Source organism: Thrips palmi, unplaced genomic scaffold, assembly GCF_012932325.1.
Source record: "Thrips palmi isolate BJ-2018 unplaced genomic scaffold, TpBJ-2018v1 HiC_scaffold_5, whole genome shotgun sequence".
Classification (NCBI taxonomy): Eukaryota; Metazoa; Arthropoda; class Insecta; order Thysanoptera; family Thripidae; genus Thrips; species Thrips palmi.
In genome coordinates this window covers 15,714,772-15,944,258 of record NW_023144632.1, presented here as the reverse complement: position 1 = coordinate 15,944,258, position 229,487 = coordinate 15,714,772, and the positions used below count along the sequence as shown (strand labels likewise).

The 229,487-nt window shown below is 56.4% G+C and overlaps 10 protein-coding genes across 12 annotated transcripts; 3 read left to right on the top strand and 7 right to left on the bottom strand.

Annotated features, from left to right (window-relative positions):
- Positions 1-899: 899 nt before the first annotated feature.
- On the bottom strand, positions 900-19,552 carry LOC117650962 (LIM domain only protein 3-like). The gene is made up of 6 exons (XM_034394638.1): positions 19,504-19,552; positions 4,129-4,216; positions 2,312-2,449; positions 1,896-2,021; positions 1,239-1,425; positions 900-1,055 (listed from the first exon to the last, which is right to left on the bottom strand). The coding sequence occupies exons 2-6, from the start codon at positions 4,203-4,205 to the stop codon at positions 900-902; spliced, it is 684 nt and encodes a 227-aa protein (XP_034250529.1). The 5' UTR covers positions 4,206-4,216; positions 19,504-19,552.
- A 9,108-nt stretch (positions 19,553-28,660) lies between these two features.
- LOC117650930 (luciferin 4-monooxygenase-like) lies at positions 28,661-34,521 on the bottom strand. Its single transcript, XM_034394577.1, has 7 exons — positions 34,349-34,521; positions 32,882-33,089; positions 31,234-31,518; positions 30,432-30,925; positions 29,865-30,092; positions 29,547-29,712; positions 28,661-29,214 (listed from the first exon to the last, which is right to left on the bottom strand). Exons 1-7 carry the CDS (start codon positions 34,514-34,516, stop codon positions 29,072-29,074), a joined length of 1,692 nt encoding a protein of 563 aa, XP_034250468.1. The 5' UTR covers positions 34,517-34,521; the 3' UTR covers positions 28,661-29,071.
- Positions 34,522-36,360: 1,839 nt separating this feature from the next.
- On the bottom strand, positions 36,361-38,359 carry LOC117650575 (N-alpha-acetyltransferase 40). Its single transcript, XM_034394102.1, has 6 exons — positions 38,200-38,359; positions 37,840-37,941; positions 37,607-37,752; positions 37,360-37,518; positions 37,116-37,274; positions 36,361-37,047 (listed from the first exon to the last, which is right to left on the bottom strand). The coding sequence occupies exons 1-6, from the start codon at positions 38,203-38,205 to the stop codon at positions 36,942-36,944; spliced, it is 678 nt and encodes a 225-aa protein (XP_034249993.1). The 5' UTR covers positions 38,206-38,359; the 3' UTR covers positions 36,361-36,941.
- Positions 38,360-38,585: 226 nt separating this feature from the next.
- On the top strand, positions 38,586-41,864 carry LOC117650574 (sodium channel and clathrin linker 1). Its single transcript, XM_034394101.1, has 10 exons — positions 38,586-38,785; positions 38,859-38,922; positions 39,182-39,343; positions 39,421-39,543; positions 39,631-39,820; positions 39,901-40,149; positions 40,577-40,961; positions 41,042-41,260; positions 41,373-41,483; positions 41,572-41,864. Exons 1-10 carry the CDS (start codon positions 38,721-38,723, stop codon positions 41,741-41,743), a joined length of 1,740 nt encoding a protein of 579 aa, XP_034249992.1. The 5' UTR covers positions 38,586-38,720; the 3' UTR covers positions 41,744-41,864.
- On the bottom strand, positions 41,850-43,240 carry LOC117650576 (trafficking protein particle complex subunit 1). Its single transcript, XM_034394103.1, has 4 exons — positions 43,090-43,240; positions 42,618-42,717; positions 42,307-42,528; positions 41,850-42,222 (listed from the first exon to the last, which is right to left on the bottom strand). The coding sequence occupies exons 2-4, from the start codon at positions 42,714-42,716 to the stop codon at positions 42,094-42,096; spliced, it is 450 nt and encodes a 149-aa protein (XP_034249994.1). The 5' UTR covers position 42,717; positions 43,090-43,240; the 3' UTR covers positions 41,850-42,093.
- Positions 43,241-43,626: 386 nt separating this feature from the next.
- LOC117650948 lies at positions 43,627-48,634 on the bottom strand. Its single transcript, XM_034394606.1, has 9 exons — positions 48,356-48,634; positions 47,622-47,770; positions 47,159-47,289; positions 46,365-46,460; positions 45,927-46,114; positions 44,855-44,988; positions 44,393-44,472; positions 43,992-44,120; positions 43,627-43,917 (listed from the first exon to the last, which is right to left on the bottom strand). The coding sequence occupies exons 1-9, from the start codon at positions 48,476-48,478 to the stop codon at positions 43,676-43,678; spliced, it is 1,272 nt and encodes a 423-aa protein (XP_034250497.1). The 5' UTR covers positions 48,479-48,634; the 3' UTR covers positions 43,627-43,675.
- Positions 48,635-50,392: 1,758 nt separating this feature from the next.
- LOC117650951 lies at positions 50,393-57,349 on the bottom strand. 3 transcript variants are annotated; one of them, XM_034394613.1, is made up of 9 exons: positions 57,184-57,348; positions 55,825-55,984; positions 55,617-55,738; positions 55,126-55,226; positions 54,784-54,899; positions 54,439-54,584; positions 53,141-53,226; positions 52,390-52,515; positions 50,393-52,120 (listed from the first exon to the last, which is right to left on the bottom strand). In XM_034394613.1, the coding sequence occupies exons 2-9, from the start codon at positions 55,936-55,938 to the stop codon at positions 51,897-51,899; spliced, it is 1,035 nt and encodes a 344-aa protein (XP_034250504.1). In that variant the 5' UTR covers positions 55,939-55,984; positions 57,184-57,348; the 3' UTR covers positions 50,393-51,896. The 3 variants fall into 3 exon arrangements, 2 of the variants coding, with proteins under 2 accessions (XP_034250504.1, XP_034250505.1); XR_004588073.1 differs by having other exon boundaries at positions 51,983-52,120; positions 52,216-52,515; positions 57,184-57,349; XM_034394614.1 differs by lacking the exon at positions 57,184-57,348 and having other exon boundaries at positions 55,617-55,752; positions 55,825-55,919.
- Positions 57,350-58,413: 1,064 nt separating this feature from the next.
- LOC117651209 lies at positions 58,414-64,348 on the bottom strand. The gene is made up of 10 exons (XM_034395022.1): positions 64,253-64,348; positions 63,934-64,142; positions 63,656-63,783; positions 63,153-63,268; positions 62,973-63,068; positions 62,260-62,447; positions 61,655-61,794; positions 60,940-61,025; positions 58,882-59,016; positions 58,414-58,646 (listed from the first exon to the last, which is right to left on the bottom strand). The coding sequence occupies exons 1-10, from the start codon at positions 64,275-64,277 to the stop codon at positions 58,414-58,416; spliced, it is 1,356 nt and encodes a 451-aa protein (XP_034250913.1). The 5' UTR covers positions 64,278-64,348.
- Positions 64,349-64,810: 462 nt separating this feature from the next.
- On the top strand, positions 64,811-66,269 carry LOC117650505 (prefoldin subunit 4). Its single transcript, XM_034393979.1, has 4 exons — positions 64,811-64,974; positions 65,147-65,251; positions 65,615-65,734; positions 65,850-66,269. The coding sequence occupies exons 1-4, from the start codon at positions 64,933-64,935 to the stop codon at positions 66,000-66,002; spliced, it is 420 nt and encodes a 139-aa protein (XP_034249870.1). The 5' UTR covers positions 64,811-64,932; the 3' UTR covers positions 66,003-66,269.
- A 45,688-nt stretch (positions 66,270-111,957) lies between these two features.
- Positions 111,958-222,816, top strand: LOC117650945 (dipeptidase 1-like). Its single transcript, XM_034394602.1, has 12 exons — positions 111,958-112,081; positions 155,696-155,831; positions 156,670-156,678; positions 162,606-162,777; positions 206,695-206,848; positions 207,765-207,897; positions 209,896-210,046; positions 215,020-215,113; positions 219,333-219,509; positions 220,768-220,852; positions 222,382-222,596; positions 222,674-222,816. The coding sequence occupies exons 1-12, from the start codon at positions 111,989-111,991 to the stop codon at positions 222,773-222,775; spliced, it is 1,521 nt and encodes a 506-aa protein (XP_034250493.1). The 5' UTR covers positions 111,958-111,988; the 3' UTR covers positions 222,776-222,816.
- The last annotated feature ends 6,671 nt before the right edge of the window (positions 222,817-229,487 follow it).

The following is a 229,487-nucleotide window of genomic DNA, read 5'->3' as shown; positions in this document are numbered from 1 at the left end:
TTCATAGATTGTACAAGTTGGCATAACGATTAGCACCTACAACAAAAGTATATAACAACCGAAAATCTTTAACATCAAATAAATAGAACAATAAGGCATTTTCAAAATGAAACTCAACCACCCAGAAAAACATTGATTTGTTCAAACCTGAATGACGCAGGGCATGGGGAACTAAAATGGCCAATTCGTGACTAATAATTATTCCAAAAATCAATAACAAGCATTTTCCGCGAGGAACCTAAACTTACTCGATAACAGTCGACAATTTATTTTTTTCGACACAGCAAAGAGAAATAATAGTTTAACAAAGAAAACAAAATTATCATTTGACAGGACTATCTTACAAAGAAAACAATACAGGGTGTCTTAAAATTCAAGCCACATTAATGCGATTATATGGGGGGACGTATACGCCTAACTGCTGCTACCCCTGAAATTCTGCCAACTTTACCATGACTTAAATTTTTGGGACAATCTGTAAATCTCAGACAGACTTAGGGTGGCGGGAATGATTACGATATCGGAATTCAGGATTCAGTTCTGAATCGGCATCGCGTTGTCTCCCAAAAAGAAGGTGTGTCTGACTTCGCTATGGTAAACCTGGGCCCATGTCGCTTTCGAAGAAAAGACAATATCGATCCTGCACCTGAATTTCGATATTGGAAAGGGATGTTGCCGCTCTAATTCTGTCTGAGAAATCACTTATCAGTACAGCACAGCCAACTATCAAGGTTAGATTTTTGCCCAACAAGTCGTTCTGCATAGATATGCTAAGCAGCTTTCCGCTTCACACAATTTGAATTACCGTCAAAATCACATCAATTAAAAGAAAAATAGTTTTTTAAATAGATAGATCCATTTTTGGACGCGGCCCAGAGATTGGCTTTGGCAGGCGGGCTCTACTTGGAGCGGCCGCCCACGGGCTCCAGCAGGTTGTGGTAGCCGGAGGGCACCTGCACCTGCACGTGCAGGGGCGGCGTGGCGCCGTCCTGGTTCACGGTCACGTTGCACTGCACCGTGGCCGTGGTGGTAGTAGTGGTGGTAGTGTGGCTGGCCTGGAGGAGAAAAGGAAAGTCAGTGAAGTTTACTCGTCCAAAGGTATGTTATAACTCACACGAGTCCGTAACACTTAACAAGTTCGGATATTCGCCTTCTCTTAATAAAAAGGTGTCTGATCGATTCAGATGGGAAAAAAATGGATGGAACCAGTCATTCCACTGTGTTGCACCTGAACTCACATCGTTGTTGTTGGCGCTGGACGTGTTGTTGTTGGCTATGCTGTTGTTGTTGTTGTTGTTGAGGTGGTGGCCGTTGACCTGCTTGACGGCGGAGGGCTGCATGTTGGCGAACACCATCCGCTCCTCGTAGTCGTATTCGCAGAGGATCTTGTTCTCGCAGAGGTAGAACCTATCGCCGACGCAAAACCTGCGACAGCAGAGGGGCGCGGTTAAAAAGAGAGACTGATGCCCTGGATGTCGCGCCCATTTTTGTGTATCACGCCAATGAGTGTCTTTGAAGCGGTAATGGGACCAGTAAATCATGCCGTGATGGTTCCCCCACCCCACCACGAGTGCATCCCCAGCAGCGACGGGGAAAGAGATTGAAGAGTGAGGGCACTGATAGGCCAGACCGAGCACTGTGAAACCAAGTGTGGAGAACTCCAAACTTGAAATGCAGATGACATTTGCAGTCTCCGCTCGTAGGAGAGCAGAGTTTGCAGTATCCACACTTTAAGAGTTCTCCACGTTTGCACCGAGCCAAGAGAGACAAGGGGCACTCCACACTCGAAGTGTACTGCTCCACGCGTTAAAATGTGTAGAATCACTCGGGAAATTGTGGAGTTCTCGACACTTGGTCTGACAGTGAGGGCACCGTTAGGCCAGGATTCTCCTCACCTGTGTCCGCACTGCTGGCAAGCGAAGCACTCCAGGTGGTACACGTTGTGCCGGGCCCGCATCACCATCTCGAAGGCCGGGATCACCTTGGAGCACGCCGCGCAGTACCCCGTGCTGCCAAACAGCCTGCAAAATAAAAAAAATAATTGAGAATTGAAAATTGGTCCTGTCGGGACTCAAATCCTCGGATGTGCCACTACATCAAGACGTAAAAAAACGCCAATATGATGCAACGTAAGCGTCAAAAAGGAGGACAGAACTATGGTGATATAGGACGAAATATGCGAAATATGGTCCCGTTTGACATTCTGACTTCTTTTGCCACTCAGTGGGTCGTTGTTTTTAAGATGCATGCCCTAAGTTTCCCTAGTCTGAACGTTTGGAAGTTGTACCAGTTGACGAGTGCCGCTTCTTACCTGAGGTAATCCCGCCGGCACAGCAGGAGGTTGGCCTTGGTGTAGAGGGTGGAGCCCACCTCGCCCAGCCGGCAGTCACAGCATCCGCACTTGAGGCAGTCCTCGTGCCACAGCAGGTCCATCGCCTTGAGCATGTACCTGCCGACAGCAGACAGCGCAGGGGAAGGTTAGACAGGGCCTTTGCTAGGTTCAGCTTCCGTTGCACACCTACGTGCGAACCAACGCTACCAACTCGTCTCCAACGAGTAGTGTAGTTCGTTCGAACACGCTGCATGATGTCAACATGAAATCCACGTTCAAACATATGTGACGTGAAATGCATTCAGGCTTGAAACAATTCGGAGCACGAATCCGGCGACAAACTCGCTGAATAGCAGTAACATGACCGCTTCCCATTTTCCACTTTTACCGGCACCCCCCGATGTGCCTTTTAATTGGCCGCGGGGAACATGAGGAACGACAAAACCTGCCCACCACGGGGCGAAGGGACACACACACACACACACACACACACACACACACACACACACACACACACACACACACACACACACACTGAGAGAGAGAGAGAGAGAGAGGACACGGCAATTGTTGTACCATAACAGTTATTGTTGTGAATGGCGGCTGGCGCTTCTGCCCGCGGGGCGGCGCCGGCCTGGCTGGTGGGGCACGCTGGGCTCCGCTGGCTGTCTGTCGAGCCGAGGCAGGCCGGCAGAGTCAGCCCGTTTTTAAACTCCGCTATCTCACCCGCATCAAAAATGAATTATTTCAAAACATAAAATGACATAAAAATGCGACTCTGACACCCTGCACTGCAGTGTATGACCGGAGGAGGCTCAATCGTGAAATAACATCACCCGCCGCACAGTGGTTTCTTGTACCTACAGGTTTCGATTCAAAATTTGTACCAGACGTAACAGTTTTTCTTTCTGCAAATTTGTACGCAGGTTTTCACAAACGTTGAGAAATGTATGTGCATTTTTTCATACCAAAGGTAACGGAACGGAACTTTAATCTTTCTTTTTAAAAGTGGACCCGTGAGTTTGGCCGTCGTAATCACGACCTGGGGAGGGTCAGTCCCTTCCCAGCCAGGGCAGGCACTGTGGCAGGCACCGGTGAGCGGGGCCTGACTGCCGTCTTATGTCCGCAGCTCCAACCCTCCGCGGGGAGCTCCACGGGGACAAAAGACAGCGATCGACCACGCCAAATATTACATGAGCCTCGTTGGCGTGCGGAGCTGCATCAAAATTGGTTTGGGAGAAGGCAGCTGCTATGCCGTCGTTATCGAGCTGTTTGGCGAGGGAGAACACTGAGAATTATGAAAGGGTCTAGATCAATACCAAATTTTGGACGAGGCATATCACCCGACTTTGGGTGAGGATTATTTTATCCGCCGGATTCGGAGAACGGGCGGCACCTCGACAACGAATTGACCGGGAGGAAAGCAATGTTATCGGTCTGGCGACGCGAACGGCCCCAAGCCGCGCGGCCCATTGCGGGGCAAACAACGGGGAATAACACGAGAATGCGAGCGTTTCGACAGGACGAAGAATGCGAGGGCGGCGAGGGCCGCGAGGGCTGTCGCGACGCGAGGCCCGAGGGCCCCAAAGGGTGGAGGGGCACAGGGGGAAACGATGGACCGTCCCTGGAATCGGGAAGACTGGCCAAGAGACAATGACCCGACAAATGCGGAGCACTCCGCACACACTTGAAGAGTGGAGACTGCAAACTCCGCACTTGCCAGAGCGGGGCCGGGAAATCCCCACACCTCCGCTCTTCAAGTGTGGCGTTCTCCTTTCACAGTGGACGAGACCCACCTGTCCGTGATGGCCTTGCCGCAGCCCGCACACTTCTGCGGGCCACCGCCGCTCTGCGTCTCCAGCTTGACCTCCATGGCGCCGAAGCCTGCGGAGGAGAAAGAGAACGATCTTTAGAACAGTGCAACCCTCGGTGCAACCGCGGATGCGAAAAGACATTTCCCAGCTCGGTGTTTTATTGGGATTATAAATCGCGGGCGTGCGCCACCGGAATGCCCAGGCCGCGTTGTCGGGCCGTGGCCCGTACGGCTCGTGGAGCGGAGCGCGTGGCGCGCTGGCGGTACACTGTCAAACTCAGGGTGGAGAACTCCTCTCTTCCTGGTGCGGAGTTATTCCCCACACCAGGACGTGGGGAGTTTGAAGTCAGGTGTGGAGTAGCTAGCAGAGCCCCTGGCGTGGTTCAAACGTGGAGGAGTCCACACTGTAGGAGTGGAGACGGCAAGCTGACCCGCATTTCGAGTGAGGCGTTCCCGGGAGTTCCCCACACTGGTTTCGCCGTGCAGCCTTGCACTGGGCGCCGCGCTGATGAGGTGATTCAGCCCGACGCCAGGGGATGACCTTTGGACACAAAGGCCCCCCCCCAACTCCTCCAGGGGCAGCGGCCGCCCCTTGTCCATCTCCCGCGGCCCCGCAGCAATCGGAGCAGCGGGAGTCAAAGGGCACCAATTTCCGAACGTCTCTCGGTCTCTCTCCCACTCATGGGCCGATCTGTGAAGGTGCGAGTGAGATGGAGGCTGCAGGTGCGATACCCCGCGCGCCGGAAGACTCTCTGGGCGCGCGGGGTAGCGGCGCTGGGAACGGCCTCGCGGGGGGTGGGGGTGGGGGGTACGCACCATTAGGGACCCACTGTAGTGACCCCCATACAGGGTCAACAGGTATTCGTATCCCCCCCCCCCCTCTCTGCCGTACACTGGCGCATATAGCTGGCCTGAGGGAGAGCACTTTTTGCCAAGTTACAGGGGCAAAGACTGGCTTTTGCTTTGCCTTCCAGGAAAATCTAGACGCTAGGACCCTCGAGGGCCCAAACCCTTTGAGCGCGTGCATACACACTTGGAAGCACACTTCTAGGGAGTTCCTGTGAAACCCACGATCAGCGTTTTTCCCGTGCACTCTCGAGTGCAAACGGAACCAGTATTGTGAAAGTGCCTTCATCGTAAGACGGTTCCGCGCTCTCTGCGTTTTCTGACGCTTTCAGAGCTAAGTGGTGACGTCACAGCCAACGGCGTCGCGCTCCGACGCCTTCCAAAGCGAATTAGCCGAATCCTGCTCCCCGGACATGGACTTGCCGGGGGCCGCGCGCGCCACGCGCACCGCGCGCACCGAGCAGCGCGGGGTAGCGACGCTAAGCGGTGTCTGACTCCCCCCTCCCCTCCCCGCCTCCCCGACGCCCCCCTTTTCACACTCAGTGGTTCGCAAAGGCGCTCCTCTGTCTCTCTCGCACTCACGCCGGAGCTGGATGAGGGACAGAGTGACGGACCACTGAGCCGCGGCCGCGGCATCAGAGACGGATTCCGACAGCAGGGAGTTGTTTTCGTCGCTCTGTCTCTCTCGCACGCCCGTGCGGGCTGGTACGCCCCGTGAGTGCGAGAGAGACAGAGAGTGACTCTCAGCCTGCAGGCATGAACGACGTGAGGTGAGGCCAGAAAGGCGGCCTTCGGACAACGCACGCCGCGGCTCCGGGGGAGGGAAAGAGGGAGGGAAAGAGGGAGGGAAAGAGGGAGGGAAAGAGGGAGGGAAAGAGGGAGGGAAAGAGGGAGGGAAAGAGGGAGGGGGCACAGTGAGTCGACTGATCAAAGCGGTGCATGCACAAACAACCCTGTCAATAAGCGGCACTCTGGAACGTCGTCGGGCTGCGGGTGGCCAAGCAGTGCCCCGGTCTCTCTCGCACCCCTTCGGGACGCCCCGTGAGTGGGAGAGAGACGTTCGGATTGAGGCTGCCTGAATGGATTGAGGGCGCACCGCAACAAGTCAGTCAAGCTGGAGGGCGGTGGGGTCGCCTCGGGCCGCTGGCGAGGCTTGCCGTCGGGGTGGCCCGTGAGTGCGAGAGAGACAGAGGGGTGAGAGCACTGTTCGGAGCGCGCAAGACGACGCGCGCCACGCCGCGGTCCGAGTCCCTCTTTGATTGCCTGACTGGCCCACCCCGCCCCGCCCCGCCCCGCCCCCCCCCCGCCCCGCCCCGCCCCGCCCCGCCCCGCCCCGCCACGGCGTCATTACCTCGCCACGCTGCGATGCGCCTCCCACCCGTCCGATATTACACTTTCTTGCGCCAAATAATTACAATTTTTAATTGCTTTCATCATTACTCTTCGCGCCGTAAAAAGCCAGTAGGGTAATTTACGCGCAGCCATGTGGGGGAGGGTGGGGCGGCGCGTGCGGTTCTCCCCCCCCCCCCTCTCTCTCTCTCTCTTCCTCTTCTTCTTGTCCATCTCACTCGCTCCAACGCGAGGCCACCGCTGCCCCACCTCACCACCCTCTCGTCTCGCATCTAGCCACAAACCTTTCAAAGGCATAATGGTTCATGTTGGATCCAATTACGGTTTAACGTTCTTTGCACTGGCGGGCCGGAGAGAAGGGAGAGGGGGGGGGGGGGGGGGACCTGGCGCCCAGACACGCAAGGAGACACCCCTCCCCACACAACAAAACGCCGGTGCAGTTGTCACGCTGCTGGCGGGAAAGGTAGCTCTTTACCCGTGCGTCGACGTCACAAGAAATCGCACATTTGAGCATCTCGCCAACCAGGGTGGCGGCAAGCACTGACTTGTGACACTCTTTGGTGTCGCTTCGGCCCTGTTGCACCTGCGTGACGCGGGAGGGAGCCTACCCCTTGCGAGTGCGAGAGAGACGGAGCGACGACAGCGGTACGCTAAGTAGCGCGCTGCTCCAACGCACCGCCTCACTGTGAAACCAAGTGTGGAGCAATCCACTCTCGGAATGCGGAGGTGTTGGAGTTTTCCTTGGCCGCACTTGGAAGAGCAGAGCCTGCAGTCCCCACACTCCAAAAGTTCACTTGGCATGTGAGGCAGAGGTGAGATACTCCACTCTTGAAGTGTGAGAACTGCAAACTCCACGTCCAAGTGTGGGAAATTCAGTCCTCACCAGGAAGTGTGGAGTTCACCCCACTTGAACGAGTGGCGTGCTCTTGTCTGCCTCTCTAACGCACCGCCTCTCGTTTGCCTCTCTAACGCACCGCCTCTCGTTCACCTCTCTAATGCGCTGCTCTCGTTTGCCTCTCTAACGCACCCTCGTTTGCCTATCTCTAACGCACCACCTCTCGTTTGCCTCTCTAACGCACCCTCGTTTGCCTCTCTAACGCAACGCCTCTCGTTTGCCTCTCTAACGCGCTGCTCTCGTTTGTCCTCTCTAATCGGGCGGCGCGTCCGAACAGCCCGGCATGCGAAGCGCGTGGAGGCGACTCAGCCGTGAGAACGGGGATGCCCAGGCCGAGGCCGAGGGGAGGAGACGCAAGGCACACTCGGAGGGGAGCGGTGGCGGGGCGACTCCGAAGGGCCTCAGTCTGTCTCTCTCGCACGCCCGCGGGACGCGCCGTGAGTGGGACAGAGACAGGGCGACGAGAGTCCGGCCGCAGCGCGTCCGTAAAACGGGAGGGGAGCGCGGCAGGCCGGGCAGGCCGGGCAGGCCGGCAGCACACGCGACACACGCGTCGTGTCGTAAGGGGTTCAGCATTGGCCGGCCTGCAAAAATATTGGCTGCTCTCATGTTTTTGATTGATTCCTCCCTCCCCTCCAGTGCAGCCTGCCCACCCGCTCCCCCCCCCCCTCTCTCACACACACTAGCACACACTGTTATTCATAGCACCGTACCACTGAAATCGCCGTCTCTGGTCAGCACTAAGCTGCCTGCGAGTGCAGGTACTGAGCGAGCCATGAAGTGGCTCGAGACGGAGCGGCTCAGACTGAGGGCCGCATGCCGACCCGTACCCTCGCGTACCCTGCACCAGACTGATATTCCGAGAGCAGGTTTCGTCGCTCTGTCTCTCTCGCACCCAAGGGGCGCCCCGAACGGGTGCGAGAGAGACAGAGCGACGAAAACGACCCTCGGAATCGTTCTGCTGCAGAGTAATACGGATCGGCAAAGGCGGTGCAAGGCAAGTGACTCTGCGCCCGATGGGTGGCCACCCTGCCGCCCCGGCGTTCCGCGTTGCCGCCGTCAGTGCTTGTTTGATTGTTGCTGGATGGCTGGCCGACGCCGGCGTCCCCGGGACCGACGGTCCCGTCAGATGTGCTCTCCATTTCATCTGCTATACATCGGCCTCAAAGACTACGGCGGCGGCGTTGGCGGGGGGGGGGGGGGGTAGAGTAGAGGCGAACCAGGGGACGGTGAAAGGCAGAGGGCCGCAGAGGACTGCTTCCGAGAGTCGTCGCTGTCTCCCTCGCACCTGCAGCGAGCGCCCCGTGAGTGCGAGGGAGACAGCGACGACTCTCGGAAGCAGTGTGCAGGGCGCCGCCAATTAAAAGCGCGCCAATCCATTCGGCAGATTGAGGCGAAGTCGGCGTGGAAAAGCCGCAAAGGAGCAAAGGGGCATGTGATGCGCGGCGCGGGGCGGGGCGGGGCGGGGCGCTGCTTTTAGTTGGATTGTCCCCTAATTGAATTCCGCCCTCTCTTACACGGCACGCCGCCACGCCGACGCGACCCTTAAAGCGCGTTTCGAAGAGAGCCGCACCCTGTCACGCCCTGCCACGCTCTGCCACGCCCTGCCACGCCCTGCCACGCCCTGCTGCAAAGCCCTGCCACATCCTGCCACTCCCTGCCACGCCCTGCCACGCCCGCCACGCCCCGCCACGCCCCGCCACGCAACACCCCACCACGCCACCGCGAGCCATGTGGTGGTTCGTTGCTTAGCGCTGCTTGTTGCGAGGAGACCATCCGTCATGGGAATCGCTCTTGATCGGCAATCACTGACAGCTTCAACCTGCGTCCCACGGCTGCCTGCCTTGCTTGTTGCTGGCTGGCTGGCTAGCTTGCCGGGTCAGTGAAGTTAGCTGCACCCATGGCTTAGATCAAAAATCAAAGCACTACGGGTCTAGCGGGCCACCTGGCTGGCCACCCGGCTACGCCTGGCCGGCTGGCTACCTGGCTTCCTGGCTTCCTGGCTGGCTGGCTGGCTGGCTGGCTGGCTGGCTGGTTGGCAGCCTAGCTGGCTTCCTGGCTGCCTGGCTGGCCACCTTCGCAGCCCCCTCCCTGGAGGCGCCTCTGCTCCCCTGGCATGCAGAACATTGCCCCCGTTCTAATTGTTATTTCTCATTATTCGTAATACACTTACTGGGGCAAACTTGGTTTTCTCCCCTGATCAATCTCGAGATGAGGCCATTCCAAGCTCGTTTACCTGAGTCTTCCCTTAGGACTCAGAAGCAAACGACGCAGAGCGCTGCGATCTCAGCGCCGCACGGGGAACGTACTCCCACCGCCAACACGGTCGGACCGGACGGCAGGCAAAAACGCAGGGCCCAAGCAGACTGATTCCGAGAGTCGCTGCCGTCGCTCTGTCTCTCTCTCGCACCCACAGAGGCCGAAGTGCAGAGAGACAAAGCTGCGAATCTCGGAACCAGTCAGCGCAGAGCTCTCTATTCTCCATACGGCTGGCCTCGGCGCCGTTTCGGCCTCGCTGCGTCCGTCGACGCTGACGCTGTTAGCCGCTACTTGGCTCATCGTAATTGGCACTTTAACGCGCACGGCGTTCATAGCGGCAAGGCGCGGCGTGGCACGGCACGGCGCGGCACGGTGCGGCACGGCGTGGCACGGCACGGCCAGCCCGCCCGCGGCCAGGACGGCAAAAGGCCGACAGGCCGAAAGGTGCAGCGCCATCGACTAGATTGCTTCCTGGCGTCGGCCGACTTTAGGCCCGGCCCCTGCGGCTGCGGGGCCACCTTCCTGATTGAAGCGGCGCGTGCCCCTCAACTCCCCCTCCCCTCCCGCGCTGGGTCAACGCCTGGCACGGCGGGGTGGCGGCGCCGCTGGCCGCCCTGATTCCCAGAGCCGTTTTCCTCGCTCTGTCTCTCTCGCACCTATAAAGGACATCCCATGAGTGCGAGAGAGACAGAGCGACGTAAACGACTCTCGGAACCAGGCTGCTGGTGGCGGTGGTGCGGCGTGGCGCGGCGCGGCGCTGTGAGCTCTGATTGGCGTATTGTAACAGGCGGCGTTTTCTCGACCGTCTGCTCCCTGCAATTGTTGAATTGTTGAGCTAGCCCGGGATGCGGCGGGGGAGGGGAGGGAGGGGCGCCACCACCGCCACCATCACCACCGCCAGCACGGCGAGCACGGCCCGGCCTCAACCCGCCGCCGCCGTCCGCCCCCTCCACTACTCCTTCCTGGCGCGGCGGCCCAGGCCAGGCCCGGCCATCGCCCGTGAGGCAGGCACTCCCGGCGGACAGCCGAGACCCCGGCGTGCCTACCTCACTGTCTCACGGCGCCAACGTCCCCGCCAGCAGCCGCCAGCCCGGGCGGACTGAGAGTCGCGTTCGTCGCTCTGTCTCTCCATCGCGCTCATCGGGAGCGCCCTGCAGGTGCAAGAGCGACCGAGCGACAAAAACGACTCGCGGAATCAGCATCGAAGGGTCAAAGCACCCGCACCCGCCTGCAGGCTGCCGGGAAGGGCAGCCATTCCAATCTGGCGCAGCCAGTCATCCGGCCGCCCGGCCCGGCCGGCCGGCCCGCACGCGCCGCGCCTGATGAACGCAGATCCACAGCTTGGCTGTGTTTGTGATCGTAATTGCGATCGCGGCTGGCGGGGCTGGCAGCGACCGGTGGCGGCGCACTGTCATCCACACCCTCGCCCTCCTCATTTGCATACGCAGTCGCGGCGCCGCCGGCCCCACGCTCGCTTCTAATTGGTTGCCGCGTGTCGCGATGCCGACACGCTCGCCACCACGCTCGCCACCACGCTCGCCGCCACGCTCGGCGACACGCTCGCCACCACGCTCGCCACAAATTGACACCGTGTACCGCCCAGCGTCCTTACTCCGGTTAGCCCCACGGTAATGATGAGCCGTACGGTTTCGTCGCACTGTCTCTCTCGCACCTGTACGGAATGCGCCATGAGTGCGAGAGAGACAGAGCGACGAAAACGACTCTCGGAATGAGTCTGCTGGTGTCCGTGTTGGGCGGGCCGGTGGGGTGGCAGGCAGCCCTCAGCACACCAACAGATAACGACGTTCACAATTAGCAGAGGGCGCTGCGTTCCGAAGGGCAGTGCAGTGCCCATGGCAGTGCCCATGGCAGTGCCCCAGCAAACTCATTCAGAGTCTCTCTCTCTCTGGCACTAATGCGGCGTGTCGTGTTGGTGCGAGAGAGACACACCGACGGGAGCTCCCCCTCGGAAACAGCCCTGCAGCCGGCCCGTCAGTCTGCCTCCCTCGCACCCACGCGGTGCGCCCCGTGAGTGCGAGGTAGAAATGGCGCCCTAACGACGTCACGGCGAGCGACTGGCGGCCCGCCGTGCATGATATTCCGCTACGATTCTTTTCCTGAACTGGTTTGCTGGACGACACTTTCCCGAACGGATACTTTCTCTAAGTCTCGGCGCCGCGGCTGGCCAGGACGTTGGGCACGTCGTCGGTTCGAACGCCGGCAGGGCGAAGACTCTGTCAAACGAAGAGTGGAGAACTCAGCACTTCCCGGTGCGGAGTTATTCTCATAATCGTCGTCACCGTCCTCATCGTCATCGCCGTCCTCATCGTCGTCCTCGCCATTGGCCGGCGGCGGCAGCTGCGTCCGGCGCGGCGGTGCGCGGAGGCGGCAAGCGGTGTCGGCCGAGAAAACCGCGATAGGCCGGCGCCGCGGTCACGCTGGAGAGGGGAGGGGCAAGAGGGGCAAATGGGACGGCGGCCCGCGGTGCCGCGATGCCGCGATAGCGCCGGCCGGGGACGCCAACCGCGGGCCGCCGCGGCACGCGCCGATACCGCGCGACGACCCGCACCGCGCACCGCCACTGCCAATTTGTTTACTTTCATGGCCACCCTTTTACATTTTCTCAATTCGACCGGCGGCGTTTTTGTGGCTTCGTGTCGCGTAACCGGGTGCGGGTACCGACTTCCCGTGGCCTGCAGACTGATTCCGAGCACCTGCTCTGTCTCTCTCGCACTCATGGGGCACCCCGTACTGGTGCGAGAGGGACAGGCCGACGAAAACTGTGCTCGAGGGCGCGGCCAAGGGCAGAGTAGCGAAAATGTGCGCTCTCGCACACGCCGTTATCGACGCACTGCTCGTTGGCTGGCGGTTACGTGAGTTACCCTTGGCTTCGGGGCGTCCCCGCCACGCCCGCCACCCAGCGTCCACGCTCATTCATCCCTTGCCCGTATCTTCCAGCCGACTGGGCCCAGTGGTTCCTCTTGCCGACCCCCCGCATGATCAGCCAGGAGGGCCGAGCAGGACCCCACTCTCCTTTCTCTCGCCCTCAGCTCTTCCTCTCTCTCTCTCTCTCTCTCTCTCTCTCTCTCTCTCTCTCTCTCTCTCTCTCTCTCTCTCTCTCTCTCTCTCTCTCTCTCTCTCTCTCTCTCTCTCTCTCTCTCTCTCTCTCTCTCTCTCTCTCCCCCTCCCTACTCTCTGTCGGGGGCTCATGCACGCCCGCGCCTCACGCCACATGCTTCATTTACCCTCATCGCGCATCAGGCCGGCTGAGCTCGCCCCGCAGGCCGAGAGAGCTAACGTCGCTGCGTCTCTCTCGCACTCGTGGGGCGCGCCGTTTGGTTCCGTTCGGGTGCGAGAGAGACGCAGCGATGAAGCGCTTGCCTGGCTGCGCCGATGCGCCGCTGCGCCGCTGGGCCGCGGCGCTGAGGTGTCTGGGGAGGCCGCGCGGGTGGAGCGCGGGGCACGCCACGCCGTGCCGTGCCTGGCTCAATTTGCCTGATGGAAAACTCCGGGGCACTCTGCAAAGCTCGGCCCAGGCTGCAAGCGGAGATGCACTAGTCGGCCCTTGCATTCTCGCCTCTAGCAGGGATGAAGCCCGGCGCACACCCTGTCCAACTTTGTAGTCCTCGTTAAATCTTGCATGCCTTAATGCTACACTGGAAAGTTGTTTCCGAGGCCAAACCAAGTGTTGGGAGCTCCACACTTCCTGGTGCGGAGTCATTCTGCGCACTCGGCGCGTGTAGCCGCCGTTGTAGCCTCCACGCTTCCAGTCTGGGGTAGCTCTACAGAGCCCCCATGAATTGACATGGTGCAAACGCGGTGGACGCCACACACAAATGTCGCGTGGACAATGCAAGCTCTGCACTTCCAAGTGCGGTGGCTGCAAGCCCCACACCTCCGCATTTCGCTCCCCAACGGCTTCGGCTCGGCTTCACAGTGCACTGACCGTCGGCGTCGCGCGGCGTCGCGCCCCGCGGTCTTCAGGTCCGATGCGCGCTCAGCGACGCGCCCCCGGGAGCCAGCCGAGCCAGCGCTGTGTCTGGGTAACGACGCCGACAATTAGCGGAGACCACGGCGATGGGCGGGGCGGGGTGGGGCGAGGTGGGGCGAGGTGGGGCGAGGCGGGGCGGGGCGGGGGCGGGACGTCACGTCGTCGTAATGAGGATAGCGTCGGGCGGTGCACCGCCTCGTCGACGAACATCCCCTTACTCCATAAGATGGATTATTGCCCGAGAGAAACGCCACTGCATGGTTCTTTTGTTATACTTTCTTCATTTTTGCGTTCGATCGTGCACGCTCCGGCAGTACAGAAGACCACGGGATCAGGAAGCGGGGTGGGGTGGGCAGCAGACTGAGAGTCGTTTTCGTCGCCCTGTCCCTCTCGCACTCATTGGGGGTCCCGCACAGCTGCGAGAGAGGCAGAGCGGCGGAAATGACGCTCGGAATCAGTCTGCAGGTGCACTCTTAAAACCTTACGAAGTATTTTGAGCATACATATAACAAACTAAAATACTTTGTTATACGAAGAAATAGTTCGTAAATTACGAAGTATTTTCTTTGTAAGCTTACGTATGCTCAAAATACTTTGTTATACAAACTACTTTTCTTTGTAAGGCCCGAAATAGTTTGTAAGGTTTTCTCAGTGTGGGTTGGATTGGGCGAGGCCAGGGCGAGGCCATAGAACGCCTTCCTCGAAGCGGACCGCCGCGCGCCGCACTCCACTTCGCCAGTTCCCGGCCAATTCCAAAGTCGCCAATGGCGTTGTCGCGACAGCAGAGTGATTCCGAGACCGTTTCCGTCGCTCGCTCTCCCTCTCGCACCTGCGAGGAACGCCCCGGCCCGGGGCCCCCGGGGGTCCGAGAGAGACAGAGCGACGAAAAGATCTCTCGGAATCAGTCTGCTGGAATGGTGAACGCGCAGCGGCTGCGGCGGGGCAGCACACTGATTCCGAGAGTCGTTTTCGTCTCTCTGTCTCCCTCGCACTCACGGGGCGTCCCCTATAGGTGCGAGAGAGACAGAGCGATACGTCTCTCGGAATCAGTCAGCAGGTCGCCGTCAGTCCGCTTCGGGCCGCTAATTTTGATCCGCTTGCTGTTTACCTTCGCCGCCGTGGCGCCCGGCTGCTAAACTACCACCCTATTGAGCGATTGCGCGACTGTGCACGAAAAGGGGGGGAGGGAGCGGAGCGGAGGGGAGGGGAGGGGAGGGGAGGGGAGGGGACCGCCGACTCACGGCGACCGGGCCACGGCCAGGCCGCGGCGTCTATTTGATTAGAGTAATTGAATGTTACATTTCGGGCGGTGGCGGCGCTGCTGTGTGACGTCGCGAGGGGTAGGGATTGGGGGGGGGGCTGCCTGCCGCTCACAGCAAAGGCCTCCCGGCCTCGGCCGCATAGCCGCGCTGAAGTTTGAGCATCGGGGTAGGGCGCGGGCATTAGCGTTCTTTACCGCCACAATGGCCGGCACACTGCCGAACAGGGCTCACGGGGCCGTCGACATAGCGACTTGCTGTCTCGCTCGCACTCACGGCGCGAGCCGTAGAGGTGCGAGAGAGACGGGTGCATTTGGGAACCAGACTAGGACACGCCGCCGGTGACGTCAACAACGAGAATCTTCGGGGGGTGGGGGAAGGGGCGCGTGCATTTGTCATGCGCTTGTCCACAGCCACTAGCAGTCACAAAGTGGAGTGTTGTGTTACAGGAATACCGTCCGCCCGTAGGCTGGAAGTCCGCCACCTGCATCGACAGGGTGATCGACTGTCGCTGGCTCGGTTCACCTCGACATTTCCAGAGTAGTCCCACTCAACGAATGCATGCACCAATGTCCCCGCATGCTTCACTCGCGCGCCATTAAGGGAGAACCGTTCGCTGCACTGTGGCAAAAAGCTACGGAAAATTCTGTAAACAGCTTGTGGTAATTCTCCGTAGGCCCCTTATCAATATTCTCCGTAGGCTCTTACAGTATTTTCTGTAGGACCGCACAGTATTCTCCGTAGGACCGCACAGTGATCTCCGTAGGACTATACAGTCTTCGAGGTCCTACGGAGAAGACTGTGCGGATTTACAGAGAATACTGTGTGGCCCTACGGAGAATACTGTAAGAGCCTACGGAGAATATTGATAAGAGGGCTACGGAGAATCCTGGCAAAAAAATTAACAGGATTTTCCGTACCTTTTTGCCACAGTGTGGGCTGATGTTCTTTTCCTTTCCGATCCTTTCCGAAGCAGGCACACTCGACTGTCGACGTATGGCGTGTGTGACTCAAACGGAGCGACGCATCGAGTGTTTGTCTCGGATCGGCTCCGCAGGCAACGCTATTTGCGTCCTGCGCTTCGGGCACGACAAACCGGCCACGCCACGCCACGCCGTGCCACGCCACGCCACTTAGGGATTAAAATAATGATGGAACGGCCGGCATGCAGGGCAACCAGCAGCCAGGCTGTTTGAATGTTCCATCGACAGCCTATCTATCAGACACAACAAAAAAGGGCGATGCCAGTGCGGGCCGACTGTCCCAGTTTCCGCGTTTACGTCACAGTTGGTAACAGTACATACATTTGATGAGATTATGAGAAATTGGGGGCGGTGTCTGTATCCAATCAAAAACACCCACACTCACACACACACACTCACACACACCTACACGCACGACAAACACCTTTATCCCTTTTCCCTTCCGCCGCCGAAAGGGGAAAAAACTACACAGTCATTCTAACTACTATACATAATTAGCTATTTTTTTCAGTTCAAAATTTGTTGCTACGTTTTGAAAATGCAAATACTTTAAATGCAAATTATTTTTCAATAAAAATTTTGAAATGCAAGTATAATTTGGTTAGATCCTTTTTTTTTTGCTAATAGTAAAGGGGTGGTTGCGAGAAAATAGTATTGCAATAGCTCAATTATTGTACCCCAGAAGCGATAAATCGTGGGAACCGCAAACTTGGGGTTTATGCAAAAAAATGACTGCCAGTGCAAAGAGCGAGCTGAATTCCACAAAGGGGCTGTGTGTTTGACGGAGTAAAATGAGGGCGAATGCCAACCCAGGCGAAAGGAACGCGGGGCAGGGGGAGCTTCTAGCCGAGTCGCAACGCAAACGAACAAACGATCGAGAAACCACACGCGGCGCGTGCTCCACACGCGTGGTGGGCATTGAATTGTCCAAACCGGGAAACGCGGTCAGTCTTCCCTCCTTCAGCGCACCACAAAGGTAGAGTTGTCGGTGCTTTTCGGGGTAAGTTGGGGAAGAAAAGTACAGGGGCGAGAAAAGTATCCCAACTGGCCTACTGCAGGCACCTCGACATCCATTTGACAGGGATTTCACACTCTGATTTTCATTTTTAGTTGAAATAATTGGTCGAGGGATGGCTCACACTCGATATACCAGCCCCAACAGGGTGTACTTTTCTCATAAGAAAAGTACAAGGTATACCCTGTACTTTTCTTTCCCGGCCCGCCCCTACCCCGGGCAACAGAATGGGGACTCGTCAAGTATCGACGTCCGCGCTCGCCGCGCTCGCGATCTGAAATGCAATGTCCGCGACATTTGATGCGCGTTCAAATGCCCTGAATAATGCAAGGGCATCGTCTGCTGGTCGGTGTGTCGAGTTTTCCTCGTTTGCTTCGTTTAAAATGTGGACGAGCTGCAAAAGAACGCAAAAAAAAAATGGCAGCAGAGTTCCTGCAAGTTTCCGGGAGACTGCGCCCATGGCGCCCAGCGACCGAAAACGCGCGCGGTCTCGCCGGGGGCGCGGCACGGCGCGGCACGGCGCAGCACGGCGCAGCACCGCGCAGCAGGTAGGTGCTCGTCGCTCTGTCTCTCTCGCACCGCGGCGGGGCACGCCATGAGAGCGACGAGGACAGAGTGACGGAATGCGCTCCTTTTGGAACACGAGCGAAGGGCGGCCCTGTTGCTAATTAAAAACGGGGAGCATCGCGTTGCCGTGCGTCGCCGCGTTGCTGCACTGTGAGTGGCGCCAAGGGTGCAGCGCTGGCCGACCCCGCCGCGCCACCGCTTTTTATTATTATTCCGTAATCCCAGCGCCACATTGTCTCCGTTCCGACCAGTCGCTCTGTCTCTGTCGCACCCCTCCGCGACGCCACACGAGTGCGAGAGAGACAGACAGCACCGCTTGGAATCAGATCGCGCCGAGTCCGCGTAGTGCGGCGCACGGGGTGCGTGGCCAAGCCGGGCCAAGCCAGGCCAAGCGAAGCGCGCGTCCGGGCCCGGCCGCCCCGCCCCGCCCCGCACGGCTGTCTCTCTCGCACGCGCGCTGCATCCCCACAGGGTGCGAGAGAGACAGCGCGACGACGCAGTGTTCGGAATCAGCCAGCAGTGCCGTGCCAATTAAGCAGTTGGGGTGGCGTTGTGCCGCGGCGCAGACTCTCATTAACGTGCAGGGTGGCCCTTCCTTCCTTGTCCCTCTCGCAGCAGACCGATTCCGAGAGTCGTTTTCGTCGCGCTGTCTCTTTCGCGTCTGTAGGGAACTCACCATGAGTGCGAGGGAGACAGAGCGGTGAAATAAGCGACTCTCGGAATCGGTCTGCTGGCGTTCGGGCTGCCGCGCTGCCGCCGCGCGGAGAGCGGTCGAGGACTCCCTTAATGCATGTACCGTGCACGCCGACACCTGGCCTTCCCTGTCAGCCGAGCCGCGCACTGACACCACGAGACTTGTGTGACCCGGATGGGGAAGCCCGAGCCGCGACGCGGTGACGTGGACTCGGCGGACACGGCTGGACACCACTGGGCAGGCAACACGGTGCCCTTGATTGGCCTCCGTGGAGGCCTCCGTGAACACGGCCTCGGAGATTACGGCCTCGGCAAACACTTCTCGAAGATCACGGCCTCCGTGGATAAGGCCGAAGTGAACACAGCCTCGGCGTTCACGGCCTCGGCGTTCACGGCCTCGGCGTTCACGACGGCCTTGGTGATCGTGAACTTCACAATCACGGCCTCAGCAAACAAAACCTTAGTGAACTGGACCTCCGCGGGACACGACACCTCCGCGATCACGTCCTCGCCGATCACGGCCTCCGCGATCACGGCCTCGGCGAACACGGGTCTCGGTGACACGGCCTCGGCGCGGACAAAGATAATGAAAAGGGAATTATTGCGACGGAAATGATAATGCCGGGGCTGGCGGCCTGGCGGGGCGGCCTCGGCCGGCCGCGGGAATGAGTTTCAGCATAAAAGGATCTCGGCATTTAAAACGGAGCAATCCAGCCTTAATGGCCGTCGGCCTGGCCGCGTGCGTGGAAGCGTGGCAGCGTGGCGCTGGGGTTGTTGCCAGCCGGGGCTGCCCGCCGCGCGGGCCCCTATCAGTGGGGGAGGCGGCCCGGCGTGGCGGCCTGGCTGCTCGGGCGGGGTGCGCACACTTCTCATTAACAAGGCTGGCGCCATCTTCACATGCAAGCTGACGGCTCGGGCGGGGCGGCCCGGGGCGGCCGCACGGTATCATGACATCACGTTGGCAGCCGTGGCGGCTCGGCGGCGCAAGTCCGCCTTGCGAGAGCGCACCTTGACAGGCCGGCCACCACCACCGTAATTCCCCCGGCGGCGTCCTCGACGGGACCCTCGACGGGCTCCTCGACGGGCTCCTCGACGGAGACCCGGTCACCGGCGGGCAGCGGTTGCGCTTTGTCCAGCACCCCGATGCCCCTCGAGCCCTTCAACGCAGCAGCACCAGCTGGTTACGGAGTCGTGGGCGACTCACGATGGCAGTTACGTGGCTGGCTGTTGGCTGGCGGCACTCGTTTTTCGGCGAACAAGGGCGCTGATTACGCGGCCCGGCCTCGGCCTGCCTGGGAGCGCGGAGCGCCGCCAGGACGCTCTAATTGCGACCGCGCGACCCCCTCTCCACCTGCAGACGATGCCGAGAGTCGTTTCCGTTGCTCTGTCGCACTCGCGCCCGTACAGAGGACGCCCCGCGAGTGCGACGGAGACAGAGCGGCGAAAACGACCCCCGGACGGAATGAGTCTGCTGCCGGCCCTCCCGGGGCTGCGTCTCACCTGGCGGTGCGCGGAGGTGCGCGTCGCTGCGGGGCGGGGCCAGGGCTGCGGCCGACGGGCGGTGCTCGACCGGCGCCTCGGTGTCCAGCGGCGAGCTCGAAAGGTCGCCGAGAGGGGCGGCCAAAGGGCGGCAAGCCGGCGGGGAGCCCGGCGGGGAGCGCGACCACGACGACGACGACGAGGACGACGCCGCGCGGCGGGCCTGCGGGGCGACGACGGCTCACACGCTGCACCGCACCCCGCGACCACCACACCACGACTGACTCGGCGGCGGCGGCGCGGCGGGGCGGGGCGGGGCGAGGCGGCCGTCGGGGGTGGGGGTGCTCCATCCCCGCCGCCGGCAGGGGTGCGCCGCGGCGTCGGGGTGGCCGCGGCGGCCGCGGTGCGCGCGGCTGGAAGGGTAGCGGAGCGCAGCGCAGGCCGGCGCATGACGGACCATCCTCGCTGGAGTGCTAAGCAAAAGCGGAGCGGAGCGGTTCATTCAACCTTCACTCATCCACACTGGAAGACGTGCTGAAAGGGAAGCGCTCGGAGGGAGCACGGGAAAGGGGTTCCTGGTTCTCCCAGGTACTAGCCTACGACAGGAGCGATTTCCAGGGCGTCCCTGGCAAAAACGGCAACCGTTTTCGCAATGAACAGAGCCATGATGGCTGGGACAGCGGGAGGCGGGACTAGCAGAGTACGTCCGAACCAATTCTCAACGCGTCATTCAGGCAGGCAACAAGCTTTCAGAGCGGATGCTTTCCCACTGATATTCAACGAATGTGACTCCCTAATGTGACGGCCGTGTCACGACCATCTGCAAACAACGACAGACGTGACAGACATTCTAACGAATGTGACACCACGGTGAATAACAGTACCACCGGCAAAGAGCTGTCGTCGAATGCGTATCTCTCTCTCTCTCTCTCTCTCTCTCTCTCTCTCTCTCTCTCTCTCTCTCTCTCTCTCTCTCTCTCTCTCTCTCTCTCTCTCTCTCTCTCTCTCTCTTTCTCTCTCTCTCTCTCTCTCTCTCTCTCTCTCTCGCTCTCTCTCTCTCTCTCTCTCTCTCTCTTAATTCTCCGTGATCCTCGTCGTGCTCCAGTGCAGCCGCTGCGCAGTTCCAGCCCATCGTGGCGCGGTGCTTGGCGCGGTGCGTGGGGCTCTCGATGGGGCGGATCGACTCGTCGGACCGACTGCTCGTCGCTGGCTTCGCTGGCTCAGGAGAGCCAAGAGCCCCGGTCTGGTAATTAACGCGGCGTAATCGGCTGTGCCCGTCAGCCAGCGTCCCACCGGGAGCGGAAGGACCGAGGTTCGAGTCCCGTCGAGAGCGGTGGCGAATGGCGCACAGTGGGCCAGGAGACCCGAGGAGACCGGTGGGTGGAGATGGACCAACAAAACTCCGGACGCGTTTTGAGCTAGGTTCCCTATGGAAGGGTGAGCCCAATCTTGTTGCCTGGTACGGGTACGGGGTGCAAAGTACGGTACCTTTCAGACGGCTACCGAGGTGCCATGCACCGCTGATGCGAGTCTCCCAACACAGAGACGATAACGGCGAAACCTTCAACTTGTGAGGCTTCCTTGTCGCGGCCGACAGCGGGCTGATTCCGAGACCCGCCTACATGCTGTCTGGCTCGCACCTATGCGGGACGCCCCATGAGTGCGAGAGAGGCAGAGCGACCAAAACAACAGCTCGAAGTCAGTCTGCTGCCACGCGGGACGCGGCACAGCCCCGGCACAGCCGGCACAGCCCCACCGCGCCGCGGACTATGATTGCGCTATTTTGCAGCCACTCTGTCTCTCTCGCACTCGCGGGGCGTTCCGCGGCGGAGCGAGAGAGACAGAGCAGCGGCCGTGTCGTCGGCGGCGCTGGTCATGAAGGCGGCTAACGAGGAAGGCAGGAAGCCGGGACGCGAAGCCGGGACGCGAAGCCGGGACGCGAAGAAAGGGAAAAGCGGGCGACATAAATAACGACTCCGCGGACTGCATCGCCTCTCTCTCTCTCTCTCTCTCTCTCTCTCTCTCTCTCTCTCTCTCTCTCTCTCTCTCTATCTATCTCTCTCTCACGCTGACGGGAATGTGACTTCCATGCGGGCGCGAGAGAGACAGAGCGTGGCTGCTCGCGATGATTGGGCCTATTGACCCAAGTATTCCACCGGCTGATTCGCTTAGCGTCCGCTCCCCTACCCTTTCCGCGAGCGAGGCCGTCTCTCCCCCCCCCCCCCCTTCCTCATCCTCCCCTCGGCGCGGAGGCCTCCTCCCCTGTCCGCTCGGTGTCGAGCGCTGCAACACAGCGTGCCGCCTCCTCGGACACCTCGCCGGACACTCCGTTTATGGGTAATACATAAGGGCCTCTGAAATGCGACCGCTGCCTCGTCTGGAACTCACAGCACAGGTGGGAGGCGGGCAGTGTCCCAGCCAGACAGACTGACCCGATTACTATGTACGGACAGGGCACGGTGGAGGGAGTCATTGTAAGTTCATTTCACAGGTGGAATCGTAATCAAACCGTGTCTCTAATTTGCCCCTGATTTGGCTCTTCGAATCCTAATCCTGATAGGCTGAAAACACTCAAAACACAAGTAAGGAAGTAGAAGATACTCATCAGACTACTTAGGATCATAGCTTATCCCATTCTTATATACCCAGGCTACAAATGAGTCATTTCTCCGCTAAAGTCCTTCAGACTATGGAGTGAAATTTACGCTTTCTTCCATAGCTCCCAAACCAACTGTGCCCAGGCTGAAATTTTGTACAGTTACTAGAACCAAGGAAAAGTACGTACTTTCTCAATTTTTTCATTTTTTTTTTTCAAAAATATGTTCAACTTTCTTCAAAAAGTAAAAGTTTTTCATAATTCTTAAAAAATTTCTAAAATGTCGTCCTTATGCCCCCTAAGACCTGGTAAAATTTTCAAGTCCCTAGGTCAAGCCCTTCCCATCGATTCGTGCCTTTAAAGTCGACTTTTACCAAAAAGTCGCAAAACACACTATGGCCCACTGCTCCGGACTTGGTCGACCTAGGACCTTCAAAATTTGTGGGCATCTTTCTCTACCCTAGGGGTACTTACATGTGGTAAAATTTTGGTCCAGACCGGTGACACCAAAAAAATAAAAATCTTGTGCTCCCTAGATATGGAATCACTCCAGTGCAGTGCAGGGCGCTTCGACGGGCGGCATCGGTATTATCATAATGACTTGCATAATTCGATTAACACGCGAGCAGCGTGAGATCGCGCGAGCGACAGGGACTGACAGGGACCTGCAGGGACGGACAAGGGGGGACTGGGAGCGCGCCGCGCCGCGCGGCCTTCTCACGGCCGGCGGGGCATCAGTGTCTTCCACTCAACTAGGCGCTGCACTGCGGTCGGGACACTGTGAAACCAAAGTGTGGAGAGCTGCTCCGCTCTTGAAATGTGGAGAGCACGCCCTGAGCTCGTTAAAAATGACAAAGGGTGGCCGCGGATGAGTTCTTAGTCTTGCACTCGTCCACATATCAGGGCGCCACCTTTGGTCACCGGCCAGTTTTGTGGTTTTCGACGAGCTCCGGCCGTGCCAAAAGGCAGGGGCTGCGTGAACTCGAGTACCACACTTGGTTTGGACAGTGCAGAGAGTTTTACGGCTTGGTTCCGAAAAGCGCAATAGGTCGTCATGTCGGATGGTTACTTTGACGCTGATTTTTACTTGCGTGTTCAATCTGGGCAAATAGTCTTTTAACTTTCGGTGTCAAAGCCGTCCGCCGAAGAGCATTTTTCTGACGCTGTTAGGGTGATTGCGGAGCAAAGGAAAATTAAGTTGTATTTTTTCATTCTGTCCCCCCTTCACTGGTTGAGTAGTTCTGCTGGAGTAGACTCTCTCTCTCTCTCTCTCTCTCTCTCTCTCTCTCTCTCTCCCTCTCATTCTCTCTCACCACCACTACCCCATCCCAGCCTGGATCGGTGCCTGCAGCCGTCTAGCCGTCTAATTGGGTTACGTCCAAATTCGTGACATTGTTGTTACTGTCACACTGACGTCTATCTTCATCTTCGTGTTCCAGCGTCGCAGCACCTGGGGCACCACCACCGTCGCCGTCCCGGAGCCCGAGAGCCTGGAGAGTCTGGAGAGCCCTGAGAGCCTGGAGAGCCTGGAGAGCCTGGAGAGCCTGGAGAGCCTGGAGAGCCTGGAGAGCCTGGAGAGCCTGGAGAGCCTGGAGAGCCTGGAGAGCCTGGAGAGCCTGGAGAGCCTGGAGAGCCTGGAGAGCCTGGAGAGCCTGGAGAGCCTGGAGAGCCTGGGGAGCCTGCAGAGACTAGGGAGCCGGAGCCGCGCCTAGCTGGAGACTGCAGAGCCTGGAGGAGGCGGCCGGTGTCGCCTGCAGTGTGGGTGGCTGGCGAGGCGAAAGGAGACTCGGCGCGACACGGATTTAATTATTATATCGGAATTAATATTATGGCGGCATGTTGCCATTCAGCTATGACGGACTGATTCCGAACTCGGTCGCTCTGTCTCGCTCGCACCCCTCGTGCAGTCCCGTGAGTGCGAGAGAGGCGGAGCGACGAGGGCATGTTGGCGTGCCGCCTCGGGGCGAGACACGGCTCGAGCACTGATGGATGACTCCGGGCAAGTCGGCCGAAGAGGAATATTGGCGGGATTATAGCTGCCAGGCTTTCCGAACATATCGTCGCCTGTCTCTCTCACACTCACGGGATGATATGGAGGAGTGAGAGAGAGAGACATACACAGACAGACAGGCAGACAGACAGAGACAGAGTTACAAATGCGACGGTGTCGAATTGCTCTGTGATCGTCACAAGTCCACTGTACAAACTTCCGTCCTTGGGTTCAGAACATACAGAAGAATAGCGGGAACCGCGGGTGTCGAAAAAAGTGCGCGGAAGTTTCATAGTTGGCAGGTTTGGTAAGTCCAGGAAAATGGTTTCCCAGACGTGTTCCTGACTTGTTCCGTACTTTTCCCTCTCTTGCGTTCTACGGTCTGTCTTCTTGGGGACTGGGTCGTTTTATACTTCGGACCGGAACGAATTTATTTGTATTGTGCGCGCGTGCCAAACCTTGAAGCCGGCCGTGGACGGGGTTGTCCGGGATTAATAACCCCTCGCTGCCGTGGCGCGGCGTGCCGCCGTGAGGGCGCGCTGCCCACGCCGTGGCGGGCCATCCCCTCGGCGGAGGAGGGGAGGGGAAGGGAGGGGAGGGGAGGGGAAGGGAGGGGAGGGGAAGGTAGGGGAGGGGAGGGGAAGGGAGGGGAGGGGTGGCGCGTTGCGTTATCTGTGGCGCTGCGGCGGCGATCTGTGGGAAAGAGCCAATCATAAAACGGCCAAGAGATTCACACCCGCGCGCCCGGCGGCCAAGCCTAGCCAAGCCAGGCCGAGAGGCGGGGGAGGGGTGGGGAGGGGAGGGGCTGGAAAGGGAGGGAGAGGGGAGGGGGGATGCGACTCTACTCCCGCGCGCGTAGTGTTGTTTGGACTTTACATACATTAGCCATAGCTCCACAGCGTGCCCCGCTGATAATGCGTGGCGTGATTTTGTGTGTGTGTGTGTGTGTATGTTTGTGTGTGTGTGTGTGTGTGTGTGTGAGTGTGTGCAAGCTGTGCCTAGTTTGGCGCCCCAAAGTCACACACAAATCAAAACGAGCGCTGGGCGGTGGTCCGCGGCCACTGCATTTGCATTGTACCGCCGCTCTGCCGCTCTGCCGCGCGTCGCCCATCCAAACGTCCACCCCTCGTGCTCCGCTATCGCCTTGCTTGGCCTTGGCCTTTCGCTATTTTCTGCTTTGCCCCTTGCTTCCTGGGCTGTGGACCGCTGTGGACAACCGGACAACCCACGCACGTCCGGGGGTAGACAAAAGGGTCGTGGAGCAGCGCAGCGGGCAGCGCGGGCAGTGCCACAGTGGGTGCGAATGCTTCGAAATCGAATCGAATCAGGGCACATTCAATTCAATTCAAAATCAAAACGAGCCGTAAGAGCCGTTAGAGCCAGCTCTAGAGCCGTTAGAGCCAGCTCTAGAGCCGTTAGAGCCAGCTCTAGAGCCGTTAGAGCCAGCTCTAGAGCCGTTAGAGCCAGCTCTAGAGCCCTTGGAGCCGTGAGAGCCGGCTCTAGAGCCGTTATAGGCGTTAGAACCAGCTCTAGAACCGTTAGAGCTAGCTCTAGAGCCATAAGAGCCGACTCTAGAGCCATCAGTGAAAAAATTCCGAATCAAAGTTTTTTCGCACCATAAAACGTCGATAAAGTGCTCAATTGAACCCTCCAACTTTTTAGACATAAATGTCTCCAATAGATTCGATCAGGAGAAACTTCCCATAGCATTCGATTCGAGATTTGAAAAGTCCGCTTGGCACGCCCTTCTTCACAGCAGACGACGCTCTGCATTCCCTTTCGTACGATACAGACCGCACTTTGAGCGCATGCAAATTTCGTTGCATTTTTTTTTTGTGCGCTCATCAAAATGGTGTGATGAATTTTTTTTGTGTCGCACAATCTTCTGCTGCCGAGTGGCGAGTCCTGCGGAAAATGGGAAGGAGAGGATGGCGAGGTGGTGTGCGCCTCGGCGTGCGCGGCATGTCTGTCGCGTGCTCCACGTGCCGCGAAGCGCGAAGCCATGGCCACGCCGCGACTCGGGGCCACGCGTGGGAAGGCGAAGATCCACCCTGTCATCGACACACGCACACAGCGCGTCACGCTCTAGACAGGGAATAAATCTCGGCAGACGATAGAAGAATAAGAGGATTAGCTACAGTCTGCATCCCAAAACAACGAAAAGGCGTTTAAATTACCACTCATTTACACTAGAAAATCAGCTTGTGTTCATTTGGTGCACATCTGCAGGACTGTACTTGCCAAGCACACATCTACTATGCGGGTGAGTACTTGCTCACCTACAGATGTATACTGTTGCCCAATCATACTCCTGTATGGGCGTGCACAAATTGCACTTTTAGATCTTGCAGCGGTGCAGCGCTGGTCTGGCATGCGTCCGCGGGCGGGCACAGTGGGCTAGAAGACCGGTGCTGGCGACCAAAACCCTAGACGCGTTTTAATTTCCAGAGTCGCTAAACAACAGAGGACTCGAACCGAACGGTTGACCACACCAATGGATGATTGCTCATTCCGACAGGAATTACCGTTCGGTTCGGATGCCGTCCCATTGAGCGACTCTGGAGCTCGAAACCCGTCCGGGATTTGGGCCGGCCTCCGCCGATCCACTGGCCCGCACTTGTGAGCGGCGGGGCGCAGACGCGCGCCCAGTGCGTTCATTATCGGCGTGATTAGTGAAAGCATCGTCATTAGCGTGGCCGGCATTGGACGGGCATTCGCGGCGTTCGCCGGCATTCGCTGGCGTTCCGAGCAGCGCAGTAATTAGCCGCCACTCTGTGCGATCGGCAAATATTGACCGGCAGAGCCGAGCAGAGCGGCCGTGGGCGGCGGAGTGTGGTGCCATCGCTGTCTCCGTCTCACTCACTCAAGCGGGGCTTCCCTGCGGCTGTGTTCGAGAGAGAGAGAGAGAGAGAGAGAGGAGAGAAGAGAGGAGAAGACAGGGGAGAGAAGAAGACAAGGAGGAGAGAGAGAAAGAGAAGACGAGAGAGAAGCGAGAGAGAGATTAGAGGACTGAGAGAGAGAGAGAGAAGAAAGACAGAAGCAGAACAGAGAGCAAAGAAGGCAAAGAAACTGAGAGAGCGGAGAGAGAGAGAGAGAGAGAGAGAGAGAGAGAGAGAGAGAGAGAGCGACCGAGTGACCGAGCGAGCGATGTAATGAGTCTCCGGAATCGATGTGCAGGAGTGTGGGATTGAGGGCATGCATAGGGCGGGGATGACAACGGTTGGAGCGCGGCCCGATTCTGTGGTGTCCTGTCATGTGGGTTACGTGTGTCCGCTTTAGAGCACCGTAAACTAGGGCAAATTTTAAATTGAGACAATGATGGTGATACTTGAAACACTCTCATTACTCACTCCTCACTCGTTACTGATTACTCCAAAGTTGTCTCAGGTTACCCGAGTTTACGGTAAGGTACCCCCTACCGGCTCCCCCCTCTCTCTCTCGCACTCATTTGGCGGGCGTGGCGTTGCAGTGCGAGCGAGACAGAGCGACAGCGGCGATCCGCCCCGTCACGGCCTGCCTGATTTATTCAATCCCGCTTCGCTGTCGGGCAGCGAGAGTCATTTTCATGTCGAGGCTGTCTCCCTCGCACTTGTCCGGCACGGCCCACGAGTGCGAGAGAGACAGAGCGACGAAAACGACCCTCGGAACGAGGCTGCGTGAGGTGTTTATCATTACGGCTCACCTCGCAGCCCCGCCAGCAAGCCCGCCAGCGATCGGACCAGCGGACCATCACATGCAGACAAACGACCGACGCCACCGACACCGGCCGCCACTCCCAATTTGTTAGGTGAATAAAAGCCGCTCGGTCGTAAACCTTTTTTTTTTTCACCGCATTAACGTCTACGGGGGTAACTCCGGGCTCTGGCGTTGATTTGGGACAGGCAGTCCTGTCGGCCGCTTGCATGGAACTCTAAGTGCCGCGGCTTGAGGCGACTTCGGACACGTGTGGTGTACTTAGATTTCCACGTAGGCCGGTAAGACTACCTGTTCCAAACTACCCCCGTTGTCCAAAGCCAAAGCCACCCCCGATGGATGACGGTACTTCCCACTGAGAGAAAAAAGTCTGGAGAAAGTACGGAACTTGTCTGGTCAACAATTTGTCTGGATCGTCCGTACTTCCGTAGTTCGAACCCTGTGCTTTCTCCCCCAACCTACCCTCACGGGACGTTCCGCACTTTTCTCCATGCCTCTGTAACTGCATTATTCTTCAGTACATTTTCCGCACAAAAAGTACGAAAATTTTTACAGAGTGGGACATTGTGCGCCACCACACTGTTCTGTCACGGCAGCGCCCACCGTGTGCAGCAACACTAAAGTATGCCGCCAATTTGACCTTATTAAAACGCTCACCCGTTGTCTTTATATACCTTTTTTTCCGTGAAATATCAGCCAGATTGGATTGTTGACATTTAGCGGCAGAGGAGCTAGCAGGCAGGCCTGCGGGCCGCGGGCCGCGAAATGAATTGAAGGGGGCTTCAACACTTACCATCTCCCCTTCCGCCACCCCACCTCCACCTCCCCCTTCCCCTCCACCCTCCCCGTCCTCTCTTCCTCGCGCGGGTTTCGGCTCCCTCTCGACAAGAGAAACAAGGTGGATGAAGAAAGGTTTAATTCAACCAACCAGTTCTAAACAGCGGCAGCCGAATGCGTTCACACAGTGCAGGAGTTGGTCTCCTCGCCGGCCCGGCCGGCCCGGCCATCCAACAGGCGAGCGATTCAGAGCAACATCGGTTCGTCGCTCTGTCCCTCTCGCACCCTCACGGAGAGCCCCGCGAGTGCGACAGAGACAGAGCGACGGAACGTCGACCCTTCTGGACCGCTCGGCAGCAGCCGACACGCCGGCCGGGCCTCTTTGCCGACAAGTCTCGCAAACTTGAACGCAATGAAAATAATCCGAGCGCCAGTTACCATGAGCCTGGAAGACAAACAGGCACATTTTGTTGTTTTGTTGTTATTGTTGATGATGTTTTTGTTGTTTTGCTCTCGTGGTAGGGGACGAGGCTCTACGAGAAGGCGCTTCCGACGACGGACCGGCGCGGCATCCGGTCCCGGAGCTGGCGGCCGGAGAGCTTGCCGGAAGTGGTGCGGGGCAGCGCGTCCAGGAACTCGACGCCGCCGCGGAGCTGCTTGTTGGCGGGGAGCTTGTCTGCAACGCGACGGCGGCGTGACCACGTGACGCGACGGGGGGCCGCCGGAAGGACGGCCGGAACATTACAGTGGATTCACCACAAGGCCGGTGACGGCGGCCGAAACTCTGGACGCGTTTTGAGCTCTGGAGTCGCTACACAGGACTCGAACCGAACGTGTGACCCCACCGATCGATGGATTTGCTCCCCGAACGAGGAATCCATTCGGCGGGGTCACACGCTCGGTTCGAGTCCTGTCTAGCGACTCCAGAGCTCAAAACGCGTCCAGAGTTTCGGCCGCCGCCACCGGGTCTTCTGGCGAATCCACTGAGCGGAGGTTTGCAGCACCCACCCTTGACGAGCTGGACGATCTCCTGCTTGGTGGCGACCACGCCGGGCTCCAGCACCACGAAGGCCATGGGCACCTCGCCGGCCTCCGAGTCGGGGCGGCCCAGCACCGCCACGTCGCGCACCGCGGCGTGCGTCCGGATCACGTCCTCCAGCTCCTTGGCGGGCACCTGCGCAGCCAAGTCTCTCTGTCTCTCTCGCACTCACAAGCCGGCCGTGCACTAGTGCAGTCAAGAGAGGCAGCCCACAGTGGGCCAGAAGGCCGGTGGAGCCGGCTAGAGCTCTGGTCCTGTGGCAAACCCGCTGTGGCACCGGGACTCACCGCGGTGCCTGCGCACTGGATGCTCTCGCTGAGCTTCTCCATGAAGTAGAAGTAGCCCTCCTCGTCGTAGCGCATGACGTCACCCGTGCAGAACCAGCCGCGCTCGTCGAAGAGGGCGGCCGTGGCCTCGGGGTCGCCGACGTAGCCCTTGAGGAAGGTGGCGCTCTTGGAGCGCAGCTCGCCGCACTCCTTGGCCTCCAGGTCCTCCTCCGAGATGGTGTCCACGATCTGGAACAGGGGCGCGGTGTAGGAAGGCGGCGCCGAGGACGCTGTCTCTCTCCCACACTGTGAAACCATGCGGAGTTCTCCACACTTTGACAGTGACAGTGGGCCAGAAGACCGTTAGAGGAGGCGAAAACTCTAGTGGCTTTTTGAGCTTCAAAGCCACTGAATGTGGCTCAAACCGAACGTGTGGCCCCACCAAAGGTCATTGTTCGGAGAGTAATCCATTGGTGGGGTCACACGCTCTGTTTGAGTCCCATTTAGCGACTCTGGAGCTCAAAACGCGTCTAGAGTTTGTGCCTCCGCCACCGGTCTTCTGACCCACAGAGCAGCGCCGACGCCCACCTTGAGCTTGGTGCCGGGGCACACCCTGCCCACGGAGCCGGGCTTGGCGTCGCGGTTGAACAGCAGCATGCCGGCCTCGGGCACGCAGTACAGCGCCTGCAGGCGCACGGCCAGGGCCTGCTGCGCGCGCACGTGCAGGTCGGCGGGCAGGGCGTCGCCGTCCAGCAGCACGGCCGTCAGCGCCTTGAGGTTGAACTTGGCCAGCGACGCGTGCTCCGCGACGGCGCGCACCAGGGCGGGCTGCGCCAGCCAGTGCGACACGCCGTTCTTCTCCAGGGCGGCCAGCAGCCCCAGAACGGGCCCCTCCTGGTCGTTGAGGCTGACCACGGTGTGGCCGGCCCAGCAGCAGCGCAGCAGCGAGAACACCCCCGCCAGGCAGGACAGCGGCCGCGACGCCATGAACGACACGCCGGGCGCGTCCGGCAGCGGCTCGCGGAACTGGTCCAGCAGCACGAAGGCGCGCTTGTTGGACAGCATGGCGCAGCGCGGCTGGCCTGCAGGGCAGCACGGAAAGGTGTGACTCATTCCCATCCACTGGCGGATCCAGAGCCCAGAGGCAATGCCGCAGGGAGGAACTCCCAGTGCGCCAGAAGAACGATGGAGGCAGTCAAAATCTCAGAGTCGCTAAATAGGACTCGAACCGAACGTGTGACCCCACTAATGGGTTGCTCTCCGAACGAGGAATCCATTGGTGGGGTCACACGTTCGGCTCGAGTCCGGTTTACCAACTCTGGAGCTCAAAACGCGTCTAGAGTTTTGGCCGCCTCCGCCGTGGCCAGCCTGGGCAGTGTGGGGCGCTCACCGGCCGCGCCCAGGCCGCCCAGGATGAAGGGCACGTGGTCGTCGAGGCGCGCGATGACGGGTGGCGTGAACAGGTCCGCGGTGGCGGTGGGCACGGCCTGGAGCAAGTCCTCGTACGCCACGTCGCCCGCGCGCACCAGCTTGGCGGGCACGTCGTCCTGGTTGAGCACGATGACGGGCACCTGCCGCGGGGCGCCCTGCAGCGCCGCGTGCACCTTGGCCAGCGTGCGGGGCTCGGCGAACACGGCCCGGGGCTTGCACACCTGCAGCTGGCTCTTCAGCTCGCCTGCAAGCAATGGCACGGCACTGTGAAACCTAGCGTGGGGAACTCGGCACTTGCAACGCGGAGGAATGGAATTTGCGGTCACGTCGAAGTGCAGAGTTTGCAGTCTCCAAACTTAAAGAGTTCTCCACGTTTGCACCACGCAAAGATGGGCTCTGTGAGCTACTGCACACTTGAAGTGTGGCGACGGCGAGAACGTCCGCACGAGGAAGTGTGGTTTGACAGTGGCGCGGCAACGCGGGCGACCTTGCCGACGATACCCCGCGCCATCCCGCAACGCGGCCAGCGCGGGGTATGCCCGGCCGTCTGCGACTGCGTCTCTGCGGGGCGTGCGGCGTGTGGCAGCGTGCGGCATGGAGCACCCTCCCGAGGGCGTCGACTCCCACTTGTTGCTGCGGAGTGCTGCTCGTGGCGACAACACTTGCTTGCTTGCTCCCCACTTGGCCGTGGCTGCAGGCTGGTTCCGAGAGGGCGGTCTGGGGGGTTTCTCTCGCACTCGTGGGGTGCCCCTCAGGGGTGTGAGAGAGGCAGACCGACGAGACGCGTCGCTCGGAAACAGCCTGCCCCGCGGCCGCCATGGCGACGCCCGCCACTCATCGTCAGACCAGCAGACTGATGCCGAGGGTCGTTTTCGTCGCTCTGTCTCTCTCGCACTCATGGGACGTCCCGAAATGGTGCGAGAGGGACAGAGCGACGAAAGAGACGCTCGGAATGAGTCTGCAGCAAGGCCGAGGGCGAGACGAGAAGCGCCTGCGTTCCGCGGGGTAGGCCGTGCCGCGCCACGCCACTGCACGCTGGGTTGCCTGCGCTCCGGGCGGACGCCGCGCCACCACACTGCAGGCTTGCCTGCCTACGCTCCGGGCGGGCGGCGCCGGCAGCACTTCGATTCGGATTTCATCGCTCTGACTCTCGCAGCCCGCGCAACGGCCAATGAGTGCGAGAAAGACAGAGCGCCGACGATAAAACTTCGCTGCAAACGAATCGGTCACCTCCGACTGGGATTTTCGGTCCTAGCAGCTTCCAAACCGTTCAAGCTAGCGGGCTATCGTACTTAAGCGAGCTGATTGGCGGTTTCGGTTCAAGGTACAATCAACTCGCTTTTTCTATCCCTCTCAATCGAACGGTTTAGACGCTGGTTCTGGAAAATCCAGCCGAAGATGATCGATTCTTTTTAAACTGTTTTGTGAAACGAGGGTGGTTCCCCTCTCGAAACCTTCCTAACTATTTTAGGTGCAACAAAGGAAAAGTAGCTCGTCGTAACAAACCATTTTGAGAAAACGCAAGCTTGCAAAGAAACTACTTGGTAATTTACGAACTAGTTTGTACCTCACATAAGCTCAAAATGCTTGCAGGTTTGTCCACTCACTGGCCGACGCGTTGGGGTCGGTGGGCATGATGGTGAGGCCCAGCCACACGGCGCCCATGATGGCGGGGTACAGGTCGGCGACGGGCGCGCTGCTGACGGCCACCACGTGGCCGGCGCACAGCTTCTTGGCGCGCAGCCCCTCCGCCACGCGCACGCTGTCCTCCAGCAGGTCGTGGAACGACATGGCCGCGCCGGTCGCCGCGTCCACCTGCACAGCAAGGCGCAGCAAGGCGCAGCAACGGGGCGTACCGAATGAGTGCGAGGGAGACAGAGCTACCAAAAGACGACTCTCTGGCAGTGTTGCCAAACTCTAAATCTAGTGGCGGAACTAGGCGGTACGGTACACAACACCACCACTGCCGGTACCCATGGTATCACGGTGTCGAAAGGGTTGCCAATCTCAGCCTGCCTACTAGACTGTGTCTGGGCTAGAAGGCAGGCTGCAGTTGGCAACCCTTTGGACACTGGTTCAAAGTGGGATTTGTTTGTATCACTGATACAGCTCCCAACGGATCAACCAGTCAAAAATTTAAACTCTGAGGCGGGCCAAGGTGACAGCGTCCTCCCTGAGCCGGTCATGAAGGGCGTTTGATATCGAGATAAAGTCCAACGGCATGTAAGTTTATCGCGATCGTAATGGGATTATTGCGCGCTATGACGACGGCACGCTCTGCATTCTGCAATTTGTGGCATTTTCAAGAGGGGGCGAGTGCGCGGTGCAAGCACGCACACAATCGCTGTGTGTCAGTGTCCGCCTCTGTTATTCAAATGCAGCAGAAGAGGGTCGAGAGACTTTGGCGGGGCGGGCGGAGGGCAGAGGAAGGAGGGGGACGTCAGCCCGGGCCGGGCGTCCCGTGACAGCAGCACAGCAGCGCGGCAGCGCGGCCAGACCAGCTGCTCGCGGCGTCACATGACTGCCATGACATGCATGACGCCAACGCCGAGCCAAGCGCCGAGCCAAGCGCCGAGCCAAGCGCCGCGAACCACTTGATGCCAGATTCCGGGTCGCACTCTGCTGGACAGGCCTGGGCTAGCCTGGGCCCGTCCTGGGGGGGCCGTGCTGAGGACCCGCCAGGACGGCCCGCGGCAGTCCCAGACAGTCCGGCATGCGACGTCCGCGATAGCGCCTTCGCGACTTGCCGGCCAGAGAGGGCGTGGCTCGGCGCCGCGGACGCGCAGTCCGCTGCCCGCACGCCTTGGTCTGTCTCTCTCGCACTCATGGCGTGCGCCACGGGGGTGCGAGAGAGACAGGGCGAGGAGTGCGGGCTCAGGTCATGGACACCATGGACACCATGCCGATGCCCGGCACATCGTTGTTACTTTCGTCTCTCTGTCTGTCTCGCACTCATGGGGGGTTGCTACGCATGCGAGCGGGACAGAGAGACGAAGCGCTGCGCGGAAGTAATCCTCTGACTGCCCCCACCGGGAGGCTGCCGGGCTGCCGGGGACAGGCAGACGGTGACACACCTGGGCGTTCCTGGCGGCCTGCTTGGCGTGGCTGCGGAGGGCGGCGAAGATGACGTCACCGAGGGGCTCGTCGGGCGGCGCGGGGCGCTCCGGCCCCTCCAAAACGTACATGTCCACGTCGGCGTCCCCCGCCTCCAGGGTGTCGTCCGTCGCCGTGGCCGTCGACATGTTGACTGCGCTCGCGGCCGGCGCGGCGTGCGCGCTGAGGGCCGGGCCGGGCTGGGGCGCGGGGCCCGGGCCGAGAGGGGCGGCGGCGGGCGGGACGGAGCGACCCCGGCCGGGGCGTCGGGACGGTCGGGACGCCTCCGCCTCCGCCGCGCTCGTCTCGGTCGTACGGCGCTACGGCGCTACGCGGCGCTACGCGGCGCTACGCCTCGCGAGGGACAGGGCCTCGCCACCCGCGCCCGCCGCCGCGCCCCACGCCCGTCTCCACGCAACGGGCCACATTCGGCGTCCAGGGCGTTCCTTGTGGCCGGCGGCCTTCCCACCCCGAGAACGCCTCGCTCGCCCCCAAGCGGACTCCACCCGCCCCTGTCGAGCGATTCCACTGTCCGCCCGCTCTGTCTCTCTCGCACCTCTACGGCACACCAATGAGAGGGAGAGAGACAGTGAGAAGCGCAGGCAGTGGAATCGCACCCCTGGCCGGCCGCGGTCGCCCCGCCCCGCGCCGCCCCGCGCTCAAGCCCCTCCAGTTTCTTACAGAGTCCCTCCCTTTTATCTGTGGCGGCATTCGCGCGCACGTCTCTGGCCAGGCCTGCCTAGGGCCCGCCAGGCCGAGATGAATATTGAGTACAGTCCCCGCAAAACAAACACCCACGAGCGGAGCGGCACTGGCGCGGCGCCGCCACCGGGGCCACGCCGCCACCGGCACAGGAGCTGGGGCTGCTGTTATCAGGCGGCACATTTCCACTCTCAGGGAGCCCAGCCCTAGACCCAGCCCGCCCAGAGGCCCAGCCCGCCGTGGTGGTGGGTCGCTGGCAGGCTGGACAGCATCTCCCGCAACGTCACACCCAGTGCGGAGAACTCCTCACTTCCCGGTGTGGAGTAAGTTCCATACACTTGGACGTGTGGAGTGTTTCTCAAAGCCCCTATCTCTTGCCATGGTGCAAAGTGGAGAACAACTCCACACGTGAAGTGAGGCTGGGCACAGCAAATTCCATACACCTCCGCATTCCGAGTGTGGAGCTCACCGTAGTGAGTTCACAATAATATTCACTCGGTCCTGTCCCTTGGGGAGGCCTCACACAGTGGGCCAGAAGACCGGCGGAGGCGGCCAAAACTCTAGACGCGTTTTGAGCTCCCGAGTCGCTAAACAGGGCTCGAACCGAGCGTGTGACCCCACCAATGGATTCCTCGTTCGGAAAGCAATCCATTGGTGGGGTCACACGTTCTGTTCGAGACCCATTTAGCGACGCTGGGAGCTCAAAACGCGTCTAGAGTTTTGGGACGCCTCCACCGGTCTTCTGGCCCACTGTGCCTCGTCGAATTTTGCGACGGTTGACAGATAGACCACCTTGATGGCCCAGGCTGAGCTCTTTGACTTGACTGTACCTCTCGCTGCAGACTGCACCGTGCACCGCAATGAATCAAATTTACGACGCGTGCCTAGCAGTGGTGTGTGCAGGGCGAGGGCCGCCATGGCCGCCATGGCGCGGGCCGGGCCGTGTCGGCACTCTTTGCAGGGACTGTCCCGGCCTGTCCGCCCCGCACACCGCGATGCACTAGAGTCCTAAAGGCCAGGACTCTACGATGCACGTGCCAGCAGATAACCACGTCGGGGGCATTTCGCCAAATTTAGATGGAGCGAAATTGGGGGAAATCTCTGGTCTTCTGAGTTTGTAGAATCGGGGGCACTGATGATTTAAAGAACCTTCTCAAACGGGGCACATAATTATTTCGAATCGAGTCTGCTTTGCTTGGTCGTGATCTTCCGCCTTAAACGTTGATGCAGGAATTGAGACAAGACCCAAATTTTGGAAAGAAATGGACTTTGGAAACAAGGTTGATCAAGATGTCAGCACAGTTGGTTTGCATGTATTTCACTGAAAACAAACAGTTACAAATACAAAATATTAGAGAATGAACAAGCCTGTCGTTATTCCATGGACAAAAGAAATTTTCTGATTAACAATGAATAATGCGGGTTATCAGCACGATCATTTCTCTTACAGCTACAAGTAGATTTTGGACAATAATTTTTCTGCATCGTGCAAGCTACAGCTACAGACGTATTTATTATTGCTCATCACCAATCATACCAACAAATGGGGTAAGATGGTTAAAATCACAACAAAATTGGAAAGAGGCTAAAAAAACTTATGTATAGGTAGTATTCTTACACTATAAAAGATTCATAATTTCAAAGATGTAAAAGTTTAGCTCAAAATACATAACAAGCTTGGCTTTTCAGAAAAATATTTTCCATCAAGGAGATCAGTATAAAAAGACATTAAATAAATAAATACTAGCGTCCCACCTGAAGAGTCAAATTTCATTACACTAACTTACAAGATTTAGAAAACCTGAGGTAAATCCTGAATTAAGGCACTGACAGGAAAATTATCATTTACAAGTACAGGAACTGTTGGATTTATCAAACGACAGGAGGGTCAAATTTCAGATTGTATTTACTCAAAATTTCGTAGCATGCCTCTTCCTCTTCATCATCATCTTCAGGCGATGTTTCATCAAGTTTGTACCTGAAAAAGGGGCTATTATAAAAATCTGGTCATCTATGAACCTGTTTGTTCTTTTGTTCAATACATACCCATTTTTCTTGAAAAACGTTCTTCCAGGATGATTATGTTTGAACACAGTTAACATGGTCTTTTTCATATTGTAATGAATTGTCAGTTCCTCCAACACTCGTAACATGAAGCATCCTAGTCCTCGTCTGCGAGCATGCTCTTCAATTTGGAGTTCATAACTAAGAAAGCATAAGAAAGAAAAAATTGTTGGTTGGTCTGGCATAATAAAATTGACGAGAACTTGTAGGAAAAGATTTAACTCACCAGTAAAGTACTTCATCATCAAAGTCCATATCAAATCTGAAATGAGAAAACCCTAGAGGCTTTCCTTCAGTAGACCGTGCAATCAGATACCTGGCATCCTCATCGGTCATTTCCTCCTGCTTCACTTTGCCGTTCCAGCCCCAGTCTGACTTCTCATACCTAGACACAGAATACAAGGCAGTGTCAAATGACAGTATGAGTGAGTGGCGCAACGCCAGATGAAATACGAAATTCGGATAAATGTTACATTTCTTTGACATTAGTCTCCTCCAGCTTCAAAATCCACTCTTGCGTTTCCTTGTCCAGAGTGCACCAATGCGAACTAGTGATGACAGCGTCAAAGCCCACAAGACTCATCTTCAATGACATTGATAGTTCATCAAGGGGATCCCGCTAAAGAAAAGGTAGCATGGTGGAACATTAAGACCAACATTCTATATCTTGAAAACAGACTGACCTGCAATATTACTATTTATCTACCTTTTCCTTGGCTTTGGCTACAAGGGCCCTCGACGCCAGCGCCTTCTTCTTTTCCTCTCGCACAGCCGCACGACGGTCTTTGCCAGAAAGTTTCTGTTTATTCTGGACAGAATTTCAGAGAAAAAGAACAGTTTCAGTACAACAATAGATAAATATCAGTTAGAAAATTATTTGACAACTGCAAGTAACGGGAGGAGAGCGTAGATAGGCATAAATAAGCTTTATCGAAAGCGCTGTGTGAAGTGATCCAGCTCAAGAAAAAGATACAAGCGAAAGATACAAATTATGTGTCATGAGAGACAGGTTAGAAGTCCTCACAACACTGTAAATGACGAAATATTACCACATGCAGAAACTTACACCCATGATTTCGACTGGACAAGACGATTAAATGTTTGAATCAATAGAAAATGGTCGCTTGGACGTGGATATAATAGGTAAATCAGGTAAATTTAAAAGGAGCTATTGGCAGTGTCTCTTTGTAGGTGAAAAAGCGCGCGATGATTTGTGCAATGCAGGCAACATGACGGCGAAGCTTAGACGGCCTTGCGCTTTTCCGTAATCAAACAAATACTCAGATGTATCCACTGTATTTTGAGTCTCCAAACAAAGAAAATCATCCATAAACCATTAAAAATTTACTGAAAATTATGTGCAATACTTATTAATGCCTTACCGAATGTCGATCATTTTTCTTGTGTTGGTGAAGCTGGTTAGGACTCTGTGTCCCATTCGTTTCCGGTTCCTTTGAAACTCAGCTGGAGACATTTGTAAACAAACATGCATTCTGCTGCCAAACGTAACATTGACAGTTGTAGTATGGTGGCGCGAGACGTAGACCTGAAGCTTGTTTAGTATCTTGAACTCGTATTGGATTTACGATGCAAGACACACCGATCAGAACTGAAGCTCAACGTCATGGAGGAGACGACCTCGGCAAAGAAGAGTATGTGGGGTCTTTTTTCATAATGAAACCAATTCTCCATGTGACCACAATTAATTTAAGTTTGTTTTTGCAGACCTATCCTTAAGGAATATGAAGATTTATTCAATGCAATACAGTTGCAATTGAAACAATGTCAGGTGAGATGTGCCATATAACTTTTGTAAAAACAAATATCAACACAACTTTTGATGTTGCCCACAGTATGGGTGGGGAATTCTGCTTTTAAAAGTACATCCCCCTGTGGCCTTTTAGGGATCTGGACATCCGTTTACAGCAGTTTTCGTCTCAGATTTTCATGTTTGTCGAACGGTGGTTCTAAGTCCGTAAGGGCGTACTTTTCTACTCTTTACTTTCTTCCCCAACTTAGCTCTATATATAACTTTTATTATTTTTCAGAATGAACAAGATACTTTGAGGGCTAAACTTGAATCTGTTATTGAAGAAAATCAGTCCCTATCAGAACAACTTCAGTCTGAAATTAGAAAGAATTCCTCCTCGGACAATTATGTTAAAGCACTAAATAGCAATGTCAAACAGCAGTTAGATGCTGCATTACAGGTATGTTCATTCGATCTATCCATAAAAGTAGAGTATTTTAACTGACTGAAACAAATATTTTTGAATTATAAATTTAGGAACGAGATTCTGCGGTCGATATGTGGCAAACATCCCTCCAACTTGTCACTGCCTTGGAAACCGAATTAAAAGACTACAGAGATAATTCTCATCTTACTTCTGCAGTGGAGAAAGTAAATGAGGTGAGTGAAAGGGTCTGTAACTGCAACTTAAACTAATAAAAAAATAAAAAAAATAATGTGTTACTACTTTTTTATGAATGTTGCAAGGTTCGTGCAGAATATTCTCGAGCAATAAGTTTGTTGGAAGAAAAATTGGCAGCTGCATCAACCCGGATAGCCAAGGAAAAGGCGGCAAGAGAATTAGTAGAAGGGAAAATGGAACAGCTGGAAAATGACCATAAACTCCTTAGTGAACGTTATGCAAAACGCTGTGCAGATGTCGATGAGGCCCTTCTTGGTGTGTGGCTCGGTCACTTGATGGGTGCTGCATGACGACTTAAAACAACATATTAATTTTGTTTCCGTGACTTTTTGCAGCAAAACAGTTGTCTTTAAAGAAGATTGAAGAGCTTGAAAAAAACTATTCTGCAGCCATGGCAGATTCAGAGGAAGCCAAACTTGCTTGTGCAGAACTTGAGGCTGCTTTAGACCGAAGTATTGCTCGTTTAGAGGATGTTTTAAACAGAGAAGCTGAGGCTCGAGAAAAAGTGGATGAAGCTCTACAAATAGTAGATGTAGCTCTAATTGATAGAGACAATGCTCTAAAAGATGCAGCTCAGGCATCTGGTAAAGTCTATAAAATGGAATTACATACTGTATTTGGTGCATGTTGTAATATGATTTGGAGTTTAGTTCTATTGTCTGAATTTAGCTGATGATGCACGATAAAGGAGCGGGAGCAAAAGAACACGACACGAACACTCTGGGGTCTGGACAGGAAGTGAGCATTTATTTAACATGGCTGCTGCTGGAGCTGGAAATGCAACAGTGACAAGTGCAAGCAATTACACACAGGCAGTGACTATGATAATTAGTGCATGACTTATTATGTGCAGTATGAGAAGATGGTACAGCGGCAAATACAAATATACATTTATACAGATAGGCAGATTCTGAGGGGAATTTAAATATAGAGGGTTAATCTTATATTTACAACAGTGCACATTACTGATTTCATTGATTTTCTTCCTTTTTCTTCTTTCCTAAATTGCAGAAGATGTTCAACAGCTACAGGCCACTTTAAGTGAACTTATAAAAGAAGCTGGTTGTGAGGTTCAAGCAGAAGCAGAACAGATCAAAGAACAGTATAATATTAGAATAAAGAATTTACTTTTGGATATGCGACGACTGTACTCAGAAAATAAGAGTAAAAATTCGCAGCTTCAAAAGCTGAAGAGTGACTTGCAATCCACTGAAGCTGAACTTCAAAGAACGAAACGTGAATTAGACACAGCTTTAAAAGATAGACCTTCTTTCTCGGCCTTGGATCGCAGGATAGAAGGCCTGTTCAGATCGCAGGAGCTTGCTGGTGGAGATTCCATACGTGCTGATCTTGAAATGGAGCAGCTTAGAGCAGAAATAATGAAACTTTCACAAAGGTTCTGTTTCTTTGCACTAAATGCAGACCATGCGAAGTTTGTGTGACCTTTCTCATTAAACCTGCATTTCTATGTTACAGTAATGAGCTGCAGCAGCGCCAACATCTGCTTGATCGTCATGTTTTAGAGGAACAAATCAATATTTTGCAGTCTGAAGTCGAGCATTCCTCTCAAATAATATCTGAAAGTTTAGCTAAAAATGAAGGTCTTAGTGCTTTGCTGCATCAAAAAGAACAGGAAATTTTAATGATGAAAACAACTTTGTCGCCCAATACTCAAACTCAGTGTCTTGACCATAGGTAAAAATCTGTAACTATATTTATGTTCTAATTCTGCTTGTTGGACTTATAAAATGCTGTATTTCTTTTTTCATTAATGTAGAATGCTGTATTTCTTTTTTCATTAATGTAGGTTTTTGCATGAAGCTGGTTCTAAGGTTTCTGAACATACATGGCTAGACAGCCATAGGATGTACAATGAGCTTCAGACTCAACTTGATTCACAAAGGGACTTGGCAAATAAGTATGAAATTAGAGTAAATTTTATAAATTTACCTGAGTATAGTTGGACAGTGCATATTGTTATGCTTTCATTCCTGTTGTTTGCACAGATGGAAAAGTGAGGTGAATCTAATAACATCTCGGTTTCAGTCAAGGCTCAGAGAATTGCATTCAGAAGTATTGACCTTGAGAAGAGAGAACAGAGAAATTCACAATCTTCTGCAAGCTGCCCGATACCAGCTGAAAAATTCACTACAAGGTGTTGTGAAGCCAAGTTTATGAAGTTTTGGTTTGTGTAAACCTCTTCTTTGCAAATTCGTTGACTGATGTTTGTGAGAACAGCTTGCTTTCCACCGATGTGATATGGTGATTGATTAATAGACAATAATTTTTACTTTATGAATGAATATACATTTATAATAATACTCCAAACAATTGCCACTTCTACCAAAAATGTTCAAAAAATTTCTTAAAGGTGATATTATTTAGATGTAAAATTATTAATGTAAGTGCACAATGTTTGCTTAACAAAATTCATAACAACCCAGTCTCATTAACTTTACCCTTGCTACTTTTACCAAGCCATTTTTATCACATGTATATTATCAACAGCAAGAAGTAGCTCTAGCATTTTAAGTAGGTTTAGATGTAAAAACATGGGACTGCTTCACACACAAATCCAGTTGAGCCTCAAACAGATCACTTTTGATTGGCTCACTAAGATTACAAAGGGGATTTTTGACTACATATTCAACATAGACCTGTTGAAAAAAGAAACAGGAAAGTTAAGATCACAATGAGACCCAGCAGACTATCAATCCAGTAATTAAGTTTGCATAACTTACTTGGCTATAAATTTGTTGAAGAAGTTCATGGACATTGACAGCTGCAGTGTCTGTATTAAGAACCAATTTGAGCCCTGTTGGTGTCTCCAGATAATGCAGGGCATATTTGGACGTTCTATAGCAGTGAAAACCCTCTCGCAAACCAGGTGAGCTGTCAAGAGGTGATATTCTTGACACGAAGGACTTGATTGAGAAAAGCATACCATACATTAACTTTGCTTCCTGAAAAAAAAGAAGAAGAATTTTAAAAGCATGAACAGCAGGGAAGAAGGATAGTTTTCAGCCGTTTACCGATAGAGCCCAGAACTTACCTCCTCTCGTGTGATTCCAGACTGTCGCAGACGATTCCACTCTGCATAAAATAATAGCTGACCATAACGATCAAACATGTAAAAGTTGTGCACTGTCATTCTGAAAGACAAACAGAATAATACAGTTCATAATTATCAAATCAATAATGAATCCTTTTATCTGCAAACTAAAAACGATGACTGAGAGAGAGTCCTCCATTGTTGAAACCACTTATCAACACCAGTCAACGAGAGGACATAATGTTGCCTATTTTTCAGAAATTGGACGTCAGTAATAAAACTAAGCTAGTTTTCTGACAACTAGATTTCACTTCTCTTCAAAATGTAAACATTACTATAACCTCAACTTGACTTAAAGTTTGAGCATCACTGAAAAATACTCAGCCAGGTTCTGAAAAGCGCATGGAAGGCAGAACTATTTACTCAACAACATGTATGGTATGAGAATGAGTTAGCACTAATCAGCAGAGACCTTTTTTCGAAATTTGTAAAACAGTTCTGGTTGCATTGACTGACAGCTGGCTGACGACGTTTCGGAGGGAGCGGTAGGCGGGGCGGTGAGGGGAGGGGAATAAAAGCGTACTATTGCAGTTGCAGTTCGGATGGTCCTCCGGTAGAGAGACTAGCTGGAGCGGGAGATTATTTGTGTATGGCAATCTCTGCGACCGAAACAAAATCATTTTGGGACTTCCTTGCTAAGTTACATTTAATGCTCCTTTCAGCGGATCAAATGTATTCTCTAGTTCAGGTTTGCGAATGTGTGTCACACATAGGTGGGTTGGTGTCAAGATTTTTTTTTGTGGTGATCGTGGTGGTGGGTCGTCTACACATTACGTGAGACGCTGACGTCACGAAAACCCTGCTATGCGGCAAACCTTCGTACACGGATGCCGAGTTGTGGACGCGAGCAGTGTTTTGACGTCAGCATTTCACGTAAGTAATTGATGGACGCCCCGTTGGTAATTTTGGTGCATTTACATGTTTCTTGGGCAAATAAAAAATTCAATACTCTGTTGTTTGCTCTTCAGATTTGTTTGCAGCACGTTTTTATTCATTGTCTACTGCGCAGGCCTGAGGTGCCCCAAGGCGGCGGCCAGCACTGACAGAAGCAGGACGGCGGGGGTCTTGGTGGTGCTGCCGGCGCTGGCGGTACTGCCGGGCAGCAGGGCCTTGGGGCAGGGCGTCGACGGCGTGGCCTGCATGTGGGCGACGGGCATGCCGGCCATGACCACGGCCTTGTTGGCTTCTAGCTGCTGCTGCGGGGTGAGGCCGGTCTTCCTGGACAGCACGAAGACGCCGCCTGCAGAGGAGGAAAAAGGCGTTAGCGGGGCTCACAACGAGACGAGCAGTCCATCATGCCATTCAGGTGATTACCTTCGGAGGCCAGCATTCTCACGCCGAAGGGCCGCATAGGGAAGACGGGGAGGACATTATACGTACTCCTGCATACGGACACCACGGCCCAGCTGTCGTAGTCGGTTCCCTGCACGCACAGCACGCCCCCTGCGACGCCAAAATCACATCTTTCATATAGCGAACCTATTCAAACCTAGTCGTGATGATGTACCCTTGGGTACCATTGACCCTAGGAGAGGTGTGGGATGTCCTGCTCCGCTGGGGAACACTTGGGGCACGGCACCGCGTGGCGTGTTCTGTCAGACCTGGAGAACTTCACACCGACTCCACACTTTCCGGTGCGGAGCAAATCTGAGCAAGGCTGAGTCCTAAGTCCAGCGTGGCCCTAGGCGTGGTCCTAGGCGTGGCCTGTGTCTTACCTACAGTGTTGTCAAACGACCCGTCCCCCCTGCGCTGCCACTGGCTCTTCGTGATCTCTATGGTGTCTTGTTCCTTTGGGCTGCGCGAGAAAATAAATTATAAAGTTGGATGCGGAACGGAGGGTTAGGCCCTAATAACAGCTCAACAAAATCAATGTGGCCTCTCGACCTTGCCTGGAAATCGGACCCATTCTACTGCAGCAACGGGCTCGCAGTGGGCCAGAAGTCCGGTGCAGGTGGCCAAAATTTCGGACGCGTTTCGAGCTTCAGAGTCGCTTCACAGGACTCCAACCGAAAGTTTGTGACCCCACCAATGGATACCTCGTTCGGAGAGTGGGTGGGTCACACGTTCGGTTCGAGCCCCATGCAGTGACTCTGGAGCTCAAAACGCGTCTAGAACTTTGGTCGCCTTAGCGCGGTCTTCTGGCCCACCGTGCGGCTGTCCAGACGCGGATCACTTACGTGAGCTTGTATATCATGGTGCTCTCGAGGTTGATGCCGCCACTTTCGGGGACGAACTGTGTGGAGCGGCAGCTCCCGTGGTCATATTCGTCCGCGTAGTGGCTGTGCTGCACACTCCACCAGGGGCCCTTCAACTGGAGTTTAAGACGTGTTTTAAGCACCATGAGTAAATATTGTGTATAGATTTGCAAGCCTAGGCCGGATGCCTCGTTGCGTTGTGCTTAAGGCACAGCGACGAAGCGCTTAGTAGCACATGCGCATGTGCCCCTCGGTGCAAAACTCACGTACAAATTCGTAAGTTCATCGAGACAAATAATAAAATTGTACAGTATCGTTAAAAATGTTTTCAAGATATTTGAATCCAGTGCTTCAAAGACACTTTTATGCGCGGAGACCATGGCTCCCAGGAACTGTGGTGACCACCGCCCCCCCCCCTTTTCCAAAGCAGGACATCCGACGGGATGTCATGAAGTGGGCCCTGACGTCACCCGCTTTGGAGCGATAAACCTTATCGCCCAGGACTGAAACACCTCGTGCTCAAAATAGATCCTTTTGGTCGTTGCCCAGTGAAGAACAATCTTGCGACACCTGACGTGCGACTTTCATTCTGCAGCACTTTACATGAAGTGGTCGGACACAGGCCCGCACTGAGGACGAGTCACCATCATTACCCTTTCTTTGGGTGACGCACGCAAGGTCGCCCAATTTTGGGTGACAAATCAGTGATAAATTAATTTTGGCCAGTCAAAAATTCATCGCCCAAATTTGGGTAAAAAACATGGGGGTCATCACGGCCTGCGGCATCGGAGACCTCACAACGTAGCCGACGACGTCACTCAAATTTGTGCGACAAAACGCCTGGGACCGAATTTCGGCTGATGAACTTTACGTCAACCAAAATTGGACAGCGAAGTTGCATCAAGGGCGGTGGTGGCGATTCATTCATTCTCAGTGCGAACTATGACACGTCAAAAATTCACAACGAAGTTCGTCCTGACTTAAAATTCACTCCGAAGTACGGCATGAGACGTGTCACTCCGTGTTTTGTCGTGTTTGCTCGTTGGAGGCGTACCTTCTCGAGGTCGACGTTCATTGGCTTGTTGCACTGCTGGCAGCGCTCGATGGTCGGGCACCCGTACTGGTGCTGCACCGGCCTGAGGATGCTGGGGTCCAGACCCGCGGCCGTGATGAGGGCGGTCACCTTGGCGTCCACTTCGGCGGTGTACGAGGACGGGTGCATGGAGAGCACCCACAGATTGACTGCAACCAAGAGGGGTGGATTAAAGGGGCAGCTGCTTTTGATTGAGGTGGGGGCGATTTCATTGGATTTCTCAAGACTTCACCCGATTTTACGCCCAAAATTTGTTTTATTTCTGCTTTTGGGGGGAGAGATCTCACATTTTTAGAGATTTTGGGCACACAGGATTTCACAAGTTTTTATGCTCCCCATCCCGGATGGATTCATCGAGGCGGAAAGCAGTTTTCCCACCGGAAGTTTTTCGTGACTTACTGTGCGGGACGATGGAGCCGGGTGGCTCCTGGCACGAGAACACCACGGCGTACGAGTCGTAGTCAGTGCCCAGCACCCAGTACTTGAACGGAGGGTCTGCAACAGAACGGTCCGTGAGTGCCCACGGTGGAAATTTTGGTTGTCACTAGATGACAATTTCAAAGGCTAATTTCCCTTCCAAGGATGTCCTCAAAACTTTTCATGACATAGTTGTCGTGCCCATGCAAAAAAGTATAAGGAGCTTCCATGAAAATGACACCACAGTGATGACATTGTTATTATTTACAGATGATGAAAATGTCATCCACGATTTTGCCACAAAGTGACAACTTTTTTTTACAGTGAGGTGACTGGAAAACGGTACGGCGTGGCCGATTCCTCGATCGGGATGGGCCGCCGCCTTCCACTACGCAGCATGGGGTGTTGTGCGAGGTCAGGGTGTTGGTAAGAAACCGGGTCCATCCACCGCGAAACCGGTGGCAAGTTTGTTTGCCACAAAATTGGCAAGCCGTTTTGAATGCCAAAACTGGGCTAGCCTGGTCCTTAAGCACTCCCCAGCTTGCCAAAATTTGGCATTGAAGGTGGCCGAAGCGCCCGATATTGGCAAGCTAAGGAAGATTTCGGGTCGAGGCTTGCCAATTTTGAGGCAAGCAAAGTTACCCTTTGGATTTTCAGTGCCCTTTTTTCATGGCCGTAATAACTGCAATATTAGTTAAAGTCGTATCCATACCGAAAATCAACAAAAAAAACTATCTAACTGCACTATGAGGTCAGAACTTGAGACTGTGACTTACAAAGGCGCTTTTCCTCGGCGGTTTGAGTGTCAAACGTCGCAGTGAATTTGCCGTTGGCGATGTCGTCGGGCACGGCGGACAGCACAATGCGGCTGACTGACCTGTTGCTGTATCCCACGCCGAGGACGGATCTGCGGTCCAAAGTAAACCAATAAGTGGGGAAGAGCAGCCGTAATTTAAAGTGTCATTGCTTTCAAGATTTAACGGGAAGAAAACGAAGGCTTTGTAAAATATACTAAGAAAAGCTTAGCATTTTTCAATAATAGAAAGCAGTTCAATTTCCTTCGTGAAGCACAACACAACACTTTTGTGTACTCTTGGCATGGCGAAATCGAAAACGCAGAGAACTCCACAATCGAAGTGATGAGACTGTAAAACTCTGCACTTCTAAATGCGCGGAGACTGCAAATTCCACACCCCCGCAAGTGTGAAGTTCTCGTCACTTGGCTTGGCAGTGACTCACCGGGGCATGAAGTAATAGTTGTCGATGGCGAGCTTTTCCTTGACGTCGTTCTTGGTGATCCAGGAGAAGCGCACCGTGCCGCAGTCACCGTCGCTCTCGGTGTCGAAGGCCCAGGGCACCCTCTTCATCTCGTGCCATTCGCCTGCGAACTGAAACGGACGCGCACGTTGACAAATCATGCAGTGGCTGCGTCAATTAGGCGAAACCGACCGCCAGTGCCGATTCCCTAAAACCATTAACCGACAGGCGGCTCTGCTCCCCACACTGAAAAATGAAATGTGCACTCAGTACACACTTTCCATTGCAGGTGCTCGTCTGTGGTCTGAAGCGCCTGTGAGCTAGGCCACCAATTCGTCCCGCAACACACGGCCGTGGAGACGGAGGCCTACCTCGCATTACCATTACGGGCTAGACCACGCATGTCGTCTTTACAGTGGCAAGGTAGCTGAGTTATTGCCGGACGGATCGGCAGTGTCGGCAGGCGCTACCATTACCATTGCGGACTAGACCACAACTGATCGTTTGCCTTCGGGCCCGACACATGCCCACCTGCACTGCAAAACGAGACAAGACCGTCCTGGTGGCGGTGACACTATCCCGGCGGAGAAGAGCCTCAAGCGACTACAAGCTCCCACTCGCAGTACGTCCAGTCAAGGAGGAGATGTACATCCACCCCTCGTATGCAGACCTCCGCCCACTGCTAGGGGCGAGGCTGGCCTTTACGTCATCCTTACGCTGTCCGCGAGGAATCCGGCTTGCGTCTTGGGCTGCGGGCACAAGGCGGCTTGCTGGGCGGCGGCCACGGGGACGCCGAGGACGGCGACGACGGCCAGGACGAGGTGCAGCGGCCGGCACATGTTGACGGCGAGTGACTACCCCCGCATCACACCACCACTATATACGTAGCTCTATGATTGGTCACGGCGCGGCCTGCGTCGTCCTCTGAATCAGTAAAGGGCCGGAGGTCGTGCGCGCGTCAGGCGGCGCGTGCGGTGGGCTGAGCTGGTGGCCCTCCGACTGATAACAGCTGAATCAGTTCTATGGCACGTAGACTGCACTTCAAATACCTCACCAACTATAGCATTTTTGGCCTTCGGGACTTATCGTTCATATCTTGCGAGCAAGATTATCCTGACGCCGAGGAAAACGTTGCTTTGCGGCCAGAACCCGGCCGGCGTGAGAGTCATGCTGGCTGGGGGTCGAGCTTTGCAGCGCCCGACTGTTGCTCGAAGAAGTCAGAGACGACGACTGGACAGCGACCCAGAGGCCACGCCCGGCCAAGGGCGTGGCCCGGCGTGGCCCGGCGTAGCACGGCGTGGCCCGGCGTGGCCCGGCGTGGCCGGCGTGGCCCGGCGTGGCCCGGCGTGGCCCGGCGTGGCCCGGCATGGCCCGGCGTGGCCTGGCGTGGCCCGGCATGGCCCGGCGTGGCCCGGCGTGGCACGGCGTGGCCCGGCGTGGCCCGGCGTGGCCCGGCGTGGCACGGCGTGGCCCGGCGTGGCCCGGCGTGGCACGGCGTGGCCCGGCGTGGCCCGGCATGGCCCGGCGTGGCCCGGCGTGGCCCGGCGTGGCCCGGCATGGCCCGGTGGCCCGGCGTGGCCCGGCATGGCCCGGCGTGGCCCGGCGTGGCACGGCGTGGCACGGCGTGGCCCGGCGTGGCCCGGCGTGGCACGGCGTGGCACGGCGTGGCACGGCGTGGCCCGGCGTGGCACGGCGTGGCACGGCGTGGCCCGGCGTGGCCCGGGGTGGCCCGGCGTGGCACGGCGTGGCACGGCGTGGCCCGGCGTGGCACGGCGTGGCCCGGCGTGGCACGGCGTGGCCCGGCGTGGCCCGGCGTGGCACGCGGTAAGGCGAGGGCCAGCAGGGTGCGAGCCGCTGCTGCACTGTATGGAGCCGGGGTGCGACTCCTCAGGAGTCAACAACGTGTTGTGTAGAAAAAGCAAGAAGAAAGGCAGGAAGAAATAGAGAGCGGCTGCTCGCTCATCGACCAATGAACGCGATGCGCTGGTATTGATCCACCCGACGCGTCCGAGGGAGGGGGTGCACAGCGGCGCCACCACGTCGCGCCCACACTGTGGAACCAAGTGGGAAGAACTCTACCCTTGAAATGAGGCGGTGTGGAATTTGCAGTTTCCGCACTTCGAAGTGCAGAAATTTGCAATGACCACTTCAAGTTGAGATCTCTTCACACTTGGTTTGATGGCTGGCAGGACTGGACACGTCGTCGGTCCAGCGAGGGGCTGGGGATGGGAGGGGGTCACAAGGAAAGGTAGGGCGCGCTTGGGGTGACGCAACAAGTAGACGCGGGAAAGGGGGTTTGCTAGTGGTTGCTGAACGTGTAGGCACGAAAAAGGAAGTAAACGGTTCTCCGAGTGTGATTGTTCCTGTACAACCTTGCTATTGGCAGTGAAACCTGAACACTGCCAATACACGATTACCCTAAAGTTAAAGGTCCGCATATGCATATGACCCGTTTGACCGCGCCAGTAGCCCGGCCTCGCAGGTGTCTTGCTTTCGTCGTGCGAACAGTAAACTCTTGTGTGGAATTTTCAAATGTACAGTTATGCACTTTTTATGCATGCATGCACAGATACGTGCGTATAGCGTAAAAATAATATATTATGCATCATGCATCCCTACATAAAATGTACACAGTGATGCACACACATTTCGTACGTATATGTGCATGTATATTTAGCATAGCAAAGTCCAGAAGAATTAAGTGAGCAGGAATGAGGGAACCAATGAAAATCCACAAGACTTGGTTTGTTGGTATTTATTTTCTATTGCCCCCGAGGCGGCGGCCAGCAACGACATGATGGTGGGGGTCTTGGACCAAAAGTGGTCGACGAACGCGTCATGTTCAACGAAGGAGGCTCACTGCGCGCGATAACAACACTGATAGAAAAGATGCTGTTAATTAACAGCATATATCCTGTTAAGTTTTTTAGCAACACTTGTTGTAGAAGAACGGCATATTGTTGGACACTGAGTCGTTATTCAACAGCAGTGTTGTAAAAAGGGATGATGGCTCTCTGTATCTGATCTCTGACAATAAGTTGTTGTGTAACAGAATTACCATTTCCAAATGGCACCAACCTGTTCATAAACAACACTTTTCTGTTTTCAAACAAAGAAGTTGTTATACATTTACAAAAAAAATGTCGAGGGTACTAATAGTCTTATCCAATACTAGCAGTCATTCAGAAACGCTCTTTTCTGTTTACAAACAGCACTGTTCTTCAACGCGGTCTCTCTGTTATTCACAAAAAGGAAATAGGAGTTTCCTGACGGCTCAAACAAGACATTTGTTTTGTAACAGTTCGTGCAGTTCTTGGACAGTTCACCGCTGTTTAAAAATTGGAAGTGTTGCTAAAAAACTTTACAACACAAATGCTGTTCAGAAACAACAGAATTTATTTTGACATAGTTGGAGTTTGATTTGAGCCGTGAGCTGCAAAATGCTCCGGCAAATCTTCAATTGAATGGTGTTGTTTTTAAATGACAGGATACCGTTCCAAAACAGCACATATCATTAATTTTACAAACAAGATGTTCTGTTTTCCAGCATTGGAAATCGACTATATTTGTTGTTTTCTCCAATGATGAAACTTGCTGTTTCCTAACAGCATTTGTGCTGTTTTAAGTTCCGATGACACGTGCTGCTTAAAAGCAAATCACTCGTTGGTAAATGTGCTGTTTTCCTACAGTTTCTTTTAACAGTGAACCAAAGTCTCGGCTACGCAGGCTCTCACCGCGGTGGGTGGGCCTCGGACTCTCGGACGGCGGTGGGTGGGTCTTTGGCGGCGGTGGGTGGGCGGCGGACGCGGTGGGTGGGTCTCGGTACACTCGGAATAGGCCACTATGGGGCCAGGGACGCACAGCCCTGCAGAGGTGGCTCAGCAGCTTTGCCGGCGAAGTTTCCCGCCCGCGTTGGTCGCTACTCCCTGCTCGCACGGCCCGGCCGCACCAGCGCGGCGTAGTGACGGCAGTGGAGCGACCCCGTAACATCCCGTTTAGAGTCAAAATGCCTCAACATCATCATTGGCACCTCACTGCCGTGCTTCCTGCCTCCATTTCGGTGGCTGCCCAGAGCCCAAAAGGGGACGAGGCCAGGAGGCACTCGCGTAAATTTTGCCAGAGTGTCAGGAACATGTCTGAAAGCCTTTGAAAGCCGAGGTTCTGGAAACTTTTTTTTTAGAATTGATGGCCAGAGTTCTACGGAATGTCATAAAACAGTGCAAAAGCACTTTTACAAAGTATTTTTTTATTATTTTTTCACTGTGCAGGCCCCAGGACGGTGGCCAGCCCGAACAGCAGCAGGATGGCCGGGGTCTTGTTGGCGGCGCCAGCGGTGGCGGGCAGCAGGACTTCCGGGCAGGGCGTCGACGGCGTGGCCTGCATGTAAGAGGGGGGGATGCCGGCCTTGGCCACGGCCTTGTTGGCGTGCGCCTGCTGCTCCGGGGTGAGGCCGCGGTTCCTGGCCAGCACGTAGACGCCTCCTGCAGAGAAGGCAAGGCGTTAGCGTACTCACTGCCAAACCAAGTGGGGAGACCTTAACACTTCATGGAGGAGAGGAATTTTGGTCTCCACGCACTTTGTAGTGCAGACTTTGCAGACTCGTCAAGTGTGGGTGGGGTTCTTCACATTGATCCCATTCCGAGAGGTAGTGGCTCTGTGAGCAACTATTCCACACTTGAAGTGTAAAAACTACAAACTCTGCACGCGCCAAGGAGAATTACTCCGCAACACTTGGTTGGATTGCGCGGACCTGGTTTGACCACCCATCGCGCCCCGAAAGGCAGGACAGGGAAGCCGTCGCCTTCATCGCGCGCGGCGCAGACGGAGAGCACTGCCCAGTTGTCGTAGTCGGTGGCCAGCACGCACATCTTGGCACCTGCGGAGTGAAGGCTAACATTGGGGATGCGTGCACAGTAGGCCGAAAGACCGGTGGAAGCGGTCAAAATCCCGGACGCGTTGTGAGCTCCAGACGGCTCCATAGAGTCGCTCAATGGGACTCGAACCGAAAGTGTGACCCCACCAATGGACTGCTCTCCGAACGTGGAATCCATTGAAAGGGTCGCACGCTCGGTTCTTGCCTGTTTAGCGACTCTGGAGCTCAAAACGCGTCTAGAGTTTTGGCCGCTGGCGCCGGTCTTCTGGCCCACCGTGAAGCGGTTGGTTGCGTTCGTTGCGTTATGCGTTCGATCTATTTCCACGCCGCCGGCGCTGGACAAGAATTGTGGTGCACCTCCAATCCCCAGCAGGTGCACTCTTAAAACCTTACGAAGTATTTTGAGCATACATATAACAAACTAAAATACTTTGTTATACGAAGAAATAGTTCGTAAATTACGAAGTATTTTCTTTGTAAGCCTATGTATGCTCAAAATACTTTGTTATACCAACTCCTTTTCTATGTAAGGCCCAAAATAGTTTGTAAGGTTTTCTCAGTGTGATTTTCCCGGAGCACTGTAGCATAAGCATAAGAGTAAGCAGTAAGTGTGCGGCCCGTGTCTTACCGAGGTCGTTGCCGAACGATCCATCGCGCCGGTCGGAGCCCCGCCACTGGCTCTCGGAGGTCTGCCATGCATGTTCGTTCCCTGGTCTGAGCGTAAAAAAAAACAATTTTAGCGACATTTTCTTCAATGAGAAGAGGGTATGAACAAAATCGGGTCACGATTTTTAAGAAATGTTGGCACGGAGGCCTTAAATAATATCACAATCTTTTGAATATTACATCCCATTCGTTGGAATGTTTCGTCTCAATCGTTTTTCATATAGTATATGTCACATTCGTTTGGATGCAACAATGATTTGAATATCCTGATTCATAAGAAAGATCCGAACTGGTTGTATCACGCACGGTCAAAACGGTTCCTGGTTTTCCTAGCAAGCCAATGTCAAAGGCGATTTCCAGGGGGCTCCTGAGAAAACCAGAAACCGTTTTTACCGTTCATGAAATATCGTAACCACCTGTCCGGAGTGGAGAGGGTATAGCGTCAATTGATGCCTCGGGCCGCGGTGGGCTGCTGCCGATCCACCTCTGCAGGGCTGTGCGTCCCTGGCCTCGGACGGCGGTGGGTGGGTCTTTGGCGGCGGTGGGTGGGCCTCGGACGCGGTGGGTGGGTCTCGGTACACTCGGAATAGGCCACTATGGGGCCAGGGACGCACAGCCCTGCAGAGGTGGCTCAGCAGCTTTGCCGGCGAAATTTCCCGCTCCCCACGTTGGTCGCTACTCCCTGCTCGCACGGCCCGGCCGCACCAGCGCGGCGTAGCGACGGCAGTGGAGCGACCCCGTAACATCCCGTTTAGAGTCAAAATGCCTCAACATCATCATTGGCACCTCACTATGATGCCATGCTTCCTGCCTCCATTTCGGTGGCTGCCCAGAGCCCGAAAGGGGACGAGGCAGGCCAGGAGGCACTCGCGTGAATTTTGCCAGAGTGTCAGGAACGTGTCTGAAATCCTGATCAAGCCGATTTTTATTAAACTATTAAACGAGCGTAGCGTGAGACGGGCGACACCTCATTCATTGCGAAACATGTGTGTGGGTTTCTTTTTTTCCTGAGTCGGTGAGGCCGGCAGAAGCACCTTCTAACAATCCGAACGCTATGAGTGTGGCCTCAATTGATGTAATGCTTTTGCATTCCACATGAAGTGCAATACTTTCCCATTCATATGCATAGGATAAGGCTTTTTCGGGACCCATTGCACGGAAGGGGCAATATGGCAACGGCTTTGCACGCGTGGTGTGACATTTCAATGCATGCGTGCTGGTATGTTCACTGCGTTTGGTATCCCAGTGAAGGTTTCTTACTTGAACGCGTCCTTCTTTATCATCACTGAGTTGACGAGTTTGATGGTGTTTCTGCCCGTGGCGGCGATCTCCGTGACGCGGCAGCTCTGGCGGTCGGAGTCTTCGGCGTAGGGGCCGTGCTGCACGTTCCACCAGGGGCCCGCGAACTGGGGGTCAAATCGGGGTTCTTCAAAACGGGTCTTTTGCATCGTGTTTCAACTGTGAAACACTGTGAAACACTGTGAAACACTGTGAAACACTGTGAAACACTGCGAAACACTGTGAAACACTGTGAAACCAAGTGAAACCCAGTGAAACCCAGTGAAACCAAGTGTGGCGAACTCCACACATGAAATGCGGTTGTACCCTGTCGAGGTCGGGACGATGGAGCCCCCTGTCGAGGCCCTCTGGTTCCTGGCACGAGAACATCACGGCGAACGAGACGTAGTCCGTTCCCAGCACCCAGTACCTGAACGGACGGTCTGCAACAGAACCCCAACAGAACGGCATTGTCCAACCGTGTCGTGAAGTCCCTACACGTCCTGGGTGCGGGTTAGTTCTCCACGTGTGGGGCTGTAGTCTCCACACTTCAAGTTAGGAGCAGCTTATAGAGCCCGTACAACTCCTCTGTGGACACTGAAAGTTCTACACCTCCGCAGTTCGAGTGTGGATTTCTCAACACTTGGATTCACAGCGAGCGTTACTTACACGGTTTCTCATAGATTCGCGTCGGGAACGTCGCAGTGAATTTGCCGCTGGAGATGTCGGAAGGGACGGCAGACATCATGACGACGCTGACCGTAGAATTCCTTCAGGGCAGGAAGAAAAGACTGGATAGACTTTTGCCACATGGTAACAACCTTGCAATGTGTTTTAACACATCCCAAACTTTTTTATTTTTTTGGTACAAAAATCGCCTTATTATGAAGGGCATGCAGCAAAACAGTTCCTGGTTATCGCAGGAACTTCCTGCAAATCGCCTGTCTTTACTGTCGGCTTCAATTCAGAGAATGTTACGAAGGTCTGCTCTGTAAAGACGGTGGCAAGTTTTCTAGCCGTAAAATTGGCCAGCCGTTTTGGCTGTTTTAAGTAGCAAGCAGGTGCAAGCGTGGGTAGCGCCACACGCTAGGTATGAAGACTACAAACTTAGTGCATCCAAGTGCGGAGAATGAAAATGATATACCTCCGCGAGTGCTTACTGAGGCAGGAAGTAGATCTTTTCGACTTTGAGCTCGTCTTTCTTGTCCGGTTTGACCCAGGAGTAGCGCACCGTGCCGCACTCGCCTTCGTCCTCGACGTCGAAGCCCCACACACTTAATTTCTTACGAAGAAAGGCTGTGCAGCCATATTATGGTGCGAAAATTGTTTGTAATACAGAGAAAATACGTCAATTTCTTCGTAACTTACAAAGAATTTGGCTTCGTAGGTTACGGAGCGAGCGCAGCAGCCATAATACGAAGGTTTTGCACCATAATACGAAGATTTGTCACCATAATACAAAGACTCGCCTTCGTAAGACATTAAGCGTGCAAGGGGTCCTCTTCATCTCGTACCACGTGCCCAGAAACTGAAGCAGACGCAGGAACTCCACTGTGAAATCAGGTGTGGGCGGCAAAAGCTACTCCTGGTTTGCAGGAAGCCTTTAGAAAAGACGTCAGTGGTTTCCAGGGAGTTCCTGCAGAAACCAGGAACAGCTTTTTTTGTCGTGTGCACTCATGGCAAAATCCCAGGTATCCTATTGCAAACATCGGCAATGTTCATATTAGTTTGCCTGCTCGGCGTGCGAAGGTCTCAGACAGCTTGTGGGTGCACCCTGGCCAGCCTGAGCCAGCCTGACGAGAACTGCCACCAGGTGGCCGCTCGTACAAGAGACACTCTCTTCCCAGGCCATCATGTTGAAACCAATGGTGACACAATGTCACGTTCCTTTGAGCATTGTGTCACGTTCGTTTCAACGTGATGTCGCGTTCCTTGAATGAGAGTGGAGGCACCATACACTGTTAAAAATTGTTGTTTTAAAACAACAACACAATTACCAACCTCGACAACGCTGTTGTTTGTGAACAAGTTTGCTTGTTTTAAAACGACGAATTCGTTGCTAATTATTTTTATGACTTATGCTATTTCAAAACAATATTTTGTTGCGTACAAACAACCCGCACAATCTAAGAAGTGGTTACTGCGGGGTAACCGGGACTCTACTAGGTCTGTGACCTAATCGGCAATAAAAATTGATGCAAATAAGGCTGTCTACCGCACCCAAAAAAGGCGTTTCTTGAACCAAGATACTGTACTTGTCATAAGTGAAAGTACACTTGTCACAAGTGAATTTTCTTGAATGTGTCAAGAAAATTCACTTATGGCAAGTACATTATCTTCGTTCAAGAAACGCCTTTTGTGGGTGCGGTTTACAAACATCTTGTGGACGAACGACGCAACTCGTTAGTAAACAACGAAAGTCATTTGAAAACAACTTTGATCGCTAAGAAAATTAGCAACATATTTACTGCTAAATTACAACATAAATTTTTACAGTGTACTCCGAGCGCTAAAGGAACAGAACCGTTCCGACCCAGCCAAGCTCGGTTCGGTTTGGGAACCGCAGAGCCGGTTGTCGGTTGGGAAGACGCTACCAGATCCAACCGCTGCCAATCTTGGGCCTAAGACGGGCGATTTCCAGGAAGTTCCTTGGAAAACCCTGGAGCCGTTTTTGCTGTGTGCTGTGTAACACGTCCGCTGTGCGCGGTGCACTCGTGTAAGCCTCACGTTGTCCACAATGAAATCGTCTTTTGTCTTCGGCTCCGGGCACAAGGTGGCCGCCCGGGTGGCGGCCTCGATGACGCCCAGGACGGCGACGACGACGCCGAGGACGAGGACGACGGCGAGGTGCAGCGGCTGGCACATGATGGCGGCAACTGCCGGTCCGCGCCGCGTGCAACTATATCTCCCACTATCTTTGACACTCTCTAGTCGCGCCGCGTTCTTACAGTGAGCGGTACAGCGTACTCGGAACCGATTACGGCAATTCGCTCTTCGGACCGTTTTAACCGAGTAGCGACGTCACACGGTCGTTTGAATTTGCTGTCACATTCGTCGGAGGACGTCATCCGCGTTCCATGAATTGTGATATCGGTCGACGAACGCGTCATGTTCAACGAAGGAGGCTCACTGCGAGTGATAACAGCGAAAGTCTCGGCCACGCGGGCTCTCCCCGCGGTGGGTGGCGGTGGGTGGGCCTCGGACGCGGTGGGTGGGTCTCGGTACACTCGGAATAGGCCACTGCGAGACCAGGGACGCACAGCCCTGCAGAGGTGGCTCGGTGGCCTCCGCGTATCGATTTTCCGGAGAAGCTCCCCCCCCCCCTCCCCCGCGCTGGTCGCTACTCCCTGCTCGCAGCGCGGCGCAGCGACGGCGGCGCAGCGACCGCATCCCGTTTCATGTCATAAAATGCCTCAATATCTTCATTGGCACTGAAGCCGTGCTTTTCGCCTCCTTTTCAGTATGCAGCCGCGGCTGTGTACAGCCGAGAACCCAAAAGGGGAGGATGGGAAGGCGTCATCTGAACCTCCTTTTCCCTCCCGCGCTACAGGACACACGGAAGGCTGGAGGCTGTGGTTCTCCACACTTGGTTTTGGAAGTGCGCCGGGAGTGTTTTATTCATTGATTACAAGTCCATTTTGTCACTCTTCGAACTCAGGTGTGTCATAGTGTGCACGCCAGGCACGCTTCAGGAAACTTGCACAAATTGTGCAAATACTCTAACACTACCTTTGCACTATGCTTGTGCAAGTATCCACAATGGCTTCATGTGGAGGGCACGAGGCTTACTACGGGTAGTCCGCTTGCAGGCATCGACCTGAAGTGACCTACACTCATAAGTTTGTAGAGTAATTGCGTGGTAGTATTTGTATCTGTCACTTCGAAACATGCGGGCAAATTTAAGTGTCATAAAACAGAATCTGTTCCAAAAGCACTTTCACGGAGTGTTTTTATTTTTCACTGTGCAGGCCTGAGGTGCCTCAAGACGGCAGCCAGTGCGGTCAGAAGCAGGATGGTTGAGGTCTTGGTGGCGTTGGCGGCGCTGACGGGCATTAGGACATCCGGGCAGGGCGTCGACGGCGTGGCCTGCATGTAGGCGGGGGGCACGCCGGCCGTGGCCACGGCCTTGTTGGCTTCTAGCTGCTGCCCCGGGGTGAGGCCGTGGTTCCTGGCCAGCACATAGACGCCACCTGCAGAGAAGGGAAGGCGTTATAGCGTACTCAACCGCAAGGTGTTGAGCACACTACACTTGGACGTAGCATGGCGCAAACGTGGAGAACTCCACACTTGAAGTGTTTATACTGCAAACTCTGCACTCCCAAGTGCGGAGATTGAAAATTCCACACCTTCGCATTCGAAGTGTGGAGATCTCCACACCTGGTGTCCAAGTGCCGTGTCTGGCGAGAGTGTTGCCGTTGGGCGTACCTCTGGTGGCCGGGGTCATGTCGTTGCCCGGGGGTTGTATGGGGGGGTGCGATAGTCTTTCCGCCGACGCGGCCAAGCAGACCGACACCACGGCCCAGTTATCGTAGTCGGTGCCCAGCACGCACAAGATGCCCTCTACGGAATAAAAGTTATACGTCAGTGTTTTTTTAGCGCGCCCTTGAAAGTGGCCTTAAGGGGGGGACATCACTCCAAAAACAGTGCATTTGTAAAAACGCCACAAAAACCAAACGGAAAGAGAAAAATTGTTCATATTTTAACAGATAAAGTATAAAACAACACTAAGTCAATCCGCCAGGGCAGTACAGCGCTTTCGTTGAAAACGCAGTTTTTGAGTGTTAGGTTGCAGCGCTGGACGCCAAACGGTTTGACCTAGAACCGAGGGGTCGACAACTCCCATATTACCTCGTACGCAGAGCTCATATTACCTCTATATTACCTTATATTACCTTATATTACCCTATATTACCCTATATTACCGTATATTACCGTATATTACCTCCATATTACCACAATGTGACCACACATTTATGTGATTTGCTTGTTTTTAACCTAATCTAACGTTTAACTTGCCGTATTGAACCATGGTATCAAGGTGTTAAAGCTTTTAGGCTTCTCATTGCGACAGGAAGAAGTTCGGATTTGATGTCCGTGCTGAACCTGACACGAAGCTACGCGCCACACTTTTGTCAGATTGGTTGCATCGGGTTGCATACCTTTCATCTGACAGGGGGCTCTAGCATGAAACGAGGGTGGGGTCTGCATAATACTAAAATTCTGGCCGGAACTCATGATTTCAGCCTTAGTCAAGGATACTATGTCACGTTTTCGTGTTCTTTTATCATATATTACCGTTATTTTATTTCCGTATATTACCTTATATTATCCTATATTACTTATATTACCGGTAATATATACTACCTCGTACACGGCTCGAGGTAGTTGTCGACCCCTCGCCTAGAACAACGAAATTTTGTGACAGCCTTCCTGAAATGTCTGGCTATAGTGGGTACCTCCATCACATTTAAAAAAATCATTTTAAGTTGTATTGTAATGTACATACCAAAAAAAAGGTTCAGTTTTTTGGGTCAAAATTGTTCAATTTTGAACGTTAAAAAAATAATTAAAATTGACCAATGCAAATTATTTTGCTTCCCACCATAGCGGCAAGTCGTAGTAGCTTCCATGCTAAGTCTCCCCGCTGTAGCTCAAATACTGCGCCCTAGAGGCCTGCAACCGTTTGCAATTTCATGTTCCGAGAAAAATGCGATCAAAGTTAGGGAAACTGGGCATTTCCCCTATGCATGTTTGCGGCCCACAACCTCCTAAAACTGCAATTTTTTGAATTTCGGAATGCGGTTTTCGCCATTTGACGCAGAAAAGAATGGTCTATAGTATAAACTTATAAAAAAAAGTTGCAATTTCTGATCATTTTGGAGTGATCTGCCCCCTTAAAAGTGGCCTTGAAAGTGGCCTTGAAAGTGGCCTTGAAAGAGGCCTGGAGGGTGGCCTGGAGGGTGGCCTGGAGGGTGGCCTGGAGGGTGACCTGGAGGGTGGCCTGGACGGTGGCCTGGAGAGGTGAGTGGCCTTGAAAGTGGCCTTAAGGGTGGCCCAATGTATTTTTGGAATTCCCCGTCATTGATAACTCTTCTTCAGCATCAAGCAGACAGTATCACTGAGAATTAAAGACTCTTCCTGATCAAATACCAAACTTCGGGTGTGGCGCACTTTATCAGCCAAATTTAGGTGAGGATTATTTATTGCTGAAAAGAAGGGGGGTGGAGGTGTCCTTACCCAAATTTGGGCGATACAGGGTGTATCTTGCTATCTATAAGTAAGATTGCATGGCCACCCAAATTTGGGTGATGAAACCTTTGTCACCCAAATTTGGGCCATAAAATAATCCTCACCCAAATTTTGATGCTGATGCGAGTATACATCACCCAATATTATAATTTTGGTTATGACTCTTTCATTCTCAGTGTAGGCTGGCTGCCAAACCTTCTTACTCGCCACAGCGATAGCGGCTCTGTGTCTTACCGTCACCTAAGTCAAACGATCCATTTTGCTGGTTGGGGTAACTCCATGTGCCTTGCAGGTACCATCTCTTCGTTTGTGGGCTGTCGCTGCAAAACGGAGCAGAATGTCATCGCGACCCCATTCGTTGGAATGTGAATCTTGTCTCATTCGATTGAATACGATGTCACATTCGTGGGAACATGGATCACCGTTCAAACAAATGAGTCGAAGAAACACGACAAAATTAACTTTCTTGCGAATAGGACGTGACTCTCGAATAGCAGTGCCCTTCACCAGTTGGAAACGCAAGTCACTGCACTGTCAGTGCGGAGAACTCGGAAGAACACACTCGCTGGTGTGGAGAATTCTCCGCACTTGGACTTGTGGAGTTCGGAGTCTCCGAGGCCCAACCACGTGCGACACAAGATTTCTTAAGACAAGAGATTTCGTAGGATTTCGTCCATTTTTAATCCAGTAATCTGCCTGGTTTTGGCCCTTTTGGAGAAAGATTTTGGATTTCCAGAGATTTCTAGGGCGCCAGGGGACACAGGATTTCTGGAGTGGTTGCCCCCTCGGCAGTCTCACAGAGCACCAATCTCTTGGCATGGTGCAAACGAGGAGAACTTCGCACTTGAAGTGGGAGACTGCAAACTCTGCACTTCCGAATACGGCCCCCACAAATTCCACACCTGCGCGCATTTCAAGTGTAGGGTTCTTGGCTTCACAGCGCCCTTACTGGATCTCGTGATAGGAGGTGGTGAATTTGGTGCCGTAGGTCGTGTAGCCGTATCTGACCGCGGCGAAGTCGATGACGCGGCAGCTGGAGGAGTTCTCTGCGTAGGGGCTGTGCTGGACCTCCCACCAGGAACCTCTCAGCTGGAGAAGAAAATGTGGGGCCCTTTTAGTGAGAAAGCAGCCCTCCCGGAGCCTTCACTGTCAAACCCAGTGTGGAGAATTCCTGGGTGCGGAGTAAACCCTTCACACTGGGACGAGTGGAGTTTGCCGTGTCCTAACTTAACGTGTGGAGTACCTCATAGAACCTCTGGCGTGGTGCAAATGAGGAAAACTCCACACTTGAGGCGAGGGGAATGTAAACTCTGCACTTGTAAGTGCGTACGCAGTGCAGCGCGAAGCTTTGTACCTATGCATTTCCAGTATCGAGTTCTCCACACTTGGTTTCACAGTGTTCGCGACATTATTAAGGCATCGAAGACGGTATGGGGAGGGATCAAAATTGGATCAGGCTTGATCTCGACTCGGACTGAAAATAAATTCAATTGGAGCCTGCAAGCTAACATCATGCTGGATCCAAGTTTTTTGGGAGTTGTTTTTGCCGTGTACCCTCTCGAGATTCAGCTTGTCCACTGCGCCGGAGCACTTAGGGCAGGTGACCGACGGGCACCCCGTATGGTGCTGAACCGGCCTGAGGAGGTTGGGGTTCAGGCCGGCGGCCACGATCACGCGGGACGCCCTGACGTTCATCTCGATGTCGTAGGTCGAAGGGTCTCTGGCGAGTACGGTCAGGGCGACTGCAGCCAAGAAAGAACTCAGCAAATTGAAGAGGCTATCACGTTCAAGGGGAAATAACTTCAGAAAAAAATGTACACTTGAATTAAAATTCAAAAAAATTCATTAAAATTCAAAAAAATTCATTAAAATTTCACTGAAATATTGCAAAAACTTCACCAAATTTCATTAAAATTCACCAAAATTCATTAAAGTTCACAAAAATTCATTGAAATTCACAAAAATTCTTAAAATTCACCAAAATTCAAAAATTCTCTAACATTTACAAAATTTAAAGTATTTCTTAGAAATTCAATAAAATTCAGCAAAATTCGCAAAAATTCATTCAAAAAATTCAAAGTAATTCATAGAAATTTAATAAAATTCGCCAAAATTCGTAAAAATTCACTAAAATTCAATAAAATTCAAAAAATTCACTGAATTTCAAAAAATTCAATGAAATTCACGAAATTCATTCATTTGTACACTGAAATTCAGAGTTATTTCCCCTTGATCACGTTACAACTTAAAATCTTGAACTGCCCTACTTTGCGGGACGATGGCGCCTGGTTGTTCCTGACACGAGTACAGCACGGCGTACGTAATAAAATCGGAGTCCAGGACCCAGTACATGAACGGAGGGCCTGCAACAGAACGGGACGGAAACACTTTCACACTGAATGCACATTAGTGCTACATTTTATGTACATTTTATGGTGACCCAGTACCGTCAGACGTTTCGATGCCGGATTGCGCAGGTTCTATCGGGTAAGTCACGGAGAATTTACCGGAGTTGGCGTCCACTATCTTGGCTGCCATCCTGACGAAGTTTATCGATGTGTTGCTGGAAGAAAAGAACCGTTATAGCGATTTTTCCGGGCCGTGCACTGCAGGAAATAACCACAACAAAAGTAAACAAATTTCTGGCAAATTTTTTTTATCAGGAATTTAGTATACTTTTCAAGTACAAAAATTGTTGTACAAAGTACAATGGAACCGGCATGAGAAGTGCTGTGCAATCCAGGGCTCGTTGTGGTTTGTACAATTCTCGTTGTACTTTCTACAATCCCTGTTGTACTTTCATTGTACAGTTTCTGTTGTACTTTTGTTATATCTACACTTTTTCTTGCAATGTGGCTCCCGTGCAATGTAGTGGTAAGTGGGCACAAACATATACTTGGTCATTTTTTCAGCGCGAACGCCAGAAAGTTATCGTTTCGTGTTTACTCACTCGGGCATGTAGAAGATGTCTGTGACTTGGACGGTGTCAGACGTGATCCAACTGTACGTCACCACGCCACAGTCATCGGCCCCGATATCGCGAGGGGTCCTTTTCATCTCGTACCAGGTGCCTACGAACTGGGAAATCACGCGTGTGGACGAAGAAATAGTTGCTAAATTACAAAGTATTTTCTTTGGAAGCTTCCGTATGCACAAAATACTTTAAGGTTTGAATTTGTAAGGTTTTCAGAGTGCGGAAGACGGAACAACCCTGGTCCGACGCCTTACTTCGCCGAGCAGGAAACCAGCTCTCGTCCTCGGCTTCGGGCATAGGCTGGTCTGCTGGGTGGCGGCCTCGGGGACGCCCAGGACGATGACGGTCAGGACGACCACGAGGGGCAGCGGTCGGGACATCGTCCGGGACATCGTCCGGGACATCGTCCGGCCGCAGAGGTGCACGCAACCTGAGTGGTAGTCGGTGCCCGATGAGCCGCCATCTGTGCCTCCAAAATTAGACGATATCAGCTATCTTCTATCTACCCTATGAGCAATGACTTTCATTCCAGGAACGTGACATCACGTTGAAACGAATGAGACAAGATTTTACCTGACTTTGAGCAGTAATGGCACATTCGTTTGAATTTATGCTTAATTTAGACACTTTCGTCGCTCTGCCCTCTCGCTCTCCTACTCGGGACGCCTGTCCATGACTCTGAGAGAGACAAAGCGACGAAAACGACTGTGGGAATCAGTCTTCTGGGGTCTGTAAATTGAAACAAAGACATTGGATTCATAAAGTAACAAACAGCGGGAGAAAATAAGGTTCTATGTATGCATTGTGAACGCATACTCTCTTGACAGAGGCGTGCACCATTCAAACCGAGCCGCTGTTATGGCGCCAAATCGGGTGGCCAATGGGTAGGGAGAGGGACATCCTAACTGCGGCTCCTGTGCTGGGCATCGCAGTTCCATAGATCAAAGTGAGCAAGAACGCAGCAGGAACGAACAGTTTTGTTGGATTTTCTTCGTGACCGTCGTCCTTCTGGTGGTATTTGAGGATACAAAATGATACAAAATGAAAATAATCTCGAGCTAAACTTCTCATACTGCTGCGGGCCTAGCCTCGCCAAAGGTACAGTGCAATCTGCACATACTAATACCAATACAAATCTGACTGAAAGATTGTTTACCTCACCGCATTCCGACGACCGCACCGCTCCTTAAAGTTTATGTTTTTTAACTTTGTTTCTGACAGCTCCTTAATTTTGTTTCGTGCCTTCAATCGAAATGGCGGCTACAACTGCAGTTTCGAAGAGTTCGTTCCAGCCCGTAAGTATTGTCGTTCGGAAAGGTTCTTTGCTTACCCGGAACTAACCTCATTTATTGTGTGGTTTATCGCCGTTGAAATTCCTTGTTGAAATATGGTGATTTGCTGAAGGGAATCGACTATTTGTTATGTTGCTTGTCAGGCTAAAAAATTTTCTTCTCATTTATGTCTTAGGAGTCCGATGTTCACATCACCTACGATGACCAGCAGATGATCAACAAATTTGCTCGACACAATGCCAAACTAGATGAACTGAAAGAAGAACTAAAGACAAAAAAGGTACTTTATTGTAAATATGCTATTAATCTGTCCATATTTCTGATAAAGTCATCATAACTTTTTCATGCAGAAGGTTGGCTTTGCCCATCCCGAAGCAAAGGGAAAGAGGAATACGAAAGGCAGAAACCGACCCTTTCAATTATTTCAGAGTTGAGTCTTCTTCTAGCACTCCTTCGATGACGCAGTTTACCTAAAATTGAAAGAGAGTACTAAAATGTTAAAGCCCCAACTGATCTCGTACCCTGTCATTTCTTTCCTTTTACCTTGCTACTTTGGCGTTTCTGTCTCCTCCTCTGGTTCACCTGGTGATCACCTGTTCTGTCTATTAGATTTTAATGTATTGTTTGGCAATTTTTGTTCCAGGAGTACTTGAAGAATCTAGAAGATGCCTGTGACGAATTGGTATTATTAGAGGGTGATGTTGAAAAAGTTCCTTTTTTCATGGGTGAAAGTTTCATCACACAGAATTTTGAAGACACTCAAGTAAGTCACATCGAATTTTCCACACTAAATAGTCTATGGTGCTTTAAAGTTTGTTGAATCTTGCTCTGCATTGAACCATGTAGAATCTTAACTGTGAGGTATCACCTTTTCCCAGGCTTCTCTTGAGGAGGCAAAAGCTCGTGCCCAAGCAGAAATGAAGGAGATTGAAAAGAAATCTGGTGATATAAAAGAAGTTATGTCGGACCTCCGAACCAAATTGTATGCCAAGTTTGGAAACCACATCAATTTGGAAGCTGAAGATGAATAGTAAATTTTTAAATGTCATTCAACAATTATATAAATTCTATTTATTTCTGATCTTGTTTAACCTGTTTAATGTGGCCATCATTATCAATTAATAATTAACATTCTAATTATGCACTGGAAATTCAAGATAACACTTCTTTTATTCAGGAGATTTGTTTGTTTCTCTTTGTTAATTATGTTAACTTGTCAAAAAAAAATTCTGTTAAATGTTGTCACTTAAACTTTCAACTACCATCTATTTTTAATAAAAACAAACAATTTGCAACAATGTACCTTATCAGCAAAGTTTTTTTCTTTTTCCTGACCCTACAAGGTGATGAAGAGATGAAAAAGTATTGTATTAGAACCCTTGGAAAAGATGTTCGGGAAAGAAGAAGTTCTCTGTGCAAATTGAATGAATTCTTAGTCCATCGCATTGTAATTTTTAAATTAAGGAAAGTGTCATTACAGTTACCACATGCTATTTCAAAGATTGTACCTTGAAGGTAAGCAGCAAGGATGGGTTTGCATCAAGTCAGTCAAATTCTGTCAATGAGATACTCTTTCTGTGCATGTAGGAACTCCCTTTCATGCCTTCCCTCTGAGCTGTAGAAGTTCACATGGAGATCTTTGGATAGTGGTCAGGAATAAAATTAGTAGGAGTTCTTATCGTACTGTTTTGAAAGGAGAAAAGTCTGTGAAATTTGGAGCAGTTGGCCCCGCTCTAGAACACAATTCCGTTGCTAATATGGGACCTAGGTGAGAGGCTTTTATTGGTGAGCTGGGGTTGACTATTTGAGGTACGTTTTCTCAAGAGAAAAGCATTTTACTGGAGCTTATTGGAGGCCTTTTGTGAGTCAACTCTGGCAACCAGAAATTAAGTTGTCTCAAACTATCCATCATCCATTCATCTAAAAATAAAATAAATTTGTAGTCACATTGACTTTAGCTGCAATATTATCCAGCTGTCAAACTTCAAACTGTATTGTTAATAGAATGTAAGAACTGCCTCTTTTGATGCTAGACACTTCTTGCATCTTTTTATTTGCCAGGACTTTTATTTTTCATGCAGAGTTGATTCAGTTCTGAGGATCAGAAGTTATGCACAAAGAACGTTGTAAATGTTCACATTTTAGAAATTTATCGAGGATTTCATTCATGTGCACAACAGTGAACAGGCCAATCCATGGCAAATCAAAGTCACCGCAACAGGGCAAAAGCTGAAACTGGACAAATTCAGGTCGTTTTCACCTTAATTGAAAACAATGTATGTGGCATCAATGGTCTCAAGCAGAGACGCTCTTTCTCATTTTGATCTCATTGTGTCGTGTAGACCCAAGATGTTCAAAATACTTTGCTATATGAAGCTACTAGTCAAGTTTGACTTCGCAAGGCCTGAATAGTTTACACGGTTTTCGGAGTATGGCCACTTGTGAAATTTTAAGGGGAGGCGGTCGAGCCCAGTGGCGGATCCAGACGCGTTTTGGGGGGAGGCAGGCAAAGTGGCACTTTTTGCCTACTTACAGTGTAAATGTGGCTTTGTTGCCTGCCTTTCATGCCACTGGACAGACAGAGTCACCACTCATGCACACGAGTTGTCGTCCAGAGCAAGGCATTCGCGTTCGTGCCACGCGAGGCTCTTGTTGAAAAAATGTGACAAAATCATTCAAACCAAACGAGGAGCGTGGACAGGGCAGGTGTCGCATTTGTCGGGATGCGTGTGGTGACGTCATCCCTGTGAATGGGCCGCCGAGTTTTCCTCGGCAAGCAAGGCCTCGAGCGATGGCCTAGCGCTTGCGTAGCGCTTGCGTAGCGCTTGCGTAGCGCTTGCGTCGCTGTCTCTCTCGCAGCCGCGGGGCGCGCCGTGTGGGTGCGAGAGAGAAGGAGCGACGAAAGCGATGTTCGGAAGGAAGGATCCCGCTGGGTCACGGGCGAAACAGGTGGACCTTCAGACTGACTCCGAGAGTCGTTTCCGTCGTTTCACACCGAAGGGAGACGCGCAGTGAGTGCGAGAGAGACAGCGGCGAAAACGACTCCCGGAATCAGTTTGCTGGCGAGGCGACCTGCGCTGCGCGTGATGGCGTGACTTGATTGAGCAGCGGGCCCTCATCCCGCGGGCTGATTCCGAACAGAACAGAACTCTCGTCGCTCCGTCTCTGTCCGGCGCTGGCGCTCACGGGGTATCCCGCGGGGCTGGAGAGACAGAGAGAGACAGAGCACTGCTCCGAATGAGTCGGCAGCGCGGCAGAGGCACCGGCCAAATCGGCAGGCAATGCTTGCCAGCAGACTGATTCCGAGAGTCGTTTTCGTCACTCTACCTATCTCGCACTCATGGGGCGTCCCGCGTAGGTGCGAGAGAGACAGGGCGACGAAAACGACTCTCTGAATCGGTCTGCAGGCATTGCTTGCCCGGTTGGCGGCGATTAATCGCTGCATCTCATTCGCTGGAAGCACACGCACGCACACACACGCAGACACACCAGCCAATAAATTAGCGGGCCAAAGAAAGGGCACCGGACGCGGCCCAACGCGTTGCCGTGAAAGCCCCCTTCCCCCTCCCCTCCTCGCCTCCCTCCCTCATAGCAGAGCACCGCGCACCACCGGCCGCAGGGCACCGCGGCGGCCGCCATGGATTGGGGCATTGTTGTGGCTCAAAAGGGCCGAAAGCAGCCGAAAGCTGCCCGCCCCCGCCCCCCGCCCCGCCCTGGCCCGTCTCGCCCGCGCTTTGTCCAAGTTTTCGCGGCCGAGTCCTCACCGCCGAGGCGCACCGGGGCGTACCGAGGCGTGCCGAGGCGTACCGAGGCGTACCGAACCGTGGCCGTCAAGTTCCGTGGCCTGCCGGCCCGCCTGCTTTGCTTGCAGGGTAATGACCCGCGCCGAGGCGTGCCCGCGGGCGTGCCGGTAGGCTGATTCCTTGATTCCGAACTCTGTCTCTCACGGGGCGATTCGCAGCGGTGCGAGAGAGACAGCGACAATGACGCTGCTCGGAACCACGCTTGAGTTAGGCGGATACTGCGAACGGTGGTGTCGCGCTGTCTCTCTCGCACCACTACGGGACATCACACGAGCGTGAGAGAGACAGTGTCACCGCAGCCCCCAGCGCAGCCAGCACAGCCAGCGCAGCGCAGGGCCACCGGAGATTTTTCTCTAATTGAATTAGGATGGCAGTAATGAGCCACGGGCGAGGGGCGCGAGGGGCGCCACCGCAGCGGCGACGTCGCGGCGCCGGCCCGTCGCGCGGTGGGGCGGGGCGCGGTGGGGCGGGGCGGGGCGGAGTGAAGCGGTGTGGCGGGGAGGGGGGCAGGAGTCGCCGCCGGTCCAGGGGAAGTAGCAGGGCTAGCAGGGAGTAGCAGGGAGTAGTAGACGATGGGGCGGAGGCTGGCTGCCGGCCGGAATGAGAAATGACCGAACTGATAGGGCTGTAATGCATTCGGTGGTGGGGGCGTGCCCGTGTCCATGCCAGTGGCCGTGCCGTGCCGTCGATGCCACATCATTGCGCGGTCGGACTCCGTGTCAGGGGACGACGGTCAGTAGTGGCGTGGGACACACTGGACACGCTGTGGCGTGGCCCCGATGGAGGTGTACCGAACTGTACTGGTGGCGGGGCGTGGTGCGTGGCGCGGCGTGGCGCGGCGTGGTGCGGCGCCCTGCGGCGCCCTGCTCCAACACGAGGTCACCGGTCCCCCTTCGCGCTGGAGCCCTCTACGCCCACCGACCGCCGCCACTGCCACCCTCCGCCCCCAGCACCACCCAGCCTCCTCGGGCCGCCCCCGCCGCCCCCGCCGCCCCCGCCGCCCCCGCCGCCCGCCGCCGCCCGCACCCCGGCCGCGGCTGCGTGTGGAGCAGGCCGCGGCCGCCACCTTTCGGCGGGGCCGCCGCCGGGGCGCTGTGACGGGGAGGGCGCGCGACGCCGCGCACGTGGCCCCCGGCCTACCCCGCCCCGCCCCGCCCCGCCCCGGCCCCACCCTCCGCCGCCTCTACTGCCTCCGCGTTCATCGCGGTGTCCTTCCCCTCTCCGTGCGTCCTCCATCCATCGCGGGGCAGAGAGGGGGCCGTGGGGTGGGGCGGGTGTGTTGAGCCTCGCCGTGCCCCCCGCGCGCCCCGCGGTCCGGGCCCCCGCCCTCGCAGCCGCCGCCCCGCCGCCCCACCGCCCCGGCGCAGCGCCCCGGCCCCCGGCCCACCTCTCCCTCGCCGCTCTGCTGCCGCTCTCTCCACCCCGTGCAGTCGCCGCGCACAATCCGCCGAAGCCGGTCCAGCGGGTCAGAGCTCCAGAGCGCTGCGCCTTGAGCTCGTCGCCGCGAAGCAACGCGCAGCGAGCGCAGCCTGCGAGACGCGACGCTGCGGCCCGCGCGCCGCCTCGCCGTGCAGGCCGTGCAGGCCGTGCAGGCCGTGCAGGCCGCCAGGCGCACCGCCCCCGCCTCGCCGTGCCGCCTGGGGCTTCAGCGCGCTTCAGCTTCCTCGGCCGACGGGGCTCGCGTCCGCGCGTTCGTTGGCCCCTCGCAGCGGCCCGGCCAAGGGCCCCGCCAAGGGCCCCGCCAGCCGCCTGCCCCTCCGAGATCCAACAAGTCCTCGGCGCCCGGCCGCCGCTCGGCCGCCGCCCGGCCGCGGTCATAGTGCAGTGTGTTGTCGTGTGAGGCCCGGCCAGGCCCGGCAGCCCCGCCTCCTCGCCTTGGGATTTGTCCCCGTCGCGGCGTCGCCTTGCGTCGCCTCCGAGGCTGCTGCCCTGCTGCCCTGCCTCCGCCTCGCTGCCCCTCCACTCGCCCTTCGCTCCGGGTAAGTGAGACGTGCCCGCAGCCAGCAGACTCATTCCGAGCGTCCCTTTCGTCGCTCTGTCTCTCTCGCACCACGAGAACAACTGAGACGGAGCGACGAAAACGACTCTGGGAATCAGTGTGCAGGCCGGCTGGCGGGGACGCTACGCGCGCTACGCACGGTCCATCAGGTGGCTCGTGATGCGTGGGACGCGGCGGGAAGCGGTGCCTCTGGGAATTAAGCAGCTTTTCGCGCTGCAGACTCATTCCGCTGTCTCTCTCGCACCCACGGGGCGTCGCGTCTGTGTGCGAGCGAGGCAGAGCGACATAATGACGCTCGGAATCAGGGCGCTGGGCAAGCTCTGCAAATAGTGTGAGTGCCGAGTGTGATGTGACGCCCGCCGCAGCACGCCCGGTCCGGACAGTGCGTTCCGTCTCTCTCGCACCCGTGGGGCGTTCCGTTCGGGAGCGAGAGAGACAGGGCGACGACGAACGCGCCGTTCGGAGTGCGGCCACCGTATCTAGCCGTCCAGCGCAGCAGCACAGCGCCCGCCCCGCCGATGTTGATCAGCGGCCGGCTTCCCCATTGTTTGCCCAGTTCGGCCGTCCTGGCGTTCGTCCCGCCCCCACAGCGCGGCGCGCAGTCGCTCTGTCTCTGTCGCACCACTGCCGGACGCCATGAGTGCGAGAGCGATGGCGCTGTTCGGAGACGGCCATGCCGCGCCCCGCGCCGCCCCGCCCCGCACCGTGCTGATTGAAAGCAGTTTTTGATTGAGCGCCGCTCGCTGCGACCATAGCGGGGCCGCCGGGGCCAGGCCGCCAGGCCGGAGGGGACGGGGCGGCCTCTGCCCCGCTATCTCTCGGCCGCGGCCTGCAGTCTCATCCCGAGGGCCGTTTCCGTCGCTCCGTCTCTCTCGCACTCGTGGGGCGTCCCGTTCCAGTATAGGTGCAAGAGGCAGAACGACGAAAACGACTCTCGGAATCAGTTGGTCGGCATTGTCCGCGGGCAGGTCATCCTGCAGCCTGATTCCGAGGGTCCTTCTCGTCGCTCTGCCCCTCATGGGGGCGACCCGCAGTGTTGCGAGAGAGACAGAGCGATGCGGAGGACTTTCGGAATCAGGCTGCCGGAGGAGCGCGCCGGCGGTGCTGTCCTTAAGAGCCTGGTCGTCGTCGCCGCGAAGGTGTTCACGGCAAAAAGGCCGGCCAGGGAAACCTATTAAACTAGGCGACGGGGGAGTTCTGGAAAGAGGGACCGGGTTTCACCGTGTTAAGGCGGCGTTTTACCGCGACGGGGGCAGCTGCGTGGAAGAGGTGCGGGGCATGGCGTGGCGTGGCGTGGCGTGGCGTGGCGCGGCGTGGCGTGGCGTGGCGTGGCCAAGGGCATTGCCATGGCAAGTCCGGCGGGCGCTGCTGGCGCAATTACGGTGCATTTGCTGTCCCTTCGGGCCTTCGCCGGCCCTTCGCCTCCGTCAATGCGTAGCGACGGCTGCGCGCCGAGGTGCGAAAAAGGAAAAGGAACGGGACGGGCCGAATTTCCCCCTCGGCGTGGTGGAGGGCTGCGCCGATGTGCCATGGCTGTGCCTGGGCCGCGCGTCGGGGCCGCGTGGGGCCCACGCCGGTCCACGCCGTGACCGGCCACAAAGCAGACCAGCTGAGCCGCGGGGCCGCGGAGCCGGAGGGCCGGAGCCAGAATCTAGCCAGGCCCTGCCAGAGCCGCCGGCCGCCTGCTACACTGTCAAGCCTAGAGCGGAGACCTCCACACTTCCTGAAGCGCAGTGATCGCCCCCTCCCACTCCTGGAAGTGCGGAGCTTTCAGTCTCCACACTTCAAGAGTGGAGTAGCTCATAGAGCCCAGAGCCGCCATCTCTTGGCTTGCTCCGGCATGGTGCAAACTCTGGAAAACTCCACACTTGAAGTGTGGAGACTGCAAAGCCCCGCATTTCCGAGTGAGCAGTCTACAAATCAAAATTCATGGTCCTCTAACTGTAGTGTTGGCACCCCTTTACTGCCTGGGCCCTTTCGTGTAATGTGCTACATGCCATGTACACGCTAACTGAGCGAGTTTAGGCCTAAGGGATAGGGAGTTTCGCATAGGAAGGTGTAGCATGGTGTATGCACTAGTTAGTGCAGTGGAGGCATGCGCTAGCTAGCAGCGTCTCTGAGGGATGCTCCAGCTTTGAGCATACCTTACCCCTCCCTTGATTCGTAGAGCCCGGACACTGGACCCGTTTCGCTCTCCCCCTTTAAATGAAACACTTTGCCTGGGCCTGTGTGTGATGTGCGCGGCCAGCCGGGGGGGCCGGCCGGGGAAAGGGAAGTGGGGGTAGTGGGGGTTGGGGTCCGGTGGGGGTGTCGAAGTCGTACCCGCGTCTCGGCAGCGGCCCCGCTGGTGCCCGATCGCCCCTTCCACTCCTCGGAACGTAATACCGGCCCGTCACCCGTTTCGCTCGTTCCCTTTCAAGGAAAACAAACGTTTTTTACCCAGCCGGTGTTGCTGGCGCCCGGCCAGCCCCGAGGGCCGGCCCGAGGGAAAAGAGGAAAGTCCGTATTGGCCGCGGTTTCTGTCCCTGTCGCCGCGGTGCCCCCTCCCCCTCCCCCTCCCCCCTCTCCCCCTCTCCGCGTCCGCGTTCAAAGGCTCTGTCGTTGGCGTTTCTTCGCGAGAACAGGAGGATTCGTCAAACTGCGAGCACGCCACGCGCGCGAGCACTACAAATCAAAGAGTGCACTCTCATTCCAGGAACGTGACATCACGTTGAAACGAACGTGACAAAGTGTCACGTTCGTTTGAGCATTGTGTCACGTTCGTGTAACAAGCTGATTTTCGGCCAATTCACACCCAAACGAATGTGACACAATGCTCAAACGAAGCACGTGACAGTTTGTCACGTTCGTTTCAACGTGATGTCACGTTCCTGGAATGAGAGTGTGTACATAGTACGCTCTAACTGGAGCATGCCTGGAAGCATATGCTCTAGCTAGCGCATGCCTGCCAAGCATGCTCCTACTAGTGCATCATGCCATGTACACGCTAACTGAAGCATGCATCTAGTGCATAAGGGATAGGGAGTTGCCTGCATCAGGAAGCGTGTACATGGCATGTATGCACTAGTAAGAGCATGCTTGGCAGGCATGCCCCAGTTAGAGCATACAATGTACGCTCTTCGATTTGTAGAGAGCGTTGTATCTGTCTGCGAGTGAAACCAGGAAACAGGGAAAGGGACAAACTGGACTGTCAGGGAAAGTTTTACGTGGCGGCGTAATGGACTCGTCAGATGGACGTGGATGTATAAACAAAGCCGGCGGAGCGAACCGGTCGTGAGCGACACGTGTGAGCAGTGAGTGTGCGAGCTTGCATAATTGGCGGGATTAACTCTGACTTTGGACTTTCATCCGGTTACCTTCCGGCGCCGAACCTTCTCGAATCGCACCGACGCTTCCCGCGTCGGGGCGTCATGCCTCGTGCCTCGCCTCGTGCGCAGCGAGCCGAGACTGAGACGCGAAGCGGCGCAAGGCGCGCAAAGCGGGTAGCAGCGTGTTCCATTACAAGCGTTGCGCACTCAATTGCGCGAGAACCTGCAAAAAAAGTAATTTATTGAAGATACCATGTGTTTAAACAAAACAAAAGTAATTTATTGAAGAAACCATTGTGTTTACACACCAAATGTTATGTACAGTTTTTGAACAGGCCACTACAGGCTACAGGACCTTGTGTAGATGGGTTTTCTGTACGATTTTCGTACAAAACTTCGACGTCTATTCGCCAGAGCAAAATTGCGTTCAACTTCATCTGAAAAGTTCATCTGCGCAAAGAAACACTGTGAAGCCTCGTACAAAATTTGTGCTAGGGACATTTGGTGTGTGACGTCACATTCCTGGGTGCCGCACTGTGAGGAGGTTTAGGGTGGCGTGACGTCCCGTTCGTTGGGAAACCAGTGATCAAGTGTCCCACCCATGCCAACATGCTCGTCTGCCCCGCCGCCGCGTTCGGTTCGAATCCCGCGGCCCGCGCGCCGCCTCCGCTGCTTCTAACAAGCGTCCCCGGCGTCAAATTTCGAAGGCGCGCTCCGCGTCTCATCCCTTCGGGACCGCAGCAGCTGACAGTGCGCGCCTTAGAGAGAGAGAGAGAGAGAGAGAGAGAGAGAGAGAGAGAGAGAGAGAGAGAGAGAGAGAGAGAGAGAGAGAGAGAGAGAGAGAGAGAGAGAGAGAGAGAGAGAGCGCGTCCGCGGAAGGCACTGCTTCTTTCCATCCGCTTTTTGCCAGGAGGCGGACACGCGTAGAGAGGGTCGCTGAACCACCGGCGTGCCGCCCCGCGGGGCAGTCCCCCCCCCCCCACAACCCGCGCCACCGGGGAAGGAGGGCGGGGCGGAAGGCCTTCGCGGATAAGACCTTTCAGAAGAGAGAAGTTGGCGGCGGCGAAGCGGTTTGTAATGTTTGTAATGCACGATGTGCGGTGCAATAGTGGTCCTGCCGGGCTCTGCCGGGCTCCACTGGGCCCTGCCATCCGACACAGACTCGGCGTCCTCAAAGGGGCCGCCCCGCCCCGCCCCGGCCCCGCCCCGCCCCGAGGCGGTCGGCTACCCCGTCCCCCTCCCCCTTTTCTTGCCCTTTCCGCGGCCGAAACTTGGAGCCCGTATACAATTTCCGGCCTTTTCAGACGCCGGTGCTTAATCTGGCCAAATTGTCCCGCGCTGCCGACGCGCTGCGGCGAGATGGTCCGTGACAAGGCCGACAAGGCCGGCATGGCGGACGGCGCCGAGGCCGAGCCGCGGGACGCTGCGGGGCGCCCCATGAGTGGGACGGCAACACCAAACGAGTCTCTTCAGTTTCGAGGCGGACCAATCGAATGGAGCGCCCGGCCGCTCGACGCGCCCGTCGCACGGGTTGCCTATCCACTGCTCCGCGGGCCTCCCGGCCTGCAGAGCTCCTGTTCACATCTGTGTCGTCCAATCTAACTTCTCTCTCTCTCTCTCTCTCTCTCTCTCTCTCTCTCTCTCTCTCTCTCTCTCTCTCTCTCTCTCTCTCTCTCTCTCTCTCTCTCTCTCTTCTCTCGCACCACGTCCATAACTCCGCAAGATGCGGTCGTTCCCTCGGGACACATCGGCCGCGCTTTCCAGATTTCCCGAATTCCCCAGACTTCCCAGATATTCTAGACTTCCAGGTTTTCCTGATTTCCCGGCAGGATTCCCCTCGTGCGCGTGCATTGTGTGCCGCGAAGACGTCGCTGCACTGCGCAAACTGTGCCGCGCTCGGCCTTGTTTAATCCTCTTGGTTATTGCTGCGGCACTCCACGCACGTGCCCACTGCAGCAGGAACCCGCCGCAACAATTAACCATTTGTAATATTTGCAGAAGTATTGGGATTAAATGGATTCAAATCAACAAAATCAGATTACGATGGAACAGTACAGGACAAAAGTACAGACAGTACCTACCTGTCTCCACTGTAAATCCAATGGCGATACTTTTGGTACCTTTTTGGCGATACAATTAGTATTGCCAGTAAACGGCCTTACGGAAAAGTATTGCCTCAAAACGGCAATACACAAATGTATCGCCAAAATTTGGCGATACTTTGGAGTATTGCCACAATTTGGCAATAAACGTTTAACCAATCAAGGGGTCAAGTTCTTAGTTTAATGCCGTGGTTTTGGCAATACGCCGTCTGAAGGCAATACTTTTCCGTAGGGCTGTTTATTGACAATACTTAATTATCCACCCCTATCCCTATCCACATTGTGACATTTGCAGTCAAAATCAAATCTAGCGACGGCGACGAGATCGGCGGGGGAGAGTGAATCAATACTTAAAAGATGGGCAGCGTAGCAACTCTTTTTAGCTTACCTGACACTTGTGATGGACTTTTGAGACAACATCTGACACTCGCCAGACAAGGCAACTGCTTATACCGATGCACTCACGTTTGTGTCCATCCCCCTCACTGCCTTCTAGAAGCTTCAGCAGACGACCACAACCACGAAAGCCACGAAAAACAATGTTACCAACTCACTGCGACTGACTTTTGTGTTCAAAAATAACAGGAATCCAGCGATTTTGTCACGTGACTTCATTAACATGCAAAATACGCATTTTTTGAATTTTTCCATCGTTTCCGAGGCTCCTGGAAAAATACGGAAATTATCGGAAATTTTCTGCATTTTTCCCCGGAAATTTTCCGGCATTAGAATCACTACAATCGAATGGAGCGCCCGCGAAGCCGAGGATGGGCCAGCCGCTCGACGCGCCCGTCGCACGGGTTGCCTATCCACTGCTCCGCGGGCGCTCCCGGCCTGCAGAGCTCCTGTTCGCATCGCTGTGTCGTTCTCTCTCTCTCTCTCTCTCTCTCTCTCTCTCTCTCTCTCTCTCTCTCTCTCTCTCTCTCTCTCTCTCTCTTCTCTCGCACCACGTCCATAACTCCGCAAGATGCGGTCGTTTCCCTCGGGACACATCGGCCGCGCTTTCCCAGATTTCCCGAATTCCCCAGACTTCCCAGATATCCTAGACTTGCCAGGTTTTCCTGATTTCCCGGCAGGATTCCCCTCGTGGCGCGTGGCATTGTGTGCCGCGAAGACGTCGCCTGCACTGCGCAGCACTGTGCCGCGCTCGGCCTTGTTTTAATCCTCTTTGGGTTATTGCTGCGGCACTCCACGCACGTGCCCACTGCAGCACGCCCCGCCCCCCCGCCCCGCCCCGCCCCGCCCAGCCACGCCCCGCCAGTACTTTCCATGAGAAAAATGAGGTTGCGCGTGATTCACCGGACCAAAAACGAGGAACGACGAGGACGGAAATGCAGCCAAAATGAAAAAAAAAAACAAGACCTCGCGTGTCGAACGGAACAGACTGAGGGCGTAATGTCGCTGGAGTAAAAACGTCACTGTTGAAGGGACGGATATAACAACCTGAATTATGCGCAATCAGGCCTAATTGCCGTGTAAACGCTGAAAAAGCGGGGAGCAATGGGAGCTGACTCTCCTGGACCGAGTGCGAAGTATTACATACTGGACAGCTGGGATCCAGCGAACCGTGGACATATAATTTCGACATTAAAATCTTTGGGCATGGTCCAACCAATCCTAACCAAACCTAACCGGCTCGTGACAGATCTTACTCTACACTCCGGCAGATCCTATTCTCAAAATAAACATCTATTGCAGGTATTATCGAGTATTAAAGATATTATTTCAAGCCGAGGACCCACGACGCGGCGAAAAAGGGCCTCCGTTCCCGAATGCGAATTGAATCTATTCAGGTACGGACTTTTGAAGATTCGATTTGCCGCACAAAAGGGTGCAGGGCCAGCATTGGGGCGTGGGTCTCGGGCGGGGCGGGGCGGGGCGGGGCGGGGCGGCACGGTGGCCGCGCCATCCGAGACCGCAGCAACGCACAGCACCGCACAGCACCGCACAGCACCGCACACAGCCACGAGGTCGCACAGCTTGACCTGGGCGCACTCCACTGGCGGCCCCAGAGGTCCCCACCCCACCCCGCCGCGCCCCGCCACGCCCCACCCCGCCACGCCCCACCACGCCCCGCCCCGCCCCGCTCAGCCGCGAAGGGCGGAGGTCGCCCCTGAGCATCGGTCACTACTTCCTCTCTCTCTCTCTCTCTCTCTCTCTCTCTCTCTCTCTCTCTCTCTCTCTCTCTCTCTCTCTCTCTCTCTCCCTCTCCCTCTCCCTCTCTCCCAATCTCTCCACTCCCTTCCCCGCCCAGGCCACCCCTTTGCTTTGCCCGGGGTTCCTTCCCGATTGAACGGGAGAACCTTTAGAGGAGCCAGCGGTGGCGTTGGCGATTAGCTGTCCCCCCCCCCTTTTCCCCCGGGCTGACCCGACCGCCAACGTGTGAGCCCCCCCCCCTCTTTTGCCACCGTCACAACGGGTGTAATTAGACGCGCTGTTTTAGACTTTGCGGCGCGGCTGGCACACGAGCATCCGCGATGAGGAGAGAGAGACGTGGGGAAAGGGGAGCCGAGAGAGAAAGCAGTAGACTGCGATTCCGAGGGCCGTCGTCTCCGTCACCCTGTCTCTCTCTCACTCATCAGTGCTCCGGGCGGGTGAGAGAGAGACAGGGTGACGAAAACGACTCTAGGGATTTCCATCACGCTGTCTCTCTCGCACTCAGGGGTGCTCCGTGCGGGTGCGAGAGAGACGGCGACGAAAGCGACTCTGAGTCGGCCGCGCCATCGCGTCAACAAGGACGTGGGGGCGGCGTGGCATCGGGTAGCGGGGCAGAGCGGGGCAGAGCGCGCGCGGCGCCGCGAGTTGTCGGACCGAATAATTGCTTCCTGCAGAGCAGCGCCGCCCTACCGAGTCCTACCGGCGTCCCGCTGCGTCCCGCGGAGAGCGCCGTCGAAAGCAGCACGCTAAAAGTTTTTTCGAAAAGCCCCGCCGAAAATTCGGCGTAAATAGCCTTCTTCGGCGGACAACTGTCGCGCCGCGTCTAAGTTCGGTGGAATCACCCGCCGAACGCCGCCGAAAGCCGATGACGCGGCCGATGAAGGTCCGCCGAAGCTCGGTGGGAGTGCCCGGGCCCATGAGGCTCCGTTGTGCTTCGACGGCCTTCCGCCGAACGGCTTGCCGTCCATGTTCGACGCTCCTTCGTCAAATCAAATATAATTGGGATTTTATGTAACAGGGCACGGAATATACTAGCAAGGCAACGTAAAATTTCACGTAGAATCTTATTTTAGGGTCAGTTGTGTAAATTGTCCAAGGATGTCCCGGTTAAAAGCGGATATGCAACTCAGAGCTAGGTTATGTCAGCCGTGACGTACGCCTCGCACCGTGCTTCGACGGCAAACCCCTGTCGCGATTCACGCCGTATTTTCGGCGGTATTCCTTCGAAGGTTCGAGAAAAGTTTTAGCGTAAGAGAGCCGCCGTCAAGAGCGAAACCCGCGGGGAGCAACCCACTTGAACACGGGATTTGTACTCATCCCTTTGTACACAGGATTCTTCAAAGGGAAGAGATATAACGTGAGTTGACAAGATTTCGCGCTGGTTTTTTTTTTCGCTCAAATTATGTGAGATCCTGCAGGCATTTGATGAGATTTCATCATTTCGAAGGGATGTCACGCGAGACTTCAACAGATTTCACCCTGTTTGCGCAGAAGCTGTTCAAGTGCGGAAACACGGGATTTGACGAGTGTGGTGGCCCCGAGGGGGTAACCACACGCGTAATACCCTGTACACAAAAACCGTGTATTACGCGTAATACACGTGGTCGTAATACCTTTTTCGGGTCAAATGTGCCAAATTTTTGCATTTTAAGGCCGTAATACACGTGTAATACCTCCGTAATACAGCGTAATACCGAGTAGTCTGTACACGATTTCTTGAAGTGTTTACCCCCTCGGGTGGCCCCGGGTGGCCCCCTCGGCGAAGAAGCCGCCTCCCGAAAGCGCTGGGCAGTGTGGTGCGCGACAGACAAAGCAACGAAAACGACTCTCGGAATCGGTCCGCAGTTTCAATTTCAACTGCACGTTTCACGGTGTGTGTGCCTTCTAGGTCTGTGGGGTTGCGGGCTGGTCGACACTCAAAACCCCCGCCAGCCGACCGCGCGGCCACACGTTGCCTTCCGCTGACGCGTCGCGCGGTGCTTCCAGTGCCGTGTGCAGACTGCTGCACTGCTGCGGCCCTGCGGTGCCTTTTCAGTCGCCCCCACTCTCTCTCTCTCTCTCTCTCTCTCTCTCTCTCTCTCTCTCTCTCTCTCTCTCTCTCTCTCTCTCTCTCTCTCTCTCCCTGCCATGGTCGCTGCAGTCGGCTCCAGGCAAACACGGGCAGCTGATGTGCGCTCGGCGTGCATAACGAACAAGGGCGCAGAGCGGCGCAGAGGGTCCCCGGTGGAGGCGGCCAAGCCCAGGCGGCCCAGCCCAGCAGGCTGATTCCGCGCAATGCCTTTGCCGGCTCCCTCGCACGCGCGGGGCGTACCGCAGTGGTTGCGAGAGAGACAGAGCGACGAAAGCACGGCTGCCCTTCATCACAGTATTCCCAGCTCGCACCTGGGGGATCATAAGTCACGGCGTGCGCGGCACGCACGCGAGCGGCACGCCGCGGCACGCCGACGCACGGACGTGCGCGCCGCGCGCCAAAACTTCTGTGTGTTCGGAAAGTTTCCGTCGCGCGCTGCCCCGCGCCTCGCCGCGCGCTGCCCCGTAAATTTAATGACATTTATCTCGTTTGAAAGTTGACTCGCGGGGCAGGGGGCCCCGGGGGGGGGGAGGGGAAGGGGCGCCCCGCGGGTGGAAAATGTTGGCAGAGCGAGTCAAATTCGCAGAGCGCAGCGACGGCGACGGTGCGTCACACCGTAAGCGGGGACTGCACAGTGGGCCAGGAGACCGGCGGAGGCGGCCAAACTCTACGCGTTTAGAGCTCCAGAGTAGCTAAATGGGACTCGAACGTGTGACCCTTCCAATGGATTCCTCGTTCTGAGCGGAGAGCGATTCATTGGTGGGGTCACACGTTCGGCTAGAGTGCCATTTAGCGACTCTGGAGCTCTAAACGCGCCCGGGATTTTGACCGCTTCCACCGGTCTTCTGGCCCCCTGGATGTGGCCCCCCGCAAATCGTTGTCGGGGAAAAAAAACTTTTTTTTCCCCTGGGGGGAGCGATCTAAAAAAAATGTACCTTTTAAAAAAGTCGCCCCGCAAAGCCCGGGCCTACCATCTTTTCCTGACGGGTGGGGGGGTTGGCGGGGCGGGGGGGGGGGGGGGGGGTGGGGGGGCCCGGGGGGGGCGGGGGGGGGGGGGGGGGTGGGGGGGGGGGGCCCCGGGGGGGGGGGGGGGGGGGGGGGGGGGGGGGGCTTGGCGGGGGTGGGGGGGCGGGGGGGGGGAAGGAGGGCGCTGCCAAGACAATGTTTGTCTGTCGCTGCGTCGGCCTGCCCTTAGGCTGCCGCGTTGCTGCTTGCCGCGCGAAGCCCTTGTCACCACTCAGTCACTTGACGGCGCCGCCGAGTTCACTGCAGCCGAGTACACTGGGAATGAGTACACTGTGAATGAGTGGCGAAAAGTACGGGCCTGCACTCGTGGCGACACGCGACGGAAGCGGCATTCTCAACACGGTAGAAACGGTACCTGGTTTTCCCAGGAAGCCTATGGTAGAGACATAGGCGATTTCCAGGGAGTTCCTGGGAAAACCAGGAATCGTTTTTACCGTTAACGCCGTCAAGCTAATTGTCTTAGGCGGCCTCGTCAGTGGCCCACCTTCGCGGCGAAGGGCCCTGCCCTGCCCCTTGCCCCCCCCTGCCCTCCCCCCCCCCCCTCCCCTGCTCCCTACCGCCCCTGCCCCGCCCTGCCCACCGTATCGGATGGCACACCCTCCCCTCGGAAAATGTAATCCCCCGGCGGAAAACTTAGCGGGGGCATTAGAAGGCCGAGTATGAGCGAGACGAGACGAGCCGAACCGAAGCGGGCCTTCCCCGAGGCAGTGTGTATTAAACTTGGGCCGGTCTAATATTCTTAGCAAACTACCCACTAATTTCTTTGAAGGAGGCGAGCACGCGGGGCACGCGGGCACGGGGAGCCGAGCCGGCAAGCAGCCGTGCGTGGCTGGCAAGTGTACTTGGCTGCAGTGCACTCGACTGCAGTGCACCGTCAATTGGGCCGACACGGGGCAACTTCGACACTGTTTCAACATACCATTTGGAGCAATTTTTAGTTCATCACATTATTTGGATTTCTGCGGCACATGGTGACGGTGATCAAGGTGCTTGTAACACGACGAGTGAGAAGTCACCCCAGTCTTACAGCATTTGGCTGGCAGTGTATACTCGGATGCAGTGTACTGGGGCGATGTCACAAAAGTTGCGTATCTCCAGGGACAAAGTCCGACTTGTTGCCTACCTTCCACACAGCTTGGCCCCCACCGCCTCCCCTCTGGGTCCGCGTGGCCTATGCCCACACTCCGCCGTCCCCTCTCCCCCTGATCCCTGCACGCAGCTAAAACCCTGGTAACAAATAATGTCCCTCCGAGCTAGTTTGTCCAGGAAGCTGATTTTCCGGCGCCTTCTCACGCTTTGTGGCCCTAATGCCGCGCGGCTCGATGTGCGATCGATGTCGCCGGCCACCCCTTGGCAGTGTCGCAGGACGTCCAGGACGCCCCGCCCCAGCAACAAGTAGCTACGCCACTGATCCCTTACCCCTCCCCTCCGCTCCCCCTCTACCCCTTTCTCCCCCTCCCCGCCTCCTCCTCCCCCCTCTCCCTCGGAACGTTACTCCACCCTTGTCCGACGAAGCTATTCTCTGAGCACTGCGACTCCCAGTGACGGATAGGCCGGCCCTCGCCGCCCCCTGCAGGGCCCTGCCACGCCTCTGTCTCTCTCGCGAGACCTATGCGAGACGCCCCTTCGAGTGTGAGAGAGAAAGAGCGACGGAAAGGACTCTCGGAACCAGTTCACGGAGGAGTGGGCAATGCCCGGTAATGCCCGAAGGGGCGGTGGCCGGAGTAAGGAAGGGGTAAGAAGGCACCCCAGCCGTTTCTTGAGAGGTTTACGCACCCGACTTTGGGCGATAATACGAACTTGCTTACAGGAAGCAGGTACACCCTTTTCCCGCCAGAATTGGGTGGTGAAAGGTATGCGGCCTATCCTGTGCATAGGTGTGCAGAACTCCTCCTTGGAAAAGGGTTGGGAGGGGGGGTTTGGGATTAAGGGGGTCCCCCGACTGTGGAGTTCCCCACGTTTGCACCATCCCAAGACATAGGTGCTCTGTGAGCAACTCCAAACTTGAATTGCGGCGACTGCAATCTCCTCACGTACAAGTAAAGTGTGGAGGTTTTGCAGTCTACAGAGTCTTTTTGTTTGTGATACTTTTCGTTCTGCTGAAAATCGTTCAGATGCCTCAGCCTCTGCCTTTGCATTTGAGTTCGCGTGCCCGCCGGATGGAGCGCCATTGTGTGGTCGTGGGGGGGCGCGGCCGTGCTGGGAGTGGCGATGCGTGGTGTGGCGAGAAGACGGGCGTGGCGGGGCGTGGCGTGGCGTGGCGTGGCGTGGCGTGGCGTGGCGGGGCGTGGCGGGGCGGGGCGTGGCGCGAGAGCGACAGGCGTGCCCAGGGCGTCCCCACATGGACTTTATCGAATCAACTTCCACGAGAGTCCGCGCCAAACGGCAGAAGGCGGAAGTGGTGGCGGCGCCGCAGACTGAGAGTCGTCGCTCTGTCTCTCTCGCACCTCTACGGGACGCCCCGCGAGTGCGAGAGAGACAGACACTCGGTCTGCTGGCGGCGGGGACGGGGAGGCGTCTGTCACTGCGCGGCGCTGCGTGGCGCTGCGTGGCGCTGCGCGGGACTGCCGCCCTGTCAAGCGCACTCACCCAAACTTTTTTTTCCCAGTGCACAACAACAGTTCCTCCGCATTCACGCCATCTTTGACAGAAAAGTGCTGCGGTGGGTCGGCGGCGCCACAACGGAAAAAAAAGCTGAAAAAAAGGGGCAAATAGTTGCAGGCCTTTTTGCCGGATGCTGCGCAAAAATACTTTTTGTGAGCAGCGCGACGCGGACGCTCATGTTGTCGGCTTTTGCTTTCCCGAGTTTAACACCGGTAGTGTTTAATCTTTTTTCTTTCTTTTAGTCGCGGGGAGTGTGGGGTGGCGTAGCGTTGTATCGAAGGGGCGGGGCAGTGGGGCAGAGGGGCAGTGGGGCAGAGGTCGGCGTCGCGGGAAAGGGGGCGTGAAATTGAGGGGGGGGGGGGGGGATTGTGGCCGCACCGCCCTGCCCAATTTAGGATGGATTTTTTAGCCGTCTCTCGCGAGGGAGCGTCGCAGCTCCGGCTTGAGTCGGCGTGATGGGAAATCAATGGGCCGATGCTTTCTACCTCATTCCCAACAGAGCTCCCTGCCTCTCTCGCACTGCGGGGGGACCGCCTGCAGCCGAGGAGAGAGAGAGAGAGAGAGAGAGAGAGAGAGAGAGAGAGAGAGAGAGAGAGAGCAACACGTCGCGCTGACGAAGCGAGCGCAGCCACTGCCGTTTCATCCGGTCACATTTACCGCCAAATTACGACATCCCTGACGATTAAAAACCTTGCAGTTGTTGTTGTTGTTTTTGTGGAGGCGCAGGTCCTCATCTTCCAATGAAACCCCTGCTGTGGGTAGTCAATTTGTCACACAATCCGCCTGTCCGCTGTAAGTGGGCAAAAGGTGCAACATGACCCCTCCTTTCTTCGAGGTTGGATACGCGCCTGTTGTTGTTTTTGTTGTTTGTTTGTACCAGAGTGTCACTCGCGAGCCGGCGGTGCAGCCATTGGTGCACTGGGTAGCCGCCCCCCGGCCCGGGTGCCCTGGGGCATCAGTGACTGGGGCGGCCGTCCCCGTGCACTTTGCTGGGTCGTTCCGAATGCGCCCCTATCGCTCTGTCTGTCTCTCTCGCACCTGCGCGGAACGCCCCTCGAGTGCGAGAGAGACAGAGCGACCACAGCACAGCGTTCGGAATCCGTCTGCAGCCCCGGAGCGCTCTGTTATTTGGACATGCGCCGCGCGCTGCAACGCCCTGGCAATGCGGGGACCCCTCAGTGAGAGATTGGTCCGACCCGCCGCCGTGCCGCCGTCACACTCGGGCCCTGGACTCCAATGTGCAGAGCAGGCGCAGGCCTCTACACTGCACGGTGGACCAGAAGACCGGTGTGGGCGGCCAAAAATCTACTCGCGTGGAGTATCCCCTTACAAAGATCGGGGAGCGTGGCGTATCGCCAGGCGTGGCTGCGACACGTTCCGTGCAAATCAGAACCACGGCTCGGCTGCCGACTGATCCCGCCGTCTCTCTCACACCTACACGGCACGCTCCATGAGTGCGAGAGAGACAGAGCGGCGAAAACGAGTCTCTGCAGCGGTGAGTTGCGAGGATGGTCGTCTCTGTATCGTGGAGTATTCCCAAAGTGTGACTACCAGCGCCATCCGTGCGTCGTTCTGCGCTTAGCTTGAAGACAGACATGACTGCGAATAGTGAGGGAAACAGACAACTGAAGACTGGTGCTGTTCGGTTCGTCTTTTCGCGGTCGTTGTTTTTCTACTCTGAATGAAAACATTTTGCTTTCGAAGAGTTATTTGTTGTACCGGTACTGTTTGACTGCCCAGGTCTGACTGGGTTCGTGTTTCCTCTTTCATGACTCAAAGAGTAACTCTCATTCGGATTTATTGGAACAAAAGGATCAAATAGTTTGGATGGCTCAGTCAAGTGTCATAACCAAACCTGGTCGACTAGTCACTTATCACAATGGATTTGCATGGACTCACAGTTAAAGGTAAGCCATAAGGAGAACATTTTGTCTTCACAGAGCAAATTTGAAAGATATGTGAGTGGTCATCGGACAGAACAACCTATTTTCAATGGGTTTCCCATGTGACTTACGCCCTTATGCCCGAAGGCCACTGATGTGACAGCTTTATTTGAAGGAGAGCACTTTCTATTATTGTCGTGGGAACCTCACACAGTTTACGAGCAACTATTTTTCTTAGCCAATGTCAATGTCCTTGCACGGAAAGTATCAGATATTTCTGTAGAGATGTTTCAGCTGGTAGTTTTGTGCGGTTTCTTTATTGCCATTCCGTGGTACTGTAAAGTGCACTAACCATAAAATTAATTGTCCAACGGTAACCAACGGTGACACAATTTGTCTGTATATTTAATGATCCATCACAAGTTATCTATGACACTGTATACCCCTGCGTACATGTCTCATTAATTAAGAGCATGAATGGTGTCATGTTTGTCCTTAAAGATTGAGGTATCCAGGTTTTCCTTCTTGAAAATGCACATTAAATTATTCATCCCCATCCGCCATTTCAAAAAAATAAAAAATCACCAAGTTTGGGCACCCCCCCTTTATCGCGGCTTGTTATAATTAATCGTCTAAAGTAAGCTTCTTTTTCTTCTGGCAATTTATCTTTTCGTCAGGCCAACGCGCCGTCGCCGTGATTAGTAATCGGCGAGCAAACATTTGTCATGTAGCCTCGAGCCGGGCCGCGGCCTGCCGGGTCGCCCCGTCGCTCTGTCTCTGTCGCACTCATGGAGCTCTCCGCAAGGGTGCGAGAGAGACAGCGACGATGCTGCCTTCTCCGCCCGAGTCCAAGCGGCGAATAAAGTGAATACGAGTGACTTGGCCGTGATCCCGTGACCTACATTACATTTGCGATTTCCCCCTCTCCTTCACTGTCGAACCAAGTGCGGAGAACTTCTCACATCCCGGGCGGGGTAATTTTCCTCACTCGAACGTGTGGAGTTTGCAGTCACCACACTTCAAGTGCGGAGTCGGTCTCAGAGTCCCTACCTCCCTCCATTTCCTCCTCCATCTCGGGCACTTCCCGGCCGCGGCGTCGCCACCGCGACTCCAGGCGTCCAGGCGGTGCGCTTCGGCTGCCTCGGCCATGCCTAATTCGTGGTGTGTCGTCGCGCCCGTCGGCACTGCAATGCAGCCTCGCTGCATCCTCGATGACGAGCTGACGGCCTGTTGGCCTGTTGGCCTGTGCCGGGGCTGCTGTGCCGGGCCCCTGTCGGCGCTGTCAGCTCGGCTGTCAGTGGCGTGGCACGACAGGCAGGGAGGCCGGCAGGGGCAAAGGAACGTTCCACACGCCCGTCCACGGCGGCGGCGAAACCGCAGGCAGGCACCTGTTCTCGTAGGCCTCGCACCAATGTCAGGCTGGTCGGCGGCACTCTTGCTCACGGGGCGCAGGCAAAGGGCGCGCGGTGGGCCGAAAGACTGGTGTCGGCGGCCGAAAGTCTTGACGCGTTTTGAGCTCCAGAGTCTCTAAACAGGCCTCGAACCGAGCGTGTGACCACACGTTCGGAGAGCAATCCGTTGGTGGGGTCACCCGTTCGGTTCGAGGCCTGTTTAGAGACTCTGGAGCTCAAAGCGCGTCCGGGGCTTTGACCGCCTGCACCGGCCTTCTGGCCCACTGTGGGACGGGCGCAGGGCTCGAGGATGATGGCGGGCGTCGCTCTCGAGTGGGCGACTCTCATTCCGCCGCGATGCACACCGCCGAACTGGACCTGATCCTTTGGTCCTTGGTCGCGGCCAGCACCTCGGGGACCACGAGGCGCACGCGACGCGCGCGGCGAAAACGGAACGGGGGGCCGTCTCTCTCTCTCTCTCTCTCTCTCTCTCTCTCTCTCTCTCTCTCTCTCTCTCTCTCTCTCTCTCTCTCTCTCTCTCTTTCTCTTTCTCTTTCTTCCTTTCCCTCTCTCCCCTCTCCTCCTCCCCCTCTCCTGTTTTCCGTGTTTACGGGTTGTTACAGCTGCATGACGAATGGGCCTTTGCTGCTTGCGGCTCCGCTCCGCTCCTCCACTTGTCATGTCGGACAAACACACGACGAGGGCCGGGCGGTGTGCCGCGCGTCCCGCAGTGTAGGCCCGCCGCGGCCCGCCGCCCCAGTCTCCGAGTCGCCGCTCTTTAGGCCCAAATCCGCCCCGGGGCCCGCGGCCCGCGCCCGGGGGTGCTCCCCCCCCTTTCCGCTGCTCCCCCCTTCCTCTTCCCGCTCCCTCCCCCACCCCCTTTCCCACTGGTCCGCGTTATACGACGGTGCTGTTCGGAACCCGGCGACCACAGTGGTGTGCAAGCCAGACGGCTCATGGTGTGGCGGGGTGGGGCGGGGCGGGGCGGGGCGTGGTGGGACATCCTCCGCCACGCCCCACTCGCAATCTTCCACTGCAAACACGCTAAACACAGCGGCACTGCGAGCGAGCGCGCCGCGCCTCGCCGCGCCTCGCTTCGCCGAGCCGTAGTGTTTATCAGAAAGGGGACTGCGGAGGGGAAACTTGCGGGAGAGGCCATCCTTCAATTGCGTTACGCCAGGGAACTTGGCCACTGATTGAATACGAGAATCGAATTCCAGCGCAGGCCGCGGCCAGGCGCCCCTTGGACCGGCCGTCCGGGTCCATTGCGTCCATGGCCGTGGCCCGGCAGTGCCCACGCTTCACAGTGGGCCAGAAGACTGGCGCAGGTGGTGATTCCCAGGCTGTTCCTGAAAATGAAAAAAAAAAAAAGAAAACAGTTTTCAGGGTTGATATGGCACTTTTCCAGGTACTGCTTTTGCCGGTACCGAAAAATCCGCCCTTTCAGAACCGTGTCTATACCGCCTTTACGTCGCACACTGTAAGCACATTGCTAGCGAAGGCTGTAATCCTCTCTACCGCCTTTTTCATAAGGTTTGCCGAGTGCATTTGGCGGGCTCCTTAGTGAAAAGACGGCGGTAGAGATTTCCGCCCTTGCTCAAAAATGTGCACCGCCGATAGATTTAGAGTGTGAGCACGCCTGAGCCCCGCCCCAGCGGGGAACGTGCGCAAGCATGAGCACTTTTTTAAGTATTAGTGGAGGAGCAAAAAGGAAGCAAGAGGCCGTGGAGGGCGTGCCTGCTCGCCTCGTCGCCCGAGTGGCGCGCATGCACCGCAGTGCTCCTCCGCCCTTCGTCGTTCTGTCTCTCTCGCACCCACAGGAACGACGAGAACGCCGCTCACACTGTAGAAAATTCCGCACGTTGGCACGGAAAGTTAAGTGCCTAGTACGGAAGCACGGAAATAGGTGTCGAACGTCCCGTCTTGGTGTATAAACTCATGTAAACGTGTGCGCGGGAAACAAGTACGGAGGCTCCGTAGTTCGCGTGCACGGACGGTCCGAGGGACGGTCGAGACGAATTGTCCACCAGACTTGTCCCGTCCTTGTTTTACTCTGCCAGTGCAGCGTGCAGCGAGATGCCGGGGATGGAAAGGAGGGGCGAGTCTTCTTGTGTAGAAGCCAGTTGACCGTCATCCAAAATGGAGGGGCCGGGAAATGAAGAGGCGGCGGCCGTGGCCGTGCCTTGAGTAAACGTGGGAGGCTGCGAGGCGCTGGGAGGCGCTGCGAGGCGCTGCGAGGCAGCACACTGGAAGGCTGGAAGGGTGAGTTTGAGGAGGCGAGCCTCGGTTTCAAGGCTCTCGGTTTTAATCATGAGAGACCGGGAGGGAGGCCGCTACATCTCGCCCGCCATGGCGCGCCAGAGATGAGCGTCGGGCAGGATGACTCCAGGCAAACAGAGCCGCCCCGCCAAGCCCCGCCCCCCCCCGCCCCGCCCCGCCCCGCCCCGCCCGCCCCGCCCCGCCCCGCCCCGCCCCGCCCTGCCCCGACACACGGCGGCCCTCCCTTTATTAGCCGGACTCCACCGTAAAGGCTGTTTTACACGCGGCCTTTACACCCCGTATTTTGGCGGCCCGCCCCGCCTGGCCTGCCTGGCCCCGCCTGGCCCGCCTCGCCGTGGCCCGGCCAGGTGAGCAAGCTCTGCCCGGCTCTGCCATTGAAGGCGAAAGGCGAAATGAATGCCAAAGCAAATAAAGCAGGACGAAACGCGACGGCGAAATTGCGCCGAAAGCGGGTCCAGTCAGTCCCTCGCCAAGATAAATTGGCGTTGGCACCGCGTCGGGCAGAAGATGATTAGCTTGCCATCATGATCCGTTTCACCTCCGCCACTTTTTATTTGTTTTCATTTCATGGCTTCGAAGCAATATTTGCCGATTGGCTGAATGTTTGGCTGGAGGCGCGCGTCCCAGGTTCCCCGCCACGACGTGCCGCGCGCCGCGAGGCCGCGCCCAGCCGCGCCCGGAACGGACGAGGAAAAGAGGGAAGAGGGAGGGGGAGGGAAGAAGGCCGGAGCACCCAGCAGAATAAATTATGAATTTTGATGCAAATGAGATTTGTGGAAACGTGGGCGCTCTCGGCACGCAGGCGAGGTGACTGGGCCACGCGGGTGCCTCACCTGCGCGAACAAGAACCATTTGCACAAAATGGAAAATGAGTAAATTTTCCGCGGCAAAGAAGGGAGAGGCCATTTATCTTGGCCTCGCCGTCTCCTAGGAGAGCGCCTGCCGGGTAGGCCGGCCCGCCGCACGGCCGTCGTCACGCTGCCTACCTGCGCATTGCCATTGCCATTACGGGCTAGACCGCAATTGATCGTGTGCCGTTTCAGGCCCGACACATTCTCGCCTGCACTGCAAAACGAGACGTGGCCGTTCTTTCTGGGGTGACACGTTGTACCGGCGGAGAAGGTGCCTTATGCAAGGTCTCGGAGCGCACAGTGGGCCAGAAGACCAGTGCAGGCGGTCAAAATCAAGACGCGCTAAACAGGACTCGAACCAACCGTGTGACCACACCAATGGATTCCTCGTTCGGAGAGCAATCCATGGGGGGGGGGGGGGGTTTCACGCGTTGGGTCCGAGTCCCATGTGGGGTGACTTTAAACTCTTGGTAGTGTTACAAATGTTGGCCCTGACTGTATCCTTTTCCGTGGTTTCTCTTGTCGGTCTATGTAGTCCAGCGAGGGTGCTGGGTGTGCTGGGCGCTGGACGCGCTGGGCCGTGTCCACCCAGGGGGGGGCTGTCCGGGGCCTCCAGGCCGCTGTGTTTGCTGGTCGGAGTGGCGGAGGGACCGTCTGCAAACAACTCAGTTTTCATCCCGCAAGCGCAGGCCGCGCGCACGCTGTGTCCCCCTGTAAAAAAATTTTAGTGCGTTCTCGTGCTTTTCTGGTGCGACCGTAGTGCATTATCGTGCAATCGAAGGGCATTCACAGTGCGATTTAGTGCGAACATGGAGCCGCCGTAGTGCAATTTCGTGCAATCATAGAGCATTCGTAGAGCATTTTAGTGCGAATGAAGTGCAGTGGTAGCGCAAGCGCAGTGCATTCGTAGAGCGAATTAGCGCTAGCGTGGTGCATTCGCAGCGCGCGTAGCGCAAACGTAGTGCAGGCCGCCCGAGGCCGCCCCACCCGCGTCCATCAGCCGCAGGGCAGCGCCTGGAGCCAAATTTCAAACTTGACCCAAGACACATCACCCTACAGAATTAGATTCGTCTCAAGAAGACAAACAAAAAATGTCAACACATATCATGGGTTAAAATGGAAAATGAAAGAATTATTGAACTTCTAATGTCTTTTTGACCATTTTTGCACTCTAAAAATCCAATAACTCTTTCATTTTCTATTTTAACCCATGACATGTGTTGACATTTTTTGTTTGTCTTCTCGAGACGAATCTTAATCTGTAAGATAATGTCTATTTGGTGAAGTTTGAAAAATCACTCATCTCAGCGAAGTTCAAATTCTGCAACAAAGCCGCTCTTGTCAAAATATCTCCAGCCCAAGGTGGTCCGAGGTGAGAGATTGGGTCACGGAATCGGTTTAAACTTTGTGGGCTTAACAGTTACCATTAGGACCTATCAACACTAAGAGGGAGGTTGGCCAGCACAAACAACACCTGAGATATTTACATTTTACTACATTTGACAAATTTAGCGGGAAAATGTCGCTTTTGGATCTTATGATAGTTTAAGTTGTTTGCTCAGTACTGGATTGTATTTCTTCTTTCTAGTCATAAATAGAGGAGAAAAATGGTGCCAACCAAATTTTGAACGTTGCTTGGTTTGGCCTACTCAAGGAATTTTGTCGAAATCATCGAAACTGTCATCCCCAAAATAATCCACCTATGATTTGACCCTGGTGGGTGTAGGCCAACACAAGGAATTTTGTCAAAATCATCAAAACTGTCATCCCTAAAATAATCCACCTAAGATTTGATCCTGGTAGGTCTCATTTCACTTCCTCTTCTCTTATAAACAATTACTATGTAGTCCCTAGGTGCAACAGTTCCACATAAGCTACAAAAGCAAAAGCAAATTTTTTAGAGAAGAGGAAGTGAAATGAGACCTACCAGGATCAAATCTTAGGTGGATTATTTTAGGGATGACAGTTTTGATGATTTTGACAAAATTCCTTGTGTTGGCCTACACCCACCAGGGTCAAATCATAGGTGGATTATTTTGGGGATGACAGTTTCGATGATTTCGACAAAATTCCTTGAGTAGGCCAAACCAAGCAACGTTCAAAATTTGGTTGGCACCATTTTTCTCCTCTATTTATGACTAGAAAGAAGAAATACAATCCAGTACTGAGCAAACAACTTAAACTATCATAAGATCCAAAAGCGACATTTTCCCGCTAAATTTGTCAAATGTAGTAAAATGTAAATATCTCAGGTGTTGTTTGTGCTGGCCAACCTCCCTCTTAGTGTTGATAGGTCCTAATGGTAACTGTTAAGCCCACAAAGTTTAAACCGATTCCGTGACCCAATCTCTCACCTCGGACCACCTTGGGCTGGAGATATTTTGACAAGAGCGGCTTTGTTGCAGAATTTGAACTTCGCTGAGATGAGTGATTTTTCAAACTTCACCAAATAGACATTATCTTACAGATTAAGATTCGTCTCGAGAAGACAAACAAAAAATGTCAACACATGTCATGGGTTAAAATAGAAAATGAAAGAGTTATTGGATTTTTAGAGTGCAAAAATGGTCAAAAAGACATTAGAAGTTCAATAATTCTTTCATTTTCCATTTTAACCCATGATATGTGTTGACATTTTTTGTTTGTCTTCTTGAGACGAATCTAATTCTGTAGGGTGATGTGTCTTGGGTCAAGTTTGAAATTTGGCTCCAGGCGCTGCCCTGCGGCTGATGGACGCGGGTGGGGCGGCCTCGGGCGGCCTGCACTACGTTTGCGCTACGCGCGCTGCGAATGCACCACGCTAGCGCTAATTCGCTCTACGAATGCACTGCGCTTGCGCTACCACTGCACTTCATTCGCACTAAAATGCTCTACGAATGCTCTATGATTGCACGAAATTGCACTACGGCGGCTCCATGTTCGCACTAAATCGCACTGTGAATGCCCTTCGATTGCACGATAGTGCACTACGGTCGCACCAGAAAAGCACGAGAACGCACTAAAATTTTTTTACAGGGGTCGCTCCGCCCGCTGCGCCGCGCTTCGGCTACCTCGCCTTCGGCCGCAGGGGCGGACCCAGGGACACTCTACAAAAAATGTCCTGTCAACGCCGTTAATTTATTACCAATGTTTGCTGTTATGCAATTCACGGTGTTTGCTGTGAACTAGTTCACGGCGTTCACTGTGATCTCGGTTACAGTGTTCACTGTGATCTGGCCACAGTAAACGCCGTGAATTGGAGCCTGATTTGCAGCACTTCGGTGCTCAGCGGCGTCAAACTCACAGTGTTTACTGTGAACCGGATCACAGTGAACACCGTGAACAAGATCACAGTGAATCGCGTGAGCAGATCACAGTAAACGCTGTGAATTGACCTACAGTAAAAACTGGTAATAAATTAACGGCATTGACAGGACATTTTTGGTAGAGTGGAGGGGCTCTGGAGGGTGCGATGAGGTGGATACCCGCAAGGCGCAGCGGCCCGGAAGACCGGCGCCGGCGGCCAAGACGCTTTTTTGAGCTCTACAGTCGCTCAACAGGACTCGAAAAGAACGTGTGATCACCAATGGATTGCTCTCCGGACGAGGAATCCATTGGTGGTTTTACACGCGGTCGGAGTCATGCATGTGAAGCGACTGTCGAGCCCAAAAACGCGTCTAGAGTTTTGTGCGCCTCCACCGGTCTTCCGGCCCACTGTGCAGGGGCAAAGTGCGAAGTGTTGCCTACCTCCAGGGGGAAGGCCGAAGGGCGACGCCCCCATCGCCTCCCTGGATCCGCGCCTACACCGGAAGTGTTATCCTTCTAGGCGACGCGGAGGAATGCTGCCCATGGCAGTGACGGCTTTGCATAATGCTATGAGCACCATTCGCAGGGCTCCATCAATTGGTGAATTCCATTTGCACTGATTGCTATTTGAGAGGCGCGGTTCCCCCCCCCGCGCTCCACCCTTCGGCCGCCCAGCCAATCGAGTGCATTGCGCGGGTTGAACCCGGCGGGGCGGACCGCCGCTTGATTTGATAGAGGCGGTGGAGCGCCGTGGCGGTCCGAGTGTTGTGCCGTCCGCCTCCGAAACTATTTCCTAGTGCTCGGTCCATCCGACGGCCCGGGAAGCACAGCGGGCCAGAAAACCGGTGCAGGCGGCTAAAATCTCCGACGGGTTTGGAGCTCTAGAGTCGCTAAATGGGCCACACGTTCGGTTCGAGTCCCATTTAGCGACTCTGGAGCCCAAAAGGCGTCTAGAGTTAAGGTCGCCTGCACTGTGCGGCGCCGGCCTGGCGTGGCAGGGTGGCAGGCAGCCGGTGGCAGTGGCGCCCAGGGAGGGCTTCGAGAGCGATTAAGAGGACGAAAGCCGTGACATGGGACACTGCCGGCCAACCCCGTCCCCTGCCCGGCTCTGCCCGGCGGCGCCACTGCTGTTTCCTATTTTTTATTTTTCCATTTTGCGTTACTTTTTTTGCTCATTTTTTTTTTGGCGAATCTCTTTATTTTCCGTCCGCTTCTCTCTTTGGCTGTTGTTTACTCATTACTTCTCTCTGGCCGAGCCGCGCCGGCCATGACCACCCTTCTCTCTTTTCCACCCGTTTCCGCCATCGGGCTAATGCCTGCCCCGCCCCGCCCCGCCCCGCCCCCCCCCGCCCTGCCCCCCCCCGCCCCGCCACTTGCCTACGAATCGCTCATTTCGGCGCTCCGGCCGGCAAATCGGCCCTGGCAGGCCCTGGCAGGCCCTGGCAGGGATTGACGTGGCCCGATATGCCGCCGGGCCCACGGCGGCCCGGGCCGAGGCGGCCCATGCAAAAAAGGGCCCGATTGGCTGCCTGTGTGCTCGCGCCCCCGCACTCTCGCGCTCTCGACGGCGGCCTCCGCTCGCCGGGGAGTCGTGGAGCGAGTTTAAGTGCCGCGCCGAGCCGCGCCGCGCCGAGCCGAGCCGAGCCGAGCCGCCGAGGAGGTGAGGACTGGGAATCCATTTGAGCAATTGCCTGGCTCTGTGTTGCCGTACCGTGCGTCACCCTTCCCGTGCCATGTCCTGCCCCTTCCTGGCCCTGCCGTGCCCGTCCCTGCCCCTTCCTGGCCGTACACTGTAAAGCCAAAAGGAGAGCTCCTCACTTCCGGGTGTGGGAGAAGTTTGCTGTCTCTACTCTTCAAAGGTGGAGTAGCTCACAAAGCCTCTATCTCTTGGCATAGTGCAAACGTGGAAAACTCCACGAAGTGTGGAGACTGCAAACTCTGCACGTGCAAGTGACCGCAAAGCCCACACACCTCCGCACTGCAAGAGCGGACTTCCCCACGCTTGGTTTCGCAGTGAGGGGCCATTCCGTGGCCTGCCGCGGCCTTGGCGGCGGCGCCTCCAGCCACCGCCGAGCGCGTTGCTTCAATCAGCTCCAATGTCCGAGCCAAAGGCCCGTCTGCGTGTGTGAAGGAGACCGCGTCCATTGCTGGCCGAGGCAATCCCAGCAGACTGATTATTCCGAGAGTCGTTTTCGTCGCTCTGTCTCTCTCGCACCCATACGGGACGCCCCATGAGTGCAAGAGGGACAGAGCGACGAAATGACTCGTCTGCTGCGGCAGTACCACAACAAGCTCGAAAAAGGGGGCGCCCCGTGTGGGATGGGTGGCTGTGGCGTGTTTGGCGGTGGCGGCTCTGGTTCGGAAGGGAAGGGTCGGGGCGTCGGAAACGTCATTAATATCCCAATGAATATTTTACACTTCCCTCCTCGCTTGGCTGGGCTAGTATACCACTTTTTTTCCCGCGGTGGCAGCACTCCCACCTCGCCTCACACACTCGTATGCTGATCACATTCTTACACGTACGGTCTCACTCACCTTCACGCGTGGACACTCCCACTCACTCGCGCTCCCCCCCCCCCTCTCCGCTCTCTTTCAGCCAGACTCACCCTCACATTGGCACGCCTATAGCGCCACCCTGCCTTTCCAGCAGCACCGCCCCTGGCTGTATACAGCCTCAAAACAACAAGCGGCTGCGCGGCGCGACGGGCCCGCACAGCGCAGCACAGCGTAAGAGGGTTTGAAATCGACATTCGCATATTTCTTACGTTGAGCCTAGAACTAATCCGCAATGGGCTGGCACGGCAAGGCGGGGTCGCTGCATGCAGCGATTTATCATACCGCAAGGTCGCAGTGCAAGATCGGGGCGGGGCGGGGCAGGGCAGGGCACGGCACGGCACAGCTGGCTGTACTTGCGCAGTGCGCGGCGGGTTCGGCGGTCCAGAACGACCAACGACCTTCGGGCCGCCCAGCTTTGCTTGGCAACGTAGCATGCCCAGAGGGCCCAGGAGTGATGAAGGCTGAAAATGTGTTTGAAACGGTTCAACTATACTATCATCGAAGCGGTGACATGATTCGTTCTTTTAAAGCACCGGTTGCACTTTGTTGGGTACGGCCATTGCCATCGCTCGCTCGCGTCGGCCTGACTGTTGTACGTATGTTCATCGTGCTGCCCGAAGCCGGCCCAGACTTGACCCAGGACAACCATCAAAGCATTCCCCGAGGGACGCCCTGGCGAATTCCGAGTCGGGCGAATGGCTTGCCCTGAGCAGCGTTCGAGCCCTTTGAGCAATGTCCGAGCCGACTGATTTCGCAACATCTCGTCTGTCGGTACACACACACACACACACACACACACACACACACACACACACACACACACACACACAACAGACACTCTCTCTCTCTCTCTCTCTCTCTCTCTCTCTCTCTCGGTCTCTCTCTCTCAGTGGGACGCGGTGGGACGGTGGCTCGGAAGGAAGTATCAATACACTGAAGAATTCATAAAAATAAGCATGAGTTTATTTGAAATTAAACAATAAGTTACAAGAGCTGTCTGCTCACCCTTCCCTCCCTACGCCAGTGTAAAATACCATTACCAAACTTGTTTAACATTTCATTGCAGACAAAACGCTTTTCATAAAATTTCCTGTGCGAAGCACTACTTCTCATCCGCTTCCATGTTATTCTGAAATGTCCAAGGAGGGAGTTTCAGAGGTTGATTGTCACCCCCCTGGGAAGGCCTTGCCGGTTTCGATCGAGACCGTCTGAGAGTGTAGCGGAAATTTTCCTATAGAATAAACTAATATTTGCGCAACAACCCCGTTTTTAAACTTACCTTTATTTTCAAAGTGGTCATACCTACACTTATGGCATTGAGATGGCAATAAATTAAAAATTCTGTTCCATCATGTGGTGCTCTGAACTACTGGTATTCCCAGTCTTTCTACCCGTTTCCCGTTATGACTTACAAATTCTGTTCATGATAACTTTCATTACCGTCAACCGGGGCAACTTTAAGCACCTTGGGTGTGACAACGCTGCTCTATCGGCCCGCATGGAAATCTAAGGACACCACACTTGGAAGTTACCTCCGACCACGGGGCCACTTCGAGCAGGTGTGGCGTGCTAAGATTTTCATGCAAGCCGATAGGGCAGCCTGTCCCAAGTTACCCCTACAATCTAAAGTTACTCCCGTTGACGGTACACTTGCCATAATTAATGTGAATCGCCAAAGGACGAATTTTCTTGTCCCATCGATTCGAGGGATCATAACGTAAATCGGATTCTTGTTTCAAAAACGCCGCTCTGTCGAGGCTGATTTTGGCGGCGCCTCTGGAACCGAAACACGGCGAGCTCCCCCACGAAGACCACCGTCGCGGCGAGGAGGCCGCCGGCCAGCAGCACGAAGCACACCTTGAGCTGGGCCATGTCCAGCGGGCCGAAGCTGGGCGCCTGCGCAGCCCTCACCTTCTCGCCCGAGTACAGACGCGTGTCGCTCACGTCCTGGAACCGGTTGACGATCTCGGGTGTGATGCCGGCAGCCCGGAACCGGCCCAGAGTCTTCCTCAAAGCTGTCGCTGCCGGCGAGCCCTTCTTGCCCAGGAAGCTGCTGGTCATGAGGCCCCCCAACGCGGTGAACTTGTGCGTGCCTTTGAGCGTCCCCAGCTGCGGGACGAGGACGCGCAGCGAGGACTCCATGGCTGCGATGGCGGCGCTGCGGTTCGCCACGGCGTCCAAGCTCCCTTGCACCGAGTCCCGGAATCTGAACGCAGCACCTCTGCCTATTATGCGGCTGACGACCTCCACTGCCATTCCTATTTGAACGTGCATGGTGAGATTGGACTCGGCCAGTTCCTCCAGACTTTGGATGTCGCCGGAGGCGCAGCGGACGAAGAGCTGCGACAGGAGTTTACCGGTGTAAGCCGACGACAGGACGACGCAGACGAGCAGCCAGCTGCCGAACAACGGGCGGCGCGCGTCCCTGCCAACCAGCGACCCGGCCTGCGCCACGAGAGGGGCCAGGGCGTCCAGGAAGGCCGTGGAGCGCCCGCCCAGCAGCAGCAACCCGGTGGCCACCGTGAGGAAGGCCAACGCAGTGGCGACCCAGAGCAATGGTGGGAATTCCCTGGTGACGCTGTCGGTGAGGCAGCTGCCCTTGCCCATCCCGGCGGGCACCAGCACCACCACGTTGTCCATGCCCCACGAGAAGGAGTCGTACGGGTTAGCACCCGTGACCTGCAACGGAGTGGCCGGATTGACCACGTCGGAGCTGCAAGCCAGCACGCTATCCGTAAAGAGGGTCACATTCTTTAGAACGCGGATGTCCCACTTTTGAAAGACGGTCTTGGTAAACCTTGTCAACATAGAATAATACACGCTTGTTTCGTTGCCACTGTCATACATTAAACAGGTACTTTTCACGTTTCCTAAAAAGTAGCAAGGTGGGTAGAACGGTGCAGCCTCTCTGACCCAAACCCTTGGTACATGAGGGGGAGCAGGGTCGCTGTGCCTGAAGCGGTAGGAGTAGGTGGTGGAACCGTGGCCGCCGTCTCCCACCACCAGCATGACCCTCATGGAATAGAGCCAAGCGGAGGCTGCCGTGATTCTGTCCAGATATACCTCCTTCCAGCCTTCACCTCCAGTCCAGAACAGTGTCCGACACGGAAGGGGCATCCTCATGGCCGCGGCCAGGGCGACGAGGTTAGACGCCTTGGCCTCTGCCACCAGCAGGACTGTGCTCAGCACCGAAAGGAAGTTCGCTTCCCGGGAATTCGGCCAGGGCTGGGTCGTCCTGGGCAGCAGCAGCACGGGCGCTGCGTCCTGCAGCCCCAGGAAGGCGTCCAGCCACCGCGGCGTCCCCATGACGACCAGTTGGGGAGGGTGTTTCCCAGTGCGCAGCAGGGCCGGCTTGAGCAAGCTGTGGATGAACCGCGCCTCGCTGTCCACGGTCATGGCCTTGCTGCTCGGTGTGATGGAGTCCCAGGTCGCAGGCAGCGCCCTGGTCGGGACCAGCAGCACCGCGACGAGCAGCGCGACGGGCAGCGCCAAACACGTCAGCCTTCGACGGGCGGCCATCCTGGAGTGAAGTGCGTCAGGCCTTTGGACTCCCTTATCTCGACTGCCGAAGGGCCTGGCGGCCGTTAGGGACTTAATGGTGGAGCTGCCTGAATGACGCCCCACAATCGCCCCATGCGAAGTTTCGCCGAACCACATGCCATCCCTTTCTTGCCGTCGCACAGTGTGCTGCGTAACGTAGCAATTTGCGACTAAGTGGAATGAGGAAAAATAGGAGTGAAGGCTGTTCCTTGAGGCGTCGGTGAGGACTGAAAGCCAAGCCCTCCGTCGCGTGAGAGCTGTCCATTCTGGAGACACACTAAATCTCTATCGACTCTCTTTATCTGCACATCCGAGAACTACTACGTTGTATCAAATAGCTCGTGGTCCAATTTGTCTCTAGATTTTTTTTGACGAAACTGATGTTTCTTTACTAAAGAGACGACTTGTACATTGTACAGTTATTTCATGATTTGCTACGAACAATTATGCTGTTGAAATGGTTGTAGAGCTCACCCCGACCTCTTCTATCAGGTCGCACAATCTCAGCCGATTTCTCTGCAAATGAGATTCCCCTAAACTTAGCAAAATCTCGTAGGATCTGAAAAGATCTCGCAGTGTGAAAGCTCTTTAAATCTACTGTAACGAGAACGCGTAAAGATCGTAAGATTTTTTTCGAGTGTAACCTCACGCACACTCCGCCCATCTCGTCTTCCGAGATCTTCAGGCCCTTGTAGTGTAGGCAGTCGGCACATCAGCACGGCCTCGCCCTGTAAGTCATCGGGCGTAGTGATGGACGAGGCAACATTGCCGCAGTGGCTTGTTTGGCGCGATGCTGCGGGTGTTCGGGGCCCGCAGGGGACGAGTTGGTGTGTGTGAGCATGTGCGTGAGAGAGAGAGAGCGAGAGGGAAGGGGAGAGAGAGAGAGAGAGAGAGAGAGAGAGAGAGAGAGAGAGAGAGAGAGAGAGAGAGAGAGAGAGAGAGAGAGAGAGAGAGAGAGAGAGAAAGAGGCGGGGAAGCGCGCGCGGTCAGGAATGTTGCGGAAACGCATATCGCGGCATCGCTGCGTGCGTGTGCAACATTACTCGATGCGGCTGCAGTGTAGCGGCCCGACGCGAGTGTAGGATTTTCAATGCCACACACACACAAACACGCACGCACGCACACACAAGACTCACTGCGTTTCAATGATTCGGCTTCATAACAATTGCGCAGTGGCGGAATTAATGCGGTAGCTCCACGCCACCAGAAAAAGGAGCTCGCTGGTGGCGCACCGTTGGCATCGCCGGCACCGCCATCGCAGGCATCGGCGCGGCATTAGCGATCATTCCGGGGCCGGCGGAGCGGAACGGATTAAGTAACGCGGTATGCGGTTATTGCGATTACGGCGCACCTCGGCGCGGGGCGGGAGAGAGAGAGAGAGGGGGAAAAAGAGATATGGGAATCCTGATCGAATTCTGTGTGGGATAGCGCGCACACCGCACCGCGTGTTGTCCGGGCTTTCGCCCAGCACGTCACTGGTGAACGCAAAGTGGAAAGATTCTTGAATCGAAAGGCCACCCTTTACTGGCGGTTGTTTTCTTTGAAGCGGCCTGATTTTATCTGTCACAATATCGACCTGTCCGCGTCTTCCTTTGTAGCCACGCAGAAAGCCCTGCACTGTACTCTGGCGAGGAGCGCGGGCAGGTGCTCGACGGTGGTCGAATCTAGGCGCGTACCACTAACTTACCCTTCTTTCGTCTTTTGCTCCACTTTCTCGCGGCCAAAAGCAACGAAAACAAACAATAAAAACAAAAACAACAGCGCGGACCGAAACACGGCCAGCGTCGAGGAGAGCATTCCCCATTCCCGTGCGCCGCCGTGCCGTACGCCCACAGCCCAAGGCCGCCCAAGGCTGGCGGCGCCGAAGTCGCGGAGAGTGGAGCGGCCGAGCCTTCGCGAGGGCGAGCGCGGCGAGCGCGGCGGGCTGCAGGCACACTGACTCCGATGTCTCTCTCGCACCCAGGCGGGACGTCCCGTGAGTGCGAGAGAGACAGAGCGACGAGGGCGGCTCTCGGGATGAGGCTGCTGCGGCGGCGCTCTCTGCCGCCGAGGGCCTCTGCGTCGCTCTGCGTCGCTCGCGGCATCGTCTTTCATTTGGATTCACCGCGCGTCCGAGCGCCGCGCCGACACACGCACACAGGCACACCTGCACACACACACACACACACACACACAACACGCACGCACACAGCACGCACTTTGGCCAAGCGCCGCCACCCGCCCGCAGCCCCTAATCGAAACGCAACTTTTTGGCAGGCGACCTTGAGGCGGTCTTGCCTTTGACGGGCCGACGGGATCGGCGGTGCGGCTGACGCCGTGGCGGCCGTGGCGGAGGCCCATACCAGGCAGGGGAGGCTGTACTGTTGGAGGTGCCACAACAAATAAATTCACTCCACCTGGCCCATGCTGCTTGCCCCCCCCCCCCCCCTCCCCCTTTTCCCTGTCCGGGTGTACCGCACGCTCCGAACTCCAATTTATCATCGCACGACAGGCAGGCGGCGGTTTGTCGTGTGTGTGTGTGTGTGTGTGTGTGTGTATAGGTGCGTGCGTGTGCGAGAGAGAGTTGGGGTCCGTGGCCTGGCTGTCGTTACGCGTTGGGCCCTGGCGGCCCCTGGGTGCGGACGCGCTGCGACGCGGTGCTGCAGGCTGATTTTGGAGAGGCGCCCTCGCCGCCCCGTCTCTCTCGCACTCATGGGTCGTCCCGTGTGGGCGCGAGAGAGACGGGGCGACGTAAACGACTCTCGGAATGCTGTGTGTCTTGTGGCGGCTCCGCCATGCCCTCGGCCAGGCCCCACGCTCCGACGGCATGGGGACGCGGCTCGGTGGCGGCGGCGCTCGTCAAAGGCGTGTTGGCGCCACGCCGCGCCACGCCCGGCGCTCTCCACAAACAATGGCCCTCGGTTGGCGCTTCGGGTGGGATGTGCCACGCGCCGCGCCGAGCCACAACTACACAGGGATGACAGGGGCCACAACGACGCCAAGTTAGGGGTCATTTTGACGTCACGTTGACGTCATTTTATCGTCTCTGTTGGTTCTGAGGCGCTGCTGGCGCTTCGCACCGCTTCGGCCGCGGAGAGCCGTTCAGGCGGGCCTATCGCCACCCTGTCTCTCTCGCGGGGGTCGCCCCGTGAGAGTGGCGGAATCAAAGCACACTGTAAAAAATCCCGTACTTTTGCACGGAAATGGTACAGAAAAATATAGTGCGGAGGTACGGAGAAAAGTACGGAACGTTCCGTACTTGCTCCATATGAACCCATGTAAATGGCTATGGAAAAAAAGTACGGAACGTTCCGTAGTTGGCAAGTACGGACGTTCCAGGCAAATTATTGACCAGACATGTTCCGTACTTTTTCCGTACTTTTTTCTCACAGTGCATTTTGAGCACACGCAAACTGATAAAGAAAATTCTTCGTGTTTTACGACCAAAATCTTGGCAAAACAAGCCGATGAGTTTGTGCTCGAAAGGGTTTTTAGGCGTGCCTCAAGGCACGCTCGCCATAATGTCTGCAAACGGCCAAATGGGTCCGGAGTCGGAATCACGGCGACGGTTGCAAACGGGAACGATATTGGCGCCGTCGCGAGTTTGATTCGAGGCGTGTTTGGGGACGTTGGAGCTCGAATAGTCTGGCCGAGAGTCGTCTTCGTCGCCTCTGCCTCTCTCGCACCTCAACGGGACGCCCCGTGAGTGCGAGTGAGACAGCGACGAAGACGACTCTCGGAAGCTGGCCGCGCGGCACGTTTCACGACGCCACGGGGCTCATTAAAGTGCTTGACACGCGGGGACCAATTGGCGTGGGGGCACGGCGCGGCGGCACGCCACGCCACGCCACGCCACGCCACGCCTCCACTGTCAAACCAAATGTGGAGAACTCCTCACTTCCTGGTGTGGAGTAATTCTCGCCTCTTGGACGTACGAGTGGAGTTTGCAGTCTCCACACTGGAGTAGCTCACAGAGCCTCTATCTCTTGGCATGGTTCAGCCGTGGAGAACTCCGCACGCTAAGTGTGGAGACCGCAACCTCTGCACTTCCAAGGGCGGAGACTGAAAATGCCACACTTCCGCGTCTCAAGTTGTGGAGTTCTCCACAGTTGGTTCCATAGTGTCGCCTCACCCCGCCCCGCCCCACCCCGCCCGTCACAGTGTCGCGGTGGTACGGTGCTCCAATCTGTGGAGGTGGATTGGCGATTGCGGGGTCCCAACCCGAAGGCCATCCCGGAGGCCATCCCGAAGACCAGCCCGCAGGCAAAGCTCAAAGCACGTAAAGGCCCCCGATGAGAGTCCTAAGAGCGCGTAAAAGCGCCGTAAAATATGTGTGCCGTAAACAATATATAGTGATGCCGGGACGGCGGAACGGCCGGCGTAGCCGCACGCTGTGCGCCCAGCCGGGACAGATGACCCTTGTCCGAGACCGAGACCGCCCTCCCAGCCACAGTGGGCCAGAAGAACGGTGGGGCGGCCCCAATCCCGGACGCGTTTTGAGCTCCGTAGTCGCCTGCATGGGACTCGAACCGAACGTGTGACCCCACCAATGGATTGCTCTCCAAACGAGGAACTCATTGGCGGTGGGTGGTGGTGGTGGTGGGGGGGGGGGGGGGGGGGGGCCTCGGAACTTGGTAAAGTAACGGAAATAGAGAAATTGGACGAGGCTCTTCGGCCGGCCGCTCTCCAGTCGGCGTGTCCTGCCCGAGGCAACCCGAAACGAAAGTCGATTGGCCTCGCGCTTTGCCCGTTCTTCTACGTCGCAATTAGTGCTGACCGATGCCGAGAGAGTAGAAAGAGTGAGAGGGTAGAGTGAGAGTGAAAATCGGGTGAGAGAGAGAGAGAGAGAGGGGGGGGGAGGCACAGCGGTGGAAACGACTCTCGGAATGATTCCACAGCGCGGCGTCCGCAAAGCCAGCCGCCGGGACGGCCCACGCACGAGGCTCACAACGAAGGCATTCTCTCCCCGCTGCTCTACGCGGCGCTACGCAACGCGCGCCGCGTTTGGAACCGGCGTTTGTAATCCGCTCCTCTTTCGGCCGCCTCTCTTGGCGCCCCGCCGCGCCCCGCCGCGCCACGCGGACCTCTCGAGGGGAGGGAGGGGGAATAAGGAATGAGGGGGGAGGGGGCGGGGGAGTGTGATTGTGGCAGTCCAGCGCCTCGGGGGAGGCGGCTGGGCCTGGCGGGGTGGGAGGGGGCAGAGAGAGCTCTCCCCCGAGCCCTTGGCCCGGGTGCCACGCCGCCCCAAACCACGCCGCCCCGCGCTGCTCAGCCACGAGGTGGGCGTCAACAGGACAGAGACTCCCTGTGCCGAGAAAACGCGAAGCACCGGCCGAATTTAAGGCTGCGGTGGCCCGGGAGTGTGCGCGGTGGGTCGGTGGGTGCATCCCCTCCACCTCCTCTTCCACCCTAACCGGTCCGAGTTGTCCGAGCCTCGCGCACTGCCTCCGAGTGGTGACCAGGAGGGTGACCCACTGTAAAACTTTGGGAATGTGCTGGAAAGTGCAAGTTTTCATGCGCATTTCCCACACACGTTTGCGTTGCCGTAGGCGCTTTTGCCACCTTTAAGACAGAATGTTTTCAATTTTCATACAATGAATGCATTCTCCCTTGACTGGCCTGAAGGGCGGGCGCTGTAAAAAGTCTGCAGAGCATGGCTTGGTTGGACGAAGATCGCGCTCAAAATTCTTTTGGAAAAACGTATCCCTTGTCCAGGAAGGTTTCTACGAGTGTGGTGCATTCGCTCGGCGATGGCAGATGCGACGTTCCCCTGCACGTAGTTTGGAGGTCGTCCCCGCTGACATCCGATATGGCGATATTGTAGAAACGGAAGAATGTTTCTGTTCCATTGAACCCATCCAACGAGGCCATGGGGCTGTAGTAGCCACTCGTCCCCCCCACCCCTGCCCCCTTTCCAATCGAGGCCTTTAATCGACGTTCCCCGTTCTTCGCCTCCGACGACCGTCCGATGACAATGCCAGCCTCTTTATCAATTTTGTTGGCGGCCCTGGGCTTGCCCTGCCAGGGCGATGCGTATCGCCTACCTGGAACAAGTTGGCTCGCTGCCCCCCCCCCTTTCCCTCCGCCCTTCACCACTTCACCCCTTCACCGCGACACCGTCTTCGGCACACTGTAGTAGTTGTTGTTATGTTGTCGAAGCATGAGGAGTTGGGCAAACGGGCCGTAATCTCAAACTGCGCGACGCCAATGTTAATTCCCCCCCTCCCCCCCTTCCCCCACCGGGGCCGCGCTGTCATGCGTGGATGCCCCGCCTTTTGTATGTTGCCCCCCTCCCCTCCCGCCCCTCTTGCCTGTGTACGCACTGTTACGCACCGTCGCGCGCAGTTTCTTGGCGAACTGTTCGTCGCGGCAGTTTGTTTTTCGCTAATTCGCCTTATTGGCGGCATAAGGCGGCACTCGGGCGGTGCTCGGGCGGGCCGACAGACAGTCACAGCCATGGCGGACGGTCGACCGATTGAAGGACCGCGGTTTTTTTCTCTGTTGCACTCGTGGGCGTCCCGTCGGAGTTCGAGAGAGACGCAGCGACGGAAAGGATGATCCTTATTCTCGCTCGATCGGACGCAATCGCTGACCGGAAACAAAGGGAGAAAAGATTGAGAGAGAGAGAGAGAGAGAGAGAGAGAGAGAGAGAGAGAGAGAGAGAGAGAGAGAGAAAGAGAGAGATCGCGCGTCTCGCTGGCCGAAAGTTTGGCGCGTTTCGCGTTTTCGCAACAAGTTTGGGAAAGCTGACGACGCGCGCCCATTATATTGGAATGGCCTTAAAAATGCCCTCCGGGGCGTTTCTTGTTCGAGCTTCCCCTTTCTCGCCCTCGCGCTCCTCAGCGCCAAGTTTGTCCAGCCTCACCCCACCCCCCACCCCATGTATTTTAAAAAAACAAAACAAAGACCGGGGAAAAACACAAAACGCAAACGAATCGAGAAAGGATAAATATTTTCCCCCTTTTCCCGAAGCACCCCTCCCCCTCTGTTTTGCGGTCATCCGTCTATCAATATGAAGCCGAGAACTTTTTCCCTTTGTGTTTGTATCTTTGTTTACCATAATGTTTTTAGAGACAAACTTTCTAAGCTGGAGCCGCACGGTTGCAACCCTCTCAGTGACTCGCACGCTCACTGCAGCAGCCAGGCTGTTTGCTTCGTTTTTGAAGAAAGTACTCTTCGTATAAAACGGCTCGCATCAAGCCTTCACTAACAACGTCGTATTACATCTCGTCCTTTTTTTGTCACAGAGTTTCCACCGGTAATGCCACGAAGGCATTTGCTTCCCTGCGTCCAGGTGAAAAGACAAAAGCAGCGCGAATTAGCTTTCTTTCGTCCTCTCGTTCTATCGTTGTGTTTCTTTCCTCCCTCCTATCTGTCTCTCTGTCTCTCTGTCTCTGTCCCTGTCTCTCTCTCTCTCTCTCTCTCTCTCTCTCTCTCTCTCTCTCTCTCTCTCTCTCTCTCTCTCTCTCTCTCCCGGCGGTGCGGCGCGTACAAGGTGTCGCGCAATTACGCCGCGCCAGCTGGGCGGCCTTGCCTCGGCGCTCATTCCGCAACCACCCGGGAGAAAGGATTCTTAATAGTGGCGTGCTTGACGGCGACGCCACGCCACGCCCCGCCACGCCCCGCCAGCCCCGCCACGCCACGCCACGCCCCGCCCCGCCACGGCGACAGCGGCATCCGGAACCACAACTCGCCGCTTAGCGTTTTGACGACCTTGTTTAACTTTAATGACACGGGCCGAGGCCCTTTTCTTGGCGCTGCGGCCGTCGGATGCCACCTCGACAACCCCTTCCCCTCCCCCCCAGTAAACCCGCCGCTCCCCCTCCCGCTTCTTCCTTTCCCTCGTTCCCCCTCCCCCTCTCCCCCTCTCCTTCCCTTTGCCCCCTCCCCTCCCCTCCTCTCCCCCTCCCCCTCCCCCCCCTCCCGCTCTTCGTTGCCCCAACGGCCGGAACGCCGCCCCGCTGCCGCCGCGATACACTGGCTGAAAACCTTCACTAATTCCGGCTGTTCGTTGGCAACTATTCCGCTGGAAAGGCTCCCGGAGCGATTAGCCTCCCCCTGCCCCGCCGAATCGGAAGACCCGAGCTAATTTTGAAGAGTGGCATGGGCCCGATTTCGGTAAGCATGCGGGTACACGCTAAAATCCATGCCATCGCTTTTGCTTTTGTGCGTGTATTACGATGTTATGGCGTCGTAACGCTGTCAAACCAAAGTGTGGAGAACTTCACATTTCCTGGCGCGGAGTATTTCTCCACTTTCCACGCTTCAAGTGTGGAAAGTAGCTCACAGAGCCCCTTTTTCTCGATACTTGAATTGTGGAGACCGCAAACTCTCTGCACTTTCAACCACACCACCGCATTTCAAGTGTTAAGTTGTCCACACATGGTTTCACAGAGAAGCGACGGCATATCCTATCGAACTGGTTCAACTTGGTCAATTATGTTTTCATTTCAGCGCGTGACAATTATCCTCTGGTTGTAAGAATCTTAGAGTGTCGCTGCAAAGTCTTGTCGGTGGCGTCACCCGAAGAAGGCGATTACTTTCCGGCCGGAGTGCCCGCCATGCCGTCATTAGAGAAAGAGGCTTGTCCTGCAGGCTGATTCCGAGAGCCGGGGCAATGTCTCTCTCGCACTCGCACCTATGCGGGACGCCCCATGAGTGCGAGAGAGACAGACTCAGTCTGCTGTTCTGCACCGGCTCGCGAAAAATGGCGGCCTCTGGGCATTAAGCAGAAGCAGGCCCCTTAACCGCGGGGGCGTAGCGCCGCCGCTGTTAAACCGAAACATTCCAGGCATAACCAGAAGAAGGGGCTGGGAAAAGCCGCTCGGAACGCCGGCAACACTTTTTATTAATATATCGGGGAGTGCTGCGGTGCCTAATTAGCTCGGCTGGCCAAGGCCTTCCTCCCTGTCGGAATGGAGCAGAGATACTGTTCCGGCCAACAACGCCACGCGCACAGCAGGTGGTGTGGTAACGCGTGCCGAGGGGAGGCGTGCACGGTAAAATCGGAACCTGGTTTTCCCAGGAACTGCCTGGAAATCACCTATGTCTCTACCATAGGCTTTGGGAAAACCAGGTACCGTTTTTACCGTGTGAGGGTCACAGATTGCGCGCATACTACTGGAAGCACGTCCGCGCGACACAATTTTCAGCCAATACGCAGCGTGGCGGCACCAGCGCCGCGAAACCAGCGTTGCCTCTGAACACTCTGGAAACCTGGCTGACGTGTGGAGCTCTCCGCTTTTGGTTCCCTAAGAGGAAGATGCGTGCGTTGACGGGCTTCTCGCCCGGCTTCCTCTCCTGGCGGCCCTGGCCGCGTCGGCTTCCGTAATGGAGATTCAGTCGGGTCGGAGGCGAAGGGGGAAGAGGAGGGGGCGTTGTTGGCCCGGCGCGGCGTCCTCCCTGCCGGGCCGGCCCTCTGCGCGCTCTGCGCCGCTCTGCGCCGCCGGACGGCTGGGTCCGTTGTTAAGTTAGGGATCGGCCAGCGACGTTGCTGACGCAGCGCACTGCTGCCCAGGCGCGGCAGGGCCGTGGCAGGGCCGTGGCAGGACGGTGGCGGGACCCAGCCTGGGCCGGCGCCAGCTTCGAGGCTCTGTAATCCTGTTCCTGAATGGCGCAGCGCGGCACGCTAGGCCAGGCCAGGCCAGGCCAGCAGACTGATTCCGAGAGCCGTTTTCGTCGCTCCGTCTCTCTCGCACTCAAGGGCGGCCCGCCATGGGTCCGAGAGAGACGGAGCGACGAAAACGACCCTCGGAATCAGGCTGCAGGCAACGCGTCACGGGCGGCTGGCTTGTTTACAGACCCAGCAGAAACTTCCATTTCCTCTTCCGCGTTCCGGTGCGAACCAATGGGGGCGGGGCGGGGCGGGGCAGGGCGGGGCGGGCAGGGCGGGGCGGGGCGGGGCGGGCGGGGTGGGGTGGGGCGGGTTCTTGGGGCGAGGCGGGTCGGGTGGGCCGGAAGAGGCGCTATTATAGGACCGATAGTTGTTCCTCCGAGGGGGTAACGACTTCGGGAATCCGGCTGACAGCAAAGTGGTAATCCGTAATCCGGATAACCCGAAATTTCGAGGTATTCCGGATAACCCGAAATTTTGAGGTAATCCAGGGTAATCCGGGGAAATTTGAGGTAATCCGGGGTAATCCAGGAATTTTTTTGTTGTAATCCGGAGGTAATTTGGGGGTAATCCGGGGTAATCCGGGGTAATCCGTAATCCGGCTGACACGAAATTTACCAGTCGTTACCCCCTCGTGTTCCTCTCACAATCAGACTTTGTTTTCCAACCCCGGCCCTGTAAACTTGTACGCCAGTATGGAGAAAGAGAGACGGACGGAGAGAAGTCATCCACTGTCAAAGCAACTTTGCAGAACTCCACACTTTCTGGTGCGAAGGAATTCTCCTCACCTAGGCGCGTGGCGTTTGCAGTCTTAAAGGTTGGAGCCTGAGCCCCCGTCTCTCGGCATGGCGCAAACGTGGAGAACTCCTCACTTGAAGTGTCGAGACTGCAAGCTCTGCACTCCCAAGTGCAGAGGCTGCAGATTCCTCAGCTCCGCATTTCGAGTGCGATGTTTTCCCCACTCGGGTTCCCCGTGACGGGAGAAGACCGTCGGAAGCCCTCCCGCAATCAGCCCCCCCGTCACCTGGCTCGGCCCGGCCCGGCTCCGCCTGGGTCGCTCGGGACAGCGAGACAGCGTGGCTCAGAGAGGCGCCGGTTCACCTGTCGAGGTGTTGGGCGAGTGTTTTGCATATTCACCAGCAACAGCGCTGTGCGTCAGCTATACACGCCTCTTTTACGGGACCGTGCTACACAAATTTATGCAATTCTTTTTTTCATGAAATTAAGAGAGGAATGGGGCTGAAACTGTTGCATGTTTATTTGTCTTCGCAACTGCTAAAAATTTAAGTTCTGAAATGTTTTGTCCTGGACTGTGTTGATACTTTGAAAAGTTTGAAAACCTTTTTTGGGTCCAGTTTTAAAGTTTTGCTGTTTCTTCTTTTGGCCGTGCTCTCCTCTTTTAGGCAGCCAAATCTTGTCATGAGTATGCAGGCCAGGGCGTGCCGCCCTTCGCCATCAAGAGGGTCGTTGGGCGTAGGTACGGCACAGCTGGCTGGACTCTGCTTGGTAACTCTGTCTCTCCCGCACCCTTACGGTCCGCCCCGTGAGTGTGAGAGAGACACAGCGACGAAGACACGGTTCGGGAACAGCCTGCTGCCCAGGCCCGGCCCAGGCCCGGTGTGGTGCCGGCCACTACGGCTTGCTGCGCTTCGCTGCGTGGCTCCCTGTCACCTGTCACGGCCTCACCCAACTTGTCCGAGCTTTGGCGACGGTTGCTGACGCCCTGATTTGTGTTGTTGCAGGTTGCAGACGGCCTGAGGGCGCCCGGCCCGCAGGCCCTGGGGGCCAGGCTGGCCTCCATGGCGACGACCAGTGTACCTAACGACTACCGGCCCCCGGGGGCCACGGCCATGGCGGTTGGGCCGGCTGGGCCGGCGGGGCTCCCTGGCTCGCAGCGGCGGGGGCCAGCCGCCTGACCACCATGTCCTTGAACCGGCGGGCGCGCGCGGCCAAGGGGGGCGATGGCGTCGCCCCCCCACAGACCAGCCAGAACTCCCCGCTCTGGAGCGCCACCACCTCGCCCAGACGCATGCCGGGGGGCGCGCCCTACACGCCCCTCAACAACATGGCCTCGGCGCCGCTCTCCGTTCAGCTGCCGCCGTGCCCCATGTCCGGCCCCATGTCCGCCCCCATGTCGTGCCCGATGTCCGGTACGATGCCCGGTCCGATGTCCGGTCTCCTGTCCGGTCCGATGTCCGGTCCGCACCCCGGTGCGCATGCCGGCGTGATGCCCGGTCTGCATCCCGGCCCGATGTCCGGTCCGATGTCCGGTCCGATGTCCGGTTCGATGTCTGGTCACATGTCCGGTTCGATGTCCGGTCACATATCCGGTCCGATGTCCGGTTCGATGTCCGGTCACATATCCGGTCCGATGTCCGGCCCGATGTCCGGCCACATGTCCGGCTCGCTGTCCGGCGCGCTGGGCGCCAGCATGCACGCGCTGCCCACGCAGCAGGACACGGTGATCGGGCCGGGCCGCACCGGCTGCCGCCACAACCACGTGTCCCACCTGGGCGGCGGCCAGGGCGGCGGCGTGCGGGAACCGCCGCGGAGCGCGTTCGGCGCCTCCATGCAGGACATCGACATGGAGCTGCAGCAGCACATCCAGCAGTGCAACTGCACCTGCGACCACATGGGCTACGGCAACTACATGGACTACCAGGTAAGCCATCTCACCACTTTTCGATGATCTTGATGATGGTATACTGATGATGATTGACTGGTGATGTTTGACTGATGATATTTGACTGATGATGCTTGACTGATGATGTTAGATTGATGATGTTTGAATGACGATGATTGAATGATGATAATTGAATGACGATGATTGAATGATGATGATTGAATGACGATGATTGAAAATGGTGATGGTTGACGTCGTTGATGATGACGACGACGTCGTGGTGGAAGACGACTTTACCCGAATCGCGCATTCCGATTGAACTCGCATGCCGAAACCAAACGGTGTGGGCAATGGCCTTCCCCGCGGTGCGCCGTCGCTGGACCGCGGACGCCGCGTGCCGAACCACTCGGCCCACTTTCCATGGCCGTTCGCACTCGCCCTCAAGAGCGTCGTTAGCTCGGCCGGTGCGCTCATCGAGTCCAGCGGTAGCCGTTTGATTCCGAACAGGCGTGTCGGTCTCTCTCGCACTCGGGGGGCGTGCCGCGTGGGTGCGAGCGAGACAGACAGCATGAGGCGGGCGATGTGGCGGCTCGTTGGGGGCCGGGCCCACTGCCGGGCCCACTGCCGGGCCCACTGCCGGGCCCACGGCCGGGCTTAGCACAAGAACACTCTCCAATTTGGCCTGGCGGGCCTGGCGGCGAGGCTGCCAGCCATTGCGTTGCTGCCGATATGGCCCTGGGGACTTTAGCGCCTGCCTGGCAGTGCCTGCGCCGCGGTGCCGCCTTTGTTGCACAGCCTGCCTGCCAGCCCCGCCTGCCCCGCCAGGCCGCACTGTGGCCGCACAGGCCAGCCAGGGCAGCAGAGCATTGTGTCTTTGTTCTTGGCCGTGGCAGTCGGCGCGACCTGCCCTGCCGCCCCCGCCGTCGCCCTCCAGGACACGTCCAGGACGCGTCCAAGGCATTGCCACTTCTTGCACCATCAATCTCGCACTGCCGCGACTCCATTGCCTCGCCGTCACACTAACGGATAGAAAAAAAAAGAAAATACAAATAACTGAGCCGATTCGTCGAACGTCTATCGGACATCTAGTCCCGTTTGGCCTTATCACCATTAATTTGCGACGCCGACCGATGCCGTGGCCGTGCCACCGATCTGACGGATGGGCGGCGCGTCGTCGTCACTGCACCGCCAAACTTTCCGTCCACTGTAAGCGCCGCCGCGCCCCAGTACGCGTGAAATGCCTAATGGCGCAGTAGCTTGCTTAATTACCACACCGCCCACACGGCCTCTCTCTCTCTCTCTCTCTCTCTCTCTCTCTCTCTCTCTCTCTCTCTCTCTCTCTAGCTAGCTAGGCTAGCTAGCTCTTGTGAGCTCACACACACACACACACACAAATCCGCTCGATTCCGGGAGCGAACCCGCATGAAATGAATCAGGCCGCCCAGCCTCCGCACATTAGACTAAGCTTTGCTGACCGCCCCCTCCCCCTCCCTCCCCCAGCTTATCCGTGCCCCTGAGCTGTCTGCCCCAATCCTTGCTCCGCGCCGCGCCAGTTCAAATACCGTCTGCTTCTTCGCCGTGCTCCGCCGTCTACAAATTTATTCGCAATCATGGCGCGCGTGATGCGCCGCCGCTCCGCATGCAAAGTACACGTCGCGTAAGGCAAAGAAATTGGAACGGGGCGGGGCGGGGCGGGGCGGGGCGCGCGTGGAGAGGAAGGCTCGGGGTGTGCTCGGGGGGTGGGGCGGGGTGAGCCCCGCGGCGCGGTATTAACAAGCAAAACACGCCACGGTATTCTGTGATATTAATTAACCGGCCGGGCAGAGCGAGCCGCTGAATTAGTGACAAGTAAACGCGTGAGCCGAGGCAGGCCAGGCAGCCCGGGCAAGCCCGCCTCGCACTGGTCACGAGCAGAGCACCTTCGCAATGGCCTCTGTGCGCTCACCAACCACACTGGAAAAAGAAAAAAAGGACTAGAATGAGAGGGGAACAACTCCAAGGCACCAACATGTAATCAAATTACAAAAAGAATATTGTTATGAAAAGTTACAAAATAATTTTAATAATCAAAGGAGAACAGTAAAGTGAACACCCTTTTCTTCAAACTCTTGACAAGAAACGAAAATAATCCTAAAAAAGGTTGCACAAAAAAAATCAACAAGTTTTTTTCGTCCCTTCGCATTTGAAGGCTAGGGATTTTGAAGCAGATGCCATTACTACCCCACCCCCACCAAAAGATTGCACTCCGAACGAGGAATTCATTATTGGTGGTGGTGGGGAAGATGGTGGTGGTGGTGGGGGGGGGGGGGGTGTTTTCACACGTTCGGTTCGAGTCCTGTTTAGCGACTGTGTAGCTCGAAACGCGTCTGGGGTTGTGGCCGTCCACCGGGCCACTGGCCCACTGTGCGGTGAGCGGCCGGCGGCGTGTCCTGCGTCCTGCAGCGCCCGCTTGCTTGGCACGGCCTCCCGTATACACCGTTTTGCTCGGCGTGACGGGGCGAGATAGCGCCAAGATGGATGGTGTACTAGGCAACCCTGGCGAGGTCGGTGCACTGCTGTCCGCCGGGTGGCCTATCTTCGCTTCCGCAGGCGCTCTCCAGGCCGGCCTCGCTGCCCGAGTCGCCGCCTCGCTGCCGCGGTGCGCTGGGGTCTGCAGTTTTGTCCCTTTGAGCGCGCCTCGCACCGAGCAGCGTCCAAATGAACAGATTGCAGGAGCCTTTCAGGCCACTGCCAGCACACCTCACCGCACTCGTTGTTGCTCCCGTCAGGGCGTACACCTCGCCCTGCTTGTTGTTGTTGCTCCCGTCAGGGCGTACACCTCGCCGTGCTTGTTGTTGTTGCTGCGGGCAGGGCGTACACCTCGCCCTGCTTGTTGTTGTTGCTGCGGGCAGGGCGTACACCTCGCCCTGCTTGTTGTTGTTGCTGCGGGCAGGGCGTACACCTCGCCCTGCTTGTTGTTGTTGCTGCGGGCAGGGCGTACACCTCGCCGTGCTTGTTGTTGTTGCTGCGGGCAGGGCGTACACCTCGCCGTGCTTGTTGTTGTTGCTGCGGTGGGGGATGGGCACCACCGCCTGTCTGTTGTTGCTGCGGCATTGTGATCCGCTTTATTATAAGTAATGTGCGGCAGGAAAGAAAGGCGCCGCGGCCTACGCTGCGGGGGGCGGCCTCCTTCAGGGAGATGAGCGCGCTCGGCGCGGCACGGCGCGGCACGGCACGGCCCGCGGCCTTCTCGTGGGCCCCGTTCCGGCCGTTCCGGCCGTTCCGCTGCGATCGCTCAGGCCGGAGACACCGCCTTTATTAACATTCCCCCGCGGCAAGGCGGCCAAGTTGTTATCAGCTGTTTCAGTCCCACGCGGCGGGAGATGAGACGTCTAGTGGCGGCACTGGGGGAGGAAAGGGGGGGGGGTCGATTCCGCTGCCCGCGGATGATGGAAGTGGACCTTCATGTACGTCGAATCCGTTTGGAGGCGGTGCACAGAGGGCCAGAAGACCCGTGGAGGCGGCCAACACTATTGGCGCGTTTTGAGCCCCACAGGCGGTTAAGAGGACTCGAACGGAGCGTGTGACCCCACCAATGGATTCCTCGTCCGGAGAGCAATTCATTGGTGGGGTCACACGTTCGGTTGGAGTCCCACTAAGCAACTGAGGAGCACGAAACGCGTCCCGGGATTTCTACCGCCTCCACCTGTCTTCCGGCCCACGGCCCTTGTGCGTTGCCATTTTCAGGTCTGTTGTGTTGTCGCGGGGAAACGCGGCGCGTTTCAAAAATGTAGATCAAAAGACTAAAGGGGAAGTGCAACCTCGTCAACGGCAGACAAAAAAAAAGAAACAAGACAGGAAAATAAAAGCCAGCGAAAAGGGCTTCACTCTGATTTGATGCAGAACAAATAGAAACGGTACACAGTCCATCAAAGCACCGCGCGAATGGTGCGGAGCGGAGTGCACTAATGGAACAGGCAAAGGATCTGACACGCTGTGCAAAACACAGCAAAACTACCTGATGCTTTGCTAATCGCTTCGACACAGTTTGCTGGTCCGTCACAGTCGGGGTAAGTTGGGGGAGAGAAATACAGGGCAAGAAAGGTGGCAAACCTTCGGCAGGTTTTCAGGGAAACGTTCCAAAAAGCCGACGCGGCGGGAGACGCTCTTGAACCTCCAGGCCCTCCAGGCCCTCCAGGCCCTCCAGGCCCTACAGGCCCTCCAGGCCCTCCAGGCCCTACAGGCCCTCCAGGCCCTCCAGGCCCTCCAGGCCCTCCAGGCCCTACAGGCCCTCCAGGCCCTCCAGGCCCTCCAGGCCCTCCAGGCCCTCCAGGCCCTCCAGGCCCTCCAGGCCTTCCAGGCCCTCCAGGCCCTCCAGGCCCTCCAGGCCCTCCAGGCCCTCCAGGCCCTCCAGGCCCTCCAGGCCCTCCAGGCCCTCCAGGCCCTCCAGGCCCTCCAGGCCCTCCAGGCCCTCCAGGCCCTCCAGGCCCTCCAGGCCCTCCAGGCCCTCCAGGCCCTCCAGGCCCTCCAGGCCCTCCAGGCCCTCCAGGCCCTCCAGGCCCTCCAGGCCCTCCAGGCCCTCCAGGCCCTCCAGGCCCTCCAGGCCCTCCAGGCCCTCCAGGCCCTCCAGACCCTCCAGACCCTCCAGGCCCTCCAAGCTCTCCGTGTCGCTGCAGGCGGCCGGCCGGCCGCCCATTCCCGGTGCGTTTAGTCGGCCAGCCCGCCGCTTGGCCGGAGAGGAGCAGGTGGTGTGCGCGACCGCAGAATCCGGCTTTTGAAACTATTCACAACTTGTTATCCGGGATCATTAAAAACGCATTACCTGGCGGAGGCGGCCCACCGGGCAGCCCACCGGGCAGGACAGCTCGACCCACGAGGTCCAGGCCGTGCCGCTCCTGGCCGAGGCCGTGCCGCCATCCTGGCCGAGGCCGTGCCGCTATCCTGGCCGAGGCCGTGCCGCCATCCTGGCCGAGGCCGTGCCGCCATCCTGGCCGAGGCCGTGCCGCCATCCTGGCCGAGGCCGTGCCGCCATCCTGGCCGAGGCCGTGCCGCCATCCTGGCCGAGGCCGTGCCGCCATCCTGGCCGAGGCCGTGCCGCCATCCTGGCCGAGGCCGTGCCGCCATCCTGGCCGAGGCCGTGCCGCCATCCTGGCCGAGGCCGTGCCGCCATCCTGGCCGAGGCCGTGCCGCCATCCTGGCCGAGGCCGTGCCGCCATCCTGGCCGAGGCCGTGCCGCCATCCTGGCCGAGGCCGTGCCGCCATCCTGGCCGAGGCCGTGCCGCCATCCTGGCCGAGGCCGTGCCGCCATCCTGGCCGAGGCCGTGCCGCCATCCTGGCCGAGGCCGTGCCGCCATCCTGGCCGAGGCCGTGCCGCCATCCTGGCCGAGGCCGTGCCGCCATCCTGGCCGAGGCCGTGCCGCCATCCTGGCCGAGGCCGTGCCGCCATCCTGCCGAGGCCGTGCCGCCATCCTGGCCGAGGCCGTGCCGCCATCCTGGCCGAGGCCGTGCCGCCATCCTGGCCGAGGCCGTGCCGCCATCCTGGCCGAGGGCGCCATCGTAGCCGAAGCCGCTCGTGCCAGAGGCCGCGCTGCTGTCCGGGCAGAGGTCGTGTTGCTACCCTGGCCGAGGCCGTGCCGCTCCCAGCCGAGGCGTGCCGCCCTGGCCGTGCCGCCCTGGCCGAGGCCGCGCCGCGGGGCCCTCCGGCCGGCCCGCTGGTGGGCCCGGATTTATACGCGGCAAGCCGTTATCGGAAAAACATCAAGAGCGCTTCGGCCCGCTTCGCTTTGTTGTCGCCGCGAGTTCCGTCCCGGCCGGCTCGTCACTGCTTGGGCGGGGCGGGGCGAGGCGGGGCGGGGCGGGGCGGGGCGGGGCGGGTCGGGGCGAGGCGAGGCGAGGCGAGGCGGGGCGGGGCGGGGCGGGGTGAGGCGGGGCGGGGCGGGGCGAGGCGAGGCGGGGCGGGGCGGGGTGAGGCGGGGCGGGGCGAGGCGAGGCGGGGCGGGGCGAGGCGGGGCGGACTCGGGTGGGTGGGGCCAGAAGCGACACGCGAAGGCTCTTCTCGGACCCGGCGAATATCCGCGCTTCGATTCCCGATAGAGTCGCACTTCCTCACACTTTTTAGCACGTCACGCCGAGCGGCGGCAGGTAGCCGCCTTCGACTTGGCGGCGCCGACGACAGCCTCGGTGACGTGTGGCGGCGCGGGTGACGCTTTCATGAGTGGCGGTGCGCAGTGTTAGTGAGAGTGGAGAGAGGGGGAGAGAGAGGGGGTGGGTCTTCCACTCGCAGGGATCGGATGGCCCTTCATGTTACTTTATAGCGGGCCGTGACGGGTGCGAACAGATTATTTACTGCTGCAGTCTTTTTCGTTCCACTTGGACATGAGAGAGGGAAAAGGGGGGGGGGGGGGGGTCGCCACCCTGCCATGGCAAGCCTACCGATGTCTACTCTGGTGAAGCGTAATTTGGACGCTTCAGTCAAGCGCACAGACCCCTCCCGTGTCTGAGCATCGAGTCAAAACAGTGTAGTTTGCACGCAGCAGCGGATCGAATTGACTGGACGAACACCGCTCTCGTACCCATCACTGGGAGAAATATTGCTGGCTGGAGCCGCTCATCTGAACCTGCCTGCAAAACGCTGCCTGGTCTGCTGGGCCAGCGAATCGGAGAGAACGGTTTCGCCCCTTTGCCCACCACTGTGAAACCAAGTGTGGAGAACACCACTCTTGACGTGCGGAGGTGTAGAATTTTCAGCCTCCGCACTTCGAAGTGCGGAAACTCGTTCGAACCGCGTTTGCTCCTCGCCAAGAGATAGAGATACCACTCCTGAAGTGTGGAGACTGCAACCTCCGCACGTCCAAGAGTGGAGAATTTTACTCCGCACGTCCAAGAGTGGAGAATTTTACTCCGCACAAGGAAGTGGAAAGTTCGGGGGAGTTCTTGGTTCGACATTGCTAGCGTCTAGGGATGCGAAGGACGGTAATATTACCGGTAATTACCGGTAAATAACGGTAATTTACCGTAATTTACCGCGACGTCGAAAATCCGGTAATTAACGGTAAAATTCAATTTTTGGCCATATAGTTGTTTTCGTAAATTAAATGAACTCGGGACTCAAATAGAAGCAAAGTGTAACATATTATCATCGTAACGGATTCAAACTGACCGCCCTTCACCACCAGGGCCTTGTGAAACAGTCCACATAGGAGCTTTGGCTAGCTAGCAAGAAGACTGTGCCTGCTGAAGGGGAATACACCGCTGCTTTGCTCGTCGATCTTTGTGTACGACGGCACTGACAATCCAAACGCTTTAAGTATAGCGTCAATTTGTGCAATGCTTTTGCATTGCCTTCCCATTCCCATGCATATGGCTATGGCATTGCACGTATGGTGCGATATCTCAGTGCATTGCACCATACGTTCTATACTCATAGCGTTTGGAATCTCAGTGGGTTTCTTGTAAAATTCAAATTGGTTGATCAGTTAATAAATATTGACCCTATCTGCTGATTTGTAAATTTTGTCGATTTACTGTCATATCAATAAAAATAACCCCCTTTTACACTTTAAATACATAGGAAAACATGAATATTTGATAAATCAGCCAAAAACTCGAATTTTACCGAAAATTACCAATTTTACGGTAAATTACGGTAAATTACCGTTTTTTACGTAACGTTGAATTTTACCGGTAATTTAGCATCCCTACTAGCGTCGTCAGAATCATGTCCGCCCGGGTGTGAGAGAGACGGAGTGGTGAACGGCTTGTCAGAATGGCGCGTGCAAAATCACAAGGTCGCAAGACGATTATATCCAGCCAAGGCGCCCAGTGGTCCTCGCCTTGCTCCCGGTGCAGTGTACCGGACCAACAGACGAGGCCTTCCATTTTCGCAGCAGTAATCTGTGACGACAGCGCATCTCGAAATATCCTATCTTCCCCTTCCGGTGGAGCATCACGGGGCGATGAGAGCCATTAGGGTGGAAAGCGGTGATCGGGGTTCGGAATTATCATAACGAGTTCCCCGCGAAGCACAACAACACCGCGAAACGAGACGACTACACTGTGATTCCAAAGCAATAGAAAGGAAACAACTCCAAAGAATTTTACACTCAAATTCAGCGAGACATGTTCCATTCAAAGACGGGTTATGTCCTCCTGCTCCGAAGGCTTGTGCGCGTATACGTGCTCGCCGTAGCGCGTACGGTGCAAATGCATTGAGACGTCACTAAATACGAGCCAAACTTTAAACAGCGATGTGTCTCGAACATTCCCAATACAGAAAGGCATTGCACTGGACGTGTGATGTGCATGATTGCACCAATTTGTGCGATAAAAACGCATTGCATCCATTGATGTTCTACTCACACAGTACCGTCGTTTAAATTCTCGGTGTACTGACCAAATTCTTACAAATACAAAAACAAGCGGTTTTTTTTCTGCCCTCCCCTCACCTGGCACATCGCCCCCCTCCGCAATGCTGCCCCCCTGAGATGCATGGTGCCGTGGCGTCGTGCGGATAGCGACGTGTGGGGTGAATGTGTGTGTGCGTGCGTGCGTGTGCGTGTGGTGTTTAAACCCCGCTCACGTACCGATGGCTGTGGGCCGTTTCTTCCTCGTGGGGAAGCATGGCAGTGGCTCGCTGCTCGCTGCGGAGCGGGGTGGGGCGGTCCGGGGCGGTCCGGGGCGGCGCGGCCCTGCGGTGTCCGCGCTTATTTTCAATATCGGTGCCTCGCGAAATATGACTGCGACGGGCAAACGTAATGGGCAGCGCTCTACATGAGCAGTGGGCCGCCCCGCCCCGCCCCGCCCCGCCCCGCCCCACCCGCCCCGCCCCGCCCCGCCCCGCCCCGCCCCCCCGCCCCGCCGGTTCCACTCGATGGCGGCCTCGACGCGGCCCGACCTCCCCGTTTCTTTGCGCGGCGGAGAGGCGGAGAGGCTGCGGCCCGCCTGCGGCGAGGAGTTCCTCGGGGCGCGTAATAGAGCTCGATGTTGTGCCGCTGAAAGCGTTTAGGGTGGGGTGGGGCAAGGCCTGGCAAGGTGGCGTCGGAAGCGTTCCGAGCAGCCAGAAGCACTCGCCGGCGATGTATGGCTATTGTTTCTTTCAAAACGCGCCCCGCCCCGCCCCGCCCCGCCCCGCCCCGCCTCGCCTTGAATGGGCGGCCTGCTGCAGCCCCAACGACCCGCTCTTGGCCGCGGCTCTTGGCGTGGCACAGTCATCGGCAGCGCCTCGCCACGCCTTGCCGCACGGCCGCTACTCTTTCTGGGTTTCTCGCGAAGCAGGAACCAACCGCGCGTGCATCTTGAATGGGGCCGTCGTTCTAATTTTCGCGACGCACGGCAGACTCATTCCATGCAAGCGTCCCTGTCTCTCTCTCTCTCTCTCTCTCTCTCTCTCTCTCTCTCTCTCTCTCTCTCTCTCTCTCTCTCTCTCTCTCTCTCTCTCTCGCACCCACGCGGGACGCCCCAGCGATGACGACGTGTAGCGCGAATGGAACGCGTGTCTTCGTGCTGAAGATTCGCCACTCTGTTGCGGCGCTTCGAGTCCCCTACCAGTGTGGGCAACCAGAGAAGCTTCGTGGCTGGCGGGGAATGCAATATTTTTCAGCAGATGATACCTTTACTTAAAAACATACCTTAAACTACAACTACAAGACATATAAAGGTGTCAGCTAGCTTTTTGAACACGGTGTAGGGTTGCAGAGGAATACACGCTTGCAAGCCCACGGGCTGTGGGGCAGAAGACCGGAGGAGGTGGTCAAAATCCCGGACCTGTTTGGAGCTCCAGAGTCGCTAAATGGGACTCGAACAGAACGTGTGACCCCACCAATGGATTCCTCTCTAAACGAGCAATCCATTGGTGGGATCATACGTCCCGCCCGAGTCCCATTTAGCGACTCTGGAGCTCTGCACGCGTCTTGAATTTTGGCCGCCTTGACCGGTCTTACAGTGCTGCTGCGGCGCCGCGGCTATCCCGCGCAGGCAGCGAGAGACAAAGGGATCAAAAGGAGCGCGTCAAAGATCGCGGCCGTCGCGCCGTGGCGGGCCTTCGCGCGAAAAGGCCGACTTCTCCCCCGGGCCAAACTTTCACCGTGGTATTCACCTCGCCGGCGGCTGGCCTCGGCTTGCCTCGGCTTGCCCCTGAAAGGTCGCTCCGCCTCGGACCGGACTCGCCCCGGACTCGCACAGTGGGCCGGAAGGCCGGTGGAGGCGGCCAAAACTCTAGACGCGTGCAGAGCTCCGCAGTCCTTAAATGGGACTCGAACCGAGCGTGTGACCCCACCAATGGATTGCTCTCCGAACGAGGAATCCATTGGTGGGGTCACACGCTCGGTTCGAGTCCCATTTTGCGACTGTGCAGCTCAAAACGCGTCTAGATTTTGGCCACCCCCACCGGCCTTCCGGCCCACTGTGACTCGCCCCGGCCTCGGCCTCAGTCGCGATAACGTCCGCAGCACCGGCCTCGGCCCCTCAAGAGCCCCGAGATGATTATGGCAGCGGAGGGGTGGTGTGTGTGTGTGTGTGTGTGTGTGTGTGTGAGAGAGAGAGAGAGAGAGAGAGAGAGAGAGAGAGGGGGGGAGAGGAGAGAGAGAGAGAGAGAGAGAGAGAGAGAGAGAGAGGGAGAGGGAGAGGGAGAGAGAGAGAGAGAGAGAGGGAGAGAGAGAGAGTGTGTGTCTCTTTCTGTCCCCCTTCCCCTCTCCCTATCTCTCTCTCTCTCTCTCTCCCCTCTCTCTCTCTCTCTCTCTCTCTCTCTCTCCCCTTCTCTCTCTCCCCCTCTCTCTCTCTCTGAGTGCGTGTGTCGCTGCGCCCCACTCAAGCATTCCTCGGGATGTCATCAACCTGCAGGGGGCTGCGCGGCTGCGGCTTCCCGGCGTCGCGCGGCGCTCCCCTTGGCCGTGTCAATGCACCGGCATGCCGGGCCCTCAGCCTGCACCAGCGGAGAGCCCTTCCCGCTCTCTCTTTCTCGCACTCGTGTGGGGTGCCGGAGGGTGCGAGAGAGACGGGGCGAGGGGTGGCGGGCGTCGGGATGGCTCGGTGGCTGCGGGCAGGACGACTGCGTCCCGTCGAATCAGGACAGGGGAGCTTTTGTCCTCTTCGATGCCCCTCGCAGTGCCCGCGCCACTGCGGCTGGTTGTCGCGCGTTGTGTGCATTGTTGGCGAGTTTGGTTTCGCAACTCTCACGCTGCGAGACTTCGCAAAGAAGGATATCAAAAAAGAAGAAAAAAAGGCGTTTCTGGAAAACAAGATAAAATACTTGCCACAAGTGAATTTACCTGGCTGGTCCAAGTAAATTCGCTTGTTTCGAGAACATTATTTGGGTGCCGAAAAGGCGTTTTTTGCGTTGAGGTTTTCACTTAGATTTCCAGTGAATCCGGGGTTTTCCTGGGTCGCACTTTCTGCACCTGCTGGTAGATTGTATCGCGGTTGACTTCATTCCGCGACCCCACAACGGGGGCCAGGTCATGACCTGCCCTCCCTGCCTCCCCCCATCTCTCCGCTTCATCCGCGTCTGGAGTACGTCTCAAGGAGCAAAGTCACAAGAAGTGAATGATTGCCCAGAAAAATGGGAAAGTTGCGAAGGAACAGCCTGCAGTGCGGGTGGTTCGAGTCAAACTCGGCCGGCGGCGGGCGGCGCTCCGTGGGGGCGGGTGGACCGCGACTTGTTTGACTGTTTCCAACTCGGAGTCAGGTATCCGAATGTATGCTGCTCTTGTCCCGGCCGGCCTTTGGTCTCAGGCCCCCCCCCCGGGCAAAAAGGGGTGACAAATCACTGACAGCCCCTCCAGCTGCCGTGCTGGACCCCTCGTATCCCAAAATTCGGAATACATCCCCCTTCTCCACCCCTGTCCGCTCTCGCCGCCTCTCTCTCTCTCCCTCTCTCTCTCCTCCCATTTGGCGCCGCCCCGCAGCGCCCCACAGCGGTTCTCAGGGCGCGGGAGTGTGCGGGCCGCCACATTCGCGCCCCGTGTGTTTCGTCGTTCTCCAGGGAAGTGACGTTTCTCTTCCTTCCTTTTTTTCCCTTTTGACACGGTGGTGGCGGATGCGAAACTCAATTATTTATTCCTCGCTCGCTGCCTCGCGCTCGAGTCGCGTTTCGAGGATTGGCGGGGAGGGAAAGGTGCGGGGGAAGAAGGGGTGAAGATGAGAGAGAGAGAGAGAGAGGGAGAGAGAGAGAGAGAGAGAGAGAGAGAGAGAGAGAGAGAGAGAGAGAGAGAGAGAGAGAAAGGCTCAACCGGGCAAGGGCCGAAGTTGAAGCGGAGACGACACGGGACAAACGGAAACTTGTGTACGAATAGCGGAGATCCAGAAGGCCCTGCCGTGCCGTGCCTTGGCTTGTCGCGAGCATTGAGGGTGGAAGGAAAGAAAGAAAGAGAAAAATCCGGGGCGAAATCCGTCGCCCCGCTGCAATATTCATGGGCGCGCTAAGCATATGGGGACCCTTAGGCAGCCCGGGGTGGGCCTCGGCGGGCCGGGGCGGGCCGCGCGCCACGGCCCCCAGGACCCCCAGGACCCCCAGGGGGGCCACGGGGAGCGGCCATAAATTATTACCAAGAGCCCCTGATTCAGTCTCTTCAAGACCGGCCGCTCGGGAAACAGTTGGGAAACCTCCGAGAGTTGAAGTTTGCCTCTTTGCAGATCCGGGGGGAAAGTTCTTTTGTGATTGAGGAGAGGTGGGAACTGGGAGTGGAGCGACAGAAAAAAAGAAGAAAAGGAGGCCTCCGGAAGCACCGCGTTTGTTGCCGTTGGTTTGAAGAGCGCCGCCGCCGCGAAGCAACGCGCCGTGACAATGTCGCCCTGCACTGGTAGAACAAAGGCATAAAAATTACGCCCTTAAGGGCATAAATACTCTTTTACGCCCTTCCAGGGGCATAAATCGTTTTATGCCCTTGGGAAGGGCGTAAATGGTATAGGAATTTCAAGCAAAATTTTAATGCCCTTCCCAAAGGCATTAACGATTTATGCCCTTTAAGGGCGTAAATCGTTTACGCCCTTAAAGGGCATAATTTTTATGCCTTTGTTTCACCAGTGTGCACTTTGATTCCGAGTCTGCGAGCTGTCTGTCCCTCTCGCCTTCGTGGGGCCCTCCGCAGCAGTGCGAGAGAGACAGAGCGGCTTCGGCTGCAGGCTGCCCGGCCGCGCTCGGCCGAGCACACATTTCACTATTCATCAATGCTAAATGGTCGCGTAGCCACTTGGCCCTCGCGGTGCCGCGTCGCCATTTAACGAGGGGACGGCCGGACGGGCATGGGGGCCACCACACTGCAAAAACGGTTCCTGGTTTTCCCAGGTCTTAGCCCGGCAAAGTCACAGCCGATGTCCAGGGAGCTCCTGGAATACCAGGAAGGGTTTTTGCCGTGCACAGGTGCGGATCCAGGGGGAGACGATAGGGACATCAGCACAGTGAGCCAGAAGACCGGCGCCGGCGGTCCAAATTTTAGACGCATTTTGAGGTCCAGAGTCGCCTAATGAGACCGGACCGGAACCGACCGGAACCGTGCGTGTGACTCCACCAATGGATTCTTCGTTTCGGAGAGCAATCCGTTGGTGGGGTCACAGTGTTGGTTGGAATGTTATTTAGCAGCCCTCGAGGTCAAACGCGTTCGGGACTTTGGCCGCCTCCACCAGTCATCTGCTGTGAGCCGTCCCTTGGACACGGCGATGCGACCTGAAGGGTGGGCAGCAAGTCGCACTTCGCCCCTATGTGGCATCCCCCCCCTCTCTCTCTCTCTCTCTCTCTCTCTCTCTCTCTCTCTCTCTCTCTCTCTCTCCTCTCTCTCTCTCTCTGTCTCGACGCTGACTTTGGATCCGCCGTTGCGCCGCCACAGTCGTCGGACTGCTCAGACCGCACGCCAAAGTTGCCCCTGCCGTCTCGGCGTCCGCGGCGCAGCCGAAGCGAAACGAGTCACTCTGACTAATTGATGTGATGCAAGCGAACCCACCGCCACCGCAGTGTAAAATGATCGAAAATGATAGGGTGTAACCAAGCCATTAAGAAAAAGAAGAAAAAAATACAGAGGTTAGGAAGTGTTAAAATTTTAATGTGTTGTGCCCGCTTACACTTCATGCTCCGATCACATGGGTGAAACACAGCAGTGTTTCGCCATAAGTTTGAAATCGGCTGTAATCCTCCAAACTCGCAACGATACATTCGTTTTCGAGGCACTTTGTTGTGAATGTTGTAACTCATTGATTACCTTTCAAACGAATATGCCTCTAACCTGACGAGCGTGCCACCACGCGATGCCACCTTCAGAGGAAAAGCAACATGCTGTCACGTTTGTTTCATTGAAAAAATGATTAGTGTGACGTTTTGTTTGAGAGATTCCGTGCGGTCACGTGGTCATCACATTGCTAATGCGACCACCACATTCTATTTATTTTTTTGAAAGCGGCCGGAAATGTCTTTGCGGACGGATGCCATTTCTGCCTGTGCATAGGGGTGCCGCCACCACATTGGGATGGGAGGGCGATTGGCTTCGGTGGCCGTGGGGACGCGGGGCGCCCCTATGCACGCGGCCGCTCCGCGAAAACAAGGAAAGGGGAGGAGGGGGTGGCACCTCGCCGGCCTCGGATTGATTTTGACCGCAAAAAGGGGCGCCTCCCGGAATAAACAAGCCGTTGCCGACGCGGACCTCATCGCCGGACGCCGGCCTGGCCGGGGACGGCCACCCCACGCCAAATCGGCACACTGTCGAACCAAGTGTGCAGAACGCTAGAATTCCCGGTGTGATAAACGGCGACTGTTACGGCGACTGGGAGGGCCAGGAGAACTCTCACGGCTTCTGGGAGGGCCAAGGAGAACTCTCACGGCTTCTGGGAGGGCCAAGGAGAACTCTCACGGCTTCTGGGAGGGCCAAGGAGAACTCTCACGGCTTCTGGGAGGGCCAAGGAGAACTCTCACGGCTTCTGGGAGGGCCAAGGAGAACTCTCACGGCTTCTGGGAGGGCCAAGGAGAACTCTCACGGCTTCTGGGAGGGCGAGGGAAACCTCTCACGGCGACTGGGAGGGCCAGGAGAACTCTTACGGTGCAAACGTTAAGGACGCCACACTTGAAGCGCGATGACTGCAAATTCTGCACCTCCAAGCGTGATGACTGCAAAATCCACACCTCCGCATTTTAAGTTCGGATCTGTCCACTCCACGCTCGGTTTCGCAGCGCCCTTTTCCTGCGAGTCGCGCCACTGGTAGTGTTGCCGAAACTTGTCGTCGTTGCATGATTCTGTGAGCCCCCTCCTTGTGGCCCTGCACGCTTGACGCCTCTGGGTGCCAGGCCCACTGCCAGGCCCACGGCCCTGCGGCCCGCCACGCTGCCATTTGCATACCGCGGTCAAAGTGACGTAACGAGGGCGCCGCTTCTCGTGTGTGCCGCCGGCAACCCCCGGCAACCCCCGGCAACCCCCGGCAACCCCCGGCCGACTCTGGGAACTCGAAGGAAACTCATAGGACACTCCTAGGCAAGTCGCAGGCCGGTCGCAGATCGCAGACAGGTAACTCTCACGGCAGTACAAAAGCAACTCATGGGCAACTTCACTGGAAAGCTTGGTCCTACACTTCATTAAAGCCTAGAACTACGCTTTAAGACTTTACGGGAGGCAACTCGAAACCAACTCGCAGCCAAATCACACACGTACACAAACCAAGTGTTGGAAACTCCACACTTCCTGGCGCGGAGTGTTTCTCCAATCTCCCCACTTGGGCGTGTGGAGTTTCCAGCCACCACACTTCATGCTACGTCTTGGCATGCCGCAAACGTGGAGAGCTCCGAAGTGTGGGACTGCAAAGTCTGCACTTCCGAGCGCGGAGACTGAAACACCTCTCCATTTCAAGCGTGCAGTTGTCGCTGGCTTGGCAGTGCTGTGCTCTCCGTCCTGTGCGGTATGGCGGCGTGACTGCCCTGAATCGAACAAGAAAGCCTCTGCCATTAGCGTGGCCGGGTGCCTCGTTACTTACGGCAATTACGCGCTGGCTCATCAGGACCACGCCGCACCTGACGCATGCCTCTCTCTCTCTCTCTCTCTCTCTCTCTCTCTCTCTCTCTCTCTCTCTCTCTCTCTCTCTCTCTCTCTTTTTCGGGTTGGCCCTAAGCACGGCGCCGCGCGGCCTCCGCGCTGACGTCTGGTTCCATTTTCCGTATTTGTGGAGGGCTTGGGCGCGGCACTGCTGCGCTCAACTGGAAGTGCCCCCCTCCCCCATTTTAGCGTTTGTTTGTTTTCAATCTCTCTTGGACGAAGACCTTGCACCGCTTCAAGAGCGCCGCCGTCGTCGTCGTCGACGTCCCGGAGGCTGCAATCCACATCAAAAGATTTTTCATGGCACACAGAGGGAACGTAAGTGGCGGCGAGCCTCTAAGCACCATCTTAATGGGGAGTAATTGGCGGTCATTTTTTGTGCCGCCCTTTTTAGTGCGGTTTGTATAACGGCAGTCTCATGATTTCACTACCATTAAAGAAGGCGGTACAGGTTATACTGCCTTTGCCTTGTGTACCGTCAATACATTTAGCGTGTCCCTCGTGGAAACGAGTCTTTTTGTGTGCTCTGGCGGCGAATGATTGGTCCCGAGGGCGAATTAATACCCCCACTGTCCTCGAACTGAACCCTTTCTCGTTGTCCTCTTCATTTCCTCTTCGCCCTGCTGCGTGTCGCCTCCCCAGCAGCACCAGTAAAATGCGCATAAAAGGTTACACATTTTATGCGTGTATAATGCAAAAAGGCGAATATTACGCAAATTTTACGCACGTTTTGTACGTTGAATGTGCACTACGTTTATCGCCTTTTATTTTGGTGCACAGCACATTGCACTTGTACATCCGCATTGGTGCTCTCACTCTACCAAAAATGTCCTGTCAATGCCGTTAATTTATTACCAGTTTTCACCGTAGGTCAATTCACAGCGTTTACTGTGATCTGCTCACGCGATTCACTGTGATCTTGTTCACGGTGTTCACTGTGATCTGGTTCACAGTAAACACTGTGAGTTTGACGCCGCTGAGCACCGAAGTGCGGCAAATCAGCCTCCAATTCACGGCGTTTACTGTGGCCAGATCACAGTGAACACTGTAACCGAGATCACAGTGAACGCCGTGAACTAGTTCACAGCAAACGCCGTGAATTGCATAACAGCAAACATTGGTAATAAATTAACGGCGTTGACCGGACATTTTTTGTAGAGTGCTTCGGGGCTGCCGAGCGCCCTGTCGCCCTCGCAGCCAAGCCTCATGAGTGCGACAGAGATGGAGCGGTCGTCTCTTCCGAATGGCGCTCGGCCGCCCCGCCTGCCGAGGTTAGTGCGATGACGAAGTTATTAGAGCACCGGAACCACGCGTCTCTGCGAGGGGTGCTTTGATGTGCACGGTGTCACGCGAGTCACGCGTCCCGGAGGGTGACAACTCGTTTATCCACAATCTTGTTGCAAGCCGCGCTCGGTTCGCAGGAATATCGGCCACATTCCAGGAAAATGTCCTGGGATTCTCAGGAATCTCTGTCGATTCCCCGGAGTTGGTTTTACCGTGTGGCAGCGCCGCTGAAAGGGTGGCCTCGTGGGATTTCAAGTGAGCTGGCATGGGATTTGTGTCGTGGGACACTACGCGATCCGTGGCGTTTTGGGACTAGGCGTGAGGACCATCCTCGGTGCCGTCCTGCAGCGGTCTGGCTGCCGCGACCGCGTCGCTGTGGCTCAATTTGTCGTCCCTGAAAGGGTGAGTCCGCGCGTTGTGGCACAGCCTGATTCCGAGAGTCGTAGCTCTGTCTCTCTCGCACTATACGGAACTCCCCATGAGTGCGAGAGAGACAGAGTGAAGAGGAAAACGACTCACGTAATCAGTCTGGGCTGGATAGTGGCCTGGATGAATAGGTGTCCGTCCCCTCCCCTCTGGTGATGTTGTCTGTGCGGTGCCTGTTTTGCGAACGTACCCAAGCTGCCGGCCCAGTCCGAGCGACAGTGCTTCGTCGGCCCCGTGAGCCCGTCTCTCTCGCACCCCTGAGGCGACAGGCGTGGGTGCGGGAGAGAGGCACGGAAGCTCGCTTCGGAATGGGACTGATGGTGGGCGACGAGGCGCGCGATGATCCGCTGCCAGCGAACCGCTATGTGTAATTAAAGGGGATGAGCGCTGCTGGCGGGGCGGGGCGGGGCGGGGCGGGGCGGGTGAGACGAGACGGGCAAGTTTCTCTTTGGCGTATTCAGCTGCACCGACCGCGGAGCCCACACTGGCGCGGCGGGCGCGGTGTGGCGGGGCACGGTGTGGCGGGGCACGGTGTGGCGGGGCACGGTGTGGCGGGGCGCGGTGTGGCGGGGCGCGGTGTGGCGGGGCACGGTGTGGCGGGGCACGGTGTGGCGGGGCGCGGTGTGGCGGGGCGCGGTGTGGCGGGGCACGGTGTGGCGGGGCACGGTGTGGCGGGGCGTGGTGTGGCGGGGCGTGGTGTGTCGAGGCGCGGTGTGGCGGGGCGTGGTGTGGCGGGGCGTGGTGTGGCGGGGCGTGGTGTGTCGAGGCGCGGTGTGGCGGGGCGTGGTGGGGCTGGCCGTTGCCCCCCGCGCGCGCCAGGGCGGGCCTACAGTGATGGTACATGAAGCTGCCAGTAATTGGTCCACACACCATAAAAGAGGCCCTGCTTTACTGCCTCGGAGGCCACCGGCAGGCATGAAACGGGGGTGCCCGACGAGCCCACCACCAGGTGCGCGACTCAGCAGCACCGCGTCGAGGCCAAGCTCCAAGCTGTCCACCCCGCCCCGCAGCACAGACTGAGAGTCTCGTTCGACGCTCCGTCCCTCTCGCACTCATGGGGCGTGCTGCGGCTGGGCTTGTCCGAACCATGGCCCTGCAGGCCCTTTGAGCGCCTTCCCCACCGCAAAGGATTCTTCCGACTTCCTCGAAGGACTAATGACAATCGCCCCAAAAGACGTCGCGCAACTGGGCGGGGCAGCAGCCTGATTCCGAGAATCCGTCTCGACGCTCTGTCGCACTCATGGTACGTCCCGTGCAGGTGCGAGAGAGAGCGTCGAAAGCGATTCTCGGCATAAGGGCAGCCATGCGGCACGTCGGCCTGAGTGCAGCGGGCACGCACTCAGAGGGACAGCCAGGACAGCCCGGAGGGCCACTTCAAAGGGCACGAGTCGCGCCGAGTCCTTGGCGGGGGGGGGGCCTCGGTGGCCCCCGGCGGGGCAGCCCGCGTGCAGCCCGCCAACTTGGGCCTGCCTTATTCATACCCCAAAGGTGACTTTGGCGGGCACGCCCCCTCCCCTAACCAGTCCCACTCGCGGGAAAGCCCCCCCCCCGGCCAAAATGCATGCAGTGTCGTGCCACGGCGCGCCGCCCTGTGTAACTACCAACTCCACCAAACTCGACCACGCCGCTGCTCCCCTGCCCGCGCCCTCCAGACTGATTCCGAGAGGACCCCGTGTTTCGTCGCTCTGTCTCCGCACGCATAGGGCTTTCCGAAGGTGTGCGAGAGAGGCAGAGCGACGAGGCCTGAGGGGGCCGGTGGGCGGTGAGAGTGATTGCATGGGCGCCGCCTTCGCGTCGATTCGGGAAGGAAAGCGCGTCTGCCTCGTCCTCGGTCCTTGCACACCAAATTGTTGTGGACTTGCATAGTTGCATAGTTTGCATAGTTATGCATGTACAAATACTTACGTAAGGTATATCATGCATCACTGCGTACATTGTGTGCATCTTTCTGCATAAAATGTACACAGACACACCTTACGTTCGTATCTATGTACATGCATAGTTACGAATAAAAAGTTAAGAATTTAGCGTGTTAGCCGTCGGTCTCTTATCCCAGACCTCGGTCGTCGGACTTTGATCTCTTGCATGGTCCTTGCACGTAAAAAAGTCTACGAAGAATCGCTTCGTAATACGAAGAAAAAAGAAAATGAAGGCATTGTGAAATCTACGAATCTACGAAGCAGTGCTTCGTACCATGAAGCAAAATCCTTCCTAATACGAAGCAATTCTACAACGCCTTCATTTTCTTCGTAGTCATGAAGCAAATGCTTCGTTTTCGAGTGCGCGCACGCGGTGCTCGGTCCTCGGCCCCTGTCCTCGGCGGATCCACGCGCTCGCTTCGCCGCCTCCTTTCTGAGGGTGTGGCGCGATAAGAAGGAAAAGAACCAACAACTCTTCCGCGGCGACGCGTCGCGACGACACTGCAAAGCCAGTGGTAAAGTTTGCTTGCCACAAATTTCACAAGCCGTTTTGAATGCCAAAATTTGGCAAGCTTTGGTCGGGAATCTTCATAAGCTTGCCAAAGTTTGGAAAGCTGGGTGGTATTTCCAGGCCAAGCTTGCCAAATTTTGGCAAGCTGGGTGGTATTTTCAGGGCAAGCTTGCCAAATTCCGGGCATTCAAAACGGCTTGCCAAATTTGTGGCAAGCAAACTTGCCACCGGCTTTGCAGCGGGGGCGCGCCTTGCCACTACGCCTTGCCTCTCCGCCTTGCCTCTACGCCTTGCCTCTCCGCCTTGCCTCTACGCCTTGCCTCTACGCCTTGCCACTACGCCTTGCCTCTACGCCTTGCCTCTACGCCTTGCCTCTCCGCCTTGCCTCTACGCCTTGCCTCTACGCCTTGCCACTACGCCTTGCCTCTACGCCTTGCCTCTCCGCCTTGCCTCTACGCCTTGCCTCTACGCCTTGCCTCTACGCCTTGCCACTACGCCTTGCCTCTACGCCTTGCCTCTACGCCTTGCCACTACGCCTTGCCTCTACGCCTTGCCTCTACGCCTTGCCTCTACGCCTTGCCTCTACGCCTTGCCTCTACGCCTCTCCGCCGAGCCGCGCGCCTCGCGGCCGTAAGCCAAGTCCCCGCACTAATTTTCCCAGCATCAATAATACGCGAGCAACGTGAAGAACGACATCAACGAAAACAACAGCAACAACAAACTCCAGCAGACGGCGGCGGCGGCCCCGCGGAACCCATCGAAACCAAAGGGATATATCCGGAAATCATAAAATATTTACAACGCAACGATAAAGTGAAGGGAGTAACTATCATCCCTCACCTCCCGCCCCCGCGGGAGGAAGAGACACATGGAGGAGGAAAAATAAATGAATATTGGAAGCAGACGTACAACTGGAGCAGAACGCCCTGAAATGGGTTTTATTTTTTGGGGGGGTTCCGCTTTGGTACAAGGCGGTGGGGAGGACTCGCCTCGCCACGACTCACTCCCCTTTTCACCTTTTATCCGGAACCTACTCTGCAAAAAGAAAAAAACGGAAAAAAAGAAAAAAAAGCGTCACTTTGCCGCGTGGAGCCGCAATAAAAGAGTTTGTGGCGCGCCAATTCACTGGCCCGATCATTCACTACACGCACCGTGTCGCGGGGCCTTTTCATTTCCCTCTCCCTCTCTCTCTCTCTCTCTCTCTCTCTCTCTCTCTCTCTCTCTCTTTCTCTCTCTCTCTGCCATTCCCTCCGTGCGACAGGGAGGTAGGCAACCTGCCATTCGCCCCGCTGGATTGCCTGCCCTGCTGCCTGCGGCCTGACGTCAGGCTCACGAGGGAATCTTCTTCCACCTGACAGGCGGAGTGCGGATCGAGTGCGAGAGAGACGGCTGCTGAGCGAAGCCTTTGTCGCCAAGCGGCGCGGCGGCGTGATTCGGCCAAACAGCGCGACAGCGGTGGATGCGGAGCCGATCAGAGGGACGGCCAAAGTAGCACCTTTTGCCTTTTGTCTACTCACAGCGGCTAAGTGTGGCTCTCTGCATACCGTTCAGGCGCTCGGAAGAGCCGTTGTAATAGTGAATCTCCCCCCCCCCCTCCCAATCCACCGCCACCTGTCACGATTCTAACGGCACGCATCTTGCGTACCTGCAGGCCGCGACTTGCTGGTTGCCTACCCGGTCTGCGGGGAGGGGAACGAGAAGAGGAGGGGTCATTCCCTGGGGGCCCCTCCTGCCCCCTCCCCTCGACCGCAAATCAGCAAAACAGGAAGTGGCCAAATTTAAAGAGTGACGCGGCACTGCGGCGCGCTTTGTTCGGATATGCTCGCGTCGCGTTCCGCTTTGCGAGTCAGCTGATCCTGCGAGAGTATCGTTTTCGTCGCACTGCCCCCCTCGCACTCGTGAGGCGCTCCCCCAGTGTGCGAGCGAGACGGAGCGACGACTCTCGGCATCAGTCCGCCGCGCCGAGGGGACGTCGCGCCACCCGTTGAATCGAAAGCGACAGCGTTTCACTTTCGTTTGAATGCGACGCCCACACTGTCGTTGGCGCGGCGGCGCGGCGTCCCGGGGCGCCTTGCCAGCTTGCCAGCCCGCCGCGGTCCCGTCCGCCTGTCTCTCTCCCACACCGATACGGGACGCCGCCTGTGTGAGCGAGAGAGAGACCTCCCGCGCGGAGTCAACGCGCTGGTCGTCCTGGAGTGCTGTCCGCCTGTCCGTCTGCCTGTCGGGCAAGACGACGTCCTGTCTGTCGCGCCACTTCGGTCTCGGTCGCCACGGAGTGCCTCGCGGCTTCGCGGCCCCAGGGGGCGTGCCGTGCTGCGCCGGGTGCCAGCATGCTGGCTGGCTGGCCGGGCTGGCGCACCTGAGTACGTACCCCCAACAAAGACTCGTAACAATTATTCGGCATTTCGACGTACGCGAGTGTGTGTGTGTGTGTGTGTGTGTGTGAGAGAGAGAGAGAGAGAGAGAGAGAGAGAGAGAGAGAGAGACAGACAGAGAGAGAGAGAGACAGAGACAGAGAGACAGGCACGCGCGGTTTGGCTCATATCAGGCGTTTAAGGGATCTGATAATGGGGGGGGGGGGAATCCCACAGTCGTCGCCCTCTCCCTTAAATTGCGCCTGTGTTTCTACACGAAAAATGTATCGTTTCTGAGAAAATTACTTGCAATAAGTGACTTGACGCGATTTCAAGCAAATTCACTTTATTTCACGTAGATTTTCTTGGCCGATCAAACGCCCATTTTCGGTGTGCCCCGCTCGCCCGTCGTCTCGCATCAGCGCTTTTAATCTGCTTTCTGTCCCTGCCTGCGTCCCGCAGACTAACTGCCAAAATTTCCCCGTGATTAATCCCCCCCCCCTCTTCTCTCTCGCCCTTCAGCGCGTCCAAAGTGAGGTGCCTCGAAATTAGGTGTTTGTACTTCATTTCGCCGGTGCGCGGAGAGGCCGCCCCCTTCTCCCCACTCCCCACTTTTCCCCTTCGAAGCGCCCCGGCCCCGCTGTGCAGACTCATTCCGAGAGTCTCACTCTGTCCCTCTCGCACCGGACGGGACGCTCCATGAGTGCGAGAGGGACACGTCGACGGAAACGACTCTCGGAATCAGTCGATCGACCGTTCGCCCGGCGTTTTTCGCCGAGCCTTTGACGCTGGAGACCAGCGCGGCTGGTGGGGCGTGCCTTGGACCCGTCACTCCGGCCCGTCTCTTTTGGTCCGGTGGCCAAACCTTCCAGAGGGGTTCCGCGAGCCAACTGTACCTTGGACAGAGATCTTCGCACACTCGTCTGTCCGGCGAGGATTGTAAACTTGGTGTGCATCAGTTAATGTAGTGCCTGTGTGCATGCTGTCAGGCGGAAGTGGGGCGGGTGGTAATGCATTGAGCTTGCCAAATTTTGTGTGTGTGTGTGCGTGTGTGTGTTTGTGTGTGTGTGTGTGTGTGTGTGTGTGTGTGTGTGCGTGCGTGTGCGCGGTGTGTGCGTGTGCGTGCGTAAGTAGATGTGAGTGTGAGAGATGAAAGTGGGATTAGCGCAGTTGGATGATGGCCCAAACATGGGCCTCTCGATTAATGACCGATGGTGAGGAGGCTTGGGCACCGCAGTGCTGCTTTTGCCAAAGAGGCGGCGGTGATAATTGGATGCGCTTGGACGCAATGCCGGACACGGTCAACAACATCACCATCAACAACAACAATCTCGGCAGCAAACATCACATCGTGCATGCACACGATAAACACCGTTCCCAACTCTCCGGCCTCGAGAGCGAATACTGTCCACCCATCAGTGATAATATCTGCAGTTTTAGTGATTTTAGGGCAACGACCAACGCCGTAGAGGTTGCAGTGGGGTAAAATTGTGTTTGAAAACAGTTCAGAGTTTTTGGGTGATTCTATTCCTCTGTCGGGCATGCGTTGAGTCATTTTTAGGCACGAAGTAGCCTTATAGTATACCCAGGACTCAGCCGGCTCGAGATTTGATTTGTGTGGCCCTTTATGCATTTCGGAAGTTTTCTATACGATTTTAATGAGATTTTGCAGACTAGTAGAACTTTGAACGCTGATTCTGATGTTGAAATCTGGTCAAAAATTTGGTGGCCAATTTTGAGAAATTTGCTGTCAAAATCGCCGTTTCCATGGCAAAACTCGACTCGTCAAAGGAAAAAAAAGGGAGTGGGGGGAGCCGAGCCGGGGCGGACCAATAGCGGAGCTTCTTTTTGGGTCTGTACAGCTTACCCCAAAAGCTGAAAAAGCAACGTTCGAAATGAAAAATTTCTTTGACTGCAGGTAGACAAGACGCAACAATAGAATTGGTGCCGGTTCGAACGCAGTTTTTCGGGTAGAACTATCCAATAATACTTCTTGATTGGAGTGTTTTTGGACATGCGCAGTGTTGTTGTTGTGATTCAGTTAGCACTAGGACCACTTCGCTCCACCTCGCGACTTGCAGTGCTCATGTTCCTCGAACAAGACTCACCCGCGTTTCGAAACCATCCCTCCCGAGTTTATGAAGTTTGTCAAACCAACCGTCGTGGTGTTGATACGTTGTAAGGGAGAACTATTACACAGAATTGAAGAAAACATGACTAGAGAACCATAGCCTTTTGAAACAAGCCAAACAATTCAACGTCCACAACAATGGAGGGGCAGTTTTAATGCGCGACTGCTGGCGCTTTCAGCTTCGCGATTTTCGCAAGGGCGCAGACGCCGAGAAAATAGTTGCCAACCCGAGAAAATTAATTTACTGACTTCTTTCTGCTAAGAACATTTTAATCATGATGGACTTCAAAGATGTTCCATTGTCAGAACACTGCGGAATACATTAGCATTGGAATTTTTTGAATTTTCCAGCATTTTGATTTCTATTTATTGTCAAGTTTAAATTTCGACGGATGGCACATCGACCACATTGGTACCACTGCCATTGGTAGTCCCCTGAGCCACAACTTCACAACACCACTTCTTTTCTTTCTCCACACTCTTACACAATAATCAAATTGACTTCGTGACTCCTAGGATTTCTTGAAATCGTATTTTTTTCTTTTCGCGCGGAGACGCTCGTCCCTTCGTTTCGACCGTAAAGTCCCACAAAATAACCAAGACTCTCGAAGCGCGGCATCTCTGGTTCACCGAGAACTCCGAGGCCGGCTGACAATAAATTCACTTTCGAATGGACAAAACCGGGCAGCCGGCCCAGGTGCGTTTCCCTTTTAATTTGGAAAGGGAAACCAGGAGAGACACGGACCGAGCGAGAAAGCTTTTTTGCGCGTGATGCAGGGCAGGTCGTGGCCGCACTGGCCGCCCAGGCCGCACGGATTGTGCTCAGAGGAAGAAAGACGGCGTGGTCCGGTCCCCTCCACTCACACACACACGCACGCACACACACGAGCGTCCACACACGGGCGTCCTCACAAACACACACGAGCACACACATTGGAAAGCACACACGAGCAAGCGCACGGGCACAAAGACACACACACACACACGCACACACACACGCACACACACACGCACACACACACAAGCAGGCGCACCCACCCTCACACTCACCCACACCGCAAATGGCTTCCCTTTCAGCGGAGTAAATTTTGCCTTTCTTTCTCTGTGCCGCCGAGTCGCGGCACCTGCGCTAGTGAAACTGAGGAAGGTCAGGCGTTCCATATTTCATGTGCGTGCTGGTTGAGGCACGTGGGCCCCGCCGTCCCTGCGGGCCGAGCAGAGAGAGAGAGAGAGAGAGACAGAGAGAGAGAGAGAAGAGAGAGAGAGAGAGAGAGAGAGCGCAAAGAGAATGCGCTGCATCGACAACGAGGCCTGCAGTCGATGTCGAGTCACGAAGGGTGTGTTCTTTGAGGCCGCTTTGTCCCGGCCCGCGTGTGTTGCGGTTCGCCCACGCACGGTGAAAACGGAACCTGGTTTTCTCAGGGAGCCAATGGTAAAGGCATTGGCGATTTCCAGGAAAGTTCCTGGGTAAACCAGGAGCCGTTTTACTGTGCGGTCAATAGATCCACAAGGTGGACTCCACTTAATTTTTCGGGCATGCGTAATTTTTGTGACAGATTGTCGCGCCAAATCAATCGAATTTGTAGTGAAATTTCGCTCCGATTTGTAATGACGAGAAGTACTGCGCTGCATTGCAACGTGAGAGCGCGGTGCGAAGATGCGAAGGAATGTGAGGGTGCTGTGGGGCCGAGTGGGGCCGAGTGGGGCCGAGACGGTATGGTTCCTTCCGGCCCGCCCCGCCTCAGTCTTACTCGCCGAATTGTATTGACTGCTTGTTTGTGCCGCGGAGGAGTGGCAGGAGTGGCCCTTGAAGGGCGCTGCCTCCTCGCTCTCCTCCGTCCCGGGCGGGCCGCGCCGAGGCACCGCCACCGCCAACGCAGCGCCCCGGACAAGTTTTCCCCCTTCTAATAAGATAAACGCGGAGAGCGACCCCTGCGGGGCTGCGTCCCCCTTTCAAAGTGCCGCCCCCTTCCCCCTTATCCCCCACCCCCCTTTCCCTTTCCCATCTCGCTGAGCTCGGTGTGCCCTCATCGACGGCTTTGGTTATCATTCCCCCCCTCCCTTTTACGCCCCCTCACCCCAACCGCACTGCCCCCCCCCCCCCCCCCCCCCCCCCCCGAGTCCCCCGGACCCGTTGGCCCGCGTCTTGCTTCAATAACAGCCACGCCGATAATCCTTCTTCCTATCTGCTGGTTCAACTGAACTGTCTTATCCCACGCCGCCTCGTCTCCGGACTTTGTAACACGAATACTTCGCCAAAGAAAGGAAAGGAGGAAAAAAAGAGAAAGAAATTAAAATGCGCGAAAACCGTATTGCCAAAATTTTGATTGGCAGTCAATTTTTTAAACGAACTTCATTACGAGGGGGAAACGACTTCGGTTATCCGATGTACAGCAAATTGGTTATCCGCTATCCGGATAACCAGATATTTCGAAGTAATCCGGGGAAATTCTGAGGTAATCCGGGGTAATCCGGAGAAATTCTGAGGTAGTCCGGGGTAATCCGGCGCAATCCAATGGCAATCCTGGAAATTTTTCGATGTAATCCGGAGGTAATCCGCGGGTTATCCGGGGTTATCCCTATCCGATGTACACAAAATTTCTCAGTCGTTTCCCCCTCGCTTCATTACCATTTGGTTAAAAGTCAACTGAGAATCTCGAAATTTCTATCCAGGTTTTGCCGAAATTTATATAATTTGATCCCGCCAAGGTTGATCAAAACTCATTTTAACTGATTTGAATTTCCCATAATTTACCTTCATGGCGGCTCTTTCCGTAGGGAAGGCAACATTGGCGTGACGAAAATAAAAGTGTAACAATGAAAATAGAAGCGCACAAAAGTGCAAAATAAACTCCCTCCAGCGCGGCGGCGCGCGCCATGGAAAACAGTGCGGCGTTTACAAAGTTTATCCTGCGAGGTCCTTGGCCTTCCCCGGCCGCGGGGGCAAGGGCTCCAGCGGGCTCCAGCCGCAGCAGCGTGCACTGGTAAAAAGAAAGTGCAGGAAAAGTACGGGACTTGGTCAATATGTTACCCGGGGCGTCCGTACTTGACCACCTACGGAAATTCCGTACCTGTTTACATGCGATCCTTATGGAGACTACGGAAAACTCAAACGAAGGTTTTTCGATCACTCACCGCGCCCAATCTTTCGTTCCAAAGTACGGATTTTTTTTTGTTTACCGCGGGCCAGCGTCTGCCGAAAGAGATCGCCGCCAAAGTTTGAATGGCGCGTCTAGTGAACGCATGGCAGCCCGGCCGGCGCGCCTCCTCATGCGTCCGAGCCACTGCGAAGTAGTAAATGGAATTGGGGGTCGGGGCCGTGGCCTGCACTCACCTTATTAGGAGAGACGCTACCCTGTGTTCTGGTTCCAAACAGTCAGTTTCCAAAGTGGATACACTGTCGGACCAAGTGCGGTGAACCGCACTTCTGTGGAGTCATTCTCCACATTTGGACGTGCAAGGTTAAGGTTTCAGTCTCCACTCTAAAATTGGAGTCCGAGCCCCCGTCGTTTGGCACGGCGCACATGTGGAGAACTACTCACTTGCAGTGTGGAGACAGCAAACTCTGCACTTCCAAATTCGGAGACCAACAAAGTCCACACCCCCGCATTTTACCTCCGCACCTCGGTTCTTCCTCGCCGATGCTCCTTTACGTCTCACTTCATGAAGCCCATCGGGAGGGCGGCGTACAGTGCTCGAGACGCAGCAGGACAGGACGTAAACACGTCGCGGTACATCCCCGCGGCCTTTGTTTTTAGTGCTGCTCGCGAACTGTGACGCAGTACACTGTTAAAGAATCCGCCGAGTCTGGAAATGTGAAATGCGAAATTACACACAGTGTCGTGTGCATCGTGTCATTTTGCTTTTGTAGGACCGAATGGCATAACGATGGTACTTCATGGAGCGTGGCTGACGTTTGCGTTTTAATAACAGCATGCCTTAATTATTGCACTGTAAAAAATTCCGTACTTTTGTACGGAAATGGTACAGAAAAATAAAGTACGGAGGTACGGAGAAAAGTACGGAACGTTCCGTACTTGCTCCATATGAACCCATGTAAATGGGTACGGAAAAAAGGCACGGAACGTTCCGTAGTTGGCAAGTACGGACGGTCCAGGCAAATTATTGACCAGACATGTTCCGTACTTTTTCCGTACTTTTTTCTCACAGTGTGCGCCTGTTGATTTGCATGGATGCCCTTTTTTTGTTTACCGAAAATGGAAGAAAATGGGGTGCAGAAAAAGCAGGGAAAACGAGGCACGGAAAATGTAAGGACTTTCCGAACTGTTTCTCAGTAGTCTCCATAAGGATCTCATCATAAGGACTGGTGTACAGATTCTGATGTGTACAGATTCTTCGTAGCTAACCAGTTAACCGATAAATAGCTGTCCACCCTACTTTTTTTGTCCTTTTTTAAGCAGTGGCTGTGGACCACGATCACTGAACCTTCACACATGTGACGTCACATAAATTCTACAAAGAAGTATAAATAAATTTTAAAGTGAGATCATTCGCAATACAGAACGTTTCCTTCACAAGGAATCAATTCTTCAATGCTTTCATTTTCCTTACGTTCAAACGAAATGTGACGTCGTAACCAATGTGACAAAATGCACATCCTCTCGAAAAAGACGTCACATGGGTTGCATTCGGTTGCATGGCAGTGCTGCCAATAAGCGGGCGGCTCGTGCAATCGCGTGCGGCGCTGAGGGTGAGGGTCTGTAAACGTGGCCGCGCAGTGCGGCCGTCGGTCTGTCTCTCTCGCCCCGGTACGGAGCGCCCCGGGAGTGCGAGAGAGACAGGCCTCCCACTCGGAATCAGTCTACTGGCTGTTCCAGCCACGCCCGCACGCTGCCGTGCACCGTGCCGCCGGTGAAGCAAACGCCTGCGGCCGTTGACACGCCACACATTTACATTGGCCTCGCTGTTTAGCGCAGTGGTGATGGCAGCCACGCTGTGCCGCCCGCCCCAATCATTCAATCTGCGGCCAACTTTTGCCGCCGCACCAGTTGAATGCCGACTGAATCAAATCCGCCCTCCTTGCCTCGGAGCGGCGGCGGCGGCCCTTCTGTATCCGGACGGCCCGCCGCGGTGCACCGCCGCGATCTTTCGGGTGTGATTCATCGGCCCAAATCGTGCTGCATTGTGTTCCGAACAGTCCGTTTACAAGCGGATGCTCTGTCAAACCAAGTGAGGTGAAATGCAATCTTCCCGGTGCGGAGTACACTGCAAGGACGGTCTGTTTTTCCCAGGTAGCCTGTAGTAAAGACGTAGACAAGGAGCTATTCCCCACTTGAACGTGTGGAGTTTGCAGTCTCCACACACTGAGAAAATCCCTTCGGCGCCCGCATCAAACATTTGGTCGCAGCAACCAAACACATTAATGAAATACGGCCGGATGAAAGTTTTGGTCGTGGCGACAAAAGGTGGTTGGTCGTCGTAGCTAAGCTGGGTTTTTCTAGTACTACGAAACTTTTTCGAGACCTCACCAAAACGTTTCAATTCCGTGACCAAAGTCGAGTTGGATCGTGCATTCAAATATTTGGCCATAAAAAGTTTCATAGTTCTCGGATCCTTTCTCTTTCCTACCGATCTTTGATACCAGTAGTCCATTCCCTTGCTCGCACCAGCCAAAGACAATTTCAGATGAACTGTGCAAGGGAAAACTGGTTACGCACCGGCCGGGAGTCGAACCCGCGTCGGCCCCGGTTTACCACCCTGCCTCCAGGCACGGATCCAACTGAGCTACCGTGACAACTGAGAGTGGGAGGGAAGTGGCTGAATGTGTACGTCGCATGGCGCCTCGGTCAGCTCACGGATACAGCAACCCTGCTACGTAAAAGTTGAACTCGGAGATGAAGTTGTCTGGCGACTGTTGAACATGTTCATGTGTGTAGACAAAGCGGTTTGGTGTGGCGGAAGAAGCGCGATTTACAACGGGAGCTACGCTTGATTGATGGTCAGAACGAAACACTTTGGGTCCAGTGGTGAAAGGCTTCGATGTCTACGTTAAGGTTGGACGGATGAAACAGTTTTTGATGGTGAAGACCAAAGGTTCGATGCTGACGCCGAAAAGGTTGTCTCAGTGCACTGCATGTGTGCAGTACACGGTGGAAACGGTTCCTGGTTTTCCCAGAAACTCCCTGGAAATCGCCTATGTCTCTAGCATAGGCATCCTGGGAAAACCAGGTATCGTTTTTTACCGTGTAGCTCATAGAGCCCCTATGTATCTCTTGGCACGATGCACCCGTGGACAACTCCACACTCGAAGAGTGGAGACTGCAAATTTCGTTCCGCACTCTCTGCGGCAGCATTTCTGAGCTTTTTCTTCGTGTAACACAAAGAATCTGGGTTTTACAGCTGCACAGAATTTCAGGACGTTGTGGGTGTCGGAAATTGAGGGAGGCTGTATTTTCCTTTGGCGTTTCAGGTGCCGCCCAACGGCTGTCTCTCCAGAGTACGTCGCACAGTAAGCCGAGCCAGAATGAATGCACTAGAGTTTGCTTCGCAAAATGCCTCCTATTAACGAGGCTATTGGCTTCGTAGATATTACAATAAGTGGCTTGATTTTCTGTCCGTTGCGTAGCGACGCTTCGTTTAGTTTCAGCCGTGAATTTGAACTCGAGCCAACCAAAAAATTGCTGAGGATCAGCAATGAAATTTGCCCCTGAAATGTGGAATCAAGGCGACGAAAACGGATTGAAACGCTTTTAGATACCGCCAGATACTTGTAGCGTTACGATTCGCAATGGCGGCCTGAGTTGCGACCGATTGCGATGCTCAGTGTTCGACGCAGTGCATCTCTCTTTGCTCTCTCTCTCTCTCTCTCTCTCTCTCTCTCTCTCTGCGGGTGAGACGTGAAAGGGGCCGTGTGCTGTTTGAAGTGTATGTGTGTAGCGGTGCACCCCCAATCACGGGCGACACTGTGCCAACTACAAAGCCCTTCGTGACAATCACATGGAAATGAGGTGGGCCCTTGCAGGTCCTTGTAGGGCCTTTGTGGGTCCTTGCAGGTATTTGCTCGTACTTGCAGGCCCTCTTGGGCACTTCAATGCCCTTCAAGTCCTTCAAGGTTCTCGCAGGCCGTACAAATAAAAGAAGCTTGTGACAATGAAGTGTTTTGAGCATGAACTGACGGATTAAATTTTCGGCATGTACGAACTAATTCTTCCGATCACAAATTCCTCAATCCCCAATTTCTCAAAACGCTTCGTGATATTTTAAGCTGGTAGGTCCCTTCAGGTCCTTGTAGGCCCTTTGCGGCGGCCAGGCAAGGGAGTCGGTTTGTTGCTCCTTGCATCATTCCCTAGAGTGCGACGGAGACAGAGCGACAAAGCGACCGGACCGCTCGGCCCGGTTCGAGGCTCGGCTGGCCCGCAGTCTGCCGGTGTTCCAGGCCGGACCTCGGCGCTGCCGTGGCATAATCTCCGCTGAGCTAATGATTTGGTTTTTGATTGGCTCGTCGTCGTCATTTGGTCCCGGAAATGGCACCGCAGCAGCCAATTGGGCCACAGCGGGCCGGCCGAGAAGGGCCGAGAAGGGCCGAGAAGGGCCGCGCGCGCAGGAAGTAATCTACATTTGTGACTTGGCTGCGCCGCGCTGCTTCGCTCCTTGGTTTGTCCGGCCGGCCTTTTTCTGGGCGTTCGCCAGCGGCGCGCCATCTTGCAGACACTGCAGACAACTTTCAAGAGGCGTTTTGTTGTTGCTGTTTTCAACAAATTGACAAATGACACGCTTGGTTTCACAGTGCCCCTCCCTCGCCCCGATGTGGTTGCGCTAGCTTTCACCTCTCAGCGACTCCGCGGCCGCCCGGCCGCACGATTGATTCTCAGTATTCATGCCGCCCTTCGCGGCGTTCTTGTCGCGAGGAGATTGTAACCACAGAAACCCCCCCTCTCTCTCTCTCTCCCCTCTCTTTCTCGCTCTCCCTCCCCCCCCCGTCCCCCCCGTCCCCCTCTGCGCTCGTCTGCATGCGCCCCGAGATGGTCTGGGTGGGTCTTTATCGAGACAATTGCGGGAACGGCCGGGGCTTGTCACGGCCACGGCTCTCTGCACCCGCCAAGGAGGGAAAAGAGGAGGGGGAGAGGGGAGTAGGGGAAGGGGGTCGCTAGACGTACGTACGTTTCTAATGAGCGGCTGTGTGCGGATGAGTTTGTCTGGGCACACACGATCGCAACGCTAGCGACAGAGAGACAGAGAGAGAGAGAGAGAGAGAGAGAGAGAGAGAGAGAAGAGAGAGAGACAGAGAGAGAGAGAGAGAGAGAGAGAGAGAGAGAGAGAGAGAGAGAGAGAGAGAGAGAGAGAGAGAGAGAGAGAATGTTAGCCACCGAGACGCCAATTTGTGCTGGAGCCCCTGTCATCGAGTGGGTAGGCAACACGGCGGCACTCCTGCGCACCGCGTTGCCTATGGTCCGCGTGTCAGGCGTTTACTCCTAAAGTCCTAAAGTGAGGTGGACTCTCCCTACAGTTGGGCAGAAATTATCCACCCCACAACATGACACTTTTTCCAATTTTCGGCGAAAGAGGTGCCTTCATCGTCGCAATCAAAAATTGCGTTCGCCAACTCGGATACTGTAGCGAAATGGTCGCGAAACGTGACTGTGTTCGAACCGAGCGAGACATTGCCACCTTGAATAGGGAAAACAGAGTTTCCTGGAAAGCAGTGACGACTAAAGAGCCCACCGCAGTGGCTGGCCCCTGCCAGGCCAAGGTTGACTACCGTCCGCGTTTCTCAGTTCTGCGAAAAACAATTATTTTGTTTGCGACCACGTGGCCGACTGGCGGCAGCATGGGGTTTCCCGATCTGACTGGGGCACGACTGGTTCTGCTCCGCCCCACCCCACTCCGTCCGCCCGGGGCACGTTTGCTGGTGGCGCTGCGCGCTGCCGTCCGCCCGGCCGGCCTATCAGGGCGAGCCACGCGGGGGCGAGCCGGGCGACGCGCACTGCCTAGCACTGCCCCGCACTGCCCCGGCCCAGCCTCCACCACGCCCCTCATATCGGAACGGGACGCACAGAGAATACGAGGCTGACTGTCGATCAGGCCAGGCGACCCAGTGCCCCAGCCGGACGGACGGCCGCAACGCCGGACACTGCGTCGCCGCTCTGTCTCGCTCGCACCTCGAGGGAGTGCCCCGACAGAGACCGAGCGTGGCCTAGCACAGCCGAGTTCGTCTCTCTCGCACCCATGCGGGTCGCCCCACGAGTGCGAGAGAGACGGCCGTACACGCACCGCGCTCGGCCTCCCCAGCAATCTCCACTGCCTTGCAGGGAATACGAATGGCGACAAAGTGGCCGGCGAGGCGAGGCCACCTCGCTGCACTGCACAGTGTACTGCACAGCTCGCTCCGTCTCTCTCGCACTTACGGGGACGCCCAGCCAAGGAGCGAGAGAGAGACAGAGTGAGAGGCCCGAGTTATACGGCCTGCTGGTTAGCTTCTTTGCATCGACTCGCCGCGCCCGGCCGCCCTGCCGCCGCCTCGCTGGCCCTATTTCATCTGCCGAGCCTCGCGAACCCCGAACCCGAACCCGGGCAGCAGGCCGAGCCAGGCCGGGCAGAATCTACTGCTGCACGCCCTAAGTTACTGCTGACCATTTGGGCTGCAGCTTCCCGCCCTAGGCTGGGCCTAGCCAGCCTGCCCCCACACTGGAACACGCGCGCTCTATCTCACAGACACTCGATCATGGGAAAAGGCCCATATTGCGGCACTTTTCTGTCGCCGTTTATGGACTGCAGCGGCTCTCCGCACCCAAACCCACGCACCATATACACTGGAAAAATTGATTGTCGTTTCGTGACAAAATAATGGATTTCATCGCTTCAGAATGATAACGATTTCATGACGAATTGATGACATTTTCATCAAAGCTCTGTATACTTGTTGCGTGAGCACTGACTTCACTTTATTGAAATTCGGTTTTGGGGCAGAAATCAGAGCGAGTTTTCCCTTCGGGTAAGCATGTTTGGAAAAATCGTGTGACAACACTTAAAAAAATTTGTACTGGGGAATTTAGTGAAGAGAAAGGTTCTGAGGGTCGGCCACAAGGATTGTGTTTCCCGGCGAGTCGTCCCCCCCCCCCTCTCTCTCCCTCCCCTCCCTTACTCTCACTTTCTCTCCCTCTCATCTCTATCTCTCTGGGCTGGACCGCGCAGCGCCCGTCACGCACACACGGCCAGACAGTCGCACGCACGCACACAGACGAACGCACACACTCGTAGGCATGATGCGCTCCCACCTGTTTAAGTAGATTTGTGAGGTAATATCAGCTCTACGCGGGGGAGAGGAGAGCTCGCAGGGCCTCTGCGGGCCGCTGCGGATACACTGCTGTGTGGCAGGGCGCCGCCCGAGGAGCATGAGGGGCGCCCCGCAAGGAGAGGGGCCGTTTACGTCTGGCCGGTCCGGGGCGCCCCGGCCCCACTCGCTCCGGCCTCCGGGTTCATACCTCGCCGACCAGACGGCGCGGTTAACGTGGTATTGCGGTGTCAAGGAAACAGCGCGGCCGGACGTAAGCCAGGATGAGCCGGGGCGGGCTGCGGCGGGCTGGGCTGGGCCAGCGCAGGGCGCTCGCAGTGCAGGTGCTGCCACTCTGAGAAAAAAGGACGGAAAAAGTACGGAACATGTCTGGTCAATAATTTGCCTGGAACGTCCGTACTTGCCAACTACGGAACGTTCCTTACTTTGTTTCCGTACCCATTTACATGGGTTCATATGGAGCAAGTACGGACCGTCCCTTACTTTTCTCCGTACCTCCGTACTATATTTTTCTGTGCCATTTCCGCACAAAAGTACAGAATTTTTTTTACAGTGGCTGTTGTTGTTGCTGGCCACAATGAAACAAATCGTGGGGAAGCCTCTATTGAAATGCGGACGTGTGGAATAATCAGTCTGCGTGCTTGGGTGCGTGGAGTTTGCAGTCTCCTCCACTCTTCAAGTGTCAGTTATCCACGTTATCCCCTAGAGACAGGGGCTCTGTGAGCTACTTCCACGCTTGAGGTGGGATGACTGCAAGCCCCAGACGTCCCAGTGTAGGGAGTGTACTCCTCACGAGGAAGTGTGGAGTACTCCACTTTTCGGTTAGGCAGTGGAGTGGTGCGGAGCTTTTCACTCTGGATCTCTTGCTGCGGCGCTCTGAGCCTGAGAACTACGATCCGCGCCCTACGATGCGGTCACTGCCAGTGTCTCTGCCATCCTGTGCAAAAATAAAGCCATTGAACGCTCGAGAGGAAGAGAGTCGTTTGAGCCTCGCCTTCGAAGTGGGCACTCCGCTTTGCTCTTTGGTGGGAAAACTGAGAAACTGACAGATCGTTCAGGGACATAGAGGTTTAGTGAGGGGAGGAGTTCTATCCCAAAATTAACCCTCCACTTCGACCTTTTTTCTCGGCGTCATCCGACCTTTTTTCTTAGTCAAGTTTCCGCAGGCCATAATCGAGTTAACGGCGCGTAATTATGAAAACGAACCCATGGTTCTTGACTGGCTCATTAACGAAACTTTCATCCGTCAAGTGCAACAATTCGCCATCTTTTCCCCCTGCCCGTGTTGTTTGGCACAGTGTAAGGGAATGTCTTCCGATTCCGCTAATGTATATAAAACGCGGCGGGGACTAATCTAATGTGCCGGCGTGCTAGGACGGCCTCGGGCTGGGCGGGGCGGGGTGGTCTAGGCGCGGCACTGAGATTGGAGAGTGGCGCGGCTGCCTGGAGGCCTCGGCCGCCCCGCCCCACCCCGCCCCGCCCCAAAAGTTGGCCCTGAATCAACGCGGCCCGGCCCGGCCGACGCCCCACCCGCTGTTTCATTAGAGCGCCACCCAAAGCCGGGCGGCGCAGCGGGACCAGCGCAGCGCAAGGCGCGGCAAGGCGTGGCCCCGAAAGGGCTCTTCATGCGCCAAATCATGCGTAAATGTGTGTGTGTGTGTGTGTGTGTGTGTGTGTGTGTGTGTGTGTGTGTGTGTGTGTGTGTGTGTGTGTGTGTGTTTGCGTGCGCGTGTGGGAAGTCGTTTGAAACTTAGCGAAAATGACGAATTGGAGAGAGCCCTTGGTTAGGGAAATAATATATGCTACACTGACATCCAAAATGTCTCCACTCATTCAGGTCACGGTAAAAACGGTACCTGGTTTTCCCATGGTAGAGACATAGGTTCCTGGAAAACCCAGGAACAGTTTTTACCGTGGTCGTTTACTCTGGTTGCGAAGTCACCGTTTCCTTTGCATTTCGAAACAAAGAACGTCCTATGCAGGGTTTTAAGGCTCCGAAAGTTGAGTCACAGGCGATCGACAATGCCTATCCCCTCGACCCAACCCTGTCAACGCCGGACGAATTTTGTTTTCAGTGTGTACTCCTTCCCGGTGGTTGACTGAACGCACCGCAAACACTACACGTGAGCGCGCCTTGCGCGTTGTGGACTACATACACGCCTCGCTGCGTGTCGCGTACACTGGTTCGCAAAGCGCACCTCGCGACGACGCGCGTTGCCCATTAAAAAGCCCCTTGCATTTCCGGCTCTTTTCACGCGAGAGCTAAAATGTTTGGACGCGTCCCGAGTGCCCCGCGTTGTGCACGATGGCTTTGCCGTTGTGCATTTCAGTCTCATCTGCACGCGTCGACGCGCTTTGCTGAAGTATTCCGTGCCCCCCCCTCATCTCTCTCTCTTCCTGGAACGCTGTGACGCGTGCCAGTCATGCTACCTGACGCGTAAGGGGTAAACGGGATGCCAGCAGCTCCCATTTTAATGACCTGCCCTTCCGCGAAAACCAGGTAGGGCGGAGAGCGGCAAATTTAAATGATGCAAATCCACTTAAACTAACTACAACGCAGATTTCTGCCTCTTTCTCAATATTCTTTTTTATTACCTATTTTACCGGGGTCCGGGTAAATTACCGTTTCTTACCGGTACATTTATCATGCTTTAAATCCCTACGTGTAGCGCAATTAAAATTTCATGTTTGTGGGGACGCCGGAAACGACACGAAATAAGCACGCACACACGCACACACACACACACACACACACACACACACACACACACACACACACACACGTAGATGGAATGAGGAAAAATACACACCAAAGGGACGCAAACTTTTTGGATGAGGAAAACTGCGCAGTGCGTCTGGGATGAGGAAAACTGCGCAGTGCGTCTGGGATGAGACAGGCGTCCAGGCACGCCGTGTGGCCGCCGCGTCCCGCGGGTCGCATGCAGCCTCAAAGGGCGGCGCCCTTCGCAGGCGGGGCTATTTATCTTGCGTAAGATGCTCTCCTTCGCGGAGGGGCCGGGTCCCCGTCAAACACCTCGTCCCTCACCTGTGCCCGGGGTCCTTTCCCCCCTCTCCCCGATATGGATGCCGCCTGGGCTCTAAGGGCTGATGCGCCCTTCGTCATATTGGCTCCATGGAGACGCTGCTGCACTTCACCCCTGATGAAGAAGCGGCCGGATGTGGGTCGAAACTTGGGTGTGCTTTTCGTTGACAACATAAAAATGAAATTGAAATGAGGCGTCTGAGGCTTCTCGTCCCTACACCCTTTCCACCCCCATCATGCCCTGGACGTGACAAGGGCCTTGCAGCTGGAACGAATGACTCCGATGGATCCGCGGGTGGAACAACCACCCCACTTTCATTGTACAACACAAAGTCCACATTCAGGCGGCAAAAACGCCTGCATGCGCATGAAATCCAAACGCCATAAAAAGGGATTGTAGCTTGACCGGCTAGACCGCGTTTGTGATGTGGTGTGCAGTAACCACACCGTTTGATGCAGTCGAAATGGCTCGAATTTGACTGCATCAGCTTGTGTGGTCGAGATAACATTTGCAATGTGTCGGCAAACATGTGCGGCAAAGACTCTAGGAATCTTGCACATTCGAACACATTCCCGCTTTCCTGTAAAAACAAAATTTGCAGTGGGTCACCACCGCTCGGATGGACTCCATGTGGACCTGGATCATGTTCAGTGTGGCGCGCCACTGTGCTTGCCTTGCAACTCGTTTCAAGAGGCCTTTTCATGCGATGTACGGTACGCCTTGGTAGCACGTCTAGCTGTCTCGGGACCGGTTCGGTGCCCCGCATTTCTCTCGTTTTTGCAACTGTCATGCTAGCGGGTCAACCTGCAATAGCCATGTTGTCGTGCAGATTAGAGTTGCAAAGCCAAATCAAGAAAAAATTGACGCTGAATGAGTGGAGCCAAAGCAAAGCGGCGGGCCCGCTCCAGCGTCGCAAATTGTTTGACGGGCCAACAACAAAAACAACAACAGCAGCACAACGCGTGGCGGGACGCCATCTATCTACCGCGCCATAGAGATTGCCGCGTCCGTAGTTTACTGCTAGTTTTTTTTTGTTGTTTTTTCTTGTTTCTGTTTTGCCGCGAAAGGGTTGGAGGGAACTCGCTGGGAACAGCCCAGCCTGTCTGTACGACATGATGGCAGCCTGTTGCGGACTTATTCTCGGCCTTCGGCATGGAGGGGAGCAGCACTGCCTCTGTCTCTCTCGCGCACCCTCGCGAGTCGTGCGTGTGAGAGAGGCGGAGCGACGGCCGGGGATCATCCGTTGTCATGAGACTCCGCAGCGGTGCACTGCTGCGGTGGCTCCGCGATTGCTTAGTACAAACACAATAAGGACGGGACCTGGTCGTCAGCGCCCCTTTGGAAACCGCAGGCACCAGGGCGGGGCGGGGCGGGGCGGGGCGGGCAGGGTAGGGCAGATCAGGGCGGATTGGGGCAGGCTTGGCAGGGCGGGGCGAGTCGGAAACAAAGCCTCGCTGTCTGAGCGGTCGTACGGCTGGTTGGTTGCCTACCCGCTCAGCGGCCGCGCTGCCCGTCCAAGGGGAAGGGGGGACGGGCGTCCCAGGGCCGCCTGGAAGGCACGCCGCCTGGAAGGCACGCCGCCTGGAAGGCGAGGCACGGTGCCTGGAAGGTAAGGCACGGTGCCTGGAAGGCACGGTGTACACCGTGCTGGAAGGTAAGCATGACCTCATCACACTTTATCTCTGTAAGCAGGCGAGGCGTGTCTCCGAAGCGGGCGCATCCAGCCGAGTCACTGCACACACACACACACACACACACACACACACACACACACACACACACGTGGAGCGTGCCGGGGGCCGCATAGAGCGTCGCTCGGAGAGGCTAAATAAAACATTGGCCAGGCGACGGCCCGTCCCGCCGCGTCTCTGAGGCGGCAGGCGCGAGGCAGGCGCGAGGCATGCCTCGCGGTGTGTCGCCGAGCGCGGCCCCGGCGGCCTGTTGGGCTGGCCTGCCGGGCCGGCCGCCCCGGCCGACCGCACGCCGCAAGCGCCACAAGCGAGTGCAGCGGCAGGAGAGCAGAGCCAACATTTGCACGGGCCTCATTTCGGTCCGCAGCCTTTCTGGCCGACGAGGGCCCCGCCATGCCCCGCCATGCCCCGCCATGCCCCGCCATGCCTCGCCATGCCCCGCCATGCCTCGCCAACGTGACAGGCTGCCATTAGCGCGGGCCGTGGAGGCCTCTGCAGACACTGTGAAACCAAGTGTGGAGAACTTGCACACTTGGATTGTGGAGGTGTGAAATTCGCAGTCTCCGCACTTGGCAGTGCAGGGTTTGCAGTCTCCACACTTCTAGTGTGGAGTTCTCCATGCAACAGACAGGGACTTTGTGGGCTTATCCACACTTGAAGTGTGGAAAATGTACTCCGCACCTGGCAGCGTAGAGTTCTCGGTTTGACAGTGGAGGCGGCACGCTGCTGGGCGGCCCGGCGCGGCTCTGCCTCTCTCGCATTCGTGGGGCGTTTCGGGGGGATGTGTGTGAGAGAGACGAGTACGGTTGATCTTGCAAACCTCACAAAGAAAGGTAGTTTTTTTTTACAAAGAGCGCTAACATAGAAAACTCTTATCAACTTATGACCTTTATTGTCATTATAACAAAGTAAATAGTTTGTACTTCACGTGTTCCAAATACTTGGTTAGGTTTTGCAGTGCAGGCTACGCGGCAGGGCGCACGAATGCAGTGACAACCGAGCGGCATGACGGACAGGGCGGCGCGTTGTCTCGCTCCAAAGCTGACGTCGCCCTGGCGGCTCCACGGCAAAGCAAGTGCACTGGTAGCCAACGAATGTGACGTCATATTCGTTACAGTGCGAGTTTTGTCACGTTCGTTTGCATATGATGTCACATTCGAACGAATATGACGTCACATTCGTTGTTTTCCAGTGTTGGAAATCCCAGGCGGCCCCTGGGGAGAAGACCCCTTTTCCCAGAGCAGGCTTGGTAATTTCTGGTACTACCTGTGCTGGGAAAGGGCGTCTTTTTCCCAGAAGTCGTCTGGAGTGCTCTGAAAAAAAAGAGGTCTTTTTCAGGAGTCGCCCGTGCATCCCAGGTGTGGCTGCAAGAGACAAGGGAGGGCGCCGGTCTTGGCGGCAAGCGGCGGGGCCACACTGCCGCGGGCGCCGCCATGTTGTGTAATCTCGGGCGTGAAGCTGGCTTCAAGCTGGCTTCAAGCTGGCCGCCCTGCACGCGCGGCTGCATCTGTTTTAATTTCTCGTTTACGGGATAAGCCAAAAGCCAGCGGCGGAACACCGCAAGGCATTCACCAGTTCCTGCCTTCTGTTTTAAGCACCCAGCGACATGACATGACTGTCAATCCAATTGTGCAGCCCCCCGCACTTCCTGGCGCGGCGTGGTTCTCCATACGTGTGGAGTTTGCAGTCCACATCCTACACGTTTGCAAGATGCCAAGACTGCAAACTCCACACAATGGAACCGGCATGGCGAGTGCAGTCTAGGCGAGTCTTCGTTGTGCTTTCTACGACCCTCATAATTTTGTTTTACTTTTCACCATTTTCGTTGCGGTGGAACGTGACGAAAACTCACATTCTAACGAGTAATGACGTCACATTCGTGGAATCACAGTGTGCCGCAACGCGCTTGCGGCGTGCTAATAGGCAAACCGGGTGATTGCCAGGAAAGAGTTTATCGGTTTAATAAAGGCGCCTTAGCGTCCGGACCTCGCTGGCCGCGCTGGCCCCGCCTCTAGGCGTCATCACCTCACTTGATTACACGAAGCGCCTCGCGCTCAAACTTGGAAACAAAAGAAAGGTAAACAAGAGAGTTTCCCCATACGGCAGTCTCGTTCCTCCCCTTCCAAGCATTTTGAGCAATATGTAAGGCATATTAACTGTTATTTCAAAGCATTGCCTCGTGTAGTTGTTGGGGAGGAAAAGAACAGGGTGAGATAAGTGCGCCCCCTGTGGCCTACTGCAGACCTGGACTTCTATTTGACGGGGATTTCACTCTCAGATTTCCAGTTTTATTTGACATAACTGGTTGAAGGTAAGGCTGTCAGAATACCAGCTGCATCAGGGTGTACTTTTCTTACCGATTTCCTTCCCCATCCTACCTCTACTACGATGTGGTTTCTTTCGAAGCTTTGCTCGAGACACTGTGCTCGTCATCCAATTTTGTCGGTTAGGCGTAAACTAGTTAAGTAGGATTTGAGAGTCTCGGTTGCAACATTGTCTTCAACGGTGTAGTGGCGAGTGAGCAGCGCGGGGCGTGGCAGGGCGAGCCTTGGTGGGGCGTGGTGGGGCGGGGCGTGGCAGGGCGTGGCAGGGCGTGGCAGGGCGTGGCGTGGCGTGGTGGTGACGGGCCATACGTTTCTGTCGAGGAGGCTCTTGAAGCGCAAGAGCCGCCCGCCTTGCCATCACTATGATTATATCGCCGAAACTCCGGGAGACGTTTGGGCGCGCGCAGGCGGGCGGCGTGGCGTGGCGTGGCGTGGCGTGAGCCCTGCTGCCACCTCCCCTGCTTCCTGGAAGCGCTCACCGACTTGCCGACCTCACACTGTCAATGAGAGGATTCCCTTCCAGGCCCCCAGAGACTGGCAAGCGCCGGCAAGGAGCCTCGGCGGCCCACGGAGAACGAAACATCTCAAGTCAACATGACCTCGCAATGAGCGATTTTTTTTTGTCCAAATTCGGTCAAAATTAGGACACGCGTGCCTGTATTTTCCTCCCGGAGCACGTCACCGGAACTCCACACTGAAACGCAGAAATGTGATGTTCAGCCTCCACGCTTTTGGTGTCACAGTGTGGATTCACTTACAAGGCTCCCGCCGTGCTTTTTACAATCGGAGAGTCGGCAGCGCTGGCTCTGGCCGACCGGCGAGCGCTCCGTGGGTGGGAGTTGCAGCGAGAGTCCCTCTCTGTCCGAGGCAGGGATAAAAAGCAAGCCCAGCGCAGGTGCCTTGGAGGGGCTCTCACGCTCCGCCTCGCACCGCGCTGCCGCTGGTTGCCGCCAACCCCAGGCAAGCCGTAAATCCAACCGGAGCATCTCGTCGATTTGCGCGATGCGTTTTAATCCTTCTGCGGTTGCGCAGCCTGTCCATGCAGATCATAAAGCCGAATGGGAGGGCTGTCTGAAAAGTGTGTACACACACACATACACACACACACACACACACACACACCTGCAGGCACACGCACGCACACGACCTAAACACGCACACACAGCGCATGCGCACTGACACATACCCAACTCTCCCTCACACTCACACATGCGCATACGCGGGGGTCGGGTCGGGCCCATTGAAATTCAGACTGGCTGATGCTGTCAGGTCGCCATTTTATCGCGGCATAAAGTGGGCCTTGAAACTGTGCCTCGGAGAGAAAAGGGGGGGGAGGGGAAGGTCGGTTCATATTGGCCTGCCCGCGTGCTGCCGGGCCTGGCGGGGATCGAGCCGTGCATCTTGTGGGGCAAACCTGTCGAGGGGATTGCCACGCCACTGCGAGCGCGCGAGCGCCGCGGGTCAATAAGCGTCTCTTAATATCTCCATGTGTTGGTGTGTGCGTGTGTTGGTGTGTGTGTGTGTGTGTGTGGTATGTATGTGTGTTGCAGGTGTCTAGATGTGCGTGTGTGCGTAGGTGTACGTGTGTGTGCCTAGGTGTACGTGTATGTGCGTAGGTGTGCGCTCGCGTGCAGGTTTGAGTCTGTCAGTGTGGCTGCATATTCCGGGAGTGAGGCTGCCTGCCCCAGCCTGCCCCAGCCTGCCGGCCAGCCCCATAATGGCGTTGCCTTGTTGCAGACGACCTGCCTGTCCGAGCTGCCCGACGTGGCGGCGCCGCGCTGCAACGGGCGCGCCTCCCGCTCGCACATCCACCTGGGCTACCCCGACTCGGCGTCCTCCTGCTCCAGCAAGGACAGCGCGCCCGAGGCCAGAGGTGAGTACCGACCAGCGCACTAGCCATACACTTGAGGCCGAGTTTGCAGTCTCCACTTTGAAGCGCGGAGTAGCTCACAGAGCGCCCTCTTCAGGCATGGAGCAGAAACCCACACTTGAAGTGCGGTGACTCAAAATCCCCCACCTCCGCTAAGGGGTATTGAAATGCACGCTTTTTTGATTTTCATACCGGCCCAACCGGAAAATTGTTTTTTCATCTATTTAATTAGCCTACGCCAAAACTGAGACCGGTCGAACAGGACCTAGGGGTCGCCAATGTTTTTTTAAGGTTCAATTTCGACACTGTTTTGCTAAATTCCGAGAATTTTCGTGTTGTGGGTTCCCAGATCGACCGGTCTAGACCGAGCACCCCGGACTCGTTTTTGTCTCTTTCTACTTAGTACGGGGAGTAAAATGAGAGCTCGTGGGGTCCGATCGGACAAGTTTGGGAAAATAAGTAACGTTGTTTTGGTGAAAAAAATGCCTTTTTTTAGCGTTTTAAAAGTTTGGAATTTTTTAGCTGTTTTGTGTCTGCACCAAACGAATCGTCCTGAACGTCATATTATAGAAAAAAGTCTCAGCTTTCGAATGCCGTATCGGGAAATGCTCTACGACCTTTCGTTAAGGAGATACAGGCGTTAAACGAATAACATGTCACTCAAAATGTCAATTTAATTAGTGATTTTTATCAGTGGAGTGCTTCCTTTTTCATTGCTACTTTAACAGTTTGTAAAGATTTCGCATACTTTGAGCCTGGGCGTCAGCAACTGCGATAGCGAGGAGGCGGGGGTGGGGATCGATGCGCGGTGGACGTGCACACTGTAGGTAGCTCGGCCCAGGCGGCACAGGTGAGACTGCAGGCGGTGGGGGAAAGCAGCCAGTGGGGGGGGGATGCTGGCTTCTCGGTAGCACACGTGCTGCGTCTCGCTCCGGTCCGGCCCGCCGCGCGTGCGCTTCAGTGTCAGCTGACAGTGTAGGCGTTGCCGTCAAACGGGCCAGTCGTCTTGATGTCCGCCATCAAGACGACTGGCCCCTTGGACGGCAACGCTACACTGTCAGCTGACACTGAGCGGAGCGGACCAGAGCGAGACGCAGCACGTGTGCTACCGAGAAGCCGGCATCCCCCCACCACTGGCTGCTTTCCCCCACCACCTGCAGTCTCACCTGTGCCGCCTGGGCCGAGCTACCTACAGTGTGCACGTCCACCGCGCATCGATCCCCACCCCCGCCTCCTCGCTATCGCAGTTGCTGACGTCCAGGCTCAAAGTATGCGAAATCTTTACAAACTGTTAAAGTAGCAATGAAAAAGGAAGCACTCCACTGATAAATATCACTAATTAAATTGACATTTTGAGTGACATGTTATTCGTTTAACGCCTGTATCTCCTTAACGAAAGGTCGTAGAGCATTTCCCGATACGGCATTCGAAAGCTGAGACTTTTTTCTATAAAGTGACGTTCAGGACGATTCGTTCGGTGCAGACGCAAAACAGCTAAAAAATTCCAAACTTTTAAAACGCTAAAAAAAGGCATTTTTTTCACCAAAACGACGTTACTAATTTTCCCAAACATGTCCGATCGGGCCCTACGAGCTCTCATTTTACTCCCCGTACTAAGTAGAAAGAGACAAAAACGAGTCCGGGGTGCTCGGTCTAGACCGGTCGATCTGGGAACCCACAACACGAAAATTCTCGGAATTTAGCAAAACAGTGTCGAAATTGAACCTTAAAAAAACATTGGCGACCCCTAGGTCCTGTTCGACCGGTCTCAGTTTTGGCGTAGGCTAATTAAATAGATGAAAAAACAATTTTCCGGTTGGGCCGGTATGAAAATCAAAAAAGCGTGCATTTCAATACCCCTTAACCTCCGCCTTTCAAGAGTGGGGTTCTTGGTTCCACTGTGCGCGTCTGCGAGAATCATTCGGCCTTGGCCGTCTCCGCGCGAAGCTGTCGTCTCCCCGCCACCCCCTGGATCGGCTCAGGCGGGCCACGTGGAGCCGCCGCGACGCGCCGCGACGCCGGCACCGGTCGGTTGATTACCCAAATTTATTCATTTGTGTCGGGGCGCTGTGTCGGGTCCGCGTCGTCGCCCGGCGTCGCCCGGCGTCGCCCGGCGTCGCAAGGGCAAGGCCGACCTCGTTTGTTTTTGTGCGAATAATCGGATCTATTTAATTCAGGGCCGAAGACGGCCGCGTCGGATGAATGTATAATGCCGGGGGAAAAGGCGCCGCGAATAAAAGGAACAAATCGACGGAATGGTGTGACGGAATAATTTATAGGGTCGGTGTCGCAGTGGGACGCTCCTCGTTACTCGGGATCATAGCGGCTTGCTATGCAGCGGGCGTGGAGAGAGAGGGGGGGGGGTCGTCCTGGAGTGGCGCCACTCGACACGCCGCGCCCGGCTTCATTGGGGCTTCCCGAGACACTTTGCTTCGGCAGCAAGGCTGAATGTGCTTCGTCGCCTTTCCTCTGAGCAGGAGAGAGACGGAGCGACTCGGCTCGGCATCGGCCTGCGGGGTCGCGGCTTGCCTGTGGTAGATGCCCCCCCCCCCTCTCCAAATCGGGGAGGCCCTCGTCCGGACACCGGTCCCGTCCAGCCGGCCGGCCCGCTCGGCCTCGATTTGGTATCAGCCCACCGAGCGCTGCTGTACAGGGGTCGCTGCGCTTCGAGCGGTAAACACTCCAAACTCCAACCAATACACCGCCATTCAAACTGCAATAACCACTGCACTATTTCTGTTTTATGTAGGCCTCAATGAATGTATCATCTGCTAAAAACTATCATAATTTTTTGCAATGATGAGTACTAATAATCTGCAAAAATCTGGGGAGGGGAGGGGGGCGGCTGAGAGTGAACAACCTGTGCAGCAGCCCAAGGATGGGGTTCTTGGAACAACTGTGCAGCAGTGGGGGGTGCTGGGAACAACTGACCAGCTGTAGGGGATTTTGGAAGCTGTGCTGCAGTAAAGGGGTACTCCGGAAACCGTGCAGCAGTGCGGGGACTCTATTCAGCGGCGGCCGAGCGGCGGCAGTGCGGGTTGGGTCTGGGCCTGGGCCGGGCAGACGGAAGGATGCGGTAGTTCTGCAATCCTCTGAGTGTCCTCAACTTTTACGGCGGACCGGCCGGCCGCGTCCTTGCGAGGTGCCGCAGACTGAGAGTCGCTTTCGTCGCCCCGCCTCGCTCGCACTCGCGGCGCGTCCCATATGGGTGCGAGAGGGACGGGGCGACGAAAGCGACTCTCGGAATCAGTCTGGTGCCTCATGAAAAAGCTACAGGCCGCGGCGACGCCTGGGCCGCGTGTCCCATTCCGCCCCGGCTCCGGTGGATTTCTAGGATCCTTTATTTACCTAAATGGCCAGAATAAACTAGGGTGCAAATACACTGCCGTGAGTGCGTGTGTGTGTGTGTGTGTGTGTGAGGGGAAGGGTAGACATAGAGCAAATATCGTGTGTTTGTGTGGCAATGCTTGCCCGTGTGTTCGGCGGTTGGTTTCTCTTTCGTCTTCGCTATGAAAAGTCAAACTTCAGTTTTGTTCCAACGCTCCACACCCTAGCTGTCATGCACGGCGATTGATGGGCAGTCGACGCCCTTTTGTTGAGTCCACCGCGTGCTGCTCTGCTCGGTGCTGCGATGGGCACGCAAAGGGCATGCAGGCTCGAAGAGTGAGGACACCGTCCAATCAAGCGCGGAGAACTTCGCACTTCCTGGTGTGGAGTAATTCTCCACTTTTAGACGTGAGTGGAACTTGCAGCCTCCACACTTTAAGTGGTGCAAACGTGGAGAACTCCACAACTAGTGTGGAGGACGGTAAATTCCACCCGCATAATCTGGATGGTGGTGTGGAGTTCGCCACACTTGGTTTCACAGTCACAGTGGAGGCGCACGGTGAGCCTCGGAGACATCACATCGGCCATTGTCAACTCAGTGTACCGGGTCTGGGGGGAGGCCCACGCCTGACTGCGTGGCGTTGCAATGCCAGGGCGGACGGGCAGGCCGTGGCGTGGCGGGGCCCTGTCCTGACTCCGGAAACGAAGAAGCAAGCCAAGCGCGGGGACCTTTATGCCATTCATTTCGAAAAGAACGCCATCCTTTCACCACAACTTTGCGACACGGCATCTTCTTTCAGCGGTGGGTCGGAAATGAGCCAAGCGCCAACCACAAAGCACTGGGCGCCATTTGAAACCGAACAAACAAATCCAGGTTCATTATGAGGATGGTTTGTTTTTCATACTGTAAAATGGTAAAACGCTCCCACGGCTACACTGTTATGGCGTCACGCTCATCACTGGATTGTGAATTTTGTCACAAAGTGTCACATTTGTTTGAGTTTCGATCCGCGTTGAAACGAACTACTACACGGCAGTGTCACGGTCACACAAATGTGACATCGTTTTTACTCGAACGCGACAAAATTCACACATAACGTCTGGAATAATGATACGATGAGGCGTACAAAGCATCTTTCTTTTTAAGGATCAAATCTTTGAACCTCATCTTCAAGCTACTTCCCGAATCAACCCGAATATCTTGTTTGTTCCTTGCCCGAATCGCATGTCCCTCTTCCGATCCCAATCAAGTCAAGTCAATGAATAAACCTGATCGCAAAATTGGCCTGGATCGTGAGTCAAGGTGAATGCGACCTGTTTCACGGTAGTTTCCAGTGTGATGAGAAAAGGAAGCTACCAGTGGCGTGTCCGCAGCGAGCGCGGCGCGCTGCACTGCCCCGCCAAAATCGACAGCCGAGACCTGCTCCCGTGGCCCGCGCCCATAGCGCACCCCGCTCCTTGGTTCACGCGCACCCACCTTGCTGGTGAGGATCTGTTTTCGGGTGGCTCCGAAGATGGAGTGCCTGGCGCGCCAACCCTCAGGCATATTTTGAGAAGCTCAACGGGTTCGGCACCACCGCACAACTCGTCTGGCGGAACGCACGGGAGGCTGCCCCAAGAAGCCTGGAACCAAATGATCCAACCTATCCTAACCTAACCTAACGGTCTCGCGACAGATCTTTCTCTAACTCGCGACAGATCTTTCTCTTACTCGCGACAGATCTTTCTCTAACTCGCGACAGATCTTACGCTACTCGCGGCAGATCTTTGCAGTACGCAGACAGTCCAAAAAAGGGACAAATTTTCCGAGCGACGAACCCGTATCCGCAGCGTGGGAGCAGCGAGCGTTACCACTACGCTACCCAGACCGCCGGTAGGAGGCAGGTACTGCAATGGTGACTATCCGCAACCTGGGGCGTCCGCCACCCCCCTACCATGACTGGGTCGGGTGGAGGGGGATGGTGCCGAACCCGCTGAGCTTCTCTAAATAAGCAACCCGCAGGGCTTCCTTTTGCTGCTGTCGACTGCGAGCGGCCCAATCATCGAGTTTCCGAGAATGAAGCATGCTGTCGGCAATCCGCGACAATCACAGCTCGTTGAACTAACGACGACGGTGCCTGTTAATTGTTGCCAGAGAAGTCCGGATGCAGGGCACGGGCCCAGCGACACAGCACGGCCCGTGCTGTTATGCTGCAAAATAGTGGTTTCCTCACCAGCTCGGTGGCGTTCTGTAGAGTCCGGGCTCGACTGACCGTGGCCTCCCTATTCCTCGGTGCCGTAAAAAAAATGTTTTGTGGTTGGTGCCAAAACTGGACATTTGATACGAGGCTGTTCTCTCGCACACCTTTAGGAACACCCTTTAGAATAGTGTGCGTATTTGAAACTGTGTGCTGTGCGCAGCCTTGCGTTTGCAGAGTAGGGGCCGTTCCTTTTGGGTGCAAGAGAGACAGAGCGACGAGAACGCCTCTCGGAATCAGTCTGGTGAGTTTGAGGCCCCCGGGTGATTCGGACCATTCCACTGCCAAGGCACAATCGATGAGCGTGTGAGGAACGCGTGCTGCTGCAGAGCAGGGCAGGGCACAGCAAGGCACAGCAGGGCACTCAAAGGCGCGCAGAACGCGTGGCAGCTTTACGCTGGAATGGGGGAACGGCTTACACACGGGATAGAACTACACTGTATTTGTTGTGCACAAGCAAGGGGCCATGAAAACTCAATTTCCCCCAGCGAGGCCATTCCCCCCCGCTTCTCCGACCCATTTTTCACGCGCCTTTGTAACAAATGTACCTGTTTGCTTGTTGTTCGCCACAAAGCTAATGTATGTGTGTGTAGGTGTGCGCGTTTGTGCGCGCGTGTGTGTGTGTGCCGATGCACGCATATTTGGTGTCGAGGCAGAATACGACTGCGCGATGGAAGAGTGCCAGACCGTAGATCACTTCTTCCCCTCAGTGCACCAGATGTGCCGCGCCACACCACCAGTACAGGGGCAAGAAGAAGAAGAAGAAGAAGAAGAAGAAGAAGAAGAAGAAGAAGAAGAAGCCAGTGCACAGTGGGCCGGAAGACCGGTGGAGGCGGCCAAAACTCTTGACGCGTTTTGAGCTCCAGAGTCGCCAAACAAGGACTCGAACCGAACGTGTGACGTAAGGATTCCTCTCCTCGGCCGCAGAGAAATCCATTGGTGGGGCCACACGTTCGATTCTGGTCCCGTTAGAGCGCCCCTGGAGCTCAAAACGCGTCGATAATTTTTTTGGCCGCCCACTCCGGTCCCCTATGGCACACAGTGCACCGGCAGCAGCGGACGACACCAGCAGAAGCGGCGATTTGGCGCCAAAGTGACACGGACCCTATTTTCGCCCCGTTGCCGCCGTATTTCCGTCACAAAGCAATTGCATGACGGCAGCCGTCAGCGTGGCCGACCGGTCCTGAATGTGACGCTGTCTCTCTGTCCGCAGCTCGCCGCCGCCGGCCGTGGTGCGTGGGGCTGGCAGTGTGCTCGCTGTGCGTGCTGCTGGCGCTGGCGCTCGGCGTGCCGCTGTCCCTGCGCGGCTCCCGCGGCCTGTCCACGCACCAGGAGCGGCTGGACCTCGTGCGCAGGCTGCTCAAGGAGGTGCCGCTCATCGACGGGTGAGTCTCAAGCCGCACAATGTCTTACGAAGAAATTTCCCACAATGCGAAGGAAATGGCGCAAGCATAATACGAAGGTGGTTTTTCTTCGTATTACGAAGGTTTTTCGTTGTATCTTACAAGGAAAAAGCTATAAAGATTCGTATGACGAAGGAATATTGCTTCGTATTATGCTTGCGCCGAATTCACTGTAACATACGAATAACATAGGTCAAATTTCATTGTAAGACATTAAGAGTGTACTGCATGTGGACTGGCACAGGCGGCCGAACTTCAGTGGGCCAAACCGAGCATCTGGTGGGCCCACCAATGGATTCCTCGTTCGGAGAGCAATCCATTGGTGGGGTCACACTTCGATTTGAGATAGCGACTCGGGAGCCCAGAACCCGTTCAGGATTTGGACCGCCTCCACAGGTCCTCCACTGTGCACTGGTGCACCCACCACCCACGCGGTCAAAATAAGAGTGCAGAGCTTCACACTTTCTGGTGCGGAGTGACTTCACCATTTTCGATGCGGGCAAAAAAATGGCACGCAATTTGGAGGTGCGGAGTAGACTGCGTTTGGGTTTTCAGTGCTCTCGCTGGAGTACGAGCAAATTGGATACAGACTCGAGACGAGCGGGGCTTGTTCGTTCGTCTCTGCCGCCGAAATAGTGCAAAGAGCTCAGAAACTCATTTTGATGCCGTTTTCATTCCCGTCGCTCCGACCAGCTTATTGGCCACGTGGGCACGAGCGAGGCCATGGCCACGAGGCGCATGCCTCACCTCATGACGCGCGCGGTCTCGAGGAATCGGCATGAAGGTTAAAAAAATAAAACGAATGAGAGGGGAATAGAGGGATCGGTGGCGGCGGCGTCGGTATGTTGGCAATATCTCGGATCAGCGGCGGGGATGCCAACCCTGCTGCCACGCCTGCCCGTCCTGCCATCGACCAGCTGTTGGCCTGCCGACTGATTCCGAGAGTCGTTTCCGTCGCTCTGTCACACGGGCCGTCCCGTGCGGGTGCGAGCAAGGCAGGGCGACGAGGACGACTCTCGGAATCAGACTGCTGCCGGCCGACCGTCCCTATCACCACCTGTCAAGTGTGCCCTCCGCCCTCGAGGCGCGTGGGGCCCAGAGGGCAGCCCAAGGGCCCCGGGGCCGCCGGGAAGCAGGGCCCCGACGAGTGCAGAGGGCTTGTTGGCCTGATTCTGTTGGCACCTGTGACGCCGTGTGTCGCCGTGTGTCGGCCCTGGAAGCGTGTAGGGTGGCGCCGAGGCTCGCCACCTGCCCCCGCAGCGTTTCGCCGCTCTGCGGGCTGCCTCCGAGGAAGAGGCCTCTCTCTCGCTCTCATGGAGAGCCCCGTAAGTGAGAGACATATTGGCGAGACCCCCGCCCCCTGCCCAATCAGCCCGCTGTCTCTCTCGCACCGCTACGAGGAGAAGCTTCATGCGAGAGAGACAGACAGTCAGAGGCCGACTGACTGACCGGGCGGCCCGTGGCTCGGTGGCGCTCCTCGAGGAGTCTTCATCGGAGCTCGGCAGGCGGACAGCAAAAAGGCTGGCGGCCGCGACGCGCCGAGTGGCCAGATGATTTATTGAGCGAGGCAACGCGGCAGCACCAATCCCGGGCACGCCACCGAGCCGGGCGAAGCCGGGCGAAGCCGGGCGGCCAATTCGATGCCATTCAGCAAAAACACCTCACTTCCCCCTTCCTCCAAGCCTGCCTCGCTTCGTTTCCACTCGAGCGAGTCCTTCCTCGGTGCACGGCTCTATCTCGGAGTCCCGGGCCTCGCCGCAGCGCCGCAGCAACAACGTACTACTATCCCGGACGGACGGACGCGCCTTAGACGGACTGACAGAGGGCGTGGCGTGGCGTGGCGTGGTCGGGCTGGGCACTCTTCGCTTGTATGCCCCTCTCCAGCTCTTTCTAAGTTTTGAAGTGGGCTACCGCTTGCACACACACACACACTCTCCCGCTCTCTCTTTCAATTTCTCTCTCTCTCTCCCTCTCCCTCTAACCGTCTCTCTCTGTCTGTCTGTCTGTCTGTCTGTCTGCTCTCTTTTCAGAATAATAAAAATAAATGTGAGGAAGATGGAAAAAGTGAAAACAAAATGAAGAACATACTTGTAAAAAAGAGGTGGAAGGAAAACTTAAATAGTGTCAAAAATAATATGACGGAAAGTCCAAGTGAAAATTATTTAGAACTTAGAGAGGCATTTTCGTCTGCTACCATAAGGGTTAAAATGAAGGAGAGAAAAGTAAATGGACATGTAAGAAAACCTTGGATAACTGATGAGATTGTTCGCTTAATGCATGAGAGAGATAAAGCCTTCAAAAGATGGAAAGTGTCCTCGAAAGAAAGCTACTTAAAAAGACTGGAGCTGAGACAAGTTTATCAGGGTCTCAGAAATAAAATAATTTACTCTATTAAAAGAAGCAAGGAAAGATATATGGAGGAGCAATTTGAAAAATGTAAAAATGATATTAAGGCTACTTGGAAACTGGTAAACTCTGTATTAAATAACAAAGTGAGTGAAAATATTGACAACATAATTACAAAAAATTTTGCGGGTATCTTAGAAATAGAAACGGTTGCCAATAACTTTGTCAATACTTTCAAAGATCAGGTTGAGTGTATTATGCATGAATGTCCGACACTCTTGCTGAAGAATGCAACTGACAGAATAACCAACTCTTTCTTTTTACCAGAAGCAACAATAGAGGATGTGATAAAATTATTCTGACTTTAAAAGAAAAATCTCCTGGTGATGATGGAATTAAGGTATCACACCTAAGTGACAATATCGAACTAGTTGCTCCAATATTACAAAACATAATCAATAACTCAATAAAAAAAGGAATTTTCTGCGATGAAATCAAAATTGCCACAATCAGGCCTATTTATAAAACTGGATCACCCTGTGAATATAGTAATTATAGACCAGTCTCCATTTTATCAACTATAAGCAAGGCAATTGAGCTATATATGTATACACATTTATTCTCATACCTCAAAAAGTACAAAGTGATTGATGAACACCAATATGCGTATCAGAAGGGAAAGAGTACCATTGATCTGTTACAAAATTTCTCTGACATAGTAAATGAGTCCTTGGATAAAGGTATGCATGTTGTTGTAATGTTTGTGGATTTGTCTAAGGCTTTTGATTCCATTAGTCATGAAAAATTATTGAAAAGCTTAGAAAATATTGGGGTGAGAGGAGAAGCGTACAAACTGTTTAAAAGTTATCTGGAAAACAGAATGTGTAAGGTAAGTGTGGCAGGAGTTGACAGCTGCTGTGTAAAACTTAAGTATGGTGTACCACAAGGCAGTTTTCTTGGTCCCCTGCTGTACTTGATTTATATAAACGATCTAAAAAGGTGTTTTAAAAAATGTAAATATTTTGTGTATGCAGATGATACTGTTATAATTTCTGTACACAAAAACTTAGATATAGCTGAGGCAAGACTGCAGGAGGAGTTTACTGAGTACCAAAAATGGTGTCATGATAAGAATCTCATAATGAATGGAACAAAGACTAAAGTAATGCATATATCCACTCCTTATATTGCAAGAAGAGATCTTAACCTAAGATTTCATTCTATTGAGTGTATACACAGTAATATTGCAAATTGCACCTGCAAAATGAATATTGAAATGGTGGAGTCAGTGAAGTATTTAGGGTTGATAGTTGATAAACACCTAAACTGGAAAAGCCATGTTAAAATGCTAAGAGGGAAGTTGAGGTGTTGCCTGTATAAATTATCACAATTAAGTAACTGCTCCCCACATAACATAGTAAACATGGCTTATACAGCCCTCTTTGAATCAGTCATGAGTTATGGGCTTGAAGTGTGGGGATCTGCCTCGGATACAAACTTGCTCCCCATTAAATCATTACAGCAGAGAGCTGTAAAGATTGTGAAGAAAAAGCAAAGAGTTCCATTACCAAATACTATTTTAACATTAGAGAATTTGTACAAATTAAAAGTTTTAAAAAGAAATTATTTTAAGAAAGAGTTTAGAAATATAGTACAACATAGATACTTAACAAGAAATGAGAGTTTCCAATATAAGATAGGTATGAATAAGTATGGTGATAGACTGACAGAGGTGGTCGTGCCAAAAATACTAAATAAGATGCCAATAGATTTAAGGAATATAAATAGTCAAAGTGCCATGAAAACAAAATTAAAACAATATTTTTTAAGTACAAACAATTGAAAAATCTAAATAACAAAAAGAAAGGTGGAGTTTAAATTGTAAAAGACTTTTTTGTTTGTAAAAGATTTTTGTTTGTTTGTTTTTATTGTTTGTTATGACAGAAAGACAGTAAATCCACCCCTGACAAGCAGTCATGCTTAGGGGTTGTCTTTTTCTATTTTTAGGCAGTTTATTACTATGTTAATGTTTCTATCTGTAAGTGCCTTGTTTAAGTTTTTTTCTTAATAAATACGAATTGAATTGAATTGAATTGAATTGTCTGTCTGTCTGTCTGTCTGTCTGTCTCTCTGTCTCTCTCTCTCTCTCTCTCTCTCTCTCTGTCTTTCTGTCTGTCTGTCTGTCTGTCTGTCTCTCTCTCTCTCTCTCTCTCTCTCTGTCTTTCTGTCTGTCTGTCTGTCTGTCTCTCTCTCTCTCTCTCCTCTCTCTCTCTCTCTCTGTCTTTCTGTCTGTCTGTCTGTCTGTCTCTCTCTCTCTCTCTCTCTCTCTCTCTCTCTCTCTCTCTCTCTCTCTCTCATATTCTCAGAAAAATAGAGCACACACATACACACACGAGCATCCACACACCCACCCCAGTTGACTGCATCCAAGGCATCGCATGATTCGTTCTCTCCCCAGTATTGCCCTGATCCCTTTTGTACTGCTGCACCAGACTTCCTGCAATCCAGTTGTCGTCGAGCTCCTGGTCTCGCTCTCCCCTGCCCTCTCCGTGCAATCAGGCCAACTTTTCGTCGCCTAATGGAAGAGACAATGCTCAGTACGTTGTTCGAAGGGATCGAACTGTTTCCGAACGAGATTGATTGAGTTGCAATGCAAAGGCCGAGAGAGAGGCCCTTTGCTGGAGATTCTGAGAATCGAGTGTAGGTACGTTCATCCAGGAATCGAGTTTTGTTGTTGCTGTCTCGAGAGTGGGAAACTTTAGTCGTCGGCCGAGCGAGAGGAAACCCATCTGTGCCCCCCTCCCTTTTTCTTCCGACCCACCCCTTCCGTTCTCATCCGTCAAGAACACTTAAAACCTCCTTCCGAGCCGACGCACCAATCAGCAGCCGGATTGACTGGAACCTTTCCCTTCGGCGCGGAAAATTCATTTGGTCTGCCAAATTCCCTCCCCACTGCCCCCTTTTCCCTTCCCTCTCCACCTCCGCACCGCGAGCATGATTCATAGGCCGAGTTAGTGACAGGGCTGTAATCCATCTCCCATTGCTCCCCCTGCCCCCCTCCCCCCGAATCCGCTCGCTCCTTGGCGCGCGTTACCCGGCGCGACAGACAAGTTGGTCAGTTGAGCCCCACCCGCGTCCACACCTGTGCCCTGTCAGCACGTCCGCCGCGCGGGGTGCCTGGAGTGGAGTGGAGGGGGGGGGGAGCTCGCAGTAAAGCGTTTATGCTGATCGGTGTCGCGTTTACTGCCAGTTGCGCCAACGTGACGCGACTAAAGCCCCCTTGTTATCGCGGAGCGTGTCGAGTGTGGCGGCCCCGCGGCGCCCTGCCCACACGCGTCCTCCCCCGCACACAGTGGGCCAGAAGACCGGCGGGGGCGACCGAAACTCTAGACGCGTTTTGAGCTCCAGAGTCGCTGAATGGGATTCGAACCGAACGTGTGACCCCACCAATGGAATGCTCTCCGGACGAGGAGTCCAATGGTGGGTAACACGTTCGGCTCGAGTCCAATTGAGTGACTCTGGAGCTCAAAACGCGTCTTGTGTTCGGGCCGCCTCCGCCGGTCTTCTGGCCCACTGTGCGGCACCCTCACTGTGGCAGCCGCATTTCATTTCGCGAGTGACTCCTCCTTTGGTGGGCGCCGCTCTTTGTCCGTCATTTCAGAGAGAGCACACCGGTGGGCGCAGGCTGACTCCGAGACGGCCGTTGCCGTCACTCCGTCTCTCTCGCCCTCGCACGGGGCGGCCCATGAGTGGGAGAGAGACAGAGCGATGAAAATGGCTCTCGGAATCGGCTTACCGAGTGAACACCGGTGTGGAGGCGCGCCGCCAAGGCCCGCCCCAGGGCCGCCCCAGGGCCGCCCGCAGCGCCGTGCACGTGCACGCACCCCCTTTTCCCGCTGCGTCTTTTCGGGAACGTGCGTGTGTGTGTGTGTGTGTGTGTGTGTGCATCATTGTGCGTGAATGTGTGTGAGAGAGTGAATGGAGTGTGTGTCTGTGTGCGTTTTTCGCTGGGACGCGGGCGTGCGGAGGCGTGCGGAGGGCATCTCGAGATCGACACGATACGCCGCGTTGTGCTGCCCTGCTGGGTCCTGCTGAGCCACCGCGTCTAAACACCGCCGCAGGAAGCCTCAGTCCGGGGGTCGCTGCCTCTCTCGCACCCATGCGGTGTTCCGGAGGGGTGCGAGGGAGACAGCGTGACGAAACCGTGCTGGGAATCAGCCTGCAAGGGACCCTGGAGCGAGGGAGCGGATGGGGGCGCTACTCGAAGGCGTCGTCGCCAGTGTCGCTAGCGGAGACGGCGGCGGGGCGGACCTTCCCTCGGCCCTTGCCCGGTACTTTGCGAGGGTCTGCCCGCGCCGCCCCGCGCCGCCCCGCGCCCTCATCTTTGCGACGCCCTACAAGGCACAAACTTTCTTCCGCGCGCTACATCCCCGGCAGCAGCGTCCGGGCCGCGCGGGGCCGCCTCGCAGCGCCCTTCCGCCCTGCGCACCGGGCCACCGGTACACTGCCCACCGGATACAGGCGCCCGGTACACTGCCGGAACAAACTTGCGTTCCGGGACTGCATCTCGAGCTGTGCACGCTGCATCCCGCCCGTTAAGAACTCCCGGCCGTAGAAGCAGTAGCGTCAGCCCCCTCCTCTCCCTCCCTCCCCGAGGGCGGCGAAGCTGCCTGAAAATAGGCATAAGAAGGTCACACGTTGCTCCTGTAGGTAGCCCCCCCCCCAAAACTAGTCACTGAATCCGTGCCTGGGTTGCGACCCGAGCCGCGTCGAACTCCACACTTGAAACGCGGAGGTGTGGAATCTGCAGTTTCCGTATAGTATAGTAGTGTTCTCCACACCAAGCCAGCCAAGAGACTGGGGCCCTGTCAGCTACTCCACGGGCCGTGTGGAGGCCGCAGACTCCACACGTCCAAGTGTGGAAAACTACTCAGCTCCAGGGAAGTGTGGAGTTCCCTACACTTGGTTTGACAGTGGCACACTTCTTGCGCATCCCCTGGCGCGCGGCACCGCCAGCCCTGCCTTCCCGAAAGTCCAGGGCGCTGGCCCGGCCGTATCCCACAGGTTAGGCCACTGCACTCTCTCTCTCTCTCTCTCTCTCTCTCTCTCTCTCTCTCTCTCTCTCTCTCCTCTCTCTCTCTCTCTCTCTCTCTCCTCTCTCTCCCCCCAAGCTGCGGCGGCGCGGCGCTTAACGACGCCGCGGTCCGAACCGTAGGAGGAGGCCGAGGGGGGGAGGGACACTTTGTGCTGACGACGCGAGACAAGTCCCGGGGTGGGGTGCCTTGCTGGCTGCCTTGCTGGCTGCCTTGCTGGCTGCCTTGCTGGCTGCCTTGCTGGCTGCCTTGCTGGCTGCCTTGCTGGCTGCCTTGCTGGCTGCCTTGCTGGCTGCCTTCCAACCAGGCCACGCAGCCACACTGCCGCGGCCCAGGTAGTGGTCCGCGGCCCCGCGCCCCACCCTCCCGTCCGATTGATGACACGCACTGTTACAGTGTGCCTCGCCCACCGGCCCGCTCGCTCCCCGCAGACTGAGTCGTTATCCGTCGCTCTGCCTCTCTCGCACTCATGGGGCCTCCCCTACATGCGCGAGGGAGATAGAGCGACGAAAACGACTCGCGGAATCAGTCTGCTGGCTGTTGTGCTCCGTGCCGCGCCACCAAGTGCTGTGCGACGCGGCACGGTTCGCGGCGGCGGTCGCGTCTAGCCCACTGTGGAACCAAATCCTCGCTTGAAATGCGAAGGCGTGGAATTGGCATCGTCTCCACACTTTGAAAGGGCAGAGTTTGCTGTCTCTACACTGTAAGTATGCGCCCTCGTTTGCTCCATGCCAGGAGACAGGGGCTCTGTGAGCTCCAAGTGTATGGAATTACTCCGCACCAAAGAGTGGAGTTCTCCGGTTTGACAGTGTCGTGCCACGCTGTGTCCGGCCCTCTTCCTCTTTGCCGCCGCTTGGCAGGCGGTGCTTGCTTGGGTGCCTCTCTGGACGGATTACGCCCCAGACGTCCGGAGGCAGGACGTCTCAACACCCGCTGGATATTACACGCCGTAGGGCAAAAGCGACATTAGCAGGCATTCCCCCGTTCTCCCCAACCCCCCTCGGTTAAGGCTGCTGTTGCCTGCATTCCACTGCCTGCCCCTCCCCTCCCTCCCTCCCTCCCCTCCCTCCCTCCCCTCCCGACCACCGCCACTACCGCCTCGGCCGGCAGCGCCTCGCACAGAAACATGACCGCTCCGGACCTGCGCCTGCCTGTAGTCCGATTCCGCTTCCCGCTCCACAGTGGGCCAAAAGACCGGCGGAGGCGGCCAAAATTCTTGACGCGTTTTGAGCTCCGGAGTCGCTAAACGATACTCGAACCGAACGTGTGACCCCACCAATGGATTCTTCGTTCGGAGAGAAATCCATTGGTGGGGGTCACACGTACGGTTCGAGTCCTATTTAGCGACTCTGACGTCATAGCGCGTCAAGAATTTTGGCTGCCCCGACCGGTCTTTTGGCCCCACTGTGCGCTCTCGTCGCTCTATCTCTCTCACCCTCGTGCAGTGTACCCAACGAGAGAGACAGCGACGACCGCGCAGCGGATTCGCGCACTGCTGACGGGCCGCAGACGCAGACTACCCGGTCGAATCGAAAAAGCCGTCGTGGTGGGAAAAAAAGGCATTGCGATTGTCGGGGACTTAATGCCGGCCCGATAAGGCGACTAACTGCTGCAACATCTTGGCGGTGGAGGGGTGAGGGGTCTGGGGGCGCCTTGTCGGACGGGCCTAGCTCGACTGCGGTGCGCAGAGGCTCTCACAACCCCGGCCCGCGGACCCAGCCGCGGACCCGGCTGCAGACTGGTTCCGAGAATCGTTTCCGTCGCTCTGTCTCACCCTCGGAATAAGTCTGCAGGCGGCTCCGCGGGTCTCTCGGTTCGACTCGGAGCCTCCGCTCTTGACAATGAGGCACGCTCCGTTCGCTCAAGCGGGCCGCCTTGCCGTCCTCGCCCGTTGAAACTAGGTCACCTTGTTGACCCGAAAACTCGCATTAGTGTTCGGTACCCGTGTTCACGGGTTTACCCGGGTACCCGGTTCTACCCGCGTGGACCCGCTACTCACCCGGGCGGGCCGACGGCCACGATATGCTCAGTGGACCAGAAGATCGGCGCAGGCTGCCAAATCTCTAGACGTCTTTCGAGCTCCAGTAAAGACTCCCGGTAGTTGTGCAATTGTGGCCAGGTTTTACCGCCAGTACAAAAACGGTACAGATTGCACCGCCTTGGCAACGGCACGCGCATCGGCAACTGATTTGGAGCACGCTCCGATGAAACGGCCTTGACTGGTGCGCGCTGCCTCGTGGCTGCACTGGGCTGCGCCGAGGCGTGCCGATCCCGCTGTTGGACACGCCCGGCCTTGGTCGTTATTCCTGCCACCCCTCCCTTGCATCCAGTTGGCGTGATTCGTTAGCAAAGTTTTGTCCGACGACGCTGACGACCCGGAGTTATTTCTCGTGTTACATTTATCCGCTTCAGAGCTCGGGCCCCTCGCCCCTTTCCCGTTGCAGACGTCCTCGTTGTACTCGTAGGCGTCCTCGACGGCGTCCTCGACGGCGTCCTCGACGGCGTCCTCGACGGCGTCCTCGACGGCGTCCTCGACGGCGTCCTCGACGGCGTCCTCGACGGCGTCCTCGACGGCGTCCTCGACGGCGTCCTCGACGGCGTCCTCGACGGCGTCCTCGACGGCGTCCTCGACGGCGTCCTCGACGGCGTCCTCGACGGCGTCCTCGACGGCGTCCTCGACGGCGTCCTCGACGGCGTCCTCGACGGCGTCCTCGACGGCGTCCTCGACGGCGTGTGAGGCGTCCGCAGTCCCGCCCCGTCCGCAGCGTCCCCTCCTCCTCGCTGTGCGGCGACGCGTGCCGCGATGCAAGGTGCCGCCAGTGGAGCGGCACCGCAAGCTTGGCCGCCTCGTCCGGCGAGGCCACTGCGGCAGAAATTTACCTTCTTGGACCAAGTTTCTCCTCGCTGGGAGGCACTGAGTGGGGAAGACAGAGTTTGCTATAATTGCCGGACTTGGGCCGCGGTGGCCCAGCATTACGGCGAAACAATGCCCTGTCCCTCTCGCACCCTTCCGGGGCGCTCCATGCGAGCGAGAGAGACAGAGCGACGAAAAGCGCGTTCGGAATCCGGCCGGCGTGCGCGGACTTTGTGGAAGTTGCGTGTCCGCGCCGTCCCCTCTCTCTCCGTCTCCCTCTTTCGTCGCTCGGAAAGTGGATTGTTGCGGCTCCTGATTTATCTCATTTCCCGCCCGGTGTCGCCGCAGACCGCGCCGCAGACCGCGCCGCGCGCCGCCAGCAGGCTCAGAGTCGTTCTCGTCGCTCTGCCTCTCTCGCACTCATGAGGCGAGCCGCACAGGTGCGACAGAGACAGAGCGACGAAAGCGGCTCTGGGAATCAGTCTGCAGTGCGCCAGTCCGGGAGACGGGGAAACGGTGCGAACCGGCCCCGCCACTTTTCAATCTCGCTCCAAAAAATGAGAGAAAGAAAAGGGAAAGTTTTTTAAAAAGGGGGAAGGGAGAAGCGCGCTATCTTCCACATCTAACGAAGGCCGCCCTTTATTGTCGGCGCTGCAGGCCGCGCCAGGCCTTGGGGGTCTTCTTGAGGGTCTTGGGGGCGCCGCCAGTGCGGGGGCTGGCGGGGCTGGCGGGGCTGGCGGGGCTGGTGGGGCTAGCGGGGCTAGCGGGGCTGGCGGGGCTAGCGGGGCTGGCGCGGCTGGCGGCGCTGGCAGGGTGTCACGGGCATTCACACTTTTATTTGTCGGCCGCGATCACACTGGGGAAGATGGATCCCAGCGCGCTCCGGCGGGCACGGTACGGCAGGGCAGGGCAGGGCAGGGCAGGGTAGGGCGCGGCAGGACACGGCACGGCAGGGCAGGGCGGGGCGTGGCCGGTTTTTATTCGACAGCCCTTTACCGCGCGCCCTTTTGCTGTCCGAAGTTTTTGTAACACTGTGGAAACAAAGGAACGCGAGCGGCCGGGCGTTGCCATATTCCATAATTTATTTTTTTACTGTGGGTTTTCATATTATTTTTTTCTCGATTGCTGGCCGGCCGCTGTGCCACAGCGCCAGCAAAGCTCTATCTCAAACTATTCTTCCACTTGGCCTGCGAAAGCGCAAGGTTTGTTTGATGCACACAGTTCGCTTGATGCACACAGTGTGCACCCTCGTGCATACGCCTCTGGGGACTAAGGGGCCGTCCTGGCGTGCCTACCTGCGTCCCTGGCGAAAGTTGTCCAGAAGACCCGTGGCTGCGGTCAAAACGCCGGACGCGTTTTGAGCTCCAGAGTCGCTGGAATTTGAGCCGAAGCGAACGTGTAATCCCACCTAGATTGCCCTCCTAACGAGGAATCCATTTGGCGGGGACAGAAGTTCGGTTCGAGTCCTGTTCAGCGACTCAGGAGCTCAAAACGCGTCAAGTGGGTGCCAGCGCGAGCGCTAGCCCTCTGCACCTGCCCGCCTGCCTGCCTTGCCTCATTTGATGAGATTTAAGATAGTGCCAGTGCTTCTGCAGGGTTAAGGAGCCCCAAGACGCCGGACCGGCGGCGTCCAAACTTGCAAGCCAACGTCATGAGAGTCCGAGCGGGAGGTCGAGGAGGATGGCGTCCAGGAGGTGAACTGTTTTTTCAACGAAAGTGACGTCATAATCGTTAGAATGTGACTTTTGTCACGTTCATTCCATTCGTTGGAACGTGGGTCAACATTGAAACGAATTGACATCATTTTCAAATGAACGTGACGAAATTCACACTCTGACGAAAATGACGTCACATTCTTTGAATAACAGTGTGGCTGAGGGAGCCTTTAGTGGCGGTGTGCGGGCCTGAATGAAGCGAACGCCACGTGGTTTTTCCAGTGATCCTGCCGGGCGGCCTTCCCGTCTGCTCCACTGCTAGCTCGCAGCCAGCGAGCAGGTAATTGCAATTGGCAGCCCCGACGGCCCTGCACGTGACTCGCGCGTCGTGCATGTGTTGCTGCCGGCAGTGGGCGCAGCGAGGCGCGGCGAGGTGCAGCGAGGCAGCGGGGCACAGGTGTGAAAATACGCGATGGCCGGCAGCCTCCAACTACTCCAACGGCACTCGCGCAATAAGCCGCGGGGCGGGCGGGGCGGGCCCAGAGTTAGGCAGGCGAGGCTGCTCAGGCAGAGCAAATGACTGCCGTGCGCTATGGGGTCTGGCAAACTTTGCACACCGGCTGCTGCAGTTTAATCTCTAAGCAGTCGCTGGGCTGCGCCGCTGCGCTGGGCCGGCAGACTTGATTCCGAGGGTCGCTCTGTCTCTCTCGCTCCCACCCGCAACGCCCCGCGAGTGCGAGAGAGACAGAGCGACGACTCTCGGTCTGCACCGAGGCAGCTGCACGGCGCCTGCAGCCAGCCGAGCTGATCGATGACTTCGGGCTTCGTCGGCCCGACCGACAGTGGCGTGCACCTGTCTCTCTCGCACCCGCGGGGCGTCCGCCGTCGGGCTGGAGGGAGACGGAGACGGAGCGCCGCTGCGTGGAACCAGACTCCGAGGCGCCGCGGGGCGCGGGCGGTAAGGTGGAGGAAATTACGTTACGCATTTACGAGGAGGAAGAGGGGGGGGGGACGCGAAAGGTGGGAGGCGCGTCCTTCGACGTGTTGCGCCGTTCGGCAAACAAATCCTGTCCCGCGAGGAGCGCCGCGCCGCGTGGCTGCGCGCGCAGTTAGTTGTTTGAAAAGCTCGAAAAAGAAGAGGGCAAACCTCTTGTAATGTCGGAACGCGTGCAGCAGGGGGGCGGAGCACGCGGACGCAAACATAACAGTGGAGGCCGCGAAGCAACAGTCGATACAAGCTTTTGATCAGCGGCCATATGAGTTTGGGTACTTGGAAACTGCCTTCCAGCAGTTTCCGACTTTCTCTCTCGGCACACTCTCCCCCCTCGCAAACTGTCGAAGAGGGCCGCGCCGTTTCTTGCGAGGCTGTGCGCTCATTTCCTTTTTGCACAACGAGAAGCGAGGTGGAGCAACTCCCACCGATAGATGCCCCCTTTTCCTTGTAATTAGGATGTTTCGTTTTACTTGCTTACATTTTCATGAATAGTTCATGAATAGTTTCGAAGAATCACCTCGTGGAAACCGCAACTCTCATCTACTTCCGCCAAGGGGAAAATACTTTGTATTTCAGTAAGTAAATTTTTCGATTTCACGTAAATTTTGGATAAATTTCAATTAAACCATATGGAAATTACGTGAATCTCGGTGCAATTTTCACTGAATTTTTGAAAAATGTCTTCCTTCAAATTCCTACTAAATTTTATCAAGTTTGAAGAAATTTAACGAAAATTCAAGATTGTCCATGAGTTTCGGTGTACAAGTTCTTTGGAGTCGGTTGTTTTCCTTTGGTTTCCCCTCGTTACTCTCGAAACTTTCTGACGAGTAATTCTCTTGATCGGCCCGTCCGTACCTGCGCGGCCCGTGCGGCGGCCTGCCCAAGAGGTTGGCATATCCTGTCAATGCCAGGCGGCGAGCAGGCAGCACTCCAACGGCGTGGCGAAGGGGAGGAGAAGGGTAGTTTGGGAATAAGTCAGTCAGGCATCGGCGGGCGCAGCTCTGCAGGCCTGGGCTGGTCAACTCGTCTCCCTCGCGGCCATGCGGAACGTCCTATGAGAGAGAGAGAGAGAGAGAGAGAGAGAGAGAGAGAGAGAGAGAGAGAGAGAGAGAGAGAGCTCGCAATCAGCCTGCCGGGGAAGGGGTGGGCGATTCAGCGCGGCCGAGCTGCCGGCCCGGCTGGCTGCCCTAGGCTGCTGCCTGCCTGGCTGGCGTAGGTCGTTAGTCGGACGCAGCTGCCGGAAAGTCCGCCCTGTCAGAAGCGGGCAGACACAGCAGCCGCAACACGAGTCGAGGCAGTGCCAGGCCACGGCGAGGCCACGGGCAGGCCAAGGGCAGGCTCTGTCACGCTGCGCGGACTGCCGAACTAGTTGGTCTATCGTGGAGGTCGCGGAGGCTGCCTCTCGAACCAGGCCGGCACGGCACAGCGACTGGCAAGGGCCGTCTCGACAAAAGGCGTCTCGCCGCCGCGCCCGTTTGATTCGGTTTGGCTGCATGCAGTGAGGGGGAAAGGGAGGGGGGCCGCTTTACTTAGGTCCGCTCGGCTGGCTGGACCTGATTTGCGCGGGGAGGGGCACACGCCGCCTCGCCCCAACCAGCGGACTGATTCCGAGAGTCGTTTTCGTCACCCTGTCTCTCTCGCACTTGTGAGGCGTCCCGTAGGAAAGCGAGAGAGACAGAGCGACGAGAGCGACTCTCGGAATCAGGCGGCAGTCACCGCCGCGCGAGTCGGCCGAGCCTCACCGCGCCAAAGTTGGCCGCCGCCGCGCCGTACCTCGGCGACAGTAAATTTCCCCCAAGGCGGAATGAGGGCGCCGTCTTTTTCCAGCGCCGCGTCGCTGCGAGGCAGCGCGCGCGAACGGGCAGACTGAGTCGCTTTCATCGCCCTGTCTCTCTCGCACTCATCGGTGCGAGAGAGACAGAGCGATGCGGGAACGGCTCTCGGAATCAGTCTGCAGGACCGCCGCTGCTGCGGTAAGAGTGGAGTTGCCGGAAGTTGCGCAAATGTGACAGCACCGCTTCGCGCCGACACTGCGCCGGCCGCACCAGGCTGCCGGGCCAAAAGGACGTGACCTCCCCATCCCCCGCGGTGCTTCTGGACGGCCCGCCGCCGTGTAGACGAAAGGAATGGCGTGGCTGACGTGGTCGACGACGTGGGCGACGCCGAGCGGCCGACGCGGTCCGGGGCGGATGCGAGTCCCGGTGAATCAAGCGGCGAGCCAAGTTTCGAAACAAAACGACGCAGCGACGCGCGGCGGTCCCCGACGACGCCGCCGACGTCGAAAGAAAGGCTGCGCCAGTCACTGCGAGGACGGGACGCGGCGGGAGCGGCGAGGGCAACTTTACAAAACGCGCAAAAAGATTGTCAGGGCGGAAAAGAATTGGTAGCGGACTGCGGCGGCGGCGGCGACGACGACGACGACGACGACGACGACGACGACGACGACATCCTCGGAGAGGGGAGGGAACATTGTGGCGCAGCAGGGCGCGTCCAGAGACGCGCACCACGAGAAACTTTGCGCCGCGAAAGCATCATCGTCCTGGCCTTGTGATTGAGTGGAGCTGGGGCTGGCTGCAGGGCTGCCTGCTGCCTGCTGCCGCACGCTGCTTAGGCGCGAAGCTGGAGCTCGGCGGCGCGCGCTGCGTGGCTGCGGCGTGGCCGCGGTACCCGGATTACCAAGATCACATTTCGTGGAAGCAGACCCGCGGCGTCTCCCGACACCATTGCGCTCTTCCCGCCACCCTGCCCCCCCCCCTTTTCCCGCGTTCCACCGACCCCTCCCCACCACCCCGCGAGTTCCCCAGGCAGTCCCAGTCCCCACCGCTGGTTTTTGTGTAAACAACGGCGGCGCAGCGCAGCACCTTCTGGTCAAAGACAGCGGCAAGGCGCCTCCCTCTCCTTCTCTCCCCACAGCGACAACACCCCACACCATTCCATCGCCCCAAACGAAGCCAGCGGCAGACAGGCGCTGGGCAAGCGGGCCACTGGAAAAAGGGGAGTTGGTGTAAGCCATCCGCCAGACGAATGGGGGGTACTACTCAGTGCTGTACCGCTGCCACTCGCCGCGACGCCCAGCAGACTAGGTTTTCGTCGCTCTGTCTCTCTCGCTCTCATAGGGCGTTCAGCAGCAAAGGTGCGAGAGGGAAAGAGGAACGAAAACGACTGTTGGAATCAGTCTACTGGTCAACTCGCCGTGGACTAGGGAAATTATTAAGCCGCTTACTCTTTCACTCGGCCAGCGCGGGCTTCCGTGCTAAACAAAGGCTTCTTGGCTCTGTCTCCCTCGCACCCTACGAGTACAGTGCAGTGACAGCGCGACGCAAGGCCCTGCCGAGCGCGACATCTTGCTGCATCGCGCGCAACTCCGCTCCGCCGCGGCTCGTCTGTCGACAGACTGTCGCTCCCCCTGAATGGACCGATCGTGTGACGCGGTCCGACGCGGTGCCGCCCCTTGGCGCCGCGAGCACGGCATCGCACAAAGGGAACCAAACGGGGCTGCCCGGGGGCAGTCAGTCCGCGCGCGTGCCCCGCGCGCAGTTAGCCAGAGGACCGGTGGAGGTGATGAAAATTCCAAACGAGTTCTGAGCTCCAGAGTCGCCAAATGGGACTCGAACCCCACCAGTGGATTGCCTTCCGAACACAGGATCCAATAGTCGGGTAACACGCTCGGTTAAAATCCCATTTAGTGACTCTAGCTCAATACGCGTGAAGAGTTTTGGCCGCCGCATCTGCGCCGGTCTTTTGGTCTACAGTCGCGCGCTCCCCCTGCCCGTGCACCAGTGGTGAAACGTTTACGAAGCATGATGCGAAGAAAACATTGAAGAATTTAATGATTTTTACCATGAAGCAAAATCTTTAGTAGTGTACGCTGTATGAAGCGCCTTTTCATCATCAGGAAGCCAGTCCGCTATGCGCTTATTTCCTCCATAGTTTGTGAAGCAGGTGCTTTGTTGACTTGTTCGAGTGCGTCCCTGCGGTGCGAGGCGTGGCGGGGCCTGCGAGGCCACTTAACAGGTGGAGGCGTCTGCCGCAACCCGCCGCGCCCCGCCGCGCCCCGCCGCGCCCCGCCGCGCCCCGCCGCGCCCCGCCGCAAGCCGACCGAACCGACGCCGCGGCGACCCGCCTCGCCCGCCTCTCCTCACCGAACCTCGGAAAAGTTTGGCGCCGAAAAACAAAGTGATTTTCCACTCAGCCGAACCTTACGGGAGGTGGAGGGAAGTTGCGGGGCATGGGGAAAGGGAGGGGGTGGGGGCCATTTCTCATCGGGCGGCGCGGCGCGGCGCGGCTTGGCAGTGTGGGGTGCCCGGTCCGGCCCGCCCAGCGCAGGGAGCGCGGGCCACACCTAGTTGAGCTTAACCCGCTAAACCTGCCGCCCGGCCTCCCGTCACGTCATCCAAGCTCGCCGGATTGAAACAAAAACCGGACGAAGGACGGCACGCTTGTTTGCACTGTAAACCCGGTGCAGCGCCACGCATCTCGGCGAAAACGGCGCCCGGTTTTCCCGGGAACTTTCAGGAAATCGCTTGCGTCTGTACTACTGGCTGTGTGTAAAAAACAAAAACAGGAACCGTTATGCCATGCTGAATGGGACGCTGGAGCTCAAAACGTGTGTAGAAGTTTGGCCTCATCCGCCGGTCCTCTGGCCCACTGTAGTCGGGCCTGGGCCTGGCTGCCATGCCAGAGCGCCTGTGAACTCCGGGGTAGGCAAGCCCGGCGCACAGCGGTGTCCCCGTGCGGCCTACAGGCAGCCTGGCAGGCGGCGTGCGAGCCAATCGAATCTTTACGACCGAGCGTGGAGTGACTCGACGTGAGGGCGAGGCTCACGCAAACACGTTTAACGGGCCCGCACTGGAAACTTAAGCGTGTACTGGGTACACACATAGAGCATTTAAGTGTGTACCGACACACAGAGACCACTTAAGTGAAAGCTGAGTACACACTCATTTTTAGTGCGTTTTGACACAACCCGCTTTATTATCTGCCTGAATAGGTCACACAACCGCAGACAAAAAAAAACAAGTACAATGTCCATTAGGATAGAACGAGCTTCGTGGATTGAAAGGTAGCTGACACCTCAAAGCGGCCTGCGCTTGTCTTTCGATCGATAATCGAACTCAGTCCCGGGACAACCAGAGCAGGTTGTTTCCGACATCTGCAGTACAAGGCGCTGGCAAGACGTAAATTTGCTGAGTTTTTGGAGTCCAGGATGCCACATAAGCGCAATGGAAACGGATATCAGACCACTATTCGTCAATATTTGTATTGCTGTGAATGATCCCACGCCAATCGCTGCACGCGGTTGTCACAACACACGCGAGCACGAGTCCAATGGAAAACACGAACAGAAAACACACACCTCCCGAGTTTCTTACTAAGACATGCCGTGCAGCCGTTATACTAAGCTTATTCTCAGTACTTTACGATACACATATCATGATACTGATAGTAGATAGTTTGTTTTTGTAATATGACGAAACCGTCCGACGGTGCTGTGCTACGCAGACAGACACCCTGAAAAGTGGCTTCTTGTCGTAAGAGTCACTCTTTATCACTACTGCCAAATACTCTTGAGCCGAGCGTTCATTCATTGTGGGAATGAAATACTCTTGCTGCCGTCCATAGTATCTCTACGGACAAGATCACCCTTTTCAGAGTGGACCTACCCCCCGGCAACCATCCCCCCTTTTCACACACACACACACACACACACACACACACACACACACACACACACACACACACACACACACACACACAGACGCCAAAGGAAACGCACGGCAGAGGCGCAAACACATTGCTCAGTCACGCCTCGAAGAGCGGATCTCTCATCTAATGGCCAGATTGCCACACTACTGTGTCGCCGGTGACAAAGCGACTTCCTCGTGTGCCAGCCTGTCCCAGCCTGCCTGCGGTCCTTTGGTGAGGTGCACTCAGCGAGACTTCGTTTCAACTTTGTGGACTCACGTCGGTTCGCTGACTCACGTTGTGTCTCCCTCACTGCAAACAGTGAGGCTCTGTGCTCGACGAATGTGAATGTGCCGCCAGTGTTGGAACTGCTGCAGATGTGTCTGGCCGTAATTTTTTCCCGATAGCGGATAATCTTTCCGCTCCTCTTGTTTTTTGCCCGTAATCCGCGCGCTGTTTCGTCGCAGCCTTTTTGGCGCGCAATGCGGCGGGGAGTGGCCCAGGCTAATGATTGGGCGACTGTCTCGCTCGCACTCGCGGCGCAATGCGTCGGGCCGTCCGGGTGCGAGCGAAACAGCGCGACGATGGCCTGCAGGGCCGCGAGTCCCTTCGCGAGCGCGGCGCGGCGCCGCGGCCAGGCGGGACAGGTCGGCGCGATTAGCTCGCCTGGGCCCCCGGGGACGTCCTAACGACGCCGGAGGGAGAGAGAGAGAGAGAGAGAGAGAGAGAGAGAGAGAGAGAGAGAGAGAGAGAGAGAGAGAGAGAGAGAGAGAGAAGAGAGGTCCGGAACGATTCGCAACGTTGCAACGGTTCTGCCGTCTTTCTCTCTCTGTCCCTCTCTTCCCCGTGCCAGCGGCCAGGGAAAATAACCGTTTCTGGATCTCATCAGCGCTTTTTCTAATCACTTCCCCTCCTCCCGCGGCACGGTCTCTCTGGAGTGAGTGCTCCGGGAAGTTGAAGACCGGTCGCTGCCGTCGCTGGGGCTTCCCTCCGGCGTGGCGGTGCCCCTGGCGATGCCGCTTGGCGCCGGGAGAGAGAGGCAGACGGCGGAGGGGACGGACAGCCAAAGCGGTGCTCGCAAATTTCTTTTATCTACTTCACTTGACCCAACCGAGTTTGGTGCGGAGGTGTGAATTTCCCTGCCCCCGCACTTGGAAGTGCAAACTCATGAGTTTGCAGTCCCCACACTTCAAGTGTGGAGCTCCCTCACTCGTTTCGGCAGTGCCGCCGTGCCGAGCCGAGCCGTGCCCGGCTCATCCCTCTCGCCGCCAAGGAAGATGCTTTCCCCATCAGTTCCTCCTCGCCGGCCCGCCCCTTCCGGGGTGTCGATACATACACCTCAGCACGCCGCGGCGAAGACAGGGAGGAGGGGGGAGACAAGGAGGGGGAAATCGTTTCGACGGACGGGCCGCTGGACAGGCGGCGCGGCCGAGGCGGCGGCGCGCCACAGGATCCACCCCATCTCCTCAGAAGATGATCCTTTCGGTCTGCGCGGGGCGTGCTCCATCGGCCACCCACACCAACAGCCGCCGACACCGCTACGCGCGCAGGGAGGAGGAGAGAGACAGAGGCAGTTCTTTCTTGTGTGCGCACACACCGACACAATGCACACACGCGCACAGACACACACGTGCACTGTCCCTTTCTTTCTGTCTCTCTCTCTCTCTCTCTCTCTCTCTCTCTCTCTCTCTCTCTCTCTCTCTCTCTCTCTCTCTCTCTCTTTACCTCTCACACACGCACACCACGCTGCCGGACATCACCGGCCCGCGGACACATCGGAAATGAAACTGTCCTCTCATATATCCTCCCCGTGGACGACACGCTCGTCATCCAGGCCTCTGCAAAAGAAGCTCTGCAACGGGCAGGCAGGCGGCGCCGCGGGGCCTGGGTCCTTTGGGGCCCTTTTCCTGTGACCGGCCAACGCCCCCGCGACGCGTCGCGACGCGGCCAATTCAAACCGTGGACACGAGCGGACGACAGCGCGGCCACACCAGGCCACACTCGCTTGACTCTCCTGTTGGCGGACTCCGAAAGGCGCCGCGCCGCGCTCTGTCTCTCTCGCACTCATGTAGCGGTGCGCGACAGAGAGAGCGACGGACAACACCGTTTAGAGTCAGACTGCGAGGAGCGACTTGGGAGACGGCGGTCCGGATTAGCACCGCATCTAATGAAATATCGGGAAAAGTCGTTGAATTTTTCCTGTCTGTCCGGACTGTGGTGCAGCGAAGAGCAAAAGAGTTTAATAAAGCTTTTTCGTGTCTAAAAAAATCTTCCTTCACATCGGAAACAGGAAACGGCGTTGATAGACGGAGCGGACCGGAGCAGACCCTTGAGCCTCCTCTTGAAAGTGTTTCGTTTCATTTCACGATAATTTTGTAAAGGATTTTAGTGCGTTCAGCCGTGATGCAGAGTGATACCAAATGAGTGGCCTCTCAGGATCCGTCGCAAAGGGTTAGCAGCAGCCAAGGGGAGTGGTGTGTCGGCCCTCTCGGAATCAGTCCACTGCTCACCCTTTGCGAGGAATCGTGGGCAGTCCACCTACCACCCCGTAGTACGCTGCATCACACTTTAAAATTCTCGAAGTCAGTCTGCTGAGCGGACAGTTCATTTGGCGGGCCTTTACAGGGCGTGCCTGTCAGCTCGTTTTTCCTGTTTCGCCTGTGCTTTCATCCTGCAAAGCCGTCATCGTGCTTCCGTGAAGCACGTGCCATTGCGTTTGCAGTGTGAGAACGGGTGGTGCTCGTCGCATTGGCTTTGGAGGCAAGGCCTCACAGTCTGTGAGGCACTGCCAAGGCACCGGCAAGGGGCATGGTGGACCCAAACCGCCAGCCGAGCCCACCCGCTAAGCCGCCAGCAAGGCCCAGCAGCTAGCCGCCAAGCCGGCCCGCCGCAATCCACCAAACTGCCCCGCCAAGCTGCCCCGACAAGCTAGCTCGCCAAGCCACCCTCGCCAAGCTACCCTCGCCAAGCTACCCTCGCCAAGCTACCCTCGCCAAGCCACCCTCACGAAGCATCCTCACCAAGCTACACTGCAAAAAAAATTCTGAAATTTAAGACATGAAAATGTCTTAAATTTAACAACATTTTGAAATGATGTGAAAACTCAGAAAAGTTTGTGAAAAGTGCTATACTTTATTACATTTACCAAAACTAAAATGAAAAGTAATAAATAGTTGGTAAATTTCAAAACCACTTTTAAAACTTGGGAACTGGGTTGTCAAAATTAAGATTGCCTGCCAAAAGTAAAAATTGGTTTCTTAAAATCCACATGACTGATGACTTTTCATAACTAGATTTCTGAAACTAACTGATTGAAGTTAAAAGTTGAACGCTTAAGTGATAGCTGTCATATTCAACGTAAACCGAAGGTGTAGTTTGATTACTTCACGCAAACTGTCGACAAGCCACTTCTCACACGGTATGGCCCACAGTCAGCCGCTGGGTTCAAGGTCAGGTTTCACAGACCTGCCGCTAGGTGGCGCTTGGAGCGCCGTGCCCGTTCCCGAATAAGTATTTCCTATTTGTATTTCTAAAAGAACTTCTTTTGGCAAATGATACCGTCTGTTGCCTTAGTAAATGTCTTCTCTAGCCGCTAGCTCAAATTTTTTAACAAAATATTCCACTGAAGTTGAGAAAAGCGCATAACCATGTTGCCACTCGCTGGCGTCTGCCGTCGGCCATTAGGCTAGGTCAAGGCAGCTCCTCTGATGTGGCACAGTCGGAAGATGGAAGACATATAAATATCAGGTTTTCGTGCTTCGACTTATTTTTGTCAACCGACACTGTTATGTGTCACGATGTAAGATGCATTTCAGAAATCTGACATCTACACTCGAAATCGGGCGTCGGTATAGAAGTTCTTTTCTCCCACTTTAGTTAAATACGTTTATGAATTTTAATAAATCATAATCTATGAATTTAAAAAACTTGGTCATTAGTTTTAAGAGGAGAAAGTTTCTTACTTTTAATAGCAAAAAATCTTTGTAAACTGCTTCACAAACTAGTTTCTTAAAATTAAGACGGATTTTTTTTGCAGTGTACCCTCGCCAAGCTACCCTCGCCAAGCCACCCTTACGAAGCATCCTCGCCAAGCTACCCTCGCCAAGCCACCCTCACGAAGCATCCTCACCAAGCTACCCTCGCCAAGCTACCCTCGCCAAGCTACCCTCGCCAAGCTACCCTCGCCAAGCCACCCTCACGAAGCATCCTCGCCAAGCTACCCTCGCCAAGCCACCCTCACGAAGCATCCTCGCCAAGCTACCCTCGCCAAGCCACCCTCACGAAGCATCCTCACCAAGCTACCCTCGCCAAGCTACCCTCGCCAAGCTACCCTCGCCAAGCTACCCTCGCCAAGCCACCCTCACGAAGCATCCTCACCAAGCTACCCGATCCAGCTGCCCCGCCAAGCCAAACCCTCCGCACCTCCATCTCGAATGGCCCGTCACACGACGCCCCGCCCCCTTTTCCTGTTCCCCGCCCCGTGCATGCACAATCAGCCTGGCGGCCCGCGGCAAAGTGCGCTCCCTCCCACGACCCGGACGGCGCGCCACGGCGCCGGACTGGGCGGCATCGGGCGGCATCACCTGGGAAGGAAAGGCCAGGGGGCTTAGTCTTCCGCTCGAAGCCGAAGGGCAATACCGGGGGAACGTGCGCGCGCGACCTCTCCGTCCGCCTGTCCTTCTGCCCCCTCCACCAGCCAGCCGGCAGGTCGGGGACCCGCATCGCCTCCAGGCTCACGTCCGCGTGGATGTCACGCTCCAATGGCTGGGCCTGCAATGGAGTAGGGACGCTTGTATGCTCGCGCGAGCCGAACTGCCATTGCGGCTCATCTCTGCTTTCTGCCTCTATTTCGGGCGACGAAGGAATGCCCTCTTTCTTTTTGGCCGGTCGGAAACCTGCCTAGCATTGCCGCAACGAAATACCTTCTCTGCTCGCAATCTACCATAGCGGACATCACAAATCCCTCGTAAACTCCACCGAATAGTTTTTTATTATTGTGTTGTTTTTTTTTAAAGTAGTGTTACATGGCATTAGTAGGAAGAATCTTTTTTTCCCGCACCAAAAAAGCCTAGCACTGCGGTCCACAACGTTATGCCTGCAGGCCTTTTTGTTTATATCCTGCAGCTCTTCCTTGTTGGAGTTGGATTCGAATGTTTTCCCTTTGCTTACACTGCAAGCCCGCCAGCCCTGTAAAATACCGTGCCGCCATGGCTGCGGCGCGGCGCGCACCACCGCGAATAGGGGGCGGCCTCCGCAGGCGGTGCGATTCCGAGAGTCGTTCTCGTCGCTCTGTCTCTCTCGCGGTCGTGGGGCGTCCCTCATAGGTGCGAGAGAGACACTCGCCTCTCAGTGTGCTGGAGCCGCCGACAGGGGACAGCAGTGGCGGGGCGGCGGCGCTCAGTCCAGGACGGCACGGCCACTCTGCGTTTTCATTTAGACCGTCGCTGCAAAGCTTGGCACTGACATTTGCGTAATTTTATCGCGGCGCCGCTCGGCTGGCTGGCCTGCTTTGGGGTGCGGCTAGGCGGGGCTAGGCTCCCCGTGCGGCCGTTACAGTGAGTCTTGCGATGCCTATAGGAAACAACAACAAGCAAACAACTAAACTGCGAGAGAGGCTCGCGGAGGACGCTCCGCTCCCGCAGCAGACTGATTCCGAGAGCCGTTGTCGTCGCTGTCCCTCTCGCGCCTGTACACGACGACCCGCGAGTGAGAGGGAGACGCGGAGCGACGACTCTCGCCTGCAGGGCGGCCTCCTCGAGGGCCTCCTCGAGGGCCCCGGCCGTGCGCTTTTGGCCGCCTGGCTGCCGTGCCGCCGCCGTCATCCTCCACTCTCAGATGACCCCCTGACTGCGGGGCAGCCGACTGAGGGGGCGCCGGGGCGGGTCGGGTGACTCCTGCAATCATGCTGCCGCCGCTCTGCTCCCGGTGCCGCCCCGCCCCCGCCCCGCCCCCGCCCCTCTGTCCCGTGCCTGTCACCGTGAGTGAGTAAGCTGTCACAATTTTTGACAGCGCTATTTGTGGGCCCGCGGAGGCGCTTGCGCCCTTGCTTGCGCCCTTGCTTGCGCCCTTGCTTGCGCTTCGCGGGCCGTCGCCATCACAATGCAGAGCGGGTCGGCGCAAAGTGCTGCTGCAGCCCGATTCCTCTGTCTCTCTCGCACTCACGGGGCGCCCTGTATAGGTGTAAGGGAGACAGAGTGGCTGCTGCAGTCCGCGCACGACCTCGCCACAGCGCTCCGGCCACGACGATAGCAGGCCGCTCAAAACGTCTTGCGGCGGACACTACACTGTCGAAACAAGTGTGGGGAGATCCCCATTTCCTGGTGTGGGGTAAATCTTCACACTTGAACACATTGCGTTGGCGCAGTCTGCGCACTTCAAGTGTAGTAGCTCACTAAGCAAGCCTATCTCTTTGCATGGTGCAAACGTAGAGGACTCCGCACTTGTGCAGAGACTGCGAACTCTGTTCTTTCGAGTGCGGAGACTGGAAATTCCACTCCTCCGCATTTCAAGTGTGGGTTCTCGGTGTCACAGTCCCGAGCCACAGTGTGCTCACACCGACGAAGATCGCCACGGTCGCCACCTGTGATCTCGTCGTTTGATGAGGCGAGGGCGCTGCTGGTTGTGCGGAGTGCGGTACTACACTTTGAAGATGAGGCAGGGATGGTTGGAGGAGGGCAGGCACGAGCAGGAACGGAGGGGGTGGGGTACAGAGAATCAAAGGAGGGGAGGCACCGTTACGGGCAAGCTGGCCAAAGTGAATCCCGCGGTACTCTCGACGACATGGAAGAGTACCAACGCGGTGGCCTCAAGTGGCTTGGCTGGCTGCCGGGCTGGTGGGCTGCCTAGAAGGTGAAGGTGGCTGACTTGTGGGCTGCCTGGCTCGACTAGCTTTTGGAAAACTGCCTATGGCTCGACTAGCTTTTGGACTGCCTGTTGGGCTGCCTGGTGGACTGCCTGTTGGGCTGCCTGTTGGGCTGCCTGGTGGGCTGCCTGTTGGGCTGCCTGTTGGGCTGCTTGTTGGGCTGCCTGGTGGGCTGCCTGTTGGGCTGCCTGTTGGGCTGCCTGGTGGGCTGCCTGGTGGTCTGCCTGGTGGGCTGCCTGGTGGGCTGCCTGGCGGGCTGCCTGGTGGGCTGCCTGGTGGGCTGCCTTGCCTGGTGGGCTGCCTGGCGGCCTGGCGGGCCGCATGATTGAGCCCGTGCTGGGCTTTCGCTGCTTTCGGCTTTCGCCGCCTCTTGGCGCTGAAATATGCATGCAAAGCGGCAGTTGAGGATCCGTCTGCAGGCAAAGGAGAGCGCGCGCGGCGAGAGTGGCGGATGGGAGGGGGGAAGGGGAGGAGGCAAGGAAAGGGGGAAGGGGGTATAAATTGGGGTGGAAAAAGAAAGAAAGCGGCGCGCCTTTCTCTTAAAGTGCATCAGCGCCAGCTCCGCCAGCTCCGCGCCCCGCCCGCTCACTCCGCGGCCGCGCCACTCCGCCGCCAACTTGGGCCGCGCGCCGCGCACCTCGGCTCGTCGCGCGCCCCGCCGATCGCGCTCCACTCCGCCGTCGCCGTCGAGTCCATCGTCCGCGGCAAACTTGGCCAACAACACGGCGACGCCGGACGGCGGCGGCGGCGGCCTCCAGTCGGCGTCCCTGGGAGTGCGGCGCCAACAAGAAGCAGCACAAATTCAAGGCGGAGGCAAAGGGACCGGAAAAAACTTTGATGAGGAGCGCGTTGCGTGGCCGTGACCGATTGTGTTTCTCTCTCTTCTTTTTTTGTTGCTGTTTTCACTCCCGGCGGCTACACATTCCGGCCGCCGCCCCTTTCAGGGTGGCGCCCCAACGCCCCACCTCGCGGTCGCGTCGCGTCGCCGCCGCCAAGTTCGCGACATTTCCTGAGGCCGCCGCCAACGCTGTCATCACCGCCGCCGCCACCGCGTCCCGAGTTATGTCACAGCAGCTGCACGTCGTCGTAAGTGCGCCGTCTGGCCGTGGAGCCGTGGGTCCGTGGACGGCACGGACGTCGTTGTCTTGGCAGCGTCGTCGTCGGCCGCCCCGCGTCGCCCCGCGTCGCCCCGCACGGCTGTTCGTGTTTTGGTATTAAAAGCCGCGGGCCTCGCCGCCTCGCGTGGCTTGGCGTTGGCCGTGGTTCTCAACGCAGCTCTCCCCTCCCTCCCCCTCTCCCCCTTCCCCCCGCTCTCTCTCTCTCTCTCTCTCTCTCTCTCTCTCTCTCTCTCTCTCTCTCTCTCTCTCTCTCTCTCTTTCTCTCTCTCCCTCTCTCTCCCCCCAGCTCGCGGGGGCCGCGCCGTCTTCCCCGATGCCTTTGAAGTCTCGCGCACCCTTTCTGCCTTCAACAAGTCCCTCGGAACGGAATTGCTGGAATGCGCTTTGGAAGGCTCGTCCGCCCCGCCGGACGAAAGCCGGGCTGGCTGTCCGGTCGACTTCGATTGTGCAGCGCTGCGGCGTACCTGACGGTGCCGGCGGCAGCGCACTGATTCCGAGAGAGTCTGTCGCTCTGTCTCTCTCGCTCGCATGGGGCGTCCCGTACAGGTGCGAGAGGGACAGAGCGATGACTCTCGGAATCAGTCTGCAGCCCTCTCGCAGGCGACGTTCAAAGTTTAGTCCGGGTGATAAATCCTGGGGCGACGCGGAGGTGAGGTGTTTGTCCGGCTATTCAGAGTGCCACCCCCCCCCTCCCCTTCTTGGCGACTTCTTGGTCCGCGACGGAGACGCGGGGGGCCACGAGCCTCCCCCCTTGCGCCGTGCGCCCCGTCCCGCTTCGCGGGGGTCCAAAGGCTGGAATTGAAGGGCCGAGCCATGCCGAGCCGTGCCATGCCGGGCCGTGCCGAGCCGTGCCGTGCCTGGCCGTCCCCGGCGACGCATTAGCCAGGAGGACGACGGCAAGGTGCGCGGCGGAAAAGGCAGTCGGGGCAAAAGGATGAAAACAAAAAGAGAGTCGCCATAAACGTTCTTTATTAGCGGGCTGCAGCGCGTCTTCCAGACAAATGGCCTGGCTGGCAAATTAATGTATTTCACCGCCGGAGAGAGAGAGGGGGGGGGGGCACAGGGACAAGGACAATCCCGGCGAACGGCCTTATGATATTGCATCTCGTTTCCCAGAATGCGAACCTCGTGATAAAGGTTCAAAGTGAAGAAGACTAATTTAAATTCTTGTTTCAATCGTCTCGCCTTCTGTCCACTAGAGCAGGTTCACTAACAATTTGGTGTAGTGGCGACTGCCCACTCTGCAATTCCAAGTGCTGAGACTTGAAATGCTACGCCTGTACATTTCGAGACGTCACTTTGGATTCGCAGTGCCGCCGGGTCCCCCCCCCCCCCCCCCACCCGCGTGGCTTCTTGACCCGGGGCGTCCCAGGACCAACGGCGAGACACCTGCTGTTGTATCTCAACCGGTTCGGTCCCGCACCGTTACAACACGAGGCGTGAAACCGGTCACGTGGTCCGCTACCCTTGCAAAATGGAAAACATATGGGCACTATATGGACAAAATATATGGCCCAACATGTATTGACGTCATATGTGGAAAAGATAATTTAGCAAGATACTTTTCCGATATAAAAAATATGTGGCAAATATATCAATTTCATACATTGCTCTATATGTAGGCAATATATGGTGTGACGCCTCAGAGACTTCCTATACTATTATAAGAATGTGAACTTCGACTTGCGAGGGCATCCAATTGAATTTCTACCGTGGTCGCGTAGAAGAACTTTTCGCGCTACACCCAAAAAAGACGTTTAAAATTTCCGAACTGTTCCAATTACCTTGTTAAACAGGATTTCTCAAAATTTCTGGGAGACTTAAACGCATAGAAAAGAACCTTTCCCCTGCTCCATATATGGCGTCAATATATTTTACAATATAAAATCATGTTGAGAAATATAGCCGCCTTTCAACATCCAATGCCAAGATTCTAAGAAAAGTTACTTGAAAAGTATGCCCTCCTCATCCTGGCTCATCCCCACGACGGGCACCTTGTCAGATATTGAAACATACATTTCACAAAGATAATATTATATGGGGAAATATATGCATTATATATTAACCGGCACCAAGATATACCCCCATATATAAACCACGTATTGCGCAAGATAATTTGCAATATATTGAACAAGATACAATTATATTGACAATGCATGAAACATATATGGAGTCATATATTGACACATATTTTCCATATATTTTCCTTTTTGCAAGGGTAGCGGAGCTCCCTCGGGCCCTTTCCTTGGCGCACCTGGTCCCGGCCCCCCATGGACCTCGCCGCCCAGGCCGGCCAAGCTTGCCTACGCTCTGAGAACGGACTGTCCAGAAACGGGCACCCTCTGTCACCTGCCCAATTTTCAACTTAGTTTCTGAGCGTGCGTGCCTCCCGACAAGTCGCAGAGTGCCCTAGTACGTAGGCAACTTCGGCGAACCCCCCCTCTCAACGCGTCCCTGGATCCGCCCTGTGCATGCCGGGGCCAGGTGAGTGGCCTCCGAGGGGTACCTCACTTCGAAAACAGGTGTACACTGACTGGTGACTATACTCGATTTCCACTTTGACTAGACTGAAAATATCACGAAATGCGTTGCAAAAATGCTAAAATTGGGACAAATTTACGTGGTTTTGCCGACTTTTTCAGTGACTTGACTGAAACAAGGCAGTGACTGGAGTCAGGGGTGTACACTGACTAGACGAAGTGAGGTACCCCTCGGTGGCCTCTTTCACGCGCCGCCTGGCCAGCGAAAGCAGCTCGTTCCGAAGAGTCTGTCTCTCTCGCACTCCATGCCGAGCAGGGCTGCGGGTGAGGCCTGGCCTTGGCTCTGCTCCGCTGCCCTGCCCTGCCCTGCCCTGCCCTGCCCTGCCGCTCTGAGCGGCGAAACGATTGTTCGGCACCGCCTCGGTCCGTCCGTGGGGCGGCCACTCCCACTCAATGGTCAAGGGCCTCGCTGCCTCGCTGCCTGTCTGCCTCGCTGCCTCTGCCTCGCTGCCTGTCTGCCTCGCTGCCTGTCTGCCTCGCTGCCTGCCTGCCTCGCTGCCTGCCTGCCTCGCTGCCTGTCTGCCTCGCTGCCTGCCTGCCTCGCTGCCTGCCTGCCTCGCTGCCTGTCTGCCTCGCTGCCTGTCTGCCTCGCTCGGGGTGGACACGACGACTGCCATCCTGTGAGCTGACCAGTGGTCGGTCGATCCTCAGAGCGTTCCACTCAGGTGGAAAATTCTCGGGAGGAGCGGAGTGGCCACTTCGACCCCTTCCAAGAAAACCATCCCAACTTGACACCCTGCTTGACCAACTTGACACCTAACCTTCACAGTGCAGCCGTGCTGCACAGCACTACAGTGTCTCGTTCTACCCGCCAGAGCCGCTCGCCCCGCTGCGACCGGCACAAGGCGAGAGTTAGTTTGCTTGAAAAGGAATTTAGCGATGTTGGATTGGAGCTTGTGTGTTCAGGCTCCAGACGGCAGGGCCCCGCCGCGCTCGCTCTCAGTGATACTTCCACGGCACTGCGCCTTCCGTCCGCGGCAGAGAGCCTCCCACCTGCAAGCCCCCCCCCCCCCCTTTCCGAGCCCGTTAAGGGTCCACGTTAAACGCCAATCAGCGAAATGGTTGGAAAAGGGGAAGGGGGATAGGGGGGATTCCAAAGCCCTTCCAGGGCGGCGCGGCACGGCGGCGGGTCGACCCGCCTGCGATCGCAGGCGCGGGGACTGTTTGGCCGCTCCGCCGCCCTGCCGCCTCGATTCCCCCCGGCCGAAGAGGCCCTACCGCCAGTCGTTTTCGCCGCTCTATCTCTCTCGCATCACCGCGCGACGCCCCGTGAGTGCGAAAGAGAGAGAGAGAGAGCGACGAAAACGATTCTCGGCATCAGGCCGCTGCCATGCCTTAATGCCGATCCTGCCTCTGCGCTCTGCGCCGCTCTGCGCGCGGCAAACGGTTTTCGAACACCTTTCGCTTATCCTTTTCGGCGGGGGAACGGCCCGCCCGGCCGCCCCCTGCAGGGCCTCGCGAATGGGGCGCCGAGCCGCCTGTCGGCAGCTGGAGAGAGAGAGAGAGAGAGAGAGAGAGAGAGAGAGAGAGAGAGAGAGAGAGAGAGAGAGAGAGACGGGGGCGCTTGCCACTTGTTCATTAATCAAACACCTGGCCAATCCCGGCTGGCTGCGTCCTGCAGAATGATTCCGAAAAGTGCTTTCGTCGCTGTCTCTCTCGCACCCCTACAGAACACCCCTTCCACTCTCTCTCTCTCTCTCTCTCTCTCTCTCTCTCTCTCTCTCTCTCTCTCTCTCTCTCTCTCTCTCTCCCTCTCTCTCTCTCTTCCTCTCTGACTCTCTCCCTTCTCTGTCTCACCCTTGCCCAGCCCGTCCCAGAGAAAAGCACCCCAACTCGGCAGGCTGTGCTCGACGGTTGGGTCCGTTTCCTCGGGACAGTTCAAAGGCCGCGGCGCTTAATATTTGAGCGCGTCACGCGCTTGATGGGAGCTTGGAGGAAAGGTAAGGCAGGGCTTCGGTTTGCATCGGGCTTCCGCTGCAGGGACACTGGAGAGACAGTGAAGGGAGGGCGGCGACGGCGAGGCTAACCAGCAGGTCAGACCATTAACTTTCAATTCAACAGTTTTAGGTGCTGGTTTGGAACGGACTGTCAAAAAAGGCCCTCATGTGAACTACAGTAAGAGCTGTTTGAAAATAGACTGAATTCACTTTGGTCTGTTTTTCAACCGTTGCTCCAAATGGGCAAAAAGCATAAGCTCATCTGGGGAGCTCACTACACCCACACTCGGTTGTCCATTATTCTAGTCAGAGGCAGTCGGTTCGTCCGGTCCGCTGTGCGGCGGGGTGGGGGGCGCTGGGGGGCTGGCGCCAAGTTAGGACAGGCGATGCTTTGCGGCTTGTTCCCCCCCCCCCCTCTCTCCCGGCCACTTTTTGCGCCGTCATATTGCAGTGCAGTGGAGTCTGTCGATACAGCGCGCCGCCCATTCCGCACGCGCTTCCTGTCTCTCTCGCACTTTGACGGACCGCCACGCGAGTGCGAGAGAGACAGTCACACCCTGAGCAGGGTCCGATGATTGCGGCCCGACCCTAGGTAATGAACGAGGTAGCGAAATGCCCTCGCTGCATTTCGTTCTTCGGTCGGACGGCTACACTGTGAAGCCAAGCCACTTGTTGAATTTATAGTCCTCTTTCGGTCCTCTTACTTCGAGTGTGATGAGTACTCCACATTTGCATCATGCTCAGAGATAGGGGCTCTGCGAGCTAATCCTCGTAGTTTGGAGGGAGACTGCAAACTCCACCCACCCGTCCAAGTGTGGGACTACTCCTGTCCAGGAAGACTGAATGTCTCCCCATTTGCTTTCACAGTGCAAAGTGGTCAGGTCACTCTGCCAGTTGGCGCAGCGCGCCGCCCAAGTTAGAGGCCGTGTGGTCAGTGGATTGCGTGCTGTTGTGGTTGGGTGTTGTGTTGGGTGTAGAGTGGCCATGTCACACCTCTCATCGAAGAATGGTCGGGGTCTCTCAGCACAAAGGCGGCCAACAAGGACACGCGCCCGCGCGGGCACACACACACACACACACACACACGCACACACATGCACATTCACACACGCACTAACCACACTCACGTCCCGCACGTCTCGCACACGCACACAAACGCCTCGTTTCCAGTTTGAGCGAAGCAGTAGCCCTGCTGTAGTGTTTTTGCGCCGTCAGTCCCCCATCCCCCTTCCCGGGTGGCTACCTCCCCCCTCCCCTCTCCGAAGCGGCCACCGCGCAAAGTTTTAACGACCCCTGGCCCTTAGCCCCGTGTACTGGCGTGGAGGGGGTTGCGGGGGTCGAAGAGGTCCGAATTGCACCTCCAGTGTGGTGTCCTCCCATTGGTCGCCCCCGCGTTTGCTTTTCATGAATTGAACAATGCGTTCGTCCACCCAGCGCGCCGCTCTGCGCGCCGCTCTGCGCGCCGCTCTGCGCGGCCGGAGGTGCCGCCGCGTCTTTGCCGCCGACCTCCTTTTGTTAGCCAGATTAAAATTCCGGTCATTGAGTCATTTAATTGGATTACACTGAAAAATAAAGGAAGCAGTTGGGGATTTTTCGAAGAGTTACTTTGTTGCCTAGGACTAGAGTTCTGGATGTATTTGGAAGACGGGGTTTTGGATACGCAACGCACCACCCTAGCCTCCACACACTTAAAGTTTTTCTATAGTACGAGACTGCACAGTCCATGAGCACGAAGAAAAACTGCTACGTCTCCTACAAAATTGTAGACTCACAGCATGAGAGTGTTAAGCCGGAGAAAAAACAAGTTTTTGTTCACACAACCACAGCACACGCGAATAATGACAAGGAATTCTTCGTCGCTTCGTAGACTGAAAGCGAAGATAACGACCGTGTTTCCTTGCATCGGAACCAGTTTTGATACGGTTTCGGTCTGGTTTGGGTTCACTAAAGCCGGCAGAGTCCGCCTACTGTGACAGCCCTCCCCCCTCCGTCTCGGACGACATGTTGAGGTTGGCTGCAGACTGAGGCCGAGAGTCTCGCTCTCGCTCCTGCAAGAGGCACCCCATTAGTACGAGAGAGACAGAGCGACGAAAGCGACTCTCGGAATCAGTCTGCTGGACGCTGGCTGGCAGGAGTGGACATTGTCGTGACTCGAGCAGGGCCGGCCGGGCTTGGTCCGACAGGCAGAATCTCTTACGAGGGAACAACGCTTTCCGAAAAAAAGGTCTTTGCCTAGGCCAGCCGGCGTAGCGCACCGTCCTTTGAAAAGCTACCCACCCAGTCTCAGCCCATACGCCAGCACGCTGTCGCTACACGGCTCCGGGCTGCAGCCACGCCGCAGCGTGACGGGAAGGTCGCTTGGGCCCGACAAACACGTGTAAACGTCAACCACCTCCCGAGCACGAAAATTGGGAATAACACAATCAAGGCGTCAACAGCGCATTATGCAAGGGCAGAATGTTTGGCAAACAGGTCAGGGATGTTACACATTCCAGCACATTTCGGCAAAGCCTGTGCACGCAAAATTTTAGAGTGGTTCGCCCTTTTGGAAAAGGCCTGACCTCCCTGCGTCAAGGCTTTGTCTTCCGGTCTATGGGTTGGGCCCCCTCCGGCTTGCCTGCCTGTCAGTCTATCTGCCTGTCTATCTATAAGTCTGTCTGTCTCCCTCGCAAAGCTCCCGCATGGACTGGGCAGCGTGGCAAAGGCCTCAACACTGTGAAACCATCTCCTGACCAGATAACCGATACCAGGAAATGAATTAACCGTGGAGACTTGAATACGCCCACCCGGCCCGGCCGCGCCCGGCCGTGCCTGGCGGGTATTTGCAGTGTCTCTTCACCGGGTACCGAGTCTTTTCCCGGCTTGTCGGAGAGTTGGGGGAGCTGGATCAAGGCGTGGCTGTGTTTGCATGGGACCCTCATCTTCCACCGGCTCGCTCCGAAGCGGCATCGCTCTGTCTCTGTCGCACTCATGGAGCGCGCCGTGGCGGTGAGAGAGAGACAGTGCGACGACGCGCCCTCTGTGGGAATGAGCCTGTCCCCAGGCCACTCTGGGCCGAGGCCGAGGGACTGATCCGACCCCAGGGGGGAGGGACATCGCTCGCGTCATAGTAGGGCCACCCATTTCTTCTAAGACGCGAAATAGCAAAAGCCTGATAGCCGCCAAAAGCATAACGCTGAACTTCTCCGTTGAAAGGCAGACTTAAGGATAGTTATTTGCAGGTGAAATCATCAAATCCTATGTTTAGAATGTTTCGGGAGTAGCCCGGAGTAGCCGGGTCACAGTTTTTAAAAGTGGCTCCTCTCTCTCTCTCTCTCCCTCTCTCTCTCTCCCTCTCTCCCTCTCTCCCTCTCTCTCTCTCTCTCTCTCTCTCTCTCTCTCTCTCTCTCTCTCTCTCTCTCTCCCCCCCGTCGACCCGACCTGCGCGTTGACCGCCATGCAGCGCCGCCCCCTTTCTCACACTGTAAACATTTTATCTGCCTGAGTTATGGCCCGGCTGCGTTCGAGCGCCCCCTCCCCTCCCCCCCTCCTCCTCTCCTGGAGTGCGAGCGGGACGTATGAGCGGCGCCCCTGGAGGCCTGCAGGCCGGCTCCATACGCTCGGTGACTTTATTAGCGTAGTGACGCCCCGCCATTGGCATTGCCATGGCAATGTGTGCAGTGGGACGCGCGCGAATATGAATATGAATGCGAGCCCTGTGCGCCTCGGACGTCGCTGGGGTCCTTCACTCACTCGGCGGTCGCCATTCCTCTTTCTTCTTCCGAAATGACGCTGAAGCTCGCCACCTGGGAAAGAAAGTTCCAGGGGAAACACTGCAAGGAAAAGACTGAAGCGCCCGCCGAAATGACGAGGGGTCTGCAGCACGCGGTGAACCCAAGTGTAGAGGACTCCTCTGAAATGTGGCGGTGAGGATATCAGTCCCCGCTTTTGAGAGTGCAGAGTTTGCCGTCCCCGCACTGGAATGGAAGTGTGGAGCTTCGATTGCACTATGCCCAGACATCTGCGAGCTACTCCACCCTTGTGCGGAGACTGATCACTCCACAGAATCACTCCGCATCAATCGGGAAGTGTGTGGATTCTTTCTCAGTCTGGCCTGGCAGTGTCCTGCGGTGGCGTTCAAGACGGTCTCTGCGGCCCAGAGGAGGTGCTGACGCGCCGCGGAGAGAAATTGAGACCGGGGCTGCACCTTCCTTTGACTCTGGCCGATGATGGCCTACAAAAATAAGGGCCTCCCCGCTGGGCCCTCCCGCTGGGCCAGCCAGCGACTGGGGAAGGGAAGGAGAGGGGGGGGGGCATGGAGCGCTGATGGGCCGATCGGCGCCGTCGATAGAGTGACTCTGCCTTCTCATAACTTTGCAAACGGACAGTTGTCTGCTTCCATTACCAACATTTTTCGCGTCTTAAGAGGGGAGGTCGTTGGGGGATATCTGTCCAATCTGCGCTGTTTCTGAAAGGTGCCATTAAATTCGCAGCCTTCGCGGCCTCTAATCGAAAACAATTATGATTTGTTTGGTGTTCCTTTTTTATGCTACTATTTCCAAAAAGGATCCTTCGTGTCCCCGATACGTTCCATATACTATGCATTGAAATTGTAATAGTGGTTCGAAGTTGTTAACTATGCGGTTGCCGGCCTCCCCCAGTGGGGCTCACTCCCTGGGTCCTTAATCCATTCCGGTGGGTCCTTGTGTCCTCCCACGTAGGCACTTTTTGCCAGCACCCGTCCAGAGTCCTCCCATCCCTCCCCTCCTTCCCTCCCTCCGCTTCCCCCGCTCCCCCCCCTCTCCTACCCCCTTTCCCTCCGTCACCGAGCCAGCCCCACAACATGCGCCCCTAAGCAACACTTCCAGTGCCATGGAAATGGCCTGCCATTTGTTCCCACTTGGGTGGTGTCTTACAGCGGCTTCGCTGCGCCCATACAGCGCTTTTCTGATAAGGGCCTTTTGACCGGAGGCTGCAGGCGGCCCCGCTGGGCCCCGCAGACCCTCGGCTGGCTGCTGGGCCAGCACGGCCAGCCCCGGGGAAGGCTGCACTGCCAAGTGTGGAGAACTTCGCACTTCCTGGCGCGGAGTCGCCACACTTGGACGTGTGGAGTTTGCAGTCGCCACGTCTCTAGTGTGGAGTAGCTCACAGAGCCCCCATCTCTTGGCATGGTCCAAACGTTGAGCACTTGACACTCGAAGTGTGGAAACTGTAAACTCTGCCCGGGAGACTGAAAATTCCACACGTCCGCGTTTCGAATGTGGAGTCTTCCACACTTGCTTTCACAGTGTCCGTACGTGTGTTCTCCGAAGAGTCTCACATGAGCAAGTTGATGTGCAAAACCTCCGCCCTTTTGGGCGCTGCGAGGTAACGGGCGATCCACGCAGATTTATAAGCGGTTCGTCCATGTCTCCTCACTTTTCAGCCCGGCCCATTGAGCACTGGAGCACACTCTTCACTTGAAACTGCTGCCTGCGGTTTGAATGGGCCGGCTCGTTGCACCGGGCCGCCGCATTCGCTTCATGGTGGGGCCTACCGCCCTGCCCGGCCCTGCCACTCGGGCCACGAGGAACAACTTGGCTAACGAGGTCTGGCAATGAAGCCGGCTCCCTCTAAAAGAAAACTTTGTCCACGCGCATCCTTCCCCAGCAGCGGACTGATTCGGAGAGTCGCGCTCGTCTCTCTCGCACTCGTGGAGCGTTCCCTTTCGGCGAGAGAGACAAATGAAAGCGACTCTCGGCATGAGGCTGCTGATGACCGCGCTGTCGCGACCACAGCGTCACGGCACTGAGAAAAGTTCCGCACTTTGATACGGGAAATGAACAGAATAATAGAAAACGGAATTACGGCCGATTACGGCTGAAGGCAAAGACCGGCTCGTTTCAAACTGATGTAAGCCCGTTTAGAATACGTGGGTAGCACTTGACGACAATGTCATCACCTCATGACACTATTCTCACAACCATGCGAAAATTATTTAGGATATTTGATGAAAATTCCATCAGTTTGTGGTAAAATTGTCATCATTTGAAAGTCCTTTTTTTTCTCCCGGTGGGTGTCACCGCGTCAGGGCGGCGGGAGTCGCGTTTGAAACAATTTCCACGTGCTCATCGGGCGGCCTGAAAGTTACCTTTCCTCCGTCCGGATATTGGGCCTGGGGGCTCGGCTGAGTTTCGCTGCGTCAACAACAGCCTAGAGGCGCCTAAAGGCTCCTAAAGGCCGCCAAAGTGACCCGCGGCGCCGCCAGGGCCGGCGGGGCCACCAGGACGCCGAATGGCGGGGAAAGAGAAAACGACAGCATTATTGACACGATTAGCTTCGATGGGGAGAAAGGGCCCGGAATCGCGCAACGTTTTCCATCGCGTTTTCCATTGGATGGGTTTGTTTGCGGCCGAGAAGGCGCACTTGCGTCCAAAAGAAAGTCTCTGACGGACGTCGCTTCCAGGTCGCCGCTGGCGCTGCACAGTGGGCCAGAAGACCGGGGCAGGTGGCCAAAACTTACGACGAGTTTTGAGCTCCAGAGTCGCTAAATGCGACTATAACCGGACGTCTGACTCCCCCACCAATGGATTCCTCGTTTGGAGAGCAATCCTTTGGGCCACACGTTCGGTTGGAGTCCTGTTAAGCGACTCTGAAGCTCAAACCGCGTCTCTCCGCCCCCACCGGTCTTCTAGCCCACTCGCTGTGGCGCAGTACCGAAAGTGTCGCTGCGACTGAAACTTTTATAAAATTGATCCGAGCGTTTATGACATTGTTTGGCAGACAAGAGCCAACAGCTCCACAGGGTGGAAAAATACACGGATGGTCGAGGTAAATAATTGACCAGACTTTTTCTGTAGCATCTGCGGAATGGGGATAGATCACCCCCATGGGCAGAAAAGCGGACGGATCTCTTCATAGTCGTAAGGTGGGTACAGAAAGGGTCCCACTCATCTCATTTTCCTCCGGGTGTCCGGAGCCGCTCTGGTCAATTTTAGGTCTTAAATCCGTCGATTATTTTAAGCGTCAGTTTGAGAGAGTCTGTTCGACAAGTTTTTCCGTCCATGAGCGGACAGCCGTTACAACATAAGATTTTGTACACCGCGGAGCTTTTCCAGAACTTTTAGGCAGAATGTTGCCTCTACCATAAAACCATCCTAGAAAATGACAAGACACGTTAAGGTGTCGGCTAGCTTACGAGCCCAGAAATCCCAGCTAGCCTAATTGCGTGTACTTTCCTCATTATTGTATTTCTGGTGGTGCATTCGGTGCCGTTTTTGTGACTGTACGCGTCGTGTTGCCGACAGCGGGGCTCGCCCATTGATTCTGCCCCGGCTGGGCCCGCCCGGCTCGGCCGGTGATTTGCCGATGAGGTGCGGGGGGGGGGGGGGGGGGGGGATGCTGGAGCCAGCAGACGACAGGGCGAAACCGGAAGTGTCACCAAAACGCGATTGGCTGACAAGGAAGGGTTTCCTCTCGTCCCGGGGAACGGGATCCGAGGGTGAAAAGGGGGAAACAAGACAGAGGAGGGATTTGAAGAGGAAGGACACCACACAGTAAGAAATATGGGCGGGCTTAAGGGTCCTTGCAGGGCCCGCAGCGCCCTCGCCTTCCCCGGCCCTTTTGCGGTGCAGGGGAAAAGATTATTATGACTCCTTTCTCTCTCTTGCGGTCTTTTCTGGTCGGCTGGACAAAGCGGGGCCAGGGCAAAGCTTGTTTTTTCTTAATTTCGCGGGAAGGAAGCGATACGACGAAAAAGCGGCGGTCTGAGGCGCTGCTGGCCGAGAGAGGGAGAGAGAGAGAGAGACAGAGAGAGAGAGAGAGAGGCGGGCAGGGACAGAAAGAGAGAGCGCAGCGGCGAGACGCGAGACGGCTCGAGGGCCCTACACCGCGGCATGACTGAGGCAATTTAGGTGAGATCGGCGACGCAGATGCCGAAACGGCAAACATGTTGAGACTGGCGGTGCCGGCGGCGCGGGCGGTGCGGTGCGGCTGGGACGGCACTGTCTGCGAGCCGAGGCCAGTGGCCGCACGGAACCCGCCGGCCGAGTTCGAATTGGGCTTTGGGACACCCGGCCTCGCACCCGGCGGCAAGCAGAGCGAGCAAGTCACAAAAAATGGAACTTCACGTGTTTGTGTATCGTCCACAAGGTGAAGCGCTCCGTCCAACCAAACGCATGCAAAGCTGCATTCCTGTGGTGTGGACACTGCTGAGGCGTGACTTCGGCCTTTTGCTGAGATGGGCTTACGGTGTTCATGGCGGCGTCCCTGACAGTGTCCCTGACAATGTCCATGACGGTGTCTATGTCGGTGTCCACGACGTACGTTGTCCATGGCGGTGTCCCTGACGGTGTCCCTGACAATGTCCATGACGGTGTCTATGTCGGTGTCCACGACGTACGTTGTCCATGGCGGTGTCCCTGACGGTGTCCCTGACAATGTCCATGACGGTGTCTATGTCGGTGTCCACGACGTACGTTGTCCATGGCGGTGTCCCTGACGGTGTCCCTGACAATGTACATGACGGTGTCCGACGATGTCCATGCCGACGTTGGCTTCGACCACCCGATGACAGGCGGCCTGGGCTCAGTGAGCGATGCAGCAGCAGCAGCAACTCCATCTCGCGGCGGCGGCGGCGCGGGTTAAAGCCATAATCTGCAAGGCCGCGCCTTCCGACTCGACATCCGGCCTGGAGCCGAAAACTGTGGGGCCGCCGTGGGGCCGCCGTGGGGCCGCCGTGGGGCCGCCGTGGGGCCGCCGTGGGGCCGCCGTGGGGCCGCCGTGGGGCCGCCGTGGAGCCGCCCCGTCCGATCGAGTGTCGCCCCTTTGCCCCCCGCTTTGGGAAGAAACAATTTCTCATCCGCCGATGCCGGCTTCATTTGCATGTCTTCGGCCTGGGCTGCCTTGCTGCCTTGCGGCCCCGCACATTGGCGAGGGGAGCGGCTCGTCACACAGTGGGCCAGAAGACCGGTAGAGCGGCCAAAATTCGAGACGCGTTTTGAGCTCCAGAGTCACTAAAAGGGACTCGAACCGACCGTGTGACCCCACCAATGGATTTCTCGTTTGGAGAGCAATCCATAGGTGGGGTCACACGGTCGGTTCGAGTCCCTTTTAGTGACTCTGGAGCTCAAAACGCGTCTCGAATTTTGCCCGCTCCACCGGTCTTCTGGCCCACTGTGCATCGGCTTCCCCTCGCTGGAAGCAGTGCTGCCGGGGCGGGGCGGGGCGGGGTGGCTGGCTGGTGTCCCGTTTCCGAGTCCCGACGGCAGCGCGCGACCGCGCCACGGCTTCCGAGGCGGGGCCGGGCTGCGGGTTGCGGCTCGCTAGCCGCGATGCAAAATAAATCAAAGAACGGGAAAAACACGCGTCGATAGTTTGTTTGCTCGCGTGGCGCAGCGGCCCGGCGCCGGCGCCGCCGGCCAAAACTGCCAGAGGCGTTTTGAGCTCCAGAATCGCTAAATGTGTCTCGAACCAAGTTTGTGACCCCACCGATGGAATCCTCGTTCGGAGGGCAACCCTTTGGTGGGGTCGCACGTTCGGTTCGAGAAATCTCTTCTCTAAAGAAATCTTCACACTAAATATTTTATGTACTTTATTGTCCATAGCTATGGCCGTTTTTGTGCATGCAGAACTTATGTACAAATTTGTACATAAATTAGGAACAATATTTCCATATTGTGCTTAAGTATGTAAAACATTGTACCTACTTTATGTAAAAATTTGTACATAACTTCAGTATGCACAAATACGGTCATACTTATGGACATAAAGCCCATAAACATTTAGTGTGTTGTGTCCCCAAACATCAAAAGCGCTCATCCCACAAACAAATGGCGGAGTCACTTTCAAGCGAATGTGACGAAAATCGCATTCTGGTGAATGAGACGCCAAATTGGCCGAGCATGGCTACGTGGTTGGGCGTGGGCTGCACGTGCTGTTGTCGTGGCACGCTCGCGTGGTCCAGGCCGATTGGCGGCCGGGTTATTCTCGGCATGTTTGCATCACTGTCTGGGCATCCGTCGCCGCCAGCGCGCCAGCCGACACGTGGGATGCTGCGCAGCGCCCGGCAGCGCGTGGCCTGGCGTGGCCTTGCCACCGCAGCCAGCAGACCGATTCCGAGAGCCCGTCTTCCCCATCGCTCTGCCCGTCTCGCACTCATGGGGCGTCCCGTGTGGATGCGAGAGCGGCGAAAACGACTCTCGGAATGAGTCTGCTGCAATTCACTCTGGCGCGTGTGGCGCGGCAAAAGCGCAAAACGACCATCCCAATAACGTGGCGTCGCGTCCGGCTGGCGTGGCCGTCGCGCTGACACCCCGACGGAGAGTAATATGTGTGCGGCGGACATCGGACACGTCGCGGAATGCAAGCGCGTGGGCCGAGGGGCGCACGGGCCGTATTGATATTTGAACAGCAGACCGATTCGGAGAGTCGTTTTCGTCGCTCTCGCATCGCCCCATGAGTCCGAGAAAGACAGAGCTGTCGCATCCATACGGGACGCCCCATGAGTGCGAGAGAGACAGACCGACGACAACGACTCGGAGGCAGTCTGCTGCTGGCGATTCGCTAGAATCACGCCAAACGCCGCTCGCCGGTGTTGTTTTGTTTGGCCGGGCGTCAACACAATTCCCGTACAGCTTTCACAATTAATTTGTCTCCTCTGTCGTGGCCCGTCTCTCGTCTCGTCAGCCGCCAGGCCGGCCAGACCAGCCAAGTCGGCGGAAATTGCTTCCCATTGTTGATTTGAAGCAATCCGTGTCGGCAGCCCCAGCAACACGCAAGCCAGACAGCCAGCCTCGGCCGCTTCGGCCGCCTCGGCCCCACCCATGTTGCTCCTCCGATCCGAGTGTTCGGTAAACAGAGAGGCAGACGGGACACGTGGCTCAAAATGATCCCGACGCTGAGGCGAGGAGAGTCACCCCTCCCCCTTGTGCTGCCGGAGCCGTAATGATACGACACAAAGCGTTCTGCCTTCCTTTTTGGACTTTGCTGGCAAAATGATTGGCGACCGTGTCGTCAAGAAACGACTTTTAAGTCGCTTAATAACGACTAAACCGGTCCAGAGCTTCTGCCGTCGCTGTCAAGGTGAGCGAATACTTCGTCGACGGGGTGCCAACACTGCAAGACCAACTGTGGCAGGAACTTTTCACTTCCTGTTGCGGAGTAATTATCCACTCTCGGACGTGTGGGGTTTGCAGTGTCCACACTTGAAATGTGTGGTGTGGCTCGCTGAGTCCCTACCTCTCGGCATACGTGGAGACTGCAATTTCTGCACCTTCAGGTGCGGGCACTGCAATAATCCAAGACCGCGCGGGGAGTCCTCCGCACTTGCTGCCACAGTGAATCTCAGCCTTCCTACAGAGTAGGCGATGCAATAGCTTGGGCTTCGCTATCGAAAATAGCCTGGCAAACAGCAGGAGGTACGCGACCACTTCGACTGCCTGTCACTCCGGAGGCAGCACCGCCGGGCCATCGTCATAAAACAGTAACTTGCTGATAGGTAGCAGAAAAACGGCCGTCGAGGTGACCGGTCTTTGCATTCAGGAACTGAGCGGCGAAAACGGTCCCTGGTTTTCCAAGGAACACTCGGAAATTGGCTCATGTTGTTTGGCACTACCTGGGACAACCAGTGTGGTGCACGTGTGGTGCACACAGAAAAACTTGCTGTGCGTGAGGAAATCTCGAAGCGCAATAAAACTGAAAGTGCGCACATTGGAAACAGGGGTCTGCAATGGACAGTCCACCCAGTTCCAGCGCTCCCTATGGTGCGAGAGAGATGGCATGACTCGGTTCCGTCGCTGAGCTTCACGAGTCGACTTGGCAGCGCGGCTTCGAATCCCGGCAGAAGCAATCATTTTTTTCGGTGTAAATGACTGTTTGTAACCGCGCAAAAACAAGCACTTGTTCCATACAGACGGCCGAACATCTAGCGGCTGCCACAGCAAAAAAATCCCTAAAAAAATGATGGCGGTGCCGGGACTCGAAGGTGGTCAACAGTTCTTGTAGATCCAATGGCTATGAAGCCAACGGTTCGGATCGGTTCCAAGTGGCTTTGGTCACGGTAGCTCTCAGTTCGAGCCAGAACTGTCCATTGCAGACCTCTGATTGGAAATCCAGGAACTGAAGTCACGCTGGCTTCAGCGTGGATTGTGCGGCGCTCAATTGGATAACATGTCTGATTTGTTTTCACGTGAATCAGGTCTCGTCCGCGCACGGGCCGCGCTGCTTCACTGGAACCCCAGCAACACGCGGGACGACGCGTTCATGCATTCTCAGCACATGGCCACGCGCCGCGGACTGTTCTGCGGCCGTTTATGATCGGGACGCTGCCCCTATTTTGTCTACCGCGAAATGGCGCTCCCGAACACTGAGAGGAAAAAGGACGGAACGTGTCTGATCAACAATTTGCCTGGACCGTCCGTACTATACATCGTCAAACCAATCTGGGTGCGGAGTAATTCTCCACACTTGGACGAGTGGACTTTGCAGTGTCTCCGCACCCCAAGTGTGGAGTAGATCACAGACCCCTGCCACTAGGCATGGTGCAAACGTGGAGAACGTGGTGGTCTCCACACTTGAAGTGTGGAGACTGCAAACTCTGCACTTCCAAAAAGTGTTGGACTGAAAATTCCACATCTCGGTACTTCACATTGTACTTGCTAGCTACGGAATACCCACACTTGTTTTATGCACCCGGTTCCGATTCACATGAGTTCATGTGGAAAAGTACGGACGTTGCGTACTTTTCTCCGTGCCTCCGTGCTCTATTCCTCTGAGTATTTTCCGAACCGAAGTACGGAATGTTTTCCCGTGCATCGAAAAATACGCGTCGCCGCTCACCGCGCCTTTGCTTGTTGCAGACACAACGACCTGCCCTGGAACATGCGCAAGTACGTGCACAACCAGATGGGCAGCTTCAACTTCTCCAAGCTGGACGCGTCCGAGCCCTGGAAGACGAGCAACTGGTCGCACACCGACCTCACCAGACTGCGGACGGGCATGGTGGGGGCCCAGGTAAGGTGGCGCCTTGCGCGCGGCGGGAGGCGAACCCTAGCAAAAGAAAAGGACTTTGTTCCGACTAACACCTAGTTACATCGGCTGCATTCGATAGCTGCTTCCGGCACCCACAAATCTAAAGCTAGTAGCCACAACCGGACAAACTGGGGTACCTTGTCCTCTTAAAAGTGTCCAGTTGTATCTCGTGCGCAGCAGGTGCGTTGTAGGCACCGGATTTTCGATTGTAGCTGTCGATGTTAACCTATCGAACAAAGCTGACCACCACGACAATTTGTTTTCTTTTTTTTTTGTGAAGGTGTGTGGTGGCAAGCTGGCTTGCTTGCCGGCAGCGCTGGCACCCACCCAGACGAGGGAACAATCCGCCACCGGGCCGTGGACCCGATATCGGCTCCTCCCCCCCCCCCTCGTGTCGAGGAATTTGAAATTGTGCGATAAACGGAGGTGCCAAGCATGGCCAAGCATTGCACCACGTGTTGGAACACTGTGCCAGCGATCGTGGCACGGACCGCCGGGCAGCACTCGCTTGCAAACCTCTCTCGCGCCGAATCCACGTCAACCGGTTTGGGGCTGGCTGGTTATATAATCTCAGCTGTGGGAATTTTCATCCTCGGATTAAGTCGGGGGGAAAATACAGGGTGAAAGCTTTACCTCCACCGTCCATTTAGGCCAAGACCTAGGCTCAAATCCCTGTAGGGTTAAAGAGACGAAATTCGCGAATTAAGTTTACTTGACGGGCCACCGTTTTGCCGATTTGTATCGCCCCTTTTCGAGCTATTTAGTCAATTGAAGTCCTGTCGTTCTGTGACCGTCCGACCGCTATTTCCAAAACCTCTTCGATAAAAAACTTGCCGCGGTTTCGCGTGCGGCATCGCCGCAGCTGACTACAGCAAACAACGTTTTCCCTCTGTTTCAGTTCTGGTCGGCGTACGTGCCGTGCGGGGCGCAGTTCCTGGACGCGGTGCAGCTCACGCTGGAGCAGATCGACGTTATCAAGAGACTGGCAGAAATGCACCCGGACTCGCTGCGAATCGCCACCACGGTGAACGGTGAGTGTTGCTTTGCTGTGGCGTGCACCGCCGGCTGGAAATGGGGCTTTATCAGCCGAGCCATTTCACAGAACTCTCTCTGCCGCCCTGCCTCATGAGTGCGACGGAGACAGAGCGAACAGCCGGTTGTGGGTATGAAAGGCGCGGCAGCTTGGCGGCAGCTAAATATACGTGAGTCAAGTCTAAGTAACTTTCTCCGGGACTCCGGCCGCCCCCTTCCCCTCAACTTCCCCTTGAGGACAGAAACAAACCACTGTTGGAAGAGTAATATCTCACGCCGTCCACGCCCTCGCCTGCAGCCCTGCAGCCGGCGTGTATGAGGTTGCCGCCAAATCGCGGCGACAAAAAGCTTCTTGTCTGATGGACGTGATGAAATGGGAAAGGGGCAGGGAGAATAGAATCTCGGAAAAAGGTGGTGCGCGGCTTTTTTGAGATGAAAGTGCAGGTGTTTCAATGTCTTACGGCAGGTCCACTCGAGAAAAAAAAGAGACAGAAGATCAGTGACAACAAACACGTTAGTTCCCAGCGGCTCAAAGAACATTGCAGTCGGTGTGTCCTAAAATTTGTTTGCCCCAAACGTTTTTGTTTGGGACAATAACTAAAGTGGCAGTTGCCAGTTAGGGTATCCAATATTTGGATGTACAAACTATCTTATAACTGAAATTTTCTTTGGGACTGTGGCAACATTTATTTTTCCTGATCGTCTTTCCGATAAACGGATCCGTGACGCTACCTGTTACCACGCGAAGCCGCTTCCATCAGGCGCGTCACAAAGCACAAAGACGCCCCCCCCCCCCCCGCAAAAAATTGTCCGCGCCTCTTAGACTGGATTCTCCTCATCCAAATTGATTTCGGCTGACAAAAAAAGAAGGAAACAACTCGCCAGCTCGGCCGGAGCGACGGAAAGCGATGGAGTGTGGTGTGTTAGGGTGTGTGCGTGTGCGTCTGGGTACGCGTGTGTGTGTGTGTGGGTGGGTGAGTGTGCTTGTGTGGGTGTCAGTGCGTGTGCGAGCGCGTGTGGGCGCGCGCCTGCACCGCTCTCCCATATGGTGTCACTTCTTTTCAAGATATGGCTCGCTTCCAATAAGTGGAGCCAGTTCCCCGGATTCCCCCGGCCTCCCACCCCCGCCCCGCCGCGTCGTCCTCGCGTCTCGCCAGTGCCGACGCCGCCTGGCAGTGTACGCACTACGCTCGCGCCGGATTCATCTAATGAACTGGCGGGGCGGAGCGGGGCCGGACAGGGCCGCCGGCTAGCCGGACGCAGGTCTGGGATCAAGGTTCAGCTCCGTCGTAGCCCCCGGGGCCTCGGGGGCAGCCGGCTCGCATGGCCAATGCACGGCATGTGCCCCCCACCCCTGCCGCAGCCCCCGCAGCCCCCTGGGGCTCGTCCTAGCCGGCAGACGTCTGGGCGGTGTCCCTCCTGGTTGCTCGGAACTAATCCTCCACTGCTAGACCGTTCGATCCCCCGGCCCCCGGTGTGGCCGAGACAAACATCCTCCCTCCCTGCTTCGCCCTGCTTCGCCTTGCTTCGCCTGGAAGCTGCACGGAACGCGGTCTCGGAAGTGAAGCTCTCTTGACGCTCGGCCTGTGTTATTGTCTGTTCCAATTCGTCCACCGGAGGCGACGCCGGCAGGGCCAGGCGGGGCGAGAGGGAACGCCTGAGCCGGCCGCTCCGCCGCGCTCCGCCTCCCTCGCCCCGCGGGCACGTTTCCGTCCCGCCCTGCCGGCGGGCTGCCTTCACTCCGTCGGAGTCAACGCGGAGGTTTCGTCGTCGTGCTCCCCTCGGGCCGTTGCTCGGAGCACTGTTAAATCAAGTGTCGCGCGGAGTGATATCTCCACACTTGGACGTGTGGAGTTTGTAGTCTCTTCTGGAGTAGCGCACAGAGCCGCTACCTCTTGGCATGGTGGAAACGTGGAGAACTCCACACCTGAGGGGCCTGCAAACTCTGCCGCAGCACGCGTGGAATCGCCTCGAGAACCTCGGTGTTTCTGTTGCAGCGATCCACGACGCCCACCAGACGGGCCGCATCGCGTCCCTCATCGGCGTGGAGGGCGGCCACACCCTGGGCAACTCGCTGGCCGTGCTCAGGATGTACTACGGCCTGGGGGCGCGCTACCTCACGCTCACCCACACGTGCGACACGCCCTGGTAAGTACCCTTCTTCTTCTTCTTCTTCTTCTTCTTCTTCTTCTTCTTCTTCTTCTTCTTCTTCTTTCTTCTTCTTCTTCTTCTTCTTCTTCTTCTCCCCCTCCCGTGGTGGCAGGGAGGACGCCTGGGTCAATCCCTTCCGCTTCCCGGCCTGCCTCGCTTCCAGGCGTACCCTAACCCGGCTTTGGCGGGCGTGCGGGGTCCCTCGCCACCGCACGAGGGCCTAGGACGCCCGCCTTGCCTGAACCGGCGTGGGGGGTATTCTGCCTCCCCCCATGGCTCCGCCGGTTGCCCCCCCCAAGAAAAAAAAAAAAAAAATTTTTTTTTTTCCGCCGTTTCGGCTTCCCCCCTTCCCCGGGGGGCGCTTCACTCTGGCGCTACCTATCCCACCCCACCCCCTGTTCATGGGCAAACCCCGGGTAGGCAGAATACCCGCCCGACTCCGGTCTCTGCTGCCTACGCGGCTCCGTCCTGAGAGCGCCTGCGAACAGCCGGGTAGGCAGACCCGCGGCACTGCTGTGCAGGCGGGCTGCCTATCCTGCGTCCCGCGGGCGCTCCGTCCTGTTCGGCGGCATGCCTGGTAGCCTGCCTGGCAGCAGCGGGCACGTTTCGTTTCGACCCGTGGCTTCGTTGACGCCCCGGAAATGGCATCCGGTTGCTCTGCGGTCGCTACAAGGCCCGCCCCGGGACGGCGCGGCCGCTTGTCAAAAAGAGGCGGACACCGCGGTTTGCTGGTGTGTCGGATGTCGGGGGCCGCCGCTGTGGCCGCGGCCTCGCCCTCTCGCTCGCAGACCAGCGAAGGCAAAAAGCTGGCGCGGAAATGTTAGGCGGTGTCGGCCGGCCGGGCAGCGGGGAGGGGGAGGGGGAAGGGGGTGGCGAGCGAAAAGTTGGCCGCAAAACTTGTGCATTTACACGCGAGAAGTTTTTGCCCGAATGATGGACACAACAACTCTCGTCAGTTGTCGCGCTCAAGTGGCACCCTGTCCTACACTGCCTTACACTGTCCGCTCCTGCACCACTGCAGAACCAACGTGTGGGGAGGAGGGGTGTCCGCACTCGGAAGTGCAGAGTTTGCAGACTCCACACTCGAAGCGCGGCGGAGTTCTCCACGATTGCCCCATGCCAGGAGATATAGAGCCTCTGTGAGCTACTCCACACTTTAAGCGTGGAGACTGCAATGCGAATTCCACTCGTCCAAGCGTGGAGAAGTACTCCTCATAGTGTGGAGTTCTCCGCAGGTGGTTTGACAGTGTGGCTGCGTGCGTCCGAGGCCCGGCACTCCGAACTGGCCGTCTCATTGTGGGAGACTTTCGCACGACGCTCGAGAGGATATCCCAACAGAGTGTCTCACTGTCTCTCTCGCACGTATACAAGTCGCCGCGCGCGAGAGAGAGAGAGAGAGAGAGAGAGAGAGAGAGAGAGACGTTCGAAATGAGACCACTTCGCCTGCAGCCCGCACTCTGTATCGAGGCGATGTGGAGTACACGCCGGTCCTGTCCCGAGCGGAGGATCGAATGCCATGAATCGCCCGTGCAGTCGGGGCTGTTCAGCGAAAATCGGTGGCGGCCACTTGTATCGCCAAGGTCGAGGCCGAGCCCCACACACTGATTGCGAGAGACGTTTCCCTCGCACGGTCTCTCTCTCTCTCTCTCTCGCTCTTATACGGGACGCCCCATGAGTGCGAGAGAGACAGAGAGAGGAAAACGGCTCTCAGGCTGCTGCTTGGCCAGTGTGGTGGCGCGGACGTGGTTGGCTCGTGCGGAAGTCCAAGGTTAAGGGCCGTAGCGGGCCGTGCTCTTGGCCGTGACCGTCCTGGCCGAGGAGTACGCAGCACGCGCAGAGCCCTCGAGTGCCCCACTAGCGGGCCCCACTAGCGGGCTCACGCATGGCAAGCCGCTCGGACCCCAATTCCGTCGAAGTGGGCATGTGCCGACGGAAAGTAGGTTTTCCATCCGCGTGCTGGACCGTGCCACTGGGGAAGTCGGATCGCAGCTTGTTGTGGTGCCTGCACTGTGAAACCAAGTGTGGAGAGCTCCACTCTGGAAATGCGGAGGAGTGGAACATGCAGTCTCCGCACTTAGAAATGCAGAGATCGCAGTCTCTCGAACCGTCCCAGGTTGAGGAAGTGCACTGGTAAAACTAAAGCGTAGCATTTCCCTCTGTTTTCAAGCGTAATCTGGTTACGCTTGAAATCGAGCGTAACAGGCTCATCTGCCAACATTCCCCCTATCTAAATGCATGGGGGAATTTCTAGTCTAGGCTTGATTTCAAGCGTAACGTCTTCAAGCGTAACCTTATGCTTGACTCAAGCATAAAGTTACGCTTAAGTTTTACCAGTGTGTCCCGGCAGCGCATTGGTTTCAAGAAGTCATTCCGAGTGCTATGGAATGGTCTCGCTTTCGTTTTACGTCGGTGCTGTGGTGAGTAATTCCCGCGCGGAAGGCTCAGTGGTTCGAAACCGTGGTTCAAACTGCAACGGGTCACCTGCAGAACGTTTCTGTAGCTGCTAGTTTGGATGCCACGATTTTCGAAGGGAATTAGCTCTTTGCTGGGTAGCGAGACCGGGCTTACGCCGTGATCCGTTCGCTCTGGGGGAAGGGCGTAGGCAAGCGGCCTCAAGGGCCAGCCCTTCCCTTGCAGTGTCCAGACGCGAGTACAGGCAGATTTCGTCCCGAAACCCCCTGGTGTGGGCACGGCGACTCGGGAAACGACCTCAACAGCGAAGGGAGGCCGTGAAGAACTCCCGAGAACTCACTCCCTGTTGTGGAGTAATTCTACCATGGACGCGTGGAGTTTGCAGTCCAAGTGTAGTTCTCACTAGGAGACTTCGCTGCACTTCCAAGTGCAGATTCTGAAAATTCCTTGCGTCCGCATTTCAAGTGTGGAGGACTCCGCACTTGGTTTCACAGTGCAGCAGAGTCTGGGTGTCGGGCCGGTCCGTTGCGCTGCACAAAGACGGGCAGAAGCGCCATTACCGTGTGGTCTTTCGGGCCGCATGAATAGTTAACGCGGCCCCTCGTCGACCTTCAGCTTGCCATCGGCTTGCCATCGGCTTGGTGGCCCTGCCTGGGCGTGCCTGGGCATGCCTGGCCCCGGCAGCTGTCTTTCCTCGCCTTCCGGAGTTCGGCAGGCGGACGGGAAGCGGCGCCCTGCAGCCCCGCTGTCGAATGCAGGCGGTGGAGCGGACAATTAAATTGGCTCCACGCGCCCTACAGGCCAAGGGCGTGGCACGGCACGATGAGGCAGGGCGGGGTGGGGCGGGGCGGGGCGCGGTGGAGCACTGTGAAGCACGGCGCAGCACTGTAAGCACCGTGAAGCACCGACAAGCAGCGACGATGGATGAGTGGAGAGTGGCGCGTCTCGAAGAACGCACTGCATGAGGAGGACGGCAGTCATGCGGAGGGAGGGGGTGATTCATAGCGCATCGCGCAGCCCCCCCCCCCCCTCTTTCCCACCAGCACCCCACCTCACCGCCCTGAACCACCCGCCCCTCGCCCGGAAAGAATGTCGATTTGCGTCCCAGCAATCTTTAGCTCCCCCTCCCCCTCTCCTGGAGCGCCGTGCACGGACCGACCCTCACAGAATTTACAGCATGGGCGCGACCGGCTGGCGAACGGGGTGGCCGGGGTGGCCGGGGTGACCCCGGGGCGGGCCGGCCGCCCACCCCGCCAACTACCCCGGGTCGCGAGGACCCGTCGAGGACCCGTCGAGGACCCGTCGAGGACCTGGGGGACCGCAAACAAAGGCGGCAATGCTGGGAACGTCGGGGTGTGCACGGCGCGCACGGCCAGCGCGAAGACTACACAGTCTTCCACTAAACTGGAAGGTCCTGCGGAGAAGACTGTACGGTCCTACGGAGAATATTGACTAGAGGGCTACAGTACAAAGAATCTTGGGAAAAAAAATATTGAATTTTTTCAAGCTTTTAGCCACAGTGCAGCACGCACGAACTTTGGACATCGCGCACGGGCAGCACGCACGGACAGCACGCACGCACTGAAAACGTAATGGTCGGACACATGGCCAAATGATGGCGTGACAAAAAGTCACGTCAAAAATTGGCGTGACACGATATTCACGCCGATAGACGGCGTGACATGTGCGTCACGCCGTTATTTGGCATGAATGACAACGCTTTTTAAGAGACAAGTCACGCCAAAAAGCGGCGTGACACGAAATTCACACCAAAAATTGGCGTGAATTTTTGAGTCACGCCGATTTTTGGCGTGACTTTTCTGTCATGCCGTTTATTGGCGTGACACTTTATTCACGCCCCTGCAGCGGCACGAAGTCACGCCGATAGATTTTCAGTGCGGACAGCACGCACGGACAGAATGCACGGACAGCACGCACGGACAGCACGCACGGACAGCACGCACGGACAGCACGCACGGACAGCACGCACGGGCGGCACGCACGGACAGCACGCACGGACAGCACGCACGGGCGGCACGTTGAACTTGGCACTCTTGGCGTGGGCGTGCAGCGCATGCAGATCCAGACAATGCGATAATCTCGGGGCGGCTCACCTTGCTTTGCGCCTTGCCCGCCCCGCGCTCACGTACGCACGTGCGCGGCACGTCGCGCGCACGCACGCGCGTGCGGCTATCAATATATGCATGCGGCTAAGCGCGACGGTGGCGCGTGCGTGTGTGCGTGAGGCCTTCCTTCCGGCCGCGGGGCGCGTTTTGCTGGGATCGGGTCTCCCTTTTGTTTTCCCTCGGATTAGCGCTCGCTGTGCGGGAAGACAAAACGGAGAACGCCGCCCCGTGCACACTCCACCCCCCCCCCCCCCAAAAAAAAAAAAAAAAAAAATATTGCCCGAAATAAACGGAATAATCTGGGTAAATTCACAGCAAATTTACGAAAACACATGGCACACAAACTTCACAGGACATGTCGAATTAAAAAAAAAATTGAAAGTTTCTTGGTACTGCAGCCTTACCTGAGCTGAGCCCCTTCCTGTGTTCCAGGGCCGACTGCTCCGTCGGCGAGAAGGAGGTGCAGACCGCGGACGACGCCAAGAAGCCGGCCCGGCACAAAAGCGGGCTGTCCCACTTCGGCAAGGTGAGTGTGTATGTGTGTATGTGTGTGTGTGTGTGTGAGAGAGAGAGAGAGAGAGAGAGAGAGAGAGAGAAGAGAGAGGCGTTGTTTCCAGGTGGATGGGTAAGATGCCTTGCTTGTTTGTCGATCTTCATCAGGCCCCGGAGGCCTGGTGGCCTGGTGGAGAAAAGGCCTTAGAGACTGAGAGATAGAGGGCTGTAGACCTAAACTCCGACAGAACCATGGTGAGGGTTATCCATATTGTGGTAAAGATCTTCCATGTTGTGGTGACACTACGATGATAAAGCTGACTTTGCAACTTCCCTCCGAAAATTATTGTGCCTTCCTGGGAATTTTGTCGAATTCTTACGCCTTATATTGTGAGGGTCAGGAGACCTAATGCACGGTGGGCTAGAAGACCGGCGCCGGTGGCCAAAATTCTAGACGCATTTTGAGCTCCAGAGTCGCTGAACAGGACTTTGCCCGAGCGGGTAACCCCTCCAATGAATTCGTCGTGTGGAGAGCAATCCATTGTTGCGGGGGCACATGTTCGGCTCTAGTCCCATTTAGCGACTCTGGAGCACAAAACACGTCCGGGATTTTGACCGCCTCCACCGGTCTTCTGGCCCACTGTGCAATGTCATGTCAGCCCGAGGGCTCGTTGGTGGCCGGGCGGAGTTGGGTGTGGTGGTGTGGGTTGCCCGGATGGACTGCCGTGCTCGCCCTGGCTCGCCCTGCCCGCTACAGGCAGCCACGAGTCAAAACTTTGTCGCTGGACGTCGTCCACGACGTCCACGACGTCCACGTCATCCACGTCCACAGCTGCGCCACCTGAGCTGGTTTCCCCACCGCGCTTTAGTGCCATGTTTCCGATGGACTCCGCCACACTGTCCACTTATGTTCCGTTTGGACAAAACTTCAAAGCAAACCATTCCCTACTCGTCAGATTGTTGCACAAGCTGAGGTTCAGTGGTGTGGGTTTGGTCCCGGCGAGCTCGTTGCGCCGCCACACCGTTTTCTTGAACCTACACTGGTGAAAACTAAGGCGGAGCAAGAAACGGTTTGTTTGGGTGTGGCGCGGTGCACCGGCTCGCCGTCCTCGTCGCCTTCTGTTCCGTTTCCACTGGCTACCGCGCTTTTTGCCCGGCTGGCTGCCTGGCTGCCTTGCTGGCTGCCTGGCTGTCTGGCTGCCTGGCTGCCTGGCTGGCTGCGGACCGCTGCTGGAAATCGGACAATGTGTGTCGCCGCACCACGACGACCGGCATCAACTATGCATATCGCATGAATATAAAACGCCGCGGATGAGGCTCGGGCGTGGCGCTCGGCGTGGCGCTCGGCGTGGCGCTCGGCGTGGCGCTCGGCGTGGCGCTCGGCGTGGCGCTCGGCGTGGCGCTCGGCGTGGCGCTCGGCGTGGCGCTCGGCGTGGCGCTCGGCGTGGCGCTCTTCGAGTCGTACGCTACGGTCCTATTTTCATTGTTGGAGTGCGATACAATTTACTGTTGCCTCACGCCTCCGAGGGCAGAACGGGGGTGGCGATGCATCTCGGGAGGAGAGGGGATGGAAGGGAGGGAGCGAAGGCGCCGCGTGCCGCCGAGGAGACGGCGCTACGCTGCGCCGCTGTCGCTATCGCCGAGATCAGTGTGGGGGTTAGATGGCGCGGCGGGATACGCGAGAAGTAGTGTGGATGGAGGTTTCTGCTTCGGCGGGTCGCGCAGAGGACGGCAACGAAAAAGAAAAGCCTCAAGAAGAGCTGGGCTGCGAAGAAAGGGGGAAGCAAATCGAAAAAAGGCCGGATAAGATGAGAGACGCCGAGGCTGAGCTGAGAGGGGGGGGGGGGGGGGGTCAAGTTGGGTCGCGCGCATTGTTGCAGATGGCGCCTCATCTGGAAAGCGCTAAAGGCGCGGCATTTCACAAGCCACAGCCCCTCGGCGAGGAACGGCTGCCACACTGTTATTGTTTTGTTTTGCTTCAACCCTGATACGTGTGCTTACTTCAGGAATTCCACAATTTCATGGCCTGATTTTGGTTTGTACCACCGATAAGGACATTCCCTGTTTTGCTATTTTGCTGCCTGGAGCTAGTTACAGAAATTGCCACCCGGAGCGCTAGTTCCGTACGGTCCGAACGCAAATAGGCCGACTATAGACATCTCGACACCCATTTGTCAGGGATTTCCTACTCAGATTTTCATTTTTCTTAGTTGAAATAACTGCTCGTGGGATGGCCCAACGCCAAGAAACCAGCTCCGAGAGGGTGTACTTACCCCTACTCGTAAATTACACAGAATAAAGATCCAGGACCGAGTCTTACCGTGTATTCGTGAGTTTACGGGGGTTAACGGGTTTTGACAGAGGTACCTGGGTCATTCTACAGAAATGTTACAATTTCGCAGTTAGAACCGTGAAAAAATAAAAGTTGTCCGATTTCATTCATATTGGGCTTGTTTTTCTTGTTTCGTCATGCAGAATGCGAAACGATATCAAGCGTCACACTTTTCGAGAAAAAAATTTTTCTCCACTGAAATCATAGGGGAAATGTCTACGGAGTTTACATAAATTGACGCCTACGGAGTTTACATTTTGAAGCAAATACCTGGATTGCAGCCGTATGAGTTGGAACAGTAGAACGCGCATACACAGCTGACTAAAGGACCACCAAAGCATCGTTTTTATCCACAATTCGAAAGTTTGACGCACAGGGGATCCGTGGCAAATCGGGTACGGAGTTTACATACAAAAAAAATACGCGACCCCCTTTTTGAAATTTGAGTACCAATCAGATGCTAGCCATTGGACTCACATACTTCAAACTTGGTGGCTAGATGTGTTTTTTCATCCGGAATCCATTGCAGTCTTCAGATTGAGGCTGCGACTTCCCGTTTGTCTCTTGTAGTGCCAAACTCGTTACAGTGCACATGTGGATTTTAGAGAAGTAAAAACCTCGGGACAAAAGTTAATTCTGTGCAGGTGCAAAGCTTCAACCTTTTTACTAAAGTCAGTGGGATTAAGTTAAAGTATGAAAGTGCCTGAGCAAATAGAGCCGTCGGGAATGATTGTCCTGCGTCTCGTTTAGACATACGAGAGGCGCAAACTTAGTGAACTACGCATCGGGACAGCCACGGAGTTTACATTTTGCACCTTCCGGAGGCCACAGTCATCTGAAAACCTCTGAAACTTTCAAACCCAATAAAGGATCATTTTGAAGCACAAAAAGCACCATCTCACCGCGCAAACCGCGTCTTTCTAGGACGAACCGTTTCGTCACAAAGCGGCAGGGACATCAAATTGTAACATTTCTGTAGAATGACCCACCTACGTATGTTTAGGATATTTAATTTTACAGTGTCGTGATTTCACAGTGAGATAAGCTACAACATCAATCTTACGTTGCCGTAGAGAAACTTTCGTTTTTAGTTGTTGTTTTTTTTGTGTGTGTAAACCCGCGAATTCTGTGGCGAACAGCCAAGCCACGTGCCACGTGTACGTTCGGCCTGATAGGCACTGGTTATGCGGGGCATCGGGGCCGCCTCGCCTCGCCCCCGCGGCCCTCTCAATGTCTAATCCTCTCTGCCGCGGCGGCACAACCTTTGCCATCAAGGGAATGACACTGGAGGGGAAGGTGCGTGCGTGTGTGTCTACAGTGTACGTGCGTGCGTGGCTGCTGTGTGTGTGTGAAAAACTTTGTCGGGGGGAAATAAGTGTTGTTGTTGGGGGTGGGGGTTGTCGGGTGTGTGTGTGTGTCCTTGTGTGTGTCTGGTTTTGCCGTCCGCGTGGGGCGGCGGGCAATCATGTGCTAATCCCTTGCGTTATCGGTCGGGAGTCCAGCCCTTGGGGAAAACTCCCCCCCCCTGGCCCTTGGCGTGTCCAGAATCTGCTCTCCTGGTTGTGTGGGTGTGCCGTATGTGTTGTAGGGGGGTCTTGCTGCGTGCCGGCCCACTTTCGGCTTGTCGTACCCCTGGGTTCCTTCCTTGGCGAAAGTCTCCTCAGTTCAGGGCCCCAGAGAGTGCTTGCTTGTGTGGGTACCGCACTTTTTCCTTTTCTCGTCCGCCCACTTTCAGCGACTGTCTCTGGTTCCTTCCTCCGATCTCCTCTTCTCTCCTTCTTGTGGGGATCACGCTCCCGCCCCGCCCCCCCTTTCTCCCCCCACTGCCTGTCTCTCTCTCTCTGAGCACGCGCCCGCCCCGCCCCCCCTTTCCCCCCACTGCCTGAGTCGCAGGGAATGAAGGTGTGTGTTTGCCCCGCAGCTCGTGGTGAAGGAGATGAACCGGCTGGGCATGATGATCGACCTCTCGCACGCGTCCGTGCGCACCATGGAGGACGCGCTGAACGTGACGCAGGCCCCGCTCGTGTTCAGCCACTCGTCGGCGCGCACGCTCTGCAACTCGACGCGCAACGTGCCGGACGAGATCCTGCAGCAGGTGGTGAGTAGCGTGGCTTAGCGTGGCGTAGCGTGGCGGCAGCAGCACGCCTCCAGGTCGCGTGGCGCCGCACAGTGGGTCAGAAGACCAGCGCCGGCGGCCGAAACTCTGGACGCGTTTTGAGCTCCAGAGTCGCTGAATGGGACTCGAACCGAACGTGTGACCTCACCAATGGATTCCTCGTCCGGAGAGCAATCCATTGATGAGGTCACACGTTCGGTTTGAGTCCCATTTAGCGACGAGCTCAAAACGCGTCCGGGATTTTGGCCGTCGGCACCGATCTTCTGGCCCGTTGCACCTCATTTATTTATTTTTCATTGGCGGTATGTTTCACAATGTTACACTGGACATGTTTAGATCATTCACACTGCTTTGGTCAAAAAGACAACGAGAGGGAAGAAGCGACCGTAAATCTCTGTTTGGGAGTCAGTCCACCTGCCGGTTGACCGCGAGTGCGAGAGAGACCGATGCTGGTTGACCCGCTGCCTGTCAATTCGTGGCGCAGCGCACTGCAAATAATTGATAGCGGCTGCGGCTGGCGGTGACGGATTAAATTCGGACGCGGCCATAACTCTGCCTCGGCGCGCTGTCGTTAGGAAGACGCTGCCGTGAATGGCGCATGGCGTCAACGATGCCGGCTTCTTTTTTCATTTTGCTTTTTTGCTCGTTTTTGCTGTTGTTTTTTTTTTCTGGCGGACTGAGAAGGGAGTCATAACCCGCGCATGCGGTATGTTTTTTCTGCTGCTGTTTGCGTCGTGGTTTTGTTCCGCTGTGTTCGGTGTTCATCTCTCTGACATGTCAGGCTAGTGCAGTGCGTGGACGCGGTGAACGGAACAATCACCCGGCGACTCGTCGCAATCAGCGCATATTGAAAGAGCGGCCGATCCAGGAAAACACGGCACGCCGTGATGTCGGATTTCAAACAATTGGACATGTTCCGGAATATAATGGCAGCATCACAAATGCGCTCGAGCTCCCCTTGTTCCTTGCTCCGCGTCGGTGATGCGATGATGGGAGCGGCCGCGTCGCCTGGGGCGGATTAATATGCCCCTCGTTTGGCCGCAATCAGAGGCCAAGTCTGTATGGTTTCCCACACAGCGAAAAATATCCGTGCTTTCGGTTACGGAAAACGCACACAAGTAGAGAAAGGTGGCACGGAAAAATGTATGGAACGTCTGGGCAAAATTGTTGACCAGACTTGTTCCGTACTACCTTCTGCGGCCACTGCAAAAGCACAGCCCTAACCGCATCGTTGTTTCAGGCGTCCAACGGTGGCATCGTCATGGTCAACTTCTACACGTACTTCGTCACCTGCAACCACACTGCAGACCTGCAGGACGTCATAGGTGAGTTGGTAGTGCCTGGGACGCACACACGCGGCCAGAAGGGGAAACGACTTTTCGAAATGAACGGGGTTGTCCAGTCCCGGAATCAGTCGGCATTCATTCAAAATTTTATCGAAAATCCGTAAGGTTTCGCCACCTTATTTTTGGGGCAGTGGCGAAAGACACTCTAAGGCAACGAAAAATGTTCGAAAACCTGCACTATTCTCGTGGAATCAGTTTGGGAATCGTGAGAATCCGGAATCGTGTGTGCACCAAAGTAACGAGTGGATAGTGGATATCCCCTCGCTTCAAAATCACACAAAAATTTCAGTAAATTTAAAAAAGAACATGGTTATTCAAGCCCATGAATGCGGTACAAATGACGGACGGTTGACACAGGACGTGCGAGTGCACGGGCTCCGGGTTTAAGTGGCTTAGAAGCCCTTAGAAGTTGCGTAAATCGCTCGGTAAACACAGTCGGGCGGAGCCCCCCCCCCCCCCCCGGCCGGCAATACCCCCCGCCTTGGGGCGCAACCCCAGCACCGCGCGGTGTCTCTCCGCGACGATACTCCGCGTCGGAAAGAGGGGCGGCTAGCGTGCGGGGTAGTCCCGCTTCGCTCTACCCTAGTCTCCGAGAGAGGGCGCGAGGCAGCGCAGTGTCGCTTCACTGTGAAACCAAGTGTGGAACTCCACCCTTGAAATGGGAAGGTGCGGCGCTTCCTGTCAGTCTCTGCACTTGGATAAGTTTGCATATGCACACTTCAAGTGCACACTTCAAGTGTGGAGCTCTCGAGGGGGCAAAAACTCGCGCAATCATGTGTACACGGCCCCCGAAATCACATGCGAATCATTGAGAATCACGCGAAATCAAGCAATCCAAAATCAGCCAAAATCACTAAAATCGACCGAAATTAGGCAGAATCACACGAAACCAGGCCAAATCAGTCCGAAATCATTTCTTTCCGAACACAATCACACGCAATCACGCTCAACATCACCCTGGTGCGTCGCGAAATAAGGCAAAATCAGCCATGAAATCAATTAAAACCATGCGCAATCATTGCGTTTTCCGAATCATGTGTACACGAAAATCCCGAGTTTTTGCCCCCTCGGGAGCTCTCCACGTTTGCTCCATCGCAAGAGATTGGGGCCCTACAGTAGGGGCCCTACTCCACACTAGAAGTGTGGAGACTGCAAACTCCTCACGGCCAAGTGTGGAGGATTACTCCGCTCCAGAATGTGCCGAGTTCTCCTCGCTTGGTTTGACAGTGTGCCTCTCGGCGTGACCGGTGGACTCAGAAGACCGGTGGAGGCGGCCAAAACTCGAGACGTGTTTTGAGCTCCAGAGTCGCTAAAAGGCGACTCGAACCGAACATGTGACCCCACCAACGTATTCCTCGTTCTGAGAGCAATCCAATGTGGGTCCCACTTAGTCCCACAAGTCCCACTTAGCGACTATGGAGCTCAAAACGCGTCTTGAATTGTGACCGGCCGGCCCCCGCCGGCATTCTGGCCCACTGTGCGTGACGACGACGTGACGTTTGCCGCAGGGCATATCAACCACATCCGGAAGGTGGCGGGCCCGGACCACGTGGGCATCGGCGCGGGCTACGACGGCATCAACAAGACGCCGCGTGGCCTGGAGGACGTCTCCAAGTACCCGGACCTGCTGGCCACGCTGCTGGCCGACCCGGCCTGGACCGAGACCGACGTCAAGAAGCTGGCCGGCGGCAACCTGCTGCGAGTGTTCAGCGCCGTCGAGGAGGTGACCGTCTAACGTGCTGTCTCGTTGTTGTTTTCGTTGTTGACTGGCGCTTCATCGTCAAGGTGATGTTGTTCCAGGTCCGGGACAAGTGGCGCATGGCCGCGGTGCCGCCCAGCGACGAGCTCATCGGCATGCCCTTCCTGGAGGGCAAGACGGACTGCCTGTGGATGGGGTCGTGAACGCCGAGGCCGTCAACGCCGAGGCCGTCAACGCCGGGGCCGTCAACGCCGAGGCCGTCAACGCCGCGGCCGTCAACGCCGCGGCCGTCAACGCCGCGGCCGTCAACGCCGCGGCCGTCAACGCCAAGGCCGTCAACGCCGAGGCCGTGAACACCGAGTGCGTGAACACCGAGTGCGTGAACGCCGAGACCGTGAACACCGAAGCCGTGAACGCTGAGAGGGTGAACGCCGAGGCCGTGAACACCGAGGCCGTGAACACCGAGGCCGTGAACGCCGAGGCCGTGAACACCGAAGCCGTGAACGCCGAGGCCGTGAACACCGAAGCCGTGAACGCTGAGAGGGTGAACGCCGAGGCCGTGAACGCCGAGGCCGTGAACACCGAAGCCGTGAACGCCGAGGCCGTGAACACCGAGGCCGTGAACGCCGAGGCCGTGAACGCTACGGCCGCCAAGGAGAGGACACCTTCGTGCCCTGTGACAGTGACAGTCTTGTGTTGTGGTTGTTTTTGCTGTGAAATTTTTGTAACAAGATATGAAAGTGGTGCGCGGATTTTCTTTTAGCTTCCGCGACGGTCAGAGTCGCTTTCTTGAAGTGTTTGTAAGCCTTATGGCCTCTCTCCAAGACCTACAGTGTGCTACTTGCTAATTACTTGGACCGACAAAATGTGCTCAAGAATCCTCTACACTGCCGCTCGGCGCAGAGTTTCCAACGACCACGGCACTTCTGCCTTGGAAACAAGCATCAAGTCGGCGTAAGGTTTTATCATATATTTTTTTTGTATCTATGTGATTCTCCTTGATATTGCTCATCGCAAACAAGCGATGAGTTACCCATCCCGGAGATCCATTTTTCTGCAGTACTCTGTAAAAAGATTCGTACTGGGACCACGCAATTAATCTCGATAGACGCCGATCGAATTTAACAATTAGTCATATTTCGCAATTTGTTGAGATATGTCAGACTTCATCAATCGAATTATATGTTAAGTAACGTAATGCATTTGTCTCGAAGATAGTTAGTTATGTATCAAATTATCACAACGCACAAAGTTTTGTTGTTGTTTTTTTCCTGGGCCTCTTCGGAGCTAGCTGTGAAGCTCTTCTACGTAGAGTACGGTAGGTCATTTGTACCTTTGATGATTTGCTCGCCGCGTGTCTTTGGGATCAGCGAGATAAGAAAGCTAAATGTGATTTGCCGAGCGAAAGACAATTTTTTCCCCTTTCCATTGTATACTGTACCCCTTGAAAATAAGTAAATTCATTCTTAACAAAACCCGATCACCGTCGCATTATCAAACACAATATTGTAAAAATGTCAGCGCCCTAAACAGTAAGTCGTGCAGTTTACGTGCGTGCGTCCTTGATGGAGTGTGTGAGAGAGAGAGAGAGAGAGAGAGAGAGAGAGAGAGAGAGAGAGAGAGAGAGAGAGAGAGAGAGAGAGAGAGAGAGAGAGAGAATGTTTGTTTGTTTCCCTCAGAGCTTCAGATGTACGCTCTTCGACGGCCCCCTCGAGATGGTAGCCACGGGCATCTCTTCGCTGTAAAGGCTGCTGGCCAAGATCTAGCTCGTTCTTTCGTTTGTCCCTTCCGGAGGGGATCTCTGTAAATAAGTTAGGAACATAGATTATGTACGATTGATTTCGTTGCGTTGCATAGTCAAGTCTATGCGCTAGTTGCGCCGTTGAAAGTGTTTTCACAAAGTATTTTAAGAATCATTATGGATGCACGTTGACCCAATAAATGTTTTAAGACGTTTGAATTCGTTTCTCCTCATCTCTTTCTTTAGTTCACTGTGCTATTCTGTGAGGAGAGCTCGAGACTTGAAATGCGGATGTGTGGAATTTGCAGTCGACACACATGGAGGTAAGTGCAAATTCCTCTCGTCCAAGTGTGGAGAATCACTCTCCACCAGGAACTGTAGAGCTCCCCGCACTCGGTTTCCCCAGTGTTTTCGCGACTGCTGCGCAATTAGTCTCCATCGGTCTTTGTCCGTCGGCAGGCCGATTGGCCGTCGGTACCTGCGCCGTAGTTTCCCACTTGAGTTGATGGCCCTCCCTCGCTTTTCAAGTAGCTGAGCAATCAGCCGGGCTTTGCGGCGTGGAGTGTGCTCAGCGCGGCTGAGGCTCCAGCGAGGCTCCAGCGAACGGCGCCGCCGCCTCCAGCTTCCTGGTGCACCCGCAGCGCGCAGGCGGGCTAGGCTCGGGCTAGGCTCGGGCTAGGCTCGGGCCTCTCGCTGGGCGGCAGACTTACTCAGAGAGCCGTTTTCGTCGCGCCGTCTCCCTCTCACCCTTAGAGGGCGCCCGTGAGTGCGAGAGAGAGGGGGCGACGAAAACAACCCCCGGAGTGAGCCCGCTAGCGTGGGCCGCCGGAGGCAGAGGGCCCAGAGGGGGCGGACGGCGGCGGGCGCGGCGCGCGCGGCGGGGGGTGCGCCGGGGAAGGGCTCAGCAGGCCCACCCACCCCGACGCTTTAAAAGCGCTGGGGGCGCGCCGCCGGCTCCCACTCGAGCGCCGGTCCCCGTGGTGAGCGCCTGGCGGCCGAGTGGAGATAGTGAACCGTTCCGACGCCCCTCTGCGCACGCGCACCCAGCGCAGCCCGCGCAGCCACCGACAGGCGCGAGCGGCTGCCTGTCCGCGTGCCGCGCGTGCCGCGCACGTGCCTCGCTGCGCTGCGGTAGGAGTGTTTGTTTACCTGCACGCCGCGCCGCGCCAACCTTGAAAGGTTGGCCGACGTACGCTGCTCCGCGCTGCACGCCGGCTTTCCCGCCGGCTTCCTCCCCTCGCCGTGACGCCCGGCGCCGCCACGACTCGGCGCAGGGCCACGGTCGCGGCCGCAGCCGCGTCCACGGCAGCGGCTTTGGCCGCCGTCGTCTCCTCCGAGAGCATCGTCCAGGTGAGCCGGCACTCATTCCGAGAGTCGCTTTCGTCGCTCTGCCTCCCTCGCACCTGTGCGGGCGGTCCATGAGCGCGAGTGAGACGGAGCGAACGACTGGCGGGATCAGTCGACTACAGCCCTCGTCTTCCCTCCCCACTTCAGCCCAGTGTTCCCCATTGCTCCACCAATCCCAAGGGCGGGCAGGCAGGCGCTAAATAGGGAGTGACGATGTCTGGCGCTTGGAAGAGTGGAAGTGTGTGGAAAGTGGGAGGGAGAGGTCTGCGTCACTCACAATTCGTGGGGCAAAACAGGATCCGGCTTGCCCACTTCCACGCCAAGGAGGACTCTAGCCCACCAAGCACCTTTTGGAACTTCTGGTGTAAAAGCGCCTGGAATCAAGCAAAATCAATTATTTAGCAAGTGATGTGTGTGGAAAGGCAACTGGAAACACAACAGAGAGGTGTCCGTCCCCGTTGCGTGCAGACCTCGGCGCGTCTTGGCCCTGCTGGCCCTGCAGGTCTCTGCGGAGGGCCGACGGAGGGCCGACGGAGGGCCGACAGGGCGCCCGGAACACCAAGCGGCGAAGCACGCGTTTTACCGCGCTGGTTGGGTCTCCGGGAAGGGGGAAGAGGGGCGGGCTCCCCAGCTGTTGCCTGCGGGCTGCTGGGCTGGTCCCGAGCGGAGAAGGTCTCCCTCTGTCTCCCTTGACGTGACGGCGTGCTGCGCGGAGCTAGCCCCGCCCGTTAGCGATCAGCCTGCCGAAGCTAGGTCAAGGGTAAAAAGTCGGGGCCAATAGAAGTGGGGGTGGCACTCCGGCTTCAACCGAGGCCAGCGACTCGCATTTCTCTCTTCATAAAAAAATTATTATGAATGATGAAATGATAATCATAATATTGTCTTCTCTGAACGCAATATGAAAGCGCTCCTCTCGCTGGGAATCCAGATGCTGCTAGCTCCGCCCAAGGTATACACCACCCACGGAAAGTATTCGGTGCGCTAGTTCATAAGCCTCGGATCGAGGATCCTGCTTTGGCCCCGGGCCATGCGCTCCATCCACAAAGATAGGGAAAGAGCGAATGCAGAGTCGAATGGAGATTTGCCTTTGTTCTAGCGACCCGAGGCAAATCGGTCTCTGTTCGTAGGACCCGCCGTGAGTGCTTCCAGGTGTGTCCATGCAAACGGCATGCACGGGGGATTTGGGGGAAGGGAGGGAGGAGGGAGGATTTAGGAGGAGCTTCAGCTTCTTTTGCCTACTTGCAGGGGCAAAGTGGTGATCTTTCCTTCGTGGCGGTCTTTCTAGTGCCTTAAGGAGGCGACTCCCTGGTGGGGCGGGGGGCCGAGGGGGATGCACTGGCGTGGCAATGATGGCCTGCGCCAAGAACGACGGTCCGCGGGGATCCTCGCCGAGCGCTGCCAGCAGACGATTCCTCGCATTGTGCGTGTGGGGAATGCAGTCCAGTGCCGCGCCACTGCCGCCCCTACAGGCCAGAGAAGGGACGGAGAGAATGTGCGGATGCTCTCGGCAGGAATGCACGGCGCAATCGCCAGCCTCCCGAGTGTTCCGTCAAAGGGAGCAAACTTTGGATGGCGCGGGTAATCCGGAACATGAGCCCGATCGATTCGCGTGGGAATCGAAGTGCGCCACACCTGTCCGAAGTTGCCGCGCTCCGACCATGGGGTGACTTGGCACTACTTGGATTCCCATGCTGCCTACCCAGTGTCTGAAAACACCCTCGGTGTCGGATTGGATACCCTTACACTGGTAAAACTAAAGCGTAGTATTACCCTCTGATTTCAAGCGTAATCAGTTTACGCTTGAAATTCCCTCATGCATTTAAATAAGGGGATCTTGGCGAATGAGCCTGTTACGCTTGATATATGCTTAGTTTCAAGCGTAACGTCTTCAAGCGTAACTTTATGCTTGACTCAAGCATAGAGTTACGCTTTAGTTTTACCAGTGTAACGAAGTTCCCCCGCTCTCCATCCTCCCTTTTCAAGGTATAGCGATGCCTCACTTTCTTGGAAATAACAGAGGCGCTCTTCGAAACGGGAGGCACGGCGCTGCGCACTACCCGTCGCTTATGGTGGCAATTTGGGCGACTTGACAAAACCGAGAGGAGAGAGCTTTCAGTGCCGTCGCCGTGGACGCATATCATTATGACGCTCGGCGGGGCTCTCTCACTCTGCACCTTCCCCGCCCGAGGCTTGCTGCGGCTTGCTGCGGACGGGCACGGCAGGCTGCCTGTCTCTCTCGCACTCGCGGCGAGGCAGGCAGCAGCGTTCGGAGTTTGGAGTTGAGCCGGCCGGAGGGAATCTGTGGTGATCGTTATTCCGCGCATCGTTCCTGAAGCCCGGCAGAGCGCAGCAGCGCCGCGCGACGCAGCAGACTGATGCCGTCCCTCTGTGTCCCTCCCGCTCTCATCATCGTGTATAGGTGCGAGGGAGAGAGACAGTGCGATGAAAAGCGACTCTCGGAATCAGTCTGCCTTCTAGGGGTGCGTCGCGTCGCCTCTTTGTCTGCGTCGTCGACCCCTCCCCCCCCCCCCTTTCCCCCAAACCACATTGCGTATTGCACCGGTGTGCGTTTGAGCATTTTCGCGGAACGAGGAGCGTGTTTGCGCGTCTCCAGTCAGCCGCACGCCCCACCCCCACCCCTCCGTCTGATGCACGCCGATGAATTTATTGGGGCGTGTCCAATTTTAGAATGTGGTGAACTCGAGCGGCGGCACGGTGCGCTGCGCGGGATGGATATAGGCGAGGGGCTGGAAACTTGCGCCTTCGCCACCGCGACGGTACATCATCATCCAGCCGCGGGGTGGGGCGGGCGGTGAAGCAGTGGGACCCCCTCAGGACGCAGCACGCGGTGCAGCAAGGCGCAAGGCTCAGCACACCGGGCGATACTTATCCTGAAGAGTCGTTTCGCCGTTCTCTCTCTCTCTATCTCTCTCTCTCTCTCTCTCTCTCTCTCTCTCTCTCTCTCTCTCTCTCTCTCTCTCTCTCTCTCTCTCTCTCTCTCCCTCTCTCTCTCTCTCCCTCTCTCTCTCTATCTCGTTCTCGAACCTGTTCGAGCCGCCCCCAAACGACACTCCCAGCTCGTTACTTACTTTTTCTCATTAATCAGACGTATTCCTGAGAGCTCCGAATTTTATGCTTCTCAAATTAAAAAAATTACAAAAGATATTTGAAAAAACTGTCAATACAGCAAGCAATTGCTCAGAGAGAGAGAGAGAGAGAGAGAGAGAGAGAGAGAGAGAGGGGGGGAGGGAGGGAGGGAGGGAGGGAGGGAGGGCAGGAGACAGACAGACAGACAGACAGACAGACAGACAGACAGACAGACAGACAGACAGAAAGGCAGACAGACAGACAGACAGACAGACTGAGAGTGGCGTGGTTTCCAGGTGGATGGCTAAGGTGCTGCGCTTGTTTGTCGATCTTCATCAGACCCCTGGGGCCTGGTCGAGGAAAGGCCTTAGAGACCTGACGAGAGACAGGTAGAGATAGCGATGCGTGTTTGCTGCCATGGTTCGCTGGCGCGGCCGCACGACGGGCATCTTTGTGACTCAAAGGCAGCGAAAGGTCAGGGGGCAGCAAGCAGGCTGCCACGGCTGCCACGGCTGAGACGTGATGCGCCACCGGAAAAGACCGCCTCTGCCTCCCCGACCGTTCCCGGTGCTCCGCGGTGGCGCAGCTCAGCACGTGTCCCGTCCCGTCCCGTACAGTGTATTTGCCAGGCCCTCGAGGCAATAAGGAAAGCTCGTCCGAGCGGAACGGAGAGGTCGGAGCAGCGCGGATAGCAGCGCACTAAAAAAACGCTTGAAAAATCTGTCGCTGCCTCGTGGCGT

Excerpts from the sequence above, each read along its gene's own strand:
- LOC117650962 (XM_034394638.1), bottom strand. The coding sequence starts at position 4,205 with ATGGAGGTCAAGCTGGAGACGCAGAGCGGCGGTGGCCCGCAGAAGTGT. Across the intron at positions 1,426-1,895 it reads TGCCAGCAGTGCGGACACAG|GTTTTGCGTCGGCGATAGGT; the intron begins GTGAGGAGAATC and ends CTGCTGTCGCAG. Across the intron at positions 1,056-1,238 it reads CCAGCGCCAACAACAACGAT|GCCAGCCACACTACCACCAC; the intron begins GTGAGTTCAGGT and ends TTTCTCCTCCAG.
- LOC117650930 (XM_034394577.1), bottom strand. The coding sequence starts at position 34,516 with ATGTCGACGGCCACGGCGACGGACGACACCCTGGAGGCGGGGGACGCC. Across the intron at positions 29,713-29,864 it reads TCCAGTGCGCAGGCACCGCG|GTGCCCGCCAAGGAGCTGGA; the intron begins GTGAGTCCCGGT and ends TTGGCTGCGCAG. Across the intron at positions 29,215-29,546 it reads GATCGTCCAGCTCGTCAAGG|ACAAGCTCCCCGCCAACAAG; the intron begins GTGGGTGCTGCA and ends GTCGCGTTGCAG.
- LOC117650575 (XM_034394102.1), bottom strand. Across the intron at positions 37,519-37,606 it reads GAGACTAATGTCAAAGAAAT|GTATGAGAAGTCAGACTGGG; the intron begins GTAACATTTATC and ends TTCTGTGTCTAG. Across the intron at positions 37,275-37,359 it reads GATGATGAAGTACTTTACTG|TTATGAACTCCAAATTGAAG; the intron begins GTGAGTTAAATC and ends ATGCTTTCTTAG.
- LOC117650574 (XM_034394101.1), top strand. The coding sequence starts at position 38,721 with ATGCAAGACACACCGATCAGAACTGAAGCTCAACGTCATGGAGGAGAC. Across the intron at positions 39,821-39,900 it reads TGTCGATGAGGCCCTTCTTG|CAAAACAGTTGTCTTTAAAG; the intron begins GTGTGTGGCTCG and ends GACTTTTTGCAG. Across the intron at positions 41,261-41,372 it reads ACTCAGTGTCTTGACCATAG|GTTTTTGCATGAAGCTGGTT; the intron begins GTAAAAATCTGT and ends TCATTAATGTAG.
- LOC117650576 (XM_034394103.1), bottom strand. The coding sequence starts at position 42,716 with ATGACAGTGCACAACTTTTACATGTTTGATCGTTATGGTCAGCTATTA. Across the intron at positions 42,529-42,617 it reads CTGGAATCACACGAGAGGAG|GAAGCAAAGTTAATGTATGG; the intron begins GTAAGTTCTGGG and ends CTTTTTTTTCAG. Across the intron at positions 42,223-42,306 it reads TTCAACAAATTTATAGCCAA|GTCTATGTTGAATATGTAGT; the intron begins GTAAGTTATGCA and ends TTTTTTCAACAG.
- LOC117650948 (XM_034394606.1), bottom strand. The coding sequence starts at position 48,478 with ATGTGCCGGCCGCTGCACCTCGTCCTGGCCGTCGTCGCCGTCCTCGGC. Across the intron at positions 47,771-48,355 it reads CCGGATTCCTCGCGGACAGC|TTCGCAGGCGAATGGCACGA; the intron begins GTAAGGATGACG and ends CGTCCGTTTCAG. Across the intron at positions 44,473-44,854 it reads ACCATGATATACAAGCTCAC|CCCAAAGGAACAAGACACCA; the intron begins GTAAGTGATCCG and ends TTTCTCGCGCAG.
- LOC117650951 (XM_034394613.1), bottom strand. The coding sequence starts at position 55,938 with ATGTCTTACGAAGGCGAGTCTTTGTATTATGGTGACAAATCTTCGTAT. Across the intron at positions 55,227-55,616 it reads AAGATCTACTTCCTGCCTCA|GAATTCTACGGTCAGCGTCG; the intron begins GTAAGCACTCGC and ends CCTGCCCTGAAG. Across the intron at positions 54,900-55,125 it reads GCGAATCTATGAGAAACCGT|ACCGTCCGTTCAGGTACTGG; the intron begins GTAAGTAACGCT and ends GTTCTGTTGCAG.
- LOC117651209 (XM_034395022.1), bottom strand. The coding sequence starts at position 64,277 with ATGTGCCATTACTGCTCAAAGTCAG. Across the intron at positions 61,795-62,259 it reads ACAAGCTGAATCTCGAGAGG|CTGAGAGGTTCCTGGTGGGA; the intron begins GTACACGGCAAA and ends TTTCTTCTCCAG. Across the intron at positions 61,026-61,654 it reads ACCTCCTATCACGAGATCCA|CGACAGCCCACAAACGAAGA; the intron begins GTAAGGGCGCTG and ends TCCGTTTTGCAG.
- LOC117650505 (XM_034393979.1), top strand. The coding sequence starts at position 64,933 with ATGGCGGCTACAACTGCAGTTTCGAAGAGTTCGTTCCAGCCC. Across the intron at positions 64,975-65,146 it reads CGAAGAGTTCGTTCCAGCCC|GAGTCCGATGTTCACATCAC; the intron begins GTAAGTATTGTC and ends TTTATGTCTTAG. Across the intron at positions 65,252-65,614 it reads AAGAACTAAAGACAAAAAAG|GAGTACTTGAAGAATCTAGA; the intron begins GTACTTTATTGT and ends TTTTTGTTCCAG.
- LOC117650945 (XM_034394602.1), top strand. The coding sequence starts at position 111,989 with ATGCAGGACATCGACATGGAGCTGCAGCAGCACATCCAGCAGTGCAAC. Across the intron at positions 112,082-155,695 it reads GCAACTACATGGACTACCAG|ACGACCTGCCTGTCCGAGCT; the intron begins GTAAGCCATCTC and ends GCCTTGTTGCAG. Across the intron at positions 162,778-206,694 it reads GAGGTGCCGCTCATCGACGG|ACACAACGACCTGCCCTGGA; the intron begins GTGAGTCTCAAG and ends TGCTTGTTGCAG.